This window comes from Danio rerio, chromosome 6 (genome assembly GCF_052040795.2).
Source record: "Danio rerio strain M-AB ecotype USA chromosome 6, GRCz13ab, whole genome shotgun sequence".
Classification (NCBI taxonomy): domain Eukaryota; kingdom Metazoa; phylum Chordata; class Actinopteri; order Cypriniformes; family Danionidae; genus Danio; species Danio rerio.
This window is the reverse complement of record NC_141026.1, coordinates 7120358-7327157: the sequence shown is the minus strand read 5'-3', so window position 1 is coordinate 7327157 and position 206800 is coordinate 7120358. Positions and strand designations below refer to the sequence as shown.

At 38.6% G+C, this 206800-nt stretch overlaps 2 protein-coding genes and 18 long non-coding RNA genes across 61 annotated transcripts in view; 14 read left to right on the top strand and 6 right to left on the bottom strand.

The window, feature by feature from the left end:
• Positions 1 to 10305: 10305 nt before the first annotated feature.
• pld5 (phospholipase D family member 5) lies at positions 10306 to 62238 on the top strand. 2 transcript variants are annotated; one of them, XM_087256504.1, is made up of 10 exons: positions 10306 to 10571; positions 42687 to 42823; positions 47580 to 47757; positions 49146 to 49254; positions 50410 to 50537; positions 53871 to 54068; positions 57555 to 57706; positions 59568 to 59733; positions 59850 to 59940; positions 60709 to 62238. In XM_087256504.1, the coding sequence occupies exons 1-10, from the start codon at positions 10404 to 10406 to the stop codon at positions 60957 to 60959; spliced, it is 1578 nt and encodes a 525-aa protein (XP_087112630.1). In that variant the 5' UTR covers positions 10306 to 10403; the 3' UTR covers positions 60960 to 62238. The 2 variants fall into 2 exon arrangements, with proteins under 2 accessions (XP_087112630.1, XP_087112631.1); XM_087256505.1 differs by lacking the exon at positions 10306 to 10571 and adding an exon at positions 32318 to 32589.
• A 7589-nt stretch (positions 62239 to 69827) lies between these two features.
• LOC110438668 (uncharacterized) lies at positions 69828 to 199859 on the top strand. Of its 4 annotated transcripts, none has more exons than XR_015493141.1 (4): positions 69828 to 70007; positions 79413 to 79828; positions 83045 to 83185; positions 199059 to 199859. It is a non-coding gene; the product is annotated as an uncharacterized LOC110438668 (long non-coding RNA). The 4 variants fall into 4 exon arrangements; XR_015493144.1 differs by lacking the exon at positions 199059 to 199859 and adding an exon at positions 89560 to 90107 and having other exon boundaries at positions 83045 to 83350; XR_015493143.1 differs by lacking the exons at positions 79413 to 79828; positions 83045 to 83185; positions 199059 to 199859 and adding an exon at positions 71422 to 71911.
• Positions 89789 to 90821, bottom strand: LOC148679692 (uncharacterized). Its single transcript, XR_015944640.1, has 3 exons — positions 90769 to 90821; positions 90247 to 90676; positions 89789 to 90057 (listed from the first exon to the last, which is right to left on the bottom strand). It is a non-coding gene; the product is annotated as an uncharacterized LOC148679692 (long non-coding RNA).
• On the top strand, positions 91014 to 94138 carry LOC141386168 (uncharacterized). The gene is made up of 4 exons (XR_015493159.1): positions 91014 to 91460; positions 91558 to 91995; positions 93136 to 93795; positions 93893 to 94138. It is a non-coding gene; the product is annotated as an uncharacterized LOC141386168 (long non-coding RNA).
• Positions 94839 to 96721, top strand: LOC148679691 (uncharacterized). The gene is made up of 3 exons (XR_015944641.1): positions 94839 to 94947; positions 95044 to 95659; positions 95852 to 96721. It is a non-coding gene; the product is annotated as an uncharacterized LOC148679691 (long non-coding RNA).
• Positions 100593 to 102929, bottom strand: LOC147843348 (uncharacterized). Its single transcript, XR_015493154.2, has 3 exons — positions 102452 to 102929; positions 101162 to 101550; positions 100593 to 101068 (listed from the first exon to the last, which is right to left on the bottom strand). It is a non-coding gene; the product is annotated as an uncharacterized LOC147843348 (long non-coding RNA).
• LOC148679690 (uncharacterized) lies at positions 112099 to 115407 on the top strand. The gene is made up of 3 exons (XR_015944638.1): positions 112099 to 113010; positions 113486 to 114301; positions 114398 to 115407. It is a non-coding gene; the product is annotated as an uncharacterized LOC148679690 (long non-coding RNA).
• Positions 121670 to 126172, top strand: LOC148679689 (uncharacterized). Its single transcript, XR_015944631.1, has 4 exons — positions 121670 to 123211; positions 123308 to 124212; positions 124404 to 125266; positions 125455 to 126172. It is a non-coding gene; the product is annotated as an uncharacterized LOC148679689 (long non-coding RNA).
• LOC148679688 (uncharacterized) lies at positions 128063 to 129804 on the bottom strand. Its single transcript, XR_015944639.1, has 3 exons — positions 129575 to 129804; positions 128765 to 129480; positions 128063 to 128671 (listed from the first exon to the last, which is right to left on the bottom strand). It is a non-coding gene; the product is annotated as an uncharacterized LOC148679688 (long non-coding RNA).
• On the bottom strand, positions 134470 to 137207 carry LOC148679687 (uncharacterized). Of its 3 annotated transcripts, none has more exons than XR_015944633.1 (4): positions 137155 to 137207; positions 136346 to 136540; positions 135537 to 136157; positions 134470 to 134536 (listed from the first exon to the last, which is right to left on the bottom strand). It is a non-coding gene; the product is annotated as an uncharacterized LOC148679687 (long non-coding RNA). The 3 variants fall into 3 exon arrangements; XR_015944632.1 differs by lacking the exon at positions 134470 to 134536 and adding an exon at positions 135154 to 135442; XR_015944634.1 differs by lacking the exon at positions 134470 to 134536 and adding an exon at positions 135182 to 135249.
• On the top strand, positions 135645 to 137126 carry LOC147843345 (uncharacterized). The gene is made up of 2 exons (XR_015493163.1): positions 135645 to 136323; positions 136708 to 137126. It is a non-coding gene; the product is annotated as an uncharacterized LOC147843345 (long non-coding RNA).
• Positions 145137 to 150027, top strand: LOC147843343 (uncharacterized). Of its 2 annotated transcripts, none has more exons than XR_015944637.1 (3): positions 145137 to 145905; positions 146098 to 146437; positions 149189 to 150027. It is a non-coding gene; the product is annotated as an uncharacterized LOC147843343 (long non-coding RNA). The 2 variants fall into 2 exon arrangements; XR_015493161.1 differs by lacking the exon at positions 149189 to 150027 and adding an exon at positions 147763 to 148429.
• Positions 149622 to 151839, bottom strand: LOC147843342 (uncharacterized). Its single transcript, XR_015944628.1, has 3 exons — positions 151689 to 151839; positions 150167 to 150690; positions 149622 to 150073 (listed from the first exon to the last, which is right to left on the bottom strand). It is a non-coding gene; the product is annotated as an uncharacterized LOC147843342 (long non-coding RNA).
• On the top strand, positions 153051 to 156409 carry LOC147843341 (uncharacterized). The gene is made up of 3 exons (XR_015493148.1): positions 153051 to 153904; positions 154097 to 154436; positions 155571 to 156409. It is a non-coding gene; the product is annotated as an uncharacterized LOC147843341 (long non-coding RNA).
• LOC147843340 (uncharacterized) lies at positions 158910 to 161747 on the top strand. The gene is made up of 3 exons (XR_015493158.2): positions 158910 to 159476; positions 159574 to 160055; positions 160960 to 161747. It is a non-coding gene; the product is annotated as an uncharacterized LOC147843340 (long non-coding RNA).
• LOC147843339 (uncharacterized) lies at positions 173527 to 175975 on the top strand. Its single transcript, XR_015493160.2, has 3 exons — positions 173527 to 174015; positions 174209 to 174557; positions 175558 to 175975. It is a non-coding gene; the product is annotated as an uncharacterized LOC147843339 (long non-coding RNA).
• LOC147843338 (uncharacterized) lies at positions 176756 to 180336 on the bottom strand. 3 transcript variants are annotated; one of them, XR_015944630.1, is made up of 4 exons: positions 180187 to 180335; positions 179598 to 179996; positions 177759 to 178987; positions 177238 to 177665 (listed from the first exon to the last, which is right to left on the bottom strand). It is a non-coding gene; the product is annotated as an uncharacterized LOC147843338 (long non-coding RNA). The 3 variants fall into 3 exon arrangements; XR_015493152.1 differs by lacking the exons at positions 179598 to 179996; positions 180187 to 180335 and adding an exon at positions 176756 to 177046 and having other exon boundaries at positions 177141 to 177665; positions 177950 to 178194; XR_015944629.1 differs by lacking the exon at positions 179598 to 179996 and having other exon boundaries at positions 177246 to 177665; positions 177759 to 178666; positions 180090 to 180336.
• On the top strand, positions 179677 to 185481 carry LOC147843335 (uncharacterized). 2 transcript variants are annotated; one of them, XR_015944636.1, is made up of 4 exons: positions 179677 to 180973; positions 182072 to 182741; positions 184554 to 184692; positions 185311 to 185481. It is a non-coding gene; the product is annotated as an uncharacterized LOC147843335 (long non-coding RNA). The 2 variants fall into 2 exon arrangements; XR_015944635.1 differs by lacking the exon at positions 185311 to 185481 and having other exon boundaries at positions 184554 to 184768.
• On the top strand, positions 187802 to 198175 carry LOC147843334 (uncharacterized). Its single transcript, XR_015493153.1, has 5 exons — positions 187802 to 188276; positions 188368 to 188843; positions 189132 to 189993; positions 194851 to 195295; positions 198053 to 198175. It is a non-coding gene; the product is annotated as an uncharacterized LOC147843334 (long non-coding RNA).
• A 4372-nt stretch (positions 199860 to 204231) lies between the features above and the next one.
• Positions 204232 to 206800, top strand: part of ccdc88aa (coiled-coil and HOOK domain protein 88a) — a 177407-nt gene continuing 174838 nt past the window's right edge. For 28 of the 32 annotated variants that reach the window (XR_015493125.1, XR_015493122.1, XR_015493136.1 and 25 more), the window contains exon 1: positions 204232 to 205108. Coding sequence is in view for 11 of the 32 variants with exons in the window: in XM_087256498.1 (XP_087112624.1) it covers positions 205049 to 205108 (60 nt within the window). In the remaining 21 variants the exon portion in view is untranslated. The remainder of the gene's footprint in view (positions 205109 to 206800) is intronic. The other 4 variants (XR_015493139.1, XR_015493138.1, XM_087256500.1 and 1 more) reach the window with 1 other exon arrangement.

Genomic DNA, 206800 nt, shown 5'->3' with positions numbered 1-206800 from the left:
TATATATATATATATATATATATATATATATATATATATATATATATATATATATATGTCAAAACAATTAAAAGCAAATCTCTGCCAAATATGTAATACCCTTACAGTGTTACTAACACTTCAGACATTGGGGCTGACTAACTGAAAATGATCTAAAAAGACAATAAGATTTTGCTTCACTGTAATGACTTTGTGTTTTATAAGAGTGCTGACATGTTAGGACAAAGCAAAACAATTTGATACTTTTTTAATGCTCCTTCTTTCACAGTCTAATAAATGACCAATATGTGAAGAATAAAAGCCGAGCCATGTTTGTTGAACCAGTCTTTCAATTTACCTTGTAGCACCTTAATCATCTTTCATAGATTTACAGTAATTATTGAACATTCCTCTGCAAGTACTGATTATAAAACCGCTGTGGTACTGTTCCCGTTTTCCACCAATACTCTTTTCATATATTGAAATATATAATAACCAGTTACGATTATTCAAGTCGTCTCTGCCATGTGATAGTCAATAGAATGGCCTGGAAGCTTGTTTGTGTCACGAAGTGCCCATTATCAAGGCCATAATCAGATGATAATCATCATGTTGTTTTGCACATGCCAATGTATCGACCTGTTCAAATGAGTGTTGTGATCATGGATTTGACAGATTGAAAAGTGGCTCATTTCATAGGAAAAAACATCTTTGCAGGCCAGCTGGTTATTTAGGGAGCATGCAAACTTTCTCTCCTGTTAGCTTCTGTCTGCCTCATACCAGTGGTGTTTACACATGAATGTACAACTAATGGATTTAATAAAGAATTTTCATATCCCTGAATGCTTGAGCTTATTAACAGTTTATTACACACAGATTATGTGTAAAGTAATCAGATTCCAAAAAAATCAAGTATTTTTACTTAAATACTTGTAGTTACTTTATTGTGGATTACACGATTACAAGTTAAAGGCGCTGTATGTGGTTTTTAAATCTTCTAAAGCATAAAAATATCATAATATGTTTGCCAAAACATGCAACGTGAACATTATTGTTTATCTGAAACAAGATTTTTATAGTTCAACAATGAACAAAAAACGAAAACTAAAATTTTAAATAATTGTCGTTAAAGTTTAAACTTTATTGTCCGTTCTGCTTGACACAGAAAGGAAATTTTTCTTCAACACTGGATTTAGGACAACAATTACAAACATACAACAACGACACAATAACACTTATCAACACAACAACATCAGTTAAAAGTTTAAAAACCAAATAAGCCCCATACACAATAATGCAAATCATACTTGGTAACCACCTCATTCACTACAAACATTGATCCGGTTTAGAACAACAACTGCCATTGGGATAAATGACTTTTTATAGGCATTTCTTCGTGCTTTAGGAATTCTAAACCTGCGTCCTGATGGTAGCAATTCAAATGCTGAGTGAAGGGGATGTGTATTATCTTTAAAAATCACAACTGCTCTTTTTTTCATAAAAGAGTCAAACAAAATCTGCAATGAATGCTGTTTGTGACCAGTTATCTTATTTGCCTGATTGATAATTTGCGCTAATTTCTTTTTCTGTTTAAGTGTTGTGTTACCAAACCATGAAACAATATTATATGTGAGAACACTCTCTATAAGTGATCTATATGCCAAGTTTAAAGTCTGTGTACTAACATTAAAACTTCTCAATTTGCGGAGGAGATAGAGGCGCTGACTTGCTTTCTTATAAACTGAAATGAAAATAAAAACGACAGTTTAAAAAAAACTAGAACTAACTGAAAGTGTATTGTGTACATACAAAACAAACTGAAACTAACTAAAATTATAGCAAAAACCTCTTTCGTTTTAACTAAGTAACTGAATCATTTGGAATGATTTGCGTCACCAGTAAGCACTTATCCACAAACGACTTACTTTTTAACAAGCCTAATACCCCCTCTGACTCTATTAACTCTCTGACTCTGACTAAATTATCCAATGTATACTTTTATTCAGTTATTAGAAGAGTAACATTACACTAAGATCAAATTTGAGAAGCGGTTAACCGATAATACTGCGCATGCGCGATTCAGTGAACCAAACACAAACAGTACATGACAGCCTGCTGTGACTCAGCTAAACTTGAATAACTGCAGCGTGGGTAAACCGAGGGCTTAAATGAGGATCTGGTGAAAAACGTAAGTGTATTTCGTAACAGAAAATCGTAATGGAATTTAAATAAGTGAATCATTCTTCAGTTGGGTGGCAAAACGTTACTCTAAGACATTTTTCAGGTCATGGTGATGTTTTAACTGACTGAAATTACCATTGCTGGCTACAAATTGTTGAGAGACTACATAATGTTAAAGATCTGAACTTCCCATCACTACTGTTAATCTATCCTCAGAAACAGCCTTTGCACACATATTGTACTTAAGGCTGCTATCTTGTGGGCTGTTATATTTCAATTTAAGGATGGGTAGATAGTATTGCTAGATAATAGTGTTCATGTGTCCTCTGAATTCATGTTTCAAAAAATGTATGGCTGAGTTTTATTGCACAATATTTATTCTGATAATTTTGAATCTTGCAACTAACAAACATCAATATTTAGAAAAAAAAAAACTAAAATGAACACTGAAACTAAAAACTAAACTAAAACTAAATAATTTCAAAATATAGAAACTAATAAAACTAGTAAATCTTCCTCTAAAAACTAATTAAAACTAACTGAATTTGTAAAAACAAAAAGTCAAAACCAAATAGAAACTATAACTAATGAAAAATCCAAAACTATTATGACCTTGATCTGAAAAACAATGCTGAAGTCAGATTGTCTGCTTTGGAAATGTGTGTTACGTGCTGGAACGTCTGTCAGTGTTTTGAGTCTTTTAACCCGCCCAGTGCCAGTTTAGCCAATTATATTTCAGCACCCCGGATTGCCTTGTTGGAAAATGCTTATTTTATTCATTCAGTCAGGAAGGCTCTCAAAGCATGCATCCATGACTGAAAATGCAATTTTGGAAATGCATGTTGGAGTCACAATTCTAATGTTCAATTTAAAACATTTTATTTTATTTTCAAGATCTGAGGTGTATTTCCTTTTTACAACTCTCTTTATCTGGAAGAAACTCTTCTCCTCCCCTTCTTCCTTTATCCAGAATGGGCGGCATGACAGCCCAGTAACTAGCATTGTTGCAAGAATTCCAATGGCGACGCGTCCTCACTGGGCCATCTGGCATTTCTGTGCAGAATTTGCATGTTCTCTCCGTGTCCGCGTGGGTTTTCCCTGGGTTCCCCGGTTTCCTCCCAACGTCTAAATATGTTCTATATCAAAATATGCCTAAATCTTTTCTAAATATCTGACTCTCTGGATATTCACTTTAGCCTCAGCAGCGGGGGAGTTTTGAGATCGACCTAAGCTTTATCTCCCGAAAGGGAGGAAGCCCTGATCCAGAGGATCCCTTGAGCTCAAGACTCTCTCCCGGACAGCATGACAAACAAGCTATGTTTAAATCATTAGCAAAGTATCAATTCTTGAAAAATCTGAAATTTGGACCCAACCACAGGACACAGTGCCAAAATCACATGATATTTGGCAGCATGCTGAATGTGCTGTTATAGCCTGAAAAGCAAATGTGGTCAGGGCTTCGAGAAAATCGATTTGTTACTTTTGTTCCACTTTACTTTCGTCCCTGCTCTCCCCTACAGATGTTCCTGTCACAAATCATTTTTATTAATAGAATTAATTTTAAATAAATAAAACTTTTTTAATCCAGATACAGCATGTGTCACATTATGTAAACAAAATTAGCTTGCTGATTAGTTACCATTGACTTAATCGATTCATGAATTCTATTCGCGCACAGTTAAAAAATCTTAATAACATTAGAATACAGGTGACAGCAAATAAAGCAGTTCGCCCTCTTAACACCTATTTATCTTTTACCCATTAACCACACACACGCACACACACGCACACACACACAAAGCCAATTCAAGGACAAGCTAAGACTGATTTGGCCATCATGCACTATGAAGACTATTAAAATAAATGAAGTTTAAAATCCCACGAGGATATCTAGCTCTCCCTAATCCACTCTTTTGTTCTGTCCCAGCACTGCATTAAACAGAAAGCTGCTGAAGCAATAAAACGTCCCTTTAACTAACTTTTGACTAATCTCACAGTGAGCTCCTTCAGACATATTGTACATAACAAGAGAGACATATGTGTGTAAATGAACTGCTGTTTGTTACATAACAGCCTTTTCTCTTTTTTTTTTCACCGCAGTGTTTGATAATCATGAGCAATCTGTCAAATGGCAGCTCTGAAAGACAGGGTTCTGGTTTGCATTTACATATTCTGTGCATTTAGTCAATGGACATTTAGTGCTGAGGGTCTGATTGTGTTTCGGGAGAACGGAAAGTGGAGAAAGTGCTGAGTCATTGCTTTAATTACGCTAACGGACCGAGGGAGAGGAATTAGTATTCAAGGAGGAGAGCGTGTGGGAAAGACCACAGGCTGGAGACTTGAGTTAAAGCAAAGTATTAAACCAAAGATCACACACACACACACACACACACACACACAGAGAACATATTCTGAAATGAACTCAGATCAGATCTTTTAAATTGAGCTTGAAATTGGACTATAATTAATTAGAGGTTCCACTTGTTAGCATTGCAGGATCGACTTCGAAAAAATTACGTTTGCTGCTTGTTCAAACTACTTATTTAAAATGAGTTAAAGCAACACAATCCTTAAGATTTTTTAAAGGGGAGAAGAACTTAGCTGTTTTATGTTCAATCCACTTAAATTTGTAAAAACTCCTGAGGTAACTTAATCGATTTGTGTTGGGACAACATGAAGGAATTGTGTGGATGCCAGCATTTTTTTACAGTGTAATTAATAATGAAATTCAGCATTCAGCATTATCTAATATATAATGTTACACTTCAAAAGGTGTATAATCTAGGCATGGGACGATAACCAGTTTCAAGGTTTACAGCGGTTTGGACAAGTCAAGGTTTAAAAGCCGCCAAAGTTTTCTGTTATGCTGTTTCTATATGTGCATTTTTTAAACATATTTTTCACAACTATTTTATTTAGTTTTTTAGGGCAAAAGTATCTCCAGCAGACAATAAACCTCTACATCAAAATCTACTTGTCCAAAATATTTTAAATGTTTCTTAAAATAAATTGGAAAAAATTAGACTAATACTAACTGGTTCTTTAAAGACAAGTAAAACCTTTTTAGATGATCTACTGGCAAATTCTCTTAATTTTAAAGCTAAGCAATAATATATGAATACATATTTATTATTCGTTTAATAAAAAATAATTTTTTATTTATTTTTATGTTTAATTTTTATTTATTTACCTTTATTATTATTATTATTATTAATTTTTATTTGTTTTTTCTTTCTTAATACACTTATTTCAGGTGGCCACCTTTTTAAAGAACCAAAGCGAGGCTGCGGTGAGAAGAAACCCAGAAGTATAGGACCCGCACTGTAAACATTGCATTAACATGCTGTGGACTTCAAACCTCCAGCTGTTGCACAGATTTCAAAATGCAGAAATGGTGTGAACATCACTTTTATATAATTTAGTTCAGTTTAATTTAAACAATTAAAAGCAATCGCCTATGGCCAATAGGCAACACGAAGCTGAGCCAGCATCGCTGATCCTCCGCCCCGCCCTCGTTGCAAACCCGCTCGCGAAAAATACAGACTTAGGCCCCATTTACATTAATACGTTTTAGTATTAAAATGGCAGTTTAGAACAAAAATGATCCACATCCACACCGTGTTTTACCTAGCATTTCTGAACAGCCCTCCGTCCGCTGAAAACTCACATCACGTGACCACACACACAGCCGCACTCTGTCATGCGCTCCTCTGAGCTCCAGGCAGAGAGCAGTGCACGTCGGACAGTTTATCAAGGATGTACCGCTGGATCGTGTCTCAGTATAATTGTTAAACGTGATATTCAGACATCCTTAGTCTCCCGGTAGATCAAGGAGTTTTTATGCATTTGCAGGACTCATAATGCCAGCAAATGAGTGATAATCTTCAAACCCCCGGATCCCTCCTCATCTCTTCAGACACATCTGTCAGTTTGGCTTAAGTAATGATGAGTGTAATTCCTGCATGCCACTGGACAAGCACTAGTCGCTTTTAACACATGAGAGAGGGTTCTTCTGCTGTCATCTTTAAGGTGCGCATGCTCCTGTTTCAGGAGGCGTGGCTCTGGACTGTAGGGGAGGGACTGTGATTCAGAGATTTATGCTAAGCTGTTAGCATTGTGGAAAATCACCTACTACACCTTTAAACTTTGCATAACTTAAGTGAAGTTTTTTAACTAATTTCGAGAGGAGCACGTGATATAATTGACTGCAGCTGGCCACCTATCTACACTCATTAGTTAGCCAATCAGATCTATCCTAACTCACTATAAGCAGCCTAGCTAGATATTACTCCCTTATCTTCGTTTTCCGAAGAAACCCCCCATCCACCCCCTTTCTCCTCCTTTTCTCCTTTACAAAAAAGGGGAGCTCTCGAGAACCCCCTGATCTCGTACTCCCCTCACATGCTGTATGGACCTGGCTGGAGCCCTGGGCTCAACTATCTCTGTGCTCAGGGTTCTCTCCCGGGACAGCATGCCAAACCTGCTTACAGTTGTCAAGCAATATCTAACAGTGAACTCTTGAAAAGATTTAGTTGAAACTTGATTAATTTATTAAAAAAAGTTAAATTAACAATATTTGTTGTCTTTTTGTCATACATTTTTACAGTGTATTTATGCTTTTTCACTGTGAAATACACCACATTACAACAGTAAAACAGATCAAACTGACTTCCCTTTCTTGAAGGGAGACCTATTGTGAAATATCAGCATTTACCATTCCTCACTCTCAATCTTTTCAATAAGCTGGTCGTCTGTTCCCATCTCTTTCTATTGACAAACGCATGGGTTACAGCAACACGGCTCTTGCTTACATTATGGGTTTCATCAGTGTTGCATTGACATACAGCTCATCATCAGGATTGCAATAATAGATTGAAGGACCTCATTGATCACCGGGAGAAATAAAGCACGGCGCAAACCAGGAAATATGAAGCAATCAAAAGCAATCACAGCGGCTTCCTCCACTGTAGAGTTTTATTACCAAATCATTTCCTCTCATCACCCAATATTAAAGATGGGTGTTTGTTTTGCTTTTTTGAAGGAGTGTGCAGACGCATGTGAACTTGTGCGCGATGTCAAATGAATACTTTATTGAGTTGGCCTGCAGCTCTTCTGAGTTAATATGCATTGATGTTCTCTCTCTCTCTCTCTCTCTCTCTCTCTCTCACTCTCTCTCTCTCTCTCTCTCTCTCTCTCTCTTTCTCTTTGTGTGTGTGTGTGTGTGTGTGTGTGTGTGTGTGTGTGTGTGTGTGTGTGTGTGTGTGTGTGTGTGTGTGTGTGTGTGTGTGTGTGTGTGCCTGGTTTTCTTCTAAATGTAAAATAATAAAATATTGCCATTTTAGGGCATCACGATGGCTCAGTGGGTAGCATGTTCACCTCACAGCAAGAAGCTCACTGGTTCGAGCCCCGGCTGGGTCAGTTGGCGTTTCTGTGTGGAGTTTGCATGCTTTCAAGAATTGTGTTGCATTCCACAATTCCTCACGTTATAGGGAATGTCCCCACAAATATGGCAAAACCAAATAATTTTGATCTTGTGGGAATAATTTTTGGTCTCCATGAACAAAACAGCTGATAAATCATGCAGAATGAAGAATTTAAAACATTAAAAATGCAGATTTTTTTCATTATGAAAACATCATTATGCCAATGGAAGTCCCCTAACGACATCTGTACAAGGGTATGTGTTTGTCTGTAGTTATGCATGTGTCTGCGTGTGTGTGTGTGTGTGTGTGTGTGTGTGTGTGTGTGTGTGTGTGTGTGTGTGTGTGTGTGTGTGTGTGTGTGTGTGTGTGTGTGTGTGTGTGTGTGTGTGTGTGTGTGTTGCGTTGGATGTTGTATTCCTCAATTACTTACATTATAGGGACTAAATGTCCCCACAAAGATAGCAAAACCAAAGAATTACATCTTTGTGGGGACAATTTTTGGTCTCCATGAAGAAAACAGCTGGTAAATCACAAAGAATGTAATATTTAATATTTATGAAAAAATCATTATGCCAATGTAAGTCCCCTAACGACATCTGTACAAACGTGTGTGTTTGTGTGTGTGTTGCATTGGGCATTGGATTCCAAAATTCTTCACGTTATAGGGACTAAATGTCCCCACAAATATAGCAAAAGCAAATAATTTTGACCTTGTGGGGACAATTTTTGGTCTCCATGAAGAAAACAGCTGGTAAATCACACAGTATGTAGTATTTAAACATTTACAAATGTTGATTGTTTCATTATGAAAAATGAATTATGCCAATGGAAATCCCCATAATGACATCTGTACAAGGGTATATGTTTGTCTGTAGTTATGCATGTGTCTATAGCCCTTTTCACACAAACAGACCTTTCCGGAAAATTGCCGGCAATTTTCCGTAAAGGTTGTATGTGTGAACAGGTCCTTTTTGAAAATACCGGTAAATTCGTTCTGGCTATTTTCCGGAAAGAGAAGTTGTAACATTACCAGCAATTTGCCGGAATGCTGCGCTGTGTGAATGCAGAAGGAAGATTCCCGTAATAAGCTCGTACACGTCTAGAACGTGCTGACGTGAGACGTCTGCTTTAGCCAATCACAACAGTCAGACGCATTTACGTCCGCGCGGTTTGTGAGGATAAAAGCCTTTGTATATTTTTCCAGACACATTTAGCTGCTAGAAGATAGTCAGATAACGTTTATATGGTCTTCTTTATGCCAACTGTGTAAATAATCATCGATGAGATGCTTATGATAAGCCGTTGTTTGTTTACCTTCAAGCTTTGCGTGTGCCTGTGATACAGCCTATGAGCGCCTGCACACGCACATATTATGAACATCTCGACATGCGAAAGTGATCCTGCGAAAGTTGTTCACAATATTGATCATCCACAGAGTTTGTAATTTAGTCAAATGTTTACAAATACAAGCGCAGCCGTTTAAAGCTCATTTGTGGTGAATGATGTCAGAATTTACCGGTATTTTGGAATGGATGTGTGAATGCTCTTTTCCGGAAAATTTTCGTAACGTCCTCGCCTGTGTGAACAGCGCTTTTTTCAATATACCGGTAAAGTCGTTCCGGAAATTTTCCAGATATTTACCGGTATCACTGTGTGAAAGGGGCTTATGTGTGTGTGTTGTGTTGAACGTTGTGCATTCCTAAGTTCCTCAAATCATAAGGACTAAGTGTCCCCATAAATATAGCAAAACCAAAGAATCATGTCCTTGTGGGGATAATTTTTGGTCTCCATGAAGAAAACAGACAATAAATCACACATAATGTAGTATTTAAAATATTTAACATACTGATTGTTGCATTTAAAAAAAATCATTATGCCAATGGAAGTCCCCATAAAGACATCTGTACAAGGCACTGTGTTTGTATGTTGCGTTGGGTGTTGTCTTCCTCAATTCCTCACATTATTAGATTACAGGGACTAAATGTCCTCACAAGTATAGCAAAACCAAATAATTTTGACCTTGTGGGGACAATTTGTGGTGTCCATGAAGAAAACGGCTGATGAATCACACAGAATGGAATATTTTGAAAAATGTAAAAATGCTGATTGTATCAATATGAAAACATCATTATGCTAATGGAAGTCCCCATAATGACATCTGTACAAGCATGTGTGTGTGTCTGTCTGTGTGCTTCTGTGCGTGTGTTTGTTGTGTTGGGTGTTGTTTTCCTCAATTTCACTTGTTGTGGGGACTGAATGTTCACACAAATACAGCAAAACCAAATAATTTTGACCTTGTGGGGACAATTTGTGGTGTCCATGAAGAAAACAGCTCATATCAAGTATTTAAAAAATGTAAAAATGCAGATTGTTTCTTTTGTGGGTTGCATTTAAGCCAATGGAAGTCCCTATACAGACATCTGTACAAGTGTGTGTGTGTGTGTGTGTGTGTGTGTGTGTGTGTGTGTGTGTGTGTGTGTGTGTGTGTGTGTGTGTGTGTTTCAGTCATGCATCAGAGCACCACACACACACTGAGCGGAGGGGAGGGTTGAGGGAACCAGGTGCAGGATATGGGTCTGTCTGTTCATCCACTCCCACTCACTTTCTTATTCACTGTGCCCACTCAGACTCTGCCAGCCCCTCCCAGCAGGGCAAGGAGACCCCTTTCTGCCAGCATGTGGATGAAATCCAAAGAAATCAGGCTCTCTGCAAGGCACAGCTCAGTCCAGCACAGACTCCAACGGTGCTCGATGCTGGGACAGGCTCAGAGTTTCCCTCTAAGATACCTGTGGGTGAACATCTTTCGGATGCTGGAGAAGAATGCAAGACAGGAGGTTTGTTTCTGAGGCTCCGGGGTTGAGGCTTACACCTGATTTAGGGTTGTTTTCTGCACCTCTCGCCCGGCCGGGTAACAGTATGTTCAGTGGCGCCCAGCAGCAGGATTACTCTGCGATGATCTGGTTGAAGAGGAGAGATAAACTGGAGAGGGTAAGGCTGACCTTTAACGGCTGACCGCTGCTATTGACAGTAAGTGCTGACTGCTGCCCTTTACTCTCAGCACAGGAACCATCCACCTGTAACCATGCAGACACTGCACACACTGAGCTGATTACAGTGGAGAGGTGGAGCTGTGTGTCTGTCTGTGTGTGTGTGTGTGTACACTGAAAAAAATTGATTCATTGAATTCAACACATTTTTTTAAGGTAAGTGGTTGCAAACAATTAATATAGGCTGAATTTATTTATATTTAGGAATGTTCAACTGTTCATATTCAGTCCATGTAAATCGTTTGCCACCACTAACATTAAAAAAAGATAAGTAGTAAGTCCAATGATTTTACTTTTCTTTGTGCACTTGTTTATCTGTTTTATGAGGACACAGAATTGTAAGGACATGACCAACGCTCTCAGAAATAAAGGTACAATAGCTGTCACTGGGGTGGTACCTTTTCAGAAGGTACAGTTGAAGTCAGAATTATTTTCCCGCCTGAATTATTATTATCCCCCCCCCCCCCATTCCTGTTTAACTGATATATATTTTTGAACATATTTCTTAGCATAATAGTTTTAATAACTCATTACTAATAAAGTTTTTTTTATCTTTGCCATGATGACAGTAAATATTTACTACACATTTTTCAAGACACTTCTATACAGCTTTAAGTGACATTTAAAGACTTAACTAGGTTAATAAAGTTAACTAGGCAGGTTAGGGTAATTAGGCAAGTCATTGCATAATGATTTTTATTTTTATTTTATTTTATTATTATTATTTTACAGGGACAATGCTCATTAATCAACAGTAAAACTGTAAATAAGCCAGAGTTAGTCATAAGGGCTAATTGTCATCTGTTGCCCCCTGCCAGATTTTAAAAGGCAACCTAAAATAAAAAAACACATCATCACACATACAAAAACAGTAAAGTTACATATGACATAAGGATAAAAACATGTAATAAGAATTTCTTAAAATGTTAGACAAAATAATTACACATGATTACAAACTTGATTTGCTTTTAGCCATTTCTTTAACTTGTATTTAAAAGTAGAATAATAATAACACCCCTTAAATCAATCGGAATGTGTTCCAATAATGACTGGCTCTAACTGAGAAGACTGATCGTGCAAAAGTTGTACGTCTAAACTGCACAGCACAGTCTCCCCTGGTAACAGATCGTGTTGCTTGACCGTTATTGTTCTTGTGTGTCACAAACTCACATAATGGAGATGGAGCATATCCATTTAAAATATTAAAAATCATACAAGCATCAGCCAAATATTTCATATTATCGAAGCTCAGTAAATAATGTTTTTGTATTATATTACAGTGATGATAGCTAATAGACTTTTGATCAAATACTTTCAGTGCCTGTTTATAAAGTGATTCAACTGATTTTAAAACTGTTTTACTAGCATGTGACCAACTAGTAAGACAATATGGAATATGAGAAAAATCATGGAGTGCATAAAAAAAGTTTGTTCTGTAGACTATCAAAAAAATATATAGCTTAAAGGGGCTAATAATTTTGACTATAAAAAGGTTTTGAAAAAATTAAAAACTGCTTTTATTCTAGCCGAAATAAAACATAAAAAATATTATCAGACACACTGAAAATTTCTCTGCTCTGTTAAACATCATTTGGGAAATATTTAGAAAAGAAGAAAAAAATGAAAGGGGGGCTAATACTTCTGACTTCAACTGTACATTTTTGTTCTTAACAGCTCAGTTAAAGTCACTCTAAAAAACTCTAAAATGCATTTTTTGAGATGGTGACAGTCATATACACGTCCCACACTACTAAAAAACACTATTAGGACACAAATATTTCACTAAAAAGTGAAAATTGGTTGTTTTTGTGTTGTTTAGAGCAAATTCTATAAAATTATGCAGCAACATCATGGCGATGAGATCATTGTGTAAATCCCAGCGTGTAGATTAGATGTCTGTACCAGCGGGTACAAAATGACGTCTTTGAATTTTCAACACATCTGTGCATTGATTTATGAGAAAGACTTGGTTTAAACCAATCAGCATGCTCTATCGTGAACGAGATGCGACTTCATTAATATGCATGATATAGCTGCGAAGACTGATTTTAGTTGTTAAAATTAATTTCTAATACTAAACTAATCTTTCTAATCTAGTCATCACAATTTATTAAGACTTCGGCTTAGTCTTTGATTTATCCGAGGTTGTCACAGTGGAATGAACCACCAACTATTCTAATGGCCCATTTCCACTGACTGGTACAGTACGGTAAGGGTCGGTACAGGTCACCTTTATCAGGCTTCTGTTTCCACTACCAAGGGTACCTTTTTAGTGGGCGTGGTATACGACAGAGAGTTTTAGTCGCTGTCATTCTCGCTCAAATAAATGTGTACAGTAAAGCTGTACAGGTTGTTCACAAATCATATGAGAAGCACTTCTCACAAAACCGTGGCTTTATACACATAAATGCTTGTGTATGAATGTTCATTACTAACTTTTCTATGAACATGGTTTGATTATAACTGCAGATCAATGATGAGTGCGAAATAGCCCATACTATAACGACTGTGATTATATGAAATAAATAAACGCAACAGATATGAACACATACAGATCCTTACAGACACAATTTAATTTTAAAAATAAATAAAAACTAGGGACTAAATAAATATGGAAAGGCTAATAATTCTGACTTCAACTGTACATGCAGCTATACCAAAATGAGAAAAATATGGAAAACCACTTGAAAATGCTCAGTTTCTATGGATTTATTGTATTTATTAGAAGTGTATTTGAGTCAAATGTTAACGTGTTTCATTCTATAAAGGCTTTTCTTACAAAAATTGAAATAAAATATTAGAATTTCATGCATTTTTTAAGTAAAAATAATTAAGTAATTCAATATAATATAATATAATATAATATAATATAATATAATATAATAAAATATAATATAATATAATATAATATAATATAGTATAATATAATATAATATAATATAATATAATATAATATAATATAATATAATATAAAATAATATAATATAATATAATATAATATAATATAATATAATATAATATAATATAATACAATATAATTTAATATAATATAATATAATATAATATAATATAATACAATATAATATAATATAATATAATATAATATAATATAATATAATATAATATAATATAATACAATATAATTTATTATAATATAATATAATATGATATAATATAATATAATATAATATAATATAATATAATATAATATAATATAATATAATATAATATAATATAATATAATATAATATCAATACATAATTACAAAATATCTTCTAAAGCCATGGTTATACAAAAACAACTAACGTTTTTGTTTATTGTGCTATTATTTTCTATTCCTTATATTGTTAATATTCATATAATCACAGTTTTAAATAGACTACAATTGTAATATAAATAATTCATCAGCATCATAAGTGGTCAGCTCAATATCTCTCACATACACATGCTTATATTTAGAAACAGCTATTTAATAAGTGAGATTTACTGCCATCTAAAGGTAAAAGGTATAGAATTGTTCTCATTTTCTCTCATTTTTTACAACTATCATTACACCTACACTTTGATCTAAAATCAAAAGCAAAATAGGTGTGAATGTATTAATGAAAAATTCAATAAATGATTTATTACGTTCATTAATTATACTGGTTTAAAACAGTTAAAAGCACATTTATTAGATCAGGCATAAGCAAGCGAAAGATTATATTTCAGTACATAAATTAAATGTAAAACATGCTTCAAATGCAATAATAAATGACAAAATTGTCAATATACAACAGTGAGGATCTATAAAAAATAAGAAATTTAATTATAGAAAAAATATATATACATATATATATAGTTGATGTCAGAATTATTAGCCCCCTCTTTTAATTAATTTCTTTTTTAAATATTTCCCAAATGATGTTTAAGAGAGCAAGGACATTTTCACAGTATATCCGATAATATTTTTTTCTTCTGGAAAAAAGTCTGATTTGTTTTATTTCAGCTAGAATAAAAGCAGTTTTAAATTTTTTAAACACCATTTTAAGGTCAATATTATTTGTCCCTTTCAGCTATATATTTCTGGATAGTCTACAGATCAAACCATCGTTATACAATAACTTGTCTAATTACCCTAACCTGCCTAGTTAACCTAATTAACCTAGTTAAGCCTTTGAATGTCACTTTAAGCTGAATACTAGTTTCTTAAACAATATCTAGTCAAATATTATTTACTGTCATCATGGTAAAAATAAAATAAATCAGTTATTAGAGATGAGTTATTAAACCTATTGTTTAGAAATGTGCTGAAAAAAATCTTCTCTCTGTTTTATGAAATTAAAGTTAGGTTAATTATGTTATATATGCAAGATATATTAACTTATTAGATAAGAGTAGTTTCTTCAGTCTGAAAAAAAGTGATTTCTGAAGAGGCCTACTAATTGAATATATATTTTTAAACTGTTTGTATAGCCAAAATAAAATCTTTCGCTGAGAAAAAAAAATATGATTGGAAATACTGTCAATATGATCATATGTTTTCTTCTTAATTCCTATCAATTTTTTAGCTCTTTAAACTATTTTAAGATCAATATTATTAGCTCCATTAAGTTTTTTTTATTACTATTCAATAAATTACCTAATTGACCTAACTTATCATATTAATCTAGTTAAGTCTTTAAATGCCACTTTAAGCTGAATACCAGTAGCCTATCTTGCAAAATAAGTAGAAAAATATGATGCACTGTCATCATGTCAAACACAAACGAAATAAGTGATTAAAAATATTGTTTTTAAAATGTGCTGACAAAAATCTCCCCATTAAACAGCACCTGAGACTTGTTTTTTATTTTATTTAATGATTACAATTACACCGTAGGTCTTAAAAAAAATATTCACTTTTTATACAGCCAAAATAAAATAATTCAAACAAAAAATATGATAAGAAATACTGTCAAAATTATTCTATTTTCTCTTCTTATTTACTATCATATGTTTAGTCCTTTCAACTAATTTATTGATCAATTGTATTAGCTCCTTTAAAGTGTTTTTATTGTTTAAAATGTGCTGACAAATATCTCTCTATTAATCAGCATCTGAGACTTTACACTTTAATTACCTTTAATTGCAATTACACAGGAGGGCTATTTTTCAACACATTTCTAAACATAATAGTTTTAGTTACCAATTTCTAACAACTGATTTATTTTATCTTTGCGATGATGATGACAGTACAGAATATTTTACCTGATATTACCTAAATTAATCATTGTATGGTTTGTCCTGTAGACAATCTAAAAAATATCGAGGGGGCTAATAATATTAAACTCATTGATGGTTTTTTTAAAAAATAAAAACTTCTTTCATTCTAGCTAAAATAAAACAAAAAAGAAGAAAAACATTATAGGAAATACTGCGGAAAATTTCTTGCTTGGTTTTACATAATTTGGTAAATATTTGAAAAAGAAAAAAAAAACAGGAGGGCTAATAGATTTAACTTAATCTGATTATATACACCGAAACAGGCTTCATTTCCCTTTCTTGCCTTTTTACTACTGAATTAAATGTGAAACTGTCATATATCTGATATTTCAGTATGATGCCGTCAGGCTGCAGTAAAGGGAAGCATCTGTCTCAGTCTCTCTGTATTTCTCTCTGTAAGTGAAACGGGTCTCTTAGGAATTGTGGAGATGGAAGTGTCGTGATCTGCCTTCCCTGATAACAATTGATTACTGTTCGGTGATAAAAATATAAATCATGCTCAATGCCAAATCTGCGACTTCTCCTTCAACCTTAAAACCCAATTACGTAAGCAGGCCACTGTGACTGAATGCAGCACCTTTGCCTGTTGTAAAAAAAAAAGAAGTGCATTGCCTGATCAAAGCAGAGGCTTTATCTGCAGCTCCATAGATCTTGCTGTTTAGATGAGCTCTGTTTAGCCTTTGGCTTTAGACTGAAGGCTTTGAGATAAAGCTCAGATGTTTTAAGTATTCTTCTCTTGAGGGACATCTTGTCCTTACAAAACCCAATCACACACACACATCAAGCTTCAGTTGTTATTATTTGAAAGAGCATGCAAAAGAATACAAGAGATCTTCTTATATTATGCCTTCGGCTTAGTCCCTTTATTCATCAAGGGTCGCCACAGTGGAATAAACCACCAACTATTCCAGCATATGTTTTATGCAGTGGATGCCCTTCCAGCTGCAACCCAGTACTGGTAAATATCCATACACTCTCATTTACACACGCACTCATATACAGCCAATTTAGTTGCATTGTTTATAACTGTGGTCCGCAATATCCGGTACCGGTCCATGGATCAATTGGTAGTGGACCGCACAATTTTTTTAAATTACATTAATTATTTCTGTTTTATTTATTGGAGTCTAAAGGATCTTTTATTTTGAAAAATATTTTATTTTATTTTTTTATTACATCTCGATCACTTAAAAAAAATCTAACCCACAAGCTAGCAAAATGAGTAAGAAACAGACGCCTATGGAAAGTTTCTTACTTCAATGTTATTCGACCCTAAACAGAAACAAACAGTTGGCTGATTATTTATTATTAAAACAATAAAAGAAAAACACATTCTTTCTAAATATCGCCTCTGTGATCATGACCTAGAAATAGAAAAGGGCAGAAACCTGAAAACTCCTGGACTCCTAAAGAACAGAATATGTAAACAGTGTGACACAAACCAAATAGAGGATGAAACACACTTCTTTCTGTTCTGCCCCAAATACACCACAACTAGAGAACTATTTGCCCCCAATTTAAAACAGGAATAATTCGTTTTTTAATTTAAATGACTCTTTACCGTATACTCAGAGAGGATGAATTGACATCTAGACTAGCTGCAATATATGTATACACCCTACACACCATAAGAAATGGTTCATGTAAATTCATGTATTTAATTTAAATAATCTAAACCTTTTATTTTGTATTATTATCAAATGTATTATCTGATTTTTTTGTCATTTATTTCTTGTCTACTGTATTATTATTATTATTATTATTTGATGATGTTAATATATTACATATTTAAAATGCTTTAGCAATACTGTATTAAATGTCATATCAATAAAGTGACTTGAACTTGAAAAACTTGAACTTGAGAGAGAGAGAGAGAGAGAGAGAGAGAGAGAGAGAGAGAGAGAGAGAGAGAGAGAGAGAAAGTGAGAGAGAGAAAGTGAGCAAGCCGTGGTGCTGTGTCGCTTGTTATAGGCTGTCTGGGACTCTAGCCTCCAGTTGGGTGTTTTTTGGGAGGCATATTTAATCTCTATACATTTTACATTCTTCCTTGGCCCAATATGTACCTGCTATGTGAATAGAAAGAATGCTTATATGATAAATGAAACACAATCAATAGTTGGCAAATATATCGGGTGTATATGTTTGCAAATCCGATTTTGAAAGAGTCAGTGCCTCACCAGCCACAAACCTCACCTTACATCACCCGGCACTCATGTCTCATCACAAAGGGGCAAACAAAACTTACATTTAGCCTACAATCCTTGCACAATCTACACTTGTATTTGTTTTCTCTCTCTTTTGATAGAGCCCAATTTTAATGTGAGATTTTGGAACCCAGATCTAAACTTAGCAGGAACGGTCAGGAGTGCATTTCCCAAACAACGATGTAACTCGCGGCTGAACTATCATAGTACGATGCATCGTTTGGGAAAAGAACTATGTAGTGAGGAGGGTTTCCCAAAACCTGTAGTTTCTGTCGCAGATCCATCGCTTGAACCACGTTAGTTATAACGTAAAACACCCATAATGATGCTCTAAACGAGGTGGAGTAACAACTTCTTTAGAGAAGAACCCCATAATTTATTTGTGCAAATTATATTGTTTTACACGCACACACATTTAAAATAGAATATATTTCATATCAATTGAAATATATGTACATGGCACATATAGGGCCTGTTTTTGATTTACTAATATTATTGAGAAGTTGAACATTACATATTCTATTCTAAAACATGTGACTTACAAAAGCTAACACCATTCTAATATCATATAAATCATATAAATAAATAAATAATGAGGCTATTTATTATTAAATGAAATTTAATATTTATGATTTATTAAAAATGAAAAAATCATACTTTAGTAATAATATTAACACTAATAATTATTATTATTATTATTTTATTATTATTATTATGAAGTTTATTTGTTTTGTTTTTTTAAGTCTACATTTACAATTTGAGGCATGTAAACCACAGCAAAAGGTTCTAACCAGCAGGCCCATGTCAAATACAGTACAGATACTTAATAAATAACCTACTATGAATTAAAATAATCAATGTATGCTTTTAGTTTTCACAAGCTTTGGAGGCATAACATAAATTTTGCTTTTAAATAATAGGTCACCTATAGCTTTCGCCATGAGGCTGTGTTTAAAATGACATCAATATTTTCAAAGTGCACTGCAAAGGGAGCACAATTGTCAACATGAAGATCGCTAAAACTGAACTGTAAAACTGATTTGAAAGCAAACTATTACTTTAATAATTCCAGCTTTGAATGTTAGAATGTTCTGAATGAATAGGGCATAAGGGGGATAAGTGGGAATAGAACACAGCCAGGAACTATGTTTCTAACTACAGCTCCAGAGGTATAGTTGTGTGCGCAAGTTTGCGATGCAGTTTGCGAATGTTGCGATGGATTTGGGAAACGGCAAATCAACAAACTATGTTTGTAACGACGGAACTTGCAACCTTAGTTGGCTAACGATGGTTTTGGGAGACGCACCCCAGGTCGGGTATATAACAAGGCGGGTCGGGCAGCAGGTGAGCAAAGACTGAATATACGGTGGGAGTAGTCGAGTGAGGAATAAAATCCAGCAGGAGCGAAATTAAAAATCCAGGCCTACACAGATCTCTACATGTAAGCTCCATACCGAATGACAACTGGCCCTGCCGGGACTCAATCCAGTGACTTTCTTGCTGTGAGGCGACAGTGCTAACCACTGAGCCACAGTGTCGCCTATTATATCGCCCCTTTAAAGCAAAATCATGATGCAGTAAGAAAGAGCAAGAGCAGGATCAATTTTCCAGGCTAAAATGCAATGTAGCCACTTTCTTGCCCTCTCCAAATAATCCAAGAAAAGGCTCCGACCATTTTTTATATAAAAATAATGAGACAGTGTTCAGCTAGGCCTGTTTTTTTTTCTTCTTCTCAATAGCCATAGTGATTTTATAGTCTCTCATGTGTGACTCTCCCATTTATATCAATTCTAGCTCTTCCTCTGCAACTTCCTGGGTGGATTCTGCCCTTTTATCAAAGTCAGCCTGACTGCGTGCTTCATCCTGGGGTTTTAAGTGCGATATCCAGCAGACAGGACCAATAGCATACACACTAAACACTGATGTGACCCTCGGTGTGTGTGACGCCCACGCACATCCGCTGACCTTAAAACACACTCACACACGCAGCAGGAACCAGTGAGTCAGGGATATGGACGCAAATGTTTCTGACACTCATGAAAAATCACAGCCAATGTACATATTGATTAATCATGCTTGGCCTGTGTTGTTATAGTGTAATCGGAAGGGCCAGACAGACCATTTTTATTTAAAGGGGACCTATTATGCAAAAATCAGTTTCTAAGGGGTTTAAACACAGTTGTGTGGCAACAGTCTGTGAATATAACCTGCATCTATTAGTAAGAATTTATTGACTTATGATCACACTTCATAAAAACAGTCAGCAGAAACACTTTGATTGAAATTCTCCCATTTGTACGTGTCATCAGAGGGGGAAAGCCCCGCCCATTAGTGACAATCTCTCCCTCATTAGCATAGGATGCTAGTCTTGTTTTTGCATCTGCCATATGCTGACACAGGCATTTGTAGCTCCGCCCTCTTTTGAAAAGAGCACAATCTCATTTGAATTTAAAGCCACAGTCACCAAAATGACACAGTTACAATCGAACCCTAAAAGAGACCATTTCAAAGAGTTATAAAATATTGTTTGTGTGGTATATTGAGCTGAAACATCACATACACACTCTAGTGACATCAGAGACTTATTTTACATCTTGTAAAAATGTTCATAAAAGGGCCTCTTTAATTAAGGTTTACAAAGCAAATCCAATTAGATCCACTTCTTTGGTAAATAAAGCAACTCTCATATACTTATATATATCTATTAAAAAATGAAAATATTACTTAATAAAATTGTATAAATTATCAATTATAAATTATTATTTTTTATAAATTATAATATAAATGATAAATATTGTTAATAAATCTTTATAAATATTTGAAAAAATAGAGTAAATATATTTACACACATTTATATAAGTAAATAAATAGACTATGTTTACATGGACATCAGTAATAAAATGATTTGCTTTAATCTGAAAATGACAATAATATTATTGAGTTGCTTTTTGAATGTTTTTTCATGTTACTAATTTACATGTTATAGTACCAGTGGTGGAAAGAGTACTGAAAAATCATACTCAACTAAAAGTACCATTACTTTCCTAAAAATGTAGTGCAAGGAGAGTAAAAGTGTCTGTTGTGAATATTACTCAACGTATCTGTAAAAGTAGCCCTTTCAAATGTACTCAAGAGTAGTGAGTAGTGAGTATTGCGCTGTAAAAAAGCTGATGTGTTTACATGTCATTTGTGGATGTGTGTAAACATAACATTCTGTAGTGCATTTAGTTATTTCCCAGCAGGCACACAACGTCATAAGACATTTATATTAGGTTAGATTTAGGTAGTGATGACCAATGTCTAGCCAGTGTCTAAGGAATATGTTATGTTGACGTCCAATAACGACGTCAAATGATGTTGATATTTGGTTGATTTTAGGTTGTGTTGGAAAGTGACCAAAATCCAACATCGAGCCAACATCTTAAACCAACGTCAAATAGTGACAATTATTCATCAGGTATGGCAACCAAAATGCAACATCTGATAGACGTCGCAGTAGTAACGTCCACACGTCAAGCTGTAACATTATTAGACGTAATATTTGGTTGATTTTAGGTTAGATGTTGGACATTGACATCAGCCTGACGTTGAGTTCTGACGTCAACCTGATTTTCATTTCCAAACAAAATGCAACGTCCCCACGACATTGGGATACAACATCAATCTGACGTCATATTGGCATCTTGTGCTTGCTGGGCCATTTCGGTCATCATACAGTAAACATCCGTCATCTTCTCATCAAACATGCATCTAAACAGTCTCTGGGTCGATGCATGTAAAGTTTTTGGACATCTTCTTGAACACTTTTAATGCTTCCAAATGGTTTGCTGCAATTATATAGCACTCGTGGCTTGGACAGGAATCCCAGGACTGATTTTTCTAATCCCCATAGACAAGAAAGAAATAAAGTAGTTACTGCAGGCTGAAGGAAAATAGTGGAGTAAAAGTACCAATACTGCCCTAAAAATTTACTCAAGTAAAAGTCCACATTTTTAAAACTACTTAGTTAATTACAACTCCTGAGAAAAACTACCCAATTACAGTAATTTGAGTATTTGTGATTTGTTACTTTACACCACTGTATAGTACATAGTTCGATTAACGTCATTCCGTCACCATTCAATGCTAGTTTTTGATGCAACAACAGTTCATGTTTGTCACCACACTCTCAGAAATAAAGAGACAAAAGCTGTCAGTCACTTTTCAAAGGGTACTTTAACCGCTGCAAGGTACACTTCTGTACTTTTAAGGTTTACTTTTGTACCCTTAAATTCAAATAAATTTAGTTTAATTAATCTTTAACTCTATAGCACTTTTATAATGTAGATTGTGTCTAAGCAGCTTAACATAAAAGTTCTAGTAAATCGAAACTGCGTCAGTCCAGTTTTCAGAGTTCAGTTAAGTTCAGTTCAGTGTGGTTTAATTTTCACTGCTGAAAGTCCAAACACTGAAGAGCAAATCCATTAATGCGCAGCTCCACAAGTCCCAAACCAAGCAAGCCAGTGGCGACAGCAGCAAGGAACAAAACTTCACCAACTGACAAACGTAAAGGTAAAGAAAACCTCAAGAAAAACCAGGCTCAGCAGGCCCATTTCTCCTCTGGCCAAATTTCCTGTGTGGAGCTGCAGTCTAGGCGCTAAACGTAGCTGGAGGCTGCCTTTAAAGTACTTTGATGTACAGATTTGTACTTTTTTAGATATTAACATGTATCTTTAAAGACCTGTTGGGAACAAAAAAAAGGATTCACTGTGACAGATTTTGTACCTTTATTTCTGAGAGTGCATATGTGATTTTGGTCATTTCCTTGAACTGCAGTTAGTTTCTCATTCTTGCAAACAGATGACGGCAGAATCAAATTCTCAAGCAACAGGCCAGCTCTGCCATATCGCTCACTAACTTTTCATTCATGCCCCCGCTACAAATTCACTTCAAAGCCAAGGCATTTCATAATGTCCGTTTCTTCCAGAATTCTCAGCAGTCATCGTTTCCCACTCTCACCAAAACTGCTTGAAGCCACTCTTATTTGTCATCAAATGCCTGAAAACTGCCATGTGCAGAGGTGGGTAGAGTATCCAAAATCTATACTCAAGTAAAAGTACTTGCGGAATCTTTTTACTCAAGTAAAAGTAACAATCTTAAAAGTTACTTGAGTAAGAGTAAAAAAGTATTTGATGAAAAAATGACTCAAGTAAATAGTTACTAGTTACTTTTCATTATATATATATATATATACAGCTAAAGTCAAAATGATTCGCCCTTCTGTAAATTTTTTTCTTTTTCAAATATTTCCTAAACGATGTTTACCTGAGCAAGAAATTTTTCACAGTATTTCCTATTATATATTTTTCTTTTGGTAAAAGTCTTAATTTATATCGACTTAAATAAAAGCAGTTTTTATGTTTTTATAACCATTTTAATAAGGTTTAAATTGGGATAATATTGACACTTACCAGTAGGGCATGTTTTTCTTTAGGTTGGAGCTGTAACTCATGTTGCAATGTCAGTTCGATGTACAGGGTGGATCGCATTATCAAACTATTCTTGTTGACATCTTGGAGTGAAAACGGCCACGTGTGACCTGGTCTGATAAACTTACAACACAAACAGCGTGACTGTCTTTCTCGAAACCGCAGATGAATGAATCATATTTATTATCATTTGACAGTAACAGAGGAACGCCGCCAGATGTAGCGAAGTAAGAGTAATGATCTTTCTCTAATAATTTACTTGAGGAAGAGTAAAAGGACACATTTTAAATGTACTCAAAAAGTAAACGTTACACTACAATTTTACTTAAGTAAATGTAACAAAGTAAATGTAATTCGTTACTACCCACCTCTGGCCATGTGTGCATCCTGTTGCATGATGGCAAAAAGTATTACACATTGGTAATAGTTTGATTAAGGTGTTTTCATGTCTGTACTGCACTTCAATTATGCAGCTAAAATAAGAATTCTCCATGTCTTTTTTCCGATGTTTAGTTTGATTATGACTTAAGTCAGATTAAGTTGATCAAAAATCACTGTTTACATGGTAGACTCTTATTCAGAGTATTGTCTTAATCGTATTAAAATCAGAGTTTTGGTGTCCATGTAAACATACTCACTGATCTGCCAAAAATCTGCATATTCTCATGTGGGCCTAGCGATTGGGTTCCTGAACACTGTGTGCCAGCTGTGGGAGTTCTGGTGTCACGGTGGACAATAAGGTCAGTCACTAGAGCAGGTAGAGCGTCCTAATGAGTCTTATGGGAGAAAGACTGTCTCACTATGGTCCCCTAATGATGCTCTTCTACCAGAGGTGTTGCTGTGGATCAGATGCTTCAGCTCTGAGCTTTTGTCCAGGAAACATTCTGTAAGGATGCTAAGGACATGACCTGCCTAGAGTTTGACAGCTGCTTTCACTCGAAATGATGGAGCATTCATAAAAACCGTCTCTGTTCAGGAAAGCGGATGATGGTATGATAGAGTGGTTAAAGCTCAGGGACTCTAATTGGATTATTGCTTAACAGAAGGTTGCTTCAGGACGACTGTACCGATAATCAGGCCCAGGAGGACTCTGTGTAATATTTCATCATTTTCCGTAGCTTATTTTGAGAGTTAAAATCAGCTAAAATGTGCTGGAGGGGTGTAAACACTAAGATTAAGTACTTTAATGTTGGAAGATGAAAGTACAGAATAATGGATTTAGAAAAAAGCAAGGAATTTGATTACTAATAAGGTGTAACTATTATTGTTATTTATTCTTTCTCCACTTGCTCTCTGGGGGGGATTCAGAACCCTACAACATTTTCAAGAAATACGCTTTTGCACTTTTTAGATACTTACACTCACCGGCCACTTTATTAGGTACACCTGTCCAACTGCTCTTTAATGGTAATTTCACATGACAGCAAGCATTTAGGCATGTAGACTTGGTCAAGTTGCAGTTCAAACCAAGCATCAGAATGGGTGATTTAAGTGACTTTAAGCGTGATATGGTTGTTGGTGCCAGAAGGGCTGTTTTGAGTATTTCAGAAACTGCTGATCCACGGGGATTTTCATGCACAACCATCTCTAGTGTTTACAGAGAATGGTTAAAAAAAGAGAAAATATCCAGTGAGTGGCAGTTCTGTTGGGTCAAACTATAGGTTTTGTTTAGGAAAAGGGGTGGGTTGGGTCAGTCGGTTTGCCAGTCAAGCTGGATTTATACTTTCGCCTGGTGCCACATCGCACACCAATGCTGACTGCCCGCGCACCTCACAAAATGAATGATGCTTTTATACTTGCTTTTATGCTTTTATAAAAAAAAACACCGTAAATCAGACAGATAAACAGAGAAGTAGAAAGTTTCTGGAACTATTTCATATCATTAATATCATTCAATATTTTTAAACTAATTATTTGTATTATTTTTTAAAATTATTTTAAGATTATAAGGATTATTATAACCATTCAAGATTTTTTTTTTTGTTTATCAAACTTTGATGCATCACTTGCTTTTGTTATATCTCGGACAGTTTTACCCATTAAAGTTTATTAACATATTAATGAAAACAGAATATGAGTTGCTTTACGAATATATATATATATATATATATATATATATATATATATATATATATATATATATATATATATATATATATATATATATATATATATATATATATATATATATATATATATATATATATATGGCAGGAATTAAAGCGGAAAAAGTACATTTAATAAAAAATACAGATTTTTTTTTATTTTTTTTTTTATTTAGCCCGCTCCACAATTCACACATTCTTGTCTGGCTAGTTTCTGTCCTATCCTTATGCTAAAAGAGCAGTAATGGTCCAACATTCCTGCCTATTATTACCAATAAAGCCTAAAAACAGGCCATCAGTATATCATAAACCAATAGGTTCAAATATTCCTTTACAGTTATCCAAGAAATGATGTGTTCCTTCTTTCGTTTGTATCTATTAAATTGTTTTAAATTCAAAATAATAGGATATATATATATATATATATATATATATATATATATATATATATATATATATATATATATATATATATATATATATATATATATATATATATATATCAGTGTAAAACCTATGACTTGTGGATAAGCATATTTCTGTAATTGTGTACCTGGGTCTCCACATTTGCCATGGCCTCTTTTGACTTTAACAAACTTATCCCTCAGGTTTTTCTTAACTTTTGAACAAAAACATTCCTCCTTTCCCACTGCTGTTGCAATTTCTAGAATTATTCAAGAATTATTGATTATCTGGTTATTTTTATGATCACGGACCATAAAGATGTCTGTACAGTCGTACTGTTTTTGACAAAATCTCTTCAAAGTGTTTCATATTCAACTCAAATGAGTTGAACTGTTCGCTTGAGTCTAAAAAAAATCATGCTCTCCGCCAACCGAAATCATGTCGCACGCACCCAAAGTGAACCTCCGCAAACACTGCAATGGTGTCACATTCACCGCATACACTCAAGCGAACTAGCGGATGCATCGAGTATAAAACAAGTTTCAGTCAGTCACTTGACAGCAAGTCAGTCAGCTGTAGAGAGTGTGTGTGTGTTGTTGCGCCCCCTGGTAGATTTACGCAAGAAGAGTACATACAATCGGCACTCATAAGAGACATTTGAGATCTACAAAATGTGCGAACAGTGGCCTCTGGTGAATTCCTGAAAACAAAAACTGTGAGGAAATATACCTCCGGGTACATTTCTTGTGCTCTCTAAAAATGTAGACTCGAGTACATATCTGCAATGAGCCTGGGTTCCTTTAAGTGCATACTGCACTGGAGTTTTTCCACAACATCTGTGTCTGTCTTAAGCATTTCTTTCTACAAATTCTCTCAAAAATGGATGCAGAAACCACACAAATAACCGTCTTTATGATTAAGAATCATTCACTCAACTCTGATGAATGAAAAACACCATATGCAGTTTGTTACTCGCCAATATGCAAAGGTTTTGCTTTGACCACTGTGTAATTTTTGTTGAAACATAGTTCTCAAAGCACAAATTGTACCACCTCGTCCTCCATGTGAAAAAGCTATACACAATCATGTCTTGAATTCAAAGCAGACACAGCTGGTACTACATGCAGCGCATCTCGCCAAACCACAAATCCCTCACTTGCTGCATTTTAAAAGCCAAGAACTGGAAACAGAAAGACAACACAAAACTCACTGAATTGTACGACCTTGAAAATACACTACCTTGAACAGGCCGACAAACTAAAGTAAAGCATACAAGAAAACAAACAGCATTTAATTCACTTTAATAGCATTTTTTGACATCAATAGCTAAAATATTGATCAAGCAGACACATCAGGGAACGGTGGAAGCGAGTGACCGGCGGTTCAGTCCTGTGTTAGTCTTTTTCGCTATAGGCTCCATCAGAGAAACAGCAGATTGTTTTCGTTGTATTTCATCATGTACAACGTCAAGGCCCGAAATAAGTTTTCCTCCTGGCCGTAAGGGTCCTCTGTCAGAGAAGGACACAGTCAGGTTTGCTTCCCTCATTTCTTTTATATATTACACTCTGTCTGCTGTACGTCTCCCTGGAGAAATGACTCACCTAGTAAAGTCTGAGCCATCGGCCTCTTGCTCCCCACCTTTTAATTCACTCTCTCTTATTGCTATAATATTTTCCTCTAAGTATTTAGTCAATACAAAACTTGTAGGAACAACTGTAGCATAGAATTATTTGCCCTCCTGAATTATTAGCCCTTCTGTATATTTTCTTTACCAATTTCTGTATAATAGAGAGAAGATTTTTTCAACACATTTCTAAACATAATAGTTTTAATAACTCATTTCCATGCCATGATTACATTATATAATATTTTACTAGACATATTTTAAGATACTACACTGGAAAAAAGCTTTCATTCATCCAATAGGGTATTATATGGGAGCTAGTGTTTCTTCCCACACTGATTCACATCCGCTGAATGGCTAATATGACTTTTCCATTTTTTACTGTTGCTTTTTCAGCATCTGTGTTGTAATGTATTTAAAATACATTCAGTTAAATAAACTTAAAATGATTAAAAAAAATTTAAATAAAAACTTTTAATAAATAAAACAAATATGACTTTTTCTAGAAAAAAATATTATAGGAAACACTGTGAAAAAGTCCTTGCTCTGTTAAAATTTTTAAAAATAAAATTGGATATAAAAAATGTTCGGGCGATTCCAAGCTTTAAAAGGCAGTGAAGCAAAGCAATGCTTTGGTATTTGAAAATAATCCATTCATTAATTTTCCTTCAGCTTAGTCTCTGATTTAACAGAGGTTGCCACAGCGGAATGCACCACCAACTATTCCAGCTCATGTACACCCATACGCACATATTCATACACGCTATGGCCGCTAATTTTGTTTAGCCAATTCACATATAGTACATGTCTTTGGACCAGAACCAAGTTAAAGTTTATTCTAAAGTCCATTACCCCAAGTCTATGCAAAATATAGCCTAGCACTTACCATCAGTAGGTCTAAACAATATACTTTGCCGTCAACTAGGCAGGCTACACAATTTAAGGACATTCTATACCTTACGAGATTTGGATCTGTTGTTGTTAAGTTTAGGCTATATTTCCTACTTAATATTAATTTCCTTTAAAATCTCTAATACCATTATTATACCTGGCTGCCGGTAAAATATAACCAGCCTTTCAGCAAAGTTTATTGATTTGGCATACTGATATTCCTGTGCTATTGTGGACAGTTCAACAAAAACTCCCTAACCTGAGACAGAGAAAATGAAATCACACAAATGCTTAAGTAAAATCAGATGCTTAAATGTTGAAAGAGGTTTGTGATATAAGAATTACAGTGAAGCATTGATCAAATTTAACCCCATTTTCCACAGAGCAATTGACTTGAGGTAGCCTGAAAAAAACAAACAAATGTATGATTACAAATAAACAGCCCTGCTGGTTTTTTTAAAAGGATAAAATGATTCAGTCAGTATTTTTGTTTTATAATCTAAATTTGTGGGACATGTGATATATAGTAGCTCCTCCCCCTTTTCTAAAAAGCCAATAGCATTTAGTTTTATCACAGCTCTGCCAGTGAGAGTGGTTGAGGTCAAGCACATCAAATGAATAGCAAATAACAAGCGTCTTGAAGGGGGCGGGGCTACCGGGTTATGTCAGATACTAGAGAGCATTTGATTGGTCAAGATTTGATGAGATATTGAAAAATGAGGTGATGTGAAAACATTGTTGATCCATTAATGCAGAAGTGACAAACTGCAAGCTTTGGATGCTTATATTATGTCTATATCTTCTAAATGCAAATTTTGTCACTATTTTGTAGCATTATAAATATCCATTAACATCCTAGACCTTTGACCCAACGCTGGAATAAGACAAAGTGCTTTGATTAAAGTAAAAAAGATAGTATTTTAAAAAGCATAATACTATTATAATTATCCCTCATCCAAACTTTTTAAAATATTAAATCTTACTTTTTAAAAACCTAACCAACACTGTACCCCTTTACTGTACATCTACAAAGCGCAGTTGCTGTGCAGTGATGGAGTGCTTGGTGTTTTGAGGTGAGGGGCTCAGCTGTAACTAATGGACGTCATGCTGACAGTGACCTCTATTTGGAACTCATGGTTATATCGAGAGGGTCATTCCAGCTTCGTTTCGCTCTCCTTTTCCTTCTCTGAAAAGTTATGCAATGGATGTCCCAAAACACAAGCGCATATATCTGCTGTCTAACATCCAGACAGCTCTCTATCGTAACTGCGATCAAGTGGACTTGATCTAGCTTCATCAGACAGCTTGTGCTGACTCTGATGTGCTTGACAAGAGAAAGAGTTGCATTTAAATATGCTTACTCCACACACTCTATCCCATAATCACAGGGCTGTGAAGTGTGCACACTGACTTTTCTCGTTAAGCAATGATACAAATCCCAGCTAAGGAGGTCGTCTGTATCTCGTGAGTATAGGCAGTAATTAACGGAGCATAAGTGAGGTGAGATTCAGCAGCAGTCTCCCGCTGCAAGCAGCAGATGCTCCATTCTGATGCTTTAATGTGCCAAGAACAACTGCTGAGGGATTCCTCAGAAAACCTTTATTAATTCAATCTATCTATTTATCTATCTATCTATCTATCTATCTATCTATCTATCTATCTATCTATCTATCTATCTATCTATCTATCTATCTATCTATCTATCTATCTATCTATCTGTCTGTCTGTCTGTCTGTCTGTCTGTCTGTCTGTCTGTCTGTCTGTCTGTCTGTCTGTCTGTCTATCTGTCTAGCCGATTTGATTGTTATGACTCGATTGAATGGACGTTCTCAGTGGTTATCAGCCAGAAAGATATGGGTTAGTAAGGGCCTTCTGCGCCTTCATTATGGTTAATCAGCTATATTATAAAATTTCCCAATAATTTTATTTTATTAACATCTACCTTTACCCCAACGCTAAATCCAGTCGTCATAGTAATGTAAAAATAGATCTGGATCTGGAGTCTTCTCTATTAGTATAGCTGATTAACCATGTAGATGGATAATAACAGCCTTCTGAGCCTACTAGTAGGCACAGAAGGTCCCTACTGGCCCATATTTCCCAGCTGATAAGCACTGACAATTCCCATTCAATCGAGTTACAACAATCGAAGCGGGTGATCTATCTATCTATCTATCTATCTATCTATCTATCTATCTATCTATCTATCTATCTATCTATCTATCTATCTATCTATCTATCTATCTATCTATCTATCTATCTATCTATCTATCTATCTATCTATCTATCTATCATATCTATGATATATTTTACATCTTTTTTGTAATACGAAAGTATTAAAAAAAAACAGTAAGACTAAAACTGAAATAAAATCATATATATTCCTTCGGCTTAGTCCCTTTATTTACCAAGGGTCGCCACAGCGGAATGAACCACCAACTTATCCAGCATATGTTTTACACAGCAAATGCCCTTCCAGCTGCCACCCAGTGCCAGGAAACACCCATACACTCTCAGATGCACACTCATACATTCATTCATTCATTTTCTTTTTGGCTTAGTCCCTTTATTAATCAGGGGTCGCCACAGTGAAATGAACCGTCAACTTATCCAGCATATGTTTTACACTGTGGATGCCCTTCCAGCCACAAACCAGCACTGGGAAACACCCATACACTCTTGGATTCACACACATACACTACAGCCAATTTGTTTAATTCAATTCACCTATACTGCATGCGTTCGGACTTTGGGGAAAACCTTCTTGCTAGTGTTAACCACTAAGCCACCATGTCTCCCCTCATATTAAAATCTCATTCATTCAATCATTTTCTTTTCGGCTTAATCCCTTTATTAATCCGGAATCGCCACAGCAGAATGAACCGCGAACTTATCTACCACATTTTTACGCAGCAGATGCCCTTCCAGCCGCAACCCACCTCTGGGAAACATCCATACACACTCATTCACACTCATACACTACGGACAATTTAGCCTACCCAATTCACTTCATCTTTGGACTGTGGAGGAAACCGGAGCACCCGGAGAACATGCAAACTCCACACAGAAATGCCAACTGACCCAGACGAGGCTCGAAACAGCAACTTTCTTTCTGTTAGGTGACAGCACTACCTACTGTGTCGCCCATATTAAAATCTCCAATCTTAAAAAACTTTTGGAAACTTAACACCCTTTTCCTCATGAAAACCCATCTAACTCTCAAGTAGCTTAGTGTTTAATGTAATTTGCTGTCTGAGGGAAGCCAGACATTAAAGCAGTCTCTTCTGGGATGTTTCTTCCTCTTATAGCATGGTGCTTGAGATGGTGAGATTGCCTGTGCTGCATAGCGGTGACTCTAATAAACAACTTAGACAGATTAGTTCACGGGCCGGCCAGTCGGTTGTAAAGATGCTGAATTATTTATAGTGTGAATGTGTCAAGATCATTTATGCTCGCGCTGAACTTCCATCTACCGGGCTGGATGGGAAAAGAGACAATGCCTTAGAGATCCTCAGAGTCAGGAGGTTGCGTTTTATAACATGTCTTTTTTATTTGTCCTCTTGTCTTTTCTTCTGCTCGAGCCAAATCCATTTGCACTCAGTTTTGCTTCACAGGGCAGGTGAGAAAGCAGCTGAAGGGAGGAGGGATCGTACACTGTTAGCCCAGCATTGGATGTTTCCAGAGAGGGAGTGGACTGTGGTTTCTCTCTCTCTCTCTCCTCCTCTCTTTCTTTCTCCGTCTCCATCACTATGGAGGAAAAGCACACAGGCGGTGGAAGCATGCATGAGCTCAGGGCGTTAAAACAAAAAAGCACAGCGTCTGTCTTTCTGGAGACCTGAAGATCCGTTATAGTGATGAGCGTGCGAGAGAGGCTGAGCGGGACACGTTACCAGGGAGACGACGGTGATGATGATGATGATGAAATGCATTAGCCTCTCGTATGGCACGTTTCCTCAAGTCTGAAGGAACTTAAAAAGCTGTTATGCCAGCTCCTGCCACTCAGGAGAACATCATGAAGGTGAGGCGCAACTTTCTCTTGAGGAAATATAAAGGCTATCTGGAAGATCTGGAGGTGTTCAAATTGATGTGGGTTCTTGCACAGCTGCATGGGATATGATTTTTAATATTGGCTGAGTGTCCTATAGTGAAACTACAGTAATGTATTGGTCATATTTCACCTTACCAAAAAAAGGGGGAGAAATATGTTTGTGCACAGCAGAAGTCATTTAAGTTGAGCATTAATATATATGTGTGTGTGAGTGTGTGTGTGTGTGTGTGTGTGTGTGTGTCTATACAAGCAAGCACACACGCACACATAATTATAAGGTTCTATCTGTGTTCTGAATGATTTTGAGATATTGAGTTTCAAAGTTTTGTGTGTGAGTTCAATGTGTGTGTGAGTTTTCTTTCATACATTCACATGACAGAGACCCTCTAATCGTAAATGATCAAAATTGAATTCATTCATTCATTTTCTTTTTGGCTCAGTACCTTTATTAATCAGGGGTCGCCACAGCGGAATGAACCGCCAACTCATCCAGCATGGGCTTTACGCAGCGGATGCCCTTCCAGCTGCAACCTATGACTGGGAAACATCCATACACTCTCTCATTCACACACACAGACTATGGACAATTTAGCTTACCCAATTCACCTATGCCGGGGCTCAAACCAGCAACCTTTTTGCTGTGAGGTGATTATGCTACCGACTGTTCCACCGTGCTGCCCCTCAAAATTGAATTAGAAGCTACTAATTCTAAAAAGTCATTCATCGCCTGGAATTATAAGGTTCTGTCTGGCAGATCATAAATTGAAGCTTTGCTTTTCAAAATAAAATCAGCCTGCTTATTAATTTAATAAAAAGACAGAAAATTGGTGTTGAAACAATAAGTTGATGTTTAAGAAAGTAATTTTTTTGCTTTCTATAATATTTTTTCATTCATTCATTCATTTTCTTTTCGGCTTAGTCCCTTTATTAATATGGGGTCGCCACAGCGGAATGAACCGCCAAGTTATCCAGCATGTTTTACACAGCGGATGCCCTTCCAGCTGCAACCCATCTCCTTACACACTCAACCACTTCAGACAATTTAGCCTACCCAATTTACCTGTACCACATGTCTTTGGACTGTGGGGGAAACCCACGCGAACGCAGGGAGAACATGCAAACTCCACACAAAATTGCCAACTGACCCAGCCGAGGCTCGAACTAGTGACCTTCTTGCTGTGAGGTGTCAGCACTACCTACTGCGCCACTGCGTCACCCCCATTATATTTATTATAATGTAATATATATTAATACACACTCAGAAGTAAAGATACACAAACTGTCACGGGGGGAACCTTTTCAAAAGGTACATATTTGTACTTAAATGGTCTACATTAGTACCTCAAAATTATATATTAGTATCTAAAAATTTTAAGAGGAACACTTTTGTACTTTTTAGGTACTAATATGCACCTTCAAGGTAATAATAAGGACCTTGTAGGTACAAATTTGTACCTTTTGAAGAGGTACTATCCCAGTGACAGTTCGTGTACCTTTATTTCTGAGAGTGTAATACAATTGAAGTCAGAATTATTAGCCCCCCTGTTTATTTATTTCTCCAATTTTTCAACAAATTTCTAAACATAACATAGTTTTAATAACTCATCTCTAATAACTGATTTATTTGATCTTTGCCATGATGACAAGACACTAATATTATAAGATACTAATATTCAGCCTAAAGGGCATTTAAAGGCCTCACTTGGTTAATTAAGTTAACTAGGCAAGTTAGGATTATTAGGTAAATCATTGTATAATGATGGTTTGTTCTGCCGACAATCAAAAAAATATATAGTTTAAGGGGGCTAATAATTTTGACCTTAAAATGGCTTTTAAAAATTAAAAAATGCTTTCATTCTAGCTGAAATAAAACAAATAAGACTTTTTCCAGAAGAAAAAATCTAATCGGAAATACTGTAAAAAAAATTCCTCACTCTGCTAGACATTATTTGGGATTTAAAACAGAAAAATAAATCAAATAATAATATTTATGATTTCAACTGTATACAGTATATAGAATATAATATTATATACAGTTGAAGTCAGATTTATAAAACCCCCATTTTAAATGTTATTTCCTTTGTAAATATTTCCCAAGTAATGTTTACAGAGCAAGGAAATTTTCACAGTATTTCCAATAATATATTTTTCTTCTGGAGAAAGTCCTAATTGTTTTATTTCGGCTAAAAATAAAGCAGTTTTTTAAATTATTTTAAAAACATTTTAAAGTTAAAATTAAGCTAAAATGATTTGCGTGGGTTTACTCCAGGTGCTTCGGTTTTCCCCACAGTCCACAGACATGCGGTACAGGTGAACTGGGTAAGCTAAATTGTCCATAGTGTATGTGTGTGAATGAGTGTGTATGAATGTTTTCCAGTGATGGGGCTCAGCTGGAAGGGCATCAGCTGCGTAAAACATTCTGGAAGTTGGCGGTTCATTCCGCTGTGGCGACCTCTGACTGAGCCGGAAAAAATATATAATATAATATAATATAATATAATATAATATAATATAATATAATATGTGGAATATGACCTGCATATTAATGAGATAGTTTCCCATTATTGGCAATTAGCTGAAATGGGTGTAAATTAAAAGTGTAGTTTTAAATTTAGTTTTCGAAAAAGGTAATGGTGGTTAATAATTGTTGCTGTTTGCAATATATTTATTTTATTTTAATATTACATATAATATACTGTAACACTTTACAATAAGGTTAATTATTGGTTAATATATTTAATAACATGGACATTTATTACAGTATTTATTCATCTTTTTATATAAAAGTCGTTTATTGTTAGTTTATACCTACTCAGTGTGCATTACCTAATGGTAACCAGAATTAATTTGAATCATGTATCAGTAAATGTTGAACTATGATGAATAAATGCTTTACATGTATTGTTCATTATTAGTTTATGTTAGTAATTACATTACCTAATGAAACTCTGTCGTAAAATGTGACCAAACATACTATGTGTGCAGTTGCGTTTGGTCAGTTTGTGTTTCTTTCTGAGATTGAGTCTGACCGTGGAATGTGTTGTGTAAGAATTAATTTTCCTCTCACACGTTGATTCACAAGTACAGCGTGGTTTACAGTAGTCTGACTAAGCTGCATGTCAGGCGTTTTTGATTGTGTGTCAGAATGCTTAACTCGGCAAGGCTGAACTCTGAAAAGTAGCAGATAAGGCTGGAAAGAGCAGCACATCGAGACGTCAATCAAACACATCAGGCCGACAGCTCGGTGCAAGCACAGCATAAGTTTGACAGTATTTTCCTTCAGGCGAAGATAGTCTCTGTTTACAGACAACATTAATCCTTTCATAGCCACCGGCAAGACACAGATTTCATTTTTATTGCGGTGCAAGAAATCTGATATGTCTTTTGATTACTGCAGAAAATGCTTGGTTATACAGTATATATATATATATATATATATATATATAAAACAACACAGGCTCATAGTGAAAAAGGACCCCCGTATACAATTCTTGAGAGAGCAAATTATGTAGCCAGAAGTATGTATGGCTGCATTTCCTCTTTAAAATTAAACGCTACATGGGGGTATGATGCCGCAAATGGCTTCTGTTTCTTTTTTGCGCTGCACCAGCTGACCACTTACCTCCTCGTAGACGGCTTTACCAATGTTACCAGTTTGCCTAGTAGCTCGCCACATACGCCGGTGGACTTGAGGCGCAGAGAAGAGTTGACCGCGACGCCCCTGGTAGATTTACGCAAGAACAGCAGGTGCGAATGGCACTCGTGAGAGAAATTTGAGATCTAAAAAAGTAGCTCCTGGGATGTATTTTGAGATCTTCAGGAATGTATGCAGGGGTACATATCAATAATGAGCCCGGTTGCAACAAAAACATACACTTTGTAACCTGATTCATTTAAATAATTACATTTTACCCTCTTCTGTTAAAGTGATGCAAGACCTTAAATCTAGAGCGCATAGCTCAGGGGTGCTCAATCCTGTTCCTGGAGAGCCACCTTCCTGCAGATTTCAGTTGCTACCCATATCAAACACACCTGAACCAATTAATTAGGACCTGAACACCACTTGATAATTACAGCCAGGTTTGTTTGATATGGGTAGCAACTGAAATCTGCAGGAAGGGAGCTCTCCAGGAACAGGATTGAGCACCCCTGGCATAGCTATTCTTCATGTAAAAATTTAATTAAAAAAATGTAATCTGAAAAAAAAAAAACATTTGTTTTGGTAATTTTTAATCAAAGTCTGACCATTCTCTTCTGCATTTGGAGTGGGGGTCTTTCTTTGTGACGTCAGTTTGATGAGGTAAAGTCTAATCATTCGTTTTTGTGACACTATACAGCAATAGTTAATATTTTTACATTACTGCAAGGAATAGGTTGAGGGTTGTGGTGGGGGTGGGCCTTAATCAAGTACAATTTAATGGGTAATTTAATGAATAATATAAATGATACAATAACTGTTGGTTGGGCTTAGGGTTGGAATAGGGATAGGGATAGACGTTAATTAAATTTACCTATTAATTGTACAACTATAATAATATTACATTACTGTGAGGGTAGGTTTATGGTTGGGTTGATCTTGAGTAATAAAATACAATGTAATGGGTAATGTAATAAATAATATGAACAATATTGGTATAATTACTGCTGTCAGTTGCATTTAGGGTTGGTGTAGGGCAATTTAATGAATACAATTTTAAAAAGTATTGTTATAATTACTGTTTTTACTTTACTGTGAGGGTTGGGGTAGGGGTGGATGTTAATAAAATACCATTAATGGGTCATTTAATAAATACTTTAAAAACTTCTCATTAACTTCTGGCTGCAGTTGTATGTCTTCTTGCAACAACCAATTGACAGCCACAAGCCTCAGCCACAAAAACTTTAACCCAGTCACTCTTACGTTGCAGGCACTCTAGCGTTTGAGCTTGCGAAATTCTGTTGACGGCACTGCGAAATGGGGCAGGATAAACAAAATGATCAGGCATTAATAAAGTTAGCAATTGCTCCATTTTTTTCAAAATTTCTGTACAGAGAGGTCATGTTTTGATCTTTTAATCACATGATGCGATTTCATGGATCGAAAATCACCAAGCTTTAACTTTTGAACATCGTGACCTGCGAAACTTGTTGCTCAAGCTTGCATTTCTAGTCTATTGCACTGGAAATCTATGAGGTGAAATGTAGTGTGACCGTGGCTTTACTATTAATTTACTAAAAGGGAATGATACAAAAAAAGGGAGAAAAATCCGCTTCCTACTCCAGTTGAAAGTACATCAACATACTGAAATAAACGACTCAACATTTCCTGTTTCATCCAGACTGAGGTAAACATACACTGTACTGTTTGTCACAACTGTCTTTTGCTGTTGAACTGATGCATCACTTCAAACATTCTTTGAGGTAAACAAAACTTCAAGAACATCTACAATGTCATTTCCCCTCCAACATTTGGAGTCTGTACTATTAGAGTCAATTGAAAGTATGTATACAGTTGAAGTCAAACATATTACTCGTCCTGTGAATTATTTTTTTTTAAATATTTCCCAAATGATGTTTAACAGAGCAAGGAATTTTTCACAGTATTTCCTATAATATTTTTTCTTCTGAATTGTCTTATTTTGGCTGGAATAAAAGCAGTTAAAAAATTTTAAAAACCTTTTAAGGGGAAATATTATTAGCCCTCTTAAGGTATATATATATATATATATATATATATATATATATATATATATATATATATATATATATATATATATAATTATTTATTTATTTTTTATTGTTATACAATGATACAATGATTTTCCTAATTATCATAACCTAGATAAGCCTTTAAATGTCACCTTAAGCTGAATACTGGTCTCTTGAATATTATTCAGTAAAATATTATGTGCTGTCATCATGGCAAAGATAAAAAAAAAATCAGTTATTAGAAATGAGTTATAAAAACTATTATGTTTAGAAATGTGTTGAAAAAATCTCCTCTCAGAAATTGGGAAAATAATTCAGACTTAACTGTTTGTGTGTGTGTGAAGGTAAAGTACAGGACATTAATTGACCAAAACCACTCTTGACTGTAAAAAGGTTAATGCCTTGCATTAATCTGCACCGATGTACGCCCAGCTCTTTAATTAAACCTCACTTTGCGTGTCTCCTTCAGAAGAATGATGTACGATGTATATGTCAGTCAGCAGACAGCAGTAAAGCCGCTCCTCTGATGAAAGCCAACAGATGGGATGGGAGACGATCTCTCTCGAGGGAGAAATGTTCAGCGTAGTGCAGTGCTAAGCAAAAACCAAGTTACTATGTGGCTTTTTTGTTTAGTTTTTTGAGGATAATCAGAAGTTCTGTGTGGATTACAGCAGTGGTAACCGGTATTTCTACAGCAATCATATTTCACAACACCGTATCATGTTTGTATTGTACACTTAATCAATAAGGTTTGAGCGGCTGTACGATACTGTGGAAAGTGCAGAATTGCTTTTTCTCTGTTTGGTTCTATGAGCGCTGTTGAAGAGTTATATTGAATTCAATTCATCTTTATTTCTATAGCACATTTACAATGTACATTGTGTCAAAGCAGCTTAAAGTAAAAGTTCTACTAGAAAGACTTCAGGAGGCAGATAAACGTTTGAACATTTATTGTGAATTGTTTGCATATATGCGAGTTCGTTACGATCCTTTCATAAAGTCCTTTAGCATAAGCCCCATCTATAGTGCAGAACTCTGGATGGGCTGGCAGATCCTGCCTGAAGATAAAGTCAGGGCGAAGCCAACCCCTTAAGTGGAGACGAGGCCGACCTGGTGGTGGTGGTGATGGGGAGGATGGAGGGAAACTTCCGCAACGTCACCTAAGTACAGCAAAACAGATTGTTTAGATGGGCTTATATACATGGCTTGCTTGGTTGTTATAGGCTGACGAGATAATTACTATGAATGACGTGACATCTCAGTCTTCCTGGTAGAACTATAGCTAAAGCTTTCATTTGTAGGAAATTGAAACTGTCAGTTCAGTTTTCAGAGTTGAAGTTTAGTTTTGTTCAGTTCAGTGTGGTTTAAATTTCACTGCTGAAACTCCAAACACTGTAGAGCAAATCGATCGATGCACAGCTAAAGTCCCAAACCAAGTAAGCTAGTGGCGACAGTAGCGAGGAACAAATTGACAAAAGTGAAGGAAAAAAAAAAACTTTGAGAGAAACCAGGCTCAGTTGGGCACGACCATTTCTCCTCTGGCCAAATTTCTTGTGTGGAAGCTGCAGTCTAGGTGCCGGAGGCTGGAGAACAGACGTCCATCGTGGAGAAGCTGCAGATGTGAGTAGGTCACCGGAGGGAGTTCTGGCTGGGATCAATGCGAAGACTCGTGTCTCAATGGGGTCTTTCAGGAATAAGTCTCATGATGTAATGTAATATGTAATGTTTATATGTAAGCTATATGTGCTTGGTTTAAAAAGGTATGATCGTAGAAAGTGGTTGCAGTGGCCAGAATTCTCAGTACAATTGGTATAGTGTATGTGGATAGGGTTTCCTTTAGGATTTTTTTCCAGCTGTGGTGGCAGGCCTTTTACACAGATCTTCCAACAAAACTTGTTGCACACCCTCAAATATACACCGCTCAAGCACAGATTTTTTTGTGCACTCCTAAATAAACACTGCTGACGTGTGATTTAGTGTAATAAAAATATTTACTAATAATAAAAATTACTAAACAGTTTTGAATCATAGTAATAATGAACGTATTTGAAGTTATCTCTAAAAAGAATATTTGTTTGTGTATTTAGGGACATTGTGTTTTAAAATATTGACTTAAGGGCTGAATTTTTTTCTTATTTTTGCCTCATGAACAGTAATAAATAATAACATCCAGATTAATGCTGCCACATTGAACTGAAACTACTTGTGTTTTATTATTTTAATCCAAACCTTTCAGCTAATCAGAACCAAGTATAAAGACAGACAATACTGCTTAAGTTGTTAAAAACTATATGTTTATTTATTTGATCATAAATTAGGATTTTTTTTCCCCCAAAACCATTATCACAGATCATTACGTGTGGTTTACTGTATCTAATTCAGGCTTCAGAACTCCCATTACGGGAACATAATTAGCATTGATGCTTCCTGGTTTTGATGGGGTTTTGTGAGACTTTTATGCAGGAAATGTTTCAGATAAGATTTTATGATCTTTTGAGACAGCTGTTCAAATGGCTGATGCTCTGATCCATAATTTTTACATTCTTGGTTACTGTGTGACAGCTCATGTGACCATGTAAAAATTGCTTGTTTAGTTAATAGTTTTAATTGTTCTTTAGTTATTTTAATTTTAAAAGTTTTATTCAATTTTTAATAAGCATATTTGGGAGTCAATAAGGTCACACTTTATTTTGATGGTCCGTTTGTTGACTTTAAGTTACGTTGCATCTACATGCCAACTAATTCTCATTAGATTTTAAGTATGTTAAGTTAGGGTTAGGGTTAAGTTGAAATATACTTGCAAAGTTTCTTATAGTCAGTCTGCTGAAGGAGCAGTATCAACAGATATTAAGCAGACAGTCTACTACTATTTAGATAGACCATCAAAATAAAGTTACAGTCAATAACTGTCAATCATTTAGGATCCTTGTTACTTTCCTTCTCTCTATATATGCCAAAATGTACAATAATATTCTAAAATATGTGATATTTGTACAATTTTGGAAAATTTTATAATTAAATTCAGGGGGAAAAGGAAGAAATCATTCTAATATGCTGACATAACAGAGTATATAAAGGAATCAGAGAGTAAAATTCAATACCTTTTAAGACCTTTTTGAGACCCTTTCCATACATTTTAAGACCATATAAGCAGTTTTCAACCAGAAACACTGGCGAGATTTTAACTTACAGTATATTTACTAAACAGAAACTAATCTAAAACCTAAACATTATTCATATACTGAATACAAGTCTGATAAATCTAGCTAACTCGGCAGGTTGGAGCATATAGAGCGGCAGAAATAATGGTGTTGCCTTGGTTTTTGCAGTAAACAAAGCAGAATGATGTCAAATCTAGTAGGATTTCATTGCTTTTATAAACTACGCAGCATCCTGATATTTGCAGATTAAATTCAGGCACATTTTAGCATACAACCATGCATTGCATAATTAAAAAAATGAATACCTTGCAAAATAACATGGAAGACTTTTTAATACTTTTTAAGGGCCTTAAATATCTCTACACTGATTTATTAACTTTTAATACTTTAAGAGCCATAGAATATTCTGTCTAATGATGATTTTCTTCTTGTTTTTGTGGAAAGTGAGAATATTTTTCGTTTATTTAGAATTCTTTGATGTAGGAATAGTTAGAAATAATTATATTTAATTATTAAAACAGAAATGTCTTTTCTGGTACTTTTGATAAGTGGAATTAAAAGCATTTTTAATAATTAAAAGAATATTACTCACCCCAAACATTTGAACAGTAGTTCCTCATTACCCATGTAGGCTACATTTTGCAGTTTAACTACTGTTTGCAAGATTAAATAATTCACCATTTGCATTTAATATTGTCTTTTCTCTGATGTTGCCCACAACCTTATCAAAGACCCGACCACTGAGAATAACCGCCCTACAGCGCACCACGTTTTATCCATTGACCACATTAATATTTATAGACACTTTCCTGGGTTTCATGCTGATGCTTGTTTACAGCAGCAGTTTGAAGAGAATGCTGCATAGAGAGAGAGCACTCTCCAACACCAGATTTATCTACCTTAATACCTTAGAAAATCCCACCAAGCATACGAAGAAAGCTCTTTTAAAACAGCCATCCTTCTGTATAATAGAACTCTGACAGAGAATAGAAATTTGACAGAGAATCTCAATCATTCTCGAAGTCGTAAACTGAAATTACAGCTGGAGAAAAGATTCAGGAGTAGATAAGTGGATTTTTGAATACCATAAATCTTCCAGTGAATCGAAACCTTCACGATCTGAAATCAGAAACCGTGTATTAATAATTAAAACAAATCAGCCTAGACCAAGTTGTTCGATTGATGTGACTGATAGACTTTTTTTCATTCTCTATGCAGTCCCAGCAGAAGTGTATTGCTGTGTTTGCACTGGTTTGCTGCTTTGCTGTCCTGGTGGCTCTGATATTCTCTGCTGTGGACGTTTGGGGCGAGGATGAGGATGGTGTCACTGAGGAAAACTGCAGCAGAAATTGCCGGTAAGAAGAAGTAGTCCACACACATCATCTGGTGATCTTATCTGTTACAGTACATGCTGTGCTTTACAGTATATGAAAGAGCCAAAAAGTAAGCAGCACATATTCAGCGCTGAGTTTTTGACCTTCAGACAACATGAACTTGCTAATTGCATCTTGGCAAAGTGTCATCTTGTTTGGGAAATAGTTTTAGTCTATAATTATAGCTCACTTTATACACCATCATGTTGTTCAAAAACAAACAAAAAAGACAAACAGGGTTTCCAAACTCAGTCCTGGAGGGCCGGTGTCCTGCATAGTTTAGCTTCAACTTCCTTCAACACACCTGCCTGGAGTATACCTAGAAAGAGCTTGATTAGCTGGCTCAGGTGTGTTTCATTGGGGTTGGAACCTCAATATAAGCCCTCCAGGATCGAGTTTGGGCAGCCCTGGTCAAAAACATCTTAAATAAGAACTAGAGCTTAAAGGGATAGTTCACCCAAAAATGTAATTTACAGTATGACTCCCATGAGCTTGGAGGACTGCATCCATACGTCTCTGCAATGTCTCAAATCATTATTAATAAGGTCATCTGGAATGGCAAAGAAAGCGTTCTTGCAGGACTCCCAGAGTTCATCAAGATTGCTTGGATTCATCTTCAATGCCTCCTTCATTTTACCCCAGACATGATCAACAATGTTCATATCTGGTGACTGGACTGGCCAATCCTGGAGCAAATTGACCATCTTTGCTTTCAGGAACTTTGATGTGGAGGCTGAGATATGAGAAGGAGCGCTATCCTGCTGAAGAATTTGTCCTCTCCTGTGGTTTGTAATGTAACGGGCAGCACCAATGTCTTGATACATCAGGCTGTTGATGATGCCATCCACTCTGCAGGCCGGTTTTAGCTGGTCATCTCCCAGCCTGACGAGCTAGGACCAGGCTGGAAATGGCTGGAAACCCCTCTAAATCCAGCCTGGTCAACCAGCTAAAACCAGCCAACTAGCCCCGGCTGGTTTAGGCTGTTTTTTTTTCAGTAGGGCATTTTTTGCCAGACTCAAACCCTGTTGTTTTGGTCAACTCCTCTCTACGTCTCAAGTCCACTGACGAGGCAGCGGCCTACTGATCAAACTGGTAACAGCGAGAGAGCCGACCACATGAAGGTAATCGGTCAGCTGATAAGCACAAAAAAGAACGGCGTCATACCGCCCCTTATCATTCGTTTTAATAATGAAATGCAGCCATATTTACTTCTGGCTACATAATTCCAGAAATGTACTTTATTTAGGGAGACGTTTTCAGAATGAGCTTATGTTGCAGGGTCCAGTCTCTCTAATCCTGCCCTTTCTGAAAGTCTACTCTTTTCTGCTCATAAAGGTTTGAAACTATTTAGAAACACATTGCTTGGGTGAACTATCATTCCAAAGTGCCATTATTATGCTATTTTAAAGCTTCCAAATTTTCTTTTGGAGATCTCCTACATTAGCTTCAAATGTATTTTCTAATCTCATGCATTGTTTTTTCTTAACATTTGACAGCTTTGGCCTGTGGGGTGCCCCAAGGCTCTATTCTAGCCCCTATGTTATTTTGTATGTGATTCCCCTTGGATCTATATGTGAGAAGTATGGCATAAACTATCATGGTTACACTGATGACACTCTTACTTTGAAACACAAGAATGGATTTGACTCGATGGTTGACTGCCACTTGGATGGTAAAGCATAGATGTCCCTAAACTATCTAAGCCTAAATAAGAGTCATTGGTATGTACTGGTCAATGGTGTTTCATTTTGCTCTGCAGTATAAATAAATTGGAATTTAATACATTGCAGCTCTTTGGAAATAATGCATTAAGGGTCCAGTCTCTAATCCCACCCTTTCTGAGAGTCTGCTCTTTTCTGATCGGTAAGATCTTGGTTATAGATTTCTAGCATTCTTCAATATAAATTATTTTGTGTTCAACAGACGAAATAAGCAAATAAAGGTTTGAAACAATTTAGAAACATCTTGTTTGGGTGATCTTTTTAAAGTGCCATAATTATTCTAAATTTAGTTTTGGAGATCTACATTGTGTTTAAATTTATTTTCTAATACCATACATTGTATTTTAATTAACAATGGCAAATCTCACTCTTCTTTTGTAGCTTTGGCCTGTGGGGTGCCCTAAGGCTCTATAATAGCCCCAATATGATACTGTACATGCTTCCCATTGGATCTACATTGTTACACTGATGACACTCATATAATCTTACTTTGAAACACAAGAATGGATTAGACCTAATGGATGACTGCCTCTTGTTTGAGAAAGTATGGATGTCCCTAAACTATTGAAGCCTATATATGAGAGTCATTGGTATGTAACGCTCAAGGGTGTTTAATTTTGCTCTGCAGTATAAATAAATTGAAACTGAACACATTGCAGCTTTAAAATTAGTGCATTAAGGGTCAGAATCTAAACTCTAGAGGTGTTCTCTGCCCTTGTAAAAACTGTGGTTTGAGCAATACCAATGGTGCCAGACAGCTGTGTCATATTAATTTCAACCCACGTCAAACCTGAGATCATGATTTGCAGAGTGGATTTGCTTTTGGCAGTTCAGAAAACGGTGTCTTGACATGTCGCTACTGTGTTTGAGGGTCAAACTAGTCATTTGCAGACAGCCAATAATGACCATAGGCTTTTAGTGTACGAAGACTGCAATTACTGACTGCTTATTTTAGGCGGTTAAGAATTGATTCTTTCTTTGGGAGACAGTAACTCGATTTATCGTGCACTTTAGTCTTTGGATCTTTTATTCACAAACAGCTGCATGAAAGCTAATATTTGAAAAACATAATAGGGGTACTTTTTAAAAAGATTTGGGTTCCTGCAGCCACAGCTTTGTGTGAGGAGCAGAACGCTAAAAAAATGTGCATGAGTCATTAGGGTATTAATATGATTGATGATACTTTTTTAATGTCATTTCGGAACTGAACTGCCTCGTTCCTTTTAAATTTTCTGTACTGCTTCATCTAGAATTCATCTTTTGTGGAAGAATGGAAGTCATATGGGTTTAGAAAGACACAAGGGACTGCTCAATTAATAATTTTAACACTGTGCAAATTAGTAAATCATTGTAATTCTTCATTCGAGAGCTAACTGCTTGCTCTGCAGTTTTTTAGATTAATGTGCATCAGTGAAACATGCACAGTGGGATTAAGAATGTGCTTAAAGAAAGCAAATAGAATCTATACAAACAATGTTTGCTGCAAGCAACACAAATGCAGATGTGAAACATGCCAAGTGAACATTCTTGTTTATCTGAAAAACATTGCTGAAGTCAGATATTCTGCATTACTTGCCGGAACGTCTGTCTTTGTTTTGGTCACTTTAACCTGTCCACTTTCAATTATATTCCAGCACTCCGGGATGCCTTGGGGGGAAAATGCATATTTCATTAATTTAGGCAGGAATTAAGGCTCTCAAAGTATGTGTCCATGACTGAAATGTACCGTAACAGACTCTAAAATGAGACACAGATTCAGAGTTCCACATGAGGTGATTATAAATTTGTAAATAATATAAATATTACGAACGAACGTAAACATTAGGTGAGCAGGTTAACACTGTAACCGCATGTCCTAACAACACAATATGTGACGAGATTTGCAGTGAACAGCAATTTGGCTGTTTGCACCAGATAAAACAAGACAGAAACAATTATTCAGCCATTCAGAAACACAGAATAGTGCATTTACTGCACTCCAACAAAATGTTTTATTTTAAATGGTTTATAATCCAATAAACCTCAAACCAGCCTTAAATCCGTTTTAAATCAGTCCTAATTAAACCTTTAATCAGTCTTAAGTGAAGTTTATTCATAAACTAATTTCGAGAGAATCACATGCTTATGATTGACACGGCTGGCCCCGAGTCAAGCTAACGAACGAACCACCAATCAGGCTATTCCTAACCCAGTATAAATAACCAAACGCCCTACCTTTAGTCATCTTTGTTTTGAAGAATCCCCCCTTCCACCCCTTCTCCTCCTCTTTTCTACAGGGCAGCATGGCGGCCCAGTGCCTAGCACTGCGGCCTCACAGCAAAAAATGCCTCCGACTTGGGTATCCACCCAACCGTTCAGCATTTTCGTGCGGAGTTCATGTTCTCCCCGTGCTTGCGCGGGTTTTCCCCGGGTCCTCCGGTTTCCTCCCACACTCCCAAAAACATGAGACTATGTAAATTGACTAAACCAAATTAGCACCAATATCAATTCTGTCAGCAACACACCACCTTAGCAATCCTTACGCAGCAGGAAGGGGGTGGTGGGGGGGGGTTCTCGAGATCTACCCGAGTCAAACTCCCCTCTCGCCCTGCAACGGGAGGGAGCTCCGGGCTTGAGGATCTTTCGAGCTCGGGGCTCTCTCCCGGGACAGCATGCCAAACTAGCTTATTACCAATCATCAGCTAAGTGTGAACTCTTGAAATCAGTCTTAAATCAGTTTTAAATCAGTTCTAAATAAACTTTAAATCAGTCTTAAATCAGCCTTAAATCAGACTTTAGGCTTGATGGTCAGGCACGCTCCTGTTGATGTCATCAATCTGGCAACCTGCGCTTGCGTGCGTTTCAAACCAGGAGTGCAATACTAAGTTCAACCTGTTTCAAACTTACATACTGCACCTTTAATTGTTTTTTTTTCCAATCAACGTGCAATTTATTAAAATTTTCACAGTGTATTTTGATTGTGTGTGCTGTGCATGAATCTATGAATAAATGTGTCTGTTATGTCAATGTGCTTTTAGCATTGTCCTTGTGGAGAACATCCCAGGAGAGCTGTCGTTCAATAGTTCGTCTCATCTCCCGCTTACTGTGGGTCTCAACCACCTTTTGGACCAAGCCAAACTGTCAGTTGAGATAGTATCTCCATACTGGGCTCTGACCTCCACCGATCAGGGGGCACGGGTTTACACTTCCTATCAGGTTAGTTTGCCTGTGTTTACTCAATTAAAGCTGATGGGCAAATGTTTTTAGGTAACATTTTACTTGAAGGGGTGTTCATAAGACTCACGAAGGCTTTATAATCAAGACATGACACATGAATGAGATTGTATGCATGCTTATGGCAACTGTTTTTTGGTATTATTGACTCAGTTATGACATTTTTCATGCAAAGATGACATAGATGAAGATTTTGATCTAACAAAGGTATTAAAGGGACTATACTTCAAATGAAACCTGTTTCTTTGCTCAAGTTTCATTCACTACAATGGTGGAACAGAGCTGTCTGAAATAAAATCATAAAGAAATAATTTATGTTGCCTTGGTAATGCAAGCATAATGTAAACAGACGTAATCACTACTTTAAAATGCTCAATTATTAAGTTGTGTTTACATAATTATTATCTGAATAATTGGTTGAGACTGTCGAGTCAAGATGTAAAATAAAAAAACGGGAAATTTCCATTTATTTTCTTAAGCAATTTTTTTAAACATACAATTTTCAAAATGCCCTACTTTTATTTAATTAATGCGAGAACATGCAAATCTACAGTCACATGTGTGAAGTTGTTGCATTGTCAGGTGTTTCTTACCCAATAAATATGTTTATTGTTCTTTGAATTGTTCTGTTTTCTAAGCATAGCACAAACCGTACCGTACCGAAACCGTGACCCTAAAACTGTGATCCAGAGGTTGAACCGTTGCACCCCTAATAAATAAGGGACTAAGCTGAAGGAAAATGAATGAATGAATGAAAAAAATAAATAAATTCCACCATCACCGTTTTACATGTAGAACTGTTAATATATAATCTAAATCTATAATCTAAATTACAGACAATAGCTAGAACAATAGCTATTAGCCCATATTAGAAATGTTTTTATAGCAACATTGAATTTATTTTAAATACTTACTTATGCATCGATTATGATTATTTTATTATTTAACTTATTTTGAGTAATAACCACTGTTCAACATCTAAAATGACTGTTTTCAGTTTTATGAATGATATACTACACTGTAAAAAAAATCCGTAATTTTACGGTTTACGTATTTCCAAAAAAAAAAAAAAAAAAAGTAAAATAACGGCCGTTAAATTACAGAAATTTACTTAAATTAAATTTTTGGTAAATTTCTGTAATTTAATATCCGCTATTTTACAGTATATTTCTGTAATTTAATATCCGATATTTTACAGTCATTTTCTGTGATTTAAAATCTGTTATTTTATGGTAAATTTTTGTAGTTTAATGGCGGTTATTTTACTTCTTTTTTTTCGGCACCCCAGCTGCTGGAAATAAACCGTAAAATGACAAAAATAAATTAAAATTTACTGTGTACTACAAATAAAAATGTCTTTTTTTTCTTAGGGTCAATATTTGTTTCAGAGATTGTTAAGCCTGAAGTCTCGAGGTGTCAAATTAAAGGTTGTCAGTGACCAACCCAACTCCACTGAGCTGAAGAGCATGGCTGATCGCTGTGAGTGAACTTGTATCTCTATAATATATACAGTGGAGAAACTAAATATTGAACATGTCATGTTTTTTCCTGGGAATAATATTTCTATAGCAGCTGTTGACATTGAATTAAACCAGATTTTGGTAAAACCTCAAACAATACAAACATAAAAATAAAACAAAAGAACAGTCTGAAAAATGAGTTATGTGTAAGAACAATGAAATGACAGCGCCGATCAACTGATATGCATTTAATACTTGATCTAAAAGACTATTTTAATGATGGCAGCTTAAAGACGCCTCATATGGAGGATGAAGTCACATGCATTGCTCAGGTGTGATTTGTTTCACAAACTTCAACAGAAACTTCGACAGAGGGAAAAAAATCTTGATTGTTCTGTGGGTCTCGTCGATCCAATCTGAGATTTATTTTGTATTTTCCTTTTGGATTCACATCAGGTGATTGACTGGGCCATTCTACAGCTTGATTTCTGTCTCTGAAAGCATTTAATAGTTTCCTTGACTGTGTTTTGCATCATTGTCTTGCTGAAATGTCCATCTGCAACCTCCTGCTAATGTAGATGTTGGACTGAAGCAGCTAATATTCATTTACAATGACAGACAAGGGCAGAGGGTTGCTGAAGAACTACGAAATTTCAGATACTGTCTGGGCTTTCACTGCCTTTCTACAACTCCCCTCTCTTCATGTGTTCAATACTTTTTCCCTGTGTCATTTCATTTTATTAAACAGAACTTCATTTATAAACTAATTAGTCTTGTTTTGTTTGTATATATTGATTTATTAAGTTGTTATCAACCTCCAGTGAAATTTTCAAGTCAGCAGCACCTTTAGAAATACGATTTCTGAGAAAAATGGTGACATGTTCAATACCTACTGTATAGCGATACGCTGATTTATGTCTGCTGAATTACTAAAGCATGTTTTCCTGAAGCAATCGCAGTAAGATCACACAGACACACCTCCATCTGTCATAACTTGGCATAGCTCCTTGGGCTTTTCCCTGCTTCAGTCCCCCAAGGCTCTGCACAAGGTCAAAACACCACGAATGTGTAATGTTGTCTATGCCAGAGTTGAATGACAGGCAGATCTCTAGTCAAGGTTGAGTGCTCATCAGCTCCCCAAACTACTGCCCACATGGCTGTCTGTCTCCCGCAGATGCCGAAGTTCGCTATGTCAACATGACGGCCCTCACCAGAGGACGACTGCTTTCCTCCTTTTGGGTCGTGGACAGGAAGCACATTTACATCGGCAGTGCTGGAATGAACTGGAAGGCTCTGTCCAAGGTGAAGAATTTACACAATGTAAAAGTATTTGGAAGATGTGTCAAAGGAATGAAGGTTTGTTGTTGTTTGTTTGTTTCTTTTATTTAATCAGATAAAAACCCATTGAGATCAAGATTTCATTTACAAGGGTGACATGGCCAAAAGGTTTGCAAACATATGACTTATGAAAAAATAAATAAATAAATAAATAAATAAATAAAGTACAAAATAATAATAATAATAATAATAATAATAATAATAATAATAATTGTTGATAATATAATTATATTATTATAATAATAATTATAATAATTATAAAATATAATAATATAATATATAATATAATAATTATTATTATAATTATGATTATATAATTATTATTGAAAATAATATAATATAAAAATATAATATATAATATAAAAACTAGTTTAGTTGTTCAGCTATACCACATTAAAATATTTTGAAAACACATACACTGAGAAATTGACTGTTATTGTTTTTTAAAAAGAATTGGCATGAGCTCAGACATTTGTAGTTCAGACTGAAGAGTATTCCAAAATGAGGGGGCGGCATGACTAAAGGCTCACTTTTCTATTTCAGTTCGAACCCGGGGAACGGTCAAATGATAAGATTCACTTGAACGTAGGGCATACTGGCTTGGTTGTTGTTGTTTTGCTGAAAGTTTGCTGTTCATTTTTTCATCTGCGATATAGTTAAAGTCAAAATTATTCGCACTTCTGTGATTTTACTTTTCAAATATTTTACAAATGATGTTTAACAGAGCACGAAATTTCTCACAGTATTTTCTTTAATATTTTTTTCTTCTGGAGAAAGCCTTATTTGTTTTATTTCGGCAAGAATAAAAGCAGTTTTATTTTTTTAATAAAACATTTTAAGGTCAAAATTATTAGCCCCTTAAACAACTTTTTTTTTCAATTGTCTACAGAACAAGCTATCGTTATACAGTACAATGACTAATTATCCTAATTAACCTAGTTAAGCCTTTAAATGTCACTTAAAGTAAATACTAATACTAGTATCTTGAAAATATCTAGTCAAATATTATGCACTGTCATCATGGCAAAGTAAATATAAACCAGGTATTAGTAATTAGTAACACAGCATTTGCAACAGCAACCGAGGAGTCACCACTACAAAACAGAAATGTGTACCTGTGACAACTGCTCCAGCCAATTTCACCATACAAAAATAACTAAATTGAATAAAAAATACTTTGAATCATCCAAAGGACACCTCAATATATCTACGCAGGGAAAAGCTTATTCCAAAACTAATCTCTCCCCAAATACACAAGAAATCAAGACTTACCCGAATGGCCAAGCTCCCATCAAACAAAAATGAAACCAAACCATCTGATTTTGGCAGTAAAATAAATATTAGTCACGAAAAATATATACAAATTAATCATTACATTGACAAAATTAATTAATTTAACAAACTTATTACCAAATTAAACTTACGGACGAGCACCCATATTTTCACAACTCTCAAGCCATAACAAATTAAAGGAGGACATAAGATGGTTTGGTGAATGAAAAAGTATTTATATAAACATTAAAGAAAAAGCAAATAATAAAAATAGAAAAAATCAAATGCTCAAAATTAGACTAGCAAAAATCAACTGTTAACCAAAGCTAGAACAAACTAAACAAAATAAGCAGGGGCAAGAGAACAATACAAGCCAACATAGCCAGTGATTTATTCACCTTATTCTCCGCCGACGAGCAGGCGCTGCCATTTGAATCTTTTTGGCTTGAGACTTCCGGTCTCATTCACTTCCATTCATTTTTTGACGTTAAAAACTGCTCATTACGCTGCTTGATTTTGCAATTTGATATGTTCTTATTATATTATTCTACTTGGTCTGTATAGTCATGCAAACATTTGTTTGTAGAGCAAGTAGTTTGACCGTTTTCTGCCGTTTATTATTCCTAGTCATTTCTCCCATAGGCGACTGAATCGGAAGTTCTAAGACAATCGCGAAAACAGGCGAACTTCCGCATTTTAGAATAAGGTCAATAGGGGTGGAGACCAGGTGTTCCGAATTCTGCAGATGAGTCTCAGTCAGTGGGACTAGGAGACTCATCACAGTTATTAAAAGTATTATCTTTAGAAATGTGTTGAAAAAAATCTTCTTTCTGTAAACAGAAATTAGGGGAAAAAATACAGGGCGACTAATAATTCAGGAGGGCTAGTAGGTGGGTCCTATAGATTATTTACACAAAACACAAAAAACAGATTCATTTTTCGAGTAAGTAATTCGGGTTTAGATTTTAGGACTGCACAGTGGCATCAGTTCTGGTTTGCTATTTTTTATTTATTTTTTTAATGGGAAAGAAAGTTATAATGTTGTAATAAAACCAGTGGATTCACTTCATGAGACAATTTGACACTTCCAAAAGTGTACATTTCTTCACTATTTACTTTGTCAAGTGGTTTTAAATATATTTAATTTTCGAAGCGTCTTGAAGGGGGCGGGGCATGTCAGACACTAGAGAGCATTTGAATGGTTTAAATCACATGTCAAATCCAGTTCCTAGAGGGCCGCAACTCTGCACAGTTTAGCTTTACCCTAATAAAACACTCCTGAACTAATTAAGTCCTTCAAGCTTGTTTGAAACATACAGGTAATGGCCCATTTCCAATGAGTGGTATGGTGAGGTTTGTGTTGGTACGCTTATATGGCCGTTTCCACTGTCATAAGGTACCAAAAAGTGAACTGTACCGTACAACTTTTTGGGTACCCTTTTCAAAGGAAATGCAAGCCTCAAAAAGGTCACCCGTACCGAACTGTACCGTACGTACCATACCATTCTGGAAACAGGCCATAAGTGTGTTGAAGCAGGTTTGGAATTAAACTGTGCAGAGCTATGGTCCTCCAGGAATCGGATTTGACACCTGTGGTTTAAGCGAAAGTGACAAACTGCAAGCTTTGAAAGTTTATATCAGGTTTATATTTTCTAAATGCAAATTTTTTTATTCTTTTGGTGTGCACCTGCTTATAGATATTGTTAAAACTAACATGCTGATATTAACATCTAAAAAAAGCTTTCATTTCATGGGACTTTTATCCTTCTTTCTAAAAACATCTTGCATGGTTTGAGAGACAATAAACTAACTGCAAACACACACGCATATATATATATATATATATATATATATATATATATATATATATATATATATATATATATATATATATATATATATATATATATATTCAAACTATTAAACTATTTCTTTGCTGCTAAACTATTGTTTAGTTTGAAGAATTACACCACACTTTCAAGTAAAACATTTCATGTCACATCGAGATACTTTTTTCTGTTTCAGCTGAAGGAGCTGGGGATCATAGTGTATGACTGCAGTTGTCTGGCTATGGACCTGCACAGGATCTTTTCTTTCTACTGGCAGCTGCAGTACAGGGACTACATCCCTTCAATCTGGTCCAAGAGAGTCACAGCCGTGTACAGCCGAGACGAGCCGCTCCAGCTCACACTCAACAATACAGACGCTTCTGCCTATGTGTCGGTGAGATCAGTGAAGATGTCTGTTCTTTTGCTGTCTTTGGTGATAGGCCAGTGTACATCTATTTTTAAAGTAAAGAGGGAAGACTGGGGCTTAGAGCTACACATTGTTCTCAACCCTTTTCTCTAGGTAGATTTATTTTTGAGGTTGACAATACAGAAAATCTCAACCCAGGCTCATTCTGATAAATGTACCCCAATACATTTCTGGAGAGAGCAAAATACATCCCAGGAGCTTTTAAAGCAGTTTTTGTTTTTGCTAATCCACCAGAGGCCACTGTGTATGCTTTTTCAGATCTCAGATTTCTCTCGCGAGTGCCATTCGCACATGCTCTTCTCGAGTAAATCCACCTGAGGCCGCTGTCGACTAACTGTTTACTGACTGAATGACCAATCAACTGCCCCACCTCCCTCTTCCCTAAATTCAACCAATAGGATTTTAAAAAGCACCAATTGACCTGCCCACACCCTCCCCTAAACCCAACCACAGTGTTTTACAAAGTAATCCAGAAAAAGAAAAGCCATTGTCTGTTTTTTACCACGTTTTCAGATTTTACCACATTCTCACCCTATTATTTACTTGATTAGTTTATTTTTAGCTTCTGTTTTTGTCTCACCTGCTTTCTGGAATTGTCGCAAGTCCACTAAAGCACATGCTGAGCTACCGAACAAACTGGTAACAGCGGGAAAACCGTCCATACGGAGGTAAGCGGTCAGCTGGTAAGCAAAAAAAGAAACGACGTCATACCGCCCCGTAGCATTCGCTTTAAAGACAAAATGCAACCATACAGAGCTCTGGCTACATAATTTGCGCTCTCCAGAAATTTATTTAGGGCTACATTTTCAGAATGAGCCTATGTTAGAAAATCCAAGTTGCTGACAAGAGTGAGGGGTGGACAACAGTAAGCCTATGTTGGTTACTGTAGTCCACTCATTCTGGAAACGTAGCACTATATACATTTCTGGAGATTGCAAATTATGTATTCAGAGGAATGTATGGCTGCATTTAGTCTATAAAACAAGAGCTACGGTGCGGTATGACATCGTTCATTTTCACAATTAGACCACTAACCTACACTGTAAAATCTGTTATTTTACAGCAGCTAGGGTGCCGGAAAAAAATTAAAATAACGTTAAATTACAGACATTTATCGTAAGATAACAGACTTTAAATTACGGAAATTTCCTTAAATTTAAATTTTTGTAATTTACCGTCATTTATTTTACAATAAATGTCTGAATTTTAACGGCCGTTACTTTACGTTTTTTTTTCCGGCACCCTAGCTGCTAGAAAAAAAAGTAAAATAACAGATTTTTTTACAGTGTGTGTATAGACTGCTTCCCCACTGTGACCAGTTTGTCTAGTGGCTCTCCGCATACGTTGGCGGGCTTGTAATGTGGACCATGATGACAGGGTTCGGGTCCGGCGAAGAATGGTTCCAGAAAACAGGTAAAACAAAAACAGAAGCCAAAAAATAGAATAAACAAGTAAATAACAGGGTGAAAATGTGGTAAAATCAGGCTGCCGTGAGGGGCGCCTTTTCTTTTTCTGCAATGCTTTTGAAAACACTGTCGGTTGGGTTTAGGGAAGTGGGTGGGCCCTGGTCAATTTGTGCTTTTGTTAACACTATTGATTGGGTTTAGGGAAGGAGGAGGGTGGGTCAGTCAATCGGTCAGTCAGTCAGTTGACAGCGGCCTCTGGTGGCTTAACAGCAGGTGTGAATGGCACTCGCGGGAGAAATTTGAGATCTGAAAAAACAAACACAGCAGCCTCTGGCAGATACGCAAAAACAACCCTCACCAAAAAACATACCTCCTTGGACATATTTGGTAGAGCTGTGAACCTACACTAGTCTCACGGTTCGGTTCGGTTCGGTTACGATTATCATGTCATCGATTCGGTTCAATTCGATATTTCGGTGCATCACGGTGCACTGACGATGCTTTTATATTTTCTTCACAGCAGCAGCTCTTGTATTAAAATGTATGAATATATTTATATTTATTTAGGCTATTATTTGTAATACAATTTTGTCATTTAATACAAACAGTCAGATATTTAAACTGTAACTTTAAAAAAAACGAGCATTTAGCAAATAATATAAACAAATATAAATATCCAGCTCAATTTCTGATCCTTGTCTAGTTTTATTACACCTCTTTGATTGGTCACACCCTCAACAAAAACGGTTACGATTGGCTCTTGCGGGCTGCGCTCTTCAGATGAATGATAAGTGGCAGGTGGCAGCGGCGATCTTACAGCTGATCTATGATAGTGGAGAAAACTCTGTAGACACGCGCTCGTTTCTGTATCCAAAAGTAACGCTGTAAAACAGCCGAGAGGAAAAGAAAAGTCACGCCAGCAGGACAAATGGGCCACTGTGTGTGTGTAAGAAAGAGAGAGAGAGAGAGAGAGAGAGAGAGAGATGGGGTAGGCTACTTTCATTCTCAAACACACACAGTGAAATTGTGCACAGTTCATGAGTATTAAGTAGTTAGAGCGTTGTAAATACTCGCGATCGTCCCCCTCGCGACATATGAGGTAAATGACGTCAGTAATAACCGGTTATGATTATTACTGAACCGATACCGAATTGTCCACGTCTGCATCGCGGTGCATTGAAGAAACGATAAATTTTGTCTCCTCTAATATTTGGCACTCTCCAGAAATGTATATTGGGGTACATAATCAGAATGAGCCTGCGTTGACAGTAACATAATACCATAAAATGTACTGGCAGTTTATTACAAGGATTTTGTAGCATAATATACAACACCAAACCAGACAATATATCACTTTAAACTATTATAAATGTTTATAAAATTAAATCAAATTTTTCTAACATTTCAAGGTTAAAAGTTGTTGGAAGAAAGATCAAGGTCTCATAATGCAATTCAAAAGCATAAACAGGGAAAAATAAAAACATGAATCACAATATATATGGAAAATTGACGGATATTTTTACAGTGTATAAAAATATTCTCATTAGAGTATTTACTGCACAAACATGTTGTGATCAATTCTGCAGAAATAGGCCCATGTTGTGCATTTTAATTGAAAGATTTTCTTATGTAAACTGCTCTTCCAATGGCTTCCCTGGCTATAATTTGATTATGGAAAGATCACTCGCTCTGCAGGTAATTTATCCCTTTGACTTTATCCTATGCCAAGCTGCGCCACACGTGAAGACACTGGCCACTGGCTTCTAATTTGAGCGTAATGAATCTTGACTCCTTTCCAGCAACAGGATGTTTTCTCTACGCATCTGAGACATCCATCATCTCAGTCAAATGAATAGCGCTCTAATGTTATAGGCTGCAGGGAGACATTTCCAGCTCACTGATACAATTTCCCTGACAATGATGTATGTACACAGGCGACCATCTCATTACCTTGTTCTGGTGTAGTGAGCTTATGAATTTAAGCTAAAAAAAAAACTTATAAAACAAAAGTGCTGTTTTAATAGTGTTTCTGAACTTTTCTTCATAGACGTCACCAGAGCTGTTTTGCCCGAAGGGTCGGAGTCGAGATATAGATGCTATACGACATGTGATCCGAGAAGCGAAGAGATACATTTACATCTCTGTAACTGATTACCTGCCCTTAGTCAACCGGAGCTTTAGAGGATCAGCAATCATAAGGTAATGCTGCTGGCTTTTTCAGGCATTAAGCCATACATTTCATCAATAAAATGCATGTTAAAAGAGAAATAAACTTGCTAAAATGAGTTTTAGAAAACAGAGAGGTAACACTCGTGATAGGGTTGACCTAACCTTTGTCATGTTCGGGTCAAATCTGACCGATTTGCAACTTAAATCACTCATAAATATTGTGTTTTACATCTGATTGCCTCAAGGTCTTATGATATCCTCCACGCTACACTGTAAAAAATAAATCTATAAAATTTACGGTAAAAAAAATGGCAGCTGTGGTTGCCAGTACTTTACCGTTAAAAACACGATACAAACCGTAAAAGTAATTTCTCACTTTTACGGTAAATTACTGTATTTCATTAATTATAGAGGTAATATGTCTGTATTTTGAATGATCAACATCTAAACATCGTTTGTTACACAGTTAGACACGTTAGCACACCCACTTGCAGGGGGTGTTAAGGAAGTTACATAACGAGCCAACGCTCATCACAATTAACTTTTCCCACACGCAGAAAAGAGTATCAGCACATAGAAGGTGCTCAGTGTCATTCACACAGCACCAGTATGGCTAACTAAGCACCAGTATGGTAACACGCATAAAATTAAAGTCATGAAATAAACATTGTTTATCAACATTATATTGGGAAACAATGGGGAAATAACTAAAAAGATCCATATTAATGTTAACAAAATGCATAAAAAAGTTGGTGCCATGCAGGGAATTCTGAGAAAGTCAAATTACGGTTATTCGCCGTATATGTTAAGGAAACATACCGTTAACCAGGTTACGGATTTGTACTGTAGCATTTTTACAGCTTTTTACCATTGAAATCACGGCCATTTTTTACAGTGTATGAAATAAAGTGTCATTGAATTTTGAGTGTTTTAATCAATCTTGTTACACCTGTGGTGTTCCTGGTCAAAAGTGACCACCAAAAGAAATGAATGGGTATGCAGACTGTATTCATCCATTAGACAGAAAAACATAAAAAAAAAAAAAAAAAAAAGCTCACTCACTCACTCACTCACTCACTCTAACAATGTGTTTTGCAGGCACACATCTCTTTTACATGCTTGTGCTGATCCTCCAACCTGATCTCACAGGGAAACAAAACTATTTTACATTTTGTCGGTTTAGTGGCTAATGCTAGTTCAATTGGTACTAATTTCTTTCTTTCTTTCTTTCTTTCTTTCTTTATTTCTTTCTTTTTTTACAATCGTTCATTTGTTTGTTCTTTTGTTTGTTCGTTCTTTATTTCTTTCGTTCATTCTTTTTTATTAATTCTTTCGTTTGTTCGTTCGCTCTTTTAGTTTGTTCTTTCTTTCTTTCTTTCTTTTTACAATCGTTCATTCGTTTGTTCTTTTGTTTGTTCGTTCTTTATTTCTTTCATTCATTCTTTTTTCATTCATTCTTTCGTTTGTTCGTTCATTCTTTTATTAGTTTGTTCTTTCTTTCTTTCTTTCTTTCTTTCTTTCTTTCAATCGTTCGTTCTTTTGTTCGTTTGTTCTTTATTTCTTTCGTTCCTCCTTTTTTTATTCATTCATTCGTTTGTTCTTTCTTTCTTTCTTTCATTCTTTCTTTCTTTCTTTCTGGCCGTAGTGTTTGTGTGTGAATGTGAGAGTATGGGTGTTTCCCCGTACTGAGTTGCAGCTGGAAGGGCATCCGCCGTGGCGACCCCTGATAAATAAGGGACTAAACCTAAGGAAAATGAATGCATGAATAAATCTTCAGAGCTATTTATAAATGCAGCAGACACGGTTGTTATTTTTGAGATTGTTGTGACATCTCTGTGATCCTTCACCTTATCAACAGTTATGTGGCTTGTCATGTTATTTCTTGCTTCAGGTACTGGTCGCCAATAGATGAGATGCTCCGCGAGGCTGCAGTACTGAAAGAGGTCAAAGTTCGTCTTTTAATCAGTCTGTGGACTCGAACACATCCGCTGACCTTTAACTTTATGACATCAATGCAGGCTTTGTGCACAGGACTGCCAGTCTGCTCTATTGAGGTGGTGAGGACAGAACATGTTTGATTGATCCACTGAAATACATAAGACATGTATTTGCATATATTATACAACACCGGCTGGATTTTACAGTATATATGCATGTCTGTTTTTTAATTCAGAGATTTTACAGAGGCAAGGAGCAGATGGGCGGATTTCAGCACAGGATGAATGAGAATAAATTTGTGGTAACAGACAACGCAGTGTACATTGGTAAGAAGCTCTCTCAAACACATACACACACAGACATGGATACACATACACTCATAGGGTCAGTAATTAATAACAGAATACAAATTTTTGGGATAAATTGACCCCTTTTTTCTTGGCTTGTCGCCACCTATTGTTATAAAATGTAATTTAAACAATCTTCATTTTAAGTGTTAAAGGTAGAATTCACCCAAAAATTTCTCACTATTTATTCAGTAATTTTCCTTCAGCTTAGTCCCTTTATTCAACAGAGGTCACCCTAAAATGTTATCATTTAATTTTTTGGGTGAACTGACCCTTTAATTGATGGCTTGTCGCCAGTGGTGTAAAGTAACTAATTACAAATACTCAAATTACTGTAATTGAGTAGTTTTTCTCAGCAATTGTAATTTAGTAAGTAGTTTTAAAAATGTCTTCTTTTTTGGTTTGGAAACCCTTGATGGCGAGTAAACACTTGAGAGTGAATACATTTTATTTTTGGGAGGGTGAACTGTCCTTTTAAGAATTTATGTGAGTTTAAAATATTAAAAAAAGAAATTAAGATCTATAAAACTAGACTTTCAAATTAGGTTCCACATGTGCAGTGCATGGTTAAAACAACATTGTATTTGTATGACACACGCATACCAAAACCAAGAAACCCATACTGAAATGTTCCTGTATGCATGTGTACCATTACATCTCTGAGAAGCATCTTATGGTCTTTTTTAATGAACATCCAATTTAGTGCATTGGTCTGATTTATTAACATTCAAACTCTCTGCCCATTAGGAAATCTGGACTGGGTTGGCAGTGAGTTTGCCTTCAATGCAGGAGCTGGGCTGGTGTTTCAGGAACCAGAGAACCAGCAGGACGGACGAGACTCGATTGTAGAGCAGCTGACGGCTGCTTTTGAAAGAGATTGGTTTTCACCCTACACAATAAGCCTGCTCTCTGGCAGCACAACCTTACAGGAGAGCCAACATGGGAAGCAGAAACTGCAAAGTCTGAAGACAAAAACAGAAAGCAGAGAGCATGAGTGAGTTTCTCTGCGGGAGTTTCTCTCTCAAGCGGGACCAATAAGCCAAGGACTTTGTGCCTCAGAACATCTGCGCCATGACTCTTACCATTTGAATTTTCAAATGCTGTCGATGGAACTGAATTTTAATCTCTGAAGGACTTCTGTGAAGGAAACTTTCGTTTTGACATCTAAATACAGCACTTTCAATGTAAAACTTTACTCTTACACTCAATGGTTATATATAATGCATGCTTATTTAGATAAGCAAACCTGAGAACTGTGGAAATGTACTCCGATATTCAGACTTTGCTCATTTTAAACCAAAATATTCAACTACCGTGGGAGTTTTTTCAGAGAAAGAACATTGCCAAAATTTTATAGTCATGCAAGTTTGTGTTTGTTTGTTTTTTTCCAAGATGTTTATTAATCATCATTTTTTAAGAATTAAGCACATTTTTACTGAAAGAGATTTTGAAGAACAAATGCCAAAGCACACTGCGGCCTCATACTGTAGCTGTCATTGCTTTCTGTTTGATTCAGCCTGATCTCATAAGCAAACGTAACTATTGTACGGATTGGCCAGCCTGATCTCATGATAAAACGTAACTTTTTTCCCCATTTTTTGGCTAATTTGTACGAGTTTGCATGAAAACATATGCCTTTTTAAAAGTAGGTGTGGCACCAAACCCTGCTCCTAAACCCAAAGATCATTGGGGGATGACCAAATCGTACTAAAATGTCAAAATCATACCTATTAGCCACTAAATTAAAAAAAGTTTCGAATTGAGTTAAAACAGCATTGAATTGTCAGAATAGTGGCTAATTCAATAGAATACATACAATCTAAATGCATTACTTACCATACAAAGTTACTGAGTAACACAACTAGTTACTTTTTGGAGGAGTAACTTAATATTGAAATGCATTACTCATCATAAAAAGTAACTAAGTAACGCAACTAGTTCATACAATTTAATTTGTATGAAAACCTGGGATTTTTTTTAAAGGAGGCATGCTCCCGTTGATGTTTTTCCAGGGTTAATAAAGTAGATAAGGCACCAAACCTGGCCCCTAAACCATTGTCAATGGGGATAAGCAAATCATACTAAAATGTAAAAATAAAATTGTAAAAATTCATACAAATCAGCCACTAAATCAAAAAAGTTACCAATTGTTATAATATAATGTTGGACTGTCAAAAAAATGACTAATTCGTACAAATACAGACTATTTATTTTGCATGAAAACTCGGCGTGCTCCCAAACTCTAACCCAGTGCTCCAAGCTCCCAAATCCCAACCCTACACAGAGCTGTCATTGAAGGATAAGCAATTCATACTAAAATGTATGAATGAGATCATACTAGGAATGCACCGAATTACTGAAAATTGTTTTCAGTTTTTCAGGGTCAATAAAGTAGGTGTGTCTCAAAATCCCACCCCTTAACCCAACCGTCATTGGGGTTAAGTAAATTGCACTAAAATGTATGAATGTGATCATACAAATTCATGCGATTCAGCCACTATATCAAAAAGTTACCAATTGCCATGAGATAGCGTTGAATTGTCAGACAAGTGGCTAATTCACATGAATACATACAATTTAATTTGTATAAAAACTTGAGGAGCCGTGCTCCCAAACCCCACCTCTAAACCCATCTGTCATTGAAGGATGAGCAATTCATACTAAAATGTATTAATGAGATCATGCTGGGAATACACCGAATTACTGATCATTATAGGCCGAAAATGGCATTTTTGTTTTTGCACGGTCAATAAAGTAGGTGTGGCACCAAACCCCACCCCTAAACCCAATTGATCATACAAACTCATACAAATTAGCCACTAAATCAAAAAGTTATGACCTGCCATGGGATAGCGTTGGATTGTCAAAAAAGTGGCTAATTCGTACGAATACTTGCAATAAAGTTCAATTAACAATTCAATTTGAATGAAAACTTTTTTTAAAAGGAGGCGTGCTCCCATTTTTGTTTTTCCAGAGTCAATAAAGCAGATGGGGCACCAAACCCCGGCCCTAAACCCAACTGTCTTTGGGGATGAGCAAATCATACTAAACTTTACAAATAAAATTGTACAAATTCATACAAATTAGCCACTAAATCAAAAAGTTACCAATTGTCGCGATATAACGTTGGATTATCAGAACAGTGGCTAATTCATTCAAATGCACACAATTTATTTTGTATGAAACTGGGTGTGCTCCCAAACTCCAACCCAGTGCTCCAAGCTCCCAAACTCCAACCCTAAACAGAGCTGTCATTGAAGGATGAGCACTTCATAGTAAAATGTATGAATGAGATCATACTAGGAATGCACTGAATTACTGAAAATTATTGGCCGAAAATGGCATTTTCATTTTTTCAGGATCAATAAAGTAGGTGTGGCACTAATTCCCACTGCTTAACCCAACCGTCATTGAGGATGAGTAAATTGCACTAAAATGTAAATGTGATCATGCATACTCATGCGATTTAGCCACTATATCAAAAAGTTACCAATTGCCGTGAGATAGCATTGGATTGTCAGTGGCTAATTCACACGAATACATACAATTTCATTTGTATGAAAACTTGAGGGGCCGTGCTCCCAAACCCCACCTCTAAACCCATCTGTCATTGAAGTATGAGCAATTCATACTAAAATAATTATTGGCTGAAAATGGCATTTTTGGTTTTCGACGGTCAATAAAGTAGGAAAACAAAATCCCACCCCTAAACCCAACTGATCATACAAACTCAACTGAATTAGCCACTAAATCAAAAAGTTTCGAATAGCCATGGGATAGCGTTGGATTGTCAGTAAAGTGGCTAATTCTTACAAATACTTGCGATACAGTTTAATAAATAATTTATATTTGAATTAAAACTTGCGATTTTCCTTTTTTTTTTGTAAAAAGTGGCACGCTACCAAATCCCACCCCTAATTCTAACTGCCATTAAGCAATGAGCAATTTATACTGAAACATATGAATAAGATCATACTAGGAATGCACCGAGTAGCTGAAAATTAACAACCAAAAATGGCAATTTCCTTTTTCACCATCAAAGTTCAAAATAGCTCATTATTCCACTAATATCTGTCGATGTTACATTCATGAACCCATTCTTATCTATGCATGAAACGCACATTCTCACCAGAAAAACAAAGTTTGCTCAATTAACGTGCTGACAAGCTATGAAGTACTTAATCCTGCCACTTGCAATAGAGCTACTGTGTTGTCATGGCAACACTGGTAAAATGACGCTCTGGATAAAATGGGGTTATTTGATTGGCTTGTGTTTTTTTTAAGTCAGAATAATTATTAACTTAAATTAAAAAATAAAATAAATTATGTTATTTAATAAACAATAAAAAAATATTTTCGTTTCCGTTTCGGCCCAGAATTTTTCATATCGCTACATCTTTAGATCGTACAAACTCATCTGAATTACCAACTAAATCAAAAAGTTACGAATTGTTTTGAGATTGCGTTGATGTTTTAATATTATGCCACATCTGACACTGTGTGTGTATATATACATATATTTATAAATATATAAAATGTTTACATGATGCAGCATGCACAGCCTTGAGACATATGTACAATCGTATACACAAGATAAGACTGTTTTACTCACCGAATACTAACGCAAGCTTACACCCTTTAAATGTAGCTTTTATATATTATCTTTTAACTGACTATTTTAATGGAACGCCGGTGTTTTTATTAAACCAGTCGCTGCTGATTGCATCACATAATCTTATAAAACAGGCCACATGTGTTGCATTGATTTCTCAGTAGTCTGTGGCCTGATGCTTTAGCATGTTTTGCCTTATATATGCTGCTATAAACTGTAGCTGCTGTTGCTGTCTGAATGACTACCTCTTATGCATCTTATGATATACTGTATACATATATAATAAAAAAGCTTGCTGCAGCATGACTTGTTGTCCTGTGTACATAACATACAGATTTTCCTCCATGCAAGGCACAGTTTATTACCGTACGTGATTAAATGTATAGCACCTTAACCGACTGTTGTTATATATTAAAGTGTTCATTAATAATTGACTAACAGTGGTAAATTGGCGACATATGTCCCATTGATTTTCTTGCTGTGTTGATGTTCAGTAATTTGTGTGAGACTGTCAGCAGGCATCTCTCAAAAACCAAATCAATTTAAAGCCTCTCTTGGGGCGGCTGTGTGTTCGGCACATCAAAAAGCTGTAACAAATCGCCTCCGTTGCTTCATATTTCTCCTGCATCTCAGTGAATACATGACAACACTGTTTTTAAGCAACTGTCTATAAAGAATACAAATTGGCCACAAATCTACACTCACCGGCCACTTTATTAGGTTCACCTGTCCAACTTCTAGTTAACGCAAATTTCTAATCAGCCAATCACATGGCAGTAACTCAATGCATTTAGGCATGTAAACGTGGTGAAGACGATCTGCTGCAGTTTAAACTGAGCATCAGAATGGGGAAGAAATGTGATTTAAGTGACTTTGAACGTGGAATGGTTGTTGGTGTCAGACGGGCTGGTCTGAGTATTTCAGAAACTGCTGACCTACTGGAATTTTCACGCACAACCATCTCTAGGGTTTGCAGAGGATGGTCCAAAAAAGAGAAAATATCCAGTGAGCTTTGTTGATGCCAGAGAAGAGGAGAATGGCCAGAGTGGTTGGTGCTGATAGAAAAGTAATTCAAATAACCAATTGTTACAACCGAGGTCTGCAAAAGAGCGTCTCTGAACACACAACACGGCCAACCTTGAGGCGGATGGGTTACAGCAGCAGAAGAGAGGGACCGAATTAAAGTCCTATGATGGTCTATTGCTGTCACATGACCGCAGTCAGCTGTTTTCTGTCTTTATCAGCTTAAATAAACTCGCTCTCAGGTTCTAACAAGACGTTAATGTTGTATTGCTCACACACACACACAATCTAAAAGGAGAAGCGGCGAGAAAGATTTAATCTCTTAACTGTGAAATGCGAGATTTGAAGTAACTGAGGAGGCTTGAAACGAGATGACTGATAACGAAAAAAGATCTATCTATCTATATATCTATCTATCTATCTATCCATCCATCCATCCATCCATCTATCTATCCATCCATCCATCCATCCATCTATCTATCCATCCATCCCTCCATCCATCCCTCCATCCATCCATCTATCAGTCATGTCTGTTTGATTTTATTTTTTAATTCATAAATCATGCAAATAATATACACAAATTTTCACTCATACACACGCATGAAACGTACACGCACCTAAAGAACATACATTGAAAATTATACTTGAATGCAAATTTGATCAAAGTTTTACTCAAAAGTTAATTTACATTTTTTTCTTATTGAACCTATTTTTAGAAAGCTTTATGTGTGACGAAATCTGCAAAACACATACAATCAATCAATCAAACAAACAAACAAAAACGAATTCAAAAATGGATTCTTATTCTAAGAAATTCATTACATGGATAAATGTTGTTAATTGTTTTGAAATGTACTTCTTTCATGTTAGGTAACAAGGGAAATGACAGGTATCTTTTTTAACTTCAATAGTGTGCGCTTTAGATAAAACTTTTCTTTTAACAGGAAGAGGAAAATATTCTTTCGTCAGTAGTGATCTAAGGACCTTGTTGTTACATTTAATATCCATAAATGAATAATTATTATTTTCTGGTTGAAAGATCTCAGGATCATCTTTTTTAGCTGTTCTATTGTAAAATCCTTTTGGGACAGATTGTAAAAGTGGTTGATGATAAACAATTTAATACCTGCGTTTGACTATCACATGAAGTTTGTCATTTTTATGAAAAACAAAGAATTGAATTTCTGTGTAATAATATGTTGATTGTAGCAAAATTGTATATTCACAAATTTAGATTTAACGTTTCTCCTTGTTTCAAAGCATTTAAAAATGATTTTAACATTTTATATAAATCCATAAAACAGGTAAAAACAAAAGATGCCTCAAAACTCTTTAAGCTTTTGTCAGCTTATATGGACTGACCCCCCTGAATGTTATGTATTTTCTTTTGTATTATTTAAGGTTTATTTATGTAATTATTATTACTATTATTGTGTAGTAATTTTGCTTATGCTGATTGGATATATTGTTATATATGTTTAACAATGAAGTTGAAATGCCTGTTGTTATTTAAAAGTGAAATAAAAAAAGCTTATACTGTAGCATAATTAGATCTAATCCATGTCCTGAAACACTCCTCCTCTCATGCTTTCACCTCTCAAATGAATGAATCTCCGTTGAAGGACTCCTTCACTAGCCGACTATAATATGGTTCCGCACAGGCCCGGCGCTACGGGGGGGCAAAGGGTGGCATTGCCCCCTCAGACAGAGTTTGTGCCCCCCCAGTTTTTATAAAGGATTGTTCACTCAAACTGAAAATTCTTTCTGTCATTAATTATTAACACTCCCGTCCTTCCAACCTTCAGAACACACATTTAAATATTTTAAAATGTATGACATAGCAATTAAATTATGAAAATGGTGAGGTTAAAGCTAGTCCTATAGTCCAGAGATCCGGTCCCCGCGTCAGGTCAGGTGCGCCCGTAAATAGCCTTTAAAACGCGCACACGGCGATGGAGGCGCACTCAACTCACAAGGGAGAAAAGTGGGTGACATGATAGGAGCAGCTTAATTCATTACATGTTTTGGTTAACTAATTATTTAAACACAACTCTCTTGAGCTCTACAAGGAAAAAACACATAAGAAATTTGCTGTTAAATTAATTTTAGCAGAGACGCAACTGCCAGTCATTTATTAGTTATTCGGGAAGATGTAGCCTAATAAAAATGTTTTAATAAAAATAAATAGTTTACTGCACAGTCCCACAGTAGGCTACACTATAAATAATATTTGAATTTATTTATTAATATTATTATTAATATTATTACAATTAAGCTAAAATTGACAAAACGCAGAACCCTTTGAATGTTTGCTTTCATTTTGCTGAAAAGTGCACTTTTACAGTTGCGTAGAGAAACATCCCATTATGCAACTGCAGTCAAGGTATAACACATAATAAATGCATTTTGCGTTTAAAGATGATCGGCCTGCGAAGTCAAGTTTGCAGTGTTATAAATGGAATAGGTATAGTGCTTAAGTGGATTTACCGCGGATCAACCGAGAAATCTCGTGCGCTGCAGGTAGGCAGAATGATAATCTTTTAAAAATATGTAACTTAGGCTATACTGCTATTTGCTCATGCAAAATTAAACAACATAAAATATAATGTAGATCTGCTTTAAGAGCTAAAATACAACATATCGAGTTTGTTTTGACTTAGCTCATGGCCCTAAAATGAAAATAACCTGAAAACAAGCTATTAAAAAAGGCCTAATAAATAAAATAATTAATAAATAAAATGACGGGTAGGCCTAGAAACTATGGTACATATGGTTTATGATGGTTTACAATATCACGAAAAAAACACATTTATAATAGCCTTAGACAAATCTTTGTTTTTACATTTAAAATGATGAAAAAAAAGTTATATAGCATATAAAAATTTAACCAATTTTCACGGTAATAACTGTGAATTTTTGTATCTTTTTTAGGTATTTTTCTGGCTACACTAATGCCTTAAAATGTAACTAAGTAATTGTTTTGAATGACATTAGATTGTCACATTTAGCTTTTCCCCAACACTGATGTTGGTTGTGAAGCGTGATGACTCGGTTAAGCTGATTTCACTATATTTATTTACCGGTTAAATGAATTGTCTGATCGTGGGTCAGCTTGCATGTGTGGGCATAATTTGACGTCTTTACCTAAAACTTTAAACATTCATAGGGCTGTTATTTGAAATAAAACGGAAATAAGGAGAATAACATATGATTTAAAGCACTCGTTTGGCACTGAAGCCATCATCCGTCTGCATTAATAAGCGGTATGCATTACCATCGTTAATAAAATTCGTAATAGCGAAACTGCGTATTGTTATTACTATTAAAACGTAGCCTATATTACTGCCTTAGGTCAGTAACTTAGGCAGTAATGCAAAGTAATAATAAATGCGAATAAATAGCCTAAATGAAAGAAACAAGAGACCAAAATCAGTCACCAGGTCTAGTGCCCCCCTATGGATTTAAAGTGCCCCCTCAGTTTTGACTTCCTGGCGCCGGGCCTGGTTCCGCAGCATCTCGTTGTCATTTCTTTTGCATTGTTTGCTGATTTTATTCAACAAAACTAGCATAAGCCCAGTGTGTATTGTAAGTTGGTGCTACTTTGCCTTATGGTGAATGCAGTAAGTGACTATTATTATCAATAACGTTACCTGTTAGCACAAAAGTTCATAACATACAAAAACGTAAAGAACTAAACCTTACCTATGAAATGTTCTGCCGTTGTTTTGTTTTCTTTGTTTGCTTGTTACTACACCCGTAGACAGCGCTAAAGTCCAGCATCTTTACGTAGTAACACTGTCTTCTTGACTAGTGCTGTTGAATGACATTTGTCCTGGGAGCACTGTACAAATGTGGCGGCGCTTTAGACGCATGCTCAGGGTCCCTATGCGATATCTAGTGTATATATCTATGATACAGTAGTAGCTATCTGCTGCGGCTGCCTCAATGGCAGGCAAAGACATTTTACTTCAGTGGAAAACTCGGCCCTCATCATGATATAAGGATTATGCCCATCATATGTGCTTGTTTTCTATTTGTGTCTCCTTTGATATATGACATACATCGCAAAAATACGGCATTTCCTCTGTGTTCCTGCCCTCCTCCATCTGAATTTCGCGCCTCACCAAAACCACGTGATTGTAAATGTGGAGGGCGGGTGTAGTGACGTCGGCGCGCAGGGGCGGGGCAGGTTGTGATTTTGGTATAAATACGCACGTCAGCTGCCTCACCTGTTTGCCAGTTCGATAGTTTGCTAAGTACTTCGATAATAACGTCAAACAAACAAACGCCCCAAACACTCGATGGGATCCACGCCGATTACCGCCAAAGAGATTTTTGGCCTGAGGTCGACACATCATCCTCAAAATCACACCAGGAGTTTGAGACCCATCTGTAAAGCAGCTTACAAAAGGTATATTATGTTCGTTTTTGTTGTTGGTCGACGTAGCGGTGTTGCTAACCTGCAGCACGGTTTGAATTGAGTAAAGTTTTGTTTGTGAAAATATTTGTTTTACATTTTATTAGGGTATATGCCGAACTAGTGTTTTTCCCATACTGATAAACTTCCGGTGACCTGTTATTGTGAACTTTTTTCGTTTTATACTGTTCCTTTCACAGTATCGATGTTGTAATGTCATTAAATACATTCAGTTAAATAAACTTTGGCATTTATTTAGTTCCTCAAGCGCAAAACGAGACAAAAAGCAGTTTGCTCGCACGCGCCCGTCAGAATCGGCAAGCTAGCGCAGAAGTTCCATTGAAAATAACGTTACTGGGGTAAAATAAATGCTTATATTACAAAGACATGGCGAGATAACATGTAATTTAATGCAGTGCTTATTGTACAATCTGAGACCCACTTTAAATCGGATATAACTCAGCCAGTGGGGATCGCTGATTTTTAAAGAAAACAGACCTTAAACGCACCAATTTTGCATTGGCATTCAATTCGCAGGAAGCGCTTAACCCAGGTTACTGGCAAATTAAAAGTCATATTAGCACGCTTAGGCATATATGCCGAAGTATGCTTGTATGACTTTTAATAAATATTTATAGTATGATCATTTATTTTACCCCAGTATATTCAATGGAGCTTCTGCGCTATCCTGCTGATTCTGACGAGCGCGTGCGAGCAAACGGCTTTTTGTCTCGTTTTGCGCTTGATTAACTTAAATGCCAATGTTTATTTAACTGAATGTTTAATGACATTAGAACATCGATACTGTAAAAGGAACCATATAAAATGGAAAAAAGTTCACAATAACAGGTCACCGGACGTTAATACGTATGGGAAGAACACTAACTTAGCTCGGCATATACCCTATTGAATTCTGCTTAATGTTTAGCCTAAACGAGAAACTGTTATACTACAGTTGCTTCGTTTTAAAGAGTTTTTGTGATGCACTCAGTCGATTTATCGTCGTCATCCAGACAGTTATTGTCGAGTGAATGTTGAATTAAACATTTGTTTATTTGTATATGCAGACGTGCCGCTTTTTGATTAAACTAGATTAAGGGTGTTTAATATTTGGGGTGTTTTTATGAGAGCAGGCCTCAGTTTGTTGTGCAGGATGAGTGATGTTGAATTGAGGTAAAGTTGGTTTTATATTCGCGCATTCATTCAATTATATAGTACAGTATATATGACTAACGTAGACTAACCATGTTACATTGAAAAAAAAATCAAATATGAATCCTTGCATTTACTAATTTAAGTTGTTGTAAACAATTTATTTGGGCTGAATTTAAACAAATTAAGTTGAACATTACACAATTTACTTTGTTTAAATTCAACACATAAATTGTTTGCAGCATTTTTTTTTCAGTGTTGCCAACTATTTCCAAGAGGAGGGAAGACTGCAGACTTGGATCCAGACAGATCTACGGCCTAAGCAGTTTTACGTCCCAGGCAGTTTTACACCCATGTTGTCCCTGATGCGTCCAGTAGAGGGAGGCAGTGCAGTATTTTCTATTAAGCCTCCAGAACTCTACCACACTCAACCATAATTGCATTCAATTACATTTAATATAATGCAATGTTCTAGTTTAAACAATTAAACTATCATATGTCTATAAATGCAAAGAAATCTCACAATTTTAAATGGTCTACTGATTTTTATTTATATAGCTATACAGTGCATTTTGTATATAAGCTATGAAGTTTGCATTGCACATGCATTCATATAGTTTCACATTGTTTTATAATGTTTATTGTGACAATTTGTTACAAAGAAAATAATAAAATATGGGAAAGTCGGTATCACAATTTGTGGCTGCAAATAAAAAATAAATAATGACTTTGTCCTTTTGTTTTAACTTGTTATTTTTCTTAAAGAATAAATCAAATATATAAAAACATATTTTGATATGTTTTGCATAGGTCCAGATTATATATAAAATTTCATGAAATGTTTTTTTTTTTTGCTTTTCATTTGCCATTCTTTACTGTTTCTGGGGATTAAGAATTTTTTGATATTTGGTCTAGAAACAAGTCAAACTTTTAAGTGCGTAAAGGATTTTTGCAGAGTATTTATACATAACTTTATTTATTTTTCAGTGAGCATGAAGAATTTGATGAAAAGATTCAGCTTCATTTAAAGAAAACTACCTATCTAGTGATGTTGTTGTCAATGAATAAATGTAAAAATAAAATCTAATGTATGGGTTTTTGTCAGGTAGCTAAATGGTCCTTGAGATTTTAGAAAGGAGTGAATTGTCTAAATGTTCTGCAGCTGTCTGGTAGTCAATACCACTGCATTATCAAAGCACATCATTACTCCATATTACACTTTTGTTTGGTTATAATTTTATTTTCAAAATGCAACTTTACATATAAACAATAGAACAAAATGCATATCTCTATATGAAAACTTATAACTAGCCTACTATTAACCATAACACTATCCAACTATTTGTGTTTTTAATTTTTCTAATTAAATCTATATTCATTTGCAATTGGGCTTTTGCATATCTGAAATTATTTGTTGAGTATCAATTCTGCATATTATAATAGTGTGTATATAACTTTCTAATACATTAACTTAGCGTTCATATTTAATGTAATCTAATTTAAAAATATACAATTGATGAACAGGACATTTAATAATCTGGGAGCGTTGACTTGACAAATGTATTATTTGGCCATGTATCTTTCATTCCCCTACTGGACGCATTAGGAAGAACAGGGCCGTAAAATTGTGGGTCGTAAAACTGCCTGGATCAAGTCTGCAGACGCCCCATATAGATTTCCATTGAAAAGAAGCTAAAGCCTGCCCGAAAAGTTTCCACGCACTAATTTGCATATTAGTCACGTCATCTTGTAATATCTGGCAAGCGTAAGCCCGTCATGTCTTTACTCTCTAAAGTGCAGTGTATTATATTATATTATATTTAAACATTACACCCAGATATAAATAGGTTCTAATTAACATATTGCTTTGCGCGATGTCGTCATTGCATAATCAACTCAAAACTACATCTTTATGTTGTATAAAAATAATTTACGTTTTCTCAAATTGACTGGCCATCTCAGCAAAAACATTTGTTGAAATATATCCATATAGATTTGTATGAAAAATAGAATTGACTATTTGTAAAAGTAATACAAACACTTTTTGATGAGATCCCCCCCTCCCCCATATAACAATGAACAGGTACATTATTTTAAACAATCTGTACTTACTCTTTTTAACTTGTAATATTAACACATTTGTGAAAGTGACAGCAATTACAGCACTATTGGAATTTATTTCTACCCAAGTTACCAACAATTAACAGTTATGAAATGCAATCTGAGCTAGCAATTTACTCTACTGAGTGAAGCCTGCAGTCACTGCTCTGAGTCACTTTTTAAAAATTTGCTAAAAGTAGCCAAATGAATGTTATCAATTGCTAAATTTGTTGCTAGGGGCTTTTTGGAAAAAAAAAAAAAAGTTGCTAAATCTAGCTACAAAATTGCTTAGTTGACAACACTGACAATGATGTTCTGTACACAGTTTAATACTAATTAGGTTGTGTATAAAAATTCAAAATCATACAAAGTATATGTAACTTAATGTGTCGTTGCTCTTTGTGTAAGGCAGTGGTGCTCAACCCTGTTCCTGGAGATCAACCTTCCTGCAAAGTTCAGCTCCAACCCTGATCAAACACACCTGAACCAATTAATTAGGACCTGAACAGCGCTTGATAATTACAGGCAGGTGTATTTGATATGGGTTGCAACTGAAATCTGCAGGGAGGTCGATCTCCAGGAACAGGGTTGGTCACACCTGGTGTAAGGGATTCATCAGAATAAACATCAAAATCAGTCCAAGGCACTCAAAAAATGTAAAAAAAAAAAAAAAGCCTTTATTGACATGGTTGTTCCTTAAAACTGCAGCTGCATCAGGTTACTCTTATGAAGTCAAGTGTTATCAAAATGTGTAGGTGCAGTTTGAAGAAATAGCCATGTCAGTTAAGGCTTTTTAATATTTTCCCCACATTTTTCAAGCGTCTCAGACTGACTTCTGCTGTTTATACTAATTAGGCTGTTGTTGTTAGATGAATTTTCAAGAGGGACTAGAAAAAAATTGTGACTTTTTTATTTATTATAAATCTTTAGGAAATAATTCTGGTACTTAAAAAATAGAGGATACAACAAGCTAATCCAGCTAAAATAGTGCTTAAAATGCCACTTATTGGAGTATTTAAACATCATGATCAAATAGAAATGGGGTGAATAACTGCAAAAAAGTCCACATTTTGAAAAAAAAGAACCACCCCTTACACATGGCTGGCTACGAGCCTGGTGAAATATTTTGTGAATATTTATTGAAGAATAAGAAATATTGCAACGTTTGATTTTTCCAGTGTACTGTATAGGGCTGCACGATATTGGAAAAAACTGACATTGCAACATTTTATTTTTCTGCGATACATATGGCGATATCGAGTATAGTTTTAACAGGTGAGATGAAAAGCTCTATTTGGAAAGAATTCATAATTTTAGGATAATTTCTGATGGCAATAGAATGATTTTGTAGTGGAGCACATCTGCATAAAATGTAATAAACAATCACATGATAAATACAGTAAAGCAAAGTTACAAATGAAAATAAAAATCCTTAATGGTTTTTCTGGGAGTCTAATAGTATTCAGGTAAAACAAATTGAATAATTTTATGTAAAATAAAAACACTGATTATTATTCATTGCATATATACTGTTCCTAAATACAATTAATCTTTCTTGAAGTTTGTACAATGTTAATTTTCTGTGCCTGAATGCTTTAAACTGTCTAACCTGTGGTACAGATGACCTTTTAACACCAATCTCTAAGTATAGTTACGGGTCGTAGACAAGTTATATATATATATATATATATATATATATATATATATATATATATATATATATATATATATATATATATATATATATATATATATATATATATATATATCTGTGTAATCTTTGTGTCTCACTCTTATTCCTGATCACAGCAGAGACTCTCCTACCAAATGTTTTCAAAAAAATCAGTAAGTTTGCTACATCCACCTGATGCTTACCGCTATATTGAATATTCGGTCTGAAATTGCATGTAAGTGTTACTTTAAAACAGCACAGCATTAATAAACTGTAAACCATGTTGTACTTAGTCATTCACTGATAATGTGATCCCCATTTAGAGTTTGCAAACAATACTTTTCTGAAATGAAATTAAGGAAAAAGTCTGATTGTGCAAAAATAAAACCAATCTGTCCTAAATTGATGATGTGATGTTGCAGCCAGGTCACCTTGATGGATTTTTCCAGATTCCTCCTCGTTTTTCCAGGCTTTTGTTAGTCACTGTGGAGTCTGCCTTGATAGCCTGAAGGCTTATGGCCTGAAGGCTTATTATGTAGTAGAATATAAGTAGACTTAAACTTTGTGTGCTGTTGGGGAGGTTTTCATCCACTCTGGAGTGGTTTTTAGGATATATTTGGCCACAATTTCCTCTGTTTCTTAGTAAATGCAATAATTTTTAGAGACAAATTTTACTTTGACGTGTATATTTTAGAAAAATGCTCTTGATTTTTTCACAAACTCAGCAATATAGTCTGGGCAAATTGACTACCATTTTGTTATGTTGGTGGCTTTTCTTTTTTTTTTTTTTTTTGCCCCACCAACATCTATTAGAAAAATATTATTTGATTATAAAGCCATGACACAATATAATCGTGCATTCTTTATTGTTGGTGCTTTTCCCTGCTTAGAACAGGTCAAACTTCTGATCAGTTACAGTGCAAAAAAAGCTTAGTTTCGGTGTTTTATATGGAGTGTGTGTGAGAGAGAGTCTGTGTAAGAGAGATCTTTGTACACTTCAATATTGAGGTAAAGTTGGTTTTATATTTGCACATTCATTCAGTGACAACTTCTGACATGCTCCCTTTATTGTTTACCATGGTAGTTTGAATATTCGGTCTGAAATCACATGCTAGTATGACGTAAAACAACATTAGCACTTTTTATTTGACTGTGAGAAGTGTTGTACTTTGATAGTCATTGCCTGATAATGTGATTTCACTATTTATATTTTCCAAACAATACTTTTCTGAAATGATATTAAGGAGAAAGTCTGAATGTGCGAAAATAAAACCAATCTTTTCTAAATTGATGATGTGATGTTGCAGGTCACCTTGATGGATTTTTTTCAGATTCCCCCTGATTTTTCTAGGCTGTTCTTAGTAACTGGAGTCTGCCTTTATAGCCTGAAAGCTTATGGCCTGAAGGCTTATTATGTAGTAGAATATAGACTTAAACCTTGTGTGCAGTTGGGATGTTTTCATCCACGTTGAGGGAATTTTTAGGATATCTTTGGCCAAAATTTTCTCTGTTTCAGCAAATGGAATGATTTTTAGTGACATCTTATTTTGACATGTATATTTTATGAAAATGCTCTTGAATTTTTCACAAACTCAACAATATAGTCTGTTCAAATTGACTACTATTTTGTTATGTTGGTCGCTTTTCATGTTTTTTTGCCCCATTAACCTCCAGTAGAAAATTATTATTTGATTGTAAAGCCATGACACTATATGATAGTGCGTTCTTTATTGTTGGTCCTTTTCTCTGCTCAGAAGAGGTAAAATTTGTCATCAGTGACGCTGCAGATAACCTTCATAATTTTTTTTTTTTTTTTTTTTTTTGGAGTTTGAGAGAGAGTATGTGTAAGAGAGATGTTTGTACACTTCAATATTGAGGTAAAGTTGGTTTTATATTTGCACATTTGTTCAGTGGCAACTTCTGACATGCTCCCTATATTGTTTACCATGGTAATTTGAATATTCGGTCTGAAATCACATGCAAGTATGACTTCAAAACAACATTAGCACTGCTTGTTTGACTGTGAGAAATGTTGTACTTTGATAGTCATTGCCTGATAATGTGATTTCACTATTTATATTTTGCAAGGAATACTTTTCTGAAATGATATTATTAAGGATAAAGTCTGAATGTGCGAAAATAAAACCAATCTTTCCTAAATTGATGATGTGGTGATGCAGGTCACCTTGATGGATTTCTCCAGATTCCTCCTGATTTTACCAGGCTGTTTTTAGTAACTGGAGTCTGCATTGATAGCCTGAAAGCTTATGGACTGAAGGCTTATTATAGACTTAAACCTTGTGTGCTGTTGGGGATGTTTTCATCCACTTTGGGGTAATTTTTGGGATTTATTTGGCCACAATTTTCTCTGTTTTTCAGCAAATGCTATGATTTTTAGTTACATCTTATTTTGACATGTATATTTTAGGGAAATGCTCTTGAATTTTTCACAACCTCAGCAATATTGTCTGGGCTACCCTTTCAGTATGTTGGTGTCTATGTTGGTGTTTTTCTTTTGCCCCATTGACTTCCATTATAAAAGCATTTTTGATTGTAAATCAATGACACAATATAATCGTTTACTTTTTTTGGCTGTGTTTTTAAGGTGATCTTTTAGTATTTTCTTATTCTTTTTGTCATATTTATTAATGCTCTCTTTTTAAGTCTTCATTTATTGATATGCTTCAGTTTTTTTCACATATGTCGTGCCTTTAAAAAACTTTATATACTTTATATATTGCGATTTCTCATTTGTATTAGATTTGTCAAGTAATTTTTCAATTTTTTATACGTCAGATTCAACTTGTTTGCTGAAATGCTGTTGCAGTTTTTGGATTATTTTAATTTTTGTATTTTTTATTTTCCACACTTAAGTTTCAAAACATGTTTAAAGAATTATGGTTATCCTTTCTGTGTAAACACCCAAAGCGAGAATCTTTAGGAACGGTGAAATAATAGGTATTTAGGCACAGTACTAGGGCTGCACAATATAGTGTTTCAGCATCGATATCGCAATGTGGTCGTTTGCAATAGTCACATCGCAGGATATACAATGTTGAGCCTGGGTGATCCTTTTTCATTTTCACATGTTTTTTGAGGCCTGTGGCTAATGATTTTAAACAGATTTAAGCATAAGAGATTGTACTGTTTGTAACTTTTATAATTTAAAGTTAATTTTATTAATTTTGATTTATTTTATTGTATTTTTATTATTTAATTACTGTACCTGGTGGCTCAGTGGTTGGCACCGTCGCCTCACAGCAAGAAGGTTGCTGGTTCGAGTCTGTTGGGTCAGTTGCCATTTCTATGTAGAGTTTACATGTTCTCCCCGTGTTGGTGTGGGTTTCCTCCAGGGTGCTCCGGTTTCCCCCACAGTCCAAACATGTGTGCTGTAAGGTGAATTGAATAAACTATATTGATCATAGTGTATATGTGTGTGAATGGATGGGTGTTTCCCAGTAATGGGTTGAGGCCGGAAGGCCATCCGCTGCGTAAAACATATGCTGGAATAGTTGGCTGTTCATTCCTGTTACATGTCCATGTATTTGTTTATTTATTTTTGTTATTTTGTCACCTTCTACAATTTTGTACCCATTTTGTTTTAAGTAAGTTTCTTTGCATCTGCAGATCATTGACGCTGCAGCTCTTTCAAGGTGGGGACTTGAGTGGCCCTTTAGATGTGGAGTTGTGCTCCCTTTGTGTTCAGCCTTAGTTTTGTTGTGATTCCTTCCATGCTTATTTTGTTTGTTTATCTTATTCCCTCTAGAGCAGGCATGTCCAAACTTGGTCCTGGAGGGCCGGTGCCCTGCAAAGTTTAGTTCCAACCCCATTCAGTCACACATGGGCTAGCTAATCAAGCTCTTCCTTGCAGGTGTGTTGAGGCAAATTTTAGCTAAAATCTGCAGGACACCAGCCCTCCAGGACCGCGTTTGGACACCCCTGCTCTAGACCAATCCATTAGTTTTTTCCCTAGTTTGTGGTATAGTTGTGGCTGTAACAATTCCTCTGTGGCGACCCCTGATAAATAAGGGACTAAGCTGAAGGAAAATTAAAGTATTATTGTACCTGAATACTCTTAGACTTGAAAAATGATAAACGTTATTTCATTTGTATGTTTTTGTATTGCATTGATCTGTTCTTGTAGATAGTATATCATATTTTATGCAGATGCACTTCACAGAATCATCCCAATCAGTTGAAAATGAATAATTCTTTCAAAGTTCCTTTGCAATCAAAAAGTGGGGTTTTAGTGAAAGTTGATGGGGCAAAAACCCAATGAAAGGCTAGTTAATTTGAACAGTCAACAAGGGTTAAAGGGACAGTTCAAAATGAAAATAGTCATTTATTCATCCTGTTTTTTTTTCCAAACTTGTTAAAGTTTTATTATTATGTTTAGCTTAAAGTAGTTCAGTTTATTTATGTTGAGCTCTGTAAGAAGCCATTATGTTAATTTGTTTGTGTGTTTTTTTTCTCAGCAGGTGTGTTTCATTGGGTGATGTCCTCCATGGTTTACCCCCGTGACGAGGCTCTAGAGTGGATGATGCAGGATGAAATCGTGCTGACTACAACACTAAATCGGTGATCGATTTGGAGACGCTGCAAGGGGAACATGCTCAACTCCTCAAAACCATTCTGGACAGCAGTCAACCAGCCGGAGCGCAGGAGAAATCCAGACTGCTGCTGGAGGACCTGGAGGAAGACATTGAGCTGGGCCTGGGAGAAGCACAGCGGAAACAGGAGCGCTGGAGGAATCCACACTGCTGTTGGAGAACCTGGAGGACATTGAGCTGGGCCTGGGAGAAGCACAGCGGAAACAGGAGCGCAGGAGGAATCCACACTGGTGCTGGAGGACCTGGAAGAGGACATTGAGCTGGGCCTGGGAGAAGCACAGGTTAAACAAATGCGCACATACACACAGTGCTCTCATGAATATGAATTTTGGCTGATGATTAATTCAGTAAGAAATAAGTGTGATTATGCACTTGTCATAAAATTTTGCATTGACAATTAATTGTTTATTTTGGGGCCCATCTATAAATCCAATATACTGTTAGGTCCATAAATATTTGAACATCGACACAATTCTAACCTTTTTGGCTCGATACACTAACACATGGACTTAAAATTAAATTAACAAGATGTTCTTTAACTGCAGACTGGCAGCTTTAATAGGAGGGTATTTGCTTCCAAATCAGGTGAACGCTGTAGGAAATATATCAGTTTGCATATGCCTCCCACTTTTTAAGGGACCAAAAGTAATTGGACAGAATAATTATCATAAACCAAACTTTCACTTATTAGTACTTGGTGGCAAATCCTTACATTACAGCCTGAAGTCTGCAGTGCATAGACATCACCAGACGCTGGGTTTCATTCCTGGTGGTGCTCAGCCAGGCCTCTACTGTAACTGTGTAGTGATAATTAGATTTATAACAAATATTAACCGCAATATTTTGGTATTGATAATAATATTGAAATTTTAGCCTCACATGGGGCACCATTTAATGTAGTTATAATTGGCTTTATCAAATATTGACATCAGTATTTTTGTATTAAGATTAATATTGATATTTTAGCCTCGCACCATGTAGTAATTAACAGATAAATAACTCCTTTTAACAAGACAAAACATTGCTAGCGCTCTGATACAAGTTTTATTTATGGATAAAGTTACAAAGCACTGCAGTGTTTGTGTGTTCTGTGTTTGTCTGATAAAATTAGTCTTACCAAAATGTAAATATTTTAAACAAGCTGAAGCTGATTGGTCAATTCTTGTTAAGTGACTTGTGGTGCACTTGCTGGATTCATTGGCACGACTGCGTCATGCCACTTGTGCGCTCAAGATGTGCATTTCCATTGGAAACAACAAACTTGTGCAAACTCTAGAAATGCGCAAAATGCAAACGGCCCCTAAAAGGCCGCTGTCATTTGTGATCTCCATCAGTTGATCTTCTTGCAAAGACATGGTGCATTCACCAGATTTTTTGACAAATGGCTTGCGAATCCATTTCTTGGCAGTTTGTGGGTCGTTCACTGGGCCCTCTTAGCAAAGAAACTTTCTAAAGAGGTCTAATTTTTACTCACTTTGCTGCTAGTGGGTTACATTTGGACGCTCAAGTGACCAAGGTGTAAGCGAGAGAATAGGGTAATTTTTGAAAATAAAAGACTTGTCAAAATAAAAGACCGTTCAGACTTGGATAATGAATAAAATAGAAATAATTAATATTTTTTGTGCAGCCTGGTACCAATTGATTTAATATTGATTGTTGAGGACCACTGAGCTAGGGAATAAAATGAACTAAGGCGACATAATAATTCTTCTATTTGTCCACTGCTAAGAAATTTTTTAAATGACACGACCCCCTACCCCCCACCCCCCACAAAGCTCGCTGAGGCTTGAATAACTGTGATTTGTTCTGTAGAGAATTGAAAAAATATTGCTTGAGGGGGCTAATAATGTTGACCTTTAAATAGTTAAAAAAAATAATAAAACTGCTTTTTTTCTAGCCGAAATAAAACTATTAAGACTTTCTATGGAAGAGAAAATATTACCGGATATACTGTGAAAATTTCCTTTTAAGAATAAATATTTAACTGAAGAGTGAATAATTTTGCCCTTAATTGTATATGTGTATGTATGTTAATTTGTTAATTTGTTGATCTATTAGACTAATAGACCTTTTCACATTTCCAGGTTTCTCTGTAGCGGAAGTCACCACTGATAAGTAAACATAGAAGGCTTGGAGTAGAAATATAATTTTTTTTTTACAAACTTATTTGCTGAAATAAGAAAATCTCCACATAAGTGTTATCAAGATTTTCAGAAAAAGGAATGTTTGTGTGAGAAGAGAGAATAACATCAAATTTGCTGGCCTGCTAATAGGCAATGCATTATAAATGCCTTTGACAATCTGTAATTTGTTTTTTGTATTGTCATAAAAAAGATAGTATAATAGATATGTAAATACATATGAATGTAAAACAATCTAAATCAGGCGTGTCCAAACTACGGCCCGCGGGCCATCTGCGGCCCGCAATCAGTTTTGTGGCGGCCCGCGAGGCTTTTTATAAATATCAATAGAATCTGGCCCGCTATACAAAAATTAACGTAATTCAATAAATAACCACCGGGTGTCGCTATTACATGCATTCAATTAAGCAGCAGTTCTTGTTATGATCTATCTATCTATCTATCTATCTATCTATCTATCTATCTATCTATCTATCTATCTATCTATCTATCTATCTATCTATCTATCTATCTATCTATCTATCTATCTATCTATACACAGTTGAAGTCTGAATTATTAGCCCCTCTTTGATTTATTTCTTCTTTTTTAAATATTTCCCAAATGATGTTTAACAGAGCAAGGACATTTTTACAGTATGTCTGATAATATTTTTTCTTTTGGAGAAAGACTTTTGTTTTATATCGGCTTGAATAAAAAGCGGTTTAAATTTTTTTATGAACCATTTTAAGGTCAAAATTATTAGCCCTTTTAGTCTTCAGAACAAACCATTGTTATAAAATAACTTGCCTAAATACCTTAACTTAACTAGTTAACTTGATTAACCTAGTTAAGGCTTTAAATGTCACTTTAAGCTGTATTGAAGTGTCTTAAAAATATCTAGTCAAATATTATTTACTGTCATCATGGCAAAGATAAAATAAATCAGTTATTAGAAATAAGTTACTAAAACTAATATGTTTAGAAATGTGTGGAAAAAAATCTTCTCTCCGTTAAACAGAAATTGGGGAAAAAATAAACGGGGGCTAATAATTTAGGGGGGCTAACAATTCTGACTTCAACTTTATTTATATATATATATATATATATATATATATATATATATATATATATATATATATATATATATATATATACACGTGTCTGTGTGATGTATGTAAAATTTGGCCCGCGACAACGTTTGTTTTTTTGCATCTGGCCCTCGGCCCAAAAAGTTTGGACACCCCTGATCTAAATAATAGAAACTAAAGAATTTAAGATGCTGATGATCGTATCATGACATTAATTATAAAAAAAATCAATTTTACTGGAAATGCAGTTTTTATGTATACATAATGCAAATGTCTGTTTGTTGTCAGATCATCAGCGTGTCGGCAGAACCAGTCGCTGCGGTAAAAGCTTGACAACACCCAACACAAACTGCAGAAGAGCAAACACAGCATTGCACAGCTGGAGGAGGAGAAGCACCTGGAGTTCATCAACAAGACTGCGCTTATAAGGTAGCTGACGTGCACTTGACATGCAAAACATGCGACACAAGCTAATCATGTGTCGCAGACATAGAAACGGTGTCTAAAATAGAAATGTCTCGAAAAAAATCGAAAATGTGAAGTGCACGCAAAACATGCGACACAAGCTAAACATGTGTCGCAAAAATAGAAACGGTGTCTAAAATAGAAATATCATAAAGCTAGGGTGCTATGATCGGTCAGGCTGCCTTGTGTGCTCTGACTGGTCAGTTGGACCCTGGGTCCTCTGGTTGGTCAGGTGGCCGTACGTGCGCTTATTAATCTGAAAGCTGATGTGCTCTTCATGGGCCGTACGTGCGCTGATTAATCTGAAAGCTGATGTGCTCTCTTGATCGACCGGGTGGCTTGGGGTGCTCTGATTGGTCAGGAGGCAGCTGTGTGCTTTGGCTGGTCAAGTGCCTTACACCGTGCCTTCGCAAAACATGCGACGCAAGCTAAACATGTGTCGCAAAAATAGAAACGGTGTCTAAAATAGAAATGTCACGAAAAAAATCGAAAATGTAAAGTACAAGCTAAACATGTGTAGCAAAAATAGAAATGGTGTCTAAAATAGAAATGTCACGAAAAAAACGAAAATGTGAAGTGCACGCAAAACATACGACACAAGCTAAACATGTGTCGCAAAAATAGAAACGTGTCTAAAATAGAAATGTCAAGAAAAAAAATCGAAAATGTGAAGTGTGCACCAAAACATGCAACGCAAGCTAATCATGTTTTGCAGAAATAGAAACTGTGTCTAAAATAGAAATGTCACGAAAAAAATTGAAAATGTGAAGTGCACGCAAAACATGCGACACAAGCTAAACATGTGTCACAAAAATAGAAACGGTGTCTAAAATAGAAATGTCATGAAAAAAATCAAAAATTTGAAGTGCACGCAAAACATGCGACACAAGCTAAACATGTGTCGCAAAAATAGAAACGATGTCTAAAATAGAAATGTCACGAAAAAAATCGAAAATGTGAAGTGCACGCAAAACATGCGACACAAGCTAAACATGTGTCGCAAAAATAGAAACGGTGTCTAAAATAGAAATATCATAAAGCTAGGGTGCTATGATCGGTCAGGTTGCCTTGTGTGCTCTGACTGGTCAGTTGGACCCTGGGTCCTCTGGTTGGTCAGGTGGCCGTACGTGCGCTTATTAATCTGAAAACTGATGTGCTCTTCATGGGCAGTACGTGCGCTGATTAATCTGAAAGCTGATGTGCTCTCTTGATCGACCGGGTGGCTTGGGGTGCTCTGATTGGTCAGGAGGCTGCTGTGTGCACTGGCTGGTCAAGTGCCTTACTACACCGTGCCTTCACAAAACATGCGACGCAAGCTAAAAATGTGTCGCAGAAATAGAAACGGTGTCTAAAATCTAAAGTTCACAAAAAAAAATCGAAAATGTGAAGTGCACGCAAAACATGCGACACAAGCTAAACATGTGTCGCAAAAATAAAAACGGTGTCTAAAATCTAAATGTCATAAAAAAAATCGAAAATGTCAAGTGCACGCAAAACATGCGACACAAGCTAAACATGTGTCGCAGACATAGAAACGGTGTCTAAAATAGAAATGTCACGAAAAAAATCGAAAATGTGAAGTGCATGCAAAACATTCGTCACAAGCTAAACATGTGTCGCAAAAATAGAAACGGTGTCTAAAATAGAAATGTCACGAAAAAAATCGAAAATGTGAAGTGCACGCAAAACATGTGACACAAGCTAAACATGTGTCGCAAAAATAGAAACGGTGTCTAAAATAGAAATGTCATGAAAAAAATCTAAAATGTGAAGTGCACGCAAAACATGCGACACAAGCTAAACATGTGTCGCAAAAATAGAAACGATTAGGGATGTAACGGTATTGTAAATACCGTCATACCGCAATATTAATTTTTTTCGATATTACCGAAGTCGCATGACTCGGTAAAACTATAGGTCTTCTGAGAAAATTTGCTCAGGCGAATGAAGCGAACGGGAGGTAGCGAAAACTACAATCCCCATCATCCCTTGCGGTCTGTTGTCGCTACAGATCCAGTAATGCGGAAATGGAGTGTGCTGCTAGAAGCGGGGATCAAAAAGAGCTGTAAAACTCTAAGGCCCCTTTTACAAGAGTGCATTTTAGTTTTAAAACGGCGTTGTAGAATGAAAACGATCCGCGTCCACACTCGCGTTTTACCCAGCGTTTCTGAACAGCTCTCCGTCCACACCAAAACGCTGAAAACGCACGTCACGTGACCACACACACACTCTCGGGCAAGCGCTCCAGCATTTCTACCCAGATGAGAGCTCTGCTTGTCGGACTGCTCATCAAGCATCTCCCGCTGGATCTGATCTCACTATATTTGCTAAACGTGATATTTCATTCATCTTGTTGTCTTTATCTAACGACATAGGCCAATTCCCTGACTTTGGTCATTGGAATCTATTAAGTTACTTGTTCACGGGTAACATGTTTTGGTTAAGCGCAAAGATAAGTTAATGATTAATCCAGGTACATTGACTGATCGCTTGCCTTTATTTCCTACAATGTATAAACTTATTGTATGTTATACTTTTATAATTATCAATTATTAAAACTGATATTCAGCAAAAGAGAGGCTGTGTTTCGTATTTTCACTGAAATTGAAAGGAGGCAGTTGTTATCGGCTCCGTTTTGTTATAAATATGCACACAGTGAAGATGACGCTCATATATGCAGCACGACGCCTCAACATTTCTGCTGTCTGTTAAGTTGCTAATATTAAAATGAAAATAGGCAGTTCCTTATATCATGTTTACATTTTATTGATGAGAAAGTGAAACAACGTAGCCAGGGTGATGTGAATGAATTTATAAAGTACACTGTTCCCTTTGAAGATTTACCCGTGTCCTCGGTATGTTTTCCATATCAAACTGAGAAGGGGGAGACTGCAGCCTTGATCAAACTTGCGAAGTCCTAACTTACAAGAAGAGGATGCAAGACTGAACTGTGTGTGGGCTACTTAATATTGAGGAAAAGCCCCAATCAGATAGGCGAACGTTTGCAGCCCCGCCTCCGTTTTCAGATGTCTCCGTCTTTCCCCATCCACACTTAGACGGAGCAGCAGCGTTTCAGAATGAAAACAGCCTCTCCAGCGTTTTCGAAACGCTCCGTTTTCGGCGCTCAAGAAATAAGTCATATAAGTCATATCTCTCTTGTCCCAGAAACCTCAGTACCAAATGAGAGGTTTTTTTTCTGTTGCAGGGGACATTGTAAATGCCCAGAGATACCAGCTTTTACCAGATTATATTTATATGATAATTTTCCTTTAAACCCATCTCTATCTAAGTGAGTGAGTGATTAAATGTTGAATGTGATGAGTTTTCAACAATACTAAATTAAAAACTTAAATTTTTTTTTACATGGTTTAATATTTTTTTTGTTATTAAAATTGAAGTTCCTGTTTCAAAGCTTACAGATAGATGGCTAATTTGTATGTCATTGACACTTTTGGCACTTTTTTGGAGTATTTTCATAAGTTTTGTTTTTTCCTGTAAATGATTCAATAAATACCGTACCGTGACATTGATACCGAGGTATTACCGTACCGTGAAATTCTGATACCGTTACATCCCTAGAAACGATGTCTAAAATAGAAATATCATAAAGCTAGGGTGCTCTGATCGGTCAGGTTGCCTTGTGTGCTCTGACTGGTTAGTTGGACCCTGGGTCCTCTGGTTGGTCAGGTGGCCGTACGTGCGCTTATTAATCTGAAAGCTGATGTGCTCTTCATGGGCCGTACGTGCGCTGATTAATCTGAAAGCTGATGTGCTCTCTTGATCGACCGGGTGGCTTGGGGTGCTCTGATTGGTCAGGAGGCTGCTGTGTGCACTGGCTGGTCAAGTGCCTTACTACACCGTGCCTTCACAAAACATGCGACGCAAGCTAAACATGTGTTGCAGAAATAGAAACGGTGTCTAAAATCTAAAGTTCACAAAAAAAAATCGAAAATGTGAAGTGCACGCAAAACATGCGACACAAGCTAAACATGTGTCGCAGACATAGAAACGGTGTCTAAAATAGAAATGTCACGAAAAAAATCGAAAATGTGAAGTGCATGCAAAACATTCGACACAAGCTAAACATGTGTCGCAAAAATAGAAACGGTGTCTAAAATAGAAATGTCACGAAAAAAATCGAAAATGTGAAGTGCACTTAAAACATGCGACACAAGCTAAACATGTGTCGCAGACATAGAAACGGTGTCTAAAATAGAAATGTCACGAAAAAAATCGAAAATGTGAAGTGCACGCAAAACATTCGACACAAGCTAAACATGTGTCGCAAAAATAGAAACGGTGTGTAAAATAGAAATGTCACAAAAAAAAAATCGAAAATGTGAAGTGCACGCAAAACATGCGACACAAGCTAAACATGTGTCGCAAAATAGAAACGGTGTCTAAAATAGAAATGTCACGAAAAAAATCGAAAATGTGAAGTGCACGCAAAACATGCGACACAAGCTAAACATGTGTCGCAAAAATAGAAACGATGTCTAAAATAGAAATATCATAAAGCTAGGGTGCTCTGATCGGTCAGGTTGCCTTGTGTGCTCTGACTGGTCAGTTGGACCCTGGGTCCTCTGGTTGGTCAGGTGGCCGTACGTGCGCTTATTAATCTGAAAGCTGATGTGCTCTTCATGGGCCGTACGTGCGCTGATTAATCTGAAAGCTGATGTGCTCTCTTGATCGACCGGGTGGCTTGGGGTGCTCTGATTGGTCAGGAGGCTGCTGTGTGCACTGGCTGGTCAAGTGCCTTACTACACCGTGCCTTCACAAAACATGCGACGCAAGCTAAACATGTGTCGCAGAAATAGAAACGGTGTCTAAAATCTAAAGTTCACAAAAAAAAATCGAAAATGTGAAGTGCACGCAAAACATGCGACACAAGCTAAACATGTGTCGCAAAAATAGAAACGGTGTCTAAAATAGAAATATCATAAAGCTAGGGTGCTATGATCGGTCAGGTTGCCTTGTGTGCTCTGACTGGTCAGTTGGACCCTGGGTCCTCTGGTTGGTCAGGTGGCCGTACGTGCGCTTATTAATCTGAAAGCTGATGTGCTCTTCATGGGCCGTACGTGCGCTGATTAATCTGAAAGCTGATGTGCTCTCTTGATCGACCGGGTGGCTTGGGGTGCTCTGATTGGTCAGGAGGCTGCTGTGTGCACTGGCTGGTCAAGTGCCTTACTACACCGTGCCTTCACAAAACATGCGACGCAAGCTAAACATGTGTCGCAAAAATAGAAACGTGTCTAAAATAGAAATGTCATTAAAAAAATCGAAAATGTGAAGTGCACGCAAAACATGCGACACAAGCTAAACATGTGTCGCAAAAATAGAAACGGTGTCTAAAATCTAAATGTCATAAAAAAAATCGAAAATGTGAAGTGCACGCAAAACATGTGACACAAGCTAAACATGTGTCGCAGACATAGAAACGGTGTCTAAAATAGAAATGTCACGAAAAAAATCGAAAATGTGAAGTGCATGCAAAACATTCGACACAAGCTAAACATGTGTCGCAAAAATAGAAACGGTGTCTAAAATAGAAATGTCACGAAAAAAATCGAAAATGTGTAGTGCACGCAAAACATGTGACACAAGCTAAACATGTGTCGCAAAAATAGAAACGGTGTCTAAAATAGAAATGTCACGAAAAAAATCGAAAATGTGTAGTGCACGCAAAACATGTGACACAAGCTAAACATGTGTCGCAGACATAGAAACGGTGTCTAAAATAGAAATGTCACGAAAAAATCGAAAATGTGAAGTGCACACAAAACATGTGACACAAGCTAAACATGTGTCGCAGACATAGAAACGGTGTCTAAAATAGAAAAGTCACGAAAAAAATCGAAAATGTGAAGTGCACGCAAAACATGCGACACAAGCTAAACATGTGTCGCAAAAATAGAAACGGTGTCTAAAATAGAAATATCATAAAGCTAGGGTGCTATGATCGGTCAGGTTGCCTTGTGTGCTCTGACTGGTCAGTTGGACCCTGGGTCCTCTGGTTGGTCAGGTGGCCGTACGTGCGCTTATTAATCTGAAAGCTGATGTGCTCTTCATGGGCCGTACGTGCGCTGATTAATCTGAAAGCTGATGTGCTCTCTTGATCGACCGGGTGGCTTGGGGTGCTCTGATTGGTCAGGAGGCAGCTCTGTGCACTGGCTGGTCAAGTGCCTTACACCGTGCCTTCGCAAAACATGCGACACAAGCTAAACATGTGTCGCAAAAATCGAAACGGTGTCTAAAATAGAAATGTCACGAAATAAATCAAAAATGTGAAGTGTGCACCAAAACATGCGACACAAGCTAAACATGTGTAGCAAAAATAGAAACGGTGTCTAAAATAGAAACGTCACGAAAAAATCGAAAATGTGAAGTGCACGCAAAACATGTGACACAAGCTAAACATGTGTCGCAGACATAGAAACGGTGTCTAAAATAGAAATATCATAAAGCTAGGGTGCTATGATCGGTCAGGTTGCCTTGTGTGCTCTGACTGGTCAGTTGGACCCTGGGTCCTCTGGTTGGTCAGGTGGCCGTACGTGCGCTTATTAATCTGAAAGCTGATGTGCTCTTCATGGGCCGTACGTGCGCTGATTAATCTGAAAGCTGATGTGCTCTCTTGATCGACCGGGTGGCTTGGGGTGCTCTGATTGGTCAGGAGGCTGCTGTGTGCACTGGCTGGTCAAGTGCCTTACTACACCGTGCCTTCACAAAACATGCAACGCAAGCTAAACATGTGTTGCAGAAATAGAAACGGTGTCTAAAATCTAAATGTCACGAAAAAAATCGAAAATGTGAAGTGCACGCAAAACATGCGACACAAGCTAAACATGTGTCGCAAACATAGAAACGGTGTCTAAAATAGAAATGTCACAAAAAAAATCGAAAATGTGAAGTGTGCACCAAAACATGCGACACAAGCTAAACATGTGTCGCAAAAATAGAAACGGTGTCTAAAATCTAAATGTCATGAAAAAATCGAAAATGTGAAGTGCACGCAAAACATGCGACACAAGCTAAACATGTGTCGCAAAAATAGAAACGGTGTCTAAAATAGAAATGTCACGAAAAAAATCAAAAATGTGAAGTGTGCACCAAAACATGCGACACAAGCTAAACATGTGTCGCAAAAATAGAAACGGTGTCTAAAATAGAAATATCATAAAGCTAGGGTGCTATGATCGGTCAGGTTGCCTTGTGTGCTCTGACTGGTCAGTTGGACCCTGGGTCCTCTGGTTGGTCAGGTGGCCGTACGTGCGCTTATTAATCTGAAAGCTGATGTGCTCTTCATGGGCCGTACGTGCGCTGATTAATCTGAAAGCTGATGTGCTCTCTTGATCGACCGGGTGGCTTGGGGTGCTCTGATTGGTCAGGAGGCTGCTGTGTGCACTGGCTGGTCAAGTGCCTTACTACACCGTGCTTTCACAAAACATGCGACGCAAGCTAAACATGTGTCGCAAAAATAGAAACGTGTCTAAAATAGAAATGTCATAAAAAAAATCGAAAATGTGAAGTGCACGCAAAACATGCGACACAAGCTAAACATGTGTCGCAAAAATAGAAACGGTGTCTAAAATCTAAATGTCATAAAAAAAATCGAAAATGTGAAGTGCACGCAAAACATGCGACACAAGCTAAACATGTGTCGCAGACATAGAAAAGGTGTCTAAAATAGAAATGTCACGAAAAAAATCGAAAATGTGAAGTGCACGCAAAACATGTGACACAAGCTAAACATGTGTCGCAGACATAGAAACGGTGTCTAAAATAGAAATGTCACGAAAAAAATCGAAAATGTGAAGTGCACGCAAAACATGCGACACAAGCTAAACATGTGTCGCAAAAATAGAAACGGTGTCTAAAATAGAAATATCATAAAGCTAGGGTGCTATGATCGGTCAGGTTGCCTTGTGTGCTCTGACTGGTCAGTTGGACCCTGGGTCCTCTGGTTGGTCAGGTGGCCGTACGTGCGCTTATTAATCTGAAAGCTGATGTGCTCTTCATGGGCCGTACGTGCGCTGATTAATCTGAAAGCTGATGTGCTCTCTTGATCGACCGGGTGGCTTGGGGTGCTCTGATTGGTCAGGAGGCTGCTGTGTGCACTGGCTGGTCAAGTGCCTTACTACACCGTGCCTTCACAAAACATGCAACGCAAGCTAAACATGTGTTGCAGAAATAGAAACGGTGTCTAAAATCTAAATGTCACGAAAAAAATCGAAAATGTGAAGTGCACGCAAAACATGCGACACAAGCTAAACATGTGTCGCAAACATAGAAACGGTGTCTAAAATAGAAATGTCACAAAAAAATTCGAAAATGTGAAGTGTGCACCAAAACATGCGACACAAGCTAAACATGTGTCGCAAAAATAGAAACGATGTCTAAAATAGAAATGTCATAAAAAAAATCGAAAATGTGAAGTGCACGCAAAACATGCGACACAAGCTAAACATGTGTCGCAAAAATAGAAACGGTGTCTAAAATCTAAATGTCATGAAAAAAATCGAAAATGTGAAGTGCACGCAAAACATGCGACACAAGCTAAACATGTGTCGCAAAAATAGAAACGGTGTCTAAAATAGAAATGTCACGAAAAAAATAAAAAATGTGAAGTGTGCACCAAAACATGGGACACAAGCTAAACATGTGTCGCAAAAATAGAAACGGTGTCTAAAATAGAAATGTCATGAAAAAAATCGAAAATGTGAAGTGCACGCAAAACATGCGACACAAGCTAAACATGTGTCGCAAAAATAGAAACGGTGTCTAAAATAGAAATATCATAAAGCTAGGGTGCTATGATCGGTCAGGTTGCCTTGTGTGCTCTGACTGGTCAGTTGGACCCTGGGTCCTCTGGTTGGTCAGGTGGCCGTACGTGCGCTTATTAATCTGAAAGCTGATGTGCTCTTCATGGGCCGTACGTGCGCTGATTAATCTGAAAGCTGATGTGCTCTCTTGATCGACCGGGTGGCTTGGGGTGCTCTGATTGGTCAGGAGGCTGCTGTGTGCACTGGCTGGTCAAGTGCCTTACTACACCGTGCCTTCACAAAACATGCAACGCAAGCTAAACATGTGTTGCAGAAATAGAAACTGTGTCTAAAATCTAAATGTCACGAAAAAAATCGAAAATGTGAAGTGCACGCAAAACATGCGACACAAGCTAAACATGTGTCGCAAACATAGAAACGGTGTCTAAAATAGAAATGTCACAAAAAAATTTGAAAATGTGAAGTGTGCACCAAAACATGGGACACAAGCTAAACATGTGTCGCAAAAATAGAAACGGTGTCTAAAATAGAAATGTCATGAAAAAAATCGAAAATGTGAAGTGCACGCAAAACATGCGACACAAGCTAAACATGTGTCGCAAAAATAGAAACGGTGTCTAAAATAGAAATATCATAAAGCTAGGGTGCTATGATCGGTCAGGTTGCCTTGTGTGCTCTGACTGGTCAGTTGGACCCTGGGTCCTCTGGTTGGTCAGGTGGCCGTACGTGCGCTTATTAATCTGAAAGCTGATGTGCTCTTCATGGGCCGTACGTGCGCTGATTAATCTGAAAGCTGATGTGCTCTCTTGATCGACCGGGTGGCTTGGGGTGCTCTGATTGGTCAGGAGGCTGCTGTGTGCACTGGCTGGTCAAGTGCCTTACTACACCGTGCCTTCACAAAACATGCGACGCAAGCTAAACATGTGTCGCAAAAATAGAAACGTGTCTAAAATAGAAATGTCATTAAAAAAATCGAAAATGTGAAGTGCACGCAAAACATGCGACACAAGCTAAACATGTGTCGCAAAAATAGAAACGGTGTCTAAAATCTAAATGTCATAAAAAAATTCAAAAATGTGAAGTGCACGCAAAACATGCGACACAAGCTAAACATGTGTCGCAGACATAGAAAAGGTGTCTAAAATAGAAATGTCACGAAAAAAATCGAAAATGTGAAGTGCACGCAAAACATTCGACACAAGCTAAACATGTGTCACAAAAATAGAAACGGTGTCTAAAATAGAAATGTCACGAAAAAAATCGAAAATGTGAAGTGCACGCAAAACATGTGACACAAGCTAAACATGTGTCACAGACATAGTAACGGTGTCTAAAATAGAAACGTCACGAAAAAATCGAAAATGTGAAGTGCACGCAAAACATGCGACACAAGCTAAACATGTGTCGCAAAAATAGAAACGGTGTCTAAAATAGAAATATCATAAAGTTAGGGTGCTATGATCGGTCAGGTTGCCTTGTGTGCTCTGACTGGTCAGTTGGACCCTGGGTCCTCTGGTTGGTCAGGTGGCCGTACGTGCGCTTATTAATCTGAAAGCTGATGTGCTCTTCATGGGCCGTACGTGCGCTGATTAATCTGAAAGCTGATGTGCTCTCTTGATCGACCGGGTGGCTTGGGGTGCTCTGATTGGTCAGGAGGCTGCTGTGTGCACTGGCTGGTCAAGTGCCTTACTACACCGTGCCTTCACAAAACATGCAACGCAAGCTAAACATGTGTTGCAGAAATAGAAACTGTGTCTAAAATCTAAATGTCACGAAAAAAATCGAAAATGTGAAGTGCACGCAAAACATGCGACACAAGCTAAACATGTGTCGCAAACATAGAAACGGTGTCTAAAATAGAAATGTCACAAAAAAATTTGAAAATGTGAAGTGTGCACCAAAACATGCGACACAAGCTAAACATGTGTCGCAAAAATAGAAACAATGTCTAAAATAGAAATGTCATAAAAAAAATCGAAAATGTGAAGTGCACGCAAAACATGCGACACAAGCTAAACATGTGTCGCAAAAATAGAAACGGTGTGTAAAATCTAAATGTCATGAAAAAAAATCGAAAATGTGAAGTGCACGCAAAACATGCGACACAAGCTAAACATGTGTCGCAAAAATAGAAACGGTGTCTAAAATAGAAATATCATAAAGCTAGGGTGCTATGATCGGTCAGGTTGCCTTGTGTGCTCTGACTGGTCAGTTGGACCCTGGGTCCTCTGGTTGGTCAGGTGGCCGTACGTGCGCTGATTAATCTGAAAGCTGATGTGCTTTCTTGATCGACCGGGTGGCTTGGGGTGCTCTGATTGGTCAGGAGGCTGCTGTGTGCACTGGCTGGTCAAGTGCCTTACTACACCGTGCCTTCACAAAACATGCGACGCAAGCTAAACATGTGTTGCAGAAATAGAAACGGTGTTTAAAATCTAAATGTCACAAAAAAATCAAAAATGTGAAGTGCACGCAAAACATGCGACACAAGCTAAACATGTGTCGCAAACATAGAAACGGTGTCTAAAATAGAAATGTCACAAAAAAAATCGAAAATGTGAAGTGTGCACCAAAACATGCGACACAAGCTAAACATGTGTCGCGAAAATAGAAACAATGTCTAAAATAGAAATGTCATAAAAAAAATCGAAAATGTGAAGTGCACGCAAAACATGCGACACAAGCTAAACATGTGTCGCAAAAATAGAAACGGTGTCTAAAATCTAAATGTCATGAAAAAAATCGAAAATGTGAAGTGCACGCAAAACATGCGACACAAGCTAAACATGTGTCGCAAAAATAGAAACGGTGTCTAAAATCTAAATGTCATAAAAAAAATCGAAAATGTGAAGTGCACGCAAAACATGCGACACAAGCTAAACATGTGTCGCAAAAATAGAAACGGTGTCTAAAATAGAAATGTCACGAAAAAAATCAAAAATGTGAAGTGTGCACCAAAACATGGGACACAAGCTAAACATGTGTCGCAAAAATAGAAACGGTGTCTAAAATAGAAATGTCATGAAAAAAATCGAAAATGTGAAGTGCACGCAAAACATGCGACACAAGCTAAACATGTGTCGCAAAAATAGAAACGGTGTCTAAAATAGAAATATCATAAAGCTAGGGTGCTATGATCGGTCAGGTTGCCTTGTGTGCTCTGACTGGTCAGTTGGACCCTGGGTCCTCTGGTTGGTCAGGTGGCCGTACGTGCGCTTATTAATCTGAAAGCTGATGTGCTCTTCATGGGCCGTACGTGCGCTGATTAATCTGAAAGCTGATGTGCTCTCTTGATCGACCGGGTGGCTTGGGGTGCTCTGATTGGTCAGGAGGCTGCTGTGTGCACTGGCTGGTCAAGTGCCTTACTACACCGTGCCTTCACAAAACATGCGACGCAAGCTAAACATGTGTCGCAAAAATAGAAACGTGTCTAAAATAGAAATGTCATAAAAAAAATCGAAAATGTGAAGTGCACGCAAAACATGCGACACAAGCTAAACATGTGTCGCAAAAATAGAAACGGTGTCTAAAATCTAAATGTCATAAAAAAAATCGAAAATGTGAAGTGCACGCAAAACATGCGACACAAGCTAAACATGTGTCGCAGACATAGAAAAGGTGTCTAAAATAGAAATGTCACGAAAAAAATCGAAAATGTGAAGTGCACGCAAAACATGTGACACAAGCTAAACATGTGTCACAAAAATAGAAACGGTGTCTAAAATAGAAATATCACGAAAAAAATCGAAAATGTGAAGTGCACGCAAAACATGTGACACAAGCTAAACATGTGTCACAGACATAGAAACGGTGTCTAAAATAGAAACGTCACGAAAAAATCGAAAATGTGAAGTGCACGCAAAACATGTGACACAAGCTAAACATGTGTCGCAGACATAGAAACGGTGTCTAAAATAGAAATGTCACGAAAAAAATCGAAAATGTGAAGTGCACGCAAAACATGCGACACAAGCTAAACATGTGTCGCAAAAATAGAAACGGTGTCTAAAATAGAAATATCATAAAGTTAGGGTGCTATGATCGGTCAGGTTGCCTTGTGTGCTCTGACTGGTCAGTTGGACCCTGGGTCCTCTGGTTGGTCAGGTGGCCGTACGTGCGCTTATTAATCTGAAAGCTGATGTGCTCTTCATGGGCCGTACGTGCGCTGATTAATCTGAAAGCTGATGTGCTCTCTTGATCGACCGGGTGGCTTGGGGTGCTCTGATTGGTCAGGAGGCTGCTGTGTGCACTGGCTGGTCAAGTGCCTTACTACACCGTGCCTTCACAAAACATGCAACGCAAGCTAAACATGTGTTGCAGAAATAGAAACTGTGTCTAAAATCTAAATGTCACGAAAAAAATCGAAAATGTGAAGTGCACGCAAAACATGCGACACAAGCTAAACATGTGTCGCAAACATAGAAACGGTGTCTAAAATAGAAATGTCACAAAAAAATTTGAAAATGTGAAGTGTGCACCAAATCATGCGACACAAGCTAAACATGTGTCGCAAAAATAGAAACAATGTCTAAAATAGAAATGTCATAAAAAAAATCGAAAATGTGAAGTGCACGCAAAACATGCGACACAAGCTAAACATGTGTCGCAAAAATAGAAACGGTGTGTAAAATCTAAATGTCATGAAAAAAAATCGAAAATGTGAAGTGCACGCAAAACATGCGACACAAGCTAAACATGTGTCGCAAAAATAGAAACGGTGTCTAAAATCTAAATGTCATGAAAAAAATCGAAAATGTGAAGTGCACGCAAAACATGCGACACAAGCTAAACATGTGTCGCAAAAATAGAAACGGTGTTTAAAATAGAAATGTCACGAAAAAAATCAAAAATGTGAAGTGTGCACCAAAACATGCGACACAAGCTAAACATGTGTCGCAAAAATAGAAACGGTGTCTAAAATAGAAATATCATAAAGCTAGGGTGCTATGATCGGTCAGGTTGCCTTGTGTGCTCTGACTGGTCAGTTGGACCCTGGGTCCTCTGGTTGGTCAGGTGGCCGTACGTGCGCTTATTAATCTGAAAGCTGATGTGCTCTTCATGGGCCGTACGTGCGCTGATTAATCTGAAAGCTGATGTGCTCTCTTGATCGACCGGGTGGCTTGGGGTGCTCTGATTGGTCAGGAGGCTGCTGTGTGCACTGGCTGGTCAAGTGCCTTACTACACCGTGCTTTCACAAAACATGCGACGCAAGCTAAACATGTGTCGCAAAAATAGAAACGTGTCTAAAATAGAAATGTCATAAAAAAAATCGAAAATGTGAAGTGCACGCAAAACATGCGACACAAGCTAAACATGTGTCGCAAAAATAGAAACGGTGTCTAAAATCTAAATGTCATAAAAAAAATCGAAAATGTGAAGTGCACGCAAAACATGCGACACAAGCTAAACATGTGTCGCAGACATAGAAAAGGTGTCTAAAATAGAAATGTCACGAAAAAAATCGAAAATGTGAAGTGCACGCAAAACATGTGACACAAGCTAAACATGTGTCGCAGACATAGAAACGGTGTCTAAAATAGAAATGTCACGAAAAAAATCGAAAATGTGAAGTGCACGCAAAACATGCGACACAAGCTAAACATGTGTCGCAAAAATAGAAACGGTGTCTAAAATAGAAATATCATAAAGCTAGGGTGCTATGATCGGTCAGGTTGCCTTGTGTGCTCTGACTGGTCAGTTGGACCCTGGGTCCTCTGGTTGGTCAGGTGGCCGTACGTGCGCTTATTAATCTGAAAGCTGATGTGCTCTTCATGGGCCGTACGTGCGCTGATTAATCTGAAAGCTGATGTGCTCTCTTGATCGACCGGGTGGCTTGGGGTGCTCTGATTGGTCAGGAGGCTGCTGTGTGCACTGGCTGGTCAAGTGCCTTACTACACCGTGCCTTCACAAAACATGCAACGCAAGCTAAACATGTGTTGCAGAAATAGAAACGGTGTCTAAAATCTAAATGTCACGAAAAAAATCGAAAATGTGAAGTGCACGCAAAACATGCGACACAAGCTAAACATGTGTCGCAAACATAGAAACGGTGTCTAAAATAGAAATGTCACAAAAAAATTAGAAAATGTGAAGTGTGCACCAAAACATGCGACACAAGCTAAACATGTGTCGCAAAAATAGAAACGATGTCTAAAATAGAAATGTCATAAAAAAAATCGAAAATGTGAAGTGCACGCAAAACATGCGACACAAGCTAAACATGTGTCGCAAAAATAGAAACGGTGTCTAAAATCTAAATGTCATGAAAAAAATCAAAAATGTGAAGTGCACGCAAAACATGCGACACAAGCTAAACATGTGTCGCAAAAATAGAAACGGTGTCTAAAATAGAAATATCATAAAGCTAGGGTGCTATGATCGGTCAGGTTGCCTTGTGTGCTCTGACTGGTCAGTTGGACCCTGGGTCCTCTGGTTGGTCAGGTGGCCGTACGTGCGCTTATTAATCTGAAAGCTGATGTGCTCTTCATGGGCCGTACGTGCGCTGATTAATCTGAAAGCTGATGTGCTCTCTTGATCGACCGGGTGGCTTGGGGTGCTCTGATTGGTCAGGAGGCTGCTGTGTGCACTGGCTGGTCAAGTGCCTTACTACACCGTGCCTTCACAAAACATGCGACGCAAGCTAAACATGTGTCGCAAAAATAGAAACGTGTCTAAAATAGAAATGTCATTAAAAAAATCGAAAATGTGAAGTGCACGCAAAACATGCGACACAAGCTAAACATGTGTCGCAAAAATAGAAACGGTGTCTAAAATCTAAATGTCATAAAAAAAATCGAAAATGTGAAGTGCACGCAAAACATGCGACACAAGCTAAACATGTGTCGCAAAAATAGAAACGGTGTCTAAAATAGAAATGTCACGAAAAAAATCAAAAATGTGAAGTGTGCACCAAAACATGCGACACAAGCTAAACATGTGTCGCAAAAATAGAAACCATGTCTAAAATAGAAATGTCATAAAAAAAATCGAAAATGTGAAGTGCACGCAAAACATGCGACACAAGCTAAACATGTGTCGCAAAAATAGAAACGGTGTCTAAAATCTAAATGTCATGAAAAAAATCGAAAATGTGAAGTGCACGCAAAACATGCGACACAAGCTAAACATGTGTCGCAAAAATAGAAACGGTGTCTAAAATAGAAATGTCACGAAAAAAATCAAAAATGTGAAGTGTGCACCAAAACATGGGACACAAGCTAAACGTGTCGCAAAAATAGAAACGGTGTCTAAAATAGAAATGTCATGAAAAAAATCGAAAATGTGAAGTGCACGCAAAACATGCGACACAAGCTAAACATGTGTCGCAAAAATAGAAACGGTGTCTAAAATAGAAATATCATAAAGCTAGGGTGCTATGATCGGTCAGGTTGCCTTGTGTGCTCTGACTGGTCAGTTGGACCCTGGGTCCTCTGGTTGGTCAGGTGGCCGTACGTGCGCTTATTAATCTGAAAGCTGATGTGCTCTTCATGGGCCGTACGTGCGCTGATTAATCTGAAAGCTGATGTGCTCTCTTGATCGACCGGGTGGCTTGGGGTGCTCTGATTGGTCAGGAGGCTGCTGTGTGCACTGGCTGGTCAAGTGCCTTACTACACCGTGCCTTCACAAAACATGCAACGCAAGCTAAACATGTGTTGCAGAAATAGAAACGGTGTCTAAAATCTAAATGTCACGAAAAAAATCGAAAATGTGAAGTGCACGCAAAACATGCGACACAAGCTAAACATGTGTCGCAAACATAGAAACGGTGTCTAAAATAGAAATGTCACAAAAAAAATCGAAAATGTGAAGTGTGCACCAAAACATGCGACACAAGCTAAACATGTGTCGCAAAAATAGAAACGGTGTCTAAAATCTAAATGTCATGAAAAAAATCGAAAATGTGAAGTGCACGCAAAACATGCGACACAAGCTAAACATGTGTCGCAAAAATAGAAACGGTGTCTAAAATAGAAATGTCACGAAAAAAATCAAAAATGTGAAGTGTGCACCAAAACATGCGACACAAGCTAAACATGTGTCGCAAAAATAGAAACGGTGTCTAAAATAGAAATATCATAAAGCTAGGGTGCTATGATCGGTCAGGTTGCCTTGTGTGCTCTGACTGGTCAGTTGGACCCTGGGTCCTCTGGTTGGTCAGGTGGCCGTACGTGCGCTTATTAATCTGAAAGCTGATGTGCTCTTCATGGGCCGTACGTGCGCTGATTAATCTGAAAGCTGATGTGCTCTCTTGATCGACCGGGTGGCTTGGGGTGCTCTGATTGGTCAGGAGGCTGCTGTGTGCACTGGCTGGTCAAGTGCCTTACTACACCGTGCTTTCACAAAACATGCGACGCAAGCTAAACATGTGTCGCAAAAATAGAAACGTGTCTAAAATAGAAATGTCATAAAAAAAATCGAAAATGTGAAGTGCACGCAAAACATGCGACACAAGCTAAACATGTGTCGCAAAAATAGAAACGGTGTCTAAAATCTAAATGTCATAAAAAAAATCGAAAATGTGAAGTGCACGCAAAACATGCGACACAAGCTAAACATGTGTCGCAGACATAGAAAAGGTGTCTAAAATAGAAATGTCACGAAAAAAATCGAAAATGTGAAGTGCACGCAAAACATGTGACACAAGCTAAACATGTGTCGCAGACATAGAAACGGTGTCTAAAATAGAAATGTCACGAAAAAAATCGAAAATGTGAAGTGCACGCAAAACATGCGACACAAGCTAAACATGTGTCGCAAAAATAGAAACGGTGTCTAAAATAGAAATATCATAAAGCTAGGGTGCTATGATCGGTCAGGTTGCCTTGTGTGCTCTGACTGGTCAGTTGGACCCTGGGTCCTCTGGTTGGTCAGGTGGCCGTACGTGCGCTTATTAATCTGAAAGCTGATGTGCTCTTCATGGGCCGTACGTGCGCTGATTAATCTGAAAGCTGATGTGCTCTCTTGATCGACCGCGTGGCTTGGGGTGCTCTGATTGGTCAGGAGGCTGCTGTGTGCACTGGCTGGTCAAGTGCCTTACTACACCGTGCCTTCACAAAACATGCAACGCAAGCTAAACATGTGTTGCAGAAATAGAAACGGTGTCTAAAATCTAAATGTCACGAAAAAAATCGAAAATGTGAAGTGCACGCAAAACATGCGACACAAGCTAAACATGTGTCGCAAACATAGAAACGGTGTCTAAAATAGAAATGTCACAAAAAAATTCGAAAATGTGAAGTGTGCACCAAAACATGCGACACAAGCTAAACATGTGTCGCAAAAATAGAAACGATGTCTAAAATAGAAATGTCATAAAAAAAATCGAAAATGTGAAGTGCACGCAAAACATGCGACACAAGCTAAACATGTGTCGCAAAAATAGAAACGGTGTCTAAAATCTAAATGTCATGAAAAAAATCGAAAATGTGAAGTGCACGCAAAACATGCGACACAAGCTAAACATGTGTCGCAAAAATAGAAACGGTGTCTAAAATAGAAATGTCACGAAAAAAATAAAAAATGTGAAGTGTGCACCAAAACATGGGACACAAGCTAAACATGTGTCGCAAAAATAGAAACGGTGTCTAAAATAGAAATGTCATGAAAAAAATCGAAAATGTGAAGTGCACGCAAAACATGCGACACAAGCTAAACATGTGTCGCAAAAATAGAAACGGTGTCTAAAATAGAAATATCATAAAGCTAGGGTGCTATGATCGGTCAGGTTGCCTTGTGTGCTCTGACTGGTCAGTTGGACCCTGGGTCCTCTGGTTGGTCAGGTGGCCGTACGTGCGCTTATTAATCTGAAAGCTGATGTGCTCTTCATGGGCCGTACGTGCGCTGATTAATCTGAAAGCTGATGTGCTCTCTTGATCGACCGGGTGGCTTGGGGTGCTCAGATTGGTCAGGAGGCTGCTGTGTGCACTGGCTGGTCAAGTGCCTTACTACACCGTGCCTTCACAAAACATGCGACGCAAGCTAAACATGTGTCGCAAAAATAGAAACGTGTCTAAAATAGAAATGTCATTAAAAAAATCGAAAATGTGAAGTGCACGCAAAACATGCGACACAAGCTAAACATGTGTCGCAAAAATAGAAACGGTGTCTAAAATCTAAATGTCATAAAAAAATTCAAAAATGTGAAGTGCACGCAAAACATGCGACACAAGCTAAACATGTGTCGCAGACATAGAAAAGGTGTCTAAAATAGAAATGTCACGAAAAAAATCGAAAATGTGAAGTGCACGCAAAACATTCGACACAAGCTAAACATGTGTCACAAAAATAGAAACGGTGTCTAAAATAGAAATGTCACGAAAAAAATCGAAAATGTGAAGTGCACGCAAAACATGTGACACAAGCTAAACATGTGTCACAGACATAGTAACGGTGTCTAAAATAGAAACGTCACGAAAAAATCGAAAATGTGAAGTGCACGCAAAACATGCGACACAAGCTAAACATGTGTCGCAAAAATAGAAACGGTGTCTAAAATAGAAATATCATAAAGCTAGGGTGCTATGATCGGTCAGGTTGCCTTGTGTGCTCTGACTGGTCAGTTGGACCCTGGGTCCTCTGGTTGGTCAGGTGGCCGTACGTGCGCTTATTAATCTGAAAGCTGATGTGCTCTTCATGGGCCGTACGTGCGCTGATTAATCTGAAAGCTGATGTGCTCTCTTGATCGACCGGGTGGCTTGGGGTGCTCTGATTGGTCAGGAGGCTGCTGTGTGCACTGGCTGGTCAAGTGCCTTACTACACCGTGCCTTCACAAAACATGCGACGCAAGCTAAACATGTGTCGCAAAAATAGAAACGTGTCTAAAATAGAAATGTCATAAAAAAAATCGAAAATGTGAAGTGCACGCAAAACATGCGACACAAGCTAAACATGTGTCGCAAAAATAGAAACGGTGTCTAAAATCTAAATGTCATAAAAAAAATCGAAAATGTGAAGTGCACGCAAAACATGCGACACAAGCTAAACATGTGTCGCAGACATAGAAAAGGTGTCTAAAATAGAAATGTCACGAAAAAAATCGAAAATGTGAAGTGCACGCAAAACATGTGACACAAGCTAAACATGTGTCACAAAAATAGAAACGGTGTCTAAAATAGAAATATCACGAAAAAAATCGAAAATGTGAAGTGCACGCAAAACATGTGACACAAGCTAAACATGTGTCACAGACATAGAAACGGTGTCTAAAATAGAAACGTCACGAAAAAATCGAAAATGTGAAGTGCACGCAAAACATGTGACACAAGCTAAACATGTGTCGCAGACATAGAAACGGTGTCTAAAATAGAAATGTCACGAAAAAAATCGAAAATGTGAAGTGCACGCAAAACATGCGACACAAGCTAAACATGTGTCGCAAAAATAGAAACGGTGTCTAAAATAGAAATATCATAAAGTTAGGGTGCTATGATCGGTCAGGTTGCCTTGTGTGCTCTGACTGGTCAGTTGGACCCTGGGTCCTCTGGTTGGTCAGGTGGCCGTACGTGCGCTTATTAATCTGAAAGCTGATGTGCTCTTCATGGGCCGTACGTGCGCTGATTAATCTGAAAGCTGATGTGCTCTCTTGATCGACCGGGTGGCTTGGGGTGCTCTGATTGGTCAGGAGGCTGCTGTGTGCACTGGCTGGTCAAGTGCCTTACTACACCGTGCCTTCACAAAACATGCAACGCAAGCTAAACATGTGTTGCAGAAATAGAAACTGTGTCTAAAATCTAAATGTCACGAAAAAAATCGAAAATGTGAAGTGCACGCAAAACATGCGACACAAGCTAAACATGTGTCGCAAAAATAGAAACGGTGTCTAAAATAGAAATGTCACAAAAAAATTTGAAAATGTGAAGTGTGCACCAAATCATGCGACACAAGCTAAACATGTGTCGCAAAAATAGAAACAATGTCTAAAATAGAAATGTCATAAAAAAAATCGAAAATGTGAAGTGCACGCAAAACATGCGACACAAGCTAAACATGTGTCGCAAAAATAGAAACGGTGTGTAAAATCTAAATGTCATGAAAAAAAATCAAAAATGTGAAGTGCACGCAAAACATGCGACACAAGCTAAACATGTGTCGCAAAAATAGAAACGGTGTCTAAAATAGAAATATCATAAAGCTAGGGTGCTATGATCGGTCAGGTTGCCTTGTGTGCTCTGACTGGTCAGTTGGACCCTGGGTCCTCTGGTTGGTCAGGTGGCCGTACGTGCGCTTATTAATCTGAAAGCTGATGTGCTCTTCATGGGCCGTACGTGCGCTGATTAATCTGAAAGCTGATGTGCTCTCTTGATCGACCGGGTGGCTTGGGGTGCTCTGATTGGTCAGGAGGCTGCTGTGTGCACTGGCTGGTCAAGTGCCTTACTACACCGTGCCTTCACAAAACATGCGACGCAAGCTAAACATGTGTCGCAAAAATAGAAACGTGTCTAAAATAGAAATGTCATAAAAAAAATCGAAAATGTGAAGTGCACGCAAAACATGCGACACAAGCTAAACATGTGTCGCAAAAATAGAAACGGTGTCTAAAATCTAAATGTCATAAAAAAAATCGAAAATGTGAAGTGCACGCAAAACATGCGACACAAGCTAAACATGTGTCGCAGACATAGAAAAGGTGTCTAAAATAGAAATGTCACGAAAAAAATCGAAAATGTGAAGTGCACGCAAAACATGTGACACAAGCTAAACATGTGTCACAGACATAGAAACGGTGTCTAAAATAGAAACGTCACGAAAAAATCGAAAATGTGAAGTGCACGCAAAACATGTGACACAAGCTAAACATGTGTCGCAAAAATAGAAACGGTGTCTAAAATAGAAATATCATAAAGCTAGGGTGCTATGATCGGTCAGGTTGCCTTGTGTGCTCTGACTGGTCAGTTGGACCCTGGGTCCTCTGGTTGGTCAGGTGGCCGTACGTGCGCTTATTAATCTGAAAGCTGATGTGCTCTTCATGGGCCGTACGTGCGCTGATTAATCTGAAAGCTGATGTGCTCTCTTGATCGACCGGGTGGCTTGGGGTGCTCTGATTGGTCAGGAGGCTGCTGTGTGCACTGGCTGGTCAAGTGCCTTACTACACCGTGCCTTCACAAAACATGCAACGCAAGCTAAACATGTGTTGCAGAAATAGAAACGGTGTCTAAAATCTAAATGTCACGAAAAAAATCGAAATAGTGAAGTGCACGCAAAACATGCGACACAAGCTAAACATGTGTCGCAAACATAGAAACGGTGTCTAAAATAGAAATGTCACAAAAAAATTCGAAAATGTGAAGTGTGCACCAAAACATGCGACACAAGCTAAACATGTGTCGCAAAAATAGAAACGATGTCTAAAATAGAAATGTCATAAAAAAAATCGAAAATGTGAAGTGCACGCAAAACATGCGACACAAGCTAAACATGTGTCGCAAAAATAGAAACGGTGTCTAAAATCTAAATGTCATGAAAAAAATCGAAAATGTGAAGTGCACGCAAAACATGCGACACAAGCTAAACATGTGTCGCAAAAATAGAAACGGTGTCTAAAATAGAAATGTCACGAAAAAAATCAAAAATGTGAAGTGTGCACCAAAACATGGGACACAAGCTAAACATGTGTCGCAAAAATAGAAACGGTGTCTAAAATAGAAATGTCATGAAAAAAATCGAAAATGTGAAGTGCACGCAAAACATGCGACACAAGCTAAACATGTGTCGCAAAAATAGAAACGGTGTCTAAAATAGAAATATCATAAAGCTAGGGTGCTATGATCGGTCAGGTTGCCTTGTGTGCTCTGACTGGTCAGTTGGACCCTGGGTCCTCTGGTTGGTCAGGTGGCCGTACGTGCGCTTATTAATCTGAAAGCTGATGTGCTCTTCATGGGCCGTACGTGCGCTGATTAATCTGAAAGCTGATGTGCTCTCTTGATCGACCGGGTGGCTTGGGGTGCTCTGATTGGTCAGGAGGCTGCTGTGTGCACTGGCTGGTCAAGTGCCTTACTACACCGTGCCTTCACAAAACATGCGACGCAAGCTAAACATGTGTCGCAAAAATAGAAACGTGTCTAAAATAGAAATGTCATTAAAAAAATCGAAAATGTGAAGTGCACGCAAAACATGCGACACAAGCTAAACATGTGTCGCAAAAATAGAAACGGTGTCTAAAATCTAAATGTCATAAAAAAAATCGAAAATGTGAAGTGCACGCAAAACATGCGACACAAGCTAAACATGTGTCGCAGACATAGAAAAGGTGTCTAAAATAGAAATGTCACGAAAAAAATCGAAAATGTGAAGTGCACGCAAAACATTCGACACAAGCTAAACATGTGTCACAAAAATAGAAACGGTGTCTAAAATAGAAATGTCACGAAAAAAATCGAAAATGTGAAGTGCACGCAAAACATGTGACACAAGCTAAACATGTGTCACAGACATAGAAACGGTGTCTAAAATAGAAATGTCACGAAAAAATCGAAAATGTGAAGTGCACGCAAAACATGTGACACAAGCTAAACATGTGTCGTAGACATAGAAACGGTGTCTAAAATAGAAATGTCACGAAAAAAATCGAAAATGTGAAGTGCACGCAAAACATGCGACACAAGCTAAACATGTGTCGCAAAAATAGAAACGGTGTCTAAAATAGAAATATCATAAAGTTAGGGTGCTATGATCGGTCAGGTTGCCTTGTGTGCTCTGACTGGTCAGTTGGACCCTGGGTCCTCTGGTTGGTCAGGTGGCCGTACGTGCGCTTATTAATCTGAAAGCTGATGTGCTCTTCATGGGCCGTACGTGCGCTGATTAATCTGAAAGCTGATGTGCTCTCTTGATCGACCGGGTGGCTTGGGGTGCTCTGATTGGTCAGGAGGCTGCTGTGTGCACTGGCTGGTCAAGTGCCTTACTACACCGTGCCTTCACAAAACATGCAACGCAAGCTAAACATGTGTTGCAGAAATAGAAACTGTGTCTAAAATCTAAATGTCACGAAAAAAATCGAAAATGTGAAGTGCACGCAAAACATGCGACACAAGCTAAACATGTGTCGCAAACATAGAAACGGTGTCTAAAATAGAAATGTCACAAAAAAATTTGAAAATGTGAAGTGTGCACCAAAACATGCGACACAAGCTAAACATGTGTCGCAAAAATAGAAACAATGTCTAAAATAGAAATATCATAAAGCTAGGGTGCTATGATCGGTCAGGTTGCCTTGTGTGCTCTGACTGGTCAGTTGGACCCTGGGTCCTCTGGTTGGTCAGGTGGCCGTACGTGCGCTTATTAATCTGAAAGCTGATGTGCTCTTCATGGGCCGTACGTGCGCTGATTAATCTGAAAGCTGATGTGCTTTCTTGATCGACCGGGTGGCTTGGGGTGCTCTGATTGGTCAGGAGGCTGCTGTGTGCACTGGCTGGTCAAGTGCCTTACTACACCGTGCCTTCACAAAACATGCGACGCAAGCTAAACATGTGTTGCAGAAATAGAAACGGTGTTTAAAATCTAAATGTCACAAAAAAATCAAAAATGTGAAGTGCACGCAAAACATGCGACACAAGCTAAACATGTGTCGCAAACATAGAAACGGTGTCTAAAATAGAAATGTCACAAAAAAATTCGAAAATGTGAAGTGTGCACCAAAACATGCGACACAAGCTAAACATGTGTCGCAAAAATAGAAACGATGTCTAAAATAGAAATGTCATTAAAAAAATCGAAAATGTGAAGTGCACGCAAAACATGCGACACAAGCTAAACATGTGTCGCAAAAATAGAAACGGTGTCTAAAATCTAAATGTCATGAAAAAAATCGAAAATGTGAAGTGCACGCAAAACATGCGACACAAGCTAAACATGTGTCGCAAAAATAGAAACGGTGTCTAAAATCTAAATGTCATAAAAAAAATCGAAAATGTGAAGTGCACGCAAAACATGCGACACAAGCTAAACATGTGTCGCAAAAATAGAAACGGTGTCTAAAATAGAAATGTCACGAAAAAAATCAAAAATGTGAAGTGTGCACCAAAACATGGGACACAAGCTAAACATGTGTCGCAAAAATAGAAACGGTGTCTAAAATAGAAATGTCATGAAAAAAATCGAAAATGTTAAGTGCACGCAAAACATGCGACACAAGCTAAACATGTGTCGCAAAAATAGAAACGGTGTCTAAAATAGAAATATCATAAAGCTAGGGTGCTATGATCGGTCAGGTTGCCTTGTGTGCTCTGACTGGTCAGTTGGACCCTGGGTCCTCTGGTTGGTCAGGTGGCCGTACGTGCGCTTATTAATCTGAAAGCTGATGTGCTCTTCATGGGCCGTACGTGCGCTGATTAATCTGAAAGCTGATGTGCTCTCTTGATCGACCGGGTGGCTTGGGGTGCTCTGATTGGTCAGGAGGCTGCTGTGTGCACTGGCTGGTCAAGTGCCTTACTACACCGTGCCTTCACAAAACATGCGACGCAAGCTAAACATGTGTCGCAAAAATAGAAACGTGTCTAAAATAGAAATGTCATAAAAAAAATCGAAAATGTGAAGTGCACGCAAAACATGCGACACAAGCTAAACATGTGTCGCAAAAATAGAAACGGTGTCTAAAATCTAAATGTCATAAAAAAAATCGAAAATGTGAAGTGCACGCAAAACATGCGACACAAGCTAAACATGTGTCGCAGACATAGAAAAGGTGTCTAAAATAGAAATGTCACGAAAAAAATCGAAAATGTGAAGTGCACGCAAAACATTCGACACAAGCTAAACATGTGTCACAAAAATAGAAACGGTGTCTAAAATAGAAATGTCACGAAAAAAATCGAAAATGTGAAGTGCACGCAAAACATGTGACACAAGCTAAACATGTGTCGCAGACATAGAAACGGTGTCTAAAATAGAAACGTCACGAAAAAAATCGAAAATGTGAAGTGCACGCAAAACATGTGACACAAGCTAAACATGTGTCACACACATAGAAACGGTGTCTAAAATAGAAATGTCACGAAAAAATCGAAAATGTGAAGTGCACGCAAAACATGTGACAAGCTAAACATGTGTCGCAAAAATAGAAACGGTGTGTAAAATCTAAATGTCATGAAAAAAAATCGAAAATGTGAAGTGCACGCAAAACATGCGACACAAGCTAAACATGTGTCGCAAAAATAGAAACGGTGTCTAAAATAGAAATGTCACGAAAAAAATCAAAAATGTGAAGTGTGCACCAAAACATGCGACACAAGCTAAACATGTGTCGCAAAAATAGAAACGGTGTCTAAAATAGAAATATCATAAAGCTAGGGTGCTATGATCGGTCAGGTTGCCTTGTGTGCTCTGACTGGTCAGTTGGACCCTGGGTCCTCTGGTTGGTCAGGTGGCCGTACGTGCGCTTATTAATCTGAAAGCTGATGTGCTCTTCATGGGCCGTACGTGCGCTGATTAATCTGAAAGCTGATGTGCTTTCTTGATCGACCGGGTGGCTTGGGGTGCTCTGATTGGTCAGGAGGCTGCTGTGTGCACTGGCTGGTCAAGTGCCTTACTACACCGTGCCTTCACAAAACATGCAACGCAAGCTAAACATGTGTTGCAGAAATAGAAACGGTGTTTAAAATCTAAATGTCACAAAAAAATCGAAAATGTGAAGTGCACGCAAAACATGCGACACAAGCTAAACATGTGTCGCAAACATAGAAACGGTGTCTAAAATAGAAATGTCACAAAAAAATTCGAAAATGTGAAGTGTGCACCAAAACATGCGACACAAGCTAAACATGTGTCGCAAAAATAGAAACGATGTCTAAAATAGAAATGTCATAAAAAAAATCGAAAATGTGAAGTGCACGCAAAACATGCGACACAAGCTAAACATGTGTCGCAAAAATAGAAACGGTGTCTAAAATCTAAATGTCATGAAAAAAATCGAAAATGTGAAGTGCACGCAAAACATGCGACACAAGCTAAACATGTGTCGCAAAAATAGAAACGGTGTCTAAAATCTAAATGTCATAAAAAAAATCGAAAATGTGAAGTGCACGCAAAACATGCGACACAAGCTAAACATGTGTCGCAAAAATAGAAACGGTGTCTAAAATAGAAATGTCACGAAAAAAATCAAAAATGTGAAGTGTGCACCAAAACATGGGACACAAGCTAAACATGTGTCGCAAAAATAGAAACGGTGTCTAAAATAGAAATGTCATGAAAAAAATCGAAAATGTGAAGTGCACGCAAAACATGCGACACAAGCTAAACATGTGTCGCAAAAATAGAAACGGTGTCTAAAATAGAAATATCATAAAGCTAGGGTGCTATGATCGGTCAGGTTGCCTTGTGTGCTCTGACTGGTCAGTTGGACCCTGGGTCCTCTGGTTGGTCAGGTGGCCGTACGTGCGCTTATTAATCTGAAAGCTGATGTGCTCTTCATGGGCCGTACGTGCGCTGATTAATCTGAAAGCTGATGTGCTCTCTTGATCGACCGGGTGGCTTGGGGTGCTCTGATTGGTCAGGAGGCTGCTGTGTGCACTGGCTGGTCAAGTGCCTTACTACACCGTTCCTTCACAAAACATGCGACGCAAGCTAAACATGTGTCGCAAAAATAGAAACGTGTCTAAAATAGAAATGTCATTAAAAAAATCGAAAATGTGAAGTGCACGCAAAACATGCGACACAAGCTAAACATGTGTCGCAAAAATAGAAACGGTGTCTAAAATCTAAATGTCATAAAAAAAATCGAAAATGTGAAGTGCACGCAAAACATGCGACACAAGCTAAACATGTGTCGCAGACATAGAAAAGGTGTCTAAAATAGAAATGTCACGAAAAAAAACGAAAATGTGAAGTGCACGCAAAACATTCGACACAAGCTAAACATGTGTCACAAAAATAGAAACGGTGTCTAAAATAGAAATGTCACGAAAAAAATCGAAAATGTGAAGTGCACGCAAAACATGTGACACAAGCTAAACATGTGTCACAGACATAGAAACGGTGTCTAAAATAGAAACATCACGAAAAAATCGAAAATGTGAAGTGCACGCAAAACATGTGACACAAGCTAAACAAGTGTCGCAGACATAGAAACGGTGTCTAAAATAGAAATGTCACGAAAAAAATCGAAAATGTGAAGTGCACGCAAAACATGCGACACAAGCTAAACATGTGTCGCAAAAATAGAAACGGTGTCTAAAATAGAAATATCATAAAGTTAGGGTGCTATGATCGGTCAGGTTGCCTTGTGTGCTCTGACTGGTCAGTTGGACCCTGGGTCCTCTGGTTGGTCAGGTGGCCGTACGTGCGCTTATTAATCTGAAAGCTGATGTGCTCTTCATGGGCCGTACGTGCGCTGATTAATCTGAAAGCTGATGTGCTCTCTTGATCGACCGGGTGGCTTGGGGTGCTCTGATTGGTCAGGAGGCTGCTGTGTGCACTGGCTGGTCAAGTGCCTTACTACACCGTGCCTTCACAAAACATGCAACGCAAGCTAAACATGTGTTGCAGAAATAGAAACTGTGTCCAAAATCTAAATGTCACGAAAAAAATCGAAAATGTGAAGTGCACGCAAAACATGCGACACAAGCTAAACATGTGTCGCAAACATAGAAACGGTGTCTAAAATAGAAATGTCACAAAAAAATTTGAAAATGTGAAGTGTGCACCAAAACATGCGACACAAGCTAAACATGTGTCGCAAAAATAGAAACAATGTCTAAAATAGAAATATCATAAAGCTAGGGTGCTATGATCGGTCAGGTTGCCTTGTGTGCTCTGACTGGTCAGTTGGACCCTGGGTCCTCTGGTTGGTCAGGTGGCCGTACGTGCGCTTATTAATCTGAAAGCTGATGTGCTCTTCATGGGCCGTACGTGCGCTGATTAATCTGAAAGCTGATGTGCTTTCTTGATCGACCGGGTGGCTTGGGGTGCTCTGATTGGTCAGGAGGCTGCTGTGTGCACTGGCTGGTCAAGTGCCTTACTACACCGTGCCTTCACAAAACATGCGACGCAAGCTAAACATGTGTTGCAGAAATAGAAACGGTGTTTAAAATCTAAATGTCACAAAAAAATCAAAAATGTGAAGTGCACGCAAAACATGCGACACAAGCTAAACATGTGTCGCAAACATAGAAACGGTGTCTAAAATAGAAATGTCACAAAAAAATTCGAAAATGTGAAGTGTGCACCAAAACATGCGACACAAGCTAAACATGTGTCGCAAAAATAGAAACAATGTCTAAAATAGAAATGTCATTAAAAAAATCGAAAATGTGAAGTGCACGCAAAACATGCGACACAAGCTAAAAATGTGTCGCAAAAATAGAAACGGTGTCTAAAATCTAAATGTCATGAAAAAAATCGAAAATGTGAAGTGCACGCAAAACATGCGACACAAGCTAAACATGTGTCGCAAAAATAGAAACGGTGTCTAAAATCTAAATGTCATAAAAAAAATCGAAAATGTGAAGTGCACGCAAAACATGCGACACAAGCTAAACATGTGTCGCAAAAATAGAAACGGTGTCTAAAATAGAAATGTCACGAAAAAAATCAAAAATGTGAAGTGTGCACCAAAACATGGGACACAAGCTAAACATGTGTCGCAAAAATAGAAACGGTGTCTAAAATAGAAATGTCATGAAAAAAATCGAAAATGTGAAGTGCACGCAAAACATGCGACACAAGCTAAACATGTGTCGCAAAAATAGAAACGGTGTCTAAAATAGAAATATCATAAAGCTAGGGTGCTATGATCGGTCAGGTTGCCTTGTGTGCTCTGACTGGTCAGTTGGACCCTGGGTCCTCTGGTTGGTCAGGTGGCCGTACGTGCGCTTATTAATCTGAAAGCTGATGTGCTCTTCATGGGCCGTACGTGCGCTGATTAATCTGAAAGCTGATGTGCTCTCTTGATCGACCGGGTGGCTTGGGGTGCTCTGATTGGTCAGGAGGCTGCTGTGTGCACTGGCTGGTCAAGTGCCTTACTACACCGTGCCTTCACAAAACATGCGACGCAAGCTAAACATGTGTCGCAAAAATAGAAACGTGTCTAAAATAGAAATGTCATAAAAAAAATCGAAAATGTGAAGTGCACGCAAAACATGCGACACAAGCTAAACATGTGTCGCAAAAATAGAAACGGTGTCTAAAATCTAAATGTCATAAAAAAAATCGAAAATGTGAAGTGCACGCAAAACATGCGACACAAGCTAAACATGTGTCGCAGACATAGAAAAGGTGTCTAAAATAGAAATGTCACGAAAAAAATCGAAAATGTGAAGTGCACGCAAAACATTCGACACAAGCTAAACATGTGTCACAAAAATAGAAACGGTGTCTAAAATAGAAATGTCACGAAAAAAATCGAAAATGTGAAGTGCACGCAAAACATGTGACACAAGCTAAACATGTGTCGCAGACATAGAAACGGTGTCTAAAATAGAAACGTCACGAAAAAAATCGAAAATGTGAAGTGCACGCAAAACATGTGACACAAGCTAAACATGTGTCACACACATAGAAACGGTGTCTAAAATCTAAATGTCACGAAAAAAATCGAAAATGTGAAGTGCACGCAAAACATGCGACACAAGCTAAACATGTGTCGCAAACATAGAAACGGTGTCTAAAATAGAAATGTCACAAAAAAAATCGAAAATGTGAAGTGTGCACCAAAACATGCGACACAAGCTAAACATGTGTCGCAAAAATAGAAACGGTGTCTAAAATCTAAATGTCATGAAAAAAATCGAAAATGTGAAGTGCACGCAAAACATGCGACACAAGCTAAACATGTGTCGCAAAAATAGAAACGGTGTCTAAAATAGAAATGTCACGAAAAAAATCAAAAATGTGAAGTGTGCACCAAAACATGCGACACAAGCTAAACATGTGTCGCAAAAATAGAAACGGTGTCTAAAATAGAAATATCATAAAGCTAGGGTGCTATGATCGGTCAGGTTGCCTTGTGTGCTCTGACTGGTCAGTTGGACCCTGGGTCCTCTGGTTGGTCAGGTGGCCGTACGTGCGCTTATTAATCTGAAAGCTGATGTGCTCTTCATGGGCCGTACGTGCGCTGATTAATCTGAAAGCTGATGTGCTCTCTTGATCGACCGGGTGGCTTGGGGTGCTCTGATTGGTCAGGAGGCTGCTGTGTGCACTGGCTGGTCAAGTGCCTTACTACACCGTGCTTTCACAAAACATGCGACGCAAGCTAAACATGTGTCGCAAAAATAGAAACGTGTCTAAAATAGAAATGTCATAAAAAAAATCGAAAATGTGAAGTGCACGCAAAACATGCGACACAAGCTAAACATGTGTCGCAAAAATAGAAACGGTGTCTAAAATCTAAATGTCATAAAAAAAATCGAAAATGTGAAGTGCACGCAAAACATGCGACACAAGCTAAACATGTGTCGCAGACATAGAAAAGGTGTCTAAAATAGAAATGTCACGAAAAAAATCGAAAATGTGAAGTGCACGCAAAACATGTGACACAAGCTAAACATGTGTCGCAGACATAGAAACGGTGTCTAAAATAGAAATGTCACGAAAAAAATCGAAAATGTGAAGTGCACGCAAAACATGCGACACAAGCTAAACATGTGTCGCAAAAATAGAAACGGTGTCTAAAATAGAAATATCATAAAGCTAGGGTGCTATGATCGGTCAGGTTGCCTTGTGTGCTCTGACTGGTCAGTTGGACCCTGGGTCCTCTGGTTGGTCAGGTGGCCGTACGTGCGCTTATTAATCTGAAAGCTGATGTGCTCTTCATGGGCCGTACGTGCGCTGATTAATCTGAAAGCTGATGTGCTCTCTTGATCGACCGCGTGGCTTGGGGTGCTCTGATTGGTCAGGAGGCTGCTGTGTGCACTGGCTGGTCAAGTGCCTTACTACACCGTGCCTTCACAAAACATGCAACGCAAGCTAAACATGTGTTGCAGAAATAGAAACGGTGTCTAAAATCTAAATGTCACGAAAAAAATCGAAAATGTGAAGTGCACGCAAAACATGCGACACAAGCTAAACATGTGTCGCAAACATAGAAACGGTGTCTAAAATAGAAATGTCACAAAAAAATTCGAAAATGTGAAGTGTGCACCAAAACATGCGACACAAGCTAAACATGTGTCGCAAAAATAGAAACGATGTCTAAAATAGAAATGTCATAAAAAAAATCGAAAATGTGAAGTGCACGCAAAACATGCGACACAAGCTAAACATGTGTCGCAAAAATAGAAACGGTGTCTAAAATCTAAATGTCATGAAAAAAATCGAAAATGTGAAGTGCACGCAAAACATGCGACACAAGCTAAACATGTGTCGCAAAAATAGAAACGGTGTCTAAAATAGAAATGTCACGAAAAAAATCAAAAATGTGAAGTGTGCACCAAAACATGGGACACAAGCTAAACATGTGTCGCAAAAATAGAAACGGTGTCTAAAATAGAAATGTCATGAAAAAAATCGAAAATGTGAAGTGCACGCAAAACATGCGACACAAGCTAAACATGTGTCGCAAAAATAGAAACGGTGTCTAAAATAGAAATATCATAAAGCTAGGGTGCTATGATCGGTCAGGTTGCCTTGTGTGCTCTGACTGGTCAGTTGGACCCTGGGTCCTCTGGTTGGTCAGGTGGCCGTACGTGCGCTTATTAATCTGAAAGCTGATGTGCTCTTCATGGGCCGTACGTGCGCTGATTAATCTGAAAGCTGATGTGCTCTCTTGATCGACCGGGTGGCTTGGGGTGCTCTGATTGGTCAGGAGGCTGCTGTGTGCACTGGCTGGTCAAGTGCCTTACTACACCGTGCCTTCACAAAACATGCGACGCAAGCTAAACATGTGTCGCAAAAATAGAAACGTGTCTAAAATAGAAATGTCATTAAAAAAATCGAAAATGTGAAGTGCACGCAAAACATGCGACACAAGCTAAACATGTGTCGCAAAAATAGAAACGGTGTCTAAAATCTAAATGTCATAAAAAAAATCGAAAATGTGAAGTGCACGCAAAACATGCGACACAAGCTAAACATGTGTCGCAGACATAGAAAAGGTGTCTAAAATAGAAATGTCACGAAAAAAATCGAAAATGTGAAGTGCACGCAAAACATTCGACACAAGCTAAACATGTGTCACAAAAATAGAAACGGTGTCTAAAATAGAAATGTCACGAAAAAAATCGAAAATGTGAAGTGCACGCAAAACATGTGACACAAGCTAAACATGTGTCACAGACATAGAAACGGTGTCTAAAATAGAAATGTCACGAAAAAATCGAAAATGTGAAGTGCACGCAAAACATGTGACACAAGCTAAACATGTGTCGTAGACATAGAAACGGTGTCTAAAATAGAAATGTCACGAAAAAAATCGAAAATGTGAAGTGCACGCAAAACATGCGACACAAGCTAAACATGTGTCGCAAAAATAGAAACGGTGTCTAAAATAGAAATATCATAAAGTTAGGGTGCTATGATCGGTCAGGTTGCCTTGTGTGCTCTGACTGGTCAGTTGGACCCTGGGTCCTCTGGTTGGTCAGGTGGCCGTACGTGCGCTTATTAATCTGAAAGCTGATGTGCTCTTCATGGGCCGTACGTGCGCTGATTAATCTGAAAGCTGATGTGCTCTCTTGATCGACCGGGTGGCTTGGGGTGCTCTGATTGGTCAGGAGGCTGCTGTGTGCACTGGCTGGTCAAGTGCCTTACTACACCGTGCCTTCACAAAACATGCAACGCAAGCTAAACATGTGTTGCAGAAATAGAAACTGTGTCTAAAATCTAAATGTCACGAAAAAAATCGAAAATGTGAAGTGCACGCAAAACATGCGACACAAGCTAAACATGTGTCGCAAACATAGAAACGGTGTCTAAAATAGAAATGTCACAAAAAAATTTGAAAATGTGAAGTGTGCACCAAAACATGCGACACAAGCTAAACATGTGTCGCAAAAATAGAAACAATGTCTAAAATAGAAATATCATAAAGCTAGGGTGCTATGATCGGTCAGGTTGCCTTGTGTGCTCTGACTGGTCAGTTGGACCCTGGGTCCTCTGGTTGGTCAGGTGGCCGTACGTGCGCTTATTAATCTGAAAGCTGATGTGCTCTTCATGGGCCGTACGTGCGCTGATTAATCTGAAAGCTGATGTGCTTTCTTGATCGACCGGGTGGCTTGGGGTGCTCTGATTGGTCAGGAGGCTGCTGTGTGCACTGGCTGGTCAAGTGCCTTACTACACCGTGCCTTCACAAAACATGCGACGCAAGCTAAACATGTGTTGCAGAAATAGAAACGGTGTTTAAAATCTAAATGTCACAAAAAAATCAAAAATGTGAAGTGCACGCAAAACATGCGACACAAGCTAAACATGTGTCGCAAACATAGAAACGGTGTCTAAAATAGAAATGTCACAAAAAAATTCGAAAATGTGAAGTGTGCACCAAAACATGCGACACAAGCTAAACATGTGTCGCAAAAATAGAAACGATGTCTAAAATAGAAATGTCATTAAAAAAATCGAAAATGTGAAGTGCACGCAAAACATGCGACACAAGCTAAACATGTGTCGCAAAAATAGAAACGGTGTCTAAAATCTAAATGTCATGAAAAAAATCGAAAATGTGAAGTGCACGCAAAACATGCGACACAAGCTAAACATGTGTCGCAAAAATAGAAACGGTGTCTAAAATCTAAATGTCATAAAAAAAATCGAAAATGTGAAGTGCACGCAAAACATGCGACACAAGCTAAACATGTGTCGCAAAAATAGAAACGGTGTCTAAAATAGAAATGTCACGAAAAAAATCAAAAATGTGAAGTGTGCACCAAAACATGGGACACAAGCTAAACATGTGTCGCAAAAATAGAAACGGTGTCTAAAATAGAAATGTCATGAAAAAAATCGAAAATGTGAAGTGCACGCAAAACATGCGACACAAGCTAAACATGTGTCGCAAAAATAGAAACGGTGTCTAAAATAGAAATATCATAAAGCTAGGGTGCTATGATCGGTCAGGTTGCCTTGTGTGCTCTGACTGGTCAGTTGGACCCTGGGTCCTCTGGTTGGTCAGGTGGCCGTACGTGCGCTTATTAATCTGAAAGCTGATGTGCTCTTCATGGGCCGTACGTGCGCTGATTAATCTGAAAGCTGATGTGCTCTCTTGATCGACCGGGTGGCTTGGGGTGCTCTGATTGGTCAGGAGGCTGCTGTGTGCACTGGCTGGTCAAGTGCCTTACTACACCGTGCCTTCACAAAACATGCGACGCAAGCTAAACATGTGTCGCAAAAATAGAAACGTGTCTAAAATAGAAATGTCATAAAAAAAATCGAAAATGTGAAGTGCACGCAAAACATGCGACACAAGCTAAACATGTGTCGCAAAAATAGAAACGGTGTCTAAAATCTAAATGTCATAAAAAAAATCGAAAATGTGAAGTGCACGCAAAACATGCGACACAAGCTAAACATGTGTCGCAGACATAGAAAAGGTGTCTAAAATAGAAATGTCACGAAAAAAATCGAAAATGTGAAGTGCACGCAAAACATTCGACACAAGCTAAACATGTGTCACAAAAATAGAAACGGTGTCTAAAATAGAAATGTCACGAAAAAAATCGAAAATGTGAAGTGCACGCAAAACATGTGACACAAGCTAAACATGTGTCGCAGACATAGAAACGGTGTCTAAAATAGAAACGTCACGAAAAAAATCGAAAATGTGAAGTGCACGCAAAACATGTGACACAAGCTAAACATGTGTCACACACATAGAAACGGTGTCTAAAATAGAAATGTCACGAAAAAATCGAAAATGTGAAGTGCACGCAAAACATGTGACAAGCTAAACATGTGTCGCAAAAATAGAAACGGTGTGTAAAATCTAAATGTCATGAAAAAAAATCGAAAATGTGAAGTGCACGCAAAACATGCGACACAAGCTAAACATGTGTCGCAAAAATAGAAACGGTGTCTAAAATAGAAATGTCACGAAAAAAATCAAAAATGTGAAGTGTGCACCAAAACATGCGACACAAGCTAAACATGTGTCGCAAAAATAGAAACGGTGTCTAAAATAGAAATATCATAAAGCTAGGGTGCTATGATCGGTCAGGTTGCCTTGTGTGCTCTGACTGGTCAGTTGGACCCTGGGTCCTCTGGTTGGTCAGGTGGCCGTACGTGCGCTTATTAATCTGAAAGCTGATGTGCTCTTCATGGGCCGTACGTGCGCTGATTAATCTGAAAGCTGATGTGCTTTCTTGATCGACCGGGTGGCTTGGGGTGCTCTGATTGGTCAGGAGGCTGCTGTGTGCACTGGCTGGTCAAGTGCCTTACTACACCGTGCCTTCACAAAACATGCAACGCAAGCTAAACATGTGTTGCAGAAATAGAAACGGTGTTTAAAATCTAAATGTCACAAAAAAATCGAAAATGTGAAGTGCACGCAAAACATGCGACACAAGCTAAACATGTGTCGCAAACATAGAAACGGTGTCTAAAATAGAAATGTCACAAAAAAATTCGAAAATGTGAAGTGTGCACCAAAACATGCGACACAAGCTAAACATGTGTCGCAAAAATAGAAACGATGTCTAAAATAGAAATGTCATAAAAAAAATCGAAAATGTGAAGTGCACGCAAAACATGCGACACAAGCTAAACATGTGTCGCAAAAATAGAAACGGTGTCTAAAATCTAAATGTCATGAAAAAAATCGAAAATGTGAAGTGCACGCAAAACATGCGACACAAGCTAAACATGTGTCGCAAAAATAGAAACGGTGTCTAAAATCTAAATGTCATAAAAAAAATCGAAAATGTGAAGTGCACGCAAAACATGCGACACAAGCTAAACATGTGTCGCAAAAATAGAAACGGTGTCTAAAATAGAGATGTCACGAAAAAAATCAAAAATGTGAAGTGTGCACCAAAACATGGGACACAAGCTAAACATGTGTCGCAAAAATAGAAACGGTGTCTAAAATAGAAATGTCATGAAAAAAATCGAAAATGTGAAGTGCACGCAAAACATGCGACACAAGCTAAACATGTGTCGCAAAAATAGAAACGGTGTCTAAAATAGAAATATCATAAAGCTAGGGTGCTATGATCGGTCAGGTTGCCTTGTGTGCTCTGACTGGTCAGTTGGACCCTGGGTCCTCTGGTTGGTCAGGTGGCCGTACGTGCGCTTATTAATCTGAAAGCTGATGTGCTCTTCATGGGCCGTACGTGCGCTGATTAATCTGAAAGCTGATGTGCTCTCTTGATCGACCGGGTGGCTTGGGGTGCTCTGATTGGTCAGGAGGCTGCTGTGTGCACTGGCTGGTCAAGTGCCTTACTACACCGTTCCTTCACAAAACATGCGACGCAAGCTAAACATGTGTCGCAAAAATAGAAACGTGTCTAAAATAGAAATGTCATTAAAAAAATCGAAAATGTGAAGTGCACGCAAAACATGCGACACAAGCTAAACATGTGTCGCAAAAATAGAAACGGTGTCTAAAATCTAAATGTCATAAAAAAAATCGAAAATGTGAAGTGCACGCAAAACATGCGACACAAGCTAAACATGTGTCGCAGACATAGAAAAGGTGTCTAAAATAGAAATGTCACGAAAAAAAACGAAAATGTGAAGTGCACGCAAAACATTCGACACAAGCTAAACATGTGTCACAAAAATAGAAACGGTGTCTAAAATAGAAATGTCACGAAAAAAATCGAAAATGTGAAGTGCACGCAAAACATGTGACACAAGCTAAACATGTGTCACAGACATAGAAACGGTGTCTAAAATAGAAACATCACGAAAAAATCGAAAATGTGAAGTGCACGCAAAACATGTGACACAAGCTAAACAAGTGTCGCAGACATAGAAACGGTGTCTAAAATAGAAATGTCACGAAAAAAATCGAAAATGTGAAGTGCACGCAAAACATGCGACACAAGCTAAACATGTGTCGCAAAAATAGAAACGGTGTCTAAAATAGAAATATCATAAAGTTAGGGTGCTATGATCGGTCAGGTTGCCTTGTGTGCTCTGACTGGTCAGTTGGACCCTGGGTCCTCTGGTTGGTCAGGTGGCCGTACGTGCGCTTATTAATCTGAAAGCTGATGTGCTCTTCATGGGCCGTACGTGCGCTGATTAATCTGAAAGCTGATGTGCTCTCTTGATCGACCGGGTGGCTTGGGGTGCTCTGATTGGTCAGGAGGCTGCTGTGTGCACTGGCTGGTCAAGTGCCTTACTACACCGTGCCTTCACAAAACATGCAACGCAAGCTAAACATGTGTTGCAGAAATAGAAACTGTGTCCAAAATCTAAATGTCACGAAAAAAATCGAAAATGTGAAGTGCACGCAAAACATGCGACACAAGCTAAACATGTGTCGCAAACATAGAAACGGTGTCTAAAATAGAAATGTCACAAAAAAATTTGAAAATGTGAAGTGTGCACCAAAACATGCGACACAAGCTAAACATGTGTCGCAAAAATAGAAACAATGTCTAAAATAGAAATATCATAAAGCTAGGGTGCTATGATCGGTCAGGTTGCCTTGTGTGCTCTGACTGGTCAGTTGGACCCTGGGTCCTCTGGTTGGTCAGGTGGCCGTACGTGCGCTTATTAATCTGAAAGCTGATGTGCTCTTCATGGGCCGTACGTGCGCTGATTAATCTGAAAGCTGATGTGCTTTCTTGATCGACCGGGTGGCTTGGGGTGCTCTGATTGGTCAGGAGGCTGCTGTGTGCACTGGCTGGTCAAGTGCCTTACTACACCGTGCCTTCACAAAACATGCGACGCAAGCTAAACATGTGTTGCAGAAATAGAAACGGTGTTTAAAATCTAAATGTCACAAAAAAATCAAAAATGTGAAGTGCACGCAAAACATGCGACACAAGCTAAACATGTGTCGCAAACATAGAAACGGTGTCTAAAATAGAAATGTCACAAAAAAATTCGAAAATGTGAAGTGTGCACCAAAACATGCGACACAAGCTAAACATGTGTCGCAAAAATAGAAACAATGTCTAAAATAGAAATGTCATTAAAAAAATCGAAAATGTGAAGTGCACGCAAAACATGCGACACAAGCTAAACATGTGTCGCAAAAATAGAAACGGTGTCTAAAATCTAAATGTCATGAAAAAAATCGAAAATGTGAAGTGCACGCAAAACATGCGACACAAGCTAAACATGTGTCGCAAAAATAGAAACGGTGTCTAAAATCTAAATGTCATAAAAAAAATCGAAAATGTGAAGTGCACGCAAAACATGCGACACAAGCTAAACATGTGTCGCAAAAATAGAAACGGTGTCTAAAATAGAAATGTCACGAAAAAAATCAAAAATGTGAAGTGTGCACCAAAACATGGGACACAAGCTAAACATGTGTCGCAAAAATAGAAACGGTGTCTAAAATAGAAATGTCATGAAAAAAATCGAAAATGTGAAGTGCACGCAAAACATGCGACACAAGCTAAACATGTGTCGCAAAAATAGAAACGGTGTCTAAAATAGAAATATCATAAAGCTAGGGTGCTATGATCGGTCAGGTTGCCTTGTGTGCTCTGACTGGTCAGTTGGACCCTGGGTCCTCTGGTTGGTCAGGTGGCCGTACGTGCGCTTATTAATCTGAAAGCTGATGTGCTCTTCATGGGCCGTACGTGCGCTGATTAATCTGAAAGCTGATGTGCTCTCTTGATCGACCGGGTGGCTTGGGGTGCTCTGATTGGTCAGGAGGCTGCTGTGTGCACTGGCTGGTCAAGTGCCTTACTACACCGTGCCTTCACAAAACATGCGACGCAAGCTAAACATGTGTCGCAAAAATAGAAACGTGTCTAAAATAGAAATGTCATAAAAAAAATCGAAAATGTGAAGTGCACGCAAAACATGCGACACAAGCTAAACATGTGTCGCAAAAATAGAAACGGTGTCTAAAATCTAAATGTCATAAAAAAAATCGAAAATGTGAAGTGCACGCAAAACATGCGACACAAGCTAAACATGTGTCGCAGACATAGAAAAGGTGTCTAAAATAGAAATGTCACGAAAAAAATCGAAAATGTGAAGTGCACGCAAAACATTCGACACAAGCTAAACATGTGTCACAAAAATAGAAACGGTGTCTAAAATAGAAATGTCACGAAAAAAATCGAAAATGTGAAGTGCACGCAAAACATGTGACACAAGCTAAACATGTGTCACACACATAGAAACGGTGTCTAAAATAGAAATGTCACGAAAAAATCGAAAATGTGAAGTGCACGCAAAACATGTGACAAGCTAAACATGTGTCGCAAAAATAGAAACGGTGTGTAAAATCTAAATGTCATGAAAAAAAATCGAAAATGTGAAGTGCACGCAAAACATGCGACACAAGCTAAACATGTGTCGCAAAAATAGAAACGGTGTCTAAAATAGAAATGTCACGAAAAAAATCAAAAATGTGAAGTGTGCACCAAAACATGCGACACAAGCTAAACATGTGTCGCAAAAATAGAAACGGTGTCTAAAATAGAAATATCATAAAGCTAGGGTGCTATGATCGGTCAGGTTGCCTTGTGTGCTCTGACTGGTCAGTTGGACCCTGGGTCCTCTGGTTGGTCAGGTGGCCGTACGTGCGCTTATTAATCTGAAAGCTGATGTGCTCTTCATGGGCCGTACGTGCGCTGATTAATCTGAAAGCTGATGTGCTTTCTTGATCGACCGGGTGGCTTGGGGTGCTCTGATTGGTCAGGAGGCTGCTGTGTGCACTGGCTGGTCAAGTGCCTTACTACACCGTGCCTTCACAAAACATGCAACGCAAGCTAAACATGTGTTGCAGAAATAGAAACGGTGTTTAAAATCTAAATGTCACAAAAAAATCGAAAATGTGAAGTGCACGCAAAACATGCGACACAAGCTAAACATGTGTCGCAAAAATAGAAACGGTGTCTAAAATCTAAATGTCATAAAAAAAATCGAAAATGTGAAGTGCACGCAAAACATGCGACACAAGCTAAACATGTGTCGCAGACATAGAAAAGGTGTCTAAAATAGAAATGTCACGAAAAAAATCGAAAATGTGAAGTGCACGCAAAACATTCGACACAAGCTAAACATGTGTCACAAAAATAGAAACGGTGTCTAAAATAGAAATGTCACGAAAAAAATCGAAAATGTGAAGTGCACGCAAAACATGTGACACAAGCTAAACATGTGTCGCAGACATAGAAACGGTGTCTAAAATAGAAACGTCACGAAAAAAATCGAAAATGTGAAGTGCACGCAAAACATGTGACACAAGCTAAACATGTGTCACACACATAGAAACGGTGTCTAAAATAGAAATGTCACGAAAAAATCGAAAATGTGAAGTGCACGCAAAACATGTGACAAGCTAAACATGTGTCGCAAAAATAGAAACGGTGTGTAAAATCTAAATGTCATGAAAAAAAATCGAAAATGTGAAGTGCACGCAAAACATGCGACACAAGCTAAACATGTGTCGCAAAAATAGAAACGGTGTCTAAAATAGAAATGTCACGAAAAAAATCAAAAATGTGAAGTGTGCACCAAAACATGCGACACAAGCTAAACATGTGTCGCAAAAATAGAAACGGTGTCTAAAATAGAAATATCATAAAGCTAGGGTGCTATGATCGGTCAGGTTGCCTTGTGTGCTCTGACTGGTCAGTTGGACCCTGGGTCCTCTGGTTGGTCAGGTGGCCGTACGTGCGCTTATTAATCTGAAAGCTGATGTGCTCTTCATGGGCCGTACGTGCGCTGATTAATCTGAAAGCTGATGTGCTTTCTTGATCGACCGGGTGGCTTGGGGTGCTCTGATTGGTCAGGAGGCTGCTGTGTGCACTGGCTGGTCAAGTGCCTTACTACACCGTGCCTTCACAAAACATGCAACGCAAGCTAAACATGTGTTGCAGAAATAGAAACGGTGTTTAAAATCTAAATGTCACAAAAAAATCGAAAATGTGAAGTGCACGCAAAACATGCGACACAAGCTAAACATGTGTCGCAAACATAGAAACGGTGTCTAAAATAGAAATGTCACAAAAAAATTCGAAAATGTGAAGTGTGCACCAAAACATGCGACACAAGCTAAACATGTGTCGCAAAAATAGAAACGATGTCTAAAATAGAAATGTCATAAAAAAAATCGAAAATGTGAAGTGCACGCAAAACATGCGACACAAGCTAAACATGTGTCGCAAAAATAGAAACGGTGTCTAAAATCTAAATGTCATGAAAAAAATCGAAAATGTGAAGTGCACGCAAAACATGCGACACAAGCTAAACATGTGTCGCAAAAATAGAAACGGTGTCTAAAATCTAAATGTCATAAAAAAAATCGAAAATGTGAAGTGCACGCAAAACATGCGACACAAGCTAAACATGTGTCGCAAAAATAGAAACGGTGTCTAAAATAGAAATGTCACGAAAAAAATCAAAAATGTGAAGTGTGCACCAAAACATGGGACACAAGCTAAACATGTGTCGCAAAAATAGAAACGGTGTCTAAAATAGAAATGTCATGAAAAAAATCGAAAATGTGAAGTGCACGCAAAACATGCGACACAAGCTAAACATGTGTCGCAAAAATAGAAACGGTGTCTAAAATAGAAATATCATAAAGCTAGGGTGCTATGATCGGTCAGGTTGCCTTGTGTGCTCTGACTGGTCAGTTGGACCCTGGGTCCTCTGGTTGGTCAGGTGGCCGTACGTGCGCTTATTAATCTGAAAGCTGATGTGCTCTTCATGGGCCGTACGTGCGCTGATTAATCTGAAAGCTGATGTGCTCTCTTGATCGACCGGGTGGCTTGGGGTGCTCTGATTGGTCAGGAGGCTGCTGTGTGCACTGGCTGGTCAAGTGCCTTACTACACCGTTCCTTCACAAAACATGCGACGCAAGCTAAACATGTGTCGCAAAAATAGAAACGTGTCTAAAATAGAAATGTCATTAAAAAAATCGAAAATGTGAAGTGCACGCAAAACATGCGACACAAGCTAAACATGTGTCGCAAAAATAGAAACGGTGTCTAAAATCTAAATGTCATAAAAAAAATCGAAAATGTGAAGTGCACGCAAAACATGCGACACAAGCTAAACATGTGTCGCAGACATAGAAAAGGTGTCTAAAATAGAAATGTCACGAAAAAAAACGAAAATGTGAAGTGCACGCAAAACATTCGACACAAGCTAAACATGTGTCACAAAAATAGAAACGGTGTCTAAAATAGAAATGTCACGAAAAAAATCGAAAATGTGAAGTGCACGCAAAACATGTGACACAAGCTAAACATGTGTCACAGACATAGAAACGGTGTCTAAAATAGAAACATCACGAAAAAATCGAAAATGTGAAGTGCACGCAAAACATGTGACACAAGCTAAACAAGTGTCGCAGACATAGAAACGGTGTCTAAAATAGAAATGTCACGAAAAAAATCGAAAATGTGAAGTGCACGCAAAACATGCGACACAAGCTAAACATGTGTCGCAAAAATAGAAACGGTGTCTAAAATAGAAATATCATAAAGTTAGGGTGCTATGATCGGTCAGGTTGCCTTGTGTGCTCTGACTGGTCAGTTGGACCCTGGGTCCTCTGGTTGGTCAGGTGGCCGTACGTGCGCTTATTAATCTGAAAGCTGATGTGCTCTTCATGGGCCGTACGTGCGCTGATTAATCTGAAAGCTGATGTGCTCTCTTGATCGACCGGGTGGCTTGGGGTGCTCTGATTGGTCAGGAGGCTGCTGTGTGCACTGGCTGGTCAAGTGCCTTACTACACCGTGCCTTCACAAAACATGCAACGCAAGCTAAACATGTGTTGCAGAAATAGAAACTGTGTCCAAAATCTAAATGTCACGAAAAAAATCGAAAATGTGAAGTGCACGCAAAACATGCGACACAAGCTAAACATGTGTCGCAAACATAGAAACGGTGTCTAAAATAGAAATGTCACAAAAAAATTTGAAAATGTGAAGTGTGCACCAAAACATGCGACACAAGCTAAACATGTGTCGCAAAAATAGAAACAATGTCTAAAATAGAAATGTCATAAAAAAAATCGAAAATGTGAAGTGCACGCAAAACATGCGACACAAGCTAAACATGTGTCGCAAAAATAGAAACGGTGTGTAAAATCTAAATGTCATGAAAAAAAATCGAAAATGTGAAGTGCACGCAAAACATGCGACACAAGCTAAACATGTGTCGCAAAAATAGAAACGGTGTCTAAAATAGAAATATCATAAAGCTAGGGTGCTATGATCGGTCAGGTTGCCTTGTGTGCTCTGACTGGTCAGTTGGACCCTGGGTCCTCTGGTTGGTCAGGTGGCCGTACGTGCGCTTATTAATCTGAAAGCTGATGTGCTCTTCATGGGCCGTACGTGCGCTGATTAATCTGAAAGCTGATGTGCTTTCTTGATCGACCGGGTGGCTTGGGGTGCTCTGATTGGTCAGGAGGCTGCTGTGTGCACTGGCTGGTCAAGTGCCTTACTACACCGTGCCTTCACAAAACATGCGACGCAAGCTAAACATGTGTTGCAGAAATAGAAACGGTGTTTAAAATCTAAATGTCACAAAAAAATCAAAAATGTGAAGTGCACGCAAAACATGCGACACAAGCTAAACATGTGTCGCAAACATAGAAACGGTGTCTAAAATAGAAATGTCACAAAAAAATTCGAAAATGTGAAGTGTGCACCAAAACATGCGACACAAGCTAAACATGTGTCGCAAAAATAGAAACGATGTCTAAAATAGAAATGTCATAAAAAAAATCAAAAATGTGAAGTGCACGCAAAACATGCGACACAAGCTAAACATGTGTCGCAAAAATAGAAACGGTGTCTAAAATCTAAATGTCATGAAAAAAATCGAAAATGTGAAGTGCACGCAAAACATGCGACACAAGCTAAACATGTGTCGTAAAAATAGAAACGGTGTCTAAAATCTAAATGTCATAAAAAAATTCGAAAATGTGAAGTGCACGCAAAACATGCGACACAAGCTAAACATGTGTCGCAAAAATAGAAACAGTGTCTAAAATAGAAATGTCACGAAAAAAATCAAAAATGTGAAGTGTGCACCAAAACATGGGACACAAGCTAAACATGTGTCGCAAAAATAGAAACGGTGTCTAAAATAGAAATGTCATGAAAAAAATCGAAAATGTGAAGTGCACGCAAAACATGCGACACAAGCTAAACATGTGTCGCAAAAATAGAAACGGTGTCTAAAATAGAAATATCATAAAGCTAGGGTGCTATGATCGGTCAGGTTGCCTTGTGTGCTCTGACTGGTCAGTTGGACCCTGGGTCCTCTGGTTGGTCAGGTGGCCGTACGTGCGCTTATTAATCTGAAAGCTGATGTGCTCTTCATGGGCCGTACGTGCGCTGATTAATCTGAAAGCTGATGTGCTCTCTTGATCGACCGGGTGGCTTGGGGTGCTCTGATTGGTCAGGAGGCTGCTGTGTGCACTGGCTGGTCAAGTGCCTTACTACACCGTGCCTTCACAAAACATGCGACGCAAGCTAAACATGTGTCGCAAAAATAGAAACGTGTCTAAAATAGAAATGTCATTAAAAAAATCGAAAATGTGAAGTGCACGCAAAACATGCGACACAAGCTAAACATGTGTCGCAAAAATAGAAACGGTGTCTAAAATCTAAATGTCATAAAAAAAATCGAAAATGTGAAGTGCACGCAAAACATGCGACACAAGCTAAACATGTGTCGCAGACATAGAAAAGGTGTCTAAAATAGAAATGTCACGAAAAAAATCGAAAATGTGAAGTGCACGCAAAACATTCGACACAAGCTAAACATGTGTCACAAAAATAGAAACGGTGTCTAAAATAGAAATGTCACGAAAAAAATCGAAAATGTGAAGTGCACGCAAAACATGTGACACAAGCTAAACATGTGTCACAGACATAGAAACGGTGTCTAAAATAGAAACGTCACGAAAAAATCGAAAATGTGAAGTGCACGCAAAACATGTGACACAAGCTAAACATGTGTCGCAGACATAGAAACGGTGTCTAAAATAGAAATGTCACGAAAAAAATCGAAAATGTGAAGTGCACGCAAAACATGCGACACAAGCTAAACATGTGTCGCAAAAATAGAAACGGTGTCTAAAATAGAAATATCATAAAGTTAGGGTGCTATGATCGGTCAGGTTGCCTTGTGTGCTCTGACTGGTCAGTTGGACCCTGGGTCCTCTGGTTGGTCAGGTGGCCGTACGTGCGCTTATTAATCTGAAAGCTGATGTGCTCTTCATGGGCCGTACGTGCGCTGATTAATCTGAAAGCTGATGTGCTCTCTTGATCGACCGGGTGGCTTGGGGTGCTCTGATTGGTCAGGAGGCTGCTGTGTGCACTGGCTGGTCAAGTGCCTTACTACACCGTGCCTTCACAAAACATGCAACGCAAGCTAAACATGTGTTGCAGAAATAGAAACTGTGTCTAAAATCTAAATGTCACGAAAAAAATCGAAAATGTGAAGTGCACGCAAAACATGCGACACAAGCTAAACATGTGTCGCAAACATAGAAACGGTGTCTAAAATAGAAATGTCACAAAAAAATTTGAAAATGTGAAGTGTGCACCAAAACATGCGACACAAGCTAAACATGTGTCGCAAAAATAGAAACAATGTCTAAAATAGAAATGTCATAAAAAAAATCGAAAATGTGAAGTGCACGCAAAACATGCGACACAAGCTAAACATGTGTCGCAAAAATAGAAACGGTGTGTAAAATCTAAATGTCATGAAAAAAAATCGAAAATGTGAAGTGCACGCAAAACATGCGACACAAGCTAAACATGTGTCGCAAAAATAGAAACGGTGTCTAAAATAGAAATATCATAAAGCTAGGGTGCTATGATCGGTCAGGTTGCCTTGTGTGCTCTGACTGCTCAGTTGGACCCTGGGTCCTCTGGTTGGTCAGGTGGCCGTACGTGCGCTTATTAATCTGAAAGCTGATGTGCTCTTCATGGGCCGTACGTGCGCTGATTAATCTGAAAGCTGATGTGCTCTCTTGATCGACCGGGTGGCTTGGGGTGCTCTGATTGGTCAGGAGGCTGCTGTGTGCACTGGCTGGTCAAGTGCCTTACTACACCGTGCCTTCACAAAACATGCAACGCAAGCTAAACATGTGTTGCAGAAATAGAAACTGTGTCTAAAATCTAAATGTCACGAAAAAAATCGAAAATGTGAAGTGCACGCAAAACATGCGACACAAGCTAAACATGTGTCGCAAACATAGAAACGGTGTCTAAAATAGAAATGTCACAAAAAAATTTGAAAATGTGAAGTGTGCACCAAAACATGCGACACAAGCTAAACATGTGTCGCAAAAATAGAAACAATGTCTAAAATAGAAATGTCATAAAAAAAATCGAAAATGTGAAGTGCACGCAAAACATGCGACACAAGCTAAACATGTGTCGCAAAAATAGAAACGGTGTGTAAAATCTAAATGTCATGAAAAAAAATCGAAAATGTGAAGTGCACGCAAAACATGCGACACAAGCTAAACATGTGTCGCAAAAATAGAAACGGTGTCTAAAATAGAAATATCATAAAGCTAGGGTGCTATGATCGGTCAGGTTGCCTTGTGTGCTCTGACTGGTCAGTTGGACCCTGGGTCCTCTGGTTGGTCAGGTGGCCGTACGTGCGCTTATTAATCTGAAAGCTGATGTGCTCTTCATGGGCCGTACGTGCGCTGATTAATCTGAAAGCTGATGTGCTTTCTTGATCGACCGGGTGGCTTGGGGTGCTCTGATTGGTCAGGAGGCTGCTGTGTGCACTGGCTGGTCAAGTGCCTTACTACACCGTGCCTTCACAAAACATGCGACGCAAGCTAAACATGTGTTGCAGAAATAGAAACGGTGTTTAAAATCTAAATGTCACAAAAAAATCAAAAATGTGAAGTGCACGCAAAACATGCGACACAAGCTAAACATGTGTCGCAAACATAGAAACGGTGTCTAAAATAGAAATGTCACAAAAAAATTCGAAAATGTGAAGTGTGCACCAAAACATGCGACACAAGCTAAACATGTGTCGCAAAAATAAAAACGATGTCTAAAATAGAAATGTCATAAAAAAAATCGAAAATGTGAAGTGCACGCAAAACATGCGACACAAGCTAAACATGTGTCGCAAAAATAGAAACGGTGTCTAAAATCTAAATGTCATGAAAAAAATCGAAAATGTGAAGTGCACGCAAAACATGCGACACAAGCTAAACATGTGTCGCAAAAATAGAAACGGTGTCTAAAATCTAAATGTCATAAAAAAAATCGAAAATGTGAAGTGCACGCAAAACATGCGACACAAGCTAAACATGTGTCGCAAAAATAGAAACGGTGTCTAAAATAGAAATGTCACGAAAAAAATCAAAAATGTGAAGTGTGCACCAAAACATGGGACACAAGCTAAACATGTGTCGCAAAAATAGAAACGGTGTCTAAAATAGAAATGTCATGAAAAAAATCGAAAATGTGAAGTGCTAGCAAAACATGCGACACAAGCTAAACATGTGTCGCAAAAATAGAAACGGTGTCTAAAATAGAAATATCATAAAGCTAGGGTGCTATGATCGGTCAGGTTGCCTTGTGTGCTCTGACTGGTCAGTTGGACCCTGGGTCCTCTGGTTGGTCAGGTGGCCGTACGTGCGCTTATTAATCTGAAAGCTGATGTGCTCTTCATGGGCCGTACGTGCGCTGATTAATCTGAAAGCTGATGTGCTCTCTTGATCGACCGGGTGGCTTGGGGTGCTCTGATTGGTCAGGAGGCTGCTGTGTGCACTGGCTGGTCAAGTGCCTTACTACACCGTGCCTTCACAAAACATGCGACGCAAGCTAAACATGTGTCGCAAAAATAGAAACGTGTCTAAAATAGAAATGTCACAAAAAAAATTGAAAATGTGAAGTGCACGCAAAACATGCGACACAAGCTAAACATGTGTCGCAAAAATAGAAACGGTGTCTAAAATCTAAATGTCATAAAAAAAATCGAAAATGTGAAGTGCACGCAAAACATGCGACACAAGCTAAACATGTGTCGCAGACATAGAAAAGGTGTCTAAAATAGAAATGTCACGAAAAAAATCGAAAATGTGAAGTGCACGCAAAACATTCGACACAAGCTAAACATGTGTCACAAAAATAGAAACGGTGTCTAAAATAGAAATGTCACGAAAAAAATCGAAAATGTGAAGTGCACGCAAAACATGTGACACAAGCTAAACATGTGTCACAGACATAGAAACGGTGTCTAAAATAGAAACGTCACGAAAAAATCGAAAATGTGAAGTGCACGCAAAACATGTGACACAAGCTAAACATGTGTCGCAGACATAGAAACGGTGTCTAAAATAGAAATGTCACGAAAAAAATCGAAAATGTGAAGTGCACGCAAAACATGCGACACAAGCTAAACATGTGTCGCAAAAATAGAAACGGTGTCTAAAATAGAAATATCATAAAGTTAGGGTGCTATGATCGGTCAGGTTGCCTTGTGTGCTCTGACTGGTCAGTTGGACCCTGGGTCCTCTGGTTGGTCAGGTGGCCGTACGTGCGCTTATTAATCTGAAAGCTGATGTGCTCTTCATGGGCCGTACGTGCGCTGATTAATCTGAAAGCTGATGTGCTCTCTTGATCGACCGGGTGGCTTGGGGTGCTCTGATTGGTCAGGAGGCTGCTGTGTGCACTGGCTGGTCAAGTGCCTTACTACACCGTGCCTTCACAAAACATGCAACGCAAGCTAAACATGTGTTGCAGAAATAGAAACTGTGTCTAAAATCTAAATGTCACGAAAAAAAATTGAAAATGTGAAGTGCACGCAAAACATGCGACACAAGCTAAACATGTGTCGCAAACATAGAAACGGTGTCTAAAATAGAAATGTCACAAAAAAATTTGAAAATGTGAAGTGTGCACCAAAACATGCGACACAAGCTAAACATGTGTCGCAAAAATAGAAACGGTGTCTAAAATCTAAATGTCATGAAAAAAATCGAAAATGTGAAGTGCACGCAAAACATGCGACACAAGCTAAACATGTGTCGCAAAAATAGAAACGGTGTGTAAAATCTAAATGTCATGAAAAAAAATCGAAAATGTGAAGTGCACGCAAAACATGCGACACAAGCTAAACATGTGTCGCAAAAATAGAAACGGTGTCTAAAATAGAAATATCATAAAGCTAGGGTGCTATGATCGGTCAGGTTGCCTTGTGTGCTCTGACTGGTCAGTTGGACCCTGGGTCCTCTGGTTGGTCAGGTGGCCGTACGTGCGCTTATTAATCTGAAAGCTGATGTGCTCTTCATGGGCCGTACGTGCGCTGATTAATCTGAAAGCTGATGTGCTTTCTTGATCGACCGGGTGGCTTGGGGTGCTCTGATTGGTCAGGAGGCTGCTGTGTGCACTGGCTGGTCAAGTGCCTTACTACACCGTGCCTTCACAAAACATGCGACGCAAGCTAAACATGTGTCGCAAAAATAGAAACGTGTCTAAAATAGAAATGTCATAAAAAAAATCGAAAATGTGAAGTGCACGCAAAACATGCGACACAAGCTAAACATGTGTCGCGAAAATAGAAACGATGTCTAAAATAGAAATGTCATAAAAAAAATCGAAAATGTGAAGTGCACGCAAAACATGCGACACAAGCTAAACATGTGTCGCAAAAATAGAAACGGTGTCTAAAATCTAAATGTCATGAAAAAAATCGAAAATGTGAAGTGCACGCAAAACATGCGACACAAGCTAAACATGTGTCGCAAAAATAGAAACGGTGTCTAAAATCTAAATGTCATAAAAAAATCGAAAATGTGAAGTGCACGCAAAACATGCGACACAAGCTAAACATGTGTCGCAAAAATAGAAACGGTGTCTAAAATAGAAATGTCACGAAAAAAATCAAAAATGTGAAGTGTGCACCAAAACATGGGACACAAGCTAAACATGTGTCGCAAAAATAGAAACGGTGTCTAAAATAGAAATGTCATGAAAAAAATCGAAAATGTGAAGTGCACGCAAAACATGCGACACAAGCTAAACATGTGTCGCAAAAATAGAAACGGTGTCTAAAATAGAAATATCATAAAGCTAGGGTGCTATGATCGGTCAGGTTGCCTTGTGTGCTCTGACTGGTCAGTTGGACCCTGGGTCCTCTGGTTGGTCAGGTGGCCGTACGTGCGCTTATTAATCTGAAAGCTGATGTGCTCTTCATGGGCCGTACGTGCGCTGATTAATCTGAAAGCTGATGTGCTCTCTTGATCGACCGGGTGGCTTGGGGTGCTCTGATTGGTCAGGAGGCTGCTGTGTGCACTGGCTGGTCAAGTGCCTTACTACACCGTGCCTTCACAAAACATGCGACGCAGGCTAAACATGTGTCGCAAAAATAGAAACGTGTCTAAAATAGAAATGTCATAAAAAAAATCGAAAATGTGAAGTGCACGCAAAACATGCGACACAAGCTAAACATGTGTCGCAAAAATAGAAACGGTGTCTAAAATCTAAATGTCATAAAAAAAATCGAAAATGTGAAGTGCACGCAAAACATGCGACACAAGCTAAACATGTGTCGCAGACATAGAAAAGGTGTCTAAAATAGAAATGTCACGAAAAAAATCGAAAATGTGAAGTGCACGCAAAACATTCGACACAAGCTAAACATGTGTCACAAAAATAGAAAAGGTGTCTAAAATAGAAACGTCACGAAAAAATCGAAAATGTGAAGTGCACGCAAAACATGTGACACAAGCTAAACATGTGTCGCAGACATAGAAACGGTGTCTAAAATAGAAATGTCACGAAAAAAATCGAAAATGTGAAGTGCACGCAAAACATGCGACACAAGCTAAACATGTGTCGCAAAAATAGAAACGGTGTCTAAAATAGAAATATCATAAAGTTAGGGTGCTATGATCGGTCAGGTTGCCTTGTGTGCTCTGACTGGTCAGTTGGACCCTGGGTCCTCTGGTTGGTCAGGTGGCCGTACGTGCGCTTATTAATCTGAAAGCTGATGTGCTCTTCATGGGCCGTACGTGCGCTGATTAATCTGAAAGCTGATGTGCTCTCTTGATCGACCGGGTGGCTTGGGGTGCTCTGATTGGTCAGGAGGCTGCTGTGTGCACTGGCTGGTCAAGTGCCTTACTACACCGTGCCTTCACAAAACATGCAACGCAAGCTAAACATGTGTTGCAGAAATAGAAACTGTGTCTAAAATCTAAATGTCACGAAAAAAATCGAAAATGTGAAGTGCACGCAAAACATGCGACACAAGCTAAACATGTGTCGCAAACATAGAAACGGTGTCTAAAATAGAAATGTCACAAAAAAATTTGAAAATGTGAAGTGTGCACCAAAACATGCGACACAAGCTAAACATGTGTCGCAAAAATAGAAACAATGTCTAAAATAGAAATGTCATAAAAAAAATCGAAAATGTGAAGTGCACGCAAAACATGCGACACAAGCTAAACATGTGTCGCAAAAATAGAAACGGTGTGTAAAATCTAAATGTCATGAAAAAAAATCGAAAATGTGAAGTGCACGCAAAACATGCGACACAAGCTAAACATGTGTCGCAAAAATAGAAACGGTGTCTAAAATAGAAATGTCACGAAAAAAATCAAAAATGTGAAGTGTGCACCAAAACATGCGACACAAGCTAAACATGTGTCGCAAAAATAGAAACGGTGTCTAAAATAGAAATATCATAAAGCTAGGGTGCTATGATCGGTCAGGTTGCCTTGTGTGCTCTGACTGGTCAGTTGGACCCTGGGTCCTCTGGTTGGTCAGGTGGCCGTACGTGCGCTTATTAATCTGAAAGCTGATGTGCTCTTCATGGGCCGTACGTGCGCTGATTAATCTGAAAGCTGATGTGCTCTCTTGATCGACCGGGTGGCTTGGGGTGCTCTGATTGGTCAGGAGGCTGCTGTGTGCACTGGCTGGTCAAGTGCCTTACTACACCGTGCCTTCACAAAACATGCGACGCAAGCTAAACATGTGTCGCAAAAATAGAAACGTGTCTAAAATAGAAATGTCATTAAAAAAATCGAAAATGTGAAGTGCACGCAAAACATGCGACACAAGCTAAACATGTGTCGCAAAAATAGAAACGGTGTCTAAAATCTAAATGTCATAAAAAAAATCGAAAATGTGAAGTGCACGCAAAACATGCAACACAAGCTAAACATGTGTGGCAAAAATAGAAACGGTGTCTAAAATAGAAATGTCACGAAAAAAAACGAAAATGTGAAGTGCACGCAAAACATGTGACACAAGCTAAACATGTGTCACAGACATAGAAACGGTGTCTAAAATAGAAATGTCACGAAAAAATCGAAAATGTGAAGTGCACGCAAAACATGTGACACAAGCTAAACATGTGTCGCAGACATAGAAACGGTGTCTAAAATAGAAATGTTACGAAAAAAATCGAAAATGTGAAGTGCACGCAAAACATTCGACACAAGCTAAACATGTGTGGCAAAAATAGAAACGGTGTCTAAAATAGAAATGTCACGAAAAAAAACGAAAATGTGAAGTGCACGCAAAACATGTGACACAAGCTAAACATGTGTCACACACATAGAAACGGTGTCTAAAATAGAAATGTCACGAAAAAATCGAAAATGTGAAGTGCACGCAAAACATGTGACACAAGCTAAACATGTGTCGCAGACATAGAAACGGTGTCTAAAATAGAAATGTCACAAAAAAAATCGAAAATGTGAAGTGCACGCAAAACATGCGACACAAGCTAAACATGTGTCGCAAAAATAGAAACGGTGTCTAAAATAGAAATATCATAAAGTTAGGGTGCTATGATCAGTCAGGTTGCCTTGTGTGCTCTGACTGGTCAGTTGGACCCTGGGTCCTCTGGTTGGTCAGGTGGCCGTACGTGCGCTTATTAATCTGAAAGCTGATGTGCTCTTCATGGGCCGTACGTGCGCTGATTAATCTGAAAGCTGATGTGCTCTCTTGATCGACCGGGTGGCTTGGGGTGCTCTGATTGGTCAGGAGGCTGCTGTGTGCACTGGCTGGTCAAGTGCCTTACTACACCGTGCCTTCACAAAACATGCAACGCAAGCTAAACATGTGTTGCAGAAATAGAAACGGTGTCTAAAATCTAAATGTCACGAAAAAAATCAAAAATGTGAAGTGCACGCAAAACATGCGACACAAGCTAAACATGTGTCGCAAACATAGAAACGGTGTCTAAAATAGAATTGTCACAAAAAAATTTGAAAATGTGAAGTGTGCACCAAAACATGCGACACAAGCTAAACATGTGTCGCAAAAATAGAAACAATGTCTAAAATAGAAATGTCATAAAAAAAATCGAAAATGTGAAGTGCACGCAAAACATGTGACACAAGCTAAACATGTGTCGCAGACATAGAAACGGTGTCTAAAATAGAAATGTCACAAAAAAAATCGAAAATGTGAAGTGCACGCAAAACATGCGACACAAGCTAAACATGTGTCGCAAAAATAGAAACGGTGTCTAAAATAGAAATATCATAAAGTTAGGGTGCTATGATCGGTCAGGTTGCCTTGTGTGCTCTGACTGGTCAGTTGGACCCTGGGTCCTCTGGTTGGTCAGGTGGCCGTACGTGCGCTTATTAATCTGAAAGCTGATGTGCTCTTCATGGGCCGTACGTGCGCTGATTAATCTGAAAGCTGATGTGCTCTCTTGATCGACCGGGTGGCTTGGGGTGCTCTGATTGGTCAGGAGGCTGCTGTGTGCACTGGCTGGTCAAGTGCCTTACTACACCGTGCCTTCACAAAACATGCGACGCAAGCTAAACATGTGTCGCAAAAATAGAAACGTGTCTAAAATAGAAATGTCATAAAAAAAATCGAAAATGTGAAGTGCATGCAAAACATGCGACACAAGCTAAACATGTGTCGCAAAAATAGAAACGGTGTCTAAAATCTAAATGTCATAAAAAAAATCGAAAATGTGAAGTGCACGCAAAACATGCGACACAAGCTAAACATGTGTCGCAGACATAGAAAAGGTGTCTAAAATAGAAATGTCACGAAAAAAATCGAAAATGTGAAGTGCACGCAAAACATGTGACACAAGCTAAACATGTGTCACAGACATAGAAACGGTGTCTAAAATAGAAACGTCACGAAAAAATCGAAAATGTGAAGTGCACGCAAAACATGTGACACAAGCTAAACGTGTCGCAGACATAGAAACGGTGTCTAAAATAGAAATGTCACGAAAAAAATCGAAAATGTGAAGTGCACGCAAAACATGCGACACAAGCTAAACTTGTGTCGCAAAAATAGAAACGGTGTCTAAAATAGAAATATCATAAAGCTAGGGTGCTATGATCGGTCAGGTTGCCTTGTGTGCTCTGACTGGTCAGTTGGACCCTGGGTCCTCTGGTTGGTCAGGTGGCCGTACGTGCGCTTATTAATCTGAAAGCTGATGTGCTCTTCATGGGCCGTACGTGCGCTGATTAATCTGAAAGCTGATGTGCTCTCTTGATCGACCGGGTGGCTTGGGGTGCTCTGATTGGTCAGGAGGCTGCTGTGTGCACTGGCTGGTCAAGTGCCTTACTACACCGTGCCTTCACAAAACATGCAACGCAAGCTAAACATGTGTTGCAGAAATAGAAACGGTGTCTAAAATCTAAATGTCACGAAAAAAATCGAAAATGTGAAGTGCACGCAAAACATGCGACACAAGCTAAACATGTGTCGCAAACATAGAAACGGTGTCTAAAATAGAAATGTCACAAAAAAATTCGAAAATGTGAAGTGTGCACGCAAAACATGCGACACAAGCTAAACATGTGTCGCAAAAATAGAAACGATGTCTAAAATAGAAATGTCATAAAAAAAATCGAAAATGTGAAGTGCACGCAAAACATGCGACACAAGCTAAGCATGTGTCGCAAAAATAGAAACGGTGTCTAAAATCTAAATGTCATGAAATAAATCGAAAATGTGAAGTGCACGCAAAACATGCGACACAAGCTAAACATGTGTCGCAAAAATAGAAACGGTGTCTAAAATAGAAATGTCACGAAAAAAATCAAAAATGTGAAGTGTGCACCAAAACATGAGACACAAGCTAAACATGTGTCGCAAAAATAGAAACGGTGTCTAAAATAGAAATGTCATGAAAAAAATCGAAAATGTGAAGTGCACGCAAAACATGCGACACAAGCTAAACATGTGTCGCAAAAATAGAAACGGTGTCTAAAATAGAAATATCATAAAGCTAGGGTGCTATGATCGGTCAGGTTGCCTTGTGTGCTCTGACTGGTCAGTTGGACCCTGGGTCCTCTGGTTGGTCAGGTGGCCGTACGTGCGCTTATTAATCTGAAAGCTGATGTGCTCTTCATGGGCCGTACGTGCGCTGATTAATCTGAAAGCTGATGTGCTCTCTTGATCGACCGGGTGGCTTGGGGTGCTCTGATTGGTCAGGAGGCTGCTGTGTGCACTGGCTGGTCAAGTGCCTTACTACACCGTGCCTTCACAAAACATGCGACGCAAGCTAAACATGTGTCGCAAAAATAGAAACGTGTCTAAAATAGAAATGTCATTAAAAAAATCGAAAATGTGAAGTGCACGCAAAACATGCGACACAAGCTAAACATGTGTCGCAAAAATAGAAACGGTGTCTAAAATCTAAATGTCATAAAAAAAATCGAAAATGTGAAGTGCACGCAAAACATGCGACACAAGCTAAACATGTGTCGCAGACATAGAAAAGGTGTCTAAAATAGAAATGTCACGAAAAAAATCGAAAATGTGAAGTGCACGCAAAACATGCGACACAAGCTAAACATGTGTTGCAAAAATAGAAACGGTGTCTAAAATCTAAATGTCATGAAATAAATCGAAAATGTGAAGTGCACGCAAAACATGCGACACAAGCTAAACATGTGTCGCAAACATAGAAACGGTGTCTAAAATAGAAATGTCACAAAAAAATTCGAAAATGTGAAGTGTGCACGCAAAACATGCGACACAAGCTAAACATGTGTCGCAAAAATAGAAACGATGTCTAAAATAGAAATGTCATAAAAAAAATCGAAAATGTGAAGTGCACGCAAAACATGCGACACAAGCTAAGCATGTGTCGCAAAAATAGAAACGGTGTCTAAAATCTAAATGTCATGAAATAAATCGAAAATGTGAAGTGCACGCAAAACATGCGACACAAGCTAAACATGTGTCGCAAAAATAGAAACGGTGTCTAAAATAGAAATGTCACGAAAAAAATCAAAAATGTGAAGTGTGCACCAAAACATGAGACACAAGCTAAACATGTGTCGCAAAAATAGAAACGGTGTCTAAAATAGAAATGTCATGAAAAAAATCGAAAATGTGAAGTGCACGCAAAACATGCGACACAAGCTAAACATGTGTCGCAAAAATAGAAACGGTGTCTAAAATAGAAATATCATAAAGCTAGGGTGCTATGATCGGTCAGGTTGCCTTGTGTGCTCTGACTGGTCAGTTGGACCCTGGGTCCTCTGGTTGGTCAGGTGGCCGTACGTGCGCTTATTAATCTGAAAGCTGATGTGCTCTTCATGGGCCGTACGTGCGCTGATTAATCTGAAAGCTGATGTGCTCTCTTGATCGACCGGGTGGCTTGGGGTGCTCTGATTGGTCAGGAGGCTGCTGTGTGCACTGGCTGGTCAAGTGCCTTACTACACCGTGCCTTCACAAAACATGCGACGCAAGCTAAACATGTGTCGCAAAAATAGAAACGTGTCTAAAATAGAAATGTCATTAAAAAAATCGAAAATGTGAAGTGCACGCAAAACATGCGACACAAGCTAAACATGTGTCGCAAAAATAGAAACGGTGTCTAAAATCTAAATGTCATAAAAAAAATCGAAAATGTGAAGTGCACGCAAAACATGCGACACAAGCTAAACATGTGTCGCAGACATAGAAATGGTGTCTAAAATAGAAATGTCACGAAAAAAATCGAAAATGTGAAGTGCACGCAAAACATTCGACACAAGCTAAACATGTGTCACAAAAATAGAAACGGTGTCTAAAATAGAAATGTCACGAAAAAAATCGAAAATGTGAAGTGCACGCAAAACATGTGACACAAGCTAAACATGTGTCACAGACATAGAAACGGTGTCTAAAATAGAAACGTCACGAAAAAATCGAAAATGTGAAGTGCACGCAAAACATGTGACACAAGCTAAACATGTGTCGCAGACATAGAAACGGTGTCTAAAATAGAAATGTCATAAAAAAAATCGAAAATGTGAAGTGCACGCAAAACATGCGAAACAAGCTAAACATGTGTCGCAAAAATAGAAACGGTGTCTAAAATAGAAATGTCACGAAAAAAATCAAAAATGTGAAGTGTGCACCAAAACATGCGACACAAGCTAAACATGTGTCGCAAAAATAGAAACGGTGTCTAAAATAGAAATATCATAAAGCTAGGGTGCTATGATCGGTCAGGTTGCCTTGTGTGCTCTGACTGGTCAGTTGGACCCTGGGTCCTCTGGTTGGTCAGGTGGCCGTACGTGCGCTTATTAATCTGAAAGCTGATGTGCTCTTCATGGGCCGTACGTGCGCTGATTAATCTGAAAGCTGATGTGCTCTCTTGATCGACCGGGTGGCTTGGGGTGCTCTGATTGGTCAGGAGGCTGCTGTGTGCACTGGCTGGTCAAGTGCCTTACTACACCGTGCCTTCACAAAACATGCAACGCAAGCTAAACATGTGTTGCAGAAATAGAAACGGTGTCTAAAATCTAAATGTCACGAAAAAAATCGAAAATGTGAAGTGCACGCAAAACATGCGACACAAGCTAAACATGTGTCGCAAACATAGAAACGGTGTCTAAAATCTAAATGTCATGAAAAAAATCGAAAATGTGAAGTGCACGCAAAACATGCGACACAAGCTAAACATGTGTCGCAAAAATAGAAACGGTGTCTGAAATAGAAATGTCACGAAAAAAATCAAAAATGTGAAGTGTGCACCAAAACATGCGACACAAGCTAAACATGTGTCGCAAAAATAGAAACGGTGTCTAAAATAGAAATATCATAAAGCTAGGGTGCTATGATCGGTCAGGTTGCCTTGTGTGCTCTGACTGGTCAGTTGGACCCTGGGTCCTCTGGTTGGTCAGGTGGCCGTACGTGCGCTTATTAATCTGAAAGCTGATGTGCTCTTCATGGGCCGTACGTGCGCTGATTAATCTGAAAGCTGATGTGCTCTCTTGATCGACCGGGTGGCTTGGGGTGCTCTGATTGGTCAGGAGGCTGCTGTGTGCACTGGCTGGTCAAGTGCCTTACTACACCGTGCCTTCACAAAACATGCGACGCAAGCTAAACATGTGTCGCAAAAATAGAAACGTGTCTAAAATAGAAATGTCATAAAAAAAAATCGAAAATGTGAAGTGCACGCAAAACATGCGACACAAGCTAAACATGTGTCGCAGACATAGAAAAGGTGTCTAAAATAGAAATGTCACGAAAAAAATCGAAAATGTGAAGTGCACGCAAAACATGTGACACAAGCTAAACATGTGTCACAGACATAGAAACGGTGTCTAAAATAGAAACGTCACGAAAAAATAGAAAATGTGAAGTGCACGCAAAACATGTGACACAAGCTAAATATGTGTCGCAGAAATAGAAACGGTGTCTAAAATAGAAATGTCACGAAAAAAATCGAAAATGTGAAGTGCACGCAAAACATGCGACACAAGCTAAACATGTGTCGCAAAAATAGAAACGGTGTCTAAAATAGAAATATCATAAAGCTAGGGTGCTATGATCGGTCAGGTTGCCTTGTGTGCTCTGACTGGTCAGTTGGACCCTGGGTCCTCTGGTTGGTCAGGTGGCCGTACGTGCGCTTATTAATCTGAAAGCTGATGTGCTCTTCATGGGCCGTACGTGCGCTGATTAATCTGAAAGCTGATGTGCTCTCTTGATCGACCGGGTGGCTTGGGGTGCTCTGATTGGTCAGGAGGCTGCTGTGTGCACTGGCTGGTCAAGTGCCTTACTACACCGTGCCTTCACAAAACATGCGACGCAAGCTAAACATGTGTTGCAGAAATAGAAACGGTGTTTAAAATCTAAATGTCACAAAAAAATCAAAAATGTGAAGTGCACGCAAAACATGCGACACAAGCTAAACATGTGTCGCAAACATAGAAACGGTGTCTAAAATAGAAATGTCACAAAAAAATTCGAAAATGTGAAGTGTGCACCAAAACATGCGACACAAGCTAAACATGTGTCGCAAAAATAGAAACAATGTCTAAAATAGAAATGTCATAAAAAAAATCGAAAATGTGAAGTGCACGCAAAACATGCGACACAAGCTAAACATGTGTTGCAAAAATAGAAACGGTGTCTAAAATCTAAATGTCATGAAATAAATCGAAAATGTGAAGTGCACGCAAAACATGCGACACAAGCTAAACATGTGTCGCAAAAATAGAAACGGTGTCTAAAATCTAAATGTCATAAAAAAAATCGAAAATGTGAAGTGCACGCAAAACATGCGACACAAGCTAAACATGTGTCGCAAAAATAGAAACGGTGTCTAAAATAGAAATGTCACGAAAAAAATCAAAAATGTGAAGTGTGCACCAAAACATGGGACACAAGCTAAACATGTGTCGCAAAAATAGAAACGGTGTCTAAAATAGAAATGTCATGAAAAAAATCGAAAATGTGAAGTGCACGCAAAACATGCGACACAAGCTAAACATGTGTCGCAAAAATAGAAACGGTGTCTAAAATAGAAATATCATAAAGCTAGGGTGCTATGATCGGTCAGGTTGCCTTGTGTGCTCTGACTGGTCAGTTGGACCCTGGGTCCTCTGGTTGGTCAGGTGGCCGTACGTGCGCTTATTAATCTGAAAGCTGATGTGCTCTTCATGGGCCGTACGTGCGCTGATTAATCTGAAAGCTGATGTGCTCTCTTGATCGACCGGGTGGCTTGGGGTGCTCTGATTGGTCAGGAGGCTGCTGTGTGCACTGGCTGGTCAAGTGCCTTACTACACCGTGCCTTCACAAAACATGCGACGCAAGCTAAACATGTGTCGCAAAAATAGAAACGTGTCTAAAATAGAAATGTCATAAAAAAAATCGAAAATGTGAAGTGCACACAAAACATGCGACACAAGCTAAACATGTGTCGCAAAAATAGAAACGGTGTCTAAAATCTAAATGTCATAAAAAAAATCGAAAATGTGAAGTGCACGCAAAACATGCGACACAAGCTAAACATGTGTCGCAGACATAGAAAAGGTGTCTAAAATAGAAATGTCACGAAAAAAATCGAAAATGTGAAGTGCACGCAAAACATTCGACACAAGCTAAACATGTGTCACAAAAATAGAAACGGTGTCTAAAATAGAAATGTCACGAAAAAAATCGAAAATGTGAAGTGCACGCAAAACATGTGACACAAGCTAAACATGTGTCACAGACATAGAAACGGTGTCTAAAATAGAAACGTCACGAAAAAATCGAAAATGTGAAGTGCACGCAAAACATGTGACACAAGCTAAACATGTGTCGCAGACATAGAAACGGTGTCTAAAATAGAAATGTCACGAAAAAAATCGAAAATGTGAAGTGCACGCAAAACATGCGACACAAGCTAAACATGTGTCGCAAAAATAGAAACGGTGTCTAAAATAGAAATATCATAAAGTTAGGGTGCTATGATCGGTCAGGTTGCCTTGTGTGCTCTGACTGGTCAGTTGGACCCTGGGTCCTCTGGTTGGTCAGGTGGCCGTACGTGCGCTTATTAATCTGAAAGCTGATGTGCTCTTCATGGGCCGTACGTGCGCTGATTAATCTGAAAGCTGATGTGCTCTCTTGATCGACCGGGTGGCTTGGGGTGCTCTGATTGGTCAGGAGGCTGCTGTGTGCACTGGCTGGTCAAGTGCCTTACTACACCGTGCCTTCACAAAACATGCAACGCAAGCTAAACATGTGTTGCAGAAATAGAAACTGTGTCTAAAATCTAAATGTCACGAAAAAAATCGAAAATGTGAAGTGCACGCAAAACATGCGACACAAGCTAAACATGTGTCGCAAACATAGAAACGGTGTCTAAAATAGAAATGTCACAAAAAATTTGAAAATGTGAAGTGTGCACCAAAACATGCGACACAAGCTAAACATGTGTCGCAAAAATAGAAACAATGTCTAAAATAGAAATGTCATAAAAAAAATCGAAAATGTGAAGTGCACGCAAAACATGCGACACAAGCTAAACATGTGTCGCAAAAATAGAAACGGTGTGTAAAATCTAAATGTCATGAAAAAAAATCGAAAATGTGAAGTGCACGCAAAACATGCGACACAAGCTAAACATGTGTCGCAAAAATAGAAACGGTGTCTAAAATAGAAATGTCACGAAAAAAATCAAAAATGTGAAGTGTGCACCAAAACATGCGACACAAGCTAAACATGTGTCGCAAAAATAGAAACGGTGTCTAAAATAGAAATATCATAAAGCTAGGGTGCTATGATCGGTCAGGTTGCCTTGTGTGCTCTGACTGGTCAGTTGGACCCTGGGTCCTCTGGTTGGTCAGGTGGCCGTACGTGCGCTTATTAATCTGAAAGCTGATGTGCTCTTCATGGGCCGTACGTGCGCTGATTAATCTGAAAGCTGATGTGCTCTCTTGATCGACCGGGTGGCTTGGGGTGCTCTGATTGGTCAGGAGGCTGCTGTGTGCACTGGCTGGTCAAGTGCCTTACTACACCGTGCCTTCACAAAACATGCGACGCAAGCTAAACATGTGTCGCAAAAATAGAAACGTGTCTAAAATAGAAATGTCATTAAAAAAATCGAAAATGTGAAGTGCACGCAAAACATGCGACACAAGCTAAACATGTTTCGCAAAAAAAGAAACGGTGTCTAAAATCTAAATGTCATAAAAAAAATCGAAAATGTGAAGTGCACGCAAAACATGCAACACAAGCTAAACATGTGTGGCAAAAATAGAAACGGTGTCTAAAATAGAAATGTCACGAAAAAAAACGAAAATGTGAAGTGCACGCAAAACATGTGACACAAGCTAAACATGTGTCACAGACATAGAAACGGTGTCTAAAATAGAAATGTCACGAAAAAATCGAAAATGTGAAGTGCACGCAAAACATGTGACACAAGCTAAACATGTGTCGCAGACATAGAAACGGTGTCTAAAATAGAAATGTTACGAAAAAAATCGAAAATGTGAAGTGCACGCAAAACATTCGACACAAGCTAAACATGTGTGGCAAAAATAGAAACGGTGTCTAAAATAGAAATGTCACGAAAAAAAACGAAAATGTGAAGTGCACGCAAAACATGTGACACAAGCTAAACATGTGTCACACACATAGAAACGGTGTCTAAAATAGAAATGTCACAAAAAAAATCGAAAATGTGAAGTGCACGCAAAACATGCGACACAAGCTAAACATGTGTCGCAAAAATAGAAACGGTGTCTAAAATAGAAATATCATAAAGTTAGGGTGCTATGATCGGTCAGGTTGCCTTGTGTGCTCTGACTGGTCAGTTGGACCCTGGGTCCTCTGGTTGGTCAGGTGGCCGTACGTGCGCTTATTAATCTGAAAGCTGATGTGCTCTTCATGGGCCGTACGTGCGCTGATTAATCTGAAAGCTGATGTGCTCTCTTGATCGACCGGGTGGCTTGGGGTGCTCTGATTGGTCAGGAGGCTGCTGTGTGCACTGGCTGGTCAAGTGCCTTACTACACCGTGCCTTCACAAAACATGCAACGCAAGCTAAACATGTGTTGCAGAAATAGAAACGGTGTCTAAAATCTAAATGTCACGAAAAAAATCGAAAATGTGAAGTGCACGCAAAACATGCGACACAAGCTAAACATGTGTCGCAAACATAGAAACGGTGTCTAAAATAGAAATGTCACAAAAAAATTTGAAAGTGTGAAGTGTGCACCAAAACATGCGACACAAGCTAAACATGTGTCGCAAAAATAGAAACAATGTCTAAAATAGAAATGTCATAAAAAAAATCGAAAATGTGAAGTGCACGCAAAACATGTGACACAAGCTAAACATGTGTCGCAGACATAGAAACGGTGTCTAAAATAGAAATGTCACAAAAAAAATCGAAAATGTGAAGTGCACGCAAAACATGCGACACAAGCTAAACATGTGTCGCAAAAATAGAAACGGTGTCTAAAATAGAAATATCATAAAGTTAGGGTGCTATGATCGGTCAGGTTGCCTTGTGTGCTCTGACTGGTCAGTTGGACCCTGGGTCCTCTGGTTGGTCAGGTGGCCGTACGTGCGCTTATTAATCTGAAAGCTGATGTGCTCTTCATGGGCCGTACGTGCGCTGATTAATCTGAAAGCTGATGTGCTCTCTTGATCGACCGGGTGGCTTGGGGTGCTCTGATTGGTCAGGAGGCTGCTGTGTGCACTGGCTGGTCAAGTGCCTTACTACACCGTGCCTTCACAAAACATGCGACGCAAGCTAAACATGTGTCGCAAAAATAGAAACGGTGTCTAAAATCTAAATGTCATAAAAAAAATCGAAAATGTGAAGTGCACGCAAAACATGCGACACAAGCTAAACATGTGTCGCAGACATAGAAAAGGTGTCTAAAATAGAAATGTCACGAAAAAAATCGAAAATGTGAAGTGCACGCAAAACATGTGACACAAGCTAAACATGTGTCACAGACATAGAAACGGTGTCTAAAATAGAAACGTCACGAAAAAATCGAAAATGTGAAGTGCACGCAAAACATGTGACACAAGCTAAACGTGTCGCAGACATAGAAACGGTGTCTAAAATAGAAATGTCACGAAAAAAATCGAAAATGTGAAGTGCACGCAAAACATGCGACACAAGCTAAACTTGTGTCGCAAAAATAGAAACGGTGTCTAAAATAGAAATATCATAAAGCTAGGGTGCTATGATCGGTCAGGTTGCCTTGTGTGCTCTGACTGGTCAGTTGGACCCTGGGTCCTCTGGTTGGTCAGGTGGCCGTACGTGCGCTTATTAATCTGAAAGCTGATGTGCTCTTCATGGGCCGTACGTGCGCTGATTAATCTGAAAGCTGATGTGCTCTCTTGATCGACCGGGTGGCTTGGGGTGCTCTGATTGGTCAGGAGGCTGCTGTGTGCACTGGCTGGTCAAGTGCCTTACTACACCGTGCCTTCACAAAACATGCAACGCAAGCTAAACATGTGTTGCAGAAATAGAAACGGTGTCTAAAATCTAAATGTCACGAAAAAAATCGAAAATGTGAAGTGCACGCAAAACATGCGACACAAGCTAAACATGTGTCGCAAACATAGAAACGGTGTCTAAAATAGAAATGTCACAAAAAAATTCGAAAATGTGAAGTGTGCACCAAAACATGCGACACAAGCTAAACATGTGTCGCAAAAATAGAAACAATGTCTAAAATAGAAATGTCATAAAAAAAATCGAAAATGTGAAGTGCACGCAAAACATGTGACACAAGCTAAACATGTGTCGCAGACATAGAAACGGTGTCTAAAATAGAAATGTCACAAAAAAAATCGAAAATGTGAAGTGCACGCAAAACATGCGACACAAGCTAAACATGTGTCGCAAAAATAGAAACGGTGTCTAAAATAGAAATATCATAAAGTTAGGGTGCTATGATCGGTCAGGTTGCCTTGTGTGCTCTGACTGGTCAGTTGGACCCTGGGTCCTCTGGTTGGTCAGGTGGCCGTACGTGCGCTTATTAATCTGAAAGCTGATGTGCTCTTCATGGGCCGTACGTGCGCTGATTAATCTGAAAGCTGATGTGCTCTCTTGATCGACCGGGTGGCTTGGGGTGCTCTGATTGGTCAGGAGGCTGCTGTGTGCACTGGCTGGTCAAGTGCCTTACTACACCGTGCCTTCACAAAACATGCGACGCAAGCTAAACATGTGTCGCAAAAATAGAAACGGTGTCTAAAATCTAAATGTCATAAAAAAAATCGAAAATGTGAAGTGCACGCAAAACATGCGACACAAGCTAAACATGTGTCGCAGACATAGAAAAGGTGTCTAAAATAGAAATGTCACGAAAAAAATCGAAAATGTGAAGTGCACGCAAAACATGTGACACAAGCTAAACATGTGTCACAGACATAGAAACGGTGTCTAAAATAGAAACGTCACGAAAAAATCGAAAATGTGAAGTGCACGCAAAACATGTGACACAAGCTAAACGTGTCGCAGACATAGAAACGGTGTCTAAAATAGAAATGTCACGAAAAAAATCGAAAATGTGAAGTGCACGCAAAACATGCGACACAAGCTAAACTTGTGTCGCAAAAATAGAAACGGTGTCTAAAATAGAAATATCATAAAGCTAGGGTGCTATGATCGGTCAGGTTGCCTTGTGTGCTCTGACTGGTCAGTTGGACCCTGGGTCCTCTGGTTGGTCAGGTGGCCGTACGTGCGCTTATTAATCTGAAAGCTGATGTGCTCTTCATGGGCCGTACGTGCGCTGATTAATCTGAAAGCTGATGTGCTCTCTTGATCGACCGGGTGGCTTGGGGTGCTCTGATTGGTCAGGAGGCTGCTGTGTGCACATGCTGGTCAAGTGCCTTACTACACCGTGCCTTCACAAAACATGCAACGCAAGCTAAACATGTGTTGCAGAAATAGAAACGGTGTCTAAAATCTAAATGTCACGAAAAAAATCGAAAATGTGAAGTGCACGCAAAACATGCGACACAAGCTAAACATGTGTCGCAAACATAGAAACGGTGTCTAAAATAGAAATGTCACAAAAAAATTCGAAAATGTGAAGTGTGCACCAAAACATGCGACACAAGCTAAACATGTGTCGCAAAAATAGAAACGATGTCTAAAATAGAAATGTCATAAAAAAAATCGAAAATGTGAAGTGCACGCAAAACATGCGACACAAGCTAAACATGTGTCGCAAAAATAGAAACGGTGTCTAAAATCTAAATGTCATGAAAAAAATCGAAAATGTGAAGTGCACGCAAAACATGCGACACAAGCTAAACATGTGTCGCAAAAATAGAAACGGTGTCTAAAATAGAAATGTCACGAAAAAAATCAAAAATGTGAAGTGTGCACCAAAACATGAGACACAAGCTAAACATGTGTCGCAAAAATAGAAACGGTGTCTAAAATAGAAATGTCATGAAAAAAATCGAAAATGTGAAGTGCACGCAAAACATGCGACACAAGCTAAACATGTGTCGCAAAAATAGAAACGGTGTCTAAAATAGAAATATCATAAAGCTAGGGTGCTATGATCGGTCAGGTTGCCTTGTGTGCTCTGACTGGTCAGTTGGACCCTGGGTCCTCTGGTTGGTCAGGTGGCCGTACGTGCGCTTATTAATCTGAAAGCTGATGTGCTCTTCATGGGCCGTACGTGCGCTGATTAATCTGAAAGCTGATGTGCTCTCTTGATCGACCGGGTGGCTTGGGGTGCTCTGATTGGTCAGGAGGCTGCTGTGTGCACTGGCTGGTCAAGTGCCTTACTACACCGTGCCTTCACAAAACATGCGACGCAAGCTAAACATGTGTCGCAAAAATAGAAACGTGTCTAAAATAGAAATGTCATTAAAAAAATCGAAAATGTGAAGTGCACGCAAAACATGCGACACAAGCTAAACATGTGTCGCAAAAATAGAAACGGTGTCTAAAATCTAAATGTCATAAAAAAAATCGAAAATGTGAAGTGCACGCAAAACATGCGACACAAGCTAAACATGTGTCGCAGACATAGAAAAGGTGTCTAAAATAGAAATGTCACGAAAAAAATCGAAAATGTGAAGTGCACGCAAAACATTCGACACAAGCTAAACATGTGTCACAAAAATAGAAACGGTGTCTAAAATAGAAATGTCACGAAAAAAATCGAAAATGTGAAGTGCACGCAAAACATGTGACACAAGCTAAACATGTGTCACAGACATAGAAACGGTGTCTAAAATAGAAACGTCACGAAAAAATCGAAAATGTGAAGTGCACGCAAAACATGTGACACAAGCTAAACATGTGTCGCAGACATAGAAACGGTGTCTAAAATAGAAATGTCACGAAAAAAATCGAAAATGTGAAGTGCACGCAAAACATGCGACACAAGCTAAACATGTGTCGCAAAAATAGAAACGGTGTCTAAAATAGAAATATCATAAAGCTAGGGTGCTATGATCGGTCAGGTTGCCTTGTGTGCTCTGACTGGTCAGTTGGACCCTGGGTCCTCTGGTTGGTCAGGTGGCCGTACGTGCGCTTATTAATCTGAAAGCTGATGTGCTCTTCATGGGCCGTACGTGCGCTGATTAATCTGAAAGCTGATGTGCTTTCTTGATCGACCGGGTGGCTTGGGTGCTCTGATTGGTCAGGAGGCTGCTGTGTGCACTGGCTGGTCAAGTGCCTTACTACACCGTGCCTTCACAAAACATGCGACGCAAGCTAAACATGTGTTGCAGAAATAGAAACGGTGTCTAAAATCTAAATGTCACAAAAAAATCGAAAATGTGAAGTGCACGCAAAACATGCGACACAAGCTAAACATGTGTCGCAAACACAGAAACGGTGTCTAAAATAGAAATGTCACAAAAAAATTCGAAAATGTGAAGTGTGCACCAAAACATGCGACACAAGCTAAACATGTGTTGCAAAAATAGAAACGATGTCTAAAATAGAAATGTCATAAAAAAAAATCGAAATTGTGAAGTGCACGCAAAACATGCGACACAAGCTAAACATGTGTCGCAAAAATAGAAACGGTGTCTAAAATAGAAATGTCACGAAAAAAATCAAAAATGTGAAGTGTGCACCAAAACATGGGACACAAGCTAAACATGTGTCGCAAAAATAGAAACGGTGTCTAAAATAGAAATGTCATGAAAAAAATCGAAAATGTGAAGTGCACGCAAAACATGCGACACAAGCTAAACATGTGTCGCAAAAATAGAAACGGTGTCTAAAATAGAAATATCATAAAGCTAGGGTGCTATGATCGGTCAGGTTGCCTTGTGTGCTCTGACTGGTCAGTTGGACTCTGGGTCCTCTGGTTGGTCAGGTGGCCGTACGTGCGCTTATTAATCTGAAAGCTGATGTGCTCTTCATGGGCCGTACGTGCGCTGATTAATCTGAAAGCTGATGTGCTCTCTTGATCGACCGGGTGGCTTGGGGTGCTCTGATTGGTCAGGAGGCTGCTGTGTGCACTGGCTGGTCAAGTGCCTTACTACACCGTGCCTTCACAAAACATGCGACGCAAGCTAAACATGTGTCGCAAAAATAGAAACGTGTCTAAAATAGAAATGTCATAAAAAAAATCGAAAATGTGAAGTGCACGCAAAACATGCGACACAAGCTAAACATGTGTCGCAAAAATAGAAACGGTGTCTAAAATAGAAATGTCACGAAAAAATCGAAAATGTGAAGTGCACGCAAAACATGTGACACAAGCTAAACATGTGTCGCAAAAATAGAAACGGTGTCTAAAATAGAAATATCATAAAGTTAGGGTGCTATGATCGGTCAGGTTGCCTTGTGTGCTCTGACTGGTCAGTTGGACCCTGGGTCCTCTGGTTGGTCAGGTGGCCGTACGTGCGCTTATTAATCTGAAAGCTGATGTGCTCTTCATGGGCCGTACGTGCGCTGATTAATCTGAAAGCTGATGTGCTCTCTTGATCGACCGGGTGGCTTGGGGTGCTCTGATTGGTCAGGAGGCTGCTGTGTGCACTGGCTGGTCAAGTGCCTTACTACACCGTGCCTTCACAAAACATGCAACGCAAGCTAAACATGTGTTGCAGAAATAGAAACGGTGTCTAAAATCTAAATGTCACGAAAAAAATCGAAAATGTGAAGTGCACGCAAAACATGCGACACAAGCTAAACATGTGTCGCAAACATAGAAACGGTGTCTAAAATAGAAATGTCACAAAAAAATTTGAAAATGTGAAGTGTGCACCAAAACATGCGACACAAGCTAAACATGTGTCGCAAAAATAGAAACAATGTCTAAAATAGAAATGTCATAAAAAAAATCGAAAATGTGAAGTGCACGCAAAACATGTGACACAAGCTAAACATGTGTCGCAGACATAGAAACGGTGTCTAAAATAGAAATGTCACAAAAAAAATCGAAAATGTGAAGTGCACGCAAAACATGCGACACAAGCTAAACATGTGTCGCAAAAATAGAAACGGTGTCTAAAATCTAAATGTCATAAAAAAAATCGAAAATGTGAAGTGCACGCAAAACATGCGACACAAGCTAAACATGTGTCGCAAACATAGAAACGGTGTCTAAAATAGAAATGTCACAAAAAAATTCGAAAATGTGAAGTGTGCACCAAAACATGCGACACAAGCTAAACATGTGTCGCAAAAATAGAAACGATGTCTAAAATAGAAATGTCATAAAAAAAATCGAAAATGTGAAGTGCACGCAAAACATGCGACACAAGCTAAACATGTGTCGCAAAAATAGAAACGGTGTCTAAAATAGAAATATCATAAAGTTAGGGTGCTATGATCGGTCAGGTTGCCTTGTGTGCTCTGACTGGTCAGTTGGACCCTGGGTCCTCTGGTTGGTCAGGTGGCCGTACGTGCGCTTATTAATCTGAAAGCTGATGTGCTCTTCATGGGCCGTACGTGCGCTGATTAATCTGAAAGCTGATGTGCTCTCTTGATCGACCGGGTGGCTTGGGGTGCTCTGATTGGTCAGGAGGCTGCTGTGTGCACTGGCTGGTCAAGTGCCTTACTACACCGTGCCTTCACAAAACATGCGACGCAAGCTAAACATGTGTCGCAAAAATAGAAACGTGTCTAAAATAGAAATGTCATTAAAAAAATCGAAAATGTGAAGTGCACGCAAAACATGCGACACAAGCTAAACATGTTTCGCAAAAAAAGAAACGGTGTCTAAAATCTAAATGTCATAAAAAAAATCGAAAATGTGAAGTGCACGCAAAACATGCAACACAAGCTAAACATGTGTGGCAAAAATAGAAACGGTGTCTAAAATAGAAATGTCACGAAAAAAAACGAAAATGTGAAGTGCACGCAAAACATGTGACACAAGCTAAACATGTGTCACAGACATAGAAACGGTGTCTAAAATAGAAATGTCACGAAAAAATCGAAAATGTGAAGTGCACGCAAAACATGTGACACAAGCTAAACATGTGTCGCAGACATAGAAACGGTGTCTAAAATAGAAATGTTACGAAAAAAATCGAAAATGTGAAGTGCACGCAAAACATTCGACACAAGCTAAACATGTGTGGCAAAAATAGAAACGGTGTCTAAAATAGAAATGTCACGAAAAAAAACGAAAATGTGAAGTGCACGCAAAACATGTGACACAAGCTAAACATGTGTCACACACATAGAAACGGTGTCTAAAATAGAAATGTCACAAAAAAAATCGAAAATGTGAAGTGCACGCAAAACATGCGACACAAGCTAAACATGTGTCGCAAAAATAGAAACGGTGTCTAAAATAGAAATATCATAAAGTTAGGGTGCTATGATCGGTCAGGTTGCCTTGTGTGCTCTGACTGGTCAGTTGGACCCTGGGTCCTCTGGTTGGTCAGGTGGCCGTACGTGCGCTTATTAATCTGAAAGCTGATGTGCTCTTCATGGGCCGTACGTGCGCTGATTAATCTGAAAGCTGATGTGCTCTCTTGATCGACCGGGTGGCTTGGGGTGCTCTGATTGGTCAGGAGGCTGCTGTGTGCACTGGCTGGTCAAGTGCCTTACTACACCGTGCCTTCACAAAACATGCAACGCAAGCTAAACATGTGTTGCAGAAATAGAAACGGTGTCTAAAATCTAAATGTCACGAAAAAAATCGAAAATGTGAAGTGCACGCAAAACATGCGACACAAGCTAAACATGTGTCGCAAACATAGAAACGGTGTCTAAAATAGAAATGTCACAAAAAAATTTGAAAGTGTGAAGTGTGCACCAAAACATGCGACACAAGCTAAACATGTGTCGCAAAAATAGAAACAATGTCTAAAATAGAAATGTCATAAAAAAAATCGAAAATGTGAAGTGCACGCAAAACATGTGACACAAGCTAAACATGTGTCGCAGACATAGAAACGGTGTCTAAAATAGAAATGTCACAAAAAAAATCGAAAATGTGAAGTGCACGCAAAACATGCGACACAAGCTAAACATGTGTCGCAAAAATAGAAACGGTGTCTAAAATAGAAATATCATAAAGTTAGGGTGCTATGATCGGTCAGGTTGCCTTGTGTGCTCTGACTGGTCAGTTGGACCCTGGGTCCTCTGGTTGGTCAGGTGGCCGTACGTGCGCTTATTAATCTGAAAGCTGATGTGCTCTTCATGGGCCGTACGTGCGCTGATTAATCTGAAAGCTGATGTGCTCTCTTGATCGACCGGGTGGCTTGGGGTGCTCTGATTGGTCAGGAGGCTGCTGTGTGCACTGGCTGGTCAAGTGCCTTACTACACCGTGCCTTCACAAAACATGCGACGCAAGCTAAACATGTGTCGCAAAAATAGAAACGGTGTCTAAAATCTAAATGTCATAAAAAAAATCGAAAATGTGAAGTGCACGCAAAACATGTGACACAAGCTAAACGTGTCGCAGACATAGAAACGGTGTCTAAAATAGAAATGTCACGAAAAAAATCGAAAATGTGAAGTGCACGCAAAACATGCGACACAAGCTAAACTTGTGTCGCAAAAATAGAAACGGTGTCTAAAATAGAAATATCATAAAGCTAGGGTGCTATGATCGGTCAGGTTGCCTTGTGTGCTCTGACTGGTCAGTTGGACCCTGGGTCCTCTGGTTGGTCAGGTGGCCGTACGTGCGCTTATTAATCTGAAAGCTGATGTGCTCTTCATGGGCCGTACGTGCGCTGATTAATCTGAAAGCTGATGTGCTCTCTTGATCGACCGGGTGGCTTGGGGTGCTCTGATTGGTCAGGAGGCTGCTGTGTGCACTGGCTGGTCAAGTGCCTTACTACACCGTGCCTTCACAAAACATGCAACGCAAGCTAAACATGTGTTGCAGAAATAGAAACGGTGTCTAAAATCTAAATGTCACGAAAAAAATCGAAAATGTGAAGTGCACGCAAAACATGCGACACAAGCTAAACATGTGTCGCAAACATAGAAACGGTGTCTAAAATAGAAATGTCACAAAAAAATTCGAAAATGTGAAGTGTGCACCAAAACATGCGACACAAGCTAAACATGTGTCGCAAAAATAGAAACGATGTCTAAAATAGAAATGTCATAAAAAAAATCGAAAATGTGAAGTGCACGCAAAACATGCGACACAAGCTAAACATGTGTCGCAAAAATAGAAACGGTGTCTAAAATCTAAATGTCATGAAAAAAATCGAAAATGTGAAGTGCACGCAAAACATGCGACACAAGCTAAACATGTGTCGCAAAAATAGAAACGGTGTCTAAAATAGAAATGTCACGAAAAAAATCAAAAATGTGAAGTGTGCACCAAAACATGAGACACAAGCTAAACATGTGTCGCAAAAATAGAAACGGTGTCTAAAATAGAAATGTCATGAAAAAAATCGAAAATGTGAAGTGCACGCAAAACATGCGACACAAGCTAAACATGTGTCGCAAAAATAGAAACGGTGTCTAAAATAGAAATATCATAAAGCTAGGGTGCTATGATCGGTCAGGTTGCCTTGTGTGCTCTGACTGGTCAGTTGGACCCTGGGTCCTCTGGTTGGTCAGGTGGCCGTACGTGCGCTTATTAATCTGAAAGCTGATGTGCTCTTCATGGGCCGTACGTGCGCTGATTAATCTGAAAGCTGATGTGCTCTCTTGATCGACCGGGTGGCTTGGGGTGCTCTGATTGGTCAGGAGGCTGCTGTGTGCACTGGCTGGTCAAGTGCCTTACTACACCGTGCCTTCACAAAACATGCGACGCAAGCTAAACATGTGTCGCAAAAATAGAAACGTGTCTAAAATAGAAATGTCATTAAAAAAATCGAAAATGTGAAGTGCACGCAAAACATGCGACACAAGCTAAACATGTGTCGCAAAAATAGAAACGGTGTCTAAAATCTAAATGTCATAAAAAAAATCGAAAATGTGAAGTGCACGCAAAACATGCGACACAAGCTAAACATGTGTCGCAGACATAGAAAAGGTGTCTAAAATAGAAATGTCACGAAAAAAATCGAAAATGTGAAGTGCACGCAAAACATTCGACACAAGCTAAACATGTGTCACAAAAATAGAAACGGTGTCTAAAATAGAAATGTCACGAAAAAAATCGAAAATGTGAAGTGCACGCAAAACATGTGACACAAGCTAAACATGTGTCACAGACATAGAAACGGTGTCTAAAATAGAAACGTCACGAAAAAATCGAAAATGTGAAGTGCACGCAAAACATGTGACACAAGCTAAACATGTGTCGCAGACATAGAAACGGTGTCTAAAATAGAAATGTCACGAAAAAAATCGAAAATGTGAAGTGCACGCAAAACATGCGACACAAGCTAAACATGTGTCGCAAAAATAGAAACGGTGTCTAAAATAGAAATATCATAAAGCTAGGGTGCTATGATCGGTCAGGTTGCCTTGTGTGCTCTGACTGGTCAGTTGGACCCTGGGTCCTCTGGTTGGTCAGGTGGCCGTACGTGCGCTTATTAATCTGAAAGCTGATGTGCTCTTCATGGGCCGTACGTGCGCTGATTAATCTGAAAGCTGATGTGCTTTCTTGATCGACCGGGTGGCTTGGGTGCTCTGATTGGTCAGGAGGCTGCTGTGTGCACTGGCTGGTCAAGTGCCTTACTACACCGTGCCTTCACAAAACATGCGACGCAAGCTAAACATGTGTTGCAGAAATAGAAACGGTGTCTAAAATCTAAATGTCACAAAAAAATCGAAAATATGAAGTGCACGCAAAACATGCGACACAAGCTAAACATGTGTCGCAAACACAGAAACGGTGTCTAAAATAGAAATGTCACAAAAAAATTCGAAAATGTGAAGTGTGCACCAAAACATGCGACACAAGCTAAACATGTGTCGCAAAAATAGAAACGATGTCTAAAATAGAAATGTCATAAAAAAAAATCGAAATTGTGAAGTGCACGCAAAACATGCGACACAAGCTAAACATGTGTCGCAAAAATAGAAACGGTGTCTAAAATCTAAATGTCATAAAAAAAATCGAAAATGTGAAGTGCACGCAAAACATGCGACACAAGCTAAACATGTGTCGCAAAAATAGAAACGGTGTCTAAAATAGAAATGTCACGAAAAAAATCAAAAATGTGAAGTGTGCACCAAAACATGGGACACAAGCTAAACATGTGTCGCAAAAATAGAAACGGTGTCTAAAATAGAAATGTCATGAAAAAAATCGAAAATGTGAAGTGCACGCAAAACATGCGACACAAGCTAAACATGTGTCGCAAAAATAGAAACGGTGTCTAAAATAGAAATATCATAAAGCTAGGGTGCTATGATCGGTCAGGTTGCCTTGTGTGCTCTGACTGGTCAGTTGGACCCTGGGTCCTCTGGTTGGTCAGGTGGCCGTACGTGCGCTTATTAATCTGAAAGCTGATGTGCTCTTCATGGGCCGTACGTGCGCTGATTAATCTGAAAGCTGATGTGCTCTCTTGATCGACCGGGTGGCTTGGGGTGCTCTGATTGGTCAGGAGGCTGCTGTGTGCACTGGCTGGTCAAGTGCCTTACTACACCGTGCCTTCACAAAACATGCGACGCAAGCTAAACATGTGTCGCAAAAATAGAAACGTGTCTAAAATAGAAATGTCATAAAAAAAATCGAAAATGTGAAGTGCACGCAAAACATGCGACACAAGCTAAACATGTGTCGCAAAAATAGAAACGGTGTCTAAAATAGAAATGTCACGAAAAAATCGAAAATGTGAAGTGCACGCAAAACATGTGACACAAGCTAAACATGTGTCGCAAAAATAGAAACGGTGTCTAAAATAGAAATATCATAAAGTTAGGGTGCTATGATCGGTCAGGTTGCCTTGTGTGCTCTGACTGGTCAGTTGGACCCTGGGTCCTCTGGTTGGTCAGGTGGCCGTACGTGCGCTTATTAATCTGAAAGCTGATGTGCTCTTCATGGGCCGTACGTGCGCTGATTAATCTGAAAGCTGATGTGCTCTCTTGATCGACCGGGTGGCTTGGGGTGCTCTGATTGGTCAGGAGGCTGCTGTGTGCACTGGCTGGTCAAGTGCCTTACTACACCGTGCCTTCACAAAACATGCAACGCAAGCTAAACATGTGTTGCAGAAATAGAAACGGTGTCTAAAATCTAAATGTCACGAAAAAAATCGAAAATGTGAAGTGCACGCAAAACATGCGACACAAGCTAAACATGTGTCGCAAACATAGAAACGGTGTCTAAAATAGAAATGTCACAAAAAAATTTGAAAATGTGAAGTGTGCACCAAAACATGCGACACAAGCTAAACATGTGTCGCAAAAATAGAAACAATGTCTAAAATAGAAATGTCATAAAAAAAATCGAAAATGTGAAGTGCACGCAAAACATGTGACACAAGCTAAACATGTGTCGCAGACATAGAAACGGTGTCTAAAATAGAAATGTCACAAAAAAAATCGAAAATGTGAAGTGCACGCAAAACATGCGACACAAGCTAAACATGTGTCGCAAAAATAGAAACGGTGTCTAAAATCTAAATGTCATAAAAAAAATCGAAAATGTGAAGTGCACGCAAAACATGCGACACAAGCTAAACATGTGTCGCAAACATAGAAACGGTGTCTAAAATAGAAATGTCACAAAAAAATTCGAAAATGTGAAGTGTGCACCAAAACATGCGACACAAGCTAAACATGTGTCGCAAAAATAGAAACGATGTCTAAAATAGAAATGTCATAAAAAAAATCGAAAATGTGAAGTGCACGCAAAACATGCGACACAAGCTAAACATGTGTCGCAAAAATAGAAACGGTGTCTAAAATCTAAATGTCATAAAAAAAATCGAAAATGTGAAGTGCACGCAAAACATGCGACACAAGCTAAACATGTGTCGCAAAAATAGAAACGGTGTCTAAAATAGAAATGTCACGAAAAAAATCAAAAATGTGAAGTGTGCACCAAAACATGGGACACAAGCTAAACATGTGTCGCAAAAATAGAAACGGTGTCTAAAATAGAAATGTCATGAAAAAAATCGAAAATGTGAAGTGCACGCAAAACATGCGACACAAGCTAAACATGTGTCGCAAAAATAGAAACGGTGTCTAAAATAGAAATATCATAAAGCTAGGGTGCTATGATCGGTCAGGTTGCCTTGTGTGCTCTGACTGGTCAGTTGGACCCTGGGTCCTCTGGTTGGTCAGGTGGCCGTACGTGCGCTTATTAATCTGAAAGCTGATGTGCTCTTCATGGGCCGTACGTGCGCTGATTAATCTGAAAGCTGATGTGCTCTCTTGATCGACCGGGTGGCTTGGGGTGCTCTGATTGGTCAGGAGGCTGCTGTGTACACTGGCTGGTCAAGTGCCTTACTACACCGTGCCTTCACAAAACATGCGACGCAAGCTAAACATGTGTCGCAAAAATAGAAACGTGTCTAAAATAGAAATGTCATTAAAAAAATCGAAAATGTGAAGTGCACGCAAAACATGCGACACAAGCTAAACATGTGTCGCAAAAATAGAAACGGTGTCTAAAATCTAAATGTCATAAAAAAAATCGAAAATGTGAAGTGCACGCAAAACATGCGACACAAGCTAAACATGTGTCGCAGACATAGAAAAGGTGTCTAAAATAGAAATGTCACGAAAAAAATCGAAAATGTGAAGTGCACGCAAAACATTCGACACAAGCTAAACATGTGTCACAAAAATAGAAACGGTGTCTAAAATAGAAATGTCACGAAAAAAATCGAAAATGTGAAGTGCACGCAAAACATGTGACACAAGCTAAACATGTGTCACAGACATAGAAACGGTGTCTAAAATAGAAACGTCACGAAAAAATCGAAAATGTGAAGTGCACGCAAAACATGTGACACAAGCTAAACATGTGTCGCAGACATAGAAACGGTGTCTAAAATAGAAATGTCACGAAAAAAATCGAAAATGTGAAGTGCACGCAAAACATGCGACACTAGCTAAACATGTGTCGCAAAAATAGAAACGGTGTCTAAAATAGAAATATCATAAAGCTAGGGTGCTATGATCGGTCAGGTTGCCTTGTGTGCTCTGACTGGTCAGTTGGACCCTGGGTCCTCTGGTTGGTCAGGTGGCCGTACGTGCGCTTATTAATCTGAAAGCTGATGTGCTCTTCATGGGCCGTACGTGCGCTGATTAATCTGAAAGCTGATGTGCTCTCTTGATCGACCGCGTGGCTTGGGGTGCTCTGATTGGTCAGGAGGCTGCTGTGTGCACTGGCTGGTCAAGTGCCTTACTACACCGTGCCTTCACAAAACATGCAACGCAAGCTAAACATGTGTTGCAGAAATAGAAACGGTGTCTAAAATCTAAATGTCACGAAAAAAATCGAAAATGTGAAGTGCACGCAAAACATGCGACACAAGCTAAACATGTGTCGCAAACATAGAAACGGTGTCTAAAATAGAAATGTCACAAAAAAATTCGAAAATGTGAAGTGTGCACCAAAACATGCGACACAAGCTAAGCATGTGTCGCAAAAATAGAAACGATGTCTAAAATAGAAATGTCATAAAAAAAATCGAAAATGTGAAGTGCACGCAAAACATGCGACACAAGCTAAACATGTGTCGCAAAAATAGAAACGGTGTCTAAAATAGAAATGTCACGAAAAAAATCAAAAATGTGAAGTGTGCACCAAAACATGAGACACAAGCTAAACATGTGTCGCAAAAATAGAAACGGTGTCTAAAATAGAAATGTCATGAAAAAAATCGAAAATGTGAAGTGCACGCAAAACATGCGACACAAGCTAAACATGTGTCGCAAAAATAGAAACGGTGTCTAAAATAGAAATATCATAAAGCTAGGGTGCTATGATCGGTCAGGTTGCCTTGTGTGCTCTGACTGGTCAGTTGGACCCTGGGTCCTCTGGTTGGTCAGGTGGCCGTACGTGCGCTTATTAATCTGAAAGCTGATGTGCTCTTCATGGGCCGTACGTGCGCTGATTAATCTGAAAGCTGATGTGCTCTCTTGATCGACCGCGTGGCTTGGGGTGCTCTGATTGGTCAGGAGGCTGCTGTGTGCACTGGCTGGTCAAGTGCCTTACTACACCGTGCCTTCACAAAACATGCAACGCAAGCTAAACATGTGTTGCAGAAATAGAAACGGTGTCTAAAATCTAAATGTCACGAAAAAAATCGAAAATGTGAAGTGCACGCAAAACATGCGACACAAGCTAAACATGTGTCGCAAACATAGAAACGGTGTCTAAAATAGAAATGTCACAAAAAAATTCGAAAATGTGAAGTGTGCACCAAAACATGCGACACAAGCTAAACATGTGTCGCAAAAATAGAAACGATGTCTAAAATAGAAATGTCATAAAAAAAATCGAAAATGTGAAGTGCACGCAAAACATGCGACACAAGCTAAACATGTGTCGCAAAAATAGAAACGGTGTCTAAAATAGAAATGTCACGAAAAAAATCAAAAATGTGAAGTGTGCACCAAAACATGAGACACAAGCTAAACATGTGTCGCAAAAATAGAAACGGTGTCTAAAATAGAAATGTCATGAAAAAAATCGAAAATGTGAAGTGCACGCAAAACATGCGACACAAGCTAAACATGTGTCGCAAAAATAGAAACGGTGTCTAAAATAGAAATATCATAAAGCTAGGGTGCTATGATCGGTCAGGTTGCCTTGTGTGCTCTGACTGGTCAGTTGGACCCTGGGTCCTCTGGTTGGTCAGGTGGCCGTACGTGCGCTTATTAATCTGAAAGCTGATGTGCTCTTCATGGGCCGTACGTGCGCTGATTAATCTGAAAGCTGATGTGCTCTCTTGATCGACCGGGTGGCTTGGGGTGCTCTGATTGGTCAGGAGGCTGCTGTGTGCACTGGCTGGTCAAGTGCCTTACTACACCGTGCCTTCACAAAACATGCGACGCAAGCTAAACATGTGTCGCAAAAATAGAAACGTGTCTAAAATAGAAATGTCATTAAAAAAATCGAAAATGTGAAGTGCACGCAAAACATGCGACACAAGCTAAACATGTGTCGCAAAAATAGAAACGGTGTCTAAGATCTAAATGTCAAAAAAAAAATCGAAAATGTGAAGTGCACGCAAAACATGCGACACAAGCTAAACATGTGTCGCAGACATAGAAAAGGTGTCTAAAATAGAAATGTCACGAAAAAAATCGAAAATGTGAAGTGCACGCAAAACATTCGACACAAGCTGAACATGTGTCACAAAAATAGAAACGGTGTCTAAAATAGAAATGTCACGAAAAAAATCGAAAATGTGAAGTGCACGCAAAACATGTGACACAAGCTAAACATGTGTCACAGACATAGAAACGGTGTCTAAAATAGAAACGTCACGAAAAAATCGAAAATGTGAAGTGCACGCAAAACATGTGACACAAGCTAAACATGTGTCGCAGACATAGAAACGGTGTCTAAAATAGAAATGTCACGAAAAAAATCGAAAATGTGAAGTGCACGCAAAACATGCGACACAAGCTAAACATGTGTCGCAAAAATAGAAACGGTGTCTAAAATAGAAATGTCACGAAAAAAATCAAAAATGTGAAGTGTGCACCAAAACATGCGACACAAGCTAAACATGTGTCGCAAAAATAGAAACGGTGTCTAAAATAGAAATGTCATGAAAAAAATCGAAAATGTGAAGTGCACGCAAAACATGCGACACAAGCTAAACATGTGTCGCAAAAATAGAAACGGTGTCTAAAATAGAAATATCATAAAGTTAGGGTGCTATGATCGGTCAGGTTGCCTTGTGTGCTCTGACTGGTCAGTTGGACCCTGGGTCCTCTGGTTGTTCAGGTGGCCGTACGTGCGCTTATTAATCTGAAAGCTGATGTGCTCTTCATGGGCCGTACGTGCGCTGATTAATCTGAAAGCTGATGTGCTCTCTTGATCGACCGGGTGGCTTGGGGTGCTCTGATTGGTCAGGAGGCTGCTGTGTGCACTGGCTGGTCAAGTGCCTTACTACACCGTGCCTTCACAAAACATGCGACACAAGCTAAACATGTGTCGCAAAAATAGAAACAATGTCTAAAATAGAAATGTCATAAAAAAAATCGAAAATGTGAAGTGCACGCAAAACATGCGACACAAGCTAAACATGTGTCGCAAAAATAGAAACGGTGTGTAAAATCTAAATGTCATGAAAAAAATCGAAAATGTGAAGTGCACGCAAAACATGCGACACAAGCTAAACATGTGTCGCAAAAATAGAAACGGTGTCTAAAATAGAAATGTCACGAAAAAAATCAAAAATGTGAAGTGTGCACCAAAACATGCGACACAAGCTAAACATGTGTCGCAAAAATAGAAACGGTGTCTAAAATAGAAATGTCATGAAAAAAATCGAAAATGTGAAGTGCACGCAAAACATGAGACACAAGCTAAACATGCGTCGCAAAAATAGAAACGGTGTCTAAAATAGAAATATCATAAAGCTAGGGTGCTATGATCGGTCAGGTTGCCTTGTGTGCTCTGACTGGTCAGTTGGACCCTGGGTTCTCTGGTTGGTCAGGTGGCCGTACGTGCGCTTATTAATCTGAAAGCTGATGTGCTCTTCATGGGCCGTACGTGCGCTGATTAATCTGAAAGCTGATGTGCTCTCTTGATCGACCGGGTGGCTTGGGGTGCTCTGATTGGTCAGGAGGCTGCTGTGTGCACTGGCTGGTCAAGTGCCTTACTACACCGTGCCTTCACAAAACATGCGACACAAGCTAAACATGTGTCGAAAAAATAGAAACAATGTCTAAAATAGAAATGTCATAAAAAAAATCGAAAATGTGAAGTACACGCAAAACATGCGACACAAGCTAAACATGTGTCGCAAAAACAGAAACGGTGTGTAAAATCTAAATGTCATGAAAAAAATCGAAAATGTGAAGTGCACGCAAAACATGCGACACAAGCTAAACATGTGTCGCAAAAATAGAAACGGTGTCTAAAATAGAAATGTCACGAAAAAAATCAAAAATGTGAAGTGTGCACCAAAACATGCGACACAAGCTAAACATGTGTCGCAAAAATAGAAACGGTGTCTAAAATAGAAATGTCACGAAAAAAATCAAAAATGTGAAGTGTGCACCAAAACATGGGACACAAGCTAAACATGTGTCGCAAAAATAGAAACGGTGTCTAAAATAGAAATGTCATGAAAAAAATCGAAAATGTGAAGTGCACGCAAAACATGCGACACAAGCTAAACATGCGTCGCAAAAATAGAAACGGTGTCTAAAATAGAAATATCATAAAGCTAGGGTGCTATGATCGGTCAGGTTGCCTTGTGTGCTCTGACTGGTCAGTTGGACCCTGGGTTCTCTGGTTGGTCAGGTGGCCGTACGTGCGCTTATTAATCTGAAAGCTGATGTGCTCTTCATGGGCCGTACGTGCGCTGATTAATCTGAAAGCTGATGTGCTCTCTTAATCGACCGGGTGGCTTGGGGTGCTCTGATTGGTCAGGAGGCTGCTGTGTGCACTGGCTGGTCAAGTGCCTTACTACACCGTGCCTTCACAAAACATGCGACGCAAGCTAAACATGTGTCGCAAAAATAGAAACGTGTCTAAAATAGAAATGTCATAAAAAAAATCAAAAATGTGAAGTGCACGCAAAACATGCGACACAAGCTAAACATGTGTCGCAAAAATAGAAACGGTGTCTAAAAAAGAAATGTCATGAAAAAAATCGAAAATGTGAAGTGCACGCAAAACATGCGACACAAGCTAAACATGTGTCGCAAAAATAGAAACGGTGTCTAAAATCTAAATGTCATAAAAAAAATCGAAAATGTGAAGTGCACGCAAAACATGCGACACAAGCTAAACATGTGTCGCAGACATAGAAACGGTGTCTAAAATAGAAATGTCACGAAAAAAATCGAAAATGTGAAGTGCACGCAAAACATTCGACACAAGCTAAACATGTGTCGCAAAAATAGAAACGGTGTCTAAAATAGAAATGTCACGAAAAAAATCGAAAATGTGAAGTGCACGCAAAACATGTGACACAAGCTAAACATGTGTCGCAGACATAGAAACGGTGTCTAAAATAGAAATGTCACGAAAAAATCGAAAATGTGAAGTGCACGCAAAACATGTGACACAAGCTAAACATGTGTCGCAGACATAGAAACGGTGTCTAAAATAGAAATGTCACGAAAAAAATCGAAAATGTGAAGTGCACGCAAAACATGCGACACAAGCTAAACATATGTCGCAAAAATAGAAACGGTGTCTAAAATAGAAATATCATAAAGCTAGGGTGCTATGATCGGTCAGGTTGCCTTGTGTGCTCTGACTGGTCAGTTGGACCCTGGGTCCTCTGGTTGGTCAGGTGGCCGTACGTGCGCTTATTAATCTGAAAGCTGATGTGCTCTTCATGGGCCGTACGTGCGCTGATTAATCTGAAAGCTGATGTGCTCTCTTGATCGACCGGGTGGCTTGGGGTGCTCTGATTGGTCAGGAGGCTGCTGTGTGCACTGGCTGGTCAAGTGCCTTACTACACCGTGCCTTCACAAAACATGCGACGCAAGCTAAACATGTGTCGCAAAAATAGAAACGTGTCTAAAATAGAAATGTCATAAAAAAAATCAAAAATGTGAAGTGCACGCAAAACATGCGACACAAGCTAAACATGTGTCGCAAAAATAGAAACGGTGTCTAAAATCTAAATGTCATAAAAAAAATCGAAAATGTGAAGTGCACGCAAAACATGCGACACAAGCTAAACATGTGTCGCAGACATAGAAACGGTGTCTAAAATAGAAATGTCACGAAAAAAAACGAAAATGTGAAGTGCACGCAAAACATGTGACACAACCTAAACATGTGTCACAGACATAGAAACGGTGTCTAAAATAGAAACGTCACGAAAAAATCGAAAATGTGAAGTGCACGCAAAACATGTGACACAAGCTAAACATGTGTCGCAGACATAGAAACGGTGTCTAAAATAGAAATGTCACGAAAAAAATCGAAAATGTGAAGTGCACGCAAAACATGCGACACAAGCTAAACATGTGTCGCAAAAATAGAAACGGTGTCTAAAATAGAAATATCATAAAGCTAGGGTGCTATGATCGGTCAGGTTGCCTTGTGTGCTCTGACTGGTCAGTTGGACCCTGGGTCCTCTGGTTGGTCAGGTGGCCGTACGTGCGCTTATTAATCTGAAAGCTGATGTGCTCTTCATGGGCCGTACGTGCGCTGATTAATCTGAAAGCTGATGTGCTCTCTTGATCGACCGGGTGGCTTGAGGTGCTCTGATTGGTCAGGAGGCTGCTGTGTGCACTGGCTGGTCAAGTGCCTTACTACACCGTGCATTCACAAAACATGCGACGCAAGCTAAACATGTGTCGCAAAAATAGAAACGTGTCTAAAATAGAAATGTCATAAAAAAAATCAAAAATGTGAAGTGCACGCAAAACATGCGACACAAGCTAAACATGTGTCGCAAAAATAGAAACGGTGTCTAAAATCTAAATGTCATAAAAAAAATCGAAAATGTGAAGTGCACGCAAAACATGCGACACAAGCTAAACATGTGTCGCAGACATAGAAACGGTGTCTAAAATAGAAATGTCACGAAAAAAAACGAAAATGTGAAGTGCACGCAAAACATGTGACACAAGCTAAACATGTGTCACAGACATAGAAACGGTGTCTAAAATAGAAACGTCACGAAAAAATCGAAAATGTGAAGTGCACGCAAAACATGTGACACAAGCTAAACATGTGTCGCAGACATAGAAACGGTGTCTAAAATAGAAATGTCACGAAAAAAATCGAAAATGTGAAGTGCACGCAAAACATGCGACACAAGCTAAACATGTGTCGCAAAAATAGAAACGGTGTCTAAAATAGAAATATCATAAAGCTAGGGTGCTATGATCGGTCAGGTTGCCTTGTGTGCTCTGACTGCTCAGTTGGACCCTGGGTCCTCTGGTTGGTCAGGTGGGCGTACGTGCGCTTATTAATCTGAAAGCTGATGTGCTCTTCATGGGCCGTACGTGCGCTGATTAATCTGAAAGCTGATGTGCTCTCTTGATCGACCGGGTGGCTTGGGGTGCTCTGATTGGTCAGGAGGCTGCTGTGTGCACTGGCTGGTCAAGTGCCTTACTACACCGTGCCTTCACAAAACATGCAACGCAAGCTAAACATGTGTTGCAGAAATAGAAACTGTGTCTAAAATCTAAATGTCACGAAAAAAATCGAAAATGTGAAGTGCACGCAAAACATGCGACACAAGCTAAACATGTGTCGCAAACATAGAAACGGTGTCTAAAATAGAAATGTCACAAAAAAATTTGAAAATGTGAAGTGTGCACCAAAACATGCGACACAAGCTAAACATGTGTCGCAAAAATAGAAACAATGTCTAAAATAGAAATGTCATAAAAAAAATCGAAAATGTGAAGTGCACGCAAAACATGCGACACAAGCTAAACATGTGTCGCAAAAATAGAAACGGTGTGTAAAATCTAAATGTCATGAAAAAAAATCGAAAATGTGAAGTGCACGCAAAACATGCGACACAAGCTAAACATGTGTCGCAAAAATAGAAACGGTGTCTAAAATAGAAATGTCACGAAAAAAATCAAAAATGTGAAGTGTGCACCAAAACATGAGACACAAGCTAAACATGTGTCGCAAAAATAGAAACGGTGTCTAAAATAGAAATGTCATGAAAAAAATCGAAAATGTGAAGTGCACGCAAAACATGCGACACAAGCTAAACATGTGTCGCAAAAATAGAAACGGTGTCTAAAATAGAAATATCATAAAGCTAGGGTGCTATGATCGGTCAGGTTGCCTTGTGTGCTCTGACTGGTCAGTTGGACCCTGGGTCCTCTGGTTGGTCAGGTGGCCGTACGTGCGCTTATTAATCTGAAAGCTGATGTGCTCTTCATGGGCCGTACGTGCGCTGATTAATCTGAAAGCTGATGTGCTCTCTTGATCGACCGGGTGGCTTGGGGTGCTCTGATTGGTCAGGAGGCTGCTGTGTGCACTGGCTGGTCAAGTGCCTTACTACACCGTGCCTTCACAAAACATGCGACGCAAGCTAAACATGTGTCGCAAAAATAGAAACGTGTCTAAAATAGAAATGTCATTAAAAAAATCGAAAATGTGAAGTGCACGCAAAACATGCGACACAAGCTAAACATGTGTCGCAAAAATAGAAACGGTGTCTAAAATCTAAATGTCATAAAAAAAATCGAAAATGTGAAGTGCACGCAAAACATGCGACACAAGCTAAACATGTGTCGCAGACATAGAAAAGGTGTCTAAAATAGAAATGTCACGAAAAAAATCGAAAATGTGAAGTGCACGCAAAACATTCGACACAAGCTAAACATGTGTCACAAAAATAGAAACGGTGTCTAAAATAGAAATGTCACGAAAAAAATCGAAAATGTGAAGTGCACGCAAAACATGTGACACAAGCTAAACATGTGTCACAGACATAGAAACGGTGTCTAAAATAGAAACGTCACGAAAAAATCGAAAATGTGAAGTGCACGCAAAACATGTGACACAAGCTAAACATGTGTCGCAGACATAGAAACGGTGTCTAAAATAGAAATGTCACGAAAAAAATCGAAAATGTGAAGTGCACGCAAAACATGCGACACAAGCTAAACATGTGTCGCAAAAATAGAAACGGTGTCTAAAATAGAAATATCATAAAGTTAGGGTGCTATGATCGGTCAGGTTGCCTTGTGTGCTCTGACTGGTCAGTTGGACCCTGGGTCCTCTGGTTGGTCAGGTGGCCGTACGTGCGCTTATTAATCTGAAAGCTGATGTGCTCTTCATGGGCCGTACGTGCGCTGATTAATCTGAAAGCTGATGTGCTCTCTTGATCGACCGGGTGGCTTGGGGTGCTCTGATTGGTCAGGAGGCTGCTGTGTGCACTGGCTGGTCAAGTGCCTTACTACACCGTGCCTTCACAAAACATGCAACGCAAGCTAAACATGTGTTGCAGAAATAGAAACGGTGTCTAAAATAGAAATGTCACAAAAAAATTTGAAAATGTGAAGTGTGCACCAAAACATGCGACACAAGCTAAACATGTGTCGCAAAAATAGAAACAATGTCTAAAATAGAAATGTCATAAAAAAAATCGAAAATGTGAAGTGCACGCAAAACATGCGACACAAGCTAAACATGTGTCGCAAAAATAGAAACGGTGTCTAAAATAGAAATGTCACGAAAAAAATCAAAAATGTGAAGTGTGCACCAAAACATGCGACACAAGCTAAACATGTGTCGCAAAAATAGAAACGGTGTCTAAAATAGAAATATCATAAAGCTAGGGTGCTATGATCGGTCAGGTTGCCTTGTGTGCTCTGACTGGTCAGTTGGACCCTGGGTCCTCTGGTTGGTCAGGTGGCCGTACGTGCGCTTATTAATCTGAAAGCTGATGTGCTCTTCATGGGCCGTACGTGCGCTGATTAATCTGAAAGCTGATGTGCTCTCTTGATCGACCGGGTGGCTTGGGGTGCTCTGATTGGTCAGGAGGCTGCTGTGTGCACTGGCTGGTCAAGTGCCTTACTACACCGTGCCTTCACAAAACATGCAACGCAAGCTAAACATGTGTTGCAGAAATAGAAACGGTGTCTAAAATCTAAATGTCACGAAAAAAATCGAAAATGTGAAGTGCACGCAAAACATGCGACACAAGCTAAACATGTGTCGCAAACATAGAAACGGTGTCTAAAATCTAAATGTCATGAAAAAAATCGAAAATGTGAAGTGCACGCAAAACATGCGACACAAGCTAAACATGTGTCGCAAAAATAGAAACGGTGTCTGAAATAGAAATGTCACGAAAAAAATCAAAAATGTGAAGTGTGCACCAAAACATGCGACACAAGCTAAACATGTGTCGCAAAAATAGAAACGGTGTCTAAAATAGAAATATCATAAAGCTAGGGTGCTATGATCGGTCAGGTTGCCTTGTGTGCTCTGACTGGTCAGTTGGACCCTGGGTCCTCTGGTTGGTCAGGTGGCCGTACGTGCGCTTATTAATCTGAAAGCTGATGTGCTCTTCATGGGCCGTACGTGCGCTGATTAATCTGAAAGCTGATGTGCTCTCTTGATCGACCGGGTGGCTTGGGGTGCTCTGATTGGTCAGGAGGCTGCTGTGTGCACTGGCTGGTCAAGTGCCTTACTACACCGTGCCTTCACAAAACATGCGACGCAAGCTAAACATGTGTCGCAAAAATAGAAACGCGTCTAAAATAGAAATGTCATAAAAAAAATCGAAAATGTGAAGTGCACGCAAAACATGCGACACAAGCTAAACATGTGTCGCAGACATAGAAAAGGTGTCTAAAATAGAAATGTCACGAAAAAAATCGAAAATGTGAAGTGCACGCAAAACATGTGACACAAGCTAAACATGTGTCACAGACATAGAAACGGTGTCTAAAATAGAAACGTCACGAAAAAATAGAAAATGTGAAGTGCACGCAAAACATGTGACACAAGCTAAATATGTGTCGCAGAAATAGAAACGGTGTCTAAAATAGAAATGTCACGAAAAAAATCGAAAATGTGAAGTGCACGCAAAACATGCGACACAAGCTAAACATGTGTCGCAAAAATAGAAACGGTGTCTAAAATAGAAATATCATAAAGCTAGGGTGCTATGATCGGTCAGGTTGCCTTGTGTGCTCTGACTGGTCAGTTGGACCCTGGGTCCTCTGGTTGGTCAGGTGGCCGTACGTGCGCTTATTAATCTGAAAGCTGATGTGCTCTTCATGGGCCGTACGTGCGCTGATTAATCTGAAAGCTGATGTGCTCTCTTGATCGACCGGGTGGCTTGGGGTGCTCTGATTGGTCAGGAGGCTGCTGTGTGCACTGGCTGGTCAAGTGCCTTACTACACCGTGCCTTCACAAAACATGCGACGCAAGCTAAACATGTGTTGCAGAAATAGAAACGGTGTTTAAAATCTAAATGTCACAAAAAAATCAAAAATGTGAAGTGCACGCAAAACATGCGACACAAGCTAAACATGTGTCGCAAACATAGAAACGGTGTCTAAAATAGAAATGTCACAAAAAAATTCGAAAATGTGAAGTGTGCACCAAAACATGCGACACAAGCTAAACATGTGTCGCAAAAATAGAAACAATGTCTAAAATAGAAATGTCATAAAAAAAATCGAAAATGTGAAGTGCACGCAAAACATGCGACACAAGCTAAACATGTGTTGCAAAAATAGAAACGGTGTCTAAAATCTAAATGTCATGAAATAAATCGAAAATGTGAAGTGCACGCAAAACATGCGACACAAGCTAAACATGTGTCGCAAAAATAGAAACGGTGTCTAAAATCTAAATGTCATAAAAAAAATCGAAAATGTGAAGTGCACGCAAAACATGCGACACAAGCTAAACATGTGTCGCAAAAATAGAAACGGTGTCTAAAATAGAAATGTCACGAAAAAAATCAAAAATGTGAAGTGTGCACCAAAACATGGGACACAAGCTAAACATGTGTCGCAAAAATAGAAACGGTGTCTAAAATAGAAATGTCATGAAAAAAATCGAAAATGTGAAGTGCACGCAAAACATGCGACACAAGCTAAACATGTGTCGCAAAAATAGAAACGGTGTCTAAAATAGAAATATCATAAAGCTAGGGTGCTATGATCGGTCAGGTTGCCTTGTGTGCTCTGACTGGTCAGTTGGACCCTGGGTCCTCTGGTTGGTCAGGTGGCCGTACGTGCGCTTATTAATCTGAAAGCTGATGTGCTCTTCATGGGCCGTACGTGCGCTGATTAATCTGAAAGCTGATGTGCTCTCTTGATCGACCGGGTGGCTTGGGGTGCTCTGATTGGTCAGGAGGCTGCTGTGTGCACTGGCTGGTCAAGTGCCTTACTACACCGTGCCTTCACAAAACATGCGACGCAAGCTAAACATGTGTCGCAAAAATAGAAACGTGTCTAAAATAGAAATGTCATAAAAAAAATCGAAAATGTGAAGTGCACACAAAACATGCGACACAAGCTAAACATGTGTCGCAAAAATAGAAACGGTGTCTAAAATCTAAATGTCATAAAAAAAATCGAAAATGTGAAGTGCACGCAAAACATGCGACACAAGCTAAACATGTGTCGCAGACATAGAAAAGGTGTCTAAAATAGAAATGTCACGAAAAAAATCGAAAATGTGAAGTGCACGCAAAACATTCGACACAAGCTAAACATGTGTCACAAAAATAGAAACGGTGTCTAAAATAGAAATGTCACGAAAAAAATCGAAAATGTGAAGTGCACGCAAAACATGTGACACAAGCTAAACATGTGTCACAGACATAGAAACGGTGTCTAAAATAGAAACGTCACGAAAAAATCGAAAATGTGAAGTGCACGCAAAACATGTGACACAAGCTAAACATGTGTCGCAGACATAGAAACGGTGTCTAAAATAGAAATGTCACGAAAAAAATCGAAAATGTGAAGTGCACGCAAAACATGCGACACAAGCTAAACATGTGTCGCAAAAATAGAAACGGTGTCTAAAATAGAAATATCATAAAGTTAGGGTGCTATGATCGGTCAGGTTGCCTTGTGTGCTCTGACTGGTCAGTTGGACCCTGGGTCCTCTGGTTGGTCAGGTGGCCGTACGTGCGCTTATTAATCTGAAAGCTGATGTGCTCTTCATGGGCCGTACGTGCGCTGATTAATCTGAAAGCTGATGTGCTCTCTTGATCGACCGGGTGGCTTGGGGTGCTCTGATTGGTCAGGAGGCTGCTGTGTGCACTGGCTGGTCAAGTGCCTTACTACACCGTGCCTTCACAAAACATGCAACGCAAGCTAAACATGTGTTGCAGAAATAGAAACTGTGTCTAAAATCTAAATGTCACGAAAAAAATCGAAAATGTGAAGTGCACGCAAAACATGCGACACAAGCTAAACATGTGTCGCAAACATAGAAACGGTGTCTAAAATAGAAATGTCACAAAAAATTTGAAAATGTGAAGTGTGCACCAAAACATGCGACACAAGCTAAACATGTGTCGCAAAAATAGAAACAATGTCTAAAATAGAAATGTCATAAAAAAAATCGAAAATGTGAAGTGCACGCAAAACATGCGACACAAGCTAAACATGTGTCGCAAAAATAGAAACGGTGTGTAAAATCTAAATGTCATGAAAAAAAATCGAAAATGTGAAGTGCACGCAAAACATGCGACACAAGCTAAACATGTGTCGCAAAAATAGAAACGGTGTCTAAAATAGAAATGTCACGAAAAAAATCAAAAATGTGAAGTGTGCACCAAAACATGCGACACAAGCTAAACATGTGTCGCAAAAATAGAAACGGTGTCTAAAATAGAAATATCATAAAGCTAGGGTGCTATGATCGGTCAGGTTGCCTTGTGTGCTCTGACTGGTCAGTTGGACCCTGGGTCCTCTGGTTGGTCAGGTGGCCGTACGTGCGCTTATTAATCTGAAAGCTGATGTGCTCTTCATGGGCCGTACGTGCGCTGATTAATCTGAAAGCTGATGTGCTCTCTTGATCGACCGGGTGGCTTGGGGTGCTCTGATTGGTCAGGAGGCTGCTGTGTGCACTGGCTGGTCAAGTGCCTTACTACACCGTGCCTTCACAAAACATGCGACGCAAGCTAAACATGTGTCGCAAAAATAGAAACGTGTCTAAAATAGAAATGTCATTAAAAAAATCGAAAATGTGAAGTGCACGCAAAACATGCGACACAAGCTAAACATGTTTCGCAAAAAAAGAAACGGTGTCTAAAATCTAAATGTCATAAAAAAAATCGAAAATGTGAAGTGCACGCAAAACATGCAACACAAGCTAAACATGTGTGGCAAAAATAGAAACGGTGTCTAAAATAGAAATGTCACGAAAAAAAACGAAAATGTGAAGTGCACGCAAAACATGTGACACAAGCTAAACATGTGTCACAGACATAGAAACGGTGTCTAAAATAGAAATGTCACGAAAAAATCGAAAATGTGAAGTGCACGCAAAACATGTGACACAAGCTAAACATGTGTCGCAGACATAGAAACGGTGTCTAAAATAGAAATGTTACGAAAAAAATCGAAAATGTGAAGTGCACGCAAAACATTCGACACAAGCTAAACATGTGTGGCAAAAATAGAAACGGTGTCTAAAATAGAAATGTCACGAAAAAAAACGAAAATGTGAAGTGCACGCAAAACATGTGACACAAGCTAAACATGTGTCACACACATAGAAACGGTGTCTAAAATAGAAATGTCACAAAAAAAATCGAAAATGTGAAGTGCACGCAAAACATGCGACACAAGCTAAACATGTGTCGCAAAAATAGAAACGGTGTCTAAAATAGAAATATCATAAAGTTAGGGTGCTATGATCGGTCAGGTTGCCTTGTGTGCTCTGACTGGTCAGTTGGACCCTGGGTCCTCTGGTTGGTCAGGTGGCCGTACGTGCGCTTATTAATCTGAAAGCTGATGTGCTCTTCATGGGCCGTACGTGCGCTGATTAATCTGAAAGCTGATGTGCTCTCTTGATCGACCGGGTGGCTTGGGGTGCTCTGATTGGTCAGGAGGCTGCTGTGTGCACTGGCTGGTCAAGTGCCTTACTACACCGTGCCTTCACAAAACATGCAACGCAAGCTAAACATGTGTTGCAGAAATAGAAACGGTGTCTAAAATCTAAATGTCACGAAAAAAATCGAAAATGTGAAGTGCACGCAAAACATGCGACACAAGCTAAACATGTGTCGCAAACATAGAAACGGTGTCTAAAATAGAAATGTCACAAAAAAATTAGAAAGTGTGAAGTGTGCACCAAAACATGCGACACAAGCTAAACATGTGTCGCAAAAATAGAAACAATGTCTAAAATAGAAATGTCATAAAAAAAATCGAAAATGTGAAGTGCACGCAAAACATGTGACACAAGCTAAACATGTGTCGCAGACATAGAAACGGTGTCTAAAATAGAAATGTCACAAAAAAAATCGAAAATGTGAAGTGCACGCAAAACATGCGACACAAGCTAAACATGTGTCGCAAAAATAGAAACGGTGTCTAAAATAGAAATATCATAAAGTTAGGGTGCTATGATCGGTCAGGTTGCCTTGTGTGCTCTGACTGGTCAGTTGGACCCTGGGTCCTCTGGTTGGTCAGGTGGCCGTACGTGCGCTTATTAATCTGAAAGCTGATGTGCTCTTCATGGGCCGTACGTGCGCTGATTAATCTGAAAGCTGATGTGCTCTCTTGATCGACCGGGTGGCTTGGGGTGCTCTGATTGGTCAGGAGGCTGCTGTGTGCACTGGCTGGTCAAGTGCCTTACTACACCGTGCCTTCACAAAACATGCGACGCAAGCTAAACATGTGTCGCAAAAATAGAAACGGTGTCTAAAATCTAAATGTCATAAAAAAAATCGAAAATGTGAAGTGCACGCAAAACATGCGACACAAGCTAAACATGTGTCGCAGACATAGAAAAGGTGTCTAAAATAGAAATGTCACGAAAAAAATCGAAAATGTGAAGTGCACGCAAAACATGTGACACAAGCTAAACATGTGTCACAGACATAGAAACGGTGTCTAAAATAGAAACGTCACGAAAAAATCGAAAATGTGAAGTGCACGCAAAACATGTGACACAAGCTAAACATGTGTTGCAGAAATAGAAACTGTGTCTAAAATCTAAATGTCACGAAAAAAATCGAAAATGTGAAGTGCACGCAAAACATGCGACACAAGCTAAACATGTGTCGCAAACATAGAAACGGTGTCTAAAATAGAAATGTCACAAAAAATTTGAAAATGTGAAGTGTGCACCAAAACATGCGACACAAGCTAAACATGTGTCGCAAAAATAGAAACAATGTCTAAAATAGAAATGTCATAAAAAAAATCGAAAATGTGAAGTGCACGCAAAACATGCGACACAAGCTAAACATGTGTCGCAAAAATAGAAACGGTGTGTAAAATCTAAATGTCATGAAAAAAAATCGAAAATGTGAAGTGCACGCAAAACATGCGACACAAGCTAAACATGTGTCGCAAAAATAGAAACGGTGTCTAAAATAGAAATGTCACGAAAAAAATCAAAAATGTGAAGTGTGCACCAAAACATGCGACACAAGCTAAACATGTGTCGCAAAAATAGAAACGGTGTCTAAAATAGAAATATCATAAAGCTAGGGTGCTATGATCGGTCAGGTTGCCTTGTGTGCTCTGACTGGTCAGTTGGACCCTGGGTCCTCTGGTTGGTCAGGTGGCCGTACGTGCGCTTATTAATCTGAAAGCTGATGTGCTCTTCATGGGCCGTACGTGCGCTGATTAATCTGAAAGCTGATGTGCTCTCTTGATCGACCGGGTGGCTTGGGGTGCTCTGATTGGTCAGGAGGCTGCTGTGTGCACTGGCTGGTCAAGTGCCTTACTACACCGTGCCTTCACAAAACATGCGACGCAAGCTAAACATGTGTCGCAAAAATAGAAACGTGTCTAAAATAGAAATGTCATTAAAAAAATCGAAAATGTGAAGTGCACGCAAAACATGCGACACAAGCTAAACATGTTTCGCAAAAAAAGAAACGGTGTCTAAAATCTAAATGTCATAAAAAAAATCGAAAATGTGAAGTGCACGCAAAACATGCAACACAAGCTAAACATGTGTGGCAAAAATAGAAACGGTGTCTAAAATAGAAATGTCACGAAAAAAAACGAAAATGTGAAGTGCACGCAAAACATGTGACACAAGCTAAACATGTGTCACAGACATAGAAACGGTGTCTAAAATAGAAATGTCACGAAAAAATCGAAAATGTGAAGTGCACGCAAAACATGTGACACAAGCTAAACATGTGTCGCAGACATAGAAACGGTGTCTAAAATAGAAATGTTACGAAAAAAATCGAAAATGTGAAGTGCACGCAAAACATTCGACACAAGCTAAACATGTGTGGCAAAAATAGAAACGGTGTCTAAAATAGAAATGTCACGAAAAAAAACGAAAATGTGAAGTGCACGCAAAACATGTGACACAAGCTAAACATGTGTCACACACATAGAAACGGTGTCTAAAATAGAAATGTCACAAAAAAAATCGAAAATGTGAAGTGCACGCAAAACATGCGACACAAGCTAAACATGTGTCGCAAAAATAGAAACGGTGTCTAAAATAGAAATATCATAAAGTTAGGGTGCTATGATCGGTCAGGTTGCCTTGTGTGCTCTGACTGGTCAGTTGGACCCTGGGTCCTCTGGTTGGTCAGGTGGCCGTACGTGCGCTTATTAATCTGAAAGCTGATGTGCTCTTCATGGGCCGTACGTGCGCTGATTAATCTGAAAGCTGATGTGCTCTCTTGATCGACCGGGTGGCTTGGGGTGCTCTGATTGGTCAGGAGGCTGCTGTGTGCACTGGCTGGTCAAGTGCCTTACTACACCGTGCCTTCACAAAACATGCAACGCAAGCTAAACATGTGTTGCAGAAATAGAAACGGTGTCTAAAATCTAAATGTCACGAAAAAAATCGAAAATGTGAAGTGCACGCAAAACATGCGACACAAGCTAAACATGTGTCGCAAACATAGAAACGGTGTCTAAAATAGAAATGTCACAAAAAAATTTGAAAGTGTGAAGTGTGCACCAAAACATGCGACACAAGCTAAACATGTGTCGCAAAAATAGAAACAATGTCTAAAATAGAAATGTCATAAAAAAAATCGAAAATGTGAAGTGCACGCAAAACATGTGACACAAGCTAAACATGTGTCGCAGACATAGAAACGGTGTCTAAAATAGAAATGTCACAAAAAAAATCGAAAATGTGAAGTGCACGCAAAACATGCGACACAAGCTAAACATGTGTCGCAAAAATAGAAACGGTGTCTAAAATAGAAATATCATAAAGTTAGGGTGCTATGATCGGTCAGGTTGCCTTGTGTGCTCTAACTGGTCAGTTGGACCCTGGGTCCTCTGGTTGGTCAGGTGGCCGTACGTGCGCTTATTAATCTGAAAGCTGATGTGCTCTTCATGGGCCGTACGTGCGCTGATTAATCTGAAAGCTGATGTGCTCTCTTGATCGACCGGGTGGCTTGGGGTGCTCTGATTGGTCAGGAGGCTGCTGTGTGCACTGGCTGGTCAAGTGCCTTACTACACCGTGCCTTCACAAAACATGCGACGCAAGCTAAACATGTGTCGCAAAAATAGAAACGGTGTCTAAAATCTAAATGTCATAAAAAAAATCGAAAATGTGAAGTGCACGCAAAACATGCGACACAAGCTAAACATGTGTCGCAGACATAGAAAAGGTGTCTAAAATAGAAATGTCACGAAAAAAATCGAAAATGTGAAGTGCACGCAAAACATGTGACACAAGCTAAACATGTGTCACAGACATAGAAACGGTGTCTAAAATAGAAACGTCACGAAAAAATCGAAAATGTGAAGTGCACGCAAAACATGTGACACAAGCTAAACGTGTCGCAGACATAGAAACGGTGTCTAAAATAGAAATGTCACGAAAAAAATCGAAAATGTGAAGTGCACGCAAAACATGCGACACAAGCTAAACTTGTGTCGCAAAAATAGAAACGGTGTCTAAAATAGAAATATCATAAAGCTAGGGTGCTATGATCGGTCAGGTTGCCTTGTGTGCTCTGACTGGTCAGTTGGACCCTGGGTCCTCTGGTTGGTCATGTGGCCGTACGTGCGCTTATTAATCTGAAAGCTGATGTGCTCTTCATGGGCCGTACGTGCGCTGATTAATCTGAAAGCTGATGTGCTCTCTTGATCGACCGGGTGGCTTGGGGTGCTCTGATTGGTCAGGAGGCTGCTGTGTGCACTGGCTGGTCAAGTGCCTTACTACACCGTGCCTTCACAAAACATGCAACGCAAGCTAAACATGTGTTGCAGAAATAGAAACGGTGTCTAAAATCTAAATGTCACGAAAAAAATCGAAAATGTGAAGTGCACGCAAAACATGCGACACAAGCTAAACATGTGTCGCAAACATAGAAACGGTGTCTAAAATAGAAATGTCACAAAAAAATTCGAAAATGTGAAGTGTGCACCAAAACATGCGACACAAGCTAAACATGTGTCGCAAAAATAGAAACGATGTCTAAAATAGAAATGTCATAAAAAAAATCGAAAATGTGAAGTGCACGCAAAACATGCGACACAAGCTAAACATGTGTCGCAAAAATAGAAACGGTGTCTAAAATCTAAATGTCATGAAAAAAATCGAAAATGTGAAGTGCACGCAAAACATGCGACACAAGCTAAACATGTGTCGCAAAAATAGAAACGGTGTCTAAAATAGAAATGTCACGAAAAAAATCAAAAATGTGAAGTGCACGCAAAACATGCGACACAAGCTAAACATGTGTCGCAAAAATAGAAACGGTGTCTAAAATAGAAATATCATAAAGCTAGGGTGCTATGATCGGTCAGGTTGCCTTGTGTGCTCTGACTGGTCAGTTTGACCCTGGGTCCTCTGGTTGGTCAGGTGGCCGTACGTGCGCTTATTAATCTGAAAGCTGATGTGCTCTTCATGGGCCGTACGTGCGCTGATTAATCTGAAAGCTGATGTGCTCTCTTGATCGACCGGGTGGCTTGGGGTGCTCTGATTGGTCAGGAGGCTGCTGTGTGCACTGGCTGGTCAAGTGCCTTACTACACCGTGCCTTCACAAAACATGCGACGCAAGCTAAACATGTGTCGCAAAAATAGAAACGTGTCTAAAATAGAAATGTCATTAAAAAAATCGAAAATGTGAAGTGCACGCAAAACATGCGACACAAGCTAAACATGTGTCGCAAAAATAGAAACGGTGTCTAAAATCTAAATGTCATAAAAAAAATCGAAAATGTGAAGTGCACGCAAAACATGCGACACAAGCTAAACATGTGTCGCAGACATAGAAAAGGTGTCTAAAATAGAAATGTCACGAAAAAAATCGAAAATGTGAAGTGCACGCAAAACATTCGACACAAGCTAAACATGTGTCACAAAAATAGAAACGGTGTCTAAAATAGAAATGTCACGAAAAAAATCGAAAATGTGAAGTGCACGCAAAACATGTGACACAAGCTAAACATGTGTCACAGACATAGAAACGGTGTCTAAAATAGAAACGTCACGAAAAAATCGAAAATGTGAAGTGCACGCAAAACATGTGACACAAGCTAAACATGTGTCGCAGACATAGAAACGGTGTCTAAAATAGAAATGTCACGAAAAAAATCGAAAATGTGAAGTGCACGCAAAACATGCGACACAAGCTAAACATGTGTCGCAAAAATAGAAACGGTGTCTAAAATAGAAATATCATAAAGCTAGGGTGCTATGATCGGTCAGGTTGCCTTGTGTGCTCTGACTGGTCAGTTGGACCCTGGGTCCTCTGGTTGGTCAGGTGGCCGTACGTGCGCTTATTAATCTGAAAGCTGATGTGCTCTTCATGGGCCGTACGTGCGCTGATTAATCTGAAAGCTGATGTGCTTTCTTGATCGACCGGGTGGCTTGGGTGCTCTGATTGGTCAGGAGGCTGCTGTGTGCACTGGCTGGTCAAGTGCCTTACTACACCGTGCCTTCACAAAACATGCGACGCAAGCTAAACATGTGTTGCAGAAATAGAAACGGTGTCTAAAATCTAAATGTCACAAAAAAATCGAAAATGTGAAGTGCACGCAAAACATGCGACACAAGCTAAACATGTGTCGCAAACACAGAAACGGTGTCTAAAATAGAAATGTCACAAAAAAATTCGAAAATGTGAAGTGTGCACCAAAACATGCGACACAAGCTAAACATGTGTCGCAAAAATAGAAACGATGTCTAAAATAGAAATGTCATAAAAAAAAATCGAAATTGTGAAGTGCACGCAAAACATGCGACACAAGCTAAACATGTGTCGCAAAAATAGAAACGGTGTCTAAAATCTAAATGTCATAAAAAAAATCGAAAATGTGAAGTGCACGCAAAACATGCGACACAAGCTAAACATGTGTCGCAAAAATAGAAACGGTGTCTAAAATAGAAATGTCACGAAAAAAATCAAAAATGTGAAGTGTGCACCAAAACATGGGACACAAGCTAAACATGTGTCGCAAAAATAGAAACGGTGTCTAAAATAGAAATGTCATGAAAAAAATCGAAAATGTGAAGTGCACGCAAAACATGCGACACAAGCTAAACATGTGTCGCAAAAATAGAAACGGTGTCTAAAATAGAAATATCATAAAGCTAGGGTGCTATGATCGGTCAGGTTGCCTTGTGTGCTCTGACTGGTCAGTTGGACCCTGGGTCCTCTGGTTGGTCAGGTGGCCGTACGTGCGCTTATTAATCTGAAAGCTGATGTGCTCTTCATGGGCCGTACGTGCGCTGATTAATCTGAAAGCTGATGTGCTCTCTTGATCGACCGGGTGGCTTGGGGTGCTCTGATTGGTCAGGAGGCTGCTGTGTGCACTGGCTGGTCAAGTGCCTTACTACACCGTGCCTTCACAAAACATGCGACGCAAGCTAAACATGTGTCGCAAAAATAGAAACGTGTCTAAAATAGAAATGTCATAAAAAAAATCGAAAATGTGAAGTGCACGCAAAACATGCGACACAAGCTAAACATGTGTCGCAAAAATAGAAACGGTGTCTAAAATAGAAATGTCACGAAAAAATCGAAAATGTGAAGTGCACGCAAAACATGTGACACAAGCTAAACATGTGTCGCAAAAATAGAAACGGTGTCTAAAATAGAAATATCATAAAGTTAGGGTGCTATGATCGGTCAGGTTGCCTTGTGTGCTCTGACTGGTCAGTTGGACCCTGGGTCCTCTGGTTGGTCAGGTGGCCGTACGTGCGCTTATTAATCTGAAAGCTGATGTGCTCTTCATGGGCCGTACGTGCGCTGATTAATCTGAAAGCTGATGTGCTCTCTTGATCGACCGGGTGGCTTGGGGTGCTCTGATTGGTCAGGAGGCTGCTGTGTGCACTGGCTGGTCAAGTGCCTTACTACACCGTGCCTTCACAAAACATGCAACGCAAGCTAAACATGTGTTGCAGAAATAGAAACGGTGTCTAAAATCTAAATGTCACGAAAAAAATCGAAAATGTGAAGTGCACGCAAAACATGCGACACAAGCTAAACATGTGTCGCAAACATAGAAACGGTGTCTAAAATAGAAATGTCACAAAAAAATTTGAAAATGTGAAGTGTGCACCAAAACATGCGACACAAGCTAAACATGTGTCGCAAAAATAGAAACAATGTCTAAAATAGAAATGTCATAAAAAAAATCGAAAATGTGAAGTGCACGCAAAACATGTGACACAAGCTAAACATGTGTCGCAGACATAGAAACGGTGTCTAAAATAGAAATGTCACAAAAAAAATCGAAAATGTGAAGTGCACGCAAAACATGCGACACAAGCTAAACATGTGTCGCAAAAATAGAAACGGTGTCTAAAATCTAAATGTCATAAAAAAAATCGAAAATGTGAAGTGCACGCAAAACATGCGACACAAGCTAAACATGTGTCGCAAACATAGAAACGGTGTCTAAAATAGAAATGTCACAAAAAAATTCGAAAATGTGAAGTGTGCACCAAAACATGCGACACAAGCTAAACATGTGTCGCAAAAATAGAAACGATGTCTAAAATAGAAATGTCATAAAAAAAATCGAAAATGTGAAGTGCACGCAAAACATGCGACACAAGCTAAACATGTGTCGCAAAAATAGAAACGGTGTCTAAAATCTAAATGTCATAAAAAAAATCGAAAATGTGAAGTGCACGCAAAACATGCGACACAAGCTAAACATGTGTCGCAAAAATAGAAACGGTGTCTAAAATAGAAATGTCATGAAAAAAATCGAAAATGTGAAGTGCACGCAAAACATGCGACACAAGCTAAACATGTGTCGCAAAAATAGAAACGGTGTCTAAAATAGAAATATCATAAAGCTAGGGTGCTATGATCGGTCAGGTTGCCTTGTGTGCTCTGACTGGTCAGTTGGACCCTGGGTCCTCTGGTTGGTCAGGTGGCCGTACGTGCGCTTATTAATCTGAAAGCTGATGTGCTCTTCATGGGCCGTACGTGCGCTGATTAATCTGAAAGCTGATGTGCTCTCTTGATCGACCGGGTGGCTTGGGGTGCTCTGATTGGTCAGGAGGCTGCTGTGTACACTGGCTGGTCAAGTGCCTTACTACACCGTGCCTTCACAAAACATGCGACGCAAGCTAAACATGTGTCGCAAAAATAGAAACGTGTCTAAAATAGAAATGTCATTAAAAAAATCGAAAATGTGAAGTGCACGCAAAACATGCGACACAAGCTAAACATGTGTCGCAAAAATAGAAACGGTGTCTAAAATCTAAATGTCATAAAAAAAATCGAAAATGTGAAGTGCACGCAAAACATGCGACACAAGCTAAACATGTGTCGCAGACATAGAAAAGGTGTCTAAAATAGAAATGTCACGAAAAAAATCGAAAATGTGAAGTGCACGCAAAACATTCGACACAAGCTAAACATGTGTCACAAAAATAGAAACGGTGTCTAAAATAGAAATGTCACGAAAAAAATCGAAAATGTGAAGTGCACGCAAAACATGTGACACAAGCTAAACATGTGTCACAGACATAGAAACGGTGTCTAAAATAGAAACGTCACGAAAAAATCGAAAATGTGAAGTGCACGCAAAACATGTGACACAAGCTAAACATGTGTCGCAGACATAGAAACGGTGTCTAAAATAGAAATGTCACGAAAAAAATCGAAAATGTGAAGTGCACGCAAAACATGCGACACTAGCTAAACATGTGTCGCAAAAATAGAAACGGTGTCTAAAATAGAAATATCATAAAGCTAGGGTGCTATGATCGGTCAGGTTGCCTTGTGTGCTCTGACTGGTCAGTTGGACCCTGGGTCCTCTGGTTGGTCAGGTGGCCGTACGTGCGCTTATTAATCTGAAAGCTGATGTGCTCTTCATGGGCCGTACGTGCGCTGATTAATCTGAAAGCTGATGTGCTCTCTTGATCGACCGCGTGGCTTGGGGTGCTCTGATTGGTCAGGAGGCTGCTGTGTGCACTGGCTGGTCAAGTGCCTTACTACACCGTGCCTTCACAAAACATGCAACGCAAGCTAAACATGTGTTGCAGAAATAGAAACGGTGTCTAAAATCTAAATGTCACGAAAAAAATCGAAAATGTGAAGTGCACGCAAAACATGCGACACAAGCTAAACATGTGTCGCAAACATAGAAACGGTGTCTAAAATAGAAATGTCACAAAAAAATTCGAAAATGTGAAGTGTGCACCAAAACATGCGACACAAGCTAAGCATGTGTCGCAAAAATAGAAACGATGTCTAAAATAGAAATGTCATAAAAAAAATCGAAAATGTGAAGTGCACGCAAAACATGCGACACAAGCTAAACATGTGTCGCAAAAATAGAAACGGTGTCTAAAATAGAAATGTCACGAAAAAAATCAAAAATGTGAAGTGTGCACCAAAACATGAGACACAAGCTAAACATGTGTCGCAAAAATAGAAACGGTGTCTAAAATAGAAATGTCATGAAAAAAATCGAAAATGTGAAGTGCACGCAAAACATGCGACACAAGCTAAACATGTGTCGCAAAAATAGAAACGGTGTCTAAAATAGAAATATCATAAAGCTAGGGTGCTATGATCGGTCAGGTTGCCTTGTGTGCTCTGACTGGTCAGTTGGACCCTGGGTCCTCTGGTTGGTCAGGTGGCCGTACGTGCGCTTATTAATCTGAAAGCTGATGTGCTCTTCATGGGCCGTACGTGCGCTGATTAATCTGAAAGCTGATGTGCTCTCTTGATCGACCGCGTGGCTTGGGGTGCTCTGATTGGTCAGGAGGCTGCTGTGTGCACTGGCTGGTCAAGTGCCTTACTACACCGTGCCTTCACAAAACATGCAACGCAAGCTAAACATGTGTTGCAGAAATAGAAACGGTGTCTAAAATCTAAATGTCACGAAAAAAATCGAAAATGTGAAGTGCACGCAAAACATGCGACACAAGCTAAACATGTGTCGCAAACATAGAAACGGTGTCTAAAATAGAAATGTCACAAAAAAATTCGAAAATGTGAAGTGTGCACCAAAACATGCGACACAAGCTAAACATGTGTCGCAAAAATAGAAACGATGTCTAAAATAGAAATGTCATAAAAAAAATCGAAAATGTGAAGTGCACGCAAAACATGCGACACAAGCTAAACATGTGTCGCAAAAATAGAAACGGTGTCTAAAATAGAAATGTCACGAAAAAAATCAAAAATGTGAAGTGTGCACCAAAACATGAGACACAAGCTAAACATGTGTCGCAAAAATAGAAACGGTGTCTAAAATAGAAATGTCATGAAAAAAATCGAAAATGTGAAGTGCACGCAAAACATGCGACACAAGCTAAACATGTGTCGCAAAAATAGAAACGGTGTCTAAAATAGAAATATCATAAAGCTAGGGTGCTATGATCAGTCAGGTTGCCTTGTGTGCTCTGACTGGTCAGTTGGACCCTGGGTCCTCTGGTTGGTCAGGTGGCCGTACGTGCGCTTATTAATCTGAAAGCTGATGTGCTCTTCATGGGCCGTACGTGCGCTGATTAATCTGAAAGCTGATGTGCTCTCTTGATCGACCGGGTGGCTTGGGGTGCTCTGATTGGTCAGGAGGCTGCTGTGTGCACTGGCTGGTCAAGTGCCTTACTACACCGTGCCTTCACAAAACATGCGACGCAAGCTAAACATGTGTCGCAAAAATAGAAACGTGTCTAAAATAGAAATGTCATTAAAAAAATCGAAAATGTGAAGTGCACGCAAAACATGCGACACAAGCTAAACATGTGTCGCAAAAATAGAAACGGTGTCTAAGATCTAAATGTCAAAAAAAAAATCGAAAATGTGAAGTGCACGCAAAACATGCGACACAAGCTAAACATGTGTCGCAGACATAGAAAAGGTGTCTAAAATAGAAATGTCACGAAAAAAATCGAAAATGTGAAGTGCACGCAAAACATTCGACACAAGCTAAACATGTGTCACAAAAATAGAAACGGTGTCTAAAATAGAAATGTCACGAAAAAAATCGAAAATGTGAAGTGCACGCAAAACATGTGACACAAGCTAAACATGTGTCACAGACATAGAAACGGTGTCTAAAATAGAAACGTCACGAAAAAATCGAAAATGTGAAGTGCACGCAAAACATGTGACACAAGCTAAACATGTGTCGCAGACATAGAAACGGTGTCTAAAATAGAAATGTCACGAAAAAAATCGAAAATGTGAAGTGCACGCAAAACATGCGACACAAGCTAAACATGTGTCGCAAAAATAGAAACGGTGTCTAAAATAGAAATATCATAAAGCTAGGGTGCTATGATCGGTCAGGTTGCCTTGTGTGCTCTGACTGGTCAGTTGGACCCTGGGTCCTCTGGTTGGTCAGGTGGCCGTACGTGCGCTTATTAATCTGAAAGCTGATGTGCTCTTCATGGGCCGTACGTGCGCTGATTAATCTGAAAGCTGATGTGCTTTCTTGATCGACCGGGTGGCTTGGGGTGCTCTGATTTATCAGGAGGCTGCTGTGTGCACTGGCTGGTCAAGTGCCTTACTACACCGTGCCTTCACAAAACATGCGACGCAAGCTAAACATGTGTTGCAGAAATAGAAACGGTGTCTAAAATCTAAATGTCACAAAAAAATCGAAAATGTGAAGTGCACGCAAAACATGCGACACAAGCTAAACATGTGTCGCAAACACAGAAACGGTGTCTAAAATAGAAATGTCACAAAAAAATTCGAAAATGTGAAGTGTGCACCAAAACATGCGACACAAGCTAAACATGTGTCGCAAAAATAGAAACGATGTCTAAAATAGAAATGTCATAAAAAAAAATCGAAATTGTGAAGTGCACGCAAAACATGCGACACAAGCTAAACATGTGTCGCAAAAATAGAAACGGTGTCTAAAATCTAAATGTCATAAAAAAAATCGAAAATGTGAAGTGCACGCAAAACATGCGACACAAGCTAAACATGTGTCGCAAAAATAGAAACGGTGTCTAAAATAGAAATGTCACGAAAAAAATCAAAAATGTGAAGTGTGCACCAAAACATGGGACACAAGCTAAACATGTGTCGCAAAAATAGAAACGGTGTCTAAAATAGAAATGTCATGAAAAAAATCGAAAATGTGAAGTGCACGCAAAACATGCGACACAAGCTAAACATGTGTCGCAAAAATAGAAACGGTGTCTAAAATAGAAATATCATAAAGCTAGGGTGCTATGATCGGTCAGGTTGCCTTGTGTGCTCTGACTGGTCAGTTGGACCCTGGGTCCTCTGGTTGGTCAGGTGGCCGTACGTGCGCTTATTAATCTGAAAGCTGATGTGCTCTTCATGGGCCGTACGTGCGCTGATTAATCTGAAAGCTGATGTGCTCTCTTGATCGACCGGGTGGCTTGGGGTGCTCTGATTGGTCAGGAGGCTGCTGTGTGCACTGGCTGGTCAAGTGCCTTACTACACCGTGCCTTCACAAAACATGCAACGCAAGCTAAACATGTGTTGCAGAAATAGAAACGGTGTCTAAAATCTAAATGTCACGAAAAAAATCGAAAATGTGAAGTGCACGCAAAACATGCGACACAAGCTAAACATGTGTCGCAAACATAGAAACGGTGTCTAAAATAGAAATGTCACAAAAAAATTTGAAAATGTGAAGTGTGCACCAAAACATGCGACACAAGCTAAACATGTGTCGCAAAAATAGAAACAATGTCTAAAATAGAAATGTCATAAAAAAAATCGAAAATGTGAAGTGCACGCAAAACATGTGACACAAGCTAAACATGTGTCGCAGACATAGAAACGGTGTCTAAAATAGAAATGTCACAAAAAAAATCGAAAATGTGAAGTGCACGCAAAACATGCGACACAAGCTAAACATGTGTCGCAAAAATAGAAACGGTGTCTAAAATCTAAATGTCATAAAAAAAATCGAAAATGTGAAGTGCACGCAAAACATGCGACACAAGCTAAACATGTGTCGCAAACATAGAAACGGTGTCTAAAATAGAAATGTCACAAAAAAATTCGAAAATGTGAAGTGTGCACCAAAACATGCGACACAAGCTAAACATGTGTCGCAAAAATAGAAACGATGTCTAAAATAGAAATGTCATAAAAAAAATCGAAAATGTGAAGTGCACGCAAAACATGCGACACAAGCTAAACATGTGTCGCAAAAATAGAAACGGTGTCTAAAATCTAAATGTCATAAAAAAAATCGAAAATGTGAAGTGCACGCAAAACATGCGACACAAGCTAAACATGTGTCGCAAAAATAGAAACGGTGTCTAAAATAGAAATGTCATGAAAAAAATCGAAAATGTGAAGTGCACGCAAAACATGCGACACAAGCTAAACATGTGTCGCAAAAATAGAAACGGTGTCTAAAATAGAAATATCATAAAGCTAGGGTGCTATGATCGGTCAGGTTGCCTTGTGTGCTCTGACTGGTCAGTTGGACCCTGGGTCCTCTGGTTGGTCAGGTGGCCGTACGTGCGCTTATTAATCTGAAAGCTGATGTGCTCTTCATGGGCCGTACGTGCGCTGATTAATCTGAAAGCTGATGTGCTCTCTTGATCGACCGGGTGGCTTGGGGTGCTCTGATTGGTCAGGAGGCTGCTGTGTGCACTGGCTGGTCAAGTGCCTTACTACACCGTGCCTTCACAAAACATGCGACGCAAGCTAAACATGTGTCGCAAAAATAGAAACGTGTCTAAAATAGAAATGTCATTAAAAAAATCGAAAATGTGAAGTGCACGCAAAACATGCGACACAAGCTAAACATGTGTCGCAAAAATAGAAACGGTGTCTAAGATCTAAATGTCAAAAAAAAAATCGAAAATGTGAAGTGCACGCAAAACATGCGACACAAGCTAAACATGTGTCGCAGACATAGAAAAGGTGTCTAAAATAGAAATGTCACGAAAAAAATCGAAAATGTGAAGTGCACGCAAAACATTCGACACAAGCTAAACATGTGTCACAAAAATAGAAACGGTGTCTAAAATAGAAATGTCACGAAAAAAATCGAAAATGTGAAGTGCACGCAAAACATGTGACACAAGCTAAACATGTGTCACAGACATAGAAACGGTGTCTAAAATAGAAACGTCACGAAAAAATCGAAAATGTGAAGTGCACGCAAAACATGTGACACAAGCTAAACATGTGTCGCAGACATAGAAACGGTGTCTAAAATAGAAATGTCACGAAAAAAATCGAAAATGTGAAGTGCACGCAAAACATGCGACACAAGCTAAACATGTGTCGCAAAAATAGAAACGGTGTCTAAAATAGAAATATCATAAAGCTAGGGTGCTATGATCGGTCAGGTTGCCTTGTGTGCTCTGACTGGTCAGTTGGACCCTGGGTCCTCTGGTTGGTCAGGTGGCCGTACGTGCGCTTATTAATCTGAAAGCTGATGTGCTCTTCATGGGCCGTACGTGCGCTGATTAATCTGAAAGCTGATGTGCTTTCTTGATCGACCGGGTGGCTTGGGGTGCTCTGATTTATCAGGAGGCTGCTGTGTGCACTGGCTGGTCAAGTGCCTTACTACACCGTGCCTTCACAAAACATGCGACGCAAGCTAAACATGTGTTGCAGAAATAGAAACGGTGTCTAAAATCTAAATGTCATAAAAAAAATCGAAAATGTGAAGTGCACGCAAAACATGCGACACAAGCTAAACATGTGTCGCAAAAATAGAAACGGTGTCTAAAATAGAAATGTCACGAAAAAAATCAAAAATGTGAAGTGTGCACCAAAACATGCGACACAAGCTAAACATGTGTCGCAAAAATAGAAACGGTGTCTAAAATAGAAATGTCATGAAAAAAATCGAAAATGTGAAGTGCACGCAAAACATGCGACACAAGCTAAACATGTGTCGCAAAAATAGAAACGGTGTCTAAAATAGAAATATCATAAAGTTAGGGTGCTATGATCGGTCAGGTTGCCTTGTGTGCTCTGACTGGTCAGTTGGACCCTGGGTCCTCTGGTTGTTCAGGTGGCCGTACGTGCGCTTATTAATCTGAAAGCTGATGTGCTCTTCATGGGCCGTACGTGCGCTGATTAATCTGAAAGCTGATGTGCTCTCTTGATCGACCGGGTGGCTTGGGGTGCTCTGATTGGTCAGGAGGCTGCTGTGTGCACTGGCTGGTCAAGTGCCTTACTACACCGTGCCTTCACAAAACATGCGACACAAGCTAAACATGTGTCGCAAAAATAGAAACAATGTCTAAAATAGAAATGTCATAAAAAAAATCGAAAATGTGAAGTGCACGCAAAACATGCGACACAAGCTAAACATGTGTCGCAAAAATAGAAACGGTGTGTAAAATCTAAATGTCATGAAAAAAATCGAAAATGTGAAGTGCACGCAAAACATGCGACACAAGCTAAACATGTGTCGCAAAAATAGAAACGGTGTCTAAAATAGAAATGTCACGAAAAAAATCAAAAATGTGAAGTGTGCACCAAAACATGCGACACAAGCTAAACATGTGTCGCAAAAATAGAAACGGTGTCTAAAATAGAAATGTCATGAAAAAAATCGAAAATGTGAAGTGCACGCAAAACATGAGACACAAGCTAAACATGCGTCGCAAAAATAGAAACGGTGTCTAAAATAGAAATATCATAAAGCTAGGGTGCTATGATCGGTCAGGTTGCCTTGTGTGCTCTGACTGGTCAGTTGGACCCTGGGTTCTCTGGTTGGTCAGGTGGCCGTACGTGCGCTTATTAATCTGAAAGCTGATGTGCTCTTCATGGGCCGTACGTGCGCTGATTAATCTGAAAGCTGATGTGCTCTCTTGATCGACCGGGTGGCTTGGGGTGCTCTGATTGGTCAGGAGGCTGCTGTGTGCACTGGCTGGTCAAGTGCCTTACTACACCGTGCCTTCACAAAACATGCGACGCAAGCTAAACATGTGTCGCAAAAATAGAAACGTGTCTAAAATAGAAATGTCATAAAAAAAATCAAAAATGTGAAGTGCACGCAAAACATGCGACACAAGCTAAACATGTGTCGCAAAAATAGAAACGGTGTCTAAAATAGAAATGTCATGAAAAAAATCGAAAATGTGAAGTGCACGCAAAACATGCGACACAAGCTAAACATGTGTCGCAAAAATAGAAACGGTGTCTAAAATCTAAATGTCATAAAAAAAATCGAAAATGTGAAGTGCACGCAAAACATGCGACACAAGCTAAACATGTGTCACAAAAATAGAAACGGTGTCTAAAATCTAAATGTCATAAAAAAAAATAGAAAATGTGAAGTGCACGCAAAACATGCGACACAAGCTAAACATGTGTCGCAAAAATAGAAACAGTGTCTAAAATAGAAATGTCACGAAAAAAATCAAAAATGTGAAGTGTGCACCAAAACATGCGACACAAGCTAAACATGTGTCACAAAAATAGAAACGGTGTCTAAAATAGAAATGTCATGAAAAAAATCGAAAATGTGAAGTGCACGCAAAACATGCGACACAAGCTAAACATGTGTCGCAAAAATAGAAACGGTGTCTAAAATAGAAATATCATAAAGTTAGGGTGCTATGATCGGTCAGGTTGCCTTGTGTGCTCTGACTGGTCAGTTGGACCCTGGGTCCTCTGGTTGGTCAGGTGGCCGTACGTGCGCTTATTAATCTGAAAGCTGATGTGCTCTTCATGGGCCGTACGTGCGCTGATTAATCTGAAAGCTGATGTGCTCTCTTGATCGACCGGGTGGCTTGGGGTGCTCTGATTGGTCAGGAGGCTGCTGTGTGCACTGGCTGGTCAAGTGCCTTACTACACCGTGCCTTCACAAAACATGCGACACAAGCTAAACATGTGTCGAAAAAATAGAAACAATGTCTAAAATAGAAATGTCATAAAAAAAATCGAAAATGTGAAGTACACGCAAAACATGCGACACAAGCTAAACATGTGTCGCAAAAACAGAAACGGTGTGTAAAATCTAAATGTCATGAAAAAAATCGAAAATGTGAAGTGCACGCAAAACATGCGACACAAGCTAAACATGTGTCGCAAAAATAGAAACGGTGTCTAAAATAGAAATGTCACGAAAAAAATCAAAAATGTGAAGTGTGCACCAAAACATGCGACACAAGCTAAACATGTGTCGCAAAAATAGAAACGGTGTCTAAAATAGAAATGTCACGAAAAAAATCAAAAATGTGAAGTGTGCACCAAAACATGGGACACAAGCTAAACATGTGTCGCAAAAATAGAAACGGTGTCTAAAATAGAAATGTCATGAAAAAAATCGAAAATGTGAAGTGCACGCAAAACATGCGACACAAGCTAAACATGCGTCGCAAAAATAGAAACGGTGTCTAAAATAGAAATATCATAAAGCTAGGGTGCTATGATCGGTCAGGTTGCCTTGTGTGCTCTGACTGGTCAGTTGGACCCTGGGTTCTCTGGTTGGTCAGGTGGCCGTACGTGCGCTTATTAATCTGAAAGCTGATGTGCTCTTCATGGGCCGTACGTGCGCTGATTAATCTGAAAGCTGATGTGCTCTCTTAATCGACCGGGTGGCTTGGGGTGCTCTGATTGGTCAGGAGGCTGCTGTGTGCACTGGCTGGTCAAGTGCCTTACTACACCGTGCCTTCACAAAACATGCGACGCAAGCTAAACATGTGTCGCAAAAATAGAAACGTGTCTAAAATAGAAATGTCATAAAAAAAATCAAAAATGTGAAGTGCACGCAAAACATGCGACACAAGCTAAACATGTGTCGCAAAAATAGAAACGGTGTCTAAAATAGAAATGTCATGAAAAAAATCGAAAATGTGAAGTGCACGCAAAACATGCGACACAAGCTAAACATGTGTCGCAAAAATAGAAACGGTGTCTAAAATCTAAATGTCATAAAAAAAATCGAAAATGTGAAGTGCACGCAAAACATGCGACACAAGCTAAACATGTGTCGCAGACATAGAAACGGTGTCTAAAATAGAAATGTCACGAAAAAAATCGAAAATGTGAAGTGCACGCAAAACATTCGACACAAGCTAAACATGTGTCGCAAAAATAGAAACGGTGTCTAAAATAGAAATGTCACGAAAAAAATCGAAAATGTGAAGTGCACGCAAAACATGTGACACAAGCTAAACATGTGTCGCAGACATAGAAACGGTGTCTAAAATAGAAATGTCACGAAAAAATCGAAAATGTGAAGTGCACGCAAAACATGTGACACAAGCTAAACATGTGTCGCAGACATAGAAACGGTGTCTAAAATAGAAATGTCACGAAAAAAATCGAAAATGTGAAGTGCACGCAAAACATGCGACACAAGCTAAACATATGTCGCAAAAATAGAAACGGTGTCTAAAATAGAAATATCATAAAGCTAGGGTGCTATGATCGGTCAGGTTGCCTTGTGTGCTCTGACTGGTCAGTTGGACCCTGGGTCCTCTGGTTGGTCAGGTGGCCGTACGTGCGCTTATTAATCTGAAAGCTGATGTGCTCTTCATGGGCCGTACGTGCGCTGATTAATCTGAAAGCTGATGTGCTCTCTTGATCGACCGGGTGGCTTGGGGTGCTCTGATTGGTCAGGAGGCTGCTGTGTGCACTGGCTGGTCAAGTGCCTTACTACACCGTGCCTTCACAAAACATGCGACGCAAGCTAAACATGTGTCGCAAAAATAGAAACGTGTCTAAAATAGAAATGTCATAAAAAAAATCAAAAATGTGAAGTGCACGCAAAACATGCGACACAAGCTAAACATGTGTCGCAAAAATAGAAACGGTGTCTAAAATCTAAATGTCATAAAAAAAATCGAAAATGTGAAGTGCACGCAAAACATGCGACACAAGCTAAACATGTGTCGCAGACATAGAAACGGTGTCTAAAATAGAAATGTCACGAAAAAAAACGAAAATGTGAAGTGCACGCAAAACATGTGACACAACCTAAACATGTGTCACAGACATAGAAACGGTGTCTAAAATAGAAACGTCACGAAAAAATCGAAAATGTGAAGTGCACGCAAAACATGTGACACAAGCTAAACATGTGTCGCAGACATAGAAACGGTGTCTAAAATAGAAATGTCACGAAAAAAATCGAAAATGTGAAGTGCACGCAAAACATGCGACACAAGCTAAACATGTGTCGCAAAAATAGAAACGGTGTCTAAAATAGAAATATCATAAAGCTAGGGTGCTATGATCGGTCAGGTTGCCTTGTGTGCTCTGACTGGTCAGTTGGACCCTGGGTCCTCTGGTTGGTCAGGTGGCCGTACGTGCGCTTATTAATCTGAAAGCTGATGTGCTCTTCATGGGCCGTACGTGCGCTGATTAATCTGAAAGCTGATGTGCTCTCTTGATCGACCGGGTGGCTTGAGGTGCTCTGATTGGTCAGGAGGCTGCTGTGTGCACTGGCTGGTCAAGTGCCTTACTACACCGTGCATTCACAAAACATGCGACGCAAGCTAAACATGTGTCGCAAAAATAGAAACGTGTCTAAAATAGAAATGTCATAAAAAAAATCAAAAATGTGAAGTGCACGCAAAACATGCGACACAAGCTAAACATGTGTCGCAAAAATAGAAACGGTGTCTAAAATCTAAATGTCATAAAAAAAATCGAAAATGTGAAGTGCACGCAAAACATGCGACACAAGCTAAACATGTGTCGCAGACATAGAAACGGTGTCTAAAATAGAAATGTCACGAAAAAAAACGAAAATGTGAAGTGCACGCAAAACATGTGACACAAGCTAAACATGTGTCACAGACATAGAAACGGTGTCTAAAATAGAAACGTCACGAAAAAATCGAAAATGTGAAGTGCACGCAAAACATGTGACACAAGCTAAACATGTGTCGCAAACATAGAAACGGTGTCTAAAATAGAAATGTCACGAAAAAAATCGAAAATGTGAAGTGTGCACCAAAACATGCGACACAAGCTAAACATGTGTCGCAAAAATAGAAACGGTGTCTAAAATAGAAATATCATAAAGCTAGGGTGCTATGATCGGTCAGGTTGCCTTGTGTGCTCTGACTGGTCAGTTGAACCATGGGTCCTCTGGTTGGTCAGGTGGCCGTACGTGCGCTTATTAATCTGAAAGCTGATGTGCTCTTCATGGGCCGTACGTGCGCTGATTAATCTGAAAGCTGATGTGCTCTCTTGATCGACCGGGTGGCTTGGGGTGCTCTGATTGGTCAGGAGGCTGCTGTGTGCACTGGCTGGTCAAGTGCCTTACTACACCGTGCCTTCACAAAACATGCGACGCAAGCTAAACATGCGTCACAAAAATAGAAACGGTGTCTAAAATACAAAAGCTCTTGAAAAATATCTAAAATGTGAAGTGCACGCAAAACATGTGACGCAAGCTAAACATGTGATGCAGAAATAGAAACGGTGTCTAAAATCGAAATGTCACGGAAAAAATCGAAAATGTGAAGTGCACACAAAACATGCGACACAAGCTAAACATGTGTCGCAAAAATAGAAACGGTGTCTAAAATCTAAAGTTCACAAAAAAAAATCGAAAATGTGAAGTGCACGCAAAACATGCGACACAAGCTAAACATGTGTCGCAGACATAGAAACGGTGTCTAAAATAGAAATGTCACGAAAAAAATTAAAAAATGTGAAGTGCACGCAAAACATTCGACACAAGCTAAACATGTGTCGCAAAAATAGAAACGGTGTCTAAAATAGAAATGTCACGAAAAAAATCAAAAATGTGAAGTGTGCACCAAAACATGCGACACAAGCTAAACATGTGTCGCAAAAATAGAAACAGTGTCTAAAATAGAAATGTCACGAAAAAAATCGAAAATGTGAAGTGCACGCAAAACATGGGACACAAGCTAAACATGTGTCGCAGAAATAGAAACGGTGTCTAAAATAGAAATATCATAAAGCTAGGGTGCTATGATCGGTCAGGTTGCCTTGTGTGCTCTGACTGGTCAGTTGAACCCTGGGTCCTCTGGTTGGTCAGGTGGCCGTACGTGCGCTTATTAATCTGAAAGCTGATGTGCTCTTCATGGGCCGTACGTGCGCTGATTAATCTGAAAGCTGATGTGCTCTCTTGATCGACCGGGTGGCCTGGGGTGCTCTGATTGGTCAGGAGGCAGCTGTGTGCACTGGCTGGTCAAGTGCCTTACTACACCGTGCCTTCACAAAACATGCGACGCAAGCTAAACATGCGTCACAAAAATAGAAACGGTGTCTAAAATAGAAAAGCTCATGAAAAAAATCTAAAATGTGAAGTGTGCACCAAAACATGCGACGCAAGCTAAACATGTGTTGCAGAAATAGAAACGGTGTCTAAAATCTAAATGTCACGAAAAAAATCGAAAATGTGAAGTGCACGCAAAACATGCGACACAAGCTAAACATGTGTCGCAAACATAGAAACGGTGTCTAAAATAGAAATGTCACCAAAAAATTTGAAAATGTGAAGTGCACGCAAAACATGCGACACAAGCTAAACATGTGTCGCAAAAATAGAAACGATGTCTAAAATAGAAATGTCATGAAAAAAATCGAAAATGTGAAGTGCACGCAAAACATGCAACTCAAGCTAAACATGTGTCGCAAAAATAGAAACGGTGTCTAAAATCTAAATGTCATGAAAAAAATCGAAAATGTGAAGTGCACGCAAAACATGCGACACAAGCTAAACATGTGTCGCAGACATAGAAACGGTGTCTAAAATAGAAATGTCACGAAAAAAATAAAAAATGTGAAGTGTGCACCAAAACATGCGACACAAGCTAAACATGTGTCGTAAAAATAGAAACGGTGTCTAAAATAGAAATGTCAAGAAAAAAATCGAAAATGTGAAGTGCACGCAAAACATGCGACACAAGCTAAACATGTGTCGCAAACATAGAAACGGTGTCTAAAATAGAAATGTCACAAAAAAAATTTGAAAATGTGAAGTGTGCACCAAAACATGCAACACAAGCTAAACATGTGTCGCAAAAATAGAAACAATGTCTAAAATAGAAATGTCACAAAAAAATTCGAAAATGTGAAGTGTGCACCAAAACATGCGACACAAGCTAAACATGTGTCGCAAAAATAGAAATGGTGTCTAAAATCTAAATGTCACGTCATCACAATGGTTTGTGCAAAAACTTCTGATTAATCTGAACGCTGATGTGCTCTTAATTGACACACACACACACAAACAAACAGCATACATGCATGCTCACTCACTTTGGAGCGATATTTTTAGTCCTCAGGGTGGCTCCCTTTCAAATTAGACTAGAGCTACCGACCGCTCCCATGCTTTATTCTGAAATGTATTCCTGCTCCGCAAGTAATCTGGTCAGCTCCTGCGCTGCAGCAGCAGGAATGCAGACCTCCAGTTCGTATTTACCTGGTCTCAGTTCTCGTTAAGTTCAGAAATACTGTGCTGTGACTCAGAAATACTGCCAAATGTCAGGTCATTTGTTGCGTGACTCTCCTTAACTCACCTCTCTCTCTCGACACTGTCTCATCATGACAATCACGCATACGCATTAGTAAATAATATTTGTTATTTAATACTTGTCTCCTATTTAAGTGCATTATATTTTATCATGGTATTGAAACTGACAACGTTGCTATGTTTAGATCCCGCTGTAAAACATATTACCATATTACCGCCCAAGCCTAGTGCAATACCTAGTTCAACCACTGGATGTCAAACTTGCATACTGCTCCTTTTAAAGTAGAGCCCATAGCCTTACACAATAAAGGTGTTTCCTATTTATGGTATATTTTTTCTGGCATGGACTTCAAATTAAAAGCTTTAGAAAAGTTGAAAGAGTGAAGACATCTTATTTATTTATTTTTTTACTTTTTTTTATCCATTTACCATCACTTATCACTTTTTTTATTTTATTTTTTAGGCGGAAGATCAGTATCTAAACCATCTGGACAAAACCTTCATCCGCTCTCTGTGTGTCAGTCTTGGGTTGACATTGTTGATTCAGATCAGTGGGTTCAGCTGGAGCCATCAGTCTGTAGAGATGAAGGCTCAGAGTTCAAGATCAGCGCTCTGGCGGATCAATTCCAGAGCACCAGGACCAGACTGCGATGAGTCCGAAATTTTCTCAACACAGTTGGAGAGGCCATCAAACTCCTCAGCTACACAGATGAAGGAATGTCATTACAATCTTAGCCGTTATCATGCCTCTACATGCGCTGTCACGTAAAATGACATTCAAGCTCACATTATTAGCATTTAACAGTGAATAAAGCACATGAGCTATACCTGAGGTGATCATTGTCATCGTTTACCCTGTTGTTCAGCTGTAAGAAATAGAAGCAGTTTCTGAAATAGAGTTTTCAGGTTGGTCAGGGCAAAAACTCTCACCTGCTAATGTGGGGATGTCGTCAATCTTGTAAAGTATACCTAGTTAAACCACCGGGTGTCAAACTTGCATACTATGTAAAGGTGCTGGTCATATAATTAAAATATCTTCAGGAAGTCAGTCTGTTTAACTAATTCCATTCAAAAAGGGAGACTTGTATATCTGTGGCACTGCTCGCGTGTAATGAGAGCCCAGGGCGTTCTGACAGTGGCCTTCAGTATTGCTGGGTCTGGCATATTGCATCTTCCTTTTCACACAGTTTGAAACATTTAGCCGAGTGTTTATTTGATTTAAAAAAAATAGAATTGTCTTATTTATAATGCCTTCTCTGTTTTATAACATTATACAGTTTCCATCACAGACTTTTGGAGATGTTTGGTGCAGGTGACATCTCAAATAATCAGGTAAAACCATATCACTGTCTCACATAAGTAAACGTAAAAAGCATTTCATGTAGTCATCTTGCACTTAGTGAATGATTTTCTGCTACTTAACTGGTTGAGCTCAAGTGCATCAAATGAGAGGTGATTTAAAAGGGGGTGGGACATGTAATGCTACAGAGTACATGATTGGTCAAGATTTGATGAGAAACCAGTATGAATTGATGTGGAAAAAAAGTCTTTAAACAGTTTTGGTGGAAGTAACAAACTGCTAGTGTTAAATGTTTCTATCAGTTGCTATGTTTCCATCCAAAAATGCGAATAAACTTTATGCGCAAAACTGGATTATCGCATAAAAGTTGTGTGAATGAAGCATCGTTTCCATCCAACGAGTCGAAGCAAACAAAATCGTCACTTCCTGATTAACTGGCGCCAAATATCAACAGTAAAAACTGCATTTGCTGCAGTAGGAGCTGCATCAATCTTTTCTAAATGAATGCGCCTCAGAAAACAATCCTGACAAGCAGTGAGCGCGCAGTGGCGTTTGAAGGTGTCAGATGCGGAGCACAGGCGCTCTTGATTCTGGAGGTCATTAAAATATAATAACATTAATACTGAAATGGTAAGGCGTTTTATAATGACCAAAACAACATTTCAGATGTTTTATAATGTGCTCAGCCTGACGTTTTATCTATTCACACACATTTTAAGCATCACATGATCTCTTTTAACAAAATCACATGACCTTTTTTAAGGTCATTTGCAAAATGCACATAAAATAGGTGGATGGAAACATAGCTAGTTTTATAGATGTAATTTGTCACTCTTTGGAGCACACTAGCTCAGGGCTTCCCAAACTTTTCAGCCCACGACCACTAAAATAATGCTAATAGCTGTTTCCATCTACCTATTTTTATGTGCATTTTGGATATGCACATGAACCGGTTGATGGAAACGCCATGATGCACATAATACGCATAAACATATGCGCATAATCGAGTAGGATAAACTTTTTATCCTATAAAAAATGTGCATAAACTACAATGGAAACACTTTTACCGCTCAAATTTCAGTATGCGCATTAAAAAGGTCATGTGATTTGGTTAAAAAAGATCATATGGGGATAACAATGTGTGTAAATGATCAAACCTGCAGGCTGTGCACACTGTAACACCATTCTAAAACACCTTCACCATTTCAGTATTAGTGTTATTATATTATTAATGACCTCCAGAATCAAGAGCGTCTGTGCTCCGCGTCTGACGCCTTCGAACACCACCGTGCGTTCACTGCGTGTCAGGATTGCCTTTTGAGGCGTAAGTAATTTATTAGAAGAAGAAAAGATTAAAGCAGCTTCTCCTACTTCAGCAAATTCTGTTTTTACTGTTGATATTTGGCGCCACTTTATCAGGAAGTGACTATTTTGTTCGCTTTGACTTATTGGATGGAAACGCTGTTTAATTTGTATGTCTTTTATGCGATAATCCAGATCATTCACATTTTGGATGCAAACATAGCTAATGACTCACAACCCCATCTATTTTTTAGGGGTGGTTAGAAACAAATGTTGAATGCAAGGTCTCACACACACCCCAATATGCCTATATAAACGATCATTCACAACACGCACACACAAAAAAGTGTAATCTAACAACTATATAATTGAATTATAGTTTATTCAATTTAAAATGAACCTCACCTAATGAGACTGGTCAGCACATCGTTTGCAGCACAAGTCTATTTTTGTTTAATTTTTGAGACCACCACTTTAAGATCATTCTCTGTTAGGGTTTCCGCGGGGTCTTAAAGTCTAAAATGTTTTGAGACTCAAGCGAACAGTTCGCGCGGCGCCGCATTTCATTTGAATTGATTATGAATCACTTTGAAAAGATTTTGTCAAACAGGGTTGACTACATACACCTTTATGATCTAAAACTAGATCAACAATAATTCTTTAATTAATAGATAGCATCCCGCAGTTTGTCGGCTGCACATCACTGATGCAAGTCTCCAGTTTCACCACATCCCAAAGGTGCTCTATTGGATTGAGAACTGGTGACTTTCGAGGCCATTTGAGTACAGTGAACTCAGTGTCATGTTCAAGATACCAGTCTGAGATGATTCACACTTTATGACATGGTGCATTATCCTGCTGGAAGTAGCCATCAGAGGATGGGTACACTGTGGTGCCAAGACAATATCCCCCACACCATTACACCACCACCACCAGCCTGAATTGCTGAGACAAGGCAGGATAGATCCATGCTTTCATGTTGTTGTAACCAAATTCTGACCCAACCATCTGAATGTTGCAGCTGAAATCGAAATGGGTTTAATTTTTTACCAGTTAAATGTTAGGAAATGAGATTTAGGAAATTATTTTTGAAACATTAAATGACACTGAAAAATGAGCAAAAAACTGTATTTGTTTTATTGGGAAAAACATGCGGTTTTCATTTATAGTTTGATCAGAATTGATGTACAGTTGGGTTTGAAAATAATGTTTGTGTCAGCGCAATAGCCTAGTGGTTAGCGCGCCGACATATGGTGCAATAGCACGTCAGGGTGTCGAGAGTTCGAATCCTGCCTTGATGACATTTCCCCACCCCCTCTCTCCCACTTCGCTTCCAGTCTCAATACTGTCCTATCTAATAATAAAGGACAAAAATAAATCTTTAAAAAAAAGAAAATCATGTTTGTTTGCCAAATAAGCTTGAAGATACAGAATCAATTTAATCAAGTTATGTGGTTAGAAAAGATTAAATTACCGCAATTCTCATCAGATAACTGTGTAGGTCTGTTGACTGAGACATTTATTAAACTGTAATTATTTGTTTGCCACTATTTTGTCAGTTGTACTATTCTGTGGACTATTTTGCATCCTCCTTTTTCTTTTTCGGAAGTAACCCTCCTGTCATCCTGGCCATCTCTTCCTTTTTCTTGTCTGCAAAGTGATTGATACCAACACTGTATGTAAGACCAGCTCTGTTGTTGGAGTGCACAAACCTGAAGAGGTAGGAATGTGTTGTTAATATGAACAATAAAACCATTTTTGACAGTGGGGACATATCTTTAATAGTACAAATCGGCTGTATTATTTGTGTCCCCTTCGAAAAATTGCTTATAAGAAATGTTATATTTATTGTCCCCAGTACTGTTAAATTAAATTTATGGCCATGGGCGCACCATGTCTATTCCTCCTTGCCATTGAAAAGCATGAGGAAGCACCTGCAGGTATGTAAGCTAGCGTTTCTTTGTTTTATAAAAGCAAATGGTTTTTGTCGTTATCGTGAGTGTACAGCAATAGGAACAGACCCTTTCATTTCCAATAATATATTATGACTCACAAAGTTATCGATATGTGAATTTCAGGGCACCAACAGACTCCTCTGGTCAAAGTGATGTTATCACATTATCAGTGTAGCTAGATAAACTACATTTCTCAGTAGCATGACGGTAGCGTCGCTAAAAAATCAAATAGCTTTTCACAGTAGCGAAGCTATTTTATTAGTGAAGTAGCTCAGTAGTGTTCACACAAGCTACATTTATCCATCGCGGATCAATAGTGTTTTAAATGTGTAACACCTGGTTTTATTGGATTTTTTGTTTTTGCTGTTATGTATTATAATTTATTCCTGTTTGGCACAGCATATTATTTACAGTAAATAATTGAAATGAACAGTTCAGCCTCATATGTTTCATTGGCAGTTTTATTGATCACTAAGATGCGATTGATTTAGATTTAAGTGGCTTCGATTTATAAATGAAAATTGCAAAAATTTAATGTATTTTTTTTTATTGCAAATGCCACATAAATCACCTGCACAACTAAGTAACATTTTGATTTTGTAACAACAGTAAACATGTTATTGTGATAAGGTCTGGTTTTGTGGTGGCTCTACTTTAAATTTAAATTAATTAAATTAATTTTATTTAAGTGATGAAAGCTTTTGAGATTCTAACAGTAAACAGAGCTACTGTAAGCTCACACCTGCTCTGTATAAATGCTTGAAAATTATTTAGTTGAAAATGTTCATTAGAAACTTAAAAGTAATCAAAATGTAATCATATGTAATTAGTTACTTTACTTTTATAAAGTAATCAAAAATTACAGTAACTTATTACATTTTAAATAGAGTAATTGGTATTCTGTAATCTGTTATATTTCCAAAGTAACCTTCCCAACACTGGTTGTCCCAAATCGATAAAGTATGTCAGAAGAAAAAAAAGTCAGGCTCTGCCAGTTTAAAGCGTACTTCTCAAATCCTCCGCAAGGGGGCATTAAAACTTCACCTTACATTTTTATTAAACTGCTCTAAATTATTTTTGTCTGAATCATGAGATGTTAACACGGGAAACTATTTATTTCCTTACAAATAAAAATATTCTGTAAATAGCTTAAAGTTTAAATAAAAAATTATTTGACAAGTTCGTTAGTAATTTGACGAGTTAAAGCACAGACCTGGAGATTAAACTCAATAAGCCTGTTATAATATTTTAACTGGTGGTGATTGGGGGTTGACGGCTGTTGTTATGGTAACAGATTAAGGTCAGAGATGTACTAAACCACTGTTGACATGATGGAATTACTGCCATCAGACAGATGCTGCTGGGGAGAGAAAATGACAAGCACCAATACGACAAAACTTTTCCACTTCAGACATAGACCTACTTTTAATTTCCTTCAGAACAGCTTTTACTCACTACATGTCTTGCTGCTGAATTTAGTTATCAACACCGCGTTACTTTGTTGCTGTTTGCCGCTGATGTTTACTTTGTAACTTCACGTAGCGTTACAGTAAATGGTGGACCAGTGAACACCCTCACTGCAGTTTTTCGGCGTGATGTCCGAACAGGTCCTGTTGATGATGCTGCAGTCCCGAAGAACCATTTAAACAGCAACATTTTGCGTTTATTTTTAATCTCAGAACAGATGCCAGTTTGCTGACGAGGAATGAAATACATGCTTATGAAATCCTGCGTCGCGTCGCTGTGAATTGCAGATTTTTTGTTCTGTTCAATGATGCAGCTACATTTGCTCTGCTCAGCTGTCTGTGGAGAGGGATAAACCATCGGTTCTGGATTTATATGGCTTTATTTGTTTCCTCCGAGTGTTTCTGACTAGTAAATCTCTCTATTATTAATATGGAGGGCGAGATTCCTGTCATATTAGAGCAGTTCATGAGCAGCTCTCTTGTCACCTGGGTAAGTTGCAGTTTTATATGTTTTGTATTGGGAGAAATGATGCAGCATATATGTTAACTTAAATGTGTCAGTATTCGAGCTATCTAAACAGCGGAAGCTCAGATAGAGGTTTCATAACTAGTTTGACTAATGACAATTTGTTTCTGTTTTGTTGAATGTCACACAAAAACACAGCTATGGAAAATTTTAAGGGGAAGTTTAAAAATAAATAATATACTCCGTATTTACTCGTCTTCAAGTGGTGGAAAAACAGATTTTTTTATTCCTCAAGTGAACACAAAAGGAGATATTTTGAAGAAAGTTGAAAGATGGTAGCCGTTGACATCCATAGTAGGAAAAGCAGATACTATGAAAGTCGGTGGTTACAGGTTTCCAGCTTTCTTTAAATTGTCTTGTTTTGTGTTTAACAGAGGGTTGGAACAAGTACAGGATGAGTAAATTATGACATTTGTGGGTGAACTATCGCTTTTAGTTACCACTTGAACAGTTGTCTTGCTCTCACTAGATTATTACGTTTTTATTATTATTATTTGTAAAGTTGTGGTGACTTTTTCAAATGAAAATGCTGTCATTTTTACTAAAATATGACAATTTGTCAGAATAACACATTTTCTTATTTGTTTTGATTGAAAATTTACCAAATAGGCTACATAATCCCTAACACAGGGCTATCTATCTATCTATCTATCTATCTATCTATCTATCTATCTATCTATCTAACTATCTAACTATCTAACTATATAGTTGAAGTCAGAATGATTAAACCCCCTGAATTATTAGCCCCCCTGTTTATTTTTTCCCCAATTTCTGTTTAACAGAGAGATTTTTTTTCAACACATTTCTAATCATAATAGTTTTAATAACTCATTTCTAATAACTGATTTATTTTATCTTTAAAATGACTAGATATTGACTAGATATTTTTCGAGACACTTCTATACAGCTTAAAGTGACATTTAAAGACTTAACTAGGTTAACTAGGCAGGTTAGGGTAATTAGGCAAGTTATTGTATAATGATTGTTTGTACTGTAGACTATAGTCCACACGTGGTAGGGAAAGTAATTGAAGAAATTAACTTGGAAAAATTGGATTGATTATAGTTTCTGAAAGTCGATTTCGATTATTTTTCGATTAATCGACCAGCCCTAACCCAACGTGCTCTAAATAAGACAGCTGAATGCATTATGAAATTTCTATATAATATTCACATTCTGGGTCAAAGACAAGATATCCTATTTAAGTGTTCATCAAATTAAATTTGCATGAAATAAAATATTTAATGTATATAGCATATTAAATGCAAGTAGAGTGTATATGTTAATAACAGCATTTGTGAAAGTGTCAAAATGTGGATGGAGTAAGGTTATGTACAGATATGCTTAATGGAAAATGAAACAACATAACTTTTTTGACCTATATACTTATTAAAAGATATAAAATAATAATTTTGTCATGACATTAAAATTGTTTAAAATGCTTTGCTGACAAATGGATACAACCTAGGATAGAAGCAATGGTAAAATTATTTAATTAAATTATTTATGGATCATCAAATAATATGTACACATTCTAGTTTATGTGGAAAAAGCATTTGAAGCTGCATCAGACCATTTAGTCCTTGGCCTATAATCTAAAAATATATTATATAGTGTTGTTGTTAGCCTAAATCCTCCTCCATTGTGTATAGAAGT

Bases quoted from the DNA above. Each gene is read 5' to 3' on its own strand.
- pld5 (XM_087256504.1), top strand. From the start codon at position 10,404: ATGCAAGACAGGAGGTTTGTTTCTGAGGCTCCGGGGTTGAGGCTTACA. The intron at 49,255-50,409 runs GTGAGTGAACTT...TGTCTCCCGCAG, and splicing joins GAAGAGCATGGCTGATCGCT to ATGCCGAAGTTCGCTATGTC. The intron at 59,734-59,849 runs GTGAGGACAGAA...TTTTTAATTCAG, and splicing joins CAGTCTGCTCTATTGAGGTG to AGATTTTACAGAGGCAAGGA.